The sequence below is a fragment of the Tympanuchus pallidicinctus genome, unplaced genomic scaffold, assembly GCF_026119805.1.
Source record: "Tympanuchus pallidicinctus isolate F22 unplaced genomic scaffold, pur_lepc_1.0 scaffold18, whole genome shotgun sequence".
Classification (NCBI taxonomy): Eukaryota; Metazoa; Chordata; class Aves; order Galliformes; family Phasianidae; genus Tympanuchus; species Tympanuchus pallidicinctus.
This window is the reverse complement of record NW_026294699.1, coordinates 7,759,627-8,042,878: the sequence shown is the minus strand read 5'-3', so window position 1 is coordinate 8,042,878 and position 283,252 is coordinate 7,759,627. Positions and strand designations below refer to the sequence as shown.

Genomic DNA, 283,252 nt, shown 5'->3' with positions numbered 1-283,252 from the left:
CACCACCCCAGCCAGCAAGAAGGAGGCAGCAACAGAGCAGGTGGGAATCAGGTGTGCACAGGACAAAGGCTGTTAGTGAGGAGCAAACCCAGCCTGCACGAGAGCTTCTTTCCTCTAACACACAAGCCAACAGGTGGGACAGCAGGTAAGAGGAAAGTTCAGCAGAGCACAAAGCTGACAGCAGTATTTACATCATTCATATGAGCATCACCTGAAGGGAGCTCCCAAAGTTCCCACCACATGAGGTGAAGGCAGGTGAAGACATCAAGCAACAAGACCTTGCCACACGCATGCTGCAACCACTGCAAGATTGGGTAAGGCACACGATTTTGAAGATTAATACAGGACCAACAGATACCTTAGAATACTCTCGTATTTTCAAACACCTTGCATCTGGCACATCCCGTGCTTTCCCAGTCATGTGCATTACATGAACAGATGTTTATCTCACTGGATTCAACACGTACAAACACAGAATAGAATCACAGAATCACTGAAGTTGGAAGAGACCTCTAAGATCATCCAGTCCGTCCAGCCACCAACCACCAGTGCTGCCCACTGAACCACATCCCTGAGCACAACATTGCCCTTTCCTTAAATACCTCCAGGGATGGTGACCCCACCACCTCCCTGGGCAGCAGTGCCAATGCCTGACTGCTCTTTCTGAAAGAAATTCTTCCTAATATCCAACTAATACAACACAACGGCCATTTCATCAGCTCTGCATTGGCAGACCCAGGCGCTTCACAGAGTTGTTTTCCACACTCGTTTCTTTTGGTGGGTGCCAGACCAGACTGGAACAAATAGAGGTGAGGAATGTAAGTTTAAACTTTCCCTGGAGAGCCACGAGTGTTTGGAGATCAGCAGCACCGCTCACTGAAAAGATTTGTAATAGCTTTGACCTTTGCGCGATCTCCTTTTGTCAAAAAGTACATATGGAAGAATTCTGGAAAAGAGCTCAAGGTAACACCGCTGCTCTGCGGATTTCTGAGGAAATTACAGAATGCAATTTATACTGCAGTGCTACACTCCCTGCACTGGTATTTCCCAGTGAGGGTCCCCCAGGAGCAGAGCAGGGATCCCAGCATGTTTAGGGACTATCCCTGGTCAAGCGCCTAGCATGATTTTCTAAGTATGCCAGGTGAACCTGAACTGTTTCCTACTTTTTTTTTTTTCTTCCCTCCAAAGACACACACAGAAATGAGCGTGCATCAGCCTAATAGCTCTGTGTACATTGCGCCTCATCTGTATTCAGCACATCACCAAAACGCGAGGAAGAAAATAGCCCCTGAAAAATAAATGTATGAGAGATAGGAGGAGACAAGAGCTGTGAGAAAAGCAAACAGCTCCTATCTGTGTTCTGACTTCCAGCATCTCCGTCACTCCCACTCCCTCTGAGCTGCTGTGTACAGCTCCGAGTGGTTTTGGACTCATCAATGTTCAGAAACATTAATATAATCTGTTCTGAGATGTGCACATATTACCTGTTCTGAAACATGAAGACAACAAGAAGCAGTACATTTTTGGTAGTTTTTTTCCTTTGTGCATTTTAGCTCGGAACAACAACAACAACAAAAAAATCCAACAAAATACAACTCTTGTTTCCAACCGCTTAAATGTCACTTTCCTATTATTTTTACAATCTGGTCTCAAGGAATATAAAGGGCACCATATCCCACTCAAAGAAGAATCACAGAGCTTTTCCTATAGTGATGGCAGGATGAGAAGCACCATCCAGGACAGCTGGAAGCAAAGCCACATGGCAGCAGCTTGGAGAAGGACACGACTTTGGGATGCTACCAAACAACCCATAAGGTTCTAATCTTCCAGCACCCCATCGCTAAGATTCCCATCCAGAAGTCTCCGTACCAAATGTGAGCGGCTGGAAGACTGCAGATGTCCCTGTTCCAACAATTTCATGGTTGATTCTTAGCAAGGAGTCTTAGTGTCACAAACAAAGCCCTGCCATTAGGAGTGATGCCACGGTGCCCATAGGATGGTGCCTGCTGGGACAGATGCAAGTGGGCACACAGCAGAAATTTCTGCTATGTTGTGAATACATTCTACTCTGCCAACTTTCCATTTAAATGACATTTGGCTGTGGCACTAACAGTACAGTATTGAAAATCAATAAGTGGAAAGTGTTTGAAAGCCAATCTAAATCAAATATTACAATATGGCGAAGTTAATCATCTGAAATTAACCTTATAACTGCTTGAACCACTCTAATCTATAAAGAAAATCAATATACGCATATCAGACCTTACTCCAAACCGCTGTCTGTTCCAGCTGACCATGCAAATGGAAAATAATAGCCAGGAGATGCTTATTTCCCTTTATTATATGTTAACACTCAGCACGGGGCTGAGATGCTCCATCACAAAGGATTTCCCAGCCAGACTTTGTTATGCAATGAAGGAATGGGATCCCCTCTGCAGAAGCCAGAGCAGCTCCATAGCAGCAAACCCACCCCAGGTTGCTTTCATGGCAGTTAATTTCATAGAGGCAGACAGCGCTGCGAGCGACTAAGAGGCTGTTTCATGAGGAGAATCAATTGCTTCTGGATGGAAAACCAGCTGCTGAAGTGGCACCACACCGCACCCTGGCTGGACTAAGCTCAGCCCCTGGGCTGCACAGTGGGCTCTATGACCTTGCCATCTCACTGGTGAGCAGAGTCAGCTCCGGGCACCAGGCATGGACACAGGCACGTAGGTACTCACAGCACGTGCAGCACTGCAGCCACCACACACAGCACCCAGGCTGCCAGCATGGCCACCTGCAGCACATCATGCTGCATCCTAGACCAGATCATAACAGCGGTCCCAAACATCTCTGCAGCTGATGCTGCCTGCATTTGCTGCCGCAGGGGGAATTCACCCCCGGGCTAACTGTTACACCTGCTGGCTGCATCCCTTTCTCACAGGCAGCAAAAGCAAGGCATGGTGATGTGCACCTCCAGCAGCTGCCGCCAGCAGCAAGGCGCAGTGATTGCCTCCCTGTCTCGCCACGTTTCCAAAGTGGCCATCAACGTGGCATTTGCTAGGAGGCTCCGGGATGTGACAGTGATAAGTGCTTTGATAGCAGATAGAAATCTATAAATAACAACAGCTTCTCTCAAAAACCTCATTTTAAAATAACGAAGCCATTTCTTAAAGTGACAAGTGTCTCAAATGTTGATAGCAGAAGCTGGGGGAGACTCTTTTTGAAGTCTTGGGAACAGATGCAAGTACTGAGATCTCAGCAGCAACCTGCATGACCTCAGAAGTCTGGGATAAGCCAGAGTGTGCTGATCTCAGCTTTTCCAAACACTGCTTGTGCCCCCCCCTCCCCTCCAAAAAAAAAAAAAAGGTTTGTGGACAGACTGTGCAGTTTGGGGGAGCATGGTCACTGCAGGTGGGTTCTGTCTGAGCCAGATCAACAAGCAGCACAGAAATGAATTTCACTGAGTTTCCCCCAGAAAATACCCTTTGGGTATCCCCAGAAGGGCCTCGCACAGGCCTCCCCCAAAGGGACAGCAAGATATGCAAAAGTGCTCCATTGAATATTTTAAGCTGAAAGTTTTAAATAAGCTAAGTGCTCAAGAGTCTCTTCATTTCTGTAAATTACAAGGAGCTAAACATTCAGAATCAATACTCAGAATTTACAAACAACCTCAGGTAGGGAGGACTCAACAGCAGAGCTCAGCTCTCAGGAAGGAGGGCTGTAAGCAGGGTGCTGTACATCCAGGCTGCAGCATGGGGCACAGTCAGCAGTGACTCCAGCAGAACGGTGCTCTCCACCCCACAGCACTCTGTTACTCTGCATCATAATTTATTTTACATTTGGAGCTTTCCAAGGAAGGGACTGTATTTAAGTTAATATGGGTAGAGTATGCAGCAGCCAGGACAGAAAATCCTTCTGCTAAAGCCATGAGCTTCTACCACAGTGTGATGAGAGAATAAATAATGAGACTAACGGCAAAAATGACTATCCCAAGTGCTCAGAAAGTGCTCCAGGAAGGCTGGCACTGTGCTAGAAGGAAGGGTGCACTGTGAGGAGCCGGGGCGCAGCTCTGGCTCTGTACCTTTGTTTCTCCTTTGCAGGCCACTGGAAAGGGGAACCTGGGTAAAAGCAGTACCAGTAGTGCTGTGAGTTCCTCATCATCACCCACTGTGCCACCACCTCCTGCGACAGAGCAACTTTGGCAGCCTTCCTTTCAACTGCTCCCAGGAAAAAGCTGTTGTTTCCCCCGTGCACATAAACCTGGTGTGTTAAGAGCCCACGCAGATTGGAAATGGGCATTCCAGTAATTACACAACTGTAAAACATAGGGCAGACTTTTGCCCAATGTCACTAAAACCATTTACAGCCTATTGGAGGGGACACTTGTCCCATTAAGAAACCAAAAGTCATTCTGGCTTTCTTCAGCCTCAGGGCTTGGAATAAAGAAGCATTTACTGCCTAATTAAATTTTAATATACTGGCAGAGTACAGCTCTTCCTGTGAATCCACATTGGACGGTACGCTCGATTGCACAGAAAAACAGCAGGGCAGGGCTGCCTGCGGTCAGCAGTGCTGCTCCCAGCTGGCATGCAGGGAGCTGCGGGTCACTGCAGTGCTGCACCAGCACTCCCACTTGCTTCTGCACATGGATGCACCACCCCCGAATCTCAAGTCTTTCCACAGTGAAAATGCCATCAGGATACACGATGCACGCACTGTGATGGGAGGAGAATGTGACTGTGGTGGCATGGCAGAGGTACAGTGCTTTCCTAGGATCTGATGGACTGAGAAGACAAACATCGGCCAAAGTCTCCAGCTCTAACAGGGCACTGCCACAAGCACACAGTTTATTAATTCTCTGTTGCTTGCTAATAGGGTACATCTGAAACCAAGCAGCTCTTCCTTCCTCAAAGGGCTGCTCTCTTTTGCTCACTAAATGAGGACTCCTTTGCCCATTAAAAACAAGCAGACAGCACTGAGCGGCTGCCACAAGGGCTGACTTCTCCAGGGAGACAGTCGTGCTCTGTAGCAGAATGCAGCATCCAGGGCACGTGCTAAGAAGCTGCTCCTCTCATGCTCCTTTTTTGGCCTCAGCGTCCGCTGTGCAGCACAGGGCTCCCTCCATCTGCAACCCAGAGCGCAGCAACCCCCCACCTGCCCCTGCTTTGCCACATTTGGGCCAGTGTTCCCCCAGTAGATAAACACCTGAGAACTGCCCCGGTGAGACAAGTGGCTGACAGACAGCCAAGAGCACAGACAGGTCCTGGTGCTAAAAACACAATTTTTAAATGGGTGACTCATTCATTTTCATTGTGCCATGGCTCTCCTACCGTGAAGCTGCCTGCAAGAAATGTTCACGCAAGCCTTCTGGAGCACTGTGCAGAAATAAGGTGCTGTCAAAACAGCATATATTTGTGCAGCTGCCACAAGGAGTTGTTACTGTATTTTTCTTTAATAGAGAGGCAAGTGTGCTCTTGTGCACAGACTGATAGCAATCAGCTGTGCTGTGCTGGAAAGAGACAGAGCTCATAGAGATGTCCCAGGGCTGACACAGGCAGACACAGAAGGCCAAGTTTCAGGTCTGAAGCAAACCAAAGGACACTTGCTCGCCAGATCACAGATTCAAGTGCCCTTGGAAATACTCAGTATACTCAATACTCAGACTGCTGAATTCAGAGCCAGAAATACTCCAAACTCTCTGCTCCCCAATGCCAGAAATATTTTCATCTCATCACACACCTCCTTCCCTCTTCACCATCGTGCTCTGGGCCTCTGCAGGCACAGTCAGTGCAAGGTGAGCAGTTCTGACAGGAAGAGCCCTGCTGCATGCTAAGGGATCAGCCGTGCTTCCAGCACCAGAAGTATCACTGCCAGCAACACTGGGGGTGAAGCAGCCTTCAGCAGCCACTGCCTGCTCCTCCCACTGCCACACGCATGCACACACATACACACAGGCACATACACACCACTCTTCATAGCTGTCTGCACACAAAGCAAAATGCCAAGCAATTGAGTAACTGTAACACTCCGATGCAGTCCAGCCAGGGAACAGCCGGTGTTTGATCAATATTTTTCACAACAGCCACTTCCATGTGATAAATGCACTTATGGGGAAGAAGAACAAATTAACCTCCTGGTGCAGATGGCAGCTACTGCCTGGGAAAAAACGACAGCTCAATTCAGCAGGGAAACAAGGAAAGGGACACAGCCAGGATTCCCCAGAATTGACCATATGAGACAGCACCTGGGAAGCATTAATGAAGATCAGCCCTAGCAGTGCCCACCCATCCATGCAGTGGGAAGCAGAAACCAAGTCTGTCACTGCAAGTGTCATTGTGTAACAAGGAGAACAGCAGGGAGTGAGACCCATGCAGGGGGCAGCAGCAGCTGAGCCAGTGGATAATGTATATACTCAGGGCAGCTGATGGATGAAGACAGCAGAGGAACGTGCTGCAGCATTGTGCATGTGAGATAAAAAGCACCTCAAAATTTGCTTCCCTACGTCAGTCCTTTCACTGGTCATTTGGCGTTCGGAGTCATAGTAATTCAACAGCTGGTTGGATCAGACTATGTCAGATTTCTCACCCACAAGCCATTTGGATGTAAATGGCAGTGAGCAGAGCAGTGCTAAGTAACCTTGTGCTGCATCAGCCTCGGCATCGAGAGCAGAACAATTACAATTGAGTGTCAGGCCCCAGCACTGTAAATGGTCCAGGAGCCCCATTTTCCATCTGAGTCCTGTCCCATTTTTCCATCACTGCCTGTCTGCACGGATTTATGTCCCTGCCAGCTCTATTTTGGAAGCAGCAATACAGGATCTCATAGGCCAGACTCGGGGCAACACCTGTGCTGCACAATTGTGTTGAGCCAGGAGCTAGGCTCTATCCTTGTAGATCCCTCCCAACTTCAGCTGTTCTATTCTACACATTCCCAAGGTATTTATTTTTTTTCCTCTCTAAGAGATGACACCCAGCCTGGCTGTAGTCTTCCCTCCACACAGGGGCTGCTGACCCAGAAGGCCTGAAGACCTGTTCTGACAAGGAAAAATGCAGCACTTCTTTGGTGATCTGGAAAAAAGAAGCTGAAAACCTTGGACCAAAGAAGATAAAGTCTATTCTTGTTCTGCGTTTGCACTGAAACAAATGTAGAAGGTGCGATATTGCTGGAAATTCATTAATTTTCCACATATTCCTAGTAAGTTAATCTATCAACTAGCAACTGCATAAATAGAACAGGCAAAAACACTGAAAGTAGATTAAACATTGATGTAAGTATATATTGATTCGAGCATTCCTGTGCCTTTGCTTGTGACACATCAATAAAATTAAATAATATCTTAATAAAATGTCTTGGTAATTATGTTTTCTCCCTTGGGTAAGCATGCCCTCCAGCAATGTAATTAAAGCCAAAATTACATTAACTCTCCAGTGACCAATTGACAAAAAAGAAAAAAAAATAGGAGTCTAGAGAGTTCTGACCTGTTGCACCCAGAAAGATGATTCCTAGTGTGCTCAATCCACTTCCACACCTGACTTACTTGGCTTGAACGATGACTGTCCTCACAGAACACGCACCAAGAAAGCCAGGTCCCTGCTTCCCAGGTATGGGAAAACACAAATGCTGTGAAGATTCTGTCTCCTGGTGCAGCCAAGCAGTGACAAGTCACAGCCGGGCCACGCGCACCTTGCTGGCACCCAGCACAGCCCACACTCCACTCAGACATCTGCCAGGAGTCTGCCATCCACTGTGGCCCACCCCAAACCACATCCAAGCTGGTGGCTCTCAAGGACACAGAGAACAGCACTGATCTGAGCCACACGCAGCGAGTGAGCTGTGCTAACACAGCTCCCATCCTCCTGCAGAGGTCAGTTTGCAGTGAGATGAGCAAGCCAGGTGGGATGGAAATAAGCATTTACCAGAGGGTATCAGATGACCGTGTTAGAACTGGTGACTCAGAGCAAATAGTCCAATTACAGATCTGCTGTGCAGTTAAGAGACATGGAGCTTGCAGGAAGCTATTCCCTCCGTAGTTGCACTGTTTCTCAGGGGTGAGTGAAGTGTTGCTGCCCTCGTTTACAATCCCCAGTCACAACCAGCTGAGAACAACCAACACACTGACTCTGTTTTGCTTTCTCCTACAATTGAAGACCATGATCCAAGCCTGGCCTGCAGCATCTCATCCTTCATACACCGCTATTCTTACCATCCAAGCAGCCTCGCTGGCTTCCCCTAGCTCTGCCAATACAGCACAACACCCTCTGCCTCCCGCTCCTGTGCCTCTCATCTGTTACTCTGTGAAACATGGCAGCCAAAGACAAGGTGTGAGGACACAGCACCTGTTACCACTCACCATCACCCCAGAATGCTGCCCAGCCACAAGAGCTGGGGGTGAACACAGCGGAGCCCCCTCCCCGTGGGATGCCAGGACAGTAGCACCAGCAGTGCTCCAAGTGAGGAGCAGCTGTTTGGAAATGTCACTAAGAAAGATTGTGACTCACAAGTGCTCAGAGCATATGAGAGCCCATCATTAACACCCGAGGCACCACAGCCCTCTGTCACTTCCCATTTGGCAGCGATGAGCAGCAGCTCTCCCTGCTGATGGAGACACTGACAATGTGACCTTTCAGGAGCCACTATGTCATCAGTTTGCTCTGACTCTGCTGTGCCGCACTGTCAGCCTGTCACCAAAACTTGCCACTCACATAACCTATTAGTTGTCCAATTTGTCTTGCTGTCACAGACCTCGATACTCAACCCAGTGACTCTGTGCATCTCTAATACCCTTGTTAGTTAATAAAACAACGCTTCAGAGTTTGAGAGGTTGAAAAGCCACATTCATTGCAACAGATCCTGCCAGAGGGAGCAGTGCTGCTCTTAGTGGTTTTGTAGAGCAGATCTCTGGTCCAACAGCAGCAAGACAGGCTGTAAGGTGCCCACAGCTGCCTGGAACGCAGAAGAGCAATGCATGACACTCACGTGGGTGGGAGAGAAGACTTCATGTGCAGAAAAAGCAGTGCATAAAGCTGTAGTGAACACACCAGGTGGCCCTGAAGCCTATTTCTCTGACCAAGAGACCATCTTTTGCCCTTTCACACCTTCAAAACAGGTATTCTGAGCAGGCTACAACACTTTTCAACACAGAGATGCTCCATAAATGGGGACAGTCCAGATCAGGAGAAAGAGGGGTACAACAAACGGAGATTTGAGTACTGGGTCTGATCAGAGGCTTCCTCTCCTCCTGTCCCAGTGACAGGAGGACAAACGGACATCTGACACACAGACAAGCCTCTGTCCTAGACACCACATCTAAGGCCTCGGCATCACTTTGTTAGGCACTTGACCTCTTACTTTCAAGACTGTCAGGTAGAATCTTTCCTCTACCCCCAGGAGATGATCACAGCCCCAGATGTGAACTGCATCCAGCAGAGCAAAGCCTTTAAGCCTTGACTTGCATCACATGGTTCGCTTTGAGAGGTGATGGTGCCCTGTGCTGGGCTTCTATAGCTGTTTTCATCTGAAGGCCTCACAGAACTGTGCAAGCCATTCATTAGCAAAGAACACCTTGGCACCATCAGCTAATGAGAGCAGGGAGACAGATGAAAAAGCAGTTCCTGAAAATTCAGGATTGATCCAGGTTCACAGCAAAGCTTTTTTTTTTTCCCCCCCTTAGTATGGTTGGAATGAAGATGCTCTGGCAAACTATTGTGCTGCTTTGCATGGCTAATAAACAGATACTTGTCTATTTGGATGCAATTAGAAAATGAATCTTTAGTCATACAGCAAAGAGCACAGAGTCTCTGCTTACTTAACTTTCCATTGAAATCCCACTAATTCTGTGTGCTGTACTTTATCATGCATTTAAGCACTATAGTTAAAACTCCAGTATGACATTTTACACCTGACTTAACCAGCACTAGATTATCAGCTGTTAGGTTGAGAGAGCATTTTTTTTACAACTTGCTTTTCTCTGAACTTGCATTAAAAGGCCCTGGAAGCCCACAGGGACAGAGAAGGCCCAAGACAGTCGCAATGTAACCTTACAGCTCTTGGCGTGCTAGTGCAGACCATTAACTGCAGATGTCCTTCTGAAGATCAAGAGCACTTCAAAGCCTCCTAAATTCCTTCCTAAGCTCCAGAGGCTTGGAACATTTGCACAGCTTATGCCAGCTGACCTTGATTCATAAGGCAGCACTCAGATTCAGAGACTAAGACTTCTCCTGGAAGTAGTTTAAATATCTCCCATCCTCTGGCATGAAATAGACCACTGTCCTTTTCCTGGCTGAGACAGAGTTAATTATCTTCAATATTTGCTGATATGGTGCCACATTCTGGACTTAAAAGAAAGTAACAATGATAATGCTGATGTTTTAGTGTAAACAGAGCTCAACAGCAACAACTAAATCTTATCGGCTTCTTGTGTTTGCAGCCCATAAGGCCAACCATATCCTGGGCTGCATTAACAGACGGGTGGCAGCAGGACAGAAAGGGGATTATCACCCTCTCCTCTGCCCTTCTGAGGTCCCATCTGGAGTGCTGCATCCTCTCAGCACAAGAAGGATGTGGAACTGATGGAAAATGGCCATAGGAGGACCACAAAGATGCTCAGAGGCTGCAGCACCTCTCCTGTGAAAACAGGCTGAGGGAGCTGGAGGTGTGCAGTCTGGAGAAGAGAAGGCTCTGGGGAGACCTCATGGTAGTCTTCCAGTATTTGAAAGGAGCCTATGAACAGGAGGAGAGTGACTTTTTACATGGGCAGACAGAGATAAGACAAGGGGGAATGGTTTTGAACTAAAAAAGGGCAGATTTAAGTTAATTGTTAAGAAAAAACTCTTCACTCAGATGACAGTAAGGCACTAGCACTGATGCCCAGAGCTGTAGGTGTCCCACCCCTGCATGCAGGGCATGGACAGGCCCTAAGCTGCCTGAGCTAGTGACTGGAAACATTCCCTGGCACAGGGGGCTGGAACTGGATGATCTTCAAGGTTCCTTCCAACATTAGCCATTCTATGATTCTATTATTCTTTCCTATTAAATTGTCTTCATCTCAACCCATGAGTTTCACGCTGTAATGCTGTGACACAATGGAAAACAGAGCAATGACAGCAGAGCAGCCAAGTCCTAGGCTACAGTAAGTGATAATATGCTCACAGCAGCTGTGAACACAGAAACAAAGGGGAAAAAAAATCTGCTTGTCCTTCTAAGACTCTGGGGATGCAGAGATCTCCAACAAGAGATCCTTGCCTCCACTGCCAACACTTAAGTAAGGTCTGGGAAGGGGTGGATCCTGTCTCCACCCCTTCTGGTCACTCAAGTATATTGCATGCACCTGAGCTCCCCTGGGTCGGCCCTGCCTTCCCACCAGGTGCTCAATCACTGATCAGTCTGTAATTTAGCATTTCTACTACACATCTCCACTTCCATCCTCACTGTTCTCACCTCTATCCCATGGGGAGATGAGTGAGCAAACAGCTGTGTGCTCCTTAGCTGCCTGCTAGGTTAAACAACAAAAAACACATTTGCACAGATTCACACAGTTACATTTTCAATAGCCTGTGTTAGAGCAAAAGCAAAGCCTTGATGCTTTATCTGTAAAATTGTGTGCTTATGAAACACTGAGCGCCACAAAGAGAATATTCTATATGCAGAAAATGTTAAGAATTATAAAGATCTATGCAAGTTTTTGTTGCTTACAGATTAACTGGGTAGCCGTATGCAGCCCAAGCGTGCCTGTCCCTCTACGTGCTTAATGCACTACTTTGCTGGAACACCCAGACCAGGGCCAGGAGAGCTCCCCATCTTGCCCCCAGCTCCAACTGCCTTTCCTGCATGGGGCAGTAACAACAGTAATAAAGTAACAAGCCAGCTGCTCTATTGATTCATCTTCAAGTGAGGAAATGACATTTCATTCCCATACTGAAACTTTTCCAGACAAAACACATTCCCGCAGGTCTCAACCTATGGAATGACAAGGTCTTTCTAAAAGAAAAGCAGCAAGGTTGCAAATCCAAAACTGCTATTTGTTCTGTCATGAAAGCTTGAAAATTAATCTATCAGGTGAGTTTCCTCTGTATTCTATAGGACATTTATTTTATTCTCTTATAGACTTTAAAAAAAATAAAAATCATGACTGCTTCCTTCTGTGAAAAGGCCACGATCACCTGCAAGGACAGGACAAACGTGTTTCTTGTGCCCAGACATGCACTGTAACAAACTGATTCCTCTCCCCTACAATTAATGCACTAACACAAAAAACTCCTAAGACAATATGGTGAGTGAAAACCATATGCCACGGCAATGAATGCCTTAAGAAGTGTCTGAATTCTTCTTTAGTTAGTTGTCTCTACTAGAAATCTGGGGGAGGTTCCCTAATCGCTCTGTAAGAGAGCAGCAGAGATGTCTTCTCCCTGAAACTACTGGGACCAGGCAGGCACTAGCTTGCATTAGTGCCTGCATGTTCTCAAGAAACACTGAAGTTAATTACTAATTTCTGAGCACTAATGTCAGCTAATTTGCATGTATTCTAGCTGCAAGCACTTTGGAATTTGAGATCTGATGATTTATCTTAGAAGCACTTACTGTCACAACATTAGCAGAAGAATAATTTAGATTATATGTAATTTAAATGCTTCATGGAAAAAAAAATCCCCTTGTGTCTATTTTCAGAGGTCCAGGGGTGCTGCCATTCCCCAGGAAGGAAATGTTAAATCTGTGTCTGTACATTTGGGAGCATGGGCCTTGTTGGTCCACCAGCCTTGCATTGCGCCTTTCTCCGCCGTGGATCTCCTGATTCACCAGAGTGACAGAAAGGATAAATCATTCCATCGCTTCTAAGCAAATGAACCATTGCATAAATAGTACAGTCCAAAAATCAGAGATGCAAACACCAGAGCAATAACAAAGAGCAGACGGCTTGAGCACTCTAAGTAGCATAACAGCATTCTGTTTCAAAGATGGGAAAATAACAAACAACAATGAGCTTTCATGCCCTGGCAGCTCCTGCCAGTTACAAGTTCACTGAAGGGCATCGATCTAACATGAGTTTGCTTAGTGTCAGCTGTGATGGTGCTATATGGGAAATTGATTTCTTCTTTAGTAAATTCTCCTCCAATGGAAACTGGCTCTCCATGGCAATGGGATGTGTTGATCAGTTTAACGAACTGCCAATGGGATTATGCAGAATCATTTCAATTGGCTTTCAGTAGCTGTGTGAAATGGCATTTGCCAGAAACACAAGTCTGTGTGGGCCTAACCAAAAAGGCAATGAGATCTGAGCCCCAAAGAGGAAGAGACACACAGAGCCTGAACTTCTTCAATATCTTAAATAAAAAAGTACAGCTCCCACAGACAGCAGGCATTTCAGGAATAGCCAGGTTTTTCCAAGGACAGAGAGGAATCTTTAGTATTATGCATATAGAAACTAAGACAAGCAGCTACTGCACCAGCTGCACTGAATGATGGTCAGTCTGCCCACACCAAAGCACTGCACGCAAAGACACAACCACACCACACACCAGGGAGAAGCAAAGGAAGGTCACTTCTTGACCTTTGCTGCTGTCAGGACCCTAAAAAAGAGCTCGGGTTCTCCAAGAGAAAGGTGAACAGCTCACCTAACTTCATTAAAAATAGCAACATTAGTTATTTCAGCCTTCCAGGGCAGGCATAAAGATAGATGAAAGGAATAAGGCAAGCTGGGAACATCAATAAATTACCGCAGCCGCTTATTGGCTGCAGTATTCAATAGTTTAAAATGTTTTCTGGTGCCTTAGGCAAGCAGAAGGTTTGCAGAAATGCTGAGCCCATCGTCTGTGATGTATCATTGTCACTCATCAGCTGCTAAGTTGCATTTCCTCTTCCTTTCCATGCAGCGTGTGTAGCTGAATGGCCACAGCAGTGAATTAGAGAGATGATGTCCCTAGGCTAGCGTGAGCTGCATGGAGACTAAATGTCAGCAGGACAGTCTACATTTCTGCTATTCAGAGATGGATGTGTGATGCCAAAGACCTGCGTGCAAAGGAAGGAAAATACTTTAAGAGAATCAGACATCTGCATGAATGAGGTGAACTGCCTGTCCGCACGCAGACCTCCCCAACCTGCTTGGAGGAGAGCATCCCCTACAGTGACACGTTCTACAGCATGCCCTGCTATGTCCCTAGGTCCTCCTTCAAAAGAGGAGCACATAACAGCAGAAACAGACAGGGATAGAGCAGGACTTGCCCTTCAATATGATATAAAGTGGAGGTTCCACTGATAATGGGACAGGCCAAGTCATTGCAGCAGGGCCAAGGAGGAAACAATCCCACACTTCCCTGCAGCATTAAAATCAGGCTCTTCTTTTCTGAGGAAGAAGTCTGCTTCATTCATATATAAAGACCCCATGGAATCCCACTTATGGAGAGGGCTGTTTGTGAACAATTCGGTCCTGTCCCAGTGTATGAAGGATATGACAGGCCTGCGAGCCTGCTAATACAGAAACACTCAGAGGTGTCCTTGCAGCAGCCCAGGGAAAACCCAATCCAATTAAAAATTATTTTGGCTGACCCACTCCTAGTGAGTGCCATGTATCAGCAAAGAGGATACTCAGAAATGTAGTGGACTGTTCCGTGTGGCTTTGGCTGCTGTTGGAAATATTTAATAAACTCTGGAATATGAATCACTATCAAGCACCCTGAACATTAATTTTAGTCACAGTTGGCCACACTGTATCACCCTATAAACACCTCTCCAGTTTCAATTAACATTCCTCTATCTCCTGTCTCACCGAATATTATATTTAACTAATTTAAGAGGATTGGTAAAGATAGTTTTCACACTTCACAGGAAAGCATAATGAAATAATTATACCTGTACCTACAAAAAGCATGAGGATATTGCATAAAAAGCTTTAAAGTCATCTGAAGCACAAACTTCTCTAGGAGATCTTCACTTGAGCTTTGGGTACCAGAACTGCTGTGCAAGTGTCTGCAGCTCCTTCCTGCATTTCCCCATAGCAGCCCCTGGGCTCAGCCCAGAGCTCCCTCTGCAGAACAGGCATCCTCGTGCCACAGCACCTTTATTCAGCTGCCACATGGCCAAGTGTCAGGCAGAACTTGGTGACTGAACGGAGGCACAGAAGACAGCATCATGCAGAAACAGTCCCATAACAACCATCAGCTTCCTCACTGCCCAGGTTCCCCACCCACATCCTCACCGTTTGCCATGGCTTGGTACCTCTGAAACATGGCCATGGTCCTGACAACGTCAAATCAAACTGTGCTGAGGAGGGCCCTATCCCACAATGTGGTCAGGGGCCCAGAGCTCACAGTCCTCCAGGGCATTTGCCCCACAGAGCTGTAGGACTGAGATGAGCCCCAGACTTACCATGTTCTTTTTTTTTCCTGCCACCACAAACTCATGCTTCCCCTTACAACAGTAGCAGTAAACATACTTTACAGCTATTTTTACTGCACAGAAATTAGCCCAGCAGGAATTCAATTCCACTCAATTCCTTTATTCTGAGAAGGGAAACCTCTGTGCTTACTTCAGAGCATAACAGCCACGAAAACCTGAAGGAAGGCACAGAAAGGACAGAAAAATGAAACAACCACTGAAGAGGGGTTGAGAGAACTCATGACATGTCCGCATGCCCCAGGACCTGTGAGATAGCTGCCCAGGGGCACTCTGACCCATCTGACCCTTCTGCTCCAGCACTCAGCTCCAGGGAACACAGCTCCATGCAGGGGGAGCTGGAAATAACCTTCATCGTTCCCTAGGGCAGCACTCCACCCAGACCCTCGCAGTGCCTCCCACACAGACTCCAAGCAACAAAAGCCTCTAGTGCTCAGGCACAAACCTTCCTCGTGGTACCTCTCTCCCAAGCACCAGCCATGTCCTGTGCCCAGAGTATCAATAGCAGGCAGCTGGGAGCACCTCTACCTCATCCCTCCTGCAGGGAGAGAAGGACACAGGGCAAAAGGGGCTGAAACATGACCAGCATGGGGGTTTATAATATCTCCATAACATACCCAGAACCTCTGGAGACTGGGGGACACAGTCTCTACCTTAGTCCCCTGTACATATAAAGATGCACACTCAGGAGTGGTAGCTCCTGGGTGTACAGGGAATGAGGCTGATGCACGAAAATGATCAGATCTGAGTGTGTGTGCATGGTGAATTTCAAGGAGGAGAAAGGCTCCTTTCTCAGCATGCCAAGGCCACTGTGGCTCCTGCAGGGCTCCAGCAGTACCTGCAGAAGTGGGCAGTGCTCTTACAGAGACTCTTACAGGATCCATTGCTTCCTAGTCTGACCTCAGCCTGGGTCAAGGCTGCAGCCCTGTAATCTACAGAAGTTTCCTTAATTCAGACATTAGTGCAAAAAAAATTGCGCTCTGATACTTTGCAGCAGCTCCCTAATGTTAATGATTTGAACCTGAGGCGCTGGCAGCACAAAGTCATGTGGAGTCACCACTTTCTGGGCACACTTGACTTTGCTGGACTTACTGCTCTCACAACTTCTCCCCCACACTCAGAAACTCCAAAGTCAAAGCCCTCGTACTTTCTCAAGGATATAGGACTTCCTCAAAGCATCACAAAAGGAGAACAACAGGCTCATTCCTTGCAGCTGAACAACCACACCAAGATTTTGGATTTTACTATGTAAATACTTCACTGCTGCTCTGTAACCAGAGTATCTCTAAGTATGGGTGATTTGTAAGGAGGGGAGGTAATAAGCTCCATCTCGCATCACCATCCCGGAAAGCATGCTGTCAGCCCTTCAGTGATTTGAAGCTGCACAGCGTGCTGACCTCCCACACAGGGCCACGGGGCAAATCCCAAAGTACAGTGCTTCATGAACACTGTGCAGCACACAGCTTCTGAGCACGGTACAGACACAGGAAGGGACCCAATCTGCCTGGCCTCCAGACCACCCAGGCTAAATTCACACCACCCCAGGTCTGCCCTGAGCCTCAGCACCCAGAGCCAGTACGGCTCAGCGCTGCAGGTGGCTGATGCTCTGCACCCAGGGACACACCTGCGCTTGGAAAGTGAACATATTTCTGGGCTTATCTGCCTGCTGGAAGCTGCTAGCAGGAGCAGCTTCCTCCTGCCTTCTGGAGACAGCCAATTTCCTCATTGGCAGTGACAGGCTTCAGAGCCACAGCTCAGCACAGACATCTTGTACGCAACACAAGCACAGAATTCCTTTCACACATTTCAGTGCTACCAACCTGCTTATGCAGCCTTGTCACCAGCAAGTCCAGGAGCCTCCCTAGGATATAAAAATAGCAATCACTGGGGCTTGTATTTTTTTCTTTCTCTTGTACTGGCTCTTCCTGAGACTGAGCATACATATGTGCACCTATCTTGCCAGCAGGAAATTACGCCAAAGATGTTTTGCATCTATTTCTGAATGCAGCTCTGACTCCAGTCCTGAGAGCTCCAGACCCAGCGTGCAGGAGAACCCTGTGGGCTGCAGCAGCAGGTGAGCCACCAGCAAGCCTAGGCCATTGACACTGCCACCCAGGAGCACCAGCAGGGAGCCCCAGGGTGGGAGCCAGGCAAGTAGCTCTGCCAAAGGAGAGCATTCAGCCCACCGTCCTTCTGTCCCTGGTGTCCTGAGGTTTTCAGCACCTCTTTATCTGTTCTTGAACACTCCTTGGCACAGTTCAGTCCTCTGCTGGCACCTGCACCACTCACCATCACCTATCTTCATCAAAAGCAGTGAGTCTGATGGCACCCACAGGTATGGGCACGCAGCACTGCTCCAACAGCAGACACCAGCTTCTCCACTACAGCTTGGCAGTGCCTCATTGTACCCTTCCTGAGCATCTCCCTCATCCTGTGCACACACACCTCATGTCACCGTGCGATGCCACCCTGGCTCTCAGGGCCCTGACCATATCTATGCCACCAGCTCATCAATGCTTTTACTGAGGAACTGTTTTGACTGAGGAGCATTTTGCTTCACCCTGTGGTCACCAAGCCCTTCTTTTCAGGGTTAGTCACTACAGTATTTCTGTTCATCAGTCTTAAGAGCTCCATTCTCAAGACACGCAGTAATTACACAGCTTTGAGTCTCTACACAATACCTCACCCCAGCACAGCTCAGCCTGCGAGCATCGGCCCTGTCCTTCCTTGAGCACATGCCCATGCTGATGGCTTAATATTGCCATTTACTTTAGATTGTAATGCTCTCATTTTTGTGCAGCAACTCATTTTTAATAGAGTTTGGAAACATTTTTTTGTATGTCTCTCCTACTCCATGGGTGTTTGCTCTCAATTTATTTCTGCGCTTCTTATCTTCTCAAGAACTGCATCACTTGTTCCAAGTCCTGCTCATTTTCTGCTCCTTATTGTGATTTTTCTTTAATTTCATCTTGTTCCTGCACTTCCCAATCACACATTTCATCACTTCTGCTTCCCTGTTTCCAACAATATGTGATTTCTTTATCTTAATTGTATCACCCAGTCATCTGGTTCCAGGATGGCATCTCTTTACCTCGCAGTGCAGTCCCTTTAATCATTACTCTTCTGGCATGTATAATAATAGCCGAGAGAAGCTGTTAGCTTTCACCTCCCAGTTACAGTCACATTTTTTTCCCTCTCATATAAGTCCTAATGACAACACAAGCCAAAACCCTCCAGACATCACTGGGTACAGCCTGCAGAAGGAACTTTCCGCTCTACAAGCTGCCCTGCTCCAGGTAAGCAGAAGGGTGATGTGCAAGGCCAGCACTGCAGGGAAGGGAAACCTTTCTGAAGGATCAGATCCAGCCCCTTGGAAGGGCTCCACAAGCTGACAACCCTGTGCACCTGTAAACTGCTCTTTTACAGATAAGTCAGATAGTCAGACAGACTTTTACAGCTCTTTTACAGATAGTCAGAAAAGGACTACTCTCTGTCCCATGCCATTGCTCAAGGATTGATTTATCTTCAAAATGACTCTATCTGTAGGGCTCAAAAGTTAAACATATCATAAATGTAATCACTTGGAAACCTGGGCAGAGAGCATGGAGCAGCCAGAAGTGAATCAGATGCTAAACATTTCCAGAGCTGCAAGCACATAAGCTGCTGCAGGACAAAGACCTGCATATGAAACAACAGAAGAAGAGTTTTTTGTTAAGCAATAAGACAGTAACCAGATGCTGTGCAGTAGGTGGAACAGAAGGACAGCACTGACTGACCCAGATGTCGGTGCGTTTATGTACATTGGAGAGAAAACATGCAAACAAGTATGCAAGGCTCTAAGCGGTGGCAAAACTGTTATCTGCCCTGTAAGCCTCACACCTGCCAAAACAGGAGGAGATGTACGCGGAGGGTGAGCAGGTTCACTGAACAGCGCCACGGACTTGTACTGTGCTGTCCCAAAGGTCTTTGTCACCAAGGTAAGTGCAGACAAACACTGGTGAAGAGGCAGAATACGCAAATGCTGGCAAAAAAGCATAAGATGACCATCAAAAGAATGTCAGCAAGTGATCCCTGGCAGCAGTGGAGGGGGGGGTGCTGGGCTGCTCTCTGGGCAGCATGAGCTGTGCACGCACCTGCTAAGAGCCAAACCCAGCGGCTCTCCTTCAGAGAGTTCTGCTCATGGTGCTGAGACTGGGGAATCCCAGATCAAGGCAAGGTCTGGGAGGTGATTTACTTAGTATGTGTGATCACAGTGAGCAGAGCGGTCACAGGAGCAGGAAAGTGCTGCCTTCCACACACTAAGGCCAATGCTGAAACAGTCTATGCCCTTTATGGTCTTACTGATGCATGAGAGACTGTCAGAATAGAGTAAAAGCCTGCAGGGCTTTTGAGAAGCAAGCACAGCACTGAGTAGTGAGAAACTGCTGGTGAAGCACAGCTGCTGGCAAGAGAGCCCCTGCTCCTGCCATCCCAGCACTGTGAACCTGAACAGTGCTTCCTACAGCATTCCAGCAAGCCGCTGCCTTTCCCTTCTGAGTAAATCAGGATGCTTGGAGCTGCAGCAGTCCTGGGGAAGACAAGATGCAGCATGCAGCAAGAGCACATGTTGAAACTTCAGTTCAAAAGTCCTTGAGGCTCATCTTCACTGAAAGGTACTGAAAAAGCTATGTGACAATAACACTGCTTGCTTTCATTCCTCCTTATTCCCATACGTTAAACAGGCATACTCACGTGTCTTAAATCTTACGCATTCAAGACATGTTGATGTATTCAAATATTTCTTCCATGCAAATAAGACTCTATATAATCCATTCTAGGCAGCCATAACTTAAACTGACAGCTACTAAAATCTGGGGGAGACTGCTATAGGCATGACAAATACAGATAACAATACTTAAATGCAAAGTGAAATGCACCAGTAGTCAGCCTTGAAAACTGATGGGGAAACTCCTGCTGGGCACTCAAAGGTAAACGAAACAATGATTCACCTACGCAGGTCTGGAGCTCAGCGCTGGCACTTCGCTTTCCATCCACCCTCCCATCCCCCCCTTAAAAAGTAGTTGATCTTATTTTTCCTCTGGCAGCAAGGAATGCTGTCAGAATCAAAGTTAGAGACCCTCAGAGAGGAGCTCTTAAAAACATGTTCTTGCTCAGCAGCATTCACCCTGCAGCCAGGAGAGGTTGCCCCTACACATAGCATTGGTCACAGCGGCTCTGCAGCTCCCCAGGGAGGCTGTGAAGGCACAACCCCTCATGCACGAGATAAAGACCTTCACACCTGGTTGGAATATTGCCCTGTCCATCCTTCCTCCTGCCTCCTCCAGCACCCCCTACACTCATAAGGGCACCACAGGGACCAGAGCTGCTCTCTGCTGCAGCCACCTCATTCTGACACAGCTCCACTCCGGCTGCACGTCTGGAACACACCCTGTGCTCACACCTTGCCACACTGATTTCTGAGGCCCATCTGTATCCTGTCTGCATATACATGTGCAGGTAATGAGGCCAGCAGAGACCTGACAATCACCCAGCCTGACCTTGTACCAGGCACAGGACATCAGACTGCCCTAGATTTATTCAAGTTTGAACAACCATGAATCTTCCAAAAAAAGAAAACATTTGATCTTCTCTGCAGCATTTCTAGTGGAAGAGATCCTAGATGCATCACTTCGGTACTTAATTAAACTCTGTTTCTTCTGTGTAGCTTATTTCTAATCTGTACTTGTCTGTCCTCAGCTGCATCTAGTTAGACCTTTGTCTGCCAGACAACAAAGCAGTCTGCTATCAGGGCTCCATTCCCTGCACAAGTACTCATGGACTGAAGTTGCTTCCTCAGCCTGCCTTTGATAGGGTGGAAAAAACTTCCCTCCTGCAGGCTCTCACCTTATGGCATAATTTCATTCTCTGTAATCATCTCACAACTCTTCTTGACTCTTATTACATACCAGCTTCAACTCTCACATAAGCAGAGCTGGGTACATTGTTCCAGCCACATCAATAGGAGATGACCTCTGACTTCTACCTGGTTTTAACACTGCATCTGTGAAGGGGCTTGGCCTGGCTGAGAGCATCCCTTCTTCCTCAGCAGGGTCACCTGGTCCCAGGGAAACTTTCTCCACCCTTTATCAATATTCCATCAAGCTTGGCTTCTCACATCCACTATTCTTGGCTGTTTTCTTTCATGCATTTACATCTTTCTCCTGAAATCCTTGTTCCCAAGTGACAAGCCTCAATTACTTCCAGCTTTGTGAAATTAGCCCTCTTAAAGCACCAACTGCGTGTCCATAGTTATGAATTGGGTTTTATTATGCTCACACATAATAAACAGAATTAAGTCACAATGTCTTGTATGTAAGCTGCCACAAAGGTTTAGTTCTGTGACCAGTCCCATTCTGTCAGAACGGGAGTTAATGCAGCACTCCTGCAATAGTTGCAACTCGGGAGTCAGGGAACCAAAGGCCCCACGGCCCATTTTATTCTGGCAGCAGGGAACCCAGCCCATGCCATTCTCCCATCACACATTTTGTTCTCCATAGCAAGCACCCACCACCATCCCAGCTCCTGCTTTGCAGAGTAGGATGTCCATGTCTATTTACCTGAGATCACTTCTGAGCTGCCAGCAGCAGAAATGCCATTTTAACTTGGACTTATGCACCATCCCCCCTTTGCCCTAATGCTTCATAGAGAAGCTGTAGCCTGGCACTGTTCTGGTTACAGCATTTCCAGTGTTAACTTTCCAGTTGTACAGACCCTCCCAGCAGGTCTCAGTAACAAGAAATAGTTCAAATCGGCTCTCAGAAATGAGCAGTTCTGAATCTTCTTGTTTATTACTCCAGCTCCTGGCAGTGCTGCATAGCAATTAAATAACTTTGTTAATGCATTTTTTCTTAATTCCTTGCTGCACAGACGCCTCAAGATCTTATCACCCCTGCTCACAGTCAGGGACTTATAAGCACAGGCAGTGACTCAGATAAAGATATTCCAACTGGTGCATGAAATCGTACCAAAGCTCTCCCCAGTCCCTCCTCCACAGGGTACCACAGCCTTTGGGATAAAAAACTGCTGCTCCAGAGAAAGAGAGAGATAGCCCCTAGCTAGATCTATTTAGGAACTAAAGTTCCCTTCTAATCAAATTATCATGCCAATGACTGTCTTCACCATCATTGTAATTAACCTCCTTACACATGAAATGCAAATGATCAAAATGTTTCTCCAGGGCTCTGCATGACTTACAGTCTGACGGGGCAGTGCTGGCCCATTGCTGTGCAGGACCCACTCTGGCTCTCACAGGATAATCTTCTCAGGCTCACTTCCCTCCACACACACACACACACACAGGCTGACCACCAGCTCTCCCTTTATCTCTTCCTACAGGGAAAAGAAAAAAAAGAACAAAAGAATGCCTCTCATCTTAGGGCAGCAGCTATTTGATGCTCTTAATGAGGAGGGATGGGGGGGAGAGGGGAGGCAGTGAGATTAATAATTAGGAATCAACAATAACAGCGTCACCAGCATGGCACGAAGCCTGCAGGATGGCAGGAGGCAGGTAGAGCTGACTTAGGGCTGGCCCAGCTGTGCTCACTCTCAGTAGATGTGTGCTGCCCATGCCTCAGTGCTGGCAGGGTTTGCTGGGTCAAAGCTCATCTCTGCTTTAGCCTCTGCACTTCTGATAGAGCTCTCCTTTGGCGTGGTACCTCCTGAGGTTATTCAGAGCCCGGCTGTCCAGATGGCAGCAAGGCTTTTTTTGGCTGATGCTGCTTTGCTTTGGGAATGCTGCCCTCGGAATGGGATGGGTGGATAGCCACACAGAGAAAGAGGCTGAAGAAATGATATCGTTTTTCATCCCAGAACAACGCACCAACGCTGCCCCATGACATAAAGGGAGTCAGCTCTGAATCTGCCCAGAGAATCCTTCCTGTTTCTACGTGGAACCTACACAGAGCGCAGCCTACGTGGTCAGCTTGCTGTTTTGGAGTCTGGAAAAGTAAAACCACAAATACTCCTGCTTTTCTTTGACTCCTAGCAACAGTGCTGTGAATAAAGCCAGCCTGGAGCTCTGCAGGAAGTACAGGAGGAGGACAAGCCCTTGGGCTAATTTACAAGGAATGAAAACACTTTAACACAATGTCCTGACACTGTGGCAGCCATTTTCTCTACACAAAACAAACCCAATATTTGCTGTCCATTCAGCCAGGCTTTTCCAGTCCGAGAAACAATTCTTAAGTGCTCTTCAGCATCCCCTGTGCATCTGAATCCCCTGTGGCTGCAGCAGCACGGGGACATCTCAGTACACAGCCCCTCTCCCTGAAGCCACTGAGCTGAACTTCTTCACCTCTCAACCACAGTGGCTGCTGCCAGATCCTGGACACCAGGAGCTGCTTGGATGTGGGATTTTCAGAGGCTGCAGAGCCCCACTCAGCATGCTGACATCATGCGCCTGATGTTGCCAAACAAGGATGAGCTGTTGCTAGAACAATCAATTTTTAAACATCTCTGCCTGTTACCCTTAGCCCTGCAGTAACTATAGTAACATTGCTCAGGGCTTCCCTCTCCTTGGAGTCCTGCAGCTGTAGCAGCCTCACAATGCCAGCCCCACCGTGCCAGCCCTACAGTGCCAGCCCCAGCCCCACTCTCCAGCCTGGGCTGTGGGCACTGATGCCCCATGGGCTCTGGGCCACCATTGAGCCACCACTTCTCCCTGGCTGGTGCTACTATCGTGACATCGTGGCAGAGCGCTGTATCTCAGTCTGTGACCCCAGGGAGCTGTTGGCAGGTGTGAGCCGCACATGGCATCCTTCCACCTGCTGCAGGGCTACCTGCACTAAGGGGAGACCATGCCATCACAAGGCACAAATGAAGGGTAAATCACACCTAACTCGTGTGCTGGGCAGAGTTAAGGGATCAAGCAATTGATACCAGAATTAGAAGTGGACAAAGAAGGAACGGCCAAATGCACTGTCAATATCAAACACTGCTTGCTGCCAGCTGATCTCTGGGCTCCCTCCGGTGTGCGCAATGCTGCGAGGTGCCAGCAGCCCTCTCTCTGAAATAGGGCAGCAACGCTGCCATCAGGGATCCCATCCCGGGTCCAGGGCACAGCCTGCCCAGTGGCACAATGCAGAGAACCAGCTTGTGCTGCAGCTTAGGTTACCTGGCACACGTATCAAAATATAAAGCTGTCCTTAGGCTTCAGAGGGGGCGTTTACCTTGTTACTAACTCCACTTCCATTTTGCTCAGTAAAAATGCAAATAAAGTGTTGTCATTAAGTACATTCTTTCTGCAATGCAAATGATGTGTGTTCCCTCTGTACCTGCCTGCCTTTTGGATTCAGGAGGTGGAGAAGCAAAGAAGAGGTGGGCTGGTGGGATTGCAGCTTTAATTGGGCTCCTCCCCAGACAACACGCACTGCGAATTTTTCAGAATCTTAGAAAACATGCAGTATTAATTATTCAATCATTCTGCTAATCTGAAGGTTCCCAAGAAGAGTTCTAGCTCTGTATAAAAGCTACACATGAAGTATCAATTATGGACAGCCCTGTCATCAGAGGATTAGCACACAAGCACGTGTCCCTTCTGAGATGCGAGAGGAGCAGGTGGTGCTCCCCTGGGAGGTATTACCTCTGCTATTCAAAGTGCTCTTAGAGAGGCTTCATCGCACCAGATTCCATCACAGTGTTTCATAAATCTTGTACTGTGTGATGTTTTTATCCTGCAAACAACTTTTCAATATAATTCCTAGTTTTTTTTCCTGACGTTACTGAGGTACCTATGAGCAAGATACATGCACTTAACAGATTAACACAGCACACATTTGACAACTGTGTGTACAGGTGACATTCAGCATGCCCGTGGACCTCTCTGCATATACGACATTAAGAAGGGTCGCAACTTCTGCACAGAGCGGAAGGGATGAACGATGTGCCACATCAGGGTAACTCTATGCTCAGGCATAGAGTTTATCTCCCCTTCCCAGCCCAAACATGGGCAGCTGCATCCTCCAGCAGAGCAGAAGGGGGTCTCTATCACCAATGCTCAGCTGCACAGGGAGGCAGAGTGCACAATCCAAGTGCTGTGCTCTGTGGAGCACAGAGCCCTGCTCTGCATGTTCAGGGTCACCCGGTGTCCATCTCCTGATCTGCTTTCCCCAGGGAAAGGGCCAGCTCCAGCCCAAAGTCTCCCATCCTGCATCAGCACACCAGATGTTACAGGCTGTGTTTTGCCTTTGTTTCAGGAGCCCAAATAATCCACAGTTCTCCCATAAACTGGGGTTTCCCTGCATAATCTTTCTCACATGGTGATGAGCATCATATTCACAAAAGGCAATTCCCCAGCCCATTTCCCCAGACAGGAATGCTGTCCTCACCCAGCAGCTATCAGGAGCACTTGCTGCAGAGGCAGCCCAGCAGCGAGCAGGCACTGCCCCAGCACGGGATGCACGGCAGACACTGGCCGAGGCAGATGTTTTTCACCCGCAGCTCTGAAAGCATTTGATGCAATTGCTGCGGGCTGTGAAAAGCCTGCCAGCACCACCAGGAGGGTTTGAATGCCTCCCACAGGCAGGAGGGGCAGAGAGAGTTAATTAGAACGCACCGAGCAAGTGTAAAGTTTTATTACGATACACAAAGGTGGGCTGGTTTCTCCAACACACATCTGCATAATCCAGCCTGGGCTCCTGCAGCTGCACTGCGCTGTGCATGCTGCTGCCACCAATATTGTTTTCATCTATTTTATTGAAAAAACACTACCCCGGGTTTAAGCTGCATAGCAAGCCCTGCCGTGCGGTAATGTCTTGCTTTCTTTCTGCAGGCAAATCTAACTGGAAGCTCCCAGGCAGTAAGTGACCGTCCTGCAGATAGGCATACCTGTCCTCCTGCCGCCTCCTTATCAGCAAAATGGAAAGCTGAGGATCAGAAATGTGAGAATTTCAGATTCAGAAAGGAGAATTTCAGATTTATGGCAGGCTGCAGTTGTACCCCATGCTCCCAAGCTGTACCAGCACTGAGCGTGGGAGAGTCACCCAGAAAAGTGAGGTGGGTACAATTCTCCTGCACAGCTGATCGGATACATGCATGGGTGGCAAGCATCAGTTCCTACAGGCAAACGAGCTATACATGATTTACAGATGAGGCAGGGCTAAGAAAACGGGTTGGCACTGGCAGACTGAGACCTGCTTCAGCCCAGCCAGGCACAGGAGCTGGAGTGTATCTGAGCTCTGAAGCCCTGCTGGGTGGGTGCTTGCCCCCATGGCAGACTGGGGGACTATTTCTCAGCAAGAAGCAAATGCCTTTTGGCAAATGCATTGGCAGAAGCAAGGGGCACGCCAAGATCTGAAGGTGTGAGAATCATGGAGTGGGGGGCAACACGCAGCTCTGAACTCTGCTCATGCTCTTACTGCTAAGCAGGGAGGAGAGGACCAGCAGGAGACAGGACCCACTTTGGCAGGACAGATTACATGAAGGGGGAAAGAGATTGTGCTGCATCATTAATCATGATAAAGAACAGGCTCAAAGAGAGCCTGGCTTTCAGCATAGTAATTAATGAGCTCTTTAATTTTAGGCTGTAACATCCAAACTACTCCATTAGGCAGAAGAGCAGCTCCAAATGTCCTTGCCATGTGATGTCAGGGAGATGCATGGGGAGCTCCGGAGCGCAGAGCACAGCGGGCTTTTCCTGCCATGTCAGAGGGCCGTGTGCTGGTGGCAGCACCTCCAGCAGAACCAGAGAGAGTCCTGCATGGCTGCTCCCACTGCCATTCGTTTCCCTAGGAATGCATTAGCAGAAATATTGCTGGCTGCTCAGTCAAAACCAAACCCTGCCTTCGCTGTCCAGCGCTGTGAATACACCAAATATATGAACTGGAGAATTGCCCCACATATATTTCTCAAAAACTGTGTCTTTTCTCTTTTTTGTTCATAATGCCAGTCATAAATGTCACATGTTGGAGCCCAGATCTCATTATTGTGAGCAGGGAAATGTATGCCATGTAATAAATTCTTTTGTGGGAAATAACCCTAGTGACTAGAGAAATGTATGAATTTATCGCTCTTTGTAGGAGCCTTTCCTCCTATGACTTAAGGGGAGATCCATCATCTGACAGGAGATCTTGCTGGTTCTCTATTTGGAAACCTTTATGTCACATTTCCTGCCTTTGTGCCTGAGCATTTTTTCAATATGAATCACACCCTAAACAGGGTGTTTTGAAAACAGGCATCAGTGCATCAGAACTGCAGGCCAGGGATACAGCGTCTGCCCTCACTGAATGGCTTTGCTCTCACTGCCCACCTCTGCTGTGCTTTGAGCACTGTGAGGTGCCACGGCCTCTGTGGAGCTCCAGAGGCAGCGATTTGGGCATCACTGAGTGGCACAAAAGCAGAGAAAATTTCACTTCTTGTTGCAATAAATGTTGTGGCCATGGGAAAGGATCACAAAGCCATTGTTTGTTGCAGCATGAGCTGAGGCAGGTAGATTTGCAGCACCTCACCATCACCATGAAGGTGTTCTTCTCCAGCACGAGCACTGGGAATTCCAGTGCCCCACCAGGAATAGGTGATTATGCTGCAGCCACAACAGTGGCTGGCAAATGTGGAACATCTCAGGATAAAATTGCATTGATTCAGCTCCAGATATCATATCAGGGAGAGATCATGCTCCCAGCAGGTCGCTGCCCTGCTGCACAGGTATGGGTGTGTGAGCACCTAATGACAGAGCGCTGCAAAACAGCTCCTTGTTATCTCCATGTCAATTCTATTTTAATGTACATTACAAACACTCCGAATACAAACCTTTTCTGTGGGATTACAAAAGGCTCGAGCACTTCTGCAATTTGGATGGCAAGGGATCAATTATTTGGGCATGGTTTTGCATATAATGGCCTGCAACAGATTGTAAAGTTTCTCCGTTAGCGAAGCAATTATGAATACTGAATACAAACTAATGGCTGGAGAGCAGTGGAATGGGGCCATCTGGGCACAGAGATGCTTCTGGCTAAGAGGGGAAGGGCTGCAGGGCGGAGAGCCTGTAAGGTGCATGCTGCAAGCACGCCAGTGAGTGCTGTGCCTGGTGGAGCTGGTAAGGTGTGCAGTAAGGAGCAGAGCCTGAGAACAGAAATGAAAGCAAGAGTAAACAAATACAGATACAAGAGTAAAAAAATAAGAGAGAGAGAGAGAGAGGGAGGGAGAAGTGCTGGAAACTGTCTTGCCAAGAAGGACGTTCAGACTTCACGTCCATGTGACTGCTGCTTATTCCAGGAGACCAGATCACTTTGTTTGTTTAATGATTCAAAGCAGAATGTTTTCAAAAATCCTTGAAAGCATTCATAAATAGACTCCCATCCAGCCAAAACTCAGCTGGCAAAGTTCCTGGGTGCGAGGAGAGATTTATTTATTGCTTCTCAGTAATGAAAATTGGGTTTTATCCCGTTGAAAACTGAAATCCATCAGTTTGGACCGTGCAGTTTGAGGCACTGCACCGAGGTGCTGTCCGGCACACGGCGCTGCAAGCACTGCGGTGCAAAGGGAGAGCGCCGTCACCGCGTGCCCAGCAGCGCTGCTCTGCGCCCGGCGATGCTCACGGCTCCGTGTTTGCTTCCTTGCGTTTCTCAATCCATTCATAAAAGATGCATGTGGGATGAAAGGTTTTACACAGCAAACAGAACCGAGATTTAGGGCTGCAAATGTCAGGTTTTGCAAAGCTGCCTCCCTACAACTGCTCGGAGGAAAATCGCATCAAGGAGATCGTGAGTTCTGGGATGGGACGGAAGGAGCCTAAAAGTAAATGAAAGTAAGGATTCATTTTTCTCCCCCTTTCAGAAGTCAGCCTAGCAAGAACATCGAAGCAATCCATGAGTCCGGTCGTTCCCATAACACATTATTATAAATCAAAAACGAAACTGCGGTCGAGTCAGGTAGAAAATCATCTTCCAGAGACATCCGACTGAGCTCAGCAAAGGAGAAAAGGCTGACACAACATCTTTAAACATTGTTAATTACCCTGTCAAACTGACAATTATTGAGCTAATTATTAGGAAGACAATACCAGATATACCAAATAGCACATCACCAGTATTTCTATGTAATTATGCAATTAAATGAATTGAAGGCTACAGTAATGGACTATATCTGGTTAATTAGGGACTCCCTTTTTGCTAATAATGCCATTTATTTTCAGTTCTCTATATTTGTGGGGTTTTTTTTCTGTAAAACTAGGCTTGTTTCACCAACAGCGAGGAATTCTTTGCAGTCATTGCTATGCCCCTTCTGTTATTCATCGTGCAGGTTTTCCAGTAGAGCACGCAGCACACTGCACTGCTGTGCACCACAAGGGCTCGCAGCAAAGCTGCATTTGGGAATGTGGGCTGTGGAGCTTCTGCCATCTCTGAATTAGATAAAGCTCTGTTACTGCAGGCACTGCTGTGTGTGCTGCCCACCTCCAAGAGGAATGCTCATCTCCACCCGTCCTCAAGGCACAGGTACACATGCACGGGCAGAGGTCTAATCCTGACAACCCACATTCACCATCTGTCACCCTGCTCTTCTGCTTTGCTCTCAGCAGTCCCATTTAGTTCTTGTTACAGAACGGGCTGGCCCACACCAAAACACAGGCTGAAGAATGGTGTTACACCCTGGAAGCAGTGGAAACTGTCGTAGCAATGTACCAGTTTGCTCGGTTTCTGGGGGCAACTGGTTCCTTTCAGTGGAATTGCCAGCATGTGTTTAAAGCAGGTGATGCTGTTCAGATGGAAAAGGGAAAGATGCCAAATTAACTTCTCCAATATCCAGGAACAAAAAGAACTGAGAGAGAATGGGGTTAAGGAAGATCTTGGCAGGTGTCTGCCCTGCTGAATTTTGCTGGATTTGCCTACCACAAACAACCGAGCATATTAGAGGAGTTCCCATCTAAGTGAAAGCTGTTTTCAAGAAGGAAGAAATTCAATAATGCACTTCTAAATTAATAAAATCTTGGCAATTGTGAGAATACCCTGGATTTTTGCTGGCCTGGAGATTTATTCAGTCCTACTGGCTTCCCCAGCTGAGGCAGAAAAGATCATAAGCCTGCCAAGAGAAATGCCTCTGCAAAATGTTCCTGGCACAGCCGCCAAGGTAACCCAAGAAGCCCAAGAGCTGAAACTGCAAGCCCTGTTCCCCCATCCCTGCCATGGATGGTGAGCAGCAGGAAGGCTGACAGGAGCTGATCGTTCTGCAGTTTGGATTTGGTTCAGGGGGATCTTTCAAAGCTTCTCTCTTTCTAGGAATATAATAAGCCTCAAACTGTGTTATGTGCCTATCAAAATCAGTACTGTCCACCAGGGAGTGCTGGGAAAGCTGCTACAGGGCTCTGGGCTGTGCACCAGCTCCTGCTCACAGCCAGCCCAGGTTCCTGGCTGTGCCGGTGCTCACTGCTCGCTCAGGCAGCAGCAGCTCCTGTCCAAGTGCTACCACGACGCACCCACCTCACCCCGAGCTGTCATTTGGTGGCTGATTCACTGTTGGCTGCATCTTCAATGGCTGAGCGAGGTGGGACCACAATCTTCCTGCAGGCTGAGCTCCACTCCCTGTGCTGCTGGCAGGAGCAGCGCCTTGGCCAGAGCTGTCAGGACATCACCATTTTGTGCATGGAGTGCTGGCTGGGTGATGAGCGCAAAGGGAGTGATGGGCCGCTTCCTGTCATGCTCCTGGGATAGATAGGAATGGGACATGCCATAAAGGCTTGGAGGCAGAAAATTGAGAAAAATATAGGAGCAGTGTGGTTATGGGGAAGGGTTTTGGTGTTGTGCCATGCCAAAGAAATGAGACTTTTTTATGAGGTCAGAAGAAAAGCATTTTTCCATTCAGCAGAGGGAGCCTGGAGCTGGGGATCAGAGCAGTCTGCGTCCGGCCGTGTCAGAGGACAGGTGCCTTTGCTATAACTGACCACTGTTACCCATTCCTTAGGGCTTAGAGACAGGAGTGAACACCCTGAGCTCCTTTTGTGACTACCAAGACCCATGCTGGCATCATCTCACTTCCTTATCATCAGCTCTGCATTAAGAATGAGGGTATTGTGCAGAATTGGCCCATCCAATTTTATTCTCCAAGCAGTCCCAGACCAGATGCATGTGAAAATCCAACTGCAGCTTTGAGCTTCCCTAGGAACAGGTTCCGCTGATTCAAAATGGAAAAAGCACAGGGACAAGCAGAGCCACTCTTTTAGAGCACGGCCCAGCAGGCATGGAGCACAGGCTCACTCCACAGAGCTGGGAGTTCATAGGGAGGGAGGAGGAAGCTACACCATGCATGAGTGCAGCAGCAGTGGGCTGCCTGAAGCCATCACACAAGTCAGACATGGCTCTCCTGCCCCCAGTCTCCCAGCACCTCTTTGAGGCAGCAGAACATTTTGCTCATGCAGTGTGAGTCAAATGCATTAACTTCAGCCCTCCAGAGAGTCTCTGAGCACTGTACCTACCTCTGCTGCTTCCCCAGCCGTCAGCAGTTCATCCAACATCTCTCTGATTATCTGTCAAGATAACAGAATTCACCAGTAGTTTTTCTATGGTTTACAAATGCCCCAGAACCCCCAAGCCCAAGCACAGGAGCTCCAGGTTCTCTATGAGGATGGCCAGCAGCTGAGGTGACAGGGTCTCTGGCAGGACTTCCACCTTGCCAACTCACAGCCAAATCTGAAAAGACAAAAAGAACCCTGCTGCTCTGCCCTCACCAAGACAGCCCTTCAGACTCCCACTTCAAGGAAACAACACACCGCTCTACTCCTGCAAAGCCAAACACAGCCACCAGCACAAATTCCATCTGCTCAGTCGTAAGAAAGATCAGCCAACAGCTGGTGGCACAGACCTTCACATGGGATGCTTTGCCTTCATAGTGCAGGGAGGAGACTGCAACCAGGAGCTGGAAAGGGCTGAGCACTGAGGATGACACCAAGGCTGCAGTGAGACTTGGCCAAATATTCAAGAGATAAACCGCCCATCACTAGCAGTTCTTCTGAGGAACAGCAGCATCACATTTTCTTTGGGGAATGCTCAGCTAGCTGACTGTATGACCAATATGTTTTTATACTTGCAAGTGAATTTCATGCTTGTAAAACCAAAGCACTGGCAGTAGCCAGGGATGAGATGGAATGACACGCCAGCTTCCTGTGGCTGTGATGCAACACGACACTGATGAACGTAGAAGTTGCTTGTGCCAGCCCTCCTGTGGTGCAAATACCAACGAAGCTCCATGCAGCTCTGGCTGCCAAGGATTCACGATGGTAGTTTCCAGCATGGTTACCCAAATTCTCCCAAGAGATAGCAAAAGAGAGAGGAAAAACTCTTTTATTTTCCTTCCAAGCTAAGTATAAGCACTGGGCACTTTCCCTGCTGCTCTGTCCTCCTACTGATCTTCCTTTCCAGGGGCTGGGAGCCCTGGGAAGCACCTCGGCTCACCAGCCCTTCCCACAGCACCACTACTTCCTTCCAGCTGTGTCCTCAGCCTCCAGCTGCCCTTGCATACATTAATGCCAAATTGTCTTAAAATTGCCCAGGCCTTCTGTAACACCCAACCACCTGCACAAGCCGGAATGGCCATGCTGATGCAGCACGTACTTTCCTCTACAGCATACCAATGCAGTGCCTCAGCCCTGGCCCTCCACACCTTTTTAACCCAGCTTCTCTCCTGCATTCTTCCACTCTCTTATCACCTGTGCTGAAGCTCAGTCTCCATCTCTCTTCTCTCCATCTCCTGCAGTGATACAAACAGATTTTTTTTCCACTCATTTACACATTGCTGGTACTTACGGTCCACAGTTTTCTGGCTGATAACAGAACCATCAGGACTGACATCCTCTTGCAACTGCTGGGCTTTTGAACTCCCAAAGTGTGTCTAAAGAGCCAGTGCACTTTCTCTTCTAGCTCTTTCTGCCTCAGACCCTCCTGGACAATCAATTCCCCTTGCCCTTCCTATTGTGGCAGGTCTCTGGCAGGTCAGTTTGGATAAGCAGAGCTGTCCCCTCTGGTCTAGAGTCTGCAAAATGCCAGATTTTGCACTGGAGCTCAGTTTCCATCTATTTAGTGATCAGTGATCCATTGGCTGGCAGTACCAGCTGCGGGGACTGCACAGAGCTCACTGCAGGGAAGGCCAGGAGCCAGCAGAGCTGTGAGGGCAAGAGATGCACAGTGGGGCAGAGACTGCTCAGGCACAAAGGCAGCACCAGTCTATGGCAAATAGCAGTTTTTCTTCCGATGCTACTGTCCCTGAAGCATAAACTCTGATGTCAGAAAGGTGTGCTGGAGGGTAATCACAGAGAGGACGAGGGGGTTCTGACTGTTTCCCCCACACGTCTGCTGTCCACTGGGCAGCAAAGTGTAAACCCCAGGTTTATGGGATGGCTGGGGCAGGTGAATGAATGCAGGGCAACAGGAAGCTTCTGCTTTCTTACCTCCAAATGTTTTTGCAGAGCTCCATCTAGGGGGGATACTGCTGGACAAGGCTGCAGAGCAAGACAAGTACCAGTAAACAAGTAAATGGCTCCTTCCCTTGGCCTGAGGCCTCTTGTCACACACTTACGGTGCTAATTAAAAAGGGAGGGAACAGCCCATAAATTTTACAGTTTACTTTAACCTAGGTTCCAGCTGGTTTTAAAAGAGCTGATGAAGGTAAGTGCATCTGTGCAGCTCACTGGTGCATCACAGACAGCAAGCCAGCATGCTTAATTAAACGTTATTCTAGGAATAAAATTTAGCCCTCAACTGACAAGACTGCATATTAAAGCATCCATTTCCCAAAGATAGACCAACTGTAATCAGAGTCTTCTGCTATGGGAAAGCAAAAGTAATCCCAGATGCTGACACGAACATCCCTCAGACAATGGTGGAAAAAAGTGCCCCTGCCACAAAAGTGGACACAGCTCTGACAAAGGACAGAGCTGCCTGCAGGGGCAAGGAGCCTACTTACAAGCCCCATAGCATCCTCTGCTCTCAGTCTAGAGACTAACAGGGAACAAAAGTCCTGCAGAGAACAGACTCTGAAGCATAAATCCTGGGCAGCACGGAGCAATCCTCCAGCACAAAGGGCTTACAGCACCTGAGGGCTGGTATTCGTTCCTTACAGGCACAGGAAACCTCTGCTAATGTCTGCAGAAGGAGACATCTACATCCCCTTGTCTGCAGATGTGCCAGATCCTCCAGTCTGGCAGATATACTGCCTCTGGATTGAGTCTGTCCACATGCTGGCATCCATACGCAGACATGAAGTAACATATATATCCCCTATCTGATATATCTGCTCTCTGTACCCACCCAGGCACCCCATGCTTCTCCCATGGCCTTTAAGGCAACAGCAAGCTGGTGCTCCTCCTTTCTTCTGGTACTTGGGGCATTCTCACCCCATTTTTGAATACTGGGAAGGCCTTGAGAGCTCATGAGAGACAGCATCACTGCAGATAGCACTGCTGCACCCTGAGCTGCCAGATACTGCTCTGGAGAAAAAGCCACTGCAGCAGGCAGAAGTTCAGGTAACTGAAGGCCCCTTTAGGGATGAGAAACAACAGATCTGCTCACATCCTCCATGTATTTTTATTTCCAAGTGAATCATGGTGCCTCCTTTCATGGTGTCAGCCCTGGGAAGAAAGACTAGAGCTAAACTGCACAAATCCTCTAATATTGCTGTGCCGACAGCTGGAGGCCTTCACATATGCAGATATTACTTCTCCTTTGCTCAGAGGTCTCTTTCTAATTTAATGCTTCTCCAATATTGCAGAAGCTATAACATGGGCTTCTCTGGGGTAATACAGCTCAGTTCCCAGGAAAGGGCAGTCGGGTACTGCAGCTGCACCCATCTAAACATCAGGACAGCAGGATGGCAGCCTGCACATCCCTGCACATCCCTGCACATCCCAACACCTGGTCCAGGCAGTGCCCAGCCTGCAAACATGTAGAAGTAAGTGCTGGGTTTTGTCTGCTGGGTCCGTTCCCTTCTCTGATGGTTCCCACCAGTACCCTACGAGTGGCTTTGACAACTCTCTAAATTTAATGATATTAGCCAAGGGGGCTGGCAGCTTGATCTGCCCTTTGCTGGTACTGTCAGATCACATAGCTGCTAATTGACCAGTGTGTCTCCTTTTGCTGAGCTATTAGCAAAGGCACCATGGCAGCTTTCTGACATTAATTATCTATGAGTTAGCAGTATCTAAAAACATAAATAATAGTTTGCCCCACGGAAGGCTGTGCTCACTGCACCACTTCTGAGCTGTGGATGCCACTGTGGGCCCTGCAGCCAGATGGGGTCAGGCAGCATGTGGAGCTGCCAGCACATGGGTTCAGTGGGATGTCACAGCCCAAGGACTCCTCCTCCATGCGATTGACTCCATCCCTGTTCCCTGAAGATGTGATCCCATCACCAGCCCCACAGCCAATGAGAGCAACACGCTCCAGCAGGAGCTGGGCTATCTGCGCTCAGCCCTGGTTTTGATGTCCTCTCTTACAGCCAGTTCCAAACATGAAACGCAGCAAAGAGCAGCCAGTGCAAAGGCCACAAGGCCAATTCCTCCAGCAGGCCATCACTAAAGAAAGGATCAAAACCAGCAAACCTCCACGCAGGTTTCCTCTCCTGGCAGCTTTAAGTCCAATCACCTCTGGTTAGGGGGGCAAACTGTCTCCACAACAGCTACCTCTGGGATTAGCAGAGCTCAACAGTTAGCAACTGAAACCACGGCTGTTAAACAAACAGGCTCCAGGCACTCACGCTGCTGAGAGGGCTGTGATACATTTAACACACATATCTGCATTTCACACATGCATTTTCATTTAGCAAACACTCATCTGAAAGTCTCCTAGCCCTCCTGCCTTCTCTGCAGCGCTGCAGCAGTGCAGCTCCTGTGCACTGCCCTCCAGCACTTTGGCTCTGCAGAGGAAAGGCTGCTTCCAGCCTGGACATTGGGCCATGGAAGCGGCCCCCAGCTGTTGCTTCCCAGGGCAGAACCTTGATGTGCGACAGAGGCAGCCAAGCCCCCTCATTTGGGGAAGTGTTGCAGCCAGTGATGGCTGTACAGAACTTCAGCCAAAGGTGGATGGATATGACCTCCTGCAGGGCAACTAACAAACTTTCCATTTTTATTCTCTAGTAGAAATATTTCAAACACCAAATGACCCGAGGTCATTAAGCTCTGTAAAGAGATTGCAGTGAGTATTTCCAGACATCTCTCAGAAACCAAGTCACCATGACTGACTGCCTGGGACTGGAGGAAAGCACAGATCGGCAAACATTAAATTGTCCCATTTTATAACCCTCCAGAATTTTCGCTGAGGTTTCATAATTTTTCATAGCCAATTTGATGACTATATTAATTAAAATCAGAGTTGAGTAAGAGGTTTCTTTATCTGCTTCTCACCCTATATGATATGAAAAATGAGTCTGTTGAAAAATAGGATGACGATGGATACCCACAGAACACAGGCTATCAGCCAGTTTCTAATTGAAGTCAGGTTGCTGTGCAGGACTGTTTCTGCTCATCTATGATGGTTAATAGATACATGCAAAAAAATCCCATGCTTTTGCTTCCTGTGTTCATAGCTGTGCAATGTCTGGCTACATGCACAGGAGATGTGGGCCTGGAGTACAGTCATCTCATTTCTGGTACAGTCTATCCAAGTATCTTTTGCAAGAATAAAAGTGTGACACAAACTTATATCACAGGATTAGATATTGCTTTTTCTTGCCATTCTTTTAGCTTTTCTTCAGCAGGGGAGAGAAAAAAAAAACACAACCAAACCAGAGCTAACATGATCAGAGTGTGCATGGTGAGCAGCCCAGAAAGCCGTGAAATCACACAAAAGATTTGATCAGAGTCAATATCAGCTGCTGAGCTATAATAGCTTTTGTGATTCTCCTAACAGGATTTTAATTTTATGTTTATTATTTGGGGACCAGCAGAGCACGGGAAATGCATTGTGGTGGTGTGGGCCCCCTTTCCCTCTCTGAAAGGGTGGGAAAACTCCAGTGCAAAGCAAACGAACTTTCAGTATTTTTAATTTTTGCTTGTATTCCCCATGCTTGGCAGGAGAGAGTGAACTTAATTAAAATCAATGGAGAAAAAGAATGGGATAAATCACAATATGAATATTCTCTGTGCCTGTACGCAAGCACAGCGTGTGCTCCTGCCTGCACTCGGAACAGCGATCCCTCAAAGCACAGAGCAGCCTCCCTGCCCTCCATTGTCTCCAACAGCTCTGCAGCTCCAGTTTGCAGGCTGCTCCCTCCTGCCTCAGCTTGTTCTGCCCGCTCTGGAGTGGTCAGAAGAGGCCAAGACGACACTGCGTGGTGTGCACAGAGCAAAGAGCCCCTTCCCCTGGGCAGCCCCTACTGCAGGCAGCCCCTACTGCTGGCACTGGCTGCATGCAGCCAGGAAGACACACAGCTGTTTTTCCTTTCGTTCTGGTTTTGGGATTTTGAAGGAGATGAAATCATAAGACACTTCTCCCTGCCTGAAAAACTTGCTGTCAGTGTGCATCTACCACAGCAGCACGCAGAACTGTCCTGCACCCATTGTTATTAGTGTCTGCAACTCCACCACATGGGACCTGCTGAAGAGGTTAGGGACATAAGTGGCAGAGCAGGATGTGGGATGCTGCCACAGGCAGGTTGGCTGTCAAGGACCACCACAGACCCTGAACCACCAGGGCTCAAAGTAGGAGAGCAAAAGAATGAGAGAGAGAAGAGGATAGGGAAAGAAGGACGGATGGGGATTGCTGGCACTACCCACTCTGCTCGCTCCCAAAGAGTCTGATGAAGGGAAAGTCTTTGATTGCTTTTCAGAAGCAAATAACAGCTCTTTAGAGTCACCTGCCAGCAATTGTTGATGGACATCAAAGCTGTGACCACGTCTGTCAAAATTTAATTGTAACATGCATTGTGCTGAGCAATTCTGAGTCCTGCTCTGGGCTTGCTGGGCTCCACAGTGGCTGCCCAAAGGGCTGCAGGGCTGGGAGCTGTCAGGCTGTGCTGGCAGCAAGGATGCTGCAACACATACAGGATTGACCCAGGCAGCCCTGGTCCTGTGCCCAGCAGCAGCGATGTGAGAGCACTGCTGAGTGTTCCCCTCCACCAAGAGCACACTCTGCATTCCTCCCCCTCCTCCTCCATTTCCAGTTTCCTCAAACCTCTCAAGACTGACCAGCACGATGTGGGGCCTGCAGTGAGCCGAGCCTGTGTCCCAGCAGCAGGAAGCCTGCGTGTACCTCAGGCTCCACACTTCCTCTCACCACGCAGCCTTAATAAATTAAAAAATAAAAATAAAAAACTTGTGATCTCAGTGTTTACCACTGCATGCCAATCTATTCCAGATGAATTAGTTTCTTAATCACACTTTTAACGGGGGAGATTGTTAGAGCCCATGCGGGAATGGTTCCTATTAGTACTATTTAAGTGCTGAAAGCTTTTCATGTCGTAAACCAGCCTCGTGGTCAAACAGTAAAACCACCATCTCACTGGTGTGTAACGGGCCTCCAGGCACCCATTGCTGACAGCAGCCCAGCACCACTGCGAGCTGCTCTGCACAGCAGCCTCGGCCAAAGGGACCCCAGAGCACTGCACCCATTGGGCTGGGCACCAGTGAGTGCTCCACGTCTCCACGGGCTGCTCAGCACTGTGCTTTTCTTCCAGTCAATCTTTTGCAGATTTATGCCGGGGAAATGGGAGCATTAAATATCCCCCTGCTGTAATTCAGTGTGCAGCAAGAGATACAGATTTAAATATTTAGTAGCACATAACTGGCTAAAAGCCTCAGCAACATTTTTAAAAATCACTTCTTAATAAAACCGGACTGAAATATTCCCCACAGTTAGAATTTATGGCTGGTAATTGGTGTTCTTTTGATAAATAGGAGTGAATATATATTTATGAACAACAAATATTAATGAAGAAATAATACAGGAGCCAAACTCCAGGCTGTGCAACTTGCTATTACTCTACGGTATTCCCCAAGGGACACTGACATTAAGCAAACACAAAAGCACAATCAACAGTGCTGTCTGACTGAAAAAGCCAGAGCAGAAGTGTGGTCCTGGGGCACACAGCCCTCCTCAGGGGCAGCTGGAGACAACGAGAGGACCCACGCAGCCCAGCAGATGCCTGCATCCAACATGAACTCTGCCCCCACACTGAATATCAGACACATCTCGTATCTGCAGTGCAGCTTGCAAACACTCCAGAGCTATTGATTCTTATCATGATCGAGTCATTAATTTGCATGTGCTCCCCAATGACTAAAAACTTGGAGGCAGAGCCTATAGTAACTGCTCCTCTTCTGCAGGATGGCAGGAAGAGATTTATCTACAGGTGATGATCTCGATTACCACTTAGGCACAGCGTAACAGGAGCAGCATGTTGATTTCTCTGTTTTTCACCCAGCAGTTTTTAATGCCTGTTGCCATCTGCACCAGAATCTTGAATTAACACGTAAGGCAGATAGAGAAATCCCTGGAGCAGACAGGAGTCAGCCATCAGGTTTCCCAAAGCCCAAGGAAAGTCCCAAAGCCCACAGGAAGGCAGAAGCAGAGCACTGACACAGCCACAGGAGATGAGCTCCACAGGTTGGTTCTGCTTCTCTCCTCACATCCCTTTGCTGAGCACTGGGCCCTACTCTGACAGCACAGCAGAGCTACATCATCTGTGAAAGCCAGAGCAGCCACAGGAAACATTCCTAGCATTAAATAAAAGAGACTTTTATTCCGCAATAGAAACTCTGTGATCTCGGAACACGATTTGCATAAACAGACAATTTGGCTATAAACAATTTCAACATTAACGGGTATTTACATATACAACAACTCACTCAAAATACAATTAAAGGCCTTGATGGATTGGAAAATGTCAAAACATTTAAAAGGCTTCAGCACACACTTGATTTACATCTCCTCGGTCAGACATAAAACCAGAGATGTGTTTACATTTTCTCTGCCAGAGCACAAAGCACGTGGAGGCTCTGGCTCCCTGAATCAGCAGCCTGGCCCCAGCACGTGCAGGGGATTCTCCATGCAGAGAATCATCTGTGTTTTCTCTAAGAACAAATTTAAAATGAGAGGATTACAGCACCAATTCCTACAGTCACTTCACAGCCATCTCCACCAGGTTCACTTGAGGGAAAGTAAGCTGCAGCTCAGGCCCCCTCCTCCTTACTGCTCCACCAGGATGGTTGTGGAAGGAAGGAAGGAAGGAGCCCTGCTTGCAAACCTCACCAAACACTTGGCATTTCTGCACACCATTATTGCTGAAATAATAAGCAAGAATCCTTGTCCTCATCTGCTTCCAGATCATTTTGAAGGCTGGCTACAGCTTTACTTTTTCCCTTCAAGGTCAGATTCCTCAAGGTCTACAGGCCAAACAATTCTAGATAGATCCTAAAAATACACAGCTTTATTTGTAAACTATCTAATATATTTTAAAGGGCAGGCGCTCCACACTGTACTTTTTATTGCCACTTATCTTCCATCTCTGCTGCTGTGTTTATCCCCTGCCATGCAAAGGCGTGTGCCACAGCTCTGTCTCTGTACAGCAGACACAGCAGAACACCAGGAGCTCAGTCAAGTGCAGTCCTTGTAATCTGTCGGAGAGCTCGTGGAGGAGACCAGCGCGCTTCATGAAATACCACTGAGCATATAAAGCAAAAACCCATCAACAGTCATCGACCATGGAGCTGAAAGGAGGTAAAGACCGTGAGCTGCACTCACAAAACCCACAAAATTCTGCTGGCAGTGTGGTGTAAAGCAGCTCCACAAGACGTTCCTGCTGGCAGTGCAACACCCTTGGCCCTGGGAGTTTGCTAAGCTGACAGAGCAACCTGCCTCACACCGCTGCGTGATGCTTCCTTTTGGGCTACCGGTCACCACCAAACCTCAGTGCGTACAGCTGGGTCAAATGCTCACCTGCACAGCCACACTCACACACTGCTGCAGTGCTGTTGGGGCTGAGAGATGCTGTGGTGTGACACAGCAGTGCAGAGATGCAGCTGTCCAACCAGCAACAGGAACAGCAAAGCACAGACAGCCCCTCCTCACCCCACTGGATGGCACTGCTGGAAGCACAGCCCAGCTTGGGCTGCACTCGCCCCTACAGTCAACACTCAGCCCTACAGTCAGTGTGGGGAACGTGGCGGGACGAAACACTCATCACTCCACCTAGGTCATCAGCACTGCATTAATTGTGCTCCCTGAGGGTTCTCATCTCTCATCAGTCTGCCACTAAACACCTGTTAGCTCCTGGCAGGACCTTCCCACAGCCAATACTCAGCCTGAGTCCTCCTGCCCTGGCCGTGGTAGAGCTGGAGCTGCTGCTCTCACCGCTCAACAAGTCACGAGCTGTAGTTTATTATAACACAGCACATAGATGCTCTCTTTTTCCATTTGTCTGCATTAAATAATTATTTAAGCTATATTAGGTATTTATCAAGTAAACTGCCACCATCTGACGTTTCCTTATTGTAGCTGGAGATTTAGAGCAGCAATTTGTATGCATCCCGGCCCCTGCATGGGCTCTCTGCACACTGAAGTTATGATATAAGCGTGATGTTTTATGAGATACTAGAACTTAATTCCAAAATTTTAGGAGGAGGGAGGACAGAGGTAAGGGGAAGCAGGTCTGCCAGGTTCCCTGGGGCAGTGAGGGTCTCTCACTCTTTTTCCTCCTTGAAATAAAGAGCAGCAGCTGCCGTTCAGGACAGCAACAGAAAAACAGTGGCACTGCCAGCCCTGAGCTAAGGGTGCTGAATGTGACACTATAGGGCACCTCTGCACTCCCAGAGGGATTCCTCTGTGGGAAGTCAGTCCTTGGCTGCTGTCACCATCATGCCTGCCCCCCACTTTTCCCACCTCTCCTGGGATCTTGGAGGCCTCCATGAGCATGCCACACCAAGGAACTGGAAGCTAAATGCAAGCCAAGCCAAGCCCTTTTTTCAAGGATCCTGCCAATATAAACATCATCTCTGGGGCAGGACCAAGGGTCCTGAGTAACAAAATCTGCCTCCACCTCTCTGCACCGCTGGAACTTGCTGTGCCATTCATCACCTCCATCTTCCTGCAGATTGCTCTAACACTCCTGACTAAGAGGCCAAGGTAGAGAGCAGGCTGTGTGCAGACTGGCAGCAATTCCTACCCACTTAAGCATGTCCTCTGAAACTGCAAGAAGCCCAGCAAATAAGCCTAGACTAGGAGAAGTGATGCAACATCTCTTTACCCTTACCTCTAGCTTTGGAGGTTTTCTCTCCCACTTCAGCTCTGACAGTTTGCACAGGAACCCATCCACACTAGAAGCTGCTTTCTTCAGTTTCACAGATGTTTTATGCTGCTGCTTTCTTTTCCCTCTCTCCCCATCTCTTCTCTCAGCTTTCTTCCATGTCATGCCCAAGCTGGACATCTCTGGGGCAAAACTGAGAGATGCTGTTTACAAAAGATGTCAGTTCTTGGCAACCTGCACATCTGAGGGATTTATCTGCTCTCTGCATGAGCAGCAATTGCAGCACCCTCAACCACACTTCAGCCATCACCATAACTACTGCCTGTCAGCCTCTCACTGCAGGTCTTTCAACAGATTAATTTTAAAGGATTCAGTTTGGCTGCATGCATCCAGTTTGCCTTGAACCTCTGTTGTGATGTGTGGCAGAGCTGCAGCTCTTGTCCTGGCAGCTTCTTTTCACCTCACCAGATGGCTGCCTTGGCAATTGCACATCCACTGAAGAGGCTCAACACGAAGACTGCACACCAGGCGAGCCCCAGGAGATGGCTCAGCACTTCTTCTCAGACTCAGCTGAAGATCTGTACCAAAGGAGTCAGGGAATTCAGCAGTGGTTCAGCCCCCTAAGCAGGCCTGGATGGGGCACGAACCCAGCTCTTCTGGAGAAATCAGCAGCAGGGGCTGTTCTGGGAGCAGGAATGTTAGGAGAGCATAAAGAGGAGGCTTGCACAAGTGAGGACACTGGATGCCATGGCTCCCTAGTGGAAGGGATGGGGTGCACAGCAGAGCCCAGCCAGCAGAAGTCCTGGTGATCTGTGTACACTCCATGGCTGGGCTCAGCTCTGTGAGGAGTTCCGTGTTTGGAGCACGTGTTTGTAGCACTGCTACCTTTGCTACAGGAGGGGCTGCACAGGTAAGGACACTTGGCCTGCGTTTGGCTGGGTGTGTTTCATCCACAGGAGGCTTGGACCACTCCACCAACAGCTTTGACCTATGAAACAACAGAAACAACTACAATGACTGAGGGAAAAGGTATTTCTAACACACAACAGCAGAGACAAACTGCAGACATCAGCGCTCACTAAGTTCAGACCAGGGCTGAACTGTGAGATGGTAAGGGCAGAGACGGAAACCCGTCCCATTTTCAGGTGTTCTAAGAATGGAAATGAGCCATTGTTTTTCTTTCTATATTCTTGACACTTAACCTACTCTTTATTTGCATTGATCACATTTTACAGTGTGATTAAATTTGTATGGAAGAAAGCCAATTAGTTTTGTCTTACACTTACTGAATGCGATTTATGGTCAGACAAATTAACTCTCAGCACTTAGTTTGATTTATCCAGCAGCATAAAGCTTGACAATCTGTACTCTCAGATAATCTGTTTTAAAAGAATTGTCTTTATTGTTATTTTTCTTTGGAATAAACCATTAAACCTGGAGGTAGGTGCATCTTTCTGCTCACAAACAACTTTTGGCTAAATCCATACAGACAGACACCATATTTGCTTACCAAACATAAAATGATTCTTCTCTTCATAATAAAGACCTCCCTGTCTGGTTCTTACAAAGGTCTTGTGCTCATCTTGCAAACATTCAGAGTGCGTGTTTTGATCCTATAAAATAAAACACAAAAATAGCATTTCTTAGCATATCAGACATAATGCTAATTGTCCTCTAGCATGCAAAGCCAAAACATGATGCTGAAAGCACCTATCAAGACCAGACTTGCAATCTAGGAAACAAAACTGTAGTTAGGAGCATCCAAGGAACAAGATCATGCCAGCACTCCCGATGCAGATAGTAACTTGGGAGGATCCTCAGGGGGCACAGCTGATCCTCTCTCTTTGCAAGGAGCCCCTTGAGAACTTCTCATGTGTGGACTATGCAACTGCTATTTGGCCAAGCCATGAAGTATTATGAAAGTCAAAGCTTGCACTGAGAGGAGCGTGCCATCTGTTCAGGCTTGAGAGACAGGAAATAACTATCAAAACTACAGCCTAATCATAATCAGCTGGCTGGCAGCTAACAAGCACACATACTGTCTGGCAAAGAACGAAGATGCTTATCAGCTGAGCATCTTGCAAGAGAGAAATGAAGTATCTGACAGTGTGAGGGAGAAATACAAAAAGAGCAGGCAGCCAAAACAAAGCTAATTAGTGAGGGGAGTCATGTGGTCCACTGAAAAAACTGGGAAGCATCTACACAAAGGTCCTCTAATTGCTCCTGTGCACCTCTGCTTAGATTCATATGCATTGTTGAAGGATATGGGAAATGCATAAACCAGGAAGCAGCCAAATACGTCTGCAAGAACCAAACTGAAGCCAACAACAGAGATGGGAACTGAACCACAAAGCAATTAAAATATGCACTGGGTAGAAAAGCTTAAACTACAGGAAAGTGTGTTGGATGTTCTGTGAACAAGGACATTGACAGCTCATGGTCAGTGCAGTTAACTTGCTGGTGTGCTTGATACCATAACTGGTGTCATGCTTCAGTGCTTGCTATTTAGCTTGATAAGGAAGTGGAAAATTCATTACAGAGTTACATCTCTGTTCAGAGAGAACTGATCTTGGGTCAGTTCCTCAGTCTGTCTGGAGCATCTACATTGCTAATGACTGGTGGGTGAGCAGATGCTCCTGGGATAGCAAGGCTCTGGACGGCAGTAAACACAGCAGATGCATTTGAACCCAAGGAGCTGCTACTTTTTAAATTAGACAGCAGTGAGAGACAGTGTTCCCTTCACCAACCAGTCTGAATTCCCAATCCACAATCACAAGGGGGAACATGTCCATTCACTCTGTATGCATCCAAACCTGCACTCCATAATTCTCGGCATGAAGAAGCATCAAAAGATTTTGCATGTACCAACTACTCAACAGCTTGAAAAAAAATAAAGTGAAGGACATCAGACCCTTCTTTGGACATAGCATATTCAGAGGCAGACAGTAAGTCTTCCAAAGCAGCAAGAAACCAACTGCATTCCCTGTAACCACAGCAAGCCATCAGTATCAGCCACGAGAGGAAGGCCCACGTGGGACTTCTGCAACCTTCCCACCAACACAGATGAAGAAAGAAAAAAAAATACATGTAGTTAGAAAACTATGAGGCCTTGAGACAAAAAAGTCCATGGGTGAGGATGTTGTAGAAAGAAGAATGATAAATTGTTCTGCTGCATAGTCATCCTCTCTCAACAACTTGTTGAAAGCCTCAGCTGAATAACACAACATTGAATTTTGTATGAATTAGAAGATAAAGAAAATAAAGAATGAATGAATAAAGATAAACTTAACAGAGAGTTAAGAGACAACAACAGAGAGTGCAGCAACACGGACATACAATAAAATAATTAGTGCTGGATCACACCTACAACATCCTGACAGCAAACTTACGAATCTCTTGCACCGGTCTTGAATTTTAAGATGATGTGAAGTCTCTAACACAGAAATCAAGTCCTACTTTTAGGCACAACCCAACATAGCCTTCAAGAAAGCAGAATTAACAGGATAACACAAGAGAGCATGATTAACAGTATAAGCTAACTCCAGGGTCAGAAGCATCCCACAGGAACCCACAGAAAATGATGGAGGAGAGCCGGATAAAAGGCTCTGTGGTGGCCCAGGCCCCTGCAAGGGCTTTCCTCCTTTGCAGGGATGCATTGCAGAGAAAGAACTCGGCTCATGAAGTTTTCAGACTGCTATGGTACAAACAGTTTTGATTTTTAGTGTCTGTTTTTCTCATGTCCTTGGCCTTTGCATTTCTTTCTAGAACAATAACAGGAGCAGATAAGCGTGCTTTAATCTGCTCCCGGTGAAAAGGCGGAATGCTGATTGCTTGTTCTGCCTCTTTTGGCTGAGCATGTTTATCCTGCATTGCTGTGGGGAAAGGTCTTGGCTCTTCAGGCTCCAGCTTTTGTGAGCTGAAGGGTATTTCCCAAAGTGAGCACTGAAATGCTTCAATGATCTTAACAAAAAAAAAAAAAAAAAAACACCAAAAAAAAAGAAGTTGTGCAGATTTTGTGAGATTTTGGACTGCGGTAAAAGAAAAATCTAACAAGCTGAATGTCATTTTTTTAAGGAGATAAGAAAAAGGCTACTGGAGCTGTCAGAGTTTAAGCTTCAACCTTTATGTTTACAAAGCAAAAAGGGCAATTAAATGTGGAAAAATAAATCTTTCCAGGACTCTGCCAGTGCTTTTCTGGTTGGTACTTGGACTGCTGAATGACAGGCAGGTTCAGTGCCTTGGGCAGGGACTCAGAATACAGCAGCCCTGACATTTATTTGACGCTAAGTAGTGTACCCTAATAAAGATGTTCCTTAAAGCCATTCCCTCTTGCCTGGCAAACAGGCATTAAAGAACCTCCTCAATGCAACTGAACTGCCCATCTGCCCTGTCCTCCCCACGCCGACAGCCTTCTCCCCTCCTTGCTGAAGTATAGCTGCTTCTTGCACATGTTTGCCACTGGGTCTTGTGGAAGAAATTGTTGGAATAAACCAAGAATATGATAAATTGGTTTATTCTGTGCTTTTCCTTCCTGGCTATTTTTCAAAGGGCTTTTCCACAAAGGTGTCAGTGGATGGCAGTGGATGCTCCATGCAAGCATAGGGTCAATAAACACACATAGAGCACATGTGGCAAGGATGCCTGCCCACACCTGCCACAAGCTGCAGCCCTCCTTGCAAATAAAGAAGCAGCTGAAGAAAGCCTTCTTTCCTCAATACACACAATAAGATCAACTCAGCTCCCTGCCCTTGTAGTCTGTCAGTTATGAGCCTCTGAGCACATCAACACAGCTCTGCAGGGCACAGGTTGCAGAGAGGAGTACCCTGATGCCAGCTGTGAGGTGCTAGTTGCCATTCAGGGAGGAACCATGTTTCCTTCCCCTTTTCTTCCCTCCAGCTCTTCATGTACTGCTCTCTTCAAAGACCAAGTGCAAAAAGAAGGATGAACAGAAGTGGGGGAAAGGCAACGGGAAGCCCATTTCCAAGTGCTAAGTGACAGCAGATGGTCGAGGCGCTGCTCTATGACAGATGAAGAAATCAGTAATATATTTGTCACAGGCAATGTCATTTTCAGCAGCTTGCCTGCCTGCCTTAGCTCCCAGAGCTGCCAGCCCCCATTGGACACAGATCTCTCAAGGGTGCAGAGCATCCTTGTGCCTTCTCCTGCAAGGCTGCATGCATTGGCACTGGCACAGCCTGCGAGGGAAAGAGGTGTGGGGTCAGATGCTGTCCCAGCAGAACAGATTCGCTCCCTGTTGCCTGGGTGTGAAATGTTCTTCACAAGCTCAGCAAAGTAACACTGTTCCCTCTGCCATTCATCACCCTAGCACATCACTGACTGAGAGCCAGGAATGGTTGTTGGCGTGCTGCCACATGCACAGCGATGCCTGGGCACACAGTGCTGGAAGGAAGGAAGTCAGATGAATGGCAACATGCAGCTTCCAGAGTGACAGGCTCCCATCTGCAGGCCTGGAGCAGGACACTCAGGGTCCCTGTCCTTCCTGCTCTTTAGAGAGCCGTAGTTCTACAGATAAGGGCTGGCACAGCGCATGGCAAATGAGAGGATTCCAAGAGTACCCTGGGAATGGAGTAGAGTGGGTGGTGAGACTCAGGGGCTCCAAATTTCTTGTTCATTTAAGGACAAATTCCACTTCCTTGGTTTTGTATTCCTGCATTCACATGGCAATCTGGGGCTGCTCCTCAGAGGTTCTGCCACTGCCCAGCTGCCAGCTCTGTGCTCCAAGGCTGACCTTCACCATTTCTCCTTGCCAGCCTCTCACACCATCCCATTAGAAATTCTGTGTGATCAACATATGCTCTCCCAATTGCTTCTGCAGAGAAGTATTTGGTTTGCAGTACCTGTGAGAAGATATCCAGCAGACAGTGACAAATGCCACATCCCTCCTGCAAGTTCATAAGCTCAGGGAGAAGAGTGCCTTCTGCCTACTGACCCAGAGCATGACAAACAGTGCAGGAGCATATGTCTGGGAGACAGAACTCAAATTGAATTGTCTTGTTGAACAAGCACGGGAAATCCCATTCTCATTATTTACACAAATAAATGTATACAACAGAGATCATTCTATCTGCTAGTAAATAGTGTTGGCTTCGTATCTCCCTGCTCTTTTGTTTAGCAGGAGAACACAGAGGTTGCCACACTCTTGCTGGAAACATTTTTGCAGTAGCAAGCTCACAAGCTTGCCAGGCTTTAAAAGAAACTTGGATAAGGAGGGGAATAGCAGCTATTTTGGAGGACAGGGGAGCAGAAAAAGCTGCCCAGCTCTGCAGTGGCACCCACACAGTCCCCATGTGGGCATGGGTGTGTTCAGCAAGACTGGAACACGAGCACTTGACATTGTTGTTGCTTGTAATGAATCTCACAAATAGTGAAAAATTAATTAATGATAACACTTAGCACTGCTACGCCACTTTTACATTTACAAAGCTCTGTGTAAACATTAACTAATTAATCTACTGTACTTAGCAATTATATAGTGCTTTAAATTTTCCAGGTCTTGTACAAACATTAGCTAATTAATCTACTTAATTATTTCTGTGCTTTATATTCTGGAGCACTGCAAACCAGCAGCATAAGGAGGAGGTCTCAGCAGTGGTACTTTTGAGCTCTGTGGCATTTGCAGTGCCTGCCATGTTCCGGGGAGACATCAGCAGGCATACATGCTGTCAGTAGGGCCAAGGATACAGAAAGTCTTCGGAGAGCAGATGCAGAAACTCCTACCAGTTAGTTAAAAACTGAAAGGAGTTCAGAGAACAGCTGTAAGAATGATTTCACATCCACAAAACTCACTGCACAGTGAGAGGCTGAAGTTGCTCAGCAGATAGAGAGTATCTGAAAGGTGAATTGATCACAGCTCAGAAGCCCTCATACAGGGATAACAGATGAGTTATTCAAATAACATCAAATTAGATTTGACACTTGGAAGAGAAAGGTAGCAAAACTGGAAAGGAAATCCACTTTTCTAAAAGTGAATGTGAAAGGAAAGATGATAGTGACAGGCACTGGAATGGAATTTGGGGCTGTGATTCTGTGTGCTTCTCTAACTGCTGTGGCTTTTAGTGTAGCTTCAGGTTCGATCACTTGTGGAATGAACACTGATCTAGTTAAAGCACACAGGCTTAAAAGAGATATGCACAGATATGAAGTATTAACCTCAGGGAAGCGAGAGCAGACCCCAGCTGCACAGTGCGCATGGCAGCACTGCTGCTTCTCTGCACAGCCCTGGGAGCTGAGCTGTCCTGGTACCATGGGGTGCCCAGGAAATTAGACAATCCACTCCAATTACCAAAGCTACAGAAACATGAAGCATTTTTCATCAGAAAAACCCTGGAAGAACGAGGTCTGCCAATCAAACAATCCCTAAACAAGTATTAATGTATACTCACTCATGCAGAGCTGCATCTCTCTGCTGTTTACTGCATTTTAACATCGTCAACACAGCTTGCTGAAGCACTCACAGTGCTCTGCTGACCTCCATTATTTATGATGGCATGTGAAATTGATTGTGGTTGAAAGATTCTTACTGGAATAAAATGAGCTTCTCAATTATTGACACACACACACAAATGTCTATTTTCCAGTGATCCCCCATAGGGACCACTTGCCTGGCCCTGAGTTCACGACAACAGATATCTCCAGTCGCCAAAATACAGGTGACTGCATTGAAATGATTGTCAAGGTAAGGGACAGCAGAGGTCAAGTGATTCTCTCTCTGTATCACCACTTGGAAGGTAAACTGTGAGGACAATGTAAGGCTTTCTGCTGCTCCTAGACGGATAAATGATAAGCTCTACAGCAAAGCAAGTTGTGATCATTTTTTATACTTTCTATCAAACAGAGCAGGAAATATGCACTAAGTATTAATGAGATTATGAAAAGATGAACAAGGCTTTCAGAAATCCAACCTCCTACTTGCCTTTGCTCTCTAAGAAAATCCTCAGCTACTTGTAATCTAATAAGAGAACTTAACCCACTGCAACAGTGAGAGAAATCTAGTGCTGGCTGTATACCTCTCTTCCCCAAGAACAGCAGAGCTGTACATATGCAATGATCAGACCGCAGAGAGCAAACCCACACCTCTCCCTACCTCGGCTTCCTGCAGGGCAGACCCCTGAACCACACCTGCACTAGCTCCCAGCACATGCTGCTCCATCCTGAAGCACCAGCCCCTCTGCAAGGCTGAGCCCAGCAGTGCTGACTTCAACCTGCTGGACTTCCCTCCCTGGCCGCAGGTGTCAATGCATAGCCAAAATGAAAAGAAGTAGGCACAGAAGAAAAAGAGCCATGTGTTGTCCTGCCCACAGTGTCCTGCAACAGGACTATGACAGAATGAAGGGAGTGGAAAGCTCACCCTGGGACACCACAACCCAGGGTTGATACTTCTCCATTCAACAGGATTTTTTTTAAATACACCTATTCTCTCCCTTCTGCCTGAAGCCTGACCCAATGCATGCCCCTTCCACCCCAAACACAGGTTGCTCAGTCTGCTTTCCTAGACCAGCACCCTAGAAACTCGTGCAGTCCCACAGTCCCACTGCTTACTCAAACAATGCAGCAAACTTAGCGTTAAAACCATGCCCTGCAGCTGTTCTGTGCCCTCTGTTCAGGAGCCTTCCCATGAAAGGCAAGCCAGCAAGTGCAGTTAGATGAGAGATGCATGGTGCTGGGACTGCTGCTTTTGGAGGAGTCAGTGGTAACTTGACTAACTTGACCAGTCTATAGGGGGAAGAACCAATTATCTGGCAATTGTATGCAGCCCATTTCAGTGGGAGGCTTGTAGTCAAGGGGAATAAAATATACACTGACATCAGTATACGGAGGTTCCCATTGGAAGCCACTTTCACTGCAGTGTCATGAATCTTTTCAGAAACAGCTTGAGAAGATTTATTTTGTGTATCAATCTTCCTGGGGAGCGGAGCTGACAATGGTCATACATAATAATGTTTAAGTCAATTCACATGCACAGTCAGTGTCTGTCTACAAGTCTTGGCCCTAATCAGTACATTAAATAGAAACTTATGACTAATAACTCAGAAAGGACCTCTCTAGGGGCAATTAAATGCTCCTCTTTGGCCACTGTCAGCTCCTCAGGCATGTGCTGCAGCAGCACACACTCCCCTTGGCTCCAGAAAGGGGGGATGGAAAGTTATAACTCTTCTTCTGCTTGCTCGGCTGACACATTTTTTATGAGCTGAATTCTTTACTTTAGATTCTGACAGTGATTTTGTGACTTCATGTCTGTAAATCAGTAATCACAGTGCCTCTCTGTCCCTCCCCAAGAAGTCAGGGACCACTCCAACACGGGATGTATTTTTTTATTTGGTTATACAGTTCTCCAGTTTACTGTAGGAACACCCTATCATGAAGCCTATGACCAACGAGGCAATCACTGTGTTTTCTTCTGGCCTCAAAATCCATAACCTGGACCTCACAGATCTTCATAAACACAGCACTGGCAAGATACATGTTGTGAGCCTTGGGACTCCTGCAAGGAGCAAACAACCCAGAGCTCCCTGTTCAGGGCCATCTACACTGACAGGATCTTGTGCAGAAATCATCCAACATATCGTCACCAGGCATCCAGGTAGGCGTCATATGCTCCAGTACTGCTGGGACTATTCACTACATGTGCAGAAATATACTGCTGTTGGTAGATTTTCACACATAAAGAGCTCATGTGTGACACTTCTTTCTCCTGAGTTTCCTTTGGTTGTTTGGGTGAGGTTTTTTTGTTGTTGTTTTTAACAGGTAGCAGACCATCTCAAAACTGAGTCTTCCATCATTACACAGAAAAAATCTGTCCATGAACTCCTGTTCATCCCCGTGCACAGACACCACCACAGAGTCTGTGGGAGTCACTCATTTAAACCATGAAGCATTTACTTGAAAGGTATTTGAACTTTGATGAAGGTGCCAGAGGAATGTAGCATTCCAGAGGGATTCTGGTATTCACCCTTATTGACACACTCGTGTCGTGGGCCGGTGATGAGGTTACATAGGATGTTGGAGATGTAGGCATCACCGTAGCAAGCCAGCAACTCGACTCAGAGAGATGCTGCTATGACTTGATGGCAGATTATAGGAGTCAAGTGTCCCACTAGACCAGATTCTTCTGAATGATTCATTGTGAAGAAGAGAGATAGAAAGGAAAGCATCTTAGAAAGCAGATCCTGGCTGCCTGCACCATCCCCACCTCCGTGTGGCTGCCATTCCTCGCTTGGTGGGAGCACATGGGAGATTGCTGGCCGTGCCCAAATCCTACAGACAGCAGCTCTGTGCTAGGAGCCTCCATGGCATTCCCCATAGCACCGCACAGGAGAGCCCAGGAGGGGTGTCCGGGTTAGGCTGTGTCCAAAGCAGTGCAAAGAGCTCTCCATATGTTGTTTTCTTCAACAGCTAAATCATAGATGATAGTTCATTAAGCTTGAGATTCATCCGTCACTGTTAGTGTTGCACTCAGTAATAAAATAATCATTTGAAGGAAACAGTTATCAGAACCCAACAAGGCCGTGGGCTGCTGGGCTGGCCTTCCCACCAGGCCTGGCAGACAGCCTGCTGCCTTCTGGTTCTGACAGACAGGGCTGTGATGGGAAAACCCCAGATGGCTCTTTTTATTGTGAAAGCACTATATGAAGCTGCAAACATATCTGTCACCTTCCAGCACGTTATTTACCAGCTCTCCTCAACATTCCCCAAACAATATTTTCTAGAGACTGTAATTCAATACCTCACACCCCTGAGCTGTAGCATCAGCCCAGAGAACAACGTGATAAATGCACTGCATCCCTCCAGGGCTTGGGCTGGGGAACTGGTTCGTAGTATTCCAGCTGTTAATTATCCCTCCGCTTTTGTTATTCTCATCCCAGCTGTGCCTCAGTATTTATTATATGGAACTACATGCACTAAAAACATTCTGATTGTTTTAAAGTGTAAGGAACAATTTACCCCTTTTGTGCAACACCATGCAGCTCAAGGGATCAAATGGCAAGGTTTGATCAATGAGGCATCACTGGATTACAGGCAGCAGACTGCATGTTTAGGAGAAATGCACGCAAGAGAACACACCAAGAATGTTAAGCACAGACACGCGTAACTTCCATCATTCTCCTTTCCCCATTTCTTCCTTCCCAGGCCAGAAACATCCTCAAATTAATCCCCATGTGAGTGCTGAAGAGAACATCTAAAGCCAAGGCAGCCTGGCTCTGCTGTGCTCTGGGAAGAGCTGCTCCTGCTCCAGCCAGCCGACGCGCGGTCAGCCTCGCTGCAGGCTGAGAGCAGCACCCGCACACTGCAGGCAGCTCTGTGCTGCCCCTGCTCTGACCCAACTCCCTCACACCAGCACCGCACAAGGCCCGGAACTGTCAGCACTGCAGAAACGATGCTCTTGGCAGCCCCCAGGAAACAGGGAAGCAAATACTACTGTCTCCGCTTTGCTTCCAAGAAACTTCCGAAGGTAATTAAGACCAATGCTGCCACTCCTTGAACTGTGAATTGCTGATATTTAATGACATTTTCCAAATATTTTTAATAGACATTTCAAGTCTCGCTCCTAATCTGACATCCGTCTTCTATGAGCATGAAAACAAATAAAAGGGCCTGAGAATCACTGCTTATATTTTAAATGGCTTTACTGTTGGTTTTATTACCTTCCCCATTAAGCTGTCACAATATGTGCCTCTTCCCATTTCCGTGATGACCAGTCAGTGAAATCTGTCATCTTTTCCATGTGATTTATATAGGACCCCAGTGATAACTTAATTAATGCGAAGGATAATTATCAGCTATATTATTAAGGTTTCTCAGTTGCCCCAGGGGATAACGTGTCAGAAAGGTTAAAACACTGACAAGCAATAAAGCATATATTATAATTAGAGAAGTGCTGGGATAGATACTGGCTCTGAGCAAGAAGCTGAGCTGCAGTTTAGCATTCACTCAGCAAAGACAGCAATAGCACGGTCACATCTTCCACCTTCCACCAGGACTGCAGAAGTCCAGGCCAGTTCCTTTGGAGGGGATTCCAACAAAGAAGATGCCTTATCCCATTAATATATATTGATTACTCAAACCTAGATGACCATTCCTACAGTGAGCCGATTTATTATTCATAATTGAACAGGATGTGGTAGCTGAAGTAGACAAGGTTTCTCCCATAACTCTTCTGCTTTTCTTCCCAGATCATCCAAAAAGTTTTTCTTCGCAAGAACAGCAAAAAGGAGCGAGAGCAAAGGATTGGCATTTCTGAAATGAAACACTGATTTCTTCTGGGATTGGAACTGCGGGTGCCTGCCTTAATTGGTAATATGGCATATAGGTATAACCTGGAGGCTATCCTGGAGATAAACGGACCTTTGGCTCAGGCACAAAGCAGTAACTCAGCAGTACATCTGAAGTGAGACTACAAACCTAACGCAGTTATTTCTCTAGATCTGCTACTGTTACATCATGAAGAGTAGGCAAGGGACTCAGGAGCTCATAAATAGTTTTTCATGGCAAGCACGTACACCAGCCAGATGAAATCTCTCTCTGAGAAAATATGGAAAAGTGGTAGATTTAACCTACTGCAAAATGTCATTTCTTGAAGGGGAAAAGCCACCATCACCACCCCCACCAACAACAAAATACACAACTTTCTTGATGCTTAGAGAATGTGTTCCTTCTGCAGCAGCATTTTAAACACTGAGCTCTGGACTTGGCTTTACGCAGCAGAAGGAATTTGCTGCAGCAAATCCTGCCAGTTCTCCCCATTGTAATCACAGTGAAAATACATCATCACCTATTATTATCTCCACACCTGGGGCACCTGAGCAGGTTTGTGGACCCAAAGTGGTACTTGGGTAGGACATGGCACAGAAACTGGGTGGGGAATAGTTAACTTAAACACAGCAGGCAAAGGTGCCTCTTCAAGAAATGCATGGGAAATAACAAGCATCAAGTCAAATTAAGTGGCTGTCCTCCCTGCCAACTGTAAAAGCTGTTTCCACTTTCTTTCAGGCAATTTGTCCAATAGCATGCACTAACACACCACACATAGCAGGTAAGTTTCTCCCCTCCATTGGTGGTCTAGCGGGGTGAAACACAGCCAGAACACAAAGCGAATGCACGTGTGCAGATGCAGCACTGCGGGCTCCAAAGCTGCTGCCACTGCTGAGCTAGAGGGAGGTTTCAGTGTGACAGCCCATGCCAGGCACAAGGGCTGCTCAGGAAAGGGAGAAGTTATCACAAGAGGCATTTACTACAGGAAGCAAAAGCACACACAGATCACACTGCCTGGTAGCTTTTCTATGCTTGTCTTCCTCCCAGTATTAAAATGCCCCAAGAGAAAGAAACAAATAAAAAACCAAGAAGTGAGAGGGGCTGGGGTCAGTGCAGAAAAAGCACAGAGAGATGATCTATATACACCATCTCCTACCAGAAGCAGAGAAAGTTTCCCTCTGACTTTGGAAGTCACCCTTTAAAGACCTGTTAAGTGACAGAGAATTAGGGAACACAGGTGTTTAGAGGGAAGCAGGTTTAAATAACACCATTCCTAGCACAATACATACAAACACCTACTCAGGCCTGAACACCAGCACCCAGCATCACAGCACCTTGCAGAACACTGACAGTCAGTCTCTACAGGAGTATCACCTCTGACTCTTGATGAAATGTCTCCCGTAGCATTTTCTCGCCGTTGTGCTTTGCAGATGCATCCCTTTTTAATGTCAGAGACAAGCAGCTGCACTTCTGAAAACAACACTTCCCAATAATGCTCTATTTACATCCAGATCTCCATTCTCATCCAGTGCTGGTTGTGTTTATCCCTGTCTGTCAGTAGGGCAAACTGCAGCCCAGGCCCATGGCTTAAGTTAACCTCAAAAACACGTTCAAACAAAACATCAACTTTGCACTATTGAAAGTTCTGTATCAATGAAAAGGTGAGAAACATGCAGTCTATGTATCATAGCTTTCCAATTGTGATGTCTTCGCTGAGCACAAAGGAGTATTCTACTCCTTAACAATCAAAACCAGATGGTACCAATTTTGATAGCCACTTTCACAGAGCTGAGAATGCTTTTGTTGTGCTGGATCTATTGTAAGCCAGTTAGCTTCAGTGGTAATCAGATATTTAACATACTGAAGAGACTGGGATGAATGCAGGAACAAGCTTGTTAATCATCAGCTGTTTACTCCAAAAGCAATGTGGGGAGCTATTGGAAGTTACGAAGGCAGGATGGATCAGAACATCACTGGCAGGGCCTAAGCCCAGTTTGCTCCCTTCTTCGTGGAGGGGTGAAGCCAGCCCCTCCACTGCTTCTCCCTGATGGAAAGCCATCCCACTATCCCATTCCAGATCACAGCTCATTTCAGGGACACACACAGCTCCTGACACTGCCCCACGCAGACACTGTTTCCACACTGAGTGCCACAACTTAGGGCTACTTGCACATTATGGGTCTGGGAACACAGTAAAAGCTTGAGGGCACCGGAAGGGGTGTTACAGTACAGGAAAACAGGAGAGCACTAAATGTACAATGCCCCTTTTCTGCCCTACTTCTGCTGGGGGAATTGCAACCAGGAAGGTTCTGAGAGCAAGCAGATAACAATCCTTTACTATTACCAGATGACAGCTCCTGGGAATGTACAAATCAGTTAGCATCTTGGGGCCTGATACAGCAAGTCAGGAAATTCTTCCTCCCAGTTGCTGTTTGTTTGTAATATAGTTAGCACAGATGTAGGAATCAATATCGCTGCTCACAGAAGTTACAGGCATTAAGGATGCTAGGTAGAATATGAGCTTGTCCTCTCAGAGCTGAACGTCTTCTAATGGCACTTGAAGCATCCCTGAAAGTGAAGTAGTCTCCATCATCTTTCCTGAGTCACTTCACCACAATGAAGTATTGGATCTGATCCAATTTAACCAACAAGTTGAACTGGGAAGCCTAAACCTTACCCATTTTTGCCATTTCCAACAAATCCTTTTGATAATCAAACACCACAGCCTCAGACTTCTTCAAAGAAAGATGCACAGCAGTACAAGCCAGACAGCTCTCCTGTTTCCACACTCTGTGTAGCAGCTGCTGTTCCCTCACCATGCCTGCCCATCAGCACAGACCCCCTCCTCCTATCTGAGACTTTGTGCATCAACTCGTTGCCTTCATAACAGAAAACGTGCTGATATTTGATGACTCAGAATAGGATTAGGAGATACTCAGGCATCCGTCAGGAAGCTAAGAAACCCCCCAGCAGTGTGGCTTACATGCTTTGGCAATGTGAATTTCAGGAGAGTACATCTTGTGCCTTCTAATAGCAACACTGAAAATCCACCAGAGATCAGTTTAATGCTTTGGAAAAGGTTAATGTTGTTAGGGATTTACTGCTATATTTGAAGTAGTTTAAACTATTATTTTTATTTCCTTGAGTAAAATGGAATTTCAGTGAATCGTGCAGTTAGACGGTCAGCTTGTGTCTGAAAGAGGTCATTAAAAGCTTGGGTGGTTTTAAATAGTATCTAATTCTGTTTGTCTGGCAGGGAGTGGGGAACTGCCATCAGCGCTGGGTTAGTCACATCAGTCCCCAACCCCTGACACTGCTTTGCCTTCCACAGCAGCTGCCTGGCGCTTGCACCGAGGCACACGGATTCCTGTTTCTTCACACATTCCCCAGTCTTGGCAAACTCCAACGTCCAAGGGCAATACACTGACCCTCCTCATCTGTGCCAAACAGTGGCTTGTGGCAAGAAGTGCTGACAGGGTGAGTCCACAGGTAGGCTGTGCAAGAATGGACTAATAATGCTGCTTCTTGCACACAACAGCAGAGAAGCCTTTGCTTGAAAAACTTGACAGTGGCCACGTGCTATTTTGAGAGCCAGCAACTCTTTCCTCTGGAGGAAGTTAAGGGCATCAGTGTCTCCTGATGCTCATCTCACGGGTCATCTGCTAGTCTACAACTGAAGTCATTTGTGCAAAATACTGTGACAATGTCAGTTGTAATTGCATCAGTCATGCCACACAACAAGACAAATATGACAACATCAGAAATTGCTTAAGACTGAAAAGCAAATGCAGGAAATAGCAAGCAGTCAGAAACAATTATTTTACTATAGTATGCGCAGTAACAGCTCTCTTTTCTGACAAACAGTTCTCCTGGGAAACAGTGTACAAAGCTGCCAGAGACTTTTCACTTTCCCATGGGATGCTATCAGTCTGAAAAATGCACTCCATTTTGTTTAGGGGTTCTGAAATTACAAGGCACCAGCCCCAGACACAAGAACCCTTTTGCAGTTTCCGCTCCTCACAGCGCACAGACACCTGCCTCTACAGAAAGTGCAGTTCTGTTAAGATACAACATGAGGCATTTTACCCTACCAAATTCAGCTGTAAGAGAAAATGCAGTGATTCATCGTGTTTCTTTCAATGAGCTGTGAACATGCCTCTGCTACAGCCCTCTGACAATGGCATCTTTACTGCACGTGAGATTGGCGAGCCAGTGCTAAAGTGACTTCCCATTATACCCCTGGGAAAGAACAAGGCAGGTTTCCACCTCAGCAGACTGTTAACCTTGTAGCAGAGCTGCCTAGACCAAGCCGACATGTGGGAGGGATTCTTCCTACCAAAATTAAATAAACCTTATGTGAAAAATGCCATTTCCAATGTCTTGAGCTGTCAATTGCAGGAGAAAACGATATTGATTTTTCCAGAAACTTTATTTAAGCGAGTGACCTATTAAATGAAACTTATTTGACACCAGATGGCTCTTGCAATTTAATTCTTGACTGAAATGATGTCTCCAAGGCTTTGTGATGTTCTTTATCTTGAATGATGAAAGGCATTTTCCTTACAGCCATTTGCGCCTGCATCCCCGGACTTTTGCAAAGGAAGTCCTCAAAAGAATCTGGAATTCTTTAACCTGCCTTTGCAAGCTGCAGAAGCTGCCCGCAAAGGAACAACAGGCCCATGCTTTATAAAAGCTGCAGATAAACCTCCTAAGCTTCTGTGATGGTGTTGGTGCTAAACCAGCCTTCTGGGGAACGCTGGCACTCAAACCTCCCATCTTTCCTCCTGTGCATCTCTTTCCCCAAGTTCCTCAAGGCAAAGCTAATTCTGGGAAGAGATATTTGCTTCTTAATTCCAGCTCCCTCTGCACTGGTCCTTGAAGTTCCTGTTGTCTGGCTGTGAATACAGAGCTGTCTGCCATGCTTCAGAGACCACTTGCTTCTGCTTACAAAAGCTTTTCTGCAGTTTGTTCTTTTAAAAGAAGCCAATTTATTTGTATTCAAAATCTATAAGGAAACAATTGAATAGTAAAACTGTCAGAATATGTCTCTTCCATCAAAACGGCTTAGGCACATTCGAAATGTCAGCACTGAATAACAACCCAGATCCTTTGGGTGCCCAAACCCACATCTGCTTCTGCTACTGAGCATCAAGCAAACTTGGCAGAGCAGTTAACGCTGCAGCATAATACATAATGTCACTTATGCAAAGACAGCTGAGTCCTAATGGTCCTTTTTACTCAGAAGTTCTCACCAAAGGCCCTTCATGGGCACAGACACAAAGCCTTCTAGATGTTGGCCATGCAGTGCTCACAGAAGAACAATGCAAAGCACCTTGCCTGTCCTGTTATGATGCTCTGCACCATGTATGGGACAGGTAAAGCCACATCTTGGTTGTATAAGTCCATGGGACTGCTCTAAGAAGCTATGGAACTAAGCAAACACCTCAAAGCTAAGTATGGAGCCAGAAGCAATGGCTGTGGGTCTGAGGATCATTCCAAGGCCTCTCACTGGTACTCCTTCCTACTGGGAGAACTCACAGTCAAGGTATTGGATGCTAAACAGCCCTAGGAGAATAGAGTTACCAACAACATGTTATTTCTTGCTCTAAGTAAGAAGCTATTTATATTAGCTGCTTCTTCCTAGTAGCTCCCATCAAACATCCCACCGCAGAGATGGAGCAGCAAGCAAAGGCCACTGTGCACTTTGATCTCCCCTGCAGTACCATCAGCACAGCATTAAGGCCCAAAGAGCATACAGTTGTTTCTTCCTTTCTTTCAACAAGTCTGCTATTGACCCATCTCTGTTCCATCCAAGGGGCTACACAGACAAGTCATCAAATGCTTCGCCCAGCAGGCAGCCAGCCTGACTATTCCTATAAAACCCCTTCTTACATCTCCCCTCATCCCAGTTCAGTCACAGCAGAGAAGCTCAAAGGATTCGAACGCAATTTTCTCATTGAGTTATAATAAGTCTTTTAGAGAAGTAGCTAGAATTACATAGAACCCATACAAACTAAAGCAACATAACTATTCTGCATTTGAACTTTTCATTATTATTCCTATTCTCAGCTTTTAAATCATAAATTCATTTTGCTTTCTACCATCAGATAGGGGGCATGAGCTGCAGGAAACGTGACACAAGTGTTTGTTTCACACTCCCTTTAGCTAAAAAATAACAGGGCTCTCAGTGGTCATTGCTCCTCAAAACTAGGCCTAGAGAAATACATTCACTCAGGCACAACGCTGAATGGCAATGTGGCATCTCCTGCACTCTGAACAGCCTGACTGCTCCAAACACTGCACCTGTCCAGCCCTAGGGCTCTACTTCTAGGGCTTCCTGAACCACAAGAGTTAATGTAAGATCATTCCAGCCTTCTGGAGAAACAATCAGGAATGCCACCTATGGCCTCAGATGGCACAACAGAGGGGACTGATTTGTCAGTGTATGCTACTGATGACTTGATTTTCCCAAGAACCACAGAATCACTTGTTCTGCTAGCAGCACACCTGCACAGACAGTGCAGACGTGGCCATTTCAGCTAAGATCTGATGCTATCAGTATCTGAACTGCTTTGAAACAGAATAAGGTTTCCTGGCTAGTGTATGGGGCATGCATTCTCTCACAGAAAGGAGCAACAAGTTTAATCACCCTGTTGCTTCAAAGCAGCAGCTCATGCCACAAACCAGCAATTTGCCACTAAAACCAGTTCCTACCAAAGGTGTTGACATGCTGCTGGAGTCTATTGCACTCTGCATACAGTTGATAGGCTGCCACACTCTTCTCTCACAGCTGCCTGCAGATAGCTGGAGGAGTACACTCTTAAGGGCAAGTTTCCCTCATCTAATGTGTTTGGTTTCTGTTCCTGCAGCCTGTTCAAATGCCAAGACATCTTAAAAAAGAAAGCCCACAAAGCAGTGTTTAATTTATAAAACACTAATATCTTTCTGAAATTTCAACAAAGCTGAAGCTTGACTTGAAAATTAAAGCCAGCTGCATTTGATCGGGTTGTAATTAATTCCCTTCGTGCCAAGTGCTACCTTGGGAAAGAGAACCAGCCATAAACATATTCACCTGTCATTAAAAAAGGCATACAAGGTAAATAATTCAAGAGATTTGAAAATAAATTCATGCTTTCGCAGAAGCAGACTTCCAAGCTTCTTTTCATCTTCTCTCTGCAGTACCTTGCTGTAATAGAACAGTGATACACATATAAAAGGAGAGAGAACAGAGCATGAACTGGGCCTGTCTAGCTTGAAAACCAGAGGAGTCTGTTTGCAGGGCCACAGTCCTATGAAATACACACAAAGCATCCTGGATTTGCAGACACATCCACAGAAATGAAACCCTTGATATTCTAGAAAAACGCAGGCTTTCAAAGCAGGCAGGACTCTTCTGAATGGAGTGGGGGGAGGAAATCTGTGGTGCCTCCTCAAAGCTTTATGAGATGGAATGTGCAGCTGAGTTGTTGAACAGGGAACAACAGCAGCTTTGCTGCATTTATGATGCAATTTCATTACTATGACTGGCACTTTCAGGTCCTGCATTTATTAGCAGCATCCTACCAGAATAATTGCAGGTATTGCAGGTGCGAGACACTCAGCACCAACAAGGAGGCTGGCTACATCTGCTCTTTACGAGGTTCTGCATATATCTAGTAGAGACTGGGAGAAGGAACCGTGCACTCATTTCTGCTGCAGTGGAGTAGAATAAGTTTCCATTCACAGCAGCAGTTCTGCACTCTGTTCCCTCAACACAGAAGCAGGAGGTGACCCAATACAGGCATGCTCGCCTTCTGGCCTCAAGGACAGTGGAGGGACATGGCTAAATCTGAACCCATTTGATAATAAGAAAGGAAGCAAAGAGTTCTACATATTGCGTTTCTGTATCTCATGTTGCACTTCAGTTGCTTTGGATTCCTAACCCAGGAAAGAGGACTGCTGCCAAGACACCTTTCTGGGAGAACCAGGCACCTTCACTGGCCAAGGCACATCTTGTTGGCTGCTTCCAGAGTCACATTTTTGCACAGCATTTGTCATACAATAAGAACCTTCTTTGGGTGGAAATTCACTTCTTATAACCTTCATGGGAAAGCTGCATTTCTCCTTGGTGGGTGTAATGTGATGGAAAGCATAGCAATGACAAAAGTGCAACAAGGTCCAAGGCTGCAGCAAGAGAGGATTTGTTCAAATGCAACAGCTGTGGGCACAGAAATAAAAGGAAGAAGCAGCTGACCTTCAGAAGGTACAAAGGGATCTCCAGCAAGACACTCTAGCCTCCTCTGCATCTGAACTGCCTGCCCCCTGCCTCAATAGCTGCTACTTGGGTATTTTACAGCTCCTTTTAGATCCAAAAACTGCTGCATGCAGTCAACACTGCTGCTAGCAGTTGAGGGCTCTTGCCAGCTCTGCCAGTGTCATTTGCATGGCCAGGTGGCTGATCTCCCAAAACCAGGGCCTGTGGTCACAAATCCTATTTCTCTCTGTGCCTATAGGAAGCAATCTTGATCCATTCATTCAGCTTGTATTGATCATCTTTATTTTTTATGGGAAAAGAATCATGAGGAGCTTTTTCTGTTTAAAGCTGAGGAGATGTTGTTCAAAGACATGCTGTGATATTCCTCTGTCTGACAGCTTTATTGGATAATAGCCACTGACGGTGTATATGTGCACGGACAGTCAGACCTTTTATGTATGTATGTTCCCATAGAAAAGATTGGTTTAAAGGTACTATTTTAGTATTGTTGTGATTGTACCATGGGACCAAGAATCCAAAAGGCAGATGAGAGCCAAAGGTTGATGAGTAAAGGTTCATTGGCTCTCCCTGTTCTCCGTACCCCAGCAGGGGGATGCCAGACCACTGTCTGCTGCTAAAGCCAGGCAGCATGGAAGGTGAGAGCATGACTCGTTGGAATTCAATTAGTAAATAATAATCAGACATCCCAACCTGATCTGGTCAGGGGCAACCAGCTCAGGGCAGAGGTTGGAACTGTGTGGACTTTAAGGTCCCTTACAACCCAAGCCATTCTGTGATTTTATGATTATTTCAAAAGTGAAGAACAGATGTTCCTCATATTAAGGAGCTATTATGCTAAGTGTCATTGCAGTGACTTGTGGGAGCAGCATATGCATTTGACTAAGATTAGCTGTTACAACAAGGTCATTTATGCTTTAATGCAATTAGCTATGCCAGTATTGATAGAAAAAAAAAAAATAGTCTCGTGTTGAGACAGGGATGTTTCATTGCCAGGGTTGTATCTCCTTGAGTTCAAGCTTCCTCTAAAATCATTTGCAGAGATGGGGCACCACCACCACCACCTCTCTGAGCACCCCGTGCCAGTGCCTCACCACCCTTAGCATAAACAGCTTCTTCCTTATATCCAGCCTGAACCTCCTCTCCTTAGCACCTCATGTTAGCAAGCAGAAAACACACTAAACACACATAAACCTTCTCAAACAATGCAAAGTAGGAGAAAGAAAAAATTAGACCCTTAAGAGCATTCAAACAGCTTGCGAAATTTGCAGGAAAGGTATTGTAGGAGCCTGCATCACACTCAAATTGTCTAACAATAAGTTTCCCAATAAACAGCTGTTTCAAGAAACCCAGCTCCACATCCACCCTCTCTTTTCTACAGTGCATGTCAAATCTGCATCAAAACGCTCACCACCTGTTTCCAGTTTGCAGGCAACCAATCATTGTTCATCAAAGTAACAAAGCTGTTTTAAATTTGAAAGCAACAAATCCAAGTTTAATTATTTTGTCCTTCAGAGCTTTACGCTATCTTTTGCGAAAGCCGTTTCAGAGATGGAGGACTCTCATTGGCTGCCTTAAAAGGGGAATAATTGATTGACAGCTGGAAAAACACTTCTAAGGACAATAGTATTTGTCAGTCTGGTATTTTTCAAACTAAAGACAAATTGCATTTTATCAACACCCTGAAATTATTTTGTCAACAAAATTCATTTTGTGGCATTCCCTTCATCTGTCAAGCTGACAGAACGTTCTCCAGAGTGTTCTAAAAAAACATTTTGCTAACATGATTAATTTATCCAAAATTTAATTTTGCTTTTTAATCATACGTATAGAAAGATGTTGCAGGGCGTGCGGCACAGGAAGGTGTGAAGAGCAATGCCATTAGCTCACACAGCCAGGGAGGCAAGGCGTACCAACCTTCAGCAGTTGAGGAGATGCAAGATCTGATTGGTTCTGTGCAGACAAAAACCCTGCTTAAGTTAATCGTGCTTTCACAAATCATTTGATCTTGCTGAAAACATTTCAAAGAGCTTTATGTGGAGTATTCCACAGCAATTAGAGAACAGTGTGTGTGCATGCACAAAATGAAGCATTATCACCCTAACTCGAGTAGAATGTTCTGGATGGTTCTGTCAGCTCATGGCATGGATGGTACGGGAAGATGCACAAGTACCCCACACAACAATACATTCATTTCTTATGCTTTCAACACGTTAATGCCAGTAGCAAACAAATGCTCTGGTTCTATTCCATGTTTTATATTTTTTAATGGAATTTTCCTAACAGATTTATGCCAAATGCATAGCAGTGACTGAAACACCAGGATTTCTGAGATTTCCCTTCAGATTCTCTTGACTGTGCTTCCACTTGAATGCAAATCTCTAGCAGACATGGAATCGGACAATCTTCCTTATGCCCATTTTGTTTTTTGATAAAAGGATCCACTGGGAGGTCAAGTAACTTTTCTAAGGTCATGCATTAAACCAGCACCAGGTGAAGGAGCAACAACTACGCTTCCTGCCGCCCAGTGTATCCTCCTAGGCAATAATACCAGTGAATGTTACTCTTGCATTGTCAGAATTACACATGTGTGCCTTGATTAACAATAAATAAGCTCAGATGCTCTCAAACAAGATTATATCTGCACTCGTAGGGATGGAAGGTATCACCCCTTTCCACAAAGCTCACGGGTTGCATTTTGAAACACTGAGAACGTTAAAGGAAAAAGCATTGCTGAAGCTTTAGAAGTGAATTCACAGGCAACTGAAATATTTTTCCCAAGAGCTGTAGTCTGCAAGACACCATCTGAAGTCAATTGACAACAAGAGAAAAGACTCAAACTAAAGCATGGGTCTCTCTGTACTTCTGGTCCCCTGTTCAGAAGCACAGACACAGATGCTCACGGTTAGACAGACAAAGTCATGCTGTGTGCTCAGAAATGCTGATAATTGTTATCCCAGGAAACAAAACATTCTATCAAAGCTCCTGAAGCTTGTTTCTACATCTTTACCAGTTTCTATCATATCAGTTCTGCAGTGCACATTCTGATCTCCTGAGAGATGATTTGTGCTAAAATAATGAAAAGCTCCAGTGTGGAAAAGCCAGAACACCGCACACAGGTTTCACCATGAACACAAATTCTTCCCAGATGCAGCAGTGTCTGTGCCATGCTTTCTTTATGACTTGCCTTCATGGCTAACAGCCCTGCTGCAATACCTGAATTCTGACCTAGCAGAGGATGCAGCTGGTTGGTTATCCCTTATGCTGCCTGCTGAGTGCCCCAAGAGCCCAGATCCTCAGTGGTCATTCACTGACATGGAATTAAAATCTGATACAACCCTTTCCTGACTTGTCTCTGATGGAGTTTTGTAACTGCCTCTCGTCCCTCTCCCACTGCTCAGTCTTCTTCTTACCTCCACAAGGTGCTGCAGTTTTTATAGTCACAGCCACAATACTTTAATAGACTTAATCCCTCTGGGCCTCTTTTGATACTGAATTATTAATTCATTAATCTGTTTTTCATATTTCTAAACAGAAACAGACATTACTGGGCTGAATAATCAATACTGTGTTTCTCATTTCTTTCCTTTTCCATCATTTTAAGAATCTACTCTGCTTTCAATCTTGGGTCTTTTTAATAGGATTTGCTTTTGTGAAGAATTTGACACTTCATTAAGGCAACTCTATGCTAACAGATTTAATAATTCCTATCTGCATTGGTCACTTATAACTGACGTTACACATTCAAGTCACTCTTGAATCTGCCTGAGAGATATTCCTAGAGGAAAAAGACTTGCCTTTGGGATCTGTGCTCCTGTTGCCAGTGATAACAGATCCAGAGTGAATCAAGGCTAAGACTATATGCCCTGCCTTCTGCTGCCAGGAGCTTTGTCCTCTCACCCTTAGGAGAGAGGTGACGAACCTTACACATTGACACTAACTGCAGCCAGCACAGCAGCCCAGCTCAGCCAGCACAGCCCAAAGCAGAAGGGGTCACATTGTATAGAGCAGCATTTTAGCCTAAAACTCTACAAAAAGCTCACTGCAGAGCTATCAAGCCTGAGACACCCTTGGTCAGACACATCCCAGATCTCTTCCAGTTCAGCAATCATGTATCTGCAGGTTAACCTTCAGGGACCCACGTACTCTGGGAGAAGGACCCGTTTTCTGCAGTACCAGCCAGGTGACTCCTGCACGTGAATTCCAGAAGCAAGAGTTGCATTGCAGATTCAAGCTGAAACACACCATTGGTGGAGACCTCAGTCATCTTACTAGATGACATCCTCACCAACAAATAGCCAAAATATTGCCAGCCCTCCACCAAATGGCACAGTCTGGCCTGTTTGGTCCTGTTTCCTGTCCACTACATTCTCTCTGCTGTAATCCAACATGCCAAATTCTCCTCAGCACTGATTCTTCCCAGGCTGCAGTCTGGTGTGCCAGCTGCATCTGCCATCACTGGACTGGTACAACAGGAGTTAGCTGTCACTGTCAAGTGAGCTGACAGGTGTGCAAAACAGCAGAGCTTCATACAGAGAGGATCTAGGTGAAGCACCTGTGAGCAGAGTTTCCATCTGGTTGTAATGTTCCAGAACGAAATAGACAAACCAAAGACAATTATTTACAGTAAATGTTTCTATTACACACAATTGGGATACTTTACAGATTTAGAATGTGATGGCACGAAGGAAATCTTAATGAGGAATTAAAAGGCCATTAAGAGTGGGGGAAAATGTTAACTGAAGAGTACAAAAGTATTCGGAAGTGCCAAATGCCCACACATACCCACATATGCCAAGTGCATATATGGGTATACTCAAGGATGCAGAGAGTATAAGGGCAAGTTGTAGTTGTCCTGCAAGAAGCAGTGCCAAGAAGAGCCCTGAAGTGCCTGGCAAAGCTCAGGAAGTTGCTGTCTGCCACCAGAATGGATATAGGATAGAGATGTTTCTCTAGAGTAGCATTCATAAGGGAAGCATCTTTTCCTGCAAGGCAGGACTTGCACTGTTCCCTACCACAATAAATATCAGCATGATTTCTTGCAATTGTAGAAAGCTCTGTTTTACCTCTGAACTCCATGACTTTTCTTGAAACCAATTGTTCTCTCTGTCAGCATTGTACATCTTGGATCAGGTCTACTAGAAAATGGCACAAAAGTTCACAAAATTTATTTCCAACAGCCAGACCAAAAAAAAAAAAAAAAAAGGCCAACAACATATTTGCTGCAAATTTCAGAGAGAAAAATCACATCTCTTGGTTTTATAGTAACAAGAAAACCTGAAAAAGATATGAACAGATCTTTTAATCATTCATTACTACAGAAGATGTCATTCTCTCTTCCTGAAATGAATGAACACATCAGTAGTTGGTCCTCAAACCTCCTTAACTGAAATACAATTGCTCTATACTAGATTTTAAACCATGCTGAACAAAGCCTACATTTCTCTTCACAGTTGCTATAGTAAAAGCTTAATGGTCAAGGCTGCTCCCTACATGCAGGAATTTGCTCTCTGTAAAGGGTTATAAACCAGCCCAGCTTCAGCCCAGCCAACAAGAAAGCAGCAGACAGACAACTCTCTCCTGTACCCCACGCTCTGTTCTTAAGGGAATGCCAGGTAACCTCAGAGGTCTTTCACAGCTCTTACTCTGGTGGCTTCAGAAAGGGAATGTTTCAACTAGTCCATCCATAAGCAAAATGGTGGGACATCATTACAATTTTTTTCCCTGCATCCTGCCTGTGTTTTCAGGAGGTATAAGACACTGCAGACTGCTCCATCACCTTTTCAGTGTAATGAGCCCTCTCCTGTACCGTGCAGTGAACCAGGGGTGCTGCACCTCAGAATGACTTGTGCATGTGAGGTAGAGGAAGAGAAGGAAGCAGCAGCCACCTCTCTAGCACACCTCCCTGTGACACCAACAGAGCAACATAACCCAGCCAACATAACCTGCTCCTTTCCTCCTCCTGGCCTTTGGCCCCTGCATGGTGGACCATGCAGCAGAACCTGTCACCCACAAGGCAAGCAAAGGAGCAGAGAGTTGGATCACACACGAGAAGTGCTTTCAACTGATACACACACCTCTGGCACCAGCTCCCTTGTCATCCAATCCCAGCAAGTATGTATTAATGAAGCTTGCCTGATTGTTGATTCATTTGATTGTTAAAGCTTGTGGAACTCGTACCGTTATTATTCACTGTTATTAATGTTCACAACTCGGCCTCTCTCTTTCCAATACGCTCCACAGAGGAAATCGAAGGCTGAAACCAATTGTTACAGTCAATGAATGATGGAGCCGCTTGAGGATAGGAGCATGCCTGCTGCTCTGGGACCGCTGCGTCTTAGTGGGAGTCAGTTAATCTTCACACACAAGGACTGCAAACTGAGAGGCTATTTCAGGTCAGTTCTCCGTTCTGTACACTGCTTCCTGAGTCAACTGGTCTATGACAGTCACCCTAACAAAGTGGTCTCTGCATAGGACCAGAGACCCAGGGCAGGCTTTCATCCATGTGCAGAAACAAAGTTTCCTTTGCTCTCCTCCACCAGTAAAGAAGAAAACGCCAGAACAGTGCAGTAGAGAGCAGAAGGGAGCTCAGCAGTGCATTGTGTGCGTGCACGCTGCTTGCCTCAGTACTTCCCCTTTCCTCCCCTCCTGCAAGCCTTCTACACCTCTCCACAGCCTCTTGGTAAGTGATCATTTTCAATCGTTGTGCCACTCCCCAAGACAGAACAGCAGCACTCCTATCTGTCTGGTAGTTAGGATGCTTCCAAATCTGCAACAGGGCTCTTATGGCAGCTTTTCAGAACAATGTACTTCTTCATGTTATACCTCCAGCATCTACAGAGCCGTCACATACCATATTCAGTCTATTATTCATCTCAAGTAGAGATTTCTGCAAAGCGGGAGGAAATAAAAGAGGGCTTAATACAGCTTTACTAAAATGGAATTTGCCAAGGACTCATAGAAAAATGGATTTAATTAGGGCTGCTAATGGGGAACAGTTTGTTCCTGTGATTTAAGGCAGAAGTTAGATAGTGTCTATAATTTCAACATTTTAAATTATATATACCAGGTCATTTCTCATTTCTACCTTAATTATAAAAATCCATCTTTATGTATCACAATTTCAAGGCAAATAAAGCAAAGGCAGCAAAAATGATATTTTATTTAATAAAACTTGTAAGAACTCACAAAAGAAGCAAAAGATACTTTGTGTGGATGAAGCAGACCTCACGTAGGAAAAGCAGTTGCCAGACAGCCCTCCATGCACTACTTTGGGACAGCACAAAGAGGCCATTTGGAGGGGGGGAAACAGATGTTTCCAAATAAAGGAACAAGTAGTCTTACACTATATTAAAAAAAAAAAAAAAAGAATCTCAGTGTGATTTTTATTCAGTGGTGTGAACGTCCTTCATTTAATTTTGCAGCTAAGCAGAATATTATAGTTGCAGGCACTAATTGGCCTGACGTGCTCTGTCTAGTAATCCCACATTCCAGAACTCTCTGCTACACCTTCAGACATTGATCACTGTCAGGATATCTGAATTGCCTGAAAATCAGTTCTCCAGATAGGAAGGCCAAAAGATGTTGTTAGAACCGCTCCTCCCGCGTCTCCTCTGTACCCCGGGTTCATTTAAGTCTAACAAACGTCGCTTTGGAGAAATTTCTCGTTAGCTGACTCTGACCAGATGACCTAAGTAAATGAGTCCAGGCATTGTAAAGCACGGATTAATTTAATAACAAGTAATGCAGACAACTGACTAGCAAGCTAGGCCCAGCCACTGCTGCAGCTTCTGCACCCACTGTAATGTATTTTAATGCCGCACCTCAGATCAGAACAGAATCAATGAGTGAAGTTCAAATGTGGCACTTTTCCTATTTCCCTGACAGCTTATTTCATGGATCACAGGGACCAAAGTACAGCTGCTTATTCAACAGAGGAAAGAATGAATCAATTTTCATTCTTTAATACACTATGTGACCTATTCTCTGATGCTCTATCCTTTACAATGGCTCTACTCTCTTCAAGACCTTCAATTTTGTCAGATAGAGAAAATTTAAAATGATGACAAAATGCCCTGCCCTAGGTCTGCTTCCAACTGACTAACTGCTCTGCCAGTAATAAGTCCAAATGAAAGATATTACGTCACTCGGGTTGAATTAAACAGACGAACTGTAATCCTACATCATTAAAAAAGATCCTATCTCCTGGAAGATTTCTGTGCTTGCTCTCCAAGCTTCCCATGAAAGGTGCATGAACTCCACAAAGATCCTGATTCTCACCTGCTTCAATAATTCTCCTGCTTCTAAACATGAAGGAATAACCCAACAAAATGGCAGCCATCAAACAGCTCGCAGCTGGAAGAGCAGGCACATGGCTGAGGATGTCACCACTTCTTTTTAAGCAGCTCTAATTTGGGCAGAATTAACATGCTGAGAGGCATCATTCTGCAATTTCACTGTGAAGATTATGTTTCTCATTTAGAAGCATCCCTTGGTACTGTAGTTTTAATTACCCTCTGTGTGGCTCATGTTTGTCTTGCCTTATTATTTATCCTCAGTTCACAGGTGATACTCATGCTGTTCTCATCACTGCTAACTTTGTTTCAGCCTGGGCTTTCTGGTGATAGCCGTGGAATGGAGGCTAAGTTGTCAGCAGCTATTGTAGTCAGCTGCTGAGCAAGTGGATTTTGATGAGGTTGATCTGATTGGCTTTAGATGCACGAATGAAAACTCAGCATCAAGTACTGGCCCCACAGCCAGATGGGTTAGTGCTCTGCATCCCTGTCACCAGCACCCGTATGTCCTGCAGCTATCAGAGGACATGAAAACTGCCCACTAAGCTCTGTCAAAGTAATGTTTAAAATGAAGTTCCAACAAGACCTTTTCCCTTCAAACAAGGCACGCATTAACAGTTTGAAAAATGGATCTAAGCCCCGTCTGCACTGGGAGTTTGCTCCCAGTGCAATGTGCCATATTATGGCAACAATAAATTCTTCAAGTGAATGAAAACTAATGAATAACTAACCCCCTGACAGTCTTGCTATTACTGAGTGCTTAGGAGCTGGGTAAAACTGACAGAGTAAGATGAATATGGTACTAAGATGAGACGTTACCTTGCATGACTGGTCAGGGGAATCCAGATTTAATGGACATTACAGATGGGTTAATTCTAAAGGCTGAATTTCATTCTAAGCTGTAGCTGTTCTCTGAGCAAGTAGACCTAATTTTGCAAATAGGAAGGCTAATCACTTAGACAACTGAGTCACAGGTTGTAGCCCTATTTGTGAAGGAAGCATTGGGAGCTTAGTCTTGGGAAGAATGGGTGTGAATTGGTCACTTGCTTCCATTTCCCTGCGAGGCAGAGTCCTGCACCCTCCTCAACAGCGTCCAACAAAACTCAGGGAGAAGCTACAGTCAGCCAGAAAGGAGGACAATCCCCAGCAGGAGGAATCACCAGAGCACACTGAATGTTCATTTGCCTGCGTTCACAACACAGGAATCGCAAGACACCAGAGAAATTATCAGGTATCAGGCTGAAAGAGGAAGGGCAGTATGATCCCAGAACTGGAATCTGCTCACGGCTGGAGGACTTGCAGCAGCAAGCACATGTCGCTCTTTCCTGGAGCCACGACATGGCTGCACTTTGCAGTTTAAATGCACCAGTTGCAGACCTCCTCTGTCCTCTGGAGATGTGGAACAGGTCCCAGCCTGGACCTCTTCCCAAGAGCGGAGCTTTCAGATGATGGTAACCTCATCACGGCGAGACGGCGGTCACAGTGATGTTGGGACATCAGGTATAAACCAGGAGAAGACAGTTCTCGTAATTACAAAGTTGAGCAATATTAGAGGAAAAATAATCCCTTTGCTGGATGCCAGCAAATTAAATATTAATCATAAGTGTTTTGAACACAAAAATGCTCATCTTCAGATATTTTCCATGAGTATTAAAATCAGAGCAGAACTAAAGCTTTATTCATTTTCCATTATCAGCTTAAATAAAAACACTCAGAAAAACGGGCAGTGATGTACAGAAGCCACTCAGCACAGATAATTGGAATGTAAGTTCAGGCAACCAATCACTCCTTGATTTTGCTTCTGATCGAGATAACTGGCTTGTTTCACTGCTCAGCTCAGTCGGCTCAGACCGTCTCTCAGCTTTGCCTGATGGAGATGAAGCTCCCAGGGCAAGCATCTTTAAGTGACAAGAGGGCAGCGTGGAAAGCAGGAGGAGTTCACCCTGCCAACCTCTGAGCAGGAAGGCCGAGGAGCAAGAGGGAGATGGGGCAGGAAAAGAGGTGAAAGGACAGAGCATGGGGCAGCTGCCATAATGTTGTTCCTGCACAGGAGATGGTAAAAGGAGCAGCTGTGTGAGACTGAGAGCTGGCATCTGGGTGGTTGTGCGCTCAGCAGTTTGTTGAGGCAATGTCAGACCATTGTATTTACTTCATCCAGAATAGAGAACATGAACTTCTGTTTATAGTTACAGCAGATCATCTTTGCGTTCTCAATCACTAATTTACATTTAAATTTTTGCTTGGAACCAGGGCAAGAATTATTTTATAACAGCATTTGTGACTGTTCTCTCTTCTGCTTAATTATTAACTTTGTTGTAGTAAATAAAGGGTCTTTATGAATTCCATCAATCTCAACAGGCCCTTCGCGTGCAAGACACTCCCAAACATTTGTAATGAAGAAACCACATTCACTTTTGCTTTATTTAAAGGAATGAAATGATAAATATAGTTCTGTGGATGCTCTTGTGCAGTTCCCTAAATTAGAATGCCTGCCAGCAATTATGCCTGACTTACTAGCTGCTTCGTTACAACAGCCTAAAGGATAGAAATAGACTGGAATAAATTGGGGCTTTAAGAGCTCATACGCCCTTCAGCAGCACAGGTTTTCAGAGACAGCAGAAGCTCTGCTAGCTAACACAGTGCTCACTGTTCTGTTTTGAATCTACGTTATCTCTCCATGCCAGGAAATGTGCATCAGTTGAACTCTTCAGCCATGTCTCTGAACTGTGCTCTCACAACTCTGCACACTGTGGTGGTAGGGAACTGCTTTGGAAGGAGATGCAAAAATTCAGTATTTATTTCCTTTAATACATTTCATGATCAGCCTTTCTTTAGTCATTCTAATGGGCTTATGCTTTGTGGAGTGCTGGGCTGCTCTGTTTGTTGTCCTCAAGATCCCTATCAGAAAGAATGCACAGGGAAGGTGCCAGCCACTGAATTATTTATTTGGTGCAGCCTCCACAACTGGCCTCACCATTGCAAACACATCTCTCCAGAGACACAAAAACTGAAGCAGTCACTGCTCCTGAGTGTTACACATCCCAAGATGCTTCTCACAGCTATTTATACCTCGTTTTGCTAAGCACACATTGGCAGGGTTTCTTCCTCTGATCCAGTCTGATCCTGACAAACAGCTGTTTCCCTGAGACAGACACAGGAACATGTTCTATTCTGTTTTTATAAATAATTACGCATCTTTTTTCCCCTCTTGATCTCAAAAAGCCATAATCTTTGGGTGCTTAGCTATGCTACCCAGGATGATGCTAAGGGGCTCAACACAACCAGTGCAGAAGCCTGTTAATGATATCAGCTGAGCAGCAGAAACAACGAGAGCTTTTGTCCATATGAAATGAAAATGACCACGCTCTCATTCTGGAAGAAACTGTGGTATTAGAAAGCACAGGTTTGACAAGATAAACTAAAAGCTACACTCTTCAGATTCCAATAGGCCTGTTCCGTATTAATTATTTACCACGATGTTTTCTTAAAGTAGTGCCTTTGTGCCTTTAATTTTCAATTCCCCTAATGCTATGAGGATCTCTGCTGGCAACTCATCAATTATTAATAGCATTAAAACAATATTTGTTTTCCCCTGAATACATTTTTGAGTGCCATCCTCATACCAGTTAGGTTTTTCTGAAACTTTAATGAGGGTCTCTGATTTCCTCCAGTCTGGTGGCTGAGGCACAGGCTGGTCTGGGCCTTTGAAGTAGCTGTCGGAGCATGCACAGCTCTGCATCCTTCACAGCGTTTGTCTCACTGGGGCTGGGGGAGTGATCAAGCTAAACATCTGTGTTGAGGGAGGAGAAACAGCAGTATGTCTGTAATTGGGAATTCCAGTTGCTGAGTTCAGAGGTTCTGTTGTTCAAATGACTGTTTTGCATTTTCTTATTCCAGCAGCCGTTCTGAGGCTCAGTGGTGAACGTCTGGGTTTTTCTTGTTTTGGAATGATTTTCTCCTAACAAAGAAAACAGCAGTGCAGTTCCTTTAATCTACAAGAAAACCATTCCATTTCAGCAGAAGGATATTTGAAACATCACCGTTTTAAGAATTTTGTGCAGTCTCAGCCACTCTCCTCTCTACCAGGGCACATATAAAAAATTAAAACCCCAAATACCACTCCTTGCTTTTCTGGGCTCTAATTATAAATACATTTCCACCAGGAGGAGTCAACGTAAGCCTAACACTGTGCGAAATCTTATAATTTCAATATAATCTTTACTTACTGTGGATTGGTAATTGGAGCTGTGGAATCAATTTTTCCCCTAGTTGAAACACTCAAATGAGTATGAAATATGTTGCATTTGTTCCATGCACATCTACAGTTCTGCACTTTGCTTGGAGTGGATGATCTTTCTGATGTATTTTTTATAACAGAGCAACGTTTCCTCAGACTTTGATGTTCCACATCTACAGCTATTACAACCATTTGCTATTTAGATGCATGATCTGTGGCTAATCTCCAAAGCTTTGATGCATGCAATAATTATTACTATTGATGTCATTGCACCATATTTAAAATATGAGCCTCTTTTATAAGTCTTCTACTAACAGTAAAGGCAGACAACCAGTTCACCCCAAGGCTGGAGATTTCCTGTTCATTAGGAGAAAGCCTCAGAAGCAGTGTAAGGTGGCATTCCATAACCTTCATTGAGGCAATAGCAATGATGACTGCAAGGGCTCAAAGAACAGACAGTGATGTAATGTCTGCTTTGGTCTCGGTGCACAGAGAACCTCTCTAGGAAACTGAGCCTTGGGGTCTCCAGTTGCTGCATTCTGACAGTCTGCTCAGGATGCTTGACCCTGAAGTCTGCCATGTAGTTTCACCTAATCCTGAATCTAGGACTGTGAATAGTTTTACCTGTGCAGTGTGTCACTGACATTCAGGTGTCTGGTGTTCACTTAAGCCTTGGTTTTCTGATCTGGCTCAGCAAAACACACATTCTGGGAGTCAGGTTAGCTCTGAGAGAATAAATGTCATACTTTTAAAGTTGAAAAGATGCCTTGACACAGCTCTGTTAAGCTGCAGTGGAGCCAAGGTTTCACATGAACTTCATCAAAAAGCTGATTTCCATTATCCTAGGAAATGTCCTTACTCCTTGGCTGTTTCCTCAGTTTTTGGGGGAATATCTATGAAACAAGAAAACCCAAATGGTCAACAGCAGTAGCTTGTGATAAACTGGGGACCGGTGAAGAGAAAAAAGCTGGGTTTTTTTGGGTTTTTTTTTTTTTTTTTAATGGCAGAATAAACAGACATATTCTTTCCAGTGGAAGAGGTGACAAGTTGGAGTCCCGAATGGATGTGACCCACTTGGAGCAGAGAGGAGTTCATAACAGTCTGCCAGGCCAACGCAATGCAGAACGCTGCATTTCCAAGCATGAACATCTCTATGTAAAGAGTAGACAGACAGATTCTGATTGTAGAAGACAATGAAAAGTAGATGCATCAGTGAACACTTTCTCATGTACCTTGTTTACAGTGTGCAGAATTATGGCCTACAGAGAGATGTGCACTGCTACTCCAAAGTGCACGGGCAGGGTACACCAGCAGCCTGGATACCCACTGTGCAGCTGACCTGACACAAGTAGGGACAGTTTACTCTTCCATGCACACTGTAACAGGAGTGGATATTTTCACAGAGACCACATTAAATCTGTATTTTAGGAAGTACTTCTTTTGCCTACAGAAGAAATAATAGATTCTGCCTCCGCAAGCCAGAATCCTGCATACAGCCTAGAGCCCATTGGTCTGCTGAAGCACCTTCTGGAAAGACCAACAGCCCTACTGTACAGACACTGACTGCTGAGCTGCATCACATTCCTCCATCTCTTGTCTCAGGGATAGCCACTGCAACTATAATAACATCTACCTATTGGTCTCTTCTGGATTTGTTTTGCCTGAGCTTCTCTGTTCTTTCAGTGCGCTCACGTGCCTTAAATATGAGTGCTTCCCCTCAAAACCTGCTCACCAAAGTTGGCACAAAAACAGGGCTGATTCAACTGGCAAAAAGGCCAAGTGCTGTAAAAGAAGCACTACTACAGTCAAAACCAGAAAGATTCAGTGTTTTTCACTTGCTAGAATTAATTCCTAGAGACTAGAATAAAAAAGTTTCCACGTTTCCTTCCTTTTTCTCTCATCATCATTTCATTACCTCTGTTTTCCTGAACTGCATTAGCCACATGCTGGAAGGACAGAATGACACACACACTCATCTGTCTTGCAGGGCAGGGACACCTGATGACCATGATCTCATTGCCCCCCTCGCTCCTTTTCCTCTCCATAATAACCAATGTTCTCAGCCTCACCTGAGCACAAGGCCTGGTGCAACACAGCTGAATTTTTCAAGTTGCAGGAAAGCACCCAAGCCACTGTGCCACCAGCCGCTCATCACTGCCCAGCCAGTCACTACTGCAGCCCATTCTGCACCAGGAGCTTCTGGTGCTTGCACCAACCATGTGGATTCATCTTCCCACTCATACTTTATTAGCTATGTTAAAGCACAGCTTGGCCCACCAATGCCAGCAAAACAGGTGAGATGGCTTGGTTTGCTCCAAGAGCACATCGATGTCTAGCCCTTGTCTCAGCACTTCAATACCACAGGTAATGTTACAAAACTAAAAATGTACAAGCATGTGGGCCTTAATTAACATTTTCAGTTTAGTAAAATGTACTTTATAGGTCTCTAATTACACTGAAGCAAGCTGCATTCATATATTTAGTTAACTGTTTCATTATGCTACTGGCAACCACTTCTGGAAAGTCAAACTTAATAAATTCGAACATCCATTCAAACTTGCTAGAAGATAACAAAAGACAGAAAGCAGATTAAGAACTTCAGCCTACGAAGTCACATGGGTCTGTAGACAGTGTGGGGACTCCACTGGGAGGCATAGAGCATGCAGGAGAAAATCAGTTTGATTCTGAAAAGTGCATGGCTTAAGCTGCTCAACTCAGCCTCTTCCTGAGGGCACCTGGAAAAACTTGCACAGTCTTCTGGCTTAAAACTGCCAGCTGACATAAGATGAAAGTTGTTGCTGTGCACCTCATTACAAAGATACAAAGACTTCCAACCAACAAAATTCAATGGCTCCTGCAAGGCAAGAGCAAGGGAGCCAGCCCGTCTGGATAGAGCAAGTCCTTGTGCAGGGAGACAACCCTTCTGCACGTCTGTAAGAGGTTAATTATGGGCTGCCTTTGCCTTACTCAGACTCCACTGTTTGGTCAGACATGTAATGTCTAAGTAGAAATTTCATTGATTTTATTATATACAGCCAATGTTTTACATGGCAGGATCAAGAGACAGAAGACAAAGAATGATTAACTGAGAAACAGAACAAAAGCAGAAGGCCAGCAAGGGCAGACACAAGGATCAGGAGTCAAGGACAGATGAGAGCAGGGAACAGAAGAGGCTCTTCGGAGCTACAAGACAATTACACACAGCAAGGACATTCTCTGTTCACTGTCGGGACAGTCTCACTTTGTCTCCCTGCCTTACTCAGCCATTACAATCAGAACCATGGCCTTTACTACCCCTGTCTCTTAGGAGATGCATGTGGTTGCCCAGCCCAAAGGCTCCTGACCTGCTGTGCTCGCTGCAGGGTCTCTCCTCCTTATTCTGTCTGCAAAACAAACAGTGTGATGTGAATGCAGCATATTGTTCTTCTGCTGGTGTCAAGTTGCTTCAGCAGGATGACACTAAAGGTGCCCAGTTATCTGCCACTAGGGCGCTCCACTGGATGGTCTATGGTTAGATCTATGGTTAACATGTATTGCAGTATGAAGGAAAGGGCAAGTTAATCCAGAACTGAATCAGGCAGTTCTGCAATACAGTTGTAGATCAGGAAGCACTAGGAAAGAGGCAAGACAATCTCTCTGACAGGACATTATCAAATCACAAACCTGAGAAGACCAACTGTTGCCTGCCCACAAACTCAGTGGTCGTAGCAGATGTGCTCCCACTCAAAACAAGCGCCTCACACAGAAGCTCTCTTTGTACCAGGAGTTACTTCCCAATCAGCACTTGCCTACCATGAAGCTATTTGAAAACTGTCATCAAAGTTTTAAAAAGAGACTGATTTGAGCATCACAGTAAGATTGGAACACAGATAATTGTTAATCAAGTCTGGCTTGCATTCTAGACCAGGCCAAGAGACCCTCAGAGCTGCACATACACATCAGTCACCTGAACAAAACCACACAGAAACCTCTGGGGTATTTAAGCATTCAAGTGGCAATGTAGCAGTGTAGAGTCTTGCTTTAATGTGGATTACCAGCTGCCCTTCATGATTCGGGTTATTTAAATAAAACAGAAGTGCTGATGGGGGACATTTCTCATGAAAATGTGTGTGTCTGAATGGCATGTAATAAAGCTCTCTGGTGTAAGACTGATAGCATATTAACCCTAGGTATTTCTGCCCAGGGTTACATACATTTCCAGTCTCATATTTCCAGACCAACTCTTCGTCTGGATTGCTCTGAATTCACAGAAACAAGCACAGCCAGCACGAGGTCACTCCTGTCCCATCCGCTCATGCTCTGTTCATGCTCTGTATCTGTCATCAGTTCCTGGGTGGAGGTGTGCCCAGGGACACCATCAGCATTGGCTGAGAACAGTACCTCTCTGCCAGACTGCAGTCTGAACACAGCATCTTTCCTGGACAGAGTTCTGGTAAACCAACATTGTCATCTGAGGATTGAGGATTATGATGATAGGAAAGTAATGGCAGTATTTCCACAGGAAAAAAAAGAGCCTGCTAACCTGATGCAAAGCACAGAGCTATTTGCTGTGACAAAATACTGCTCCTGCTCATGGATTGCAAAAACTATGCAGAAATCCAAGGAATGTTTTTTGGCAACTGTTACCTAGAAACATGTTCCAAACTCATTTCTCAGTCTGAAAACAGAAGGACACACAGGACTTTGTCACCTGAAAGATGACGCCTTGGATTTCATTGTACTCCAGAACAGGTACGGTTGAAACACACATGAAGCAGCAGAGCCAGAGTTGGCTTTTTAACTCATCATTCGGCCTTAGCTTGCTGCATAAATTAGAGAGAGCAGGGCTTGCTCAGGCTGTATAGCACTCTCCCATTTACTAGCTGCCCAGGTGTAAGCATGCATAGCACACAGCAGATGGGACAATCAGACAGTCCTGGCTGAGAGGGAAGGAGCTGAAATATCCATAATGGAAGCACTCTGAACTTATTTTCATTTTTTGGCTCATAATGAAAATTATTGGTATTACCAAACATTTGATTTCATTTTTGAAAAGTGATGTCGTGTCGCCTTTCCCAAGGAAGGCATCAAAGGTAGAAAGTTGTTCAGTTAACTAATGAGGCTGCAGACAGGAACCAGGTACCCACATAGCTTCTAAAGCATAAAATACCTGAAAAGGATCCAAATGTCATTCCATAGGAGAGGAGAAAGGAGAAAAAAAAGAATTTCTATAGCTGTTGGCCTGGTCACTCTATCAATAAGCCAATAAAAGAACTTCATTATCTACAGTGAGAGCTTCGAATGCTGCATCATTTTTGCATTCTCAGTGAGATACTGGGTAGCTTCCCTGTTCTCTGCTGTAAGTTCTGAAGAGTTGATGTCACCTGGAGGAACAGGCTTTGCACAAGAACACCACAACGCCTCAGCACTCGTCAGCCTACAGACCTGGGAGAAAATCTATGGAGAAGTGATCAAGCATAATAGATAGCAACAATTACATTCAGTGCTTAGAAGGACAGGAAAAGGTGGCAAAGGGTAAAATACTATGCATGCAGAATGGCAACTGCTTTTTCTTACCTGCTCCTCCTTTGTTTCTGCACAATCTCTATCACACACAACAGTGACTCCTTGCACACTACAGTTATGGCCTCCTGCAGCTACATACTGTACAATATACTGTGTGGGAAACTGTCCTTACCATTGGAAGTTTGTGTTCCAAGAACCAGAATAGAAAACAGCTGCTGGTGCCTGAACAGCAGAAAGGCAAAGCTTGGTGGTGAAGCAGCAGTCACACCTTACTGCCTGAGAGAATTTTGGTGCTTGTAAAACTGTCCCTATATCACATCTCCAGACAGAGCTCTCCTCACTTTTCTCAGTGAGGCTGCCAGGTTCATAACAGCTTTCTCCCACCAGTAAAGGAAAGGAAAAACAGCATCCTTTTCCTTTACCCCATGCTCTCCCCCTTCCTGTCCTCTAAATTGACTAGCTAACTGGCCAATTCAGGAATGAGAAAACATCCCAAATTCTTGCAGAAAAGTGCCAGAGTTGCTTATCTTCTCAATACACAGAAGAAATCACTGTATAGTGTATAAATCATTTGTCACCATCCTCCCCTGAAAACTCATTATAATAATAGCCTAATCATTGTGATATTCACTTATATTGCTCCCATGAACATTAATCCTCATTATTCATCTGGTATTAATGTAAATGTCACAAATACTTCCACATGATCTTCCAGACCTTGTGTGTGCTTTCACCATCCTGGTTTCTGCTTTGAAGAAAAAAAGGTTTTCATTCATTACTTGAAAACAGACGGGCATGGAAGTCCCAGCACTCATTAACTAAGCTGATCCGTTCCCTGGGGTCTCCCAGTGTCTTCCTTTTAGTGAAAAGCACCTCATACCACGTCACTGTGCAAGCTCCTTGATTTAAGGGCTTTGTGTTTTCATTTTGTTATTTTGTACGCGTTCCACAGAAGCTGATTGCTACATCAGTGCTCAACAATGAACTCTAGAATCATCAAATCCACCAGAAGCAAAGAGCTGGGCTTTCCTACATGCTCTCTTCTGTGCCTGTGCACTCTGCTGGACAACAGAGAGGGACCGTTCTGCAGGCAGGTCACACCAGCACCACTCATTTTCATGTCAGACAGCCCATGGCAAGAAAGCACAGCTAGTGGTGAGCGGCATATTCTCCTACGGTAACAGGAATGGGGATAACACTGTCTGCACAGTCCAGGCATCTTATCACAGAGCCAAGAGTTTTAGTACCAATTCCTTCAATGCTCTTCTACATTTCACCAGCCCTGCCTTAGACATGGCTAGAATACGAAGTACAATTCCACAGAAGGAGCATCAGCTAACCCATGCTGCCCTCTTCAGGAGCTGCTATTAATTCATTACCAGGCTGCAGCACAACCCGGATGGGTAGAGAATTTAGGCTGATTTTCATTAACAGGCCCATCAAGAACTTCATTTTAACAAAGAAGAAAAATGTCATCTCTATCTGAAAATAAACGAGACAGGGCATTAAGAGCAGCTACCCAACTTACTCCTTACCAAGCTCCTGAAATCACTTCCCCTGTGTCACTCCATGTGCACAGTGCAGCACATTGATATGGGGGCTGAGTGCTTTTGGCAGAGAAGGAGCAAAACCACTCATGTTTCTGAGCCCTGCAGAGGTTTTCAGGTCACTGGCCTGAGTAGCAGAAGGTATAGACAGTGCCCTGTAAAAGAAGAGCTTTCCCTACTCCACCAAGTGCTCTGATATGTGACCCCGGTTCGTAGGAAACAGAATCAGCTTTTCTTCAGGAAGGACACACACCTAGGAGAAGCAAAGGAAGTTGAAGAGGGGGACAGCGATGGCAGTAGCTATGCTCTTTATCAGTAACTGGGAAGTGCAGAACAAAGGAGAGCAGAACAGCAAAAGCATTAATCCATGCTTCAAGCTCTGATGCAGCACACACGGCACATATCAGCACATTCCCTGATGGCACGGGCTGTCGTGAGCTCAGCTGCTTGACCACAGTCACAGACTTGGCACTGGAGGGTCCTGCTTTGACAGAGACTCAGGAAGTAACAAAGCAAGCCAGTTTGCCCACCCAACGACAGGAGTATGTTGTGTCAGAACCAAAAGGATGGGAAACTCATGCAGAGGAGAGGAAGGACACCAAGAGCAAAGGCACACACCTGTCTGGGCCTTGTCCAGTCATAAACTCCTGAAGTAGGTATGGGGAAGGGGTGAGTATCAAACAATGCACACAACAGAGGGTAACAATCAAAAGGCAAGAAAGGTCATGTGAAGTGGGAACAAGGGAAGATTTTAGCATTACATCAGTATGAGGAAAGACCAGAAAGAAAGCCATTTAGAGAATTTCAACTAGTTATGTTTCATCAGTTTAGAATTCAACACAAGTATGTGTTTGAAAGGCACAGCTCTATCTGGGAAGGTCACAGTCTACCACGTACTGCAAAGAGCTCCCAGTAATGCTGCCTCAGTGAAGGGCTTTAAGCTTCTTCCCATTACACAAGAGAAAAAGCTAGACCTGTCATATCCAAAGCTGATATCTGGAGGCAAGCTAAGGCACATTTCAGAGATAGTGCTTATAGTCCAATGATGTTTAAATCTTTTGCTCCCATCTGCCACCCAGGGACATCTTTGCATTTTGCTTTTATTTATCACCAAAGTCTATTCTCGTTCCAGCCTGTAGAGGCTGGTGAGCTGCATTTCTTTATTTTTCATTCCAGGGAAGTATTACTTATGTTGAACCCATTTGTCCCTAACAGAGATGTAAGATGTAGCTCCCCAGGAATTCAGATGTTATTTAAAGTTATTTTCCAATATCTAATTTGCCTTTTATTTATTTAGGGAGTTATTTCAGCCAGAGCCTTGCTATTGAGAGACACCATGACTTGTTTACAGTGCTGGTCCTCAAGGCAGCCAGGAGCTGGGGGAGTCAGGCAAGCAGCAACATTATAGATTGAAATAATTACAACGTAGAATACAACACTAAATAAAAGTAAAACCAGCAAAGACAAGGAAGGAAAAGGAAACAAATTGGAAAAAGTACACTGTCGTTCAGAACAATCACAGTGAGGGGCCAGGACTCAGCCAGACGTCACCTCATTTTGGATCAGTTCTCCCTGTGCATGTTGTGACACTGTCTGTGGCTACTAAATGGGCTGGCATTGCACCTTTCCAAAGGCTAAATACCAGGCCTGCCCTAAGCAGATGGTTCCTGGACCATTTCAGCAAAATAACTGTCTTGCTGCAGCATCAGCAGATAATTCCCAGCACTAGGTAAATGAGATCCTGTCCGTTCCCAGCCCTGCTCTATTGCAGACATACAAAACCTTTCAGCCTGGCATTCCCAGCCCTCTCACAGTACAGCTTACAGTCCAACATACATGGAAGACTCGACAGGTAGCAAAGGCTGAGCAGCCTCACTCATTTATGTTGAAGCCCTCCTGTACTGATGAGCTCAGGTCTCTATGCACAGCAGTGTGCTGCCAGCTGGACATTCCCTCTGTAGTATCAACAAACCACACTGTCCTGAACTGCTTGGGCTCGTAAGGAGCATTAAGACCTGTCCTGTGCCCCGGACACAAAGTAGCTGCTAATTATTCCCTCTACTGTTGTTTATTTTTAGTCTCATTCTATGATCACTTAATGGGAAGTAGATTATGCAATAATTGAGTGTTGGAACCAGCAGATCCCTCCACAGCAGGAGATGTACATTATTTACCCATAAAAAATATTTCAATGGTTATTACCATGTAAACTGTGATTAATTAAATTCACAGGAATTATTTCTGAGGCATGTAAATGGGAAGATTCCTGCTGAGGAAAAGCTGGAAAGCTGGCTCCATCCTGACAGCAACAGGGCTGTGAAGCAGGAGGAAGCCCTGAACTTACCCCCATGATTCTTGCACTTCAGAGAGCAACAAAGCATGCAAAGGAATGGGAATGGTGGGGGCTGGAGTCAGTGCCCCATGAGCCCATTGAAAATTTCCATCTAGAAGGGTCACAACCTCCTGACCTTCTGAGTTCTTCAGTGCTAGCCAGGCTCCAGGGAGACCTCATTGTGGCCCTCCAGTATTCAAGGAGAGCTTATTAACAGGAGGGGGACCTACTTTGTACATGGTCTGATAATGAGATAGGACAAGGAAGAATGGCTTTAAACTGAAAGAGGGTTGATTTAGATCAGATGTGAGGAGGAAAGCCTTTACTCAGAGATGGTAAGGCAGTGGTACTGCTGACCACAGCAGTGGGTGCCCCATTCCTGGAGGTGCCCAAGGCCACAGATGGGCCATGAGCTGGCTGATTTGGGGGGGACAGCCAGGGCACAGCAGGGAGTCGGGCTGGGAGGACAGTAAGGTCCTTCCCAATCCAGCCCAGCCCAGCCCAGCCCACTCTGTGATTTTTACTCCCTTGCACAAGTATTAGGAGTGCTCTCCAAAATCACATAGGCTTAGATCATACCCCAAAGAGGTGTACGCTCCCACTATTTTAGCTTTTACCACAACCTCATAGCAAGGAGTTCCATAGCTGCACTGTGTACAGTGTGGAAAAATACCTCCCTTTCCTTTCCGCTCTGAATTTGGCGTGTTATTGTGTCCTTCCTTTCACCCAAGCTCCTTCATAAACAGAGGCACTGAACAATCATTCCTTCCTACCCCACATGACATTACACACATATATTTATCTTAGCTGTCCCTTTTCCAAGCAAAGCTTTCCCCAAAAGAATTTCCAGATGTGCGATCATCTTTGTCACTTGTCTAATGCTTTCTAGTTCTGCTCTTTACTTTCTGGAAAGGAGGATCAGCACAGCATAGTGTTCAAGGTGTGTATGCTAGGATAACCATGTTACCTGTTCTACTTCTTCTCTTAGACCTGATGCATCATTTACATTTTGGATTCCTGCTCAGTGCTAGGCCAGTGCTGCAACAGAAGCATATTCATAGAATTCATATTTTAGAACCCCAATTCTCCTTCATTACTTAACAATCTCTGCTGTACTCATTACTGTACACATAAAATTAGCACTGTTTTTCCTTCTGTTCATCGCTTTATGTTTATCTACTCTGAATCACATCAGATCAGCCACTCGTTATGCAGATGGATTTCCACAGCTCTTTGCATTCAACTCTTATTTCTACTGTCTTGAATAGCTGAGTGCTGTCAGCAAACAAGCAGTCATCGTGCAGCCTTTTCTCCAGACTGCACCTGAGTATGTCAAACAGCTGAAGCACAGATCCCCACAGGATTCAGCTGGTGACCTCTCCCTGCTGTGAAAACTGGCCATTTACTCCCATGCCTTTTGAGTTACGTGTCCATCTGGAAGCCTGTCCTCTTGTACCCAGAGCTGCTTGCTTTATTTAGAAGTCTTTGAGCAGGGACCTTCTTGAATTCTTTTCTGGAAATCCAAGCAAGATACATAAATCCATTTTTCTATCCTAGGTTTGCTGCCTCCTTCAGAAATCTCCAAGAGATTTATGAGATGTCACCTTTCTCTGCAGAAGCCTTATGTCTTTGGTGCATCACGTGCTTCTGACTTTGTGCATTCCAAAAAGAACAAGATCCATGCTGTATCCAGGTTTTCCCTAGTGAGGTTACAATGACTAATTAACAAGGACCTTTCCCATAAACTAGCATTTACATCTCCTGGGTATACAGCAAATTGTTCCCAAGAAATGCTGCCTGAAGCCACCCTGAGACGGCTGGAATAGGTACCTCTGCTCCTCCCAGCATATCAGAAAAGTCAGATGCAGCACAGTGAGGAAAAGGCGAGCTCTTTATTGTGTTCATGGTAATGTTCCTTTCGCAAAGGGCACAGGGAAGCTTCCTGGCAGTAGCTTTCCAAACCGCAGTTCTGCCACTGGCAACAGGCAGATCATCTCTGTCCATTTGTGCAGCTCCCAACATCCCCCAGCACAGGGACTCCTAAAAGCAGCCATTAAAGCTAAAGGGGTTTGGTTCCATGCTTAGAATAGCTGAACAGGTGCAGCAGACGGCAGTCAGAAGCAGCATGTGTAACCTGGGAGCCATTTGTCACCGACTTTGTCTGACTTCTTAGAGTGAAGAAGACAGAAGAATATAGTATTCATCACCTTAAATTCTGTACAGTGACAAAGCAGCAAGTGCATGTAATAACTGAAATACACTCTGCAGACAGTAATGGCCACTGTTAAAGTGTAATTTGATATTTGGAATATGACGGAGTCTATCAATTTTTGCTTTTGTATTAAAGTTGTTTTTTTCCATCTGTTGAAAGTAGAGCTTTGTGATTTCACAGCGCATTACACTTTATGGGCTTCATTTGCTGCACCCAAAGAATTTCATTCTGCTACATTAAAAAATACCTTGGGATGCTGGATATGCTTTTAACTTTCCAAGGCATGCAGTTGTGTGAAGCTCCTAGCAGTGCACTTCATTGAATGTTTAGTTTATACATTCGTAATATTTAATATAGTATAATATAGTATATATTATACTATATACTATATATAATATATATAGTATAATATATAATATATAATATATAATACATAATATATAATATATAATATATAATATATAATATATAATATATAATATAATACATATAATTACTAATTAATTATAATTAATATATAATTATGTTTTAATATTAAATAATACAATGTGAATCATGAGGCATATTGGCCTTGTCACAACAATCAGAATTCTGTCCCTTTCTTTTTTAGCCAAATCCATGATCATCACTTGCTGGGAAAGCACTCATCTCTAAAGAGTCCTTGGGTCTCTATCAGTGCTTTCGTTTTCTTATGCACCACACATAGACAGAGGAATGGGAAACTACTTCACAGTTCGTTTTGCTGCTGATGTCATGCAGATATGTTCTACACACATGCAGATACACGTGGGTATGCTTATGCCTATGCTTACACTCATGTGGGAATCTTGCTTTTTTCTAAGGTAAAGCACAGGTCGTTCTGGCCAAGTGTTACCAATACCAAATCAGGACTAGCTCTTGGAGGATCGTCCCAATCGCATCACCATGACTACCATCCATTGCAAGTACCATCACAAAAACAACTGCCAAATGTGTCATCTGTCCTTCCTCAGCAACCAAGCACTGTTATCACCAGTGATCATGCCTCAGTAGTGTGCCTGGTCTCCCACTTTGTCCCAGGTTCCAAGCCTGCAGCTCCCTGCACACTTGTTACTGTTATTGCACTGACTCAGATCTTGCTGTCAAAAGATCCCTCTGCCTTAGGATCTCGCTACAAAGTGAATTCAGCAAGGTTTAGTGCATTGCTCAGCCAAAGCCTTCCTACTGGGCCTTCCCCTGCTGCACTATTACTTCACAAAGCTGTTATCTGGAACTGATGGTTTAGCCCAGCAGGTGATTCGAATTTGCATGTCAAACACAGTGCCAAAAGCAGAGGAAGGGCAAGGCACTGCTCCATTGTGCAATCTGGGAGACCACTTTTTTAGAGCATCACCACAGCCTGCAGTTTCCAAACAAAAGCTGTGTGGAAAACAAAGTGAGGTCACTCGCTGAGAAATGCAGCCCACTCCAACGATGATGCATATTACATTTCCTTTTAAATCACCACGGGGAGAATTTCCAGGGCAGAGGAATTTGAACAGCACTTTCATGGTTTGTTACAACACAAAGGGATACTGACTGCATGCTGCTTCTGTTATCTTCTCTGCAGTGGACCAGAAAGTTTCCCACCCAACAGGCCCAGCTGGCTTAAACCAGCGAGCTCACAAATGGAAGGTATCTCTTTCCATTCCATGGGTGAAAACACAACTGTAACTTTTTCTATTATTTCTCCTCACCTTGGCAAGTAGCTGCTCATTTTCAGAGCAAATAGCAGCGTGATCTGACTTTGCAAGATGCCAAGTACTCCAGCTCTGGTCAGACCTGTATGCTTCACGAGGAGCTCTGCTACCACTCGCACCATGCAAGGTGGGTACAGCATCACTCCGGAAGAGACGAAACCCAAATTCCTCTCAGCGTCACATACAACATCTTGGATCTTTTCAGGAGGAGGCAGCAGAGCAGCAGACATTCCTGCCATTGCAGCAAGCATCTATCTACAGTCTGCCAGCATGGGGAAAGAAAAAAATACTTCCAGTTGGAAAATAATGACAGAGAACAAGGCTAAGAAAAAGCCTCCTGTTTCCTGCTGGGCACACACAGCACCACGACAGAGTGGAGCTTCAGTTTTTCTGCTGTGATTCAAGCCAAGTGGCACCAAACCTATACACAAAGCAGAGAGGCAGCAGGCATCACAGGCAACACTGAAATGTCTGAGCTTGATGTGTTTCTCTCCTGCATTTTCTTACAACCTCCAGTATTATTATAGTGACGCACAACACCATAGAATATAATTGCTGTAGTGATTACTTACAGCCATTACATTAAGCTTTAAAATGTTCCTTTCAAATTGAACAATGTTTTTTTTTTTCAAAGTCAACAGCTGGTTCACAGCTTGAAAGCAACAGTTAAGATAAATTAAATAAAAAGGGTAATAAAATCACAGACTAAATTTAATTTCTGAAGCAGATGCAAACTCCAGCATAGCCTTTTAAATATCTTTTTAAAACATCCACGGAAACAAAAGTCAATACGACCGATAATTATACTGTGCTCATTAATAAGAATATGATGTATGAGCTCAAATAACTGTGTACACTTCTAAATATACTTAAAACAAGTACAAAAACAAATTCATGCAGCATTTATAGCCCCATTCTGAGGAATAAATCAAACAGAAGTTTCCAATGGGTGCTGTAAATCTTGTGAGAAAGGAAAAACTGTTTACTTACATATTCTTCTTCTCAAGGTACACATGCATAATATAAAGAGTAGTTTATAAAGAGGACTTCCTTACTCTTAGAATAAAAAGGTGGTCCAATATAAGCTCAAAATCAGGATGATGCCAGGAGCCATTACCAGCTATTGGAATGCTCTACTGGAGCAAAATACAACCTTTCCAGTATTTCTAGAGTATACAGCCTCACTTAAATGCCACGAGGCTTTTCTCTGGCCTGGTTTTCTGGTCATCTTTGTCCAAAAAAATGAGTTAAGTATGTAAAAGAGGACGTATCTCTTTACTTTTAAGAAAAAGGAGCAGATGCATCTCCGTGCAGATGGACTATACCAAATATTTTGCAACTCTTAATGCACAAACAGATGCACAGAGGATGCCTTGGCATGTATTCAGTATGTGATTCACCTCACCTACATTTGTCTGCCTGAAAAGCAAGGAGGTCATCTAAGTTAGTCTTTTAACTTCCTCTTATAGCCTGAGGAGAGAAACAGACACCGACAGAGAATGATGTATTCCACTTGCTTGTCCACCATAACTATCCTATCTCAGGATCTGATATACCTTTCAGCTTATGAAAAAGCCCATGCTGAAGACATCTCTTTCCAATCTCTCAAGAGCCCAGAGGAGCAGCTGGCACTGGACACCTCATGAAATCGAATTAAATCCCCACCTCGGGTTCAGCTGTAACAGCAGAAGGAGTACTTACTGCCATAAAGATTTTTTGTTCCTTTTAATGTTGAAGAAGCTGTCGGAACGTGCTTGCAAATGTAAAGGAGATTCAAACCAATATAAGCAAGGAGGGAAATAACTGTATTTTCAAAACAGTGTGATTTACAAAAGTTCCATCCTGCAAAGGTAACTAAGGCTACATACAGTAAGCTATACTAATAGTGAATATGTCTCATTTGCATCTTAGCATCGACACCTATGTCCCAGATGGGTGTTTCATAACATTTTTGAAAAAAAAAAAGCCTTTTCCAATGATTTCTGAAAGTGGAACTGGGTGTGCTTTTATAGCCTGCTCCAGAAAGAACACTGTGTGTCCTACACACACTGCAGCAATATGCATCCCGAAGAGCCAAGCAAAATGTCACCTTAACTCATGGAAAGTTATTCCATCTCATAATATCACAGAAATTACAACAATATGTTGTTCTACACGAAAGTACATGGCAGTGCTATTTGTGAGACCTGGCAGCTGCCACTCTCAGCAGAGCAGATGGCAGCGATAAAAACACAGTGCAGGGAACAGGTTGATAAAGACATATCCATCATTACACTTTTGCTTTACAGCAGCGCTCAACTCAAAGATACAATCAAAACGCATGGGTCTGTCACTCTCTAGTAGGAAGAGTTTGCTTATTTGAGCAAAACAATTTCTCCTGTAATGATTAATTCTGGATGTATTATTAGTCAATATTAATCATCTCCTGTCCACGGGAGCAGGCAGAGACAGCTGGGAAGACTTTCAAAATCTTAAAAGACTTATGTGCTTATCCCTTTGTTCTTCAGACAGACAGACAACCATTCGTTGTCTGTAGTGGAAAATCAAAGTCAGCCACAGTAATGCTGTCATGGCAATCATCAGTTTACACTCTCACCAGAGGACCACAGGGCACATTACACTCTCATTTTATTTTCTCTCTATTTACTTGTTTGTTTGTTGCCATGCAGAAGATGTTAAATGAAAGTAATTCTCATGGGAGGTACCAGCCAACAGTCCTGGAAGCAGAAATGATCTATTTACCTTAAAACACACAAACTGATGGACCAATGGACTAACTAGTGGACAAACTAATAAAATCGACTTTAAATTCCAGATGAAAATCTATTAGCTTTTGTAACAGAAATTCTAGGCCTATCATATAATGTTTATTTTAATAGATGACCTCCATCCATACTTTCTAAAGATTAATTCCACCCTTGCACCCTCCTCAGCAGAGGTGATGGCAACAGTGGGGCATCTCTGCTGGTATGGATTTACAAGCATGGCATGCAGCTGTTGTTCATCACTGGCAAAAAATGCACAGCTGGTGGTGGTGACTGTGTTGAAGTGTTTTATAGCTGAGAATCTGCACTATCAGTGTCATTGGGCTCTGTGTTTGTTGTCATTTCCATGGAGGCAGATAGGAGGCACTACTTTCTGTATGGCCTCTGCACACACGGCCTGTGACAAATCCTCTTCACTCAGTGAGGCCCAGGCAAACCAAAAATTGCATGTGTCAATCATACCAGCCTCATAGCAAGCTATGTTGTGACCTTAATGAGAAGTACACAGAATTAATACCACTTAAGATACAGGATTTATATAATACCGAGACGGTCATAAAAGTATCACAAAATGCCATATGCTTAAATGCAACTTCCATAGTTTTACCTTGGAACATCATCTTCTTTACGAAAACACTCCATAAAAGCACTCCGTTAAAACTGGTCTACCCTCAATTGCAGCAGGAAAGCTGGCAAAGCCATCGCGCCCTAACGCCCCGTTCCTCCTCTGGAGGCAGACTGCTCACAACGCACAGCCGCTCCCAGCACCCCGCTGCAGCCCGGCTCCTTCCCGCCCTCAGAGCCCGGAGGAGCTGAGCCCCGCCCCGCCCCGCCCCGCCTCTCCCGCGCATGCCCAGCAGCGCTGCGGTGCCATGGCGGGCTCTGCGGGGCTGTGGGAGGAGGTGCGGGCGCTGCTGCCCGACTCCGAGGAGGAGCTGAGCCTGGCGCTGAGCGGAGAGGTGGACGACTGCGTCCCGCCGCTGCTGCTCCGAGCCCGCGCGCTGCTTTACGGGGCGGCTCCACCGTGCGAGGCGGCGTTGCGGCGGCTGGGCGACGTCGTCCGCGACTACGCGTGGGAGAAGCTGAACGCGGGGCCGTGGCGGGACGTCGGCAAGGCCTGGCGGCAGGTCTACGCCTACGGCTGCCTCTTCGGGGCACTGGCCGAAGTCGCCGCCCGCCGCCCGCTGGCGCCCGCCGTCCGGCTGTGCGACATGGGGCTGCTGATGGGCGCCTCCGTGCAGGACGACGTCCTCGCCCGCCTCGTCCGCCTCCTGCAGGCGCACCTGCCCCGCGCCGAGCGGCGCAGCGCGGCCCCGGGCGGCGCCAAGGTACCGCCCGTGCTCCGCCTTCCTCTCGGCCCGGCGTCCCGCTGGGCTCCTCGGTGGCCGTGAGGGGCTGACGGCGTTTCCGCGGCGGCGTTCTGTTACAGAGGGCGCGGACTGAGCCCCCCCCGGCGCCGGCTGTACGGCCCGAGGATGCGGTGCCGCACGAGCGCTGCCCCTCGCTGGAGCGCTTCCGAGACCAGTATCTGATTCCGCAGAAGCCCGTCGTCTTAGAGGGAATTATTGACCACTGGCCGTGCATGAAGAAGTGGAGGTGAGAATAAGCTTGTTCCGCGTCCTGATGAGGGCCAGGATCGGTTTTGTGTCGGGTACTGCAGTGTTCATAATGCAGCGCACACCTCCATAGATGGGTGCTGTCCGGAGCGATGTGCATTGAGAGCCTCTTTCTCGGCTCTTTGAACGTTTCCTCGTCGATGCTGGAAATCAGATGGCACAAACCTCTTAAGAACTTCATGCTAGAGGGGCTGCCCTGTGCCAGGGCAGTCAGATCCTGACTGCTGTGTCCAGCCCGTCCGTGCAGGGGATGATGCAGTGCTGGTGTACTGCCTTTGTTTTACTGGAAGCCAAAGGCAAGTATGAATTGCCAGCTGTACCAGCAGACTTACATTTCGAGTGGGTTGGCCTCCATCAGACGCTCACTTCTCAGTGATTTTTACATCTCAGAACTTGCTCTTCAATTTCAGAGTGAGTATGAATAAGCATAACTGGCTTTTTGATTCACAGGTATGATCTTTGCCGAGTAGCAATTTTTGAACATTGAGTTTCAAACAACCACATCCAGGAGCAATAACAATATTGTGGTGCTGGTTTGATGTAGGCAATGGTGCCAGCATTTCCAGTCCTGAGAATGAAATATTTATGATAAAGCTTATGATCCCTCTCCGAAGGGTACAAAACACTCAGGTATAGTTTGAGAAATTGCTTACATTCTTGCATTCCACAGTGAATGATAAATGTCTACATTAGTTGATTTTTGTTATATGATGGTACATAGATGGTACATAGAAAATATGTAATAAAATATAACTTTAGTTATATATTTATACGTGCATTATATAGCCTTATTATTTCAGAAATGTCTTGGTCTTTTTTTGCAGCCAAGGCACTCCATTCTTCAGACACTTACAATGAAGAACTTTTTAACATAGCTACTAATCACAGTAAATGAAGAGATATGGATTACTCTTCAGAGGAACTCTTCTGATTTTTGCCAGAGTGGATGTTATTAGCACCTAAAATTTGGCACTGACAGCTAGCCTAGCATTAATGGTAAAAAAAAAAAAGAAAAAGTTACAGCATGTTATTTAGCAAACTTGGTAGCAAGCAGAAAAAAGTTCGGCTGTCAGTAGTCAGGAGAGGCTAACAGCCTAAATCATCTTTGCTGGTAAGGAAATGATAATTAATAGAGAAAAACAAGGTTTTAAAGCAAAGCAAGGCAGATGTAGCATGATTTACATACAAAACTGACCACTTGTTTTCTTGCTGGTTAGGTCAGTTTCTGCAGACTTTTGCTGCTGCTTGGTTGGTTTTAGAGGAAAGGAACTCACTTTAATAGAGTTTTATTACTCTCAGAGATTGGTCTTGGTTGGTTGTCCTACTCTCATTCAGAATTACTAAGACGAGAATTAACAGAAGTGTGATGGAACTCCTTTTGTTTCAGCGTGGACTATGTTTGCCAGGTCGCTGGGTGCCGCACAGTCCCTGTAGAATTGGGTTCCCGGTACACAGATGAGGAATGGTCTCAGAAGCTCATGACCGTCAGTGATTTCATCAGCCAGTATATTGTGAATGAGGTCTGTTACTTTCTTTTTTTTCATTTCCAAAAACAGCATCTACTGATACAGAATCTAGCAACAGCTAGACTGTATTTTCATGTGCAATCAAATGGACAACAGCTGAAATTTGAGGAATAGAGGAATTTCTGCACCAAAAGCCTGAATGGTGAAGTTCAAAGATAAGGGAATTAATTTTCCTCCTCAATCAGCAGCATTGTTCCACACAGTTATTAAACTGCTCAGTGAGATCTATTGGCAGGACCCAAATTCATGTGTACCAACAAAAAATTAGAAGGTGACTGGCTGTCAAATAGCTGTTTACTTTCACAGCTGAGGATCTGGAACTTTATTTCTGTTTAAGTCTTCTAGCAGGAGGGACCGTGTGCCATTACAAATTTGTCTATGGTATAGCCAGGAATGGAATATCAAGGTGACTGTGGGGAGCAGAGGTGAACAAGTCTGCGTCCCAGCAGGGCCTAGCTGCAGCTCTGCAGAGTATTGTCGTAGAACTGACAACTGAAGAACTGGTGCGACTCCGTATCATTATTGCTATGTTTCTACCAGTATCTTAAGTTAGATGATTTGTTAATTGTGGGGATCTATCCACACTTTCAGAATTTCAGTATAGAAATAAATATTGTTCAGAAGACTCTTTATACTAGTCAACTACTGAAGCAATTGTAGACTGTAAATGGATCTTGCCTACAAGTAAACTCTACTTAACTGTATGTAAATGACCAAGTCTTACCCCATATGTCACTGTGCTTTTTTTTTTTTTCCTCCTATGTTTTAATGTCAGAACAGCGTAGGATACCTTGCCCAGCACCAGCTTTTTGATCAGGTAAAACTGCATGAGTATTTCTTTCTTTAGTCAAGTGCCTTTGTATGACAAATCTCTGAGAATGTCATTTCTGTGTGATGGAAGGATGTAGGGTGATTCTGTTTTTCTGCTTGGCTGAAAGGAGTGGGAAACAGCCTTTGGGGGGGTGAGGATGTTCAGTTTTAGGGCTGTTTTGGTACAAAGTAGCATTTGCTTACAGGGATACCACCTGGAAAGCAGCATTTCTCCAAATTATACATTAGTCAGGGAAGAGCTTTGAATAGGAAACAAACTTCAGTGTTGATCTGTTCTCCATGTTCTGCAATGTCATTTCAGGTAACCAGAGGAAATCAGGTCTTAGGGACATAGTTTAGTGGGCATGGTGCTGATGGATTGACAGTAGCACAAGGAGATATTAGTGGTCTTTTACAACCTTAATGATTCTATGATTGGAGGGAAATGTGGAAAAGAATCACATAAAAAGCAAGCTGAGTGTATAGAAGATAACTGCTACCTTCTCCTTGAACAGCAAACTACATATTCTTGTAGTTTTCTTATTCCCCGAGTTTCCCTGGTTTCTTCTAGAGCAGAGTCTCTGAATTTCCTTTATTTCTCCCACCTCCTTCCAACAGAATCCACTAGAACAGAAAGTGTGAGGATATTTCCTACAGATTCCCAGCAACCCAGCTACTTTTCAGCTGCCAGAGCTGGACAAGGCCATTTGTTTTTTGTGTCAGGCCCTGTTACTCTCTTCTACAAACTACACTTTTTGCAAGTCAGTAGATACCCTTTCTAATGTTCATTTCTTTATGGAGTAGATCCCAGAATTGAAAGAGGATATCAGTATTCCTGACTACTGCTGCCTGGGGGAAGGGGAAGAAGATGACATCACCATTAACGCATGGTTTGGGCCAGCAGGCACTATCTCACCTCTTCATCAAGATCCCCAGCAAAATTTTTTAGCCCAGGTCTGTACTCTACTTACTCTACACAAGCCTTTAATGCTATAGCTAGAAAAGAATGCTTATAATGTGTATGACAGACAAGGATGGTAGGCAAACTGAGATATAACTGAGGGATGGAGAATGTGACCTTGGACACTTCAGCCTAGAGAAGACTGGGAGGGAATCTTATCAACACTTAGAAATATCTAAAGGGTGTCAGGAGGATGGGGCCAGGTTTTGGTGGTACCCTACAACAGGCAAACCAGGATGCAGGAAGTTCTAGATGAGCACAACAGAAATCTTCAGTACTGCGAGGGTGACAGGGCCCTGGAACAAACTGCCCAAACCCAGAACCCATCTGGACACTGTGCAACCTATTCTAGGGAATGTGCTTTAGCAGGGGAGGTGGACTACATGCACCTCAAGTATGCATCCAGGTGGATGCAAGGCTCAACATGAGCCAGCAGTGTGCACTTGCAGCCTGGAAGGTCAACTGTAAGCTGGGCTGCATCAGAAAAGAGGTGACCAGCAAGACAAGGGAGGTGACTGTCCCCTTCTGCTCTGCCTTCATGAGGCCACACCTGCAGTACTGCAGCCACCTGTAAGTAAGCAGGTCTGTTTTACTGCTGATATTCTAACTGTGGCCCACAGTATGGTATAATAGACTGGTTGCTAATTAACTGATCATTTTTCAATAACACAGAGGTTATTGGAATATAAATTAAAAGTATTTATTGTAATATATACAGGTATTAGGAAGAAAATATATCCGTCTTTATTCACCACAAGATTCAGAAAATCTGTACCCACATGAGAGTCAACTTCTTCACAACACCAGTCAGGTAAAAAATCATCTGGAATGTTAGTTCAGTAATGTTAGTTCATCTAATCGCATTGAAGTAAACACTTTGTTTCTGTTTTTAAGCAGGTCGATGTAGAAGATCCTGACTTAACAAAATTTCCCAACTTCAGAAAGGCTGCATTTCAGTCCTGTATTCTGATGCCTGGACAGGTTCTGTTTATCCCAGTTAAATACTGGCACTATGTACGATCTCTTGATATTAGCTTCTCTGTCAGTTTCTGGTGGTCATAGCACTTAAGCAAGAATAACGTTTATTAGTATTGTAATAGCGATTAAAGATCCTGAAAAGTAGCATCTGGTATGCTTCAGAAGAGAATTCTATTTAAACATGAGACTGTTTTTTCTCCCTATAAATAAAAATTCCTTGTTTCAGCTTGGTAAAAGAATGTGGATAAATGCTACCACTTTATTTTTGTGGATGTTTCTAATATAACCTTCTTCTAAAGAACATCTGTTGGGTCGCCATAAGGTTCAACAGTCTGGAGGGAAAAATAAACAACAAAAAAAACAGTCTCCTATGTGGAAAAAGTTGAGTGTAAGGACTATGAAACTAAGTTAATTAATAGTTAACTGCAATTAAATAATCGAAAGCTTAATTATGTTTTGATCAAGAGTCAGCTGAACTGCAGACTCTGCTGTCTGCCAAGGAAAAGATACAATGCCACTCCACACTAGTATCTAGCAACATTTAGTCCTTGTTTCATTTTCAAGTCACTTTTACAAGGATAAGGCATCTTTACAGAAAACAACAGTGTGAAGTACTAGTTCTAAAAACCAGTGGGGAAAAAAAATCATCTTTAGATTTGTAACTGGTTTTGATTGTGGAAAAGTTCCATCTTTTCTTGAACATATCTGCCTGTGGCCTCACCATATGACACGAACTCTGCTGTCAAAGGAAGAGACAAAAAACGAGCAGTGGTACAAGCCTGAAGTTCAGACTCCAGCCAGGCCTTGATCAGGGATTCAGCAGAGACCTTGAAGTGCTGTGTGATCAGCTACTTGAAAACCATGTAAAATGTTACATAGGTGAACTGGTTGAGGAATATTTACAAGCCCTGTGGTTCTAATAACAGGTCTCATTCTCAGTTTTGCAACTGAAACCATACAAATATGGAGTGCAGCGGCTGAGAAAGGCTTTGTACAATAATTAATTTGCATAAATCAGCGTTCAGGACTGAGCAAAAACATTTATCTTTTGTTCACAAACGTGCACTGATACTGCCAGCCCAAAATACAGAGAACTGCATACACAAACCCACCTCCTAGGAAGTTGTCTGGGCATAACTGTGTAGAAAAACAGGAAGGTCAAAGACAGTTTTATTGTAAGTTTCTTAAAACTCTAGAAAAAATAAATACATTTAACAGTGCACTGTCACTTCTGAATACAGTGCAGTCTGGCTATTCTGCCAGAGAATGGGAAAACAAAAATCACTAAAAGCAAGTTTTGCTAACTTCAGCTGAAGCTACAAAGACTGAAGCTCTCTTCTGCTCCCTCTTTTTGATGATGACTGGGAATCTATCCGACTCCTGTCTACAGAGAAAGGAAAAAAGCAAAGTTAATGACACACAAAAAGAAAGGATGATATGGTATGACTTCCAGGTTTTTACAGTTCTTTACATGTTCCTGTGTTCCTGCTCAGAATGTCCAATTTATCTGGTTAAACTGAGGAATTCTAGAACGAGTTTGTGCTTTTCTTTGAAACTCAGTATTTCCAAAAGTTTTAGTGCTCCTGCTCATCCCCCAAACCATTAGTGCTGTTATGAACAGTATGCACAGCATCTGCTAATGACCACAGGACAGCCTGTGCAGTTGCAGGGCTCAGTGTTCCCTGAGTATGGTTCACTTAGAAACACACAACTGAAGTCACAAATATCCAATGTTTGGCTACAATTATAAGTCATTTCAGGCAGAGCCATTGAATATCACAGTCCATCCTTAAATATTACACTTTTAAAAAAGATGTTACTTGGTACCTGGGATCTCATAAGGCCAGAAATCATTACACTGAGGACACCGTGGTTTAGACTGAGTTTTGAAGTACTTTCCAATGCAAGGTAAATGCATCCCAGTTCCACACGTTTCACACGCTTGGCTCTGAAATCAGAAGTGTTACTAGAAAAGCTTTCTGATTTGCCCCTCTGTCACAAAAGGCTACAAATAAACGATAATTTATACCTAACAGTAGTTCAAAAGATACAGTTGAAGGACACTCAGAAATCAAGGCTGGTAAAACATAATAGGAATTATTCTCCTGGAAGCTAGGAAATGCCATTTACCTATGTGGACGTAATTTAGTTTGAAAGACAAATGCTGAGCTGCTTGGCTGCAGTAAAGGAGAGCAATTAGGAAAAAGTAATGTTAGGGAAGGAAGCTAGGTGGGAAGATGAAGAGAAAATTCAAGGGCAAGGAGCAAGAGAATGTAAAAGTTCTAGAACAGGAGTTCAGGTTGTAATCTCTTGTGCAAGACCAAATTAGAAACTTGCCAGCTATCAACACACAGTGCTTTAGTAAAGTGTGTATCAATAAATTCATTCTTAAGTCCATGGCGGTCAATTCCTGAACCAAAATCCCACAACCAAAGATGAATATGTGTCATATGGAAGATTACAGTTAATCTGCATTGTATTATATTATAAATATGAGTAATATTACCAGATTGCAACACTGGAATTTTCACTGCCTGCCTAATACTCAAGTGAAAGTGTCTCAAACTTCCACTGTGACAGGAATCCACTTGCAGATACTGAGGTAATCAGATGCATTACCTGGATGGCAAGGCTGTGACAGATATTACACTTCTTTGCTATATCTGGATAGGTGCTGAGAATGTACTGTTCCATCTCGATTATGCAGCGAGTATGCAGAGTATATTCCCCATCTCTCTATGAAAACAACAACTGAGATTAGCAATATCCCTTAGTTCCTTTCTTCATTTTGGACCTCTCTCACCACCTTGTACTAGCAAGTACTTGACATTAAAGAGTTTTTTTTTCTGCCATCATGAAACAAGCATTCTTACACTGATAAAACACAGCCAAAATGTTTTTGAAGAGGCAGAGGAGGATCATAACAATAGCCACGCTTCTAACAAATACAGTCCCTGAAAGGTACAGATGAGCAAGTATGCTCTCCTTAGAGGCATATCGTTAGCAGACTCTTCATTTGCACATCAGTGGAACTTCCAGTTTTCTGCAAAATCTGAGCAGCAGGAATCTTTGAAAATCCCTGCTAAATCTCTCTCATATAAGGAAATGGGTGGCAGCAGGATGGAAATCTATGATGTGGTGACAGCCGGGAGAAAAGAGACTCAGGTCTCAGTTGTCTTGGTAAACAATTGCTGTATTCCACATGGTAAAAACTAATCTCAATTTCTCCATTTTTTCCAAAACATGCAGAGCAGCCTGTGTGTTTCCACTTCAGGAGTTTTTAACACTTTATTTTTTACTGCTTTTGAGGCAATTTGAAATGTAACTGAGGGCACAGATCACCCTTGAAGAGCCTTCCCCAGCTTTTGCTGCAAGCTTTAAATGTGCCATGCTGTTTTGTACAAAGAATGCCTTTTGTGTTGTAATAGAGATGCACACATTAGCTTAGATAGAAGAAACAGAAACCACGTTGTCATGCATGCATCTACCCAAGGACTTTTTGCTTGTAAATGGACCAGCTCTTCTGTAAGAATCACTGACTGGAACAATAACCATAGCCCCCACAGAACCATTTCTGCCCTCACCTATTTATGAACATCTCCAGCTTCTGCCACCACATCCATAAGAAAACAACATCTGGACCTGTTAAAGCACAGACACTTGCAAAGATAAAGCAGTTACCTCAGAGAGCCACTTATCATCCACAAAAATTTTCAGCACTTGTTCTGCTTCCTTTTTCTTCATTTTCTTTGTCTTCAGTTGGTCAGCGCAGTTTAAAATATCCGTAGAAGAGGCAAAGCCATTTTCTGATAAAATGATTAGGTCCATCTATAGAAAGAAATACTTTCAGTTACTACAAAGACTGTGCAATTAGATAGATGCACCTTATAGTAATGTACAGCTTTTTCAGCATCTGAACATAAGCATACATTGCCAATTTTCAGAGATTCTCTCCTTGGGAACGTTCTGCTGCACATCATCACAGAGCAGAAAGCAGAGCTGATGTGCTAGTAGTAATATGTGCCATGACAACACCATCTCTGCAGCACAAACATAGCTGTATAGGTGCTACATCAATACTGGCAGAGTGGATTCTGAATAGTATCAGTTTGGATGACACTTCAGCAGCTGTCCCAGCACAGTAAATAACCTCTCTTTCTCGTTTATTAAAAAAAAAATTAGGATGCAAAATTTTAAAAAGCTAATTCCCTTCAAGAGGAGAACCATTACTTGTTATATTCCCATTTCCCTCCCTGCCCCATTTCACTTAGGATAAAATTCAATGAAGTTGTGCAAGATGGCAACTAATTCTTGAAACACATCTCAGATTTCCATTCATTTTAAGAGTACCTTCACAAACGACGTTATTTACTAACTAATATCAGTCATACTTACTGTTTTTCTGAACAATTCTAGTTCATTTTCTGCATAGTCAGATGCCATCTTAGTAATTTCAGTTTCTGCCATGTTCACCTACCAAAGAAAAAGTGAAAGATTATCTGGGGTTAGGAATACATCATCTTAAAATTAAAAGAAATGTCACTGCTTTAAGTGCCATGACAGAGGCTGTTCCTGCTAAATAAATCAGGTGCTGTTATGGGCTTTGCTGCCATGTTCCCTTCCCACACTTTTGGCAGTTAATCTTCCCAGTTCCCTGCTCTACAAGGAGTTTCCACAGCAATTGTCAGCACGGCAGTGGAAGAGCCCTACAAAAAGTCCAGACATGCTGAGGGCACAGCTCATGCTGGCATGCTGTCATGTAGCAGTTGCATTACACTGTAAGGAAGGACCCTAGATAAATCAGCTTTACTAACGCCCAAAGATAAAACGTAGCTCCAGTTCTTTGCCCGGTTTACTCACCTTTTATTGCGCTTTTATCAACACATGACTGAATGGCTGCTGTTACATCAGACACGTGGCAGAATCTCTGCGGTGTGTCCACGCGTGCACTCGTTACGAGAAGCTGCAACCACGAGATGGCAGCACCTCGTACTTACCAAGGCATAATGCGTTCTCCCATCAACTTCAGACATTCCTTTCCGGATCTGCATGAACAAAGGCTGTAGCTGGTTGTTGATGGTACTGACGAAATCATCCAGTTTATCTTGTGCACAGTAGACTGAAAATAAGAAAAAAAACACTGAGGGAAGGAAAAAAAACAACACCTTTTTATGTTTAATCTGCTTAAACTAGGTGAAATTGCTAGCAATTTCTGAGGCAGAATTCAAACAGGCCATTAAGTGCAATTACACAATACAATTAATTTCTTTAACTTACCAACAACAAATTCCTTGTTTCTTTGATAACACTGTAGCTTTGTAGTTACACTGTTAATATCTTGTGTCCTACTCCATAAGCAAATGAAACAGTATGAGTTGTTTTATCAAACACATAATTCAGATGCACAGTGCAGAAGCATGTGCTGTGGCTTATGCTTGCACAGCAATAGCAGACATTCTCCAAAGTTTCCATCCAAAACAAAATGACAGTGCCAAAATTCCTGTTGACTTTGAGCATTCAATAACAGCTCATAACTTCAGAAAGACTGACATCTCAAAACTGCTACCAGTTATACTGTTTGCATCTATAAAAGTCAATTCCAGTGTAATGGCATCAGACAGAGGCCCCAAACTCAAAGCCCCGCTGTACTGTATGGTATGTTACAATGCAAAAACATCACTCAGGACATTCCTGTCCAGAAAGCTCTTTAGTCTTATTTATAATAAGACTCCATAAATGGACAATTAAACAGCAATAATAGATTAATATTGAAATACATAAAATTGTGACAAATCGTCTTGCCTGGCACCTCCCAGCAAGAAACACTGCATTAATCAAGATCAGTGAGAATTAATGACAGCTCTAGAAAAGGGTAAGGCAAAAGATAACAGACCAATACTCTTGTAACACTTTGAGATGAATGGCTGTTCCAGTAGATCAAAAATGATCTGTTAAAAATCTATTTACAATCCCAGACTCAGAATGCCTTTCAATATTTGCAAGAATGCACAGCTTTCACCTACAAAACAGTTCTTGTTCAAGAAGCTGTACCAACTGACTGGATCAGAAATCATTTATTCAAATGTGCTTTATTGAAACCCAGCTACTAAGCTTGCTTATTTTGCACAGAGTACTGTGCTCTCCATTAACTGAGTATCACTGTCAATTTCTTTTAAATACATAACCAGAGAAAAAAAGTGTTGTCGTTAGGTTTTGTTTTGCTCTGTTTGTTAACTCTTAGGAAAAAGAGAAAACTCACACCACTGAAGTTTTTTGGATTGTTTTGAAGCTTTTTTTAGCTAGCATACACTTTTCAGAAACGCAATGATTTACAAGTTGCACGATGAAAAAAAGAAGAGTTCCCCCATCTCCCCACATTTCTTTCCAGAAGAAAGACCCACCTTTACTGATTTCACAGCAGCGCCTGTGTAATTTCCTGGCCTCTGCTCCCTCCATGATCCCATGTGACATCAGGATCTGCAAGAACCGTCGATGAGCATCGGACATCTGAGCTGCCATGGCGATGTTCCTCCAGGCTTCAAGTGCTGCAGAACACATCAACTGCAATTAATGCACATGCAGATTAACAGTGCACATGATGAGCACATGTATTTCAATTAAACTCCTAAGGCTACTAGTGCTAAAAAGCAGATCTCCCAGCTTGTTCTCCAAACACAGATGGTGAGCAGTGCTCTAAGGGAAGGATGCAAAAGAAGTCCAACTAATTTTCCTTACCACTTTTAATCTGTAGAACACCTTGCATAGCTCTGCATCAGCTGCCTCCTGCCACATATCCAAAGACATTGTGTAATTACAGCGTATCTCACTTAGGACAGAAAATCCTTCGTATGAGGGCTGCTCCAAAAGTCATGCCTCCTATTCTATCATGTCAGCCCACAACAGCAGAGGTGGCTCAGGATGGCAGCAGAGGTTGACCTTCCCACCAACATCCCATGACATGCTGTTGCCGTGTGACAGACAGCAGCAGAGGGGCACTCTGACACAACGGCATCTGACGTGGAAAGGTGGATAAAGCAAAACAAGTGGAGCTGAATTTCTCCGTGCAGAAAAAAACGGTGCCCACTGCCATTCATGGCCACTTGGTGACCATCGATGGAGACCAAACAGAGGCTGTGGCACAGAGGCACTGCTGGGGTGTTTCAGCAGAGGCAATGGCAACAGTGAGGACGGTGTGGATTTACAGGCATAGCACGCAGCTCTCGTTCATCGCTGCCAAAAAACGCACTGCTAATGGTGACGACTACGCTGAAAAACTGTTTTGTAGCTGGGAGTTCCCCAGCGTCTGCTGGGAAGAACATCAGACCGAAGTAACGCCGTCTCAAGGCATTCCCTGACCAAGGAGACGAACAAAGCAGCAGAAACCCCCGCACCGCGGGACCACGAACGGACCGAACCGGGAAGCCCCGCCCGCACGGGGCTCTGAGGCCAAGCGAGGTCGGAGCCGCCGCCCGCTGCCCCCCCGCACCCCTCACTTCCAGCGCTTACAGCACTGCGCGCTGCTGCTCCGCGCTCCGTGCGGCTCCAGGGCGGACGTGAAGGCCCGCCGGAAGCCCCGGCCGTTCTCTTTTGAAAGAGCGCACGGGCTCCAGCGATCAGCTCAGCGATCTCCGCGGCCTCCTGCCATCGATCGGCTCGGCTCGGCTCGGCAGCGCCCTGCAGCCGAGCTCTGTGATGGCGCCCCCTTGCGGCCGCGGCAGACGCTGCTGTGCCGGGCGCGAGGGGCGGGGGCTTGGACGGGGGCGGGGGCAGTGGGCGAGCCCGGCGGAACGGAGAGGAGGGGTCCGGCCACACCCGGCAGCGGAAGAAGGGCGGGGTGTCGAGGTTCGCTTCGGGTCCGGCGCCGCGGTGTCCTCCCGTGAAACTTGGCCCGGCTCCGCCTGCCCGCTGTCCGTGCGGGGCTGCCGCTCGGCGCCCGGTGCGGGAGTTGCAGAGGCGGAGTGCGGAGGGAGGAGTGGCTTCGCGGGAGGTGGATGCGGATCCGAGCGGAGCGGGTAGGGCGGCGGGTCGGGTCGGGTCCCGTCCCCTCGCTGCGGCGGTGGTGAGTCCGTGCGGGCGTTCGGTGCGTGCCGGTACCCGTCGGTACCCGTCCCGGGGCGGTGGTTCTGCGTTTCTGCTCTCGGCTCTGCCCGTGACGGCGGAGTTTGAGCCGCTCGGAGCCCTGTGGGTCCGCGTCGTGCGTCACTGTTGGCGTTCCTTAATCGCTCGCGGAGTTCTGTCCCGCGGGGCGTTCCGGCAGAGCGCTCACTGAGCGGCGTTCTCCGGACACGTGTGTCGCGTTCGGGGAATTTGCCGCCGTGAAACTGCTCGGAAACGATGAGTGAGCTTTTCCTGAAACGCAGATTTCGTTCTTTAACAGCTATTCCTGGTGTGTGCGTATTCAGAGAGCTTAGGGCCAATTTATGATAGTCATAAAACCGGCTAGCAGAATCGATGGACCAGCGTGAGCAGCTCCAGGAGCTGAGCCCCAGTTCCTTTCCTGCCGGAGTTTCCCTGGCTGTGTTCCATGATGAGTTTCCGCCATGCTCGGTTTCGTGGGCGAGTTTGAGTGACGCGTGTGTAAAAAACAGCACGGAACTAAATATGTGCGAGAGCTGAGCTCCCACCGACAGCCTGCGTGGATTCCCTGTTTGTCAAGGAGGCACACGGGTTGGTTATCTCCCCCCACGCAGTGGCCAAGTGATGTTTTCAATGCTGCTGATCAGGAAGCTGGCTGGAAAAGGTGGGTTTCACTCACAGAATGAAGGTTGAGGTTGGCCAGGACTTCTGGGTTCATCTGGTACACCCCACTTCATCAGGGCTGCCCAGAGCAGAGTGCCCAGCCCTATGTCCCTTTTGGAGATCTCCAAAAGACAGAAACTTCACAGCCTCTCTCAGTTCCTTTCCTAGAGCTTAAAATCGGATTTACTGTACTGTAAGTTATAGGGTAGCACTGCATTCTGCTCCAAGTTGTTCTGGGCTTCCCACTTGAAGAAAGGCAGGGATCTCCTGCAGACAAGCTGGCAGAGGACCAGGGGGTTGATGAGGGCCTGGGGTATCTCCAGTACTGAGGGAGGGCTGGGAGACCTGGGGCTGTTCAGCTTGGGGAAGAAAAGGCTGACGAGGGATCTCATCAGTGTTTATGAACACCTGAAGTCCAGGAATCAAGTCAGTGGGAGTGGTCTCCTTTCAGTGGTGTGCAGCAATAGAACACAGGGCAATGGGCACAAACTGGAACACAAGAATTTGCATACTAACACAAGGAAGAACTTCTCATCTGTCGGAGTGACGGAGCACTGGAGCATGTTGCCCAGAGAGGTGGTGGATTCTGATCTGGAGATGCTCAAGACCCACCTGGATGTCTATGTGTGACCTGCTGTAGGAACTGCTTTAGCAGGGGTTGGGCTTGATGGTCTCCAGAGGTCCCTTCCAACCCCACAACTCTGTGACTTGGCGTTCCATTCAGGTGTCCATACTCAGCACTCTCCACAGCTTCTGCTGCTCTGAGCTGGAAGATCCCTAAAACTGTCTTAGTGCTTTATTTTGCAGTTTTTCAAATTATGATCAAGCACTGTGTTCATTTTAGGTGATAAATGATGCACTGTTTTGCTCTTTGTTTTCTTCTATCATCTCCATTACACCTTTCCCCTAGATCCATCTCAGCTCCTGAGTTACTTAGCTATGGAGTTAAGCCCAGCCACTGTGGGCTTTCCCTCTGAGCAGGGGTTTGACCCACTGCATTCAGCTTCCTGCTCTGGGTTGCAGGTTGGGTTGCAAGGTTTTGTCTTTCCCATTGGTTGCAGTTGGACTTGATGATCTTGAAGGTCTTCTCCAATCTGAGCAATTCTGTGGTTCTATGATAAGAAAATATATTGGAATGCAGAACCTCCAGCTGAATTCAAACATCTGGGGCACGTGCTTCTCACCACGTGTTGCATTTGATGTCACATTGCATGTCCAAGAGCTGATGTTTGGAGTTATATTTCTGTGGCTCTGCTGCTTTGTATTGGCATGTAGAAAATATCATTTGGTTCCAAATTTTCTTTTTGTTTCACATTTTTATACAAAACCAGGTGATGAACGTTGCTTTGTATTGTTGATCTCATGCTGGCAGCAATGATGGCCTGCATATTAAACCAAGAGGAATAAGACAGGCTTTGCTTTAATAAATTTAAAACTAAAGGGTGGCTCTGTCCAACAGCAGCAAAAGTAAATTGAGCAGCCTTAGGTCGAAATGACTATCATTGGTCGTTTGGGGTGCACACCCTTTGAGCACAAGCTTTGCAAATTACACCTGTAGATTAAAGATGATCCTAATTTACTTAAAGGCCTACAGCTGAAATTACTGCTTTTCTAGATATTAAATGAAATCTTTTCAATCACATCTTTTTTTCTCCTTCTTTTTTTTCTTTTCCTTCTCCCTCTGTAGACAGGGATGATTTGATCTGCTGATTCCAGCACAGAAGCCAACAGATGAAGCTGCTTCCAGCCCCACTGCAAATCTTTTATAGTTTTTAGGAAAGTCACTTAAACTTCTTACACCTTATTTCCTCATATATACTGAGATCGATAGGTTTGCTGTGTACTTGGTATTCTCTGTATGTGTTACATATGTTATGAAGGTTGACCTTTTTATGTCATTATCTGACATAAAATCTTAAGAGCTTGCAGGTGTTGAAAGGTCACTTCTGAATTTTCTCCTTTTGTGTTGACTTTATAGTCTGTTTTGTTACTGTTTCATCAAAGCTGAGGGTTCCATTTTTATCAACATACACAGAGTGTTTTTCCTACAAGGGAAGGACTTCTTTTGCTGCCATCTGTGGATTCGTGTATGCTTATGTGATACAGGATTCTTTGCCAGAGTTTTAAGGGTTTCTTATTACTTGACAATGGATTGGAAGGCAAACGTCTTCTCCTGAAAAGGACGGGAGGAAGAGCAGAACAATGTCTTGTGCTGCATTTGTCTGCTCTTTATTTCTTCTTCCAAGCAGCTGCAAAACCATCTGTATTCTTTTCCAAAATGTTATTGCTGTACTCAGCCACGTTTTCTGTTCCCAAATGTGAAAAGATCTGCTCTTAAGTAATAGCTTTCTTGAGCATTTATGGGAAGCTTACTTTTGAAGCTGGTCGTGTTTTACTGGATGAGCAGTAGTTGCTGCCAATAAGATCTCAAAACAGTTTCCATTCTCATGTTCTGTTTTAACTCAGTGTTCTTATCTCTGAACCTGTAAGAATGAAAGCTTCTGAAGCTTGTTTTAAAGAGTGATCAATTACACTTGTGGGAATAGAAGCACAGTACCTCTTCTGATCAGCACTGCCAGTTGGGTTATGAGCTGGTTATCGCAGGGCTGACTTGCGTACCAAAGCAGTGATTCACTGTAAAGTACTCGTACTGTTATGTTGAAGAAATCAGTGTTTTGTTGGCATTGCCTCCCTGCGTTTATTCAGGCTGACAGCAAGCAGAAAGCAGCTGCACTTCAGTATCCTCCCAGTTTTTGAGATGAGTTATTTGAGGGAATGTGGCTTTGGTAGCACGCCTTGGGCTCTGCGTTCTTAGATGTATATGGCATTCACATGCATGCTTCCAAAAGGTCATTAAGTAGTGTCTCAGCTAATTACTTTAAAAGGTTATGCCACAGCAGGGTTTCCTTGCGCTTTCTGCACTTCTAGCTCATTCTTATTAGCTTTATTCCCCCGCACTTCTCTCAGAGCAGATTTCTGGGGGGATTGGGCATTGCAGGGATACGAATCCTAACATCTAGCAAAGCAGCAGAGAAGAACTGTGCCCTTACTTTAATTGGGACTGATGTAAGCTTATATTATTGTCATCTTGTTGCAGAATCTCAGCACAGCTCACTGTTCTGAGCCCAGAGAGTGAAAATGATGGCAAGATTCCCCGTGCTGCATACCCTGTGGATCCTTCTCTTTTCATATGCAACAATGGAAGGTACATCTATCGATGTTCTTAAATTATTATACTTAAGCTTTCCTAACAGTATTTTCTCCCAACTAGGAATAGCTAGCAGGCAGCACTGTTAATGTTAAATAGTATAAAATCTGCAACCTCAAGTGCTAGAAATATCCATGTAGTAAAGTCTTAGACCTCTTTGCTTTTTTGACCATCTCCATGTAGGCAAGAAAAAAATACAGGAATTTGCAGTAAGGAGAAACTGAGGTTAGGAAAGTCAGTTCTCTGCTTCCCCGTTGTCTGATCTATTCTGAGCACTGTGTTGCAAACAGGATGCGTGGCAGTGACCCACCAACATCTGTAGAAATCTCATAGGAATCTCTTGTTTGTTTTTGTAGCTGCCACTGCTTGCCTTGTGCACTCACCAGCAGCAGACCTGCAGAGACCTATGGGGGACAAAAGCAGTAGTGTCTAGATCTGCCACCAATGGGCATCTGTCAGTCTGTGTTCTCCAAAGTTGGAAGACTGAGTTGGCTGAATTTGAACAGCTTTGAGGACACTGTCAGACGTGGTGTGCCCTGCCTTGTGCCTGTGCAGGGACAGCATGTGGTGTCGTGTGCGTTCTTCACTACACCTCTATTGCTCTGGCAAGGTGTGTGGCTGCATGAAGCCTTAATGCTGCTTGTTAGTTAATGGCTACTTTCTGAAGTTCATAATAGAGAGAAGTTCATGATGAAGGTAACTTAGGAAGCCCTGTTTTTCTGATGGTGCACCTTGATACTTTGGAAAATGAGTCTTGCATTTTACTTTCTGTAGCTTTTAAGTTGTGTCACGAAAATCTACAGGGTTTTTTGGTGTTAGCGCGTGCGCTGGTTTTAAAAAGCCAACCAAAATAGTTAAGATAAAAAATAGCCTGTCCAAAAAACAAGATTTCTTAGCAATTTTCTTATATGCAATGAGTTCAGACATGCTCCTAGTGCTGGGGGGGAAATCTTTCAGTTTGAATTAATGAGAAGAATGAAGGTTTGTGAGAGTACATCTTCTATGTCATCTCATCTGGGTAGATTTGCCCTAAGTTATCGAGGTTTAATTTCACAGGTGTCCACCTCCCTGATTAATGGATATTTTAAGTTCTTTCATCATGATATTCCAGTTGAGGATTAAAAAAGAAATCCAGTGTTTCTGTTCCCTTTTCTAAGTCTGTGAACTGAAAACGAATTCTTTACGGAATGTGGGAATGTAGTTGCTAAAGGAAATTCTCAGAAATGAATCTTTTTAAAAAAGGAACTTTGTACCAGAGATGAAAAAAGGGGGAAAGGTCACAGGAAGAGAGTACAGAAAATAACCCAGAGTGCTGGGAATCCATGAGGACCCTGGAAGGCAAGATAAAGCTGCTGATCAGCTTAATGCAGCAGGAAGAGCTTCATTTAATTCAGGTGTTCTTGAAAGTGAAATGTAAAGTTTCCATATGTTAATGATAAAATTCATCTTTAAAGGGATTAGAATGTTAGTATTACTTCAAGATTTCTGAAAGAGAAAGTAAGACAGAAACAGTAAAAGTATATAGGGCAACAAACCATAAACAGGAGCAGAGTAAATAGTGGTTCTTGTTTGAAAGAAATGAGCAGTGTTACTATTGTAGCAGTGCAGATGCTGAGTCTTCAACTTGCTGCAGTTGGAATTGTTTTTGCTTTTGTCTCACTGGTGCGCACGTTTGGTGTTTTTTGTTGTTTGTTTTCCTTTGGTTTTGTTTGTCTTTGAAGAACTGTGGGCCATTCAGAACAAGAGGGAGCAAATGCGGTGCTGCCACACAGAGAGGATCTGAGTGATAGCTCTCATAGATTAGTAACGAGGGCAAGATATTTATCTTGTGAAAAACACTTTCTAAATACTGAACAACAATGAAACCACAAGCTGCAACCAGCAGCTGTAGGCTTATACCAGTCGATGTATCAGACAACTTCTACCGTGATTTTCATTAACAATATGAATGGTTCTTTGGCAGTGTTGTATGTCCTCATTTGTGTAAGTGAGCTTCATTAACATTTGAGTTCACTCAAGTGATCCAGGACTCCTTGTTAATGAAGTTTTATGGGAGGCTGTGTAGAAAGGCAAATGAAAGTGATGCACGTTTGAAATGAGACCACATGCTGGCAGTGGTAAATGATTGTTTCTTTGAGTCGGGTTTTTATTGAAGTGCCACAGGATGCAGTGGTAAATCCTGCTGTATGTTGTATTGGTGCACCCCAAAGGGGAACTGGCCATCACAGGTTTTGCATTTGCAGATAGTGTACTGTATCAAAGTGCATGAGTTGTATCAGAAAACGTGATATAAAGGAACCACAGAAAAGGAGAAACATGGGAGGAATAGAACCAAAGTAAGGTACTTACGAAAAGATTTTGCTTTGGAGGAATGATCTGAAACAGGCACCAGTGAAGTAAGCCCTGCAGTAGCTGAAGGGCCTTACAGGATGTGAATTGTTGACAACTAGTCTTAAATTTGCAATGTAAATGATGAGAATGGAGAGTTAGTAATGTGCTAGGCCGCAGAAATGTTTACTTACTGCAGAGAAACCAAATTATTCATCAATATGGCCCTTGTATAATTGCCAACAGAAAGCTTCTGGCAGGGTAAGTAAAGAAATTCCAAGAAAAATCCTAACTAAAAGGATTCTGAAAACCAACCAAAGCTACTCTAAGTTTTAATGGGAGAATTGAGGGAGAGAAGAGAAAGATTTGCAGTGAGGAGCTGCTCAAGGGAGGCAGAAGGTATGAGCTTAGGGAGCTTAAAGCAGTTGTAGGTAAAACACAAGTTCAGGCGTGTAGGCAGTGAGCTTGGTCTGACTGTTGTCTGCGTTTTGCCTTTTGAATTTAATTTTTATAAAATGTTACTGGTTAGTTCAATTTATTCTTCTGATTTTCATGCATCTCATTACGTGCTGCTTCTCCCCAGTTATGGCTACAGAACACATACAGGAATTTGCATGCTTTACTGACTATGCCGAAAAGCTGATTTGTCACTGGAAGGTGCCTGCACAGCTGAACTGCTCCCAAGAGTTCCTGCTCTACTACAGGAAGGAATTTTTTCCTCCCGAGTGAGTGCTTAATGAGACTTTCCTTTGTTGTCATTGGAACTTTATATATTCTATAGCCATTACCAGCTTTGATTCCATCCCTTTGTCATGAGTGCCTGGGACAAGGCGTAGTCAGGGCTGTCCTCATTGCCAGGAAGATGTGTCCTGCAATTAACATTATGCTGTAGTGTATGGGAACTGCTGAATCACAGCCTGAATCTCAGATCGACCACCTGAGGTGAGCCATGAGTCAGCCCTGGGAGCACAGGTGAAGACAATTCTCCTGTGCTATTGGAAGGGGGTGGAGCCTGGCTGCACCTCTGCTAGACCCCATTTAAGAGCTGACTGCCAGTGGGGAAGGATCCCTTTTGGAGATCACTCCTCTTGGAGTCTTCTCAGCTAGCCCAGGACAAGGGTAAGCTTTCCATCCATTCTTCTTTAGCATGATAACCTGTTTAGCCTAACTTTTCTGTATATTTCTTAATTATAACATCTGTATACTCATTGGTGACACATCTGCTCAGTAGACTCCTTTACAAACTTCTCTGCATTCTTGGTACGTAGCATTTGTCAAGTAGTGCTTGCAGAAACAGGAGTGTTCTCATCAGTGCCCTGAGCCTTCATTTTGTGAGAAACCACGCATGATTTACCAGGCTGTAGCACACAGTGCGCCTCATTGTTCACAGCTGTTTGCTGCCTTCTGCAGCAGAGGCAGTGTTCCTGCCATCCCCGACAGAGGAAGACAAATCTGAGCTTTCCTCTTCCTCTCCATGTGATTTCTCCAGAGAGACTTCTGAGTAATCTTGCTTTGTATGCTGCAATAAAACTGTGCCTGGAGTAGTAGGGCATCAGTCTGCTCCTTCAGAAGGGGAGTGTGGTGAAGGCTGCTTTCAGGGTTAACTTTTCTAGATCATTTCTTAGCATTTCATTAGCGCAGCATTAAGGGGTTTGGGAGTTGAGAGGGACTTGGGTTTGTTTTGGATTTGTTTGGACTAAATTTTTCTACAAACTGAACTTGCCTGTATCAGATTTGACTGGCTCCACACACTGGTAAGCTTGGTTCCACACTTTCAAGAAATAGCATGCCATGCTATGTGAACAATCATAATTTTCTACCTGTTTTTCAGAAATGTATGTGTCCCTGAGAACGCAGAAGAGAGTTTTATGTGCACTTGCACAATATATCCTGATTATTTTGTATCTGGTCTCACCTATATCCTAGCTCTACAGTTCAATGGCACCAATATGTGGAATTCCAGTGTTACACCAGCCCAAGTTGGTAAGAAACTGTTTATTTTGTCACTAGAACATTTAGTTTCAGGCTTTGCAACTCTAGCTGACTCCCCATTAATGCTACCAGAAGAGTTTTTTTCTTAGTAGATGTGAGAACATGACATTTGTAATGCTGGCCTAAATGAGAAGCATGTTTGGCTTAGAAACCTGATTCTGGAGTAGATTCTTAAGGAAAGAATACAAGAAATGGGGCAAGCAGAATGGTTTTTCCTCTAGCTTTACCATCTCAGCTTCCAGCCATCTACAATTTGGGGACTTAAGTGTGCATTTAGAGAACTTCACTTGTTGCTGTAGAATTCAAGGATGAAGAGGAAGACGCTACTTCCAGTTCTTAGAACAGTAAGCTCTCCCTATTGAAATTCTTTCATTCCTGTCTCTGTTATCCTCTGATAAAAAGTTAATGACCCTGCTCTTTCACAGGACAAAGCATAGATACAGTTCCTATTTCTCTGTCAGCACCTAGTTTGTTTAAACTAATAAGAGTTTGTAACACTGTCTCGCCTCAAAGACTCAGAAATCATTCATGTGCCTTGGGCAGACATTCATCTATAATGATGATCTGATTTATTTCCTACCTGATGTCACTGAGACTCAGCAGCAGAATAAGCAGGAGGCTGCATCAGTTTCTAAGACACGGGTAGGCAGGACAGTCTGAATGCAGGGTGGTCAGAAACTGTATACCCAGCATATGGCACAGCATGTTATTGTGAGGGCATGGATTGTTACCACTTCTTCAGGTTGAAAGCTGCAATCAGTGCACCAAAAGTAGAGTTTGAAGTTTGCTCAGCCAGCCTGGGTTTTCAGTGGTTGTTGATGAACACCTCGCAGTTGTGCTGTTTTGGCCTCCTTGCAGAGCTTAGTGAAAGGGGCTGAAATGCATTGACTCTGACATTTTGGCTTCTGATGAATGTTTTTTTGTCTCTGCTTCTTTACTTCAACACTTCTACATTTTCACGTTCTCCTTAATTGTATTTTTTTTTAATGTGCAGTTAAGCCCAGGCCTCCCAAAAATCTTGCTGTTGAGAAAGCTGAAAATGGTAATTTCAATTTGAGCTGGGAGGAGAGCTATGCTGCTTCATCCATGCTTTTTGGACAGCCAGTCATCTATGAAGTAAAATACTGGAGCAAGCAGCGCCCAGGAGAGGTAAGAGACAGCTGGCCTCATTTTCTATCTCTGGAGCTTCAAGGTCTAAATATCCTGAAGGACTTTGAAATTGTTTCATGAACAATGGTGTAAGGGCCAGCAAGGGTGAGCCCCATGGTGTTCCTGAGCGTGCACTTTCTGTTGGTGTCAGTCCCAAGTCGGTTCAAACAAGGCCTTAAAGGAGTGAAACCTTCCTGACTAGCACCCCAAAGGACCAGCTGCTCACAGTAGGCAGGACGGAGACTGAAAATACAGTGCTTCTGTTACATCTGAAGCTGGAGGCAGTTTGTGACACTGTGGAGCATTTGAGGCATTTCAAGCGCCCTCCTGATCTCTGCAGCATTTCAGAGCAGGGCTTATTCTGCCCCAGGAAAAACATGTGTGATGGCATGTCACAGATATGACCCTTTTGTGACAGCACGATACAACAGCATGTAGCAGATAATTTGCACAGTCATTCACTTGCTCATTTATGAGAAGTCACAGCAATGTACAACACAGTTGGCATCTAATTAGTGCCACAAGCCCTAATCCCCATAAGAAAATCAGTGAACTCTTACTGTCTTACCTTCTTTTCAGGTTACTGTGACATCAATTAACTACCAGGCCAAAAGCTTTGAAATTACTGCAAGCTCCTTGCAGAGAGGCTATGATTACATCGCAAGTATACGGTGTAACTATACAGACTACCCAGTCTACTGGAGTGACTGGAGTGATGGAGTTGAATTTCACTGTGGTAAGTATTATAGCTAATCACAGCCTGGTAGAAGCAGAGACATTTAAACTTAAAAAATAATAATAAAAGCAAGTGGATATAAATGAGTAAGAGAGAATGAAGTGGAAGTAGCTCTCAATTTTCCATTAGAGGGGTGAGGCTCTAAAAATAATATTTCTTAAGAGCAGCACAGAGGGTGAGAGCACAGCTGCACTACAGTTCTGTTCCAGGGACTGAGATGGGTTTGTTTCTGAGGGTGGACAAATGGCTTCACAGTACACGTGGCTATCCCAGTTCCTACCTCACTGACAGTAGGTAACTGAAGGATCTGCACTGGCCTTTAGATGTGATACATGCCATTGCCACTGGTTCTGCTGTTGATCTGCAAAGGCTTTATTTTACATCCTCTAAAGTAGCATTTTTTGGTGACGGATTTGGTATTGTCGGTATGTGTATATATACGTATGTAAATATATCTATTTAACAGATTATCAAGTGACATCTGAAGACATTCTGCATATGGCTGTTCCTATATCTTGCATCCTGATCATGGGAGTAGCTGTAACTTGCTATTTCTGTTTTACCAAGTAGGTATCATACTGCTCATGGGTTTTAGAGACTAGCACTTTGCACAGATGCCAGTATTGCCATTGTTTAACTGAACACTTAGTAGTATGGGATTTTCCTTTGTAACTTTAACTCAAACTCTGTGAGCAAACATCTTTTAAACATCAATCTGCTGCACTCTGTCATTTTCTGAAAAGATAATTGAGTATTTTTTACTAATCTCACTAGAATGGTCTTATTACAGCACTAAAATAGGCTGCATTTATGGGTCTGTTAGCTTTGAATCCCAATCTTTGCTGGAGTTCCAGTAATGATGGTTAAATATGTGCATTTCTTTTTACATTTTTAGTGGCAATATGAAAGTGGGAGCCTATCTGTTTCACACGTCACTTTAAGGACAATTGGAAGAACTTGTGACTGTGGTTGTGTAGAGCAGTCATATGAATCAAAGTTAGTGCAGATATGTTTATGAAAAGCAGCTTTTGGAGATGTGCAGAACAAGCACTTCCTTCTATGCTCTTCTCTCCTTAGCAATCTGTACTGCAGCAGCAGGAAGCATGCTGATCAAGCCAAAATTCAGTTAAAGCAAACAGTTTTTATTCTTGCCTTACAGAATGAAGAAGGAATGGTGGGATCAAATCCCAAACCCTGCAAAGAGCCATTTGGTTGTAAAAAATGTCAAGGTAATGTAAGGGCTTTGCAAAATATACCTTTTCCTGATCACCAGGAATAGAATATGGAATGTGGGAAATACTAAACATATTTTGTGTGTCCTAACACTTCTGTTTTATCAGTTTTCAGTCTTGAACTATATTGATGAAATGAAGTTCCCTTTCTATGATTCAAAGCCAAGTCATGTGGAAAAGCAAATGTAAGTAAGATAAATAGGGTGAGGGGAGAACCTCAGCTTCACAGCATGACATTTTTCTATTACATAAACATTTCTGTCTTTCTTATTTCCAAAAACAGAAGTTGCAAAAACTGTCAGGCTCAAAGTTTGTCAAGCCAGAACTTCAAGGAAAAAGATAACATCAGGAACATTGAGAAATCTTGCAGTTGCTGCAGCAAGCCTGGAGTGTGGTTTCCAAAAGGCATTAATGCAGTTTTAACCCCTGAGACTGTTCTTGTTGAAGAGTCTGTGGAAATCTGTGAACGTTTAACAGACGTTGAGGCTGAGAACCAGGAAAAGACCAGCGACCAGATCACCGTATTTGAGCCTTGTGAGAGCAGTGTCAGCATGCTGAGGGAGCACGCTGAACACAATGATGCACTAGCTAACATGTTCATGGAGCTCTTGGCAGATGAAAAAAGCATGCAAGATGATAAAGATCCAGACATCATTACAAGTGAAATCTTTCAGAAACTTGAGTCAGAAAATCTTTCTCAAAAAAATCTAGTAGAAAGTGCTGTCCGGAGTCAGCAGTCAGATGGTTCTCACAGAGACTCTCCTTTTACTGAAGCCTCTCAGGATGAGTATAATTGCAGTACAACCAGCAGGAAGTCTGCACAATCAGAAGAATCCTTTGAATCTGGCTATCGGAGCTCCAGCACAAATTCTGCTTCTCTGGATGCAAGAGAGAGTCCCTGTAAGCTTCAACAAAACCTTTTGACGTGCAGATCTGAAAGTCAGCGTGACTCTTCTGTGCTTATTTGGGAATCTCTAAATAAACCAGCCTTTGACAGAATAAGCAGCTCAGTATACAAGGGCTTTGACACCCTCATATCTCCATCTGTGGAGCCCTGTGGCTCTGCATACAAGAGCTTTCATGCTGTAATGTCTCCATCTGTGGAGCCCTGTGGCTCTGCATACAAAAGCTTTCATGCTGTAATGTCTCCATGTATGGAGTCCTGTGGCTCTGCATACAAGAGCTTGGACACCCTTGCGTCTCCATCTGTGGAGCCCTGTAGCTCTGCATACAAGAGCTTTGATGCCTTAATGTCTCAGTCTTTGGCTAGCAGTAGTTTGAATATGCACTTTGAAAATATGTGCTTGTTGCCATCTTTAACCCAATCTTCAGAGGCACGTGTGAATGATGGAGTTCCAGCTTTCCTACCAGAGGAAGAAATTCATAAGCAGGCAGTGTATCAAAATCTTCAAAAGGAAGGCAGCGTGCTTTCTTGCCCTGCTGGACCTCAGCCATCTGGTTATAAGTCTTTTGATGCTGCAGTTAAATGTAGTGGTGCACACTTTGACAGTAGCAGTGAGTTTATCTCAAAGTCACTGTACGAACCCTTAGTTCATCTTTTGTACAACAGCCTGGAAGAAACACCTCCAGATAACATAACCCATGAGCCTGATGGCCGTGAGTGTTTGATTGTACAGGACTTTGATTCTGGCATTGCCCCGGATGCAGGCTCTAGTGAGAAAGTTGCATGCAGTAGTGATGACAGCCTTTCGATTGTCAGCTCTCATGAGCTGTTGAGTGATAACAAAGATGAAAACACCAGCAGAGACAAACAGCTGTTGCATTTCTTGGAGCTGAACTGTCAAGATTTTAATGGAGAGAGAGCTATAAAGGGAACAAAACATAATGACTTGAACTGTTGTGGTGAAGGAGTGCCAGGGGGCAGCAGTGACAGAATAAGTACTGACTTCCAGTGTGCCCCACGCAACCATTTGAGGATGTTTGGAAACTCAGAGGAAAATAAAGAGGTGGCAAACAGAAGGTGTAGTTGCTCAGCAGCAAACTTACCTGATGAATTGCTGGATGGCATGGAGCTAACTCTAAAAACTGCAGAAGAGCCTCTGGAGCTCTTGGTCTCAGACAAGTCAGCTGCTGTTTGTGCAGATAACCCTCATCTTTCTGATTCTCGCACCACTCACAATGAGAGTTCTGGACTGGCACCTGCAGTTAGAAAAAGATCATCAGAACTATTAATGGAAAACAACAGGAAGAATGAGAAAAAAGTTGAATTTCTACAGGCTCTTGCCCAGGAGGACAGCTGTTACATGAAGGTTGCCTAGCCGTGTTTACCAGGACAGCCAAACCAACCTTTGGAAAAAAAGAAAACTGTAAGGCAAACTGATAAAGTGCTTTGTTATTCCAATCTTGCCTACAGTGATGGTTACTACAATTCAGACATAGATTTGCTGGGTTGTAATGCTCATGCTTGCTGCTGGACTGGCAGCTGGTATATGAGGCAGACCCCTGGGTACAGAAGGGGCTAGCAGCTAACACACAGAGCTACTGCACTCTCAAGGAGGCAAAGCCAGTGTTAAGGCTTCTCTGGTGGTGGTTGTTCTCTGCAAGTGAGCAGGAGATGCATCAAGTTGGCATTCTTATTCAGCATGTCTCCTGTGCTTGTTGCTGTGGTTCTGTATGTTGCTTGGGAAGCAAGCGAGGTGATTCAACTGTGCTGATGCACCTGGAGGTGAGATAGAATCATAGAATGGTTTGGGTTGGAAGGGACCTTGAAGAGGAAGTGGCTGACTTGCACAGATTGCGTTGCACGTTCAAATACTTATTTGCTGGGATGTCCTGTGTCCGTGGCACCAGAATGTGGTATGTTTCTGTATTTGCTCAATTGAGATATGAAATAAATATTACCATCATTTGGTCTAAAGAAATTATTTTATTGATGCTCAGTTTATTATTTTGGAAGTAAACAGATATTTTATACTTACACTGTTGTAAATAGAATCGCGTGTTTCTAAATTAGTTTCTCTGCAAGTTTTCTGGTTTGTGGTTAGACTGTGTAAGCTCATGGATTGTTCCTTCGCTGCTGCTTTTTGTCCAGTCACAATGGAAACCATGCCTGCTGCTTTTAAGCTCTGGTTGGGCAGCTATTCCAGAAGTCATACTCATGATTCTGAATTTCGCTAGGGCATTATTATGTATTTTGGTACTGTAAATTCCACCTCAGTATGCTGGCAGCAGCACAAAATAATTAAGGGCTGTTATTTTATATGCATAGAAATACATATGTAACTATTTAGAAAACCCTGTTGCCAGTCATGAAGAGGGAAAGATAACAGGTGGCTGCTACACAGGAACTCATTTGACACATTTTGTAAGATTTGTGTCCAGCTACACTTCAAATTCCAGGTTGGCTCAGCAGCAGAGGTGTTCGTACATCACTCTCGGAGCAGTAAAAAGTGGTATATAAGCCCAGAAAGGAGACTCAGAGTGAAGTGTCTGTATTTGCATGTGACGATTAACATGTGTGGTGGAGCCAAATGAAGCGCTGATGAACATGGTAATCATTCTTTTTTTAATTAAAACTATGAGGATGAATTGTACTGTGAGGTTGCGGGGCATGAGAGTGAAGAGGCTTTGCAGGACTCTAAGCAAACTCACTAAAATGGTGGGATGAAAACGTGCACAAAGGCCACAATCTGCCTCCTGATTAAGATGACTCACTTCCCTAAATCCTAACAAATATTTAAGCAAAAGCCCCCAGTTATTGCAGCTACCCAGAATGGATTACTCACTGTTTGCGGTAGTGCTGCAGGGTGTGAAGGGAGGCATGGTGCTGTCAGTGCTGTTTTCTTCCCCTTCTGCCTGTGCTCTCATCCATGTGCTCTTGGGGATGCAGGAATGCCTGCATGTGGCTGGAACAGCCAAGAGAGCTCTGCTCATGCCAGCTTGGAGGCTGTTGGCTGCAGCAGTTCCTCTGCTGAGCCCCAGCTTTGTTTTCACTTTTTTTTTCCCCCAAACTTATTTATGTTTTCCCAACATAGCAGCACCCTCCGGTCTGCTCATTTCCGTTGGGAGATGTTGTGTTCTTGAGTACTCCAGCCCTCTGGTGAAATCAAACTGCATCCCTTTGGGAAGGAGGAGCCCTTTTCTCCTGCCTTGGCAGAACCCAGGACTGGTGTTTAAACATCAGGACTGTGTGCAGCCGTCCTGCCCACTCGCTGTGCTAAGGGAGGCACAGTATGTGTGTGACTCAAGTGTGATTTCAGCATTCCATCTCCCACTTCCTCCACTTCTGCAATCTATCATTTCAAATGATAAGTTTGAGGCTTAAGATTAAGATCTGCTGAGAGGGTGTGAGAGTTCTGACTTTCAGGACTTGCAGAATGTGTATGGGATCCTCCAACCTTTTTAGCTAGCAGATTGCTCCTATCAGGATGGAGAGCTGCCTCTTGCAGTTAAGTGTGTTTGCAGTCTTTCTCGGTTTGTTTTGTGAGACTGAAGTGCAAATGGAGACTTGTGCTGACTTTCAGCCATTCATTACTAACTCACAATTGTTCCACTTCCGTGTCATCCTTACCTGTTTGCATACCCAGAGTTGGCAGCCTGACTCACCATCCTGAGTGGGTGAAGCAGGTTCCTGAGAAAAGCAGCTGTATTCACAGTTCAGGAGGAACTTATTCTGATAAACTGTTTTTCCTCTGCAGTGAATGCTATGTGGGTTTTTTTTTCCTTCCTTCTAAGCATCTTTTAGCATCTTAGAAATAAGCAGCTGAACTGAGCAGTTGCATTCAAATTCCTATCGGTCAAGAGTTTGGTCACTGGAAAACACAGTAATCCCAAGAGGGGGGTGAGAGAAGTGTGGGTTGTGGGGTTAAACAGACCTGTGACATGTACCCAGGGCAGAGGCATGTTGTGAGCTTCTATAAGAGCTTGTGGCATCATCCTGCTATGGAACCTGTGTTGATCAAGCAGGGTGTAAGAACATATAAATGTTTATCCATCATGAGCTATAAACTTTATCAAAGAAAAACAAGTGCTGTTAGGTGTCACTTTCTGGCAGCAACGTGGCCAGAAGGTGAGAGAAGCAAATAAGGGGTTTGTGACTTGCCCTACCCTCCTTTCTAACCTCATCTCTGGCTGTGAAATTATTGTATGACATAACCCCTTAGTGGAAAGAGACTGAGAGGATGGTTTGCTTTCTCCTGACTATGCCTTTTCTTTAGGAAACTCCTTAGCATGACTTCTGGCAGTTTGTGCTCTGACAGAGATGCTTTTTTCCAATGTTTGTAAATTTATGTGCAGGTGCTTTCACATATAGTAGGTGGTTTGGGCTAATTCTCGGGGTACTGTGCCCATGCAATGCATGCATTTATGTATGTATGCACACATCACTTCCCCACCTTTGTAGGCTGAGTACCAGCTCTGCCACATGGTGATGTATCATGATCACATAATCTGGCATTTTATCTTTCTTTTCCCCTGTTATGACTGAGGCAGCCATCCCATGCTGTCAGATTTTCATTATTTGCAGCCACAGCACACAGCCTTCAAGGCCCCATCCAAGTTGTGGTGGCAGGGTCAGGAGCAAAGCCCAGCTCAGCCCTCACTGGCAGAGGAATGGGTCTAATGCGCCGGTGGAGTTCTCAGCTGCAGTGCTGTTGTCCTTACTGGTCTCTCAAAGTTCTTTATTGGATGAGCTGAGGATGCAATGGTGAGAGGAAACTTATGTCTCTGCTGTTATCTAGCTAAAATCTTTCCCCTGTTTCTCCCTTGTGCTGTCCTACTTCTGTCTGGTCCCTTCTATGACTTTCTACAGCACAGAATTTCCGTACGCCCTTATTTCACCTCATCAGCAAAACTTTAAGGTGAAAGAAAATTGACTGTAGCTTTGTAACGAGCAGTGCAGGGAACAGATTGCTGTGGCACATTTAGCTGCACGATGATGACATATTAGACTTCCCCCAGTCCAAGGGCTGTGACAGGTCTCCTAAGGAGCTCTTTGTCCGGTTCAGTGATGGATCAGCTGCTCCCATGCTCCTACCTGTGTTTGTCCCCTGCTGTGTAAGAGCAGTGCACTTGGAGCAGTGTGGTCAGAGGTAACTGAAGCAGTGACTAACATATTGCTGGGACTTTCCTACTTGCTGCTGTTTCCCCAGCTCTTAGACGTAGGGGAATTTGACACAAGCAGAAGATTGGGGTTGGCTGCTTCTCCCCAGCTCAGCCACTACTGGTTTCACTTGCAGTAAACCACCCACACAGCAGCAAAAATGTTAACAGGGTGAGGAAGCATTGGACTGCCTTCTGGGGGGGGGGGGGAAGAATTTCCACACCTGGCTCAGTGTCTTAATCAGCCCTTGTTCTTGTTTTAGTGCTATGGACAGCTGCTGTGAAAGCCAGCTCTGGGCTGGCTGTGGTTTGCCCTGAAATGAGCACTCCTGGCACTGTGAGCAGCCCACAGAGGTGCCAGGGAGATGGATCTGACAGGTTTGAGGTGTGCTGCATTCACTAACCAGTACATGTACCTGACAGGCTCTGGGCTTGGAGGTTATGTGGAGCTCTGCTCCTCAGCTGCCTGGTAGAGGGGCTCAGGGAGCAGAGGTTGCCCTGCAGCATTGCAAGGGAATTAACAGAGCTGTCCAGTGACTTGTTTCTGCCCCAGGGGCAGGAACTAGGATCCGTAGTTCAGCATTAGAGCCCTATTCTGAGCTGTGCTGGGCCTTTGCAACATATGCTACTGTTCTGAAACAACAGCAGTTCTTCCTGCTTCTGGTCAGACAGCCCCCGCTGTTCTTATAACTTGTCTTAAAGCCTCCAGCTGAGTTCCCCAGTGAGAAGGGCCAATGCAGTCACCTGCTGTCCTTTTTGTTTCTGTTTTGCATGTTATCTGCCATTGCTTCAATTTGCCACTCATAGCACATTCTGTTCCAACTTCTGCAAATGCACAGTGGCAGAATAAGCAATGTGGAAACTGGGCTGTGCACAGTTACTCTTCCTTGACTCCAGAACAGCAGCCAGGGGATGCAAGCAGCATCCTTGTTTGATCAACAACCATACCACAGCAAAAGCTGCTATCGAGCACAAAATCCCCCAGTCTCTACTCTTTGTAAGAACAGTGTTCAAACTCTTCTTCTTGCTGAGCAGTGTAAAAAAAATCTACCAGTGTTTGGGTGGATGCAGAAGTACTGATGTGAAATTATTTTGTTGTACTAGTCCCTGTGCTTCAGTGGAGCCAATAACTCCGCATTTCAGCCTTTTCAGTCTCAAGTAAAATGTGTGCTCCTTCTGTCACCTTACAGCTTCATAGCAAGCCACAGCTTCAAGCAATGAGGATGATTGCAGGAAGGCTCCAGTAAGCTCTATAGCTTTTCTATTCAGAAACGTAATTTTAATTTTTTGGAAACACTGGTTACTCCAGAACAGGCCATATTTGTTTCCAATGTTGTTAATAGATTCTAATATATTACTGGTCATAAACTGTCCATCCTCCATCCCCATCTTTTCTCCCCAGTGTATGGTATACCACTGCCAGCTGCACCAGGACGGTGTGTGCTATGGATTTAGGGGTGAGCTAGCAGTGCTTTTGGAGGTTGTGCACTGCCGTGCAGCCATCTCCAGCTCCTTGCTTGCACACCGAGGCAGCATAAAAGGTGAGCCATCAGCTTTTGCTTTGAAAGTGCTTCCACAAAAACAGGTTAAAAGCAGCTGGTATGTTTGCAGATCTATTTGAGGTGCCAAAAGCTGTGCAAGGTACACTCAGTTGCTAAACCCAGCCCAGGAAGTGGAAGGCCTGCTGTAAAAACTTGTGGCCAAGCAGAGTGGCAGAGTGGGTGAGGTGAAGCTTTTGCCACAAAAAGCCATATGCCAACAGCACTGCTCTGATCTTGGTGCACCAAGAAGGCAGAAGGGATGTGCTGATAGATGTTGGCCCTAAATGGGTGTGATAGGTACTTCTGGAGGGAGAGACCTGTGTATGGGCTTCCAAAGGAGCCTGAGCACTCTGAGGAGGGTGGTGTGGATGCTCCATCAAAGAAATCACTATTTCCTGCAGGCTGAATGTCTGCCAGCAGGTTCCAGCACAGCAAAGCAACCAAGGAGAGAGCTCTGGGTACGTTCTGCATGGTTTAGATGAGGGTGATGGATCTGAGCAGAGCTGTAGGTTTCTGTTCCAGATGGTCATGGTGAGTTGACAGGCGCAGTCATTCCTGTTTCTGCTTACCACTGTGTATCTGGTGATTTCCTAAGAGAAGACACAAGGCTGTGAGTTCTCCCCTCCATGTGAGCAAGACACACAGTCACAGCGCTGTGAAGGTAAGCCCTTTTCCTTAGGCAGGAGCCAAAGCAACATCTGCTACAGCCTTCATGCAGAACGGGGTCAGGCTGAGATGCGTACTGGGGAGAATAAGAGGCTGAGCCCACTCCTGGTGGCTATAAAGAGATAATAAGGGAAGAGGGAGTGCGGAGGGCAGTGTTGTGGGGGTCTGTGTGGGTGGCACTCAGCATTCCCCACAATGAAAGCAATGCACTCCCTCCTCTGTGCAGCATCCTGTGTGAGCTCGCAGGCTCCAGCTGTGGGGCTCTGTTGTTTTTCAGCCTGCCGCTTTGCTGACTAACACCTCCGCTTTCTGCCAGGCTCATTCATATTTTAACCCATTTCCTGAGCTTTGAGGTGGTTTCTTCTATTGCTTTTCCCTCCAGTAGAACGCAGTCACTCAGTTCTCAGCTGTTCTCCTGTCATGGTTGACTCATTCCTTATGGTAATACGTGATTGTCTCCCTCTTAAATGTCACCAGAATTGTTTTTAGAATCGTTATGCCTGGTCTGTGTCTTGGAGCCAACCAAGGAGGGGGGAGCCGGGAGCCAGACCACCTCCCTGCCTGCACTCTGATGGTTGCTGCTGCCTCTTGGTCCCAGAGTCTGTTTGGAGACAGGTGTTAGCAGAATAAAGCAGTATTGAGCTGTCGGATGTGGTCCATAAAGTACTATTTAGTTAGGTTTAACCACTTAACGACTTGCCACCAGTGCCTCATCCACTCATTCTACCAACCCCACTAAGTGACTTGCATGACCTTTTAGATCTAAGCCCTAGAAGTTTGCTTTATCTGCTCTCCCACCTTGTTTTCACATAAAAGTAAGATAAAAGAGCAATACAGTAATAAATGATGTGTGGGAGCCTGGACCTGAATTCATTGCCTCCTCTGTGCTCACCACATCCTTCTGTCAGTAATACTGATACAGTGATGACGTCAACCACCGCCTATTGCTGTGTATTCCAATACAGCACGGCTCCTGGTGCGCACACCGGGCGTTTTTCTCGCTCAGTGCTGATGAGAGCCACCTGCTCTCCATCTCCCACATGCAGTGTCTGCGGTCCCAGTAACCGTTTAGCCAGGCCAGTCCGGCTGGGGGAGAGCTGAAGGGCTGACATGGACAGCTGAAAGGACGGGGCAAGGTAATGTCCGTGTTCCCATCAATTTTCCCTGCTGCCAGTTTGCTCCTGCTTGATACCTGTGCCCTCACTGTAAATCTTTCCCTTTGCTGATGTGGCCCTTGTCATTCCCCATGTCATTCACGTCGCCTCATACTGGGCAGCCGGAGTAGCCTGATGCCTCTCTGTTTCTTTGGGCAGTGTGATTAGGTAGCTGTGTATGTTGCTAATGAAGATTTCGAGAAGAAAACTTTCTTTTGCTTCTAGCTGGTGGCCTGAGAGACTTCTGCAGACCTTCCACTCTTTTTACTTGGATGTAACTGGAGCTTTTGTTTTCTCATGCTTGGAAATATCAGGAATAATAAGCAAAATAGTCTTAAAATTCTGTGTACTGGTCTCATCTCCTCTTCAATGATGTATTTTAAAACATTGCAGAGTCATTTATAGGTGTGCATATAGATGAATGGATAATCACCTTTTATTAAGAACAGCCAGGTTGGATGGGGCCCTGGGCTGCCTAATCTAATGGGTAGCAACCCTGCCCATGGCAGAGGGTTGGAACAATCTGATCTGTAAGATCCCCTCCAACCTAAGCTGTTCTGTGTTTAATGTGATGCCATGATTATCACAAAGGGGTGGAAGGGGCTTCTCTAATACAAAATAGGGAGTAAGTTTCTGCCTCTGCTCATTGCCTACTGCCATTTTGCCCTCTGCTCAGAAGTGAACAATCTCACAAGCAGGGAACTGTCCCTATTCTGCTCCTTTGCTCTTATCCAGAAATCTTCCATCTGAATTGCTTTGTTTTACAATAACCTTTCTCCAGTGTGTAATAACACCAGCTAATGTTGCTATAAAACTACTTGGGCTTTGTTGCTTTGACTTTATCTTGTTCAATCTTTCCTGTTCTCTGAGTAGAAAAGAAATAAAGAAGAAATAACAGACCAGTAAGCAACAAAGGCTTCCCTCTCATTGCTTTGCCTCTGTTGGCAGCATGAAGGAAAGCAGAACGACAGCAGTGTTGTGGCTGCAAAACACTCAGGGCACTGCTAGTTGAATTCTGAAACAAGCAGTGAGTCTGCAGAGCTCTCTGGGAGTCCAACCCTTCCTGCCTTGGCTGAAGAAGAAGCAGCAAGCAGCCTGCTTCTGCTTGCAGAGAGACCAAGGCTGTGGTGTGTGGCAAAGCAGTGACATTGAGGTTGGGCTTGTGCAGCAGGGCACAGCTCTGAGGGATCAGTGCAGCTCCTGAGCCAGCACTGGGCTGCACTCAGGGAGAGGACACGAAGGCCTGAGGTGGCACAGCTTTGTTCTGGGCCTAGTGATATCTAGGCTTCAGCGTACAACTCATTTGGTACAGCTCTTCTATTAAATGTGCTGCAAGGAACAGAGCTTGTGATAAGATATTGCAAGCAGATGCTGCAATGTGAGGAGGCTTCCCATCTGCAGGGGACTGTTCCCATGGGGCAGTTAGGTGAGTGTGGTTTGGATGGTGTGATGAGGGGTGCCTTACTCAGAGAAGGAGGAGTTCAGAGAAGAGTTGGGGAAGGGTAAACGAGAGCCCAGGTGTTGCTCAGTAGTGGGCTGTGCCGTAGTTATCAGGGACTGGTGGTAATGACAAGAGTCACAGAGAATATTTGGAGAACTGGAGAAAGAGCTTCTGTCCTGCTGCTCACAGCAGGCAAGGGAGACAAGCAGGGTGCCTGGGCTCCTTGGTGAGCTGGAGCAGCTGCTTTTCTGTGTCTGCAAGGGAGTGAGGGCAGCAGCAGCACAACTGCTCCCGCTGCAGAGCTGAGGTGCTGCTGCCAGCTCCGGAGTGAGCCCTGCTGATCTCATCTGGACACTGCAGAGCCTTGAGAGCGAGTCTCAGATCTCACGTGGGTTTGCAGGGGCTTTTTGGTGGCTGCTAAATTTATTTTGCTTTCATTATTTGAGTAAACTTGGAAATTTTTAAACATCGTGAGTATTCCCCAAGTGGGAGAGGTGTTGCTGGTGTTCTCTCTGATGGGCACCTGGTTGTTCGCTTCTTCCACATCATTTTCACAGGTGCCTTGCTGCAAACCAGGGCCAAGTTTTGCAGGGTTCTGGCACTTGTTGCTTGCAAGCATGGCTTGCAGTCAGCAGAGGGGCTCCTGCGGGGTCAGTCACTGAAGGTGTAGCAGTCATCTGCATTTGGTGTTGTTTCCTCATTTTGTTACACACATCTTGCTGTACCCTTCTCTGAAGACCTTCCTTTCCTGTAGGTTCTTTTCACCAAAGTGCATCAGGACAGTCTTTTCCTGAAGAGTGCTATGCATTATTATTCTTGTGACAGATGGGAGACTGTTCTTTGTTTTACTCTTCCTGGCTCTGTGGAGTCCCTTAGCTGGATGTCCCTTGCTTATTCAACTATACAGAGTCCAAATCAGTGAGTTCTCACAGGTACTACCCATACAGACCCACACTGACATTCAGACTTGTTTATTGGACTAATGCACTCTAGAGAGGTTTAAGCCACGACAATGTCGCTTCTATTTGCAAGACATTTCTGATTGCAGGAAGTTGATGAAGGAAAAAATGAGTTAGCATTTAACCAAGTGTCTTCCTGTTGCATGGATAGGCTGAGGCTGCAGGCACTTTTCCGCTTGCTCTGAGCAAATGCTGCTGGCAAAGAGCAGAAATGTCACTCATCTGTATAATGGCCATAGGCCCCCCACCCCAAACCCTTAGCTCATGGGAGGGATGTATGAAGGAAAGCTGAGATGCCTTGCCCAAATTAAGCAGTTCGCTTTTAGACATGTTAATGAAGGCTTGATTAATTCCACTTTAACCTCGAACACACATGAGCAGATGGCTGAGCTGAACCCCTCATTGTACAGCTTTTTTGCTTTTTTTCAGGACATCCAATCAGAACCAAAATGAGGAACAAACTATGGCTCCAGAGTATTTCCTTCTTCCTTTTATTCCAGTACAGTAAGTTCACAAACACGTATTCCTGGCTGTACACAAGGCTTGCCTTCCTGGTCATTGACACAGGCTCTGCAGGGCTGTACACAAGAGTGCCACAGGGCAATAAGCACAAGACAGATAGTAGTGGAGAGGGTTCCACGGGGAGGGGAGGTGAAGAACAGGCAAGAGAGGGAGCAGAGCTGGGCAGATCTCAACCAAGTTGCAGAGTGGCATCAACAGGGATGGGATGCTGCAGAGACAGTTATTGCCTTGCACTGAAATGGCTCCTGGTGACATAGGGGTAGGATTCCTCCCCAAAACTTTTGCTATCGGGAACGTTCTGGTGGCTGATAGCTGGATATACAGCATACAGCACAGTTGGAAGCCAACCGGACACTGGAGTGATGTCTCCCAGTCTGAACCCCTTTGCTCAGGTCTGCACTGTGCAGATGACCACTGCCACTTCCCTTGCTGGTTCTTATCTGCTGCTGCTGGACAGAAAAAGGTGGCAACAAGAGCATCTGCACAGAACGGGCGCGAGCTCAGCATTTCACACGCTGATCTAGGCAGAGCCCTGGAATTAGTGAAAGAGGTGAATTCAGAGTTGTATCTTCTGCCATACTGTGATGTCAGTATTGTGAATTTTGAGTAACATGAGGAATTAAGTGTACTAACTTCTTTAGTAGTTAGTTTAGCAGTTAGACCAGGCTGGATCTTACTGTTAGAAGTAAAATCCTTTGATCTTTTCTTCTGAAGCTGCCAGGGATAGAATTCATCCTGAAGTCGATTGGGTTCATCTAACCTTTTATTACTCCCTTACCAGTAAAAATTTGACCTCTTCTTCAATTTGTTAAAAAATTCTTGCAGAGATAATTGTGCAGACAGCCAAGGAGAAGTAGACTTTTTGACCAATATCATAATAGCATAGAAGAATGATAATTAGCAGTGCTTATTAATTTATAAATAGTTTCTGCCCTTTCTAAAAGAAAGCAGGGGTAACAGCTCTCTTTTTCTGGAAGAGCAAAGTTATTCTAATGAAGAAAAAGTATCTTGTTTGGGACCAAAGCAAGAAATGCATGCCCTGGGGGCTCAGGGCAGCCTGCTGAGGACACAGAATCAAGAGCTAAGATTGAAATGAAACAAAATGAAATTAATGAAAATTTCAGAACAGAATTCTGAAGTCAGAGTGAGAGGAAAAAGTCAAACTGAAACAAAATAACAGCCACGTAATTTGAATAATGCAATGTGTAGTAAAGCACATGGACACAATTTGGAGACAGAGGCTGCTGCAAGAATCCCCACACTTCTTTTTCTGCCACCTTCCTGCTTCACTGGAGGTCTTGCACAGGCATCTGAGTGCTGAAATAGACCGTGCCATGCTCAGAGTGATAGGGTGTTGTATGGCACATCTGCAGAAGCTCTTTTTACTTCTCAGCCTCTGAGAACTGTTAAAAGAGTAAATGCTGTTTTGTGGCCACTTGTAAGTGTGCTCATTTTCCTAATGACAACACTATGATCTCCATAATTGCCTCTCAGGTTCTCATCAGAAGTCTGTTTCAGTTTAAGTGATCAATAAATTCAGGCATCAGAATTACTTATGGAAATAATAGTGGGAAAGTTGCAATACCTTTTTGTCAACATTTGATGCAGTCTATTCCAAGTCTCTGGAGCTGGATATGAAAATCATTGATGCTGCAGATACCAAACTGTAGAAAATTTTAAGCTGAGAGAATGGTAAAGAAAGAATTACTAAATTACCAATTTTTAATGTGCCAAGAGCCACGAATCTTAGGTTGTGATCGTGTGAGAGAGGGCAGAGAGACGTTTGAAAATTCAGCCCCGGTTTGGGCACATTCTGGTATTTCTGTACATCATCTGCTGCTGCAGCATTCCCAGTAGGTTTTTCTTTATCACTGATGGCTGCCAGGGGTTCACCTCCCTTTGGAGGTGGAATATTCCTGTGCTCCAGGACTGGAGGCTTTCTGAGCCTGGTGCAGGGCAGTCTGTTCTCTTTGGATGCAGCAGGACTCCCAAGGGCTGTGTGTTGATACCAAGTTCTGCTTGCTGCAGCATGGAAGCTGGTATTGTGTTTTCTCTCTCCAAACCTGCAGCCGCATGTCGTGAAAACCTCACTTGTTTTGTGGACTATGTGCAGACCCTGTCCTGCCTCCTGAGGAATGACCTGGGTGCCAGTTCATACAATATCACTGCTACATGGTATGTCTTAATAGAACACAGTTTTTATTGCAATCTGTTTTGTTACAGTGACAGATCAGTCCAACTAGTTTATGTGATAGAAGTGGACTACTTTCTTTGGTGTTTGTTTTTTTTTTTAATGGTTTCAGGGTTGATGAGGACGATCCAGAAAACACTGTGGCAGCCTGCAGTCTCCTGGAATTGTCCAGGAGCACCAACCACACAGAATACATTTGTACTGTGGACATGACTGAGCTGCTGGCAGACATCAAAGTCCAGGTGGATGTCACAGAGATAGCTGACAGGCAGCATGTGATTTCCAGAAGTTTTTATATGAGAGAAAACAGTAAGTACAAAAATGATGGGCTCGATATATGTTGTTTAAGCTTGTCTCAATTTGCCAGGATAGAGTCTGGGCAGGGAATGAGCAAGACAACCAAGGGTGGGGAGCTGTGTTCAGTGTGCACTCCTCTGGGCAGGACAGTGGGATCCTATTGTTGCCATTATAAACTGCAGAACACCTCATGACTGTGCCTGAGCTGAAAGTCACCCAACTGTGCAAGTGACTATGACTAAAGGAGACCTCCTGTGTGATGAACAGAACAAAGAACTCTGCTTTCCTCATCTCCCAGGAGCTAGCTGCCCTCGTGCTATTTTCCCTGGTTCCTGAGATGATAAGGAATTGCAGAGATGGGCAACAGAGTCAGGGACAGAAGGCATTCAGAGCACCAGATGTCACAGTGCTGCCTGCGCAGGAGTTTGTGCTGTGCAGAGCTGCACCTCCCAGGGCACTTCTGGCCCCTCTGTGTTCTGCCTTCCTCATACTGCGCTCTCTTGCATCTGCACTGATGTCGTGAAGAGTAACACTGTTGTGTCTTCACCCCCAGTCAGACCACAGCCTCCATTCAATCTGACTGCTGTGTTCACAGAAGGTTACAATATTTCTTGGGAAACCATCTACCAGAACCCTCTTTTCTACTTTCTGAATGAGGAGCTGGAATATCAGCTGCGTTATAAGAGAGGGGCTGACACCTGGGAGGTAAGTGAGATATTGGCTTACCATCAAGTACCAGCAAAGAGAGGACCAGCCCTAGCAGGACAGGAGCACTGGTGTGGAAGAAGGGTTCTTGAGGTTTTGAAAAAGACTCTATTTTGCTTGCTTGGACTAAGAACAAGCAAAACTATAAAAAGAATTGAGAAGCAGAAGCTGTTAGAAAAGTACAAGGTTCTGTGGGGAAGAGAGGTAGATCATTTGCTTCTCCTGTTCTGCTTTGAAGAATCCCCCAGGGCCTGAGGCAGCTGCTGAGCAGCCAGAGTATAGCCCACAGAAACAACATGACAGCAGAGGGGATTCCTTTGCGGGGCTCCAAGTGAGGGTAAGGTGAGAGCACTCTACTCACTGACTACTTGATGTGTAATTATTTACAGACTCAGAAGATTAAGTCTGTCCACGAAGACAAACGGACACTGGTGATCCTACCATGGGAACTCCAGGGGAACACTGAGTATGAATTCCAAGTGAGAGCCAGACCCCGAGAAGACACTGGCTACTATGGATTTTGGAGTGAGTGGAGCTCCCGGCTGACACTGAAAACCAGCCCTGCTGGTACGTTCTGTTAGCTCTCCCTGTCCTTCCAGTTTGCCCAGTGTCAGAGAATGCTACCAGAAATCTACTGAAATCTAATTCATTAGAACAAAAGCTAGATAGTCTGGTAAAGGCAGGCGTTTGGCTTGCTTATGGGTCCATGAACTCTAGGCAGGAGAACTGGGCCCAGGAGCAGGGAGCTGACCTGCCCCAAGCACATCAGCTGCCAGCTGCCCTGTGGCATTGCTGCAGCAGTGATGCACAGCTCCTTTCATTGCTGAATCCTCTCTGACCAACTTCACCCATACCTGACCTCATGGACAGGGGCTGGTCCCCACGTAACAGCCTCAGAGTCTCTAAGAGAAAGTCTGGGGTAAAATCTCAGGGTCTTCTTTCTGCTGCTTATTGACCACGGTCAAAGTGCAAGGTGAGTCTGAATGACCTTGTCTCTTTCTCCAGCCGTGACACAGAGAGCAGGCATGGAGTGGATGCTGTTCTTTATTGTTGCCATGGTGATCACTGCCTCAATCACAACCTTTCTGGCCAAGCAACAGAGGTAAGAGCCCATAGGGAAGCTGGACTTAAATGCCCCTTATTTGTTCTGCTAAAAATGGGGTGTTCACATGCAGCCTTCTTTGCATATTGTGCCTTCAGGCATAGATACAGCTGTGGCCTTGTGAGGGCCAGCAAAGTATATGTCAGCTGGTGTAATGTCAAGAGTGCCTTGCTTTTCTTTGTCAGCTCTGATGCCTCTCAATAGGCTGGGTGGAAGAGAACACTGTGCACAGGGACTGAGCAGAGGCCTCCAGGCTCCTGAACTGTTTTTCCTGGTCCTGTCCATGGTCTGGAGATGCCCAAATGGGAGCAGGCATGGCTTGCTGCCCCTTTTCAAGGTGGTGCAAGTCACTCAGTGCAAGCCTGGGGCCTCTCCCCTCTTGCAGAGAGACAGTGTGCTTAACCCCAAGATCTTTCTTTTTTTTCTTTTCCAGCTTGTGGAAGAAGATCGCTTGCATCCCAGATCCATCTGCCTTTTTCAAACCACTTTACCTGATGTATAATGGAGATTTCAAGGTATAAATGAACTACATAAGTGAGTGAAGCTTATGATAGACTCATAAAATAACCTAGATTGAAAAGGACCACAACGATGATCTCATTCCAACCCCCTGCTATGTGCAGGGTCACCAACCACTAGACGAGGCTGCCCAGAATCACCTGCAGCCTGACAAAAGTAAACTAAGAGGCCCCACATTATTTCCTGGGCAAGGGATTCTCATTAGTACAGTAAGTGAGAGAACATCTCAAGGGAATGCTGCATGGGTACAGACAAGGATCAGAGACCTCCAGTATGTTTTCTGTACTGTAATGGTCTTTATGCCTGTGCTGCTCATGTCTTGTAAATGCTGTCTTAGTGATGAGCTGAGCTCATATTTGAACTGTGAAGTTTCTAGTTGTGAAGGGAATGGACAAAGCAATATCAGGACTGCAATCTCATGCTGCAATCTCATGCTGCCATCAAGGATTTGGACTGTAGGCTTTGCTGTAGGCCACATCTCCCAGTCCAGCCTCTGCAGTAACACAGGGTCAACATTAATCTTTGCAGTTCTCTCTGGAGAGTCACTTGTGCAGACAACATATAGATATATCACCCTGGAACGATGGCTAGAATTCTGGGGAGAAATAGCTGCTGTGTCACAGCACTGTATGTGCAGCTGCCTCCTCCATGAGGAAGTATCTTTGTAAAGTGAGCAACTTTGCCTAGCCCTCATTAATTACCTTCTCTTTTAACATCAGTCAGACTTGCTCACCTGACAAAGCATCTTGCAAAACCCACAGGGTTTTCAGGATTTGTCAAGATTAAAAAGTAAAGAACACTGAGTATCCATAGACTTTGCATTAAGCTGAAGAGAACCCCCAATGCCATTGCAAAACTGTGAAAGTGCTGGCACTGAACTGCAGTGATCACTGCCTCTTTCTGAATGAGTTCCTTTTGTTCCTGCTGGCTGGTAGCGCTGCTCATAGGCGCTTCAGTGTCTGCTTTTTGTTTCTGCTTTTCTTAGACCCTCTGCAAGAGAGTTGCCAGCAGGGCCCTGACGACCATCGTGTCCTTTCCTGGTGCTGTGTGGATGATGTGTGCAGTTGGGTTAAATGGCAAATTTTGCACGGGCACCACTTAAGCTGAAGACTACAGCAGTTGTTTCTTTTCTTTCCTGCCTTCCCCTTTCAGTCCTATCACAGCTTCCCTTATCTGCATGCCAGGGGTACTCGCATCTCCTTGTGGTCCTTTCTCAGGAAAGGAGCCAGGACTAGGTGAGCCCAGTGTGGGAATTCCTAAAAGTTAAGGGATGGCACTCATAGTGGAAGTGAAACCAGCCTGTCATGCGCAGAGCCGTGCTCTTGTCAGAGAATCTTGTGGCTTCACCCTGTTCGATGGGACTGATGCTACTGCTGGTTTCTAATCTGCTTGGTCAGTGCTTCTGGGAAGGAATGAGTGTCAGTTACAGTGTTGCTAAAGCTCAGTTCTGAGAAAGTTAATAAATTTGCAGAATAAAGCAGCACACGAGATTCAGAAACTGACAGCGTCAAGAGGATGTGGTGACCTCACTAATATGTGAACAGTCATCATTATCATCATCATTATCAGCAGGCAGAAAAACAATCAATTAAGGCTTGTTCAACTGCATCTTGCCTGCACCAAAGCAAGTGCTCAGGAAACATCTGTAAATAATGACAGTAGCAATGCTTGCACAGAGCAGACCTGGGTTGGACAGGAAGCAGTGAAAACATTAGAGAACTGTTAAGACAGAAAAGGAGAAGGGAAAGCAGAGGAACATTGTTTACCACTTAGTGTATGTGGGTTCTTATGTTTATGTTGGGTGGGAACGTGTAAACGCGTGTCAAGAGGGCATAGGAAATATTCTGCCTGCTCAGTTCTGAGGAGGGAGTTTCCTGCTGTTCCCTCAAATAGCCTGTTGCATGCACAGCTTTAACACTAAGCTCTTTGCAGCTTAGGTTAAGAATAATTTGGAATAATTAGGTACTTCCTGCAGTAGTGAAGTTTCTACACTTGGTGTCAGTGTATCACAAGATGATCTCTTCCTAAAAGCAAGGGCTGCTCTGAAACAAATGCCTCCTGTTTAATATGTTGACCCATGATGGCAGAGGTTGAACCTTCCCATCAAAATCCTGTTACACGTTGTTGCTGTGTGACAGATGGCAGCAGAGTGTGTGTGCTGTAATGCTAGTGGTGGTATGGAAGGACAAGATCCAATGTGAGACACCTTCCAGTCATCCCAGTGTTATTTGCACCAAGCAATAGCTACAGCTCTTTGATGCCTGCAGCCCCTGCCCTGTCCATCTTTCTTGTCGCTGTGAGAGAAAGGACTAGTTTTGGGCATGGTAAAGATGATCTTCACAGAAGATCAGGTCAAGCCTTGCCATGAGCAGCTAAGATGAGGGAAGTGACAGAACAGGCCTATGTGTGTGCTGGCTGCAGATGTTGCATGTAAAGAAACTGACTTTGCTTCCAGAGAGAAACAGTGTCCCAGAGAAGGGTGCAGGGCAGACATGGTGGCTTAGGGGGGATACCTCTGGCTGATAAACTGGGAATGCTGCTATGGGCAGTGGCAGCTTCTTTGGTTGGTTTATGTTGTTTTTTGTCTGTTTCAGCATGAGGAAAACTGCAAAGCCATGCAAATCTCTTAGAGGTGATTAATTTTGTTTATGTGAGCTATTTTTTCTGCACTGCCTGTTCCTTGTAATAACTGCATCTCATACCCTACCACTTTAGGGGAGTCGGTGATATTACAGATCAGTGGTGCCTCTGAAAACATAAAATCTTCAGTCGCCTCTGTAGAAACTCACACTTGACAATACTAACCTCTCTCTCTCTGTTTGTGTTTTCATGCAGAAGTGGGTTGGTACATCCCATATGAAAATGACCATTGATTTATTTGAATGGGAAATAGTCCCTTCAGAAGTCCTAGAAGTTTTCAGCATGCGTCCTTCCAACTGCACCTCACAGGAGGAGATAAAGGAGTTGAAAAATGATCTGCCTTGCAAGCCTTGTGTGTCCTGCCTGACCGCCCCAGTCCAAGACAGCCTCCTGTCAGGTGTGAACAGCAGCAGTGTGACTCAGGACCGCTCATATGGACATTTGTCCATTGACACTGTGACAGTGGCTGATGAATTTACACCTTGTAACTGCCAGTGCAACTGTAACCGCATGTACAGGGAACAAAAGCATAATAGTGATGAAGATAGTGCTGGAGAAAATGGTTACCCCAAGGTTAACATTGATGATGAAGACAGAAGGCCATCCAGTGCCTTGCATCTGTCTGACGTGAGCTCACAGGACAAAATTCTGGCCTCAGGCTCTATGTCCACAGGTCACCTGAGGACTGCAGGTGCCCCAGGCCACCAGAAAGTTGAAGAGGCTGTGGAAGGAGGGATGGGGAGCATCTTAGAAGCCCTCTGCTTGCATCCTAATCCGTGGGATTTGGAAAATCCAGCTTCTCTACCTTCTCCTGATGGTGAAAGTGTGTCCTACAGTGAAGGATCCTGTGACTTTTTCCCACGCAGTGCAAGGCCTGGTGACAGTTACCCCATGATCTGCCTAGATTTGGACACTATTGACAGCGGCTTTGTGGACTCGGACTGCGGGAGTCCAGTTGACTGTGACTTTGAGCAAAATAGCCAGACCAACTGTGGGTCCGTTTCTCTTGAGCAGGAGGGAGAGGACTTTCCGCGGAGCTATGTCAAGCAGTGGATCTCCTGCCATGCTGACAGCCCTGCCAGCGGGACTCAGACAAACTGAGGAGTTGATTTTGTTCTGCAGAGTAGAGGGCCTTTCCCATCCTGTGCCAGAAGCAAAGTGTTGCCCAAATTCAGAAGGAAAAGCAGAGTTTACTCTGTGTAAGCTGTACTACATACAATGGAGAACAGTTACATCCATAGAGATATAGGTCTATTTCTACTGCCACTCATTCTGTCCACATTGTATCAAACCCGGCATGATTAATTTTCTTTCAGCATTCTTTGTCAAACCCTTATATAATGACTACAGACTTTAATTTTTCACAACAAGAAAAAACAACTGTACCTTTAAAATCACTCTTTAGCTTACATAGATTTGATTTGTTTTTATTTTTTATTTTTTAAAGTAAGCTTGTAAATAGTAGAGAACTTTAAAGGGTTTTTCCCTGGCATTCTCTTATGACTGGAGTTGGATGTACATGGAATCTTCTAAGCGTATCTAATGGCAAGCATGTTTGTTACATTAAAGTTCCCTTACCCTATTCTAACAACAGGTGTTACTTTTCCAACCACTCCCCTCTGTACATGCAGCTGTAAAGTTTGTATTAAGTATTAATTACATCCATTCCCCGTCCATGGGGTATAATCAAAAACATTTCTCATCATCAGGGAATGGCGTATCCAAGAGACAAATCATACCTCAGGTTTTAGAGGAGGCTTGCCTTTGCAGATAGAGTCTATAAATTAAAAATCTTCAAAACGTAATTCTAGAGAAACTCCTTCTGCTTGGGCTTCCTACTGATCCTGCACCTCTCCACACGTTTTCCAAGCATATTAACTATAGTGCTGAGTAGCTATTAGAATTATGCAGAAATTTCAGGAATGTTGTACCACCTGGATGTGCCTGCAGCTCTGTCTCCTGTCTTGGACTTTGCTGCAGCTCACAGGTCAGCAGCACAGAGCTTCACCAGTCTCTGCTAGCTCATACAGCCTACAACGAAAGTGGCATTTACACTGCATCTGTGATTGTTTTCTCCACATATCTCTGCCTGTTTTGTTTAGGATAACTGTCTTAAAAAGTTAATATGATACTGATACTGAATGTGAACACCTCACATCTTATCTAGGCACAGTGCTACTAACCCAAGAAGCACTTGGGTGCTGATTGTACAGTAAGAGAACCTGTGTCATTAACAATCTGTTCCTGTGATACCAATAAACACTCTTCCTTCTCCCCAAGCTTTTACTCCAGACTTTCAGCAACCCCACAGCTCCCTGTAGTGGTTTTGCTCTGATGGCCAGCTGAGCTCCACGCTTCTCTCTCACTCCCCCTCCTCAAAGAATCAGGAGTAGAAAACAGGATGAAATAAGGACAGAGAAATCGCTCTCCAATTGCTGTCACAGACAGCACACTCCCTTAACAAGAGGGAGCTTTGCAATGAAGAGAAGCTGTTTCTTTTACAGGTGAGTGCTGTGGGAGATTTTTCTACGCATCCACAGCCCTTATTTGATTACTTATAGCAGCAGTGCTGCCAGTCGTGCTCATGTTGAGCCTACGTGGGTTAGCTTGTTTGCCTGTACTGTTTTTACTGCCTCGAGATATCCCATAGCTCTGGACTTCTTGCGTACAAAGTGATTGATATCAGTGAGTTAGGTTCCTTCTCTCCTTTTTTTCTGTTTTGACGTCTTCTGTGGCTGTGCTGCAAGAACCCTTCATGTCCTCAGCGAGGCAGCAGAGGAGCGAGTCAGCTCTGCTTCCTCGTTGGAGAGATGCGTTCCTCGCAGTGTCCTGCAAGCTCTGCTGTGTCTGTGCAAATGCGCACTGGGCAGAAGCACCGCTGATGGTCTGTCTGTAACTGCCTCCTACAGACACATCATACAGCTGTTTGCTCTTCTAAAATGACCTCGTGGTAATTGGCCAAGGCTGCTGTGGGGAGGAGGGGGATCTCACCCATCTTTCTGGGCCCTTTCACATCTCAGTTCTATATGTTCCATGCTTCTGATAACATCATTGACCCCAAAACTGCTGGAGGAGAGGTTTCTATCATTGCTACACGATCTGAAGCCACACATCTGGTACAAGGTGGTGTTTCACAGCTCTGTTGGACTGAAGCTGCCTCTGGTCACTCAAAGAGGCAGAGAGGAGATTGTATGGCATGTGGCACAAGGATTGAAAACAGGAGGTACAGTCCCCATTAAAGCAAGCTGTAAGAGAGAAGCTTGGCCAAAGAGTTGTTGTCCAAAGTGTTGTTGACACAGCACTGTGGATGTGGAGGTATTTGATGGGTTGGTGTGGATTGTTTGCTTTTGTGAGGCTTCTAGCAGCAAACTTTACAAATGTCCCTGACCTAACAGTGTTTACTTTGAAAAAGACATTTTTCCCAAGGATTCCTTTGGCCACACTGGTTGCAAGCCCACATTTTGTTGATTTTCTGGGAGGCTTCTTCCAAATTCAAACGTCTGTAAAAGGTTTAATTCCACCCTCGACAGTATTCAAAATGATCAGGGACGTGAAAGTGCACTTAAGATATTGCTGACTTGTGTGCTTAGCCTGGGGGACATAACAGAGCCCTCTCACTGTGGATGAGCAGAGGAAAGTGGTCTTGAGCCACAGAATGTCCAGGCTACAGAAATGGTACCAGGCTATTGCACTGACCATCTATTCCAATACATGTTGAACTCCTGTACTGACTTTTCTGCCATCTCTGAAGGCAAACAAGTCAAAACTGCGCAGCTGGAGCATCCTTACCCTGTCCTAAAGCAACAGGCTGGAAGATGCAGGGTTACAATGCGTCTCTATCAGAGACAAGATGTTGTCTGTTGTAGCAGGCAATCTACGCCTGTCCCGACAGCTCTGAGGCAGCAGGTGCTATTTGCTCTTCCAAAAGGTTGCTTGCATTTTAAGGCTTTTTCTGTTTCTGCTCACATTTAGGGTTGTTGTAATGATAAGAAGTGTAAAATATATTTGGATGGGTAACCATGGGACTGGTAGAAGTTATACTTGGTGGGGAAGACCTGAGAGCAACTACTTGGAGAATCACCATCACCCTAACTGCATTACCAGTTTGGAAATATGTGTCTCCAGTTCCACATTGCCCTGTCTCTTGGTCCGTGAAGCTCACAATGAGAGACTGTTATTCAACCCATCTTCTCTTCCCCTTCTTTGGCACCAGACCCATGTACATGACCAGCTTGGTAGATCTTGACTGTAACACTGCAGCGTTTCAGTGAGAATTAGAAATATCATTGTGTTTTCAGGGATGCAGACAGGGAAGCACTGCAACTCTCATTAGTCTCTGCTGCCTCCAGTATTGCCCCTCTGAGCTCATTGCAGGGAAAGACTGGGGAAGAAGCGGAGGACAGGGCAGCTCAGGGTGCTTGTGATGCTGGGCAGTACTGATAGCCCTGCTGCACAGAGGCCAATGGATGCAGGCTCATCTCACATTCACACGAGGCAAGGAACTGGATTTAGGTCACCTACAGAGAGCTCTCTTGTTGGTACTTTTTATAGAAGTGTTCCAAGAACATACTTTCATATTCAGCAAATTATTTGGCCTTTTAAAAGTTAACCTCTTAACAGAAATTCCTCAGATTATCCATCACTAATGAGTAATTGCAGATGCAGCTACTTCAACTCAATCTGATAATCTGAGCAGTTTTTCATTGGTTCTTGAGAATATCTTTAGAATCGGGCACAGTAAGCTCTACTTTATTACACCACTGCTGCTACTGCCTGATCATCAAACCACACACCCTGCACTATTGAGGGACAGAGGCAGAGTGAAGTTTCCTTTGAGCTGGTAAGATGGTTTAACTTACTTCTATGTTATGCAAGCCAGTAGATAATGATAGGATACATCTACTAAGATAAAATATAAGATATAAAGAATAATTGATTCATGTTAATGCGGAATTGTATATTGTTTCTTGTACAATGGGCTGGAACAACCAAACCACCAGAAGGGTCTTTGCACTTTTGTTCTGCTAGATTGCTGAGCACAAAACCGCACTCCGTCACGTTGATTCAGACTTAGATTGTGCTGAAAAGAGGCATCATCTTGGTTAAAAAAATAAATAATAAAGAAATAGGCCCTTCTCTCTGAGTGAAAAAGATGAATGTAAACGAATTCAGCCAGAATAGCCCCCTCAGTGTTTGGAACTATGCGGGCAAAAATAAATTCTTTTCATGTATGCATATATATGTGTGTACATACATAAAAATACACACACACCAGTACCGCTCTATTACAGCAGCCTTCCTATGTAGAAACTTCTCTCAGCTGACAGGGTGCAAATCTGTCAAAGCCAGTAGTTCAGAGCTGTTCCTGTGCACCAAGTTATGGAAAAATGGCTCTCCAAAGATGAAGGCAGCAAAAGATTGGTTATTTGAGGTTGGACAGGGAAATCCTTCTACTTTCTTATTCTCTATCAGTTCACACGCTCACAGGCTGATCATGTGAGTGAGCTACATGTGCTTTACATGTTTCTGTTGGACATGTTCAGAGATCTAGCTATTCTGTGGGTAGATAACATTATTTTTTCTTAAAGGGTTTTTTACAGGACTTTTCTATCACTTTTACTCTATTACTTTTCTCCCTGTCTCTGTCACATCAGAAATAACCTTCTTGTCCACATCTTCACAGTCCCTGACAGCTTCTCCTTTTCCTCTTGCAAACTCTCATTTCCGTATCAAGAAGTCACTCCATGATATTAGCCTCCAGCTCCAATTAGTTCATCAAATCAGCCCTACATTAATTTCTGCCATGCTGTTGCTTACACGCTGGTGCCTATAGTTCTCTTCTGAGCTACCTCAGCTTCATTTTTTTAGTTTCTCCTGACAGCTCTGCTGAGTTGCTTCAAACCAGAGAACATCTAGGCTGCCTATACACTGAGAGTGTGCTATCACCATCTTGTATTAATTCCCTTACCTATCAGAATATTTATTTCACCCTATACATTCTAAAAAGCAAAACTTTTTATGTTGTACTGGACCTCAAACGTGAGAGTGAGACTAAATTTTGAATATGGGTTTCCGTTAATGTGAACAGATTTGGCAACAACAGCTGAGCATTTGGGAAATCTGTGTTTTGTAGAAATTCTGTTTGAAATGGGAAATAGAACTACAGGAAGGTATGGAAAAGGCACAGCTGCAAAGCCTTATTTTCTTGAGCAGACAGTAGGCAAGAGAATTCTGCCCAGGAAGAAAGGATGGGAATACTATTGCAACCAGCTGAGATCATTGGGAACCCGAGGTCACCAGCACTGACTTCTTGTTAGCTTCTGCTTGCTTCCTGGCTTGATTATTAGGTTCTTGTTCCCCTGCTGCTGTGAAAAGAACTGGCAGTGTTCTGAGATGATGGTCACTGGTAGTAATGACAAATGCTCACTAGGCCATTGAGAATTCCTTTGCTCCATTCTCACTGAAATTGAAAAGGACTTTTGCGCTTATCTCATTTTTGCCCCCTCAGTGGCTGTCTGCTGTCAAGGAGAACTGAGGTTTGAATCAGCCATATGCATCCACTTTGCTATTTGGCCTATAAAAATCTTCATTCCTACCAACAGAAGAAGAAAACATTACTGAAGCAGGCATTTTCTTCTGGACCTTAGCAGAACAGTTTATCTGTGGGCTGGCTGGGCTGTCATCAGTCTTTGGGCGATGTGGCAATTCACTTTCCACAGCTGAGTAATTTGAAGCAGGTGGGAAGCAAAGCAGATCTGAACAATGAGAAAAGGCACTGGAGTATATCTAGGATACTAGGAAAACATACAGTTGCTTCTTACAAGACAGATCTCATTGTAATGTTCAGCAGACAAAGCTCAGCCTCATGATGTCTCTGCAGTTATCAGTTCCCCCAGATGCTAATACTTGTACCATTATTGCCTTTCTGCACATAGGGAAGTGCTTGGCAATTACTGAGAAGTGATATCACCTGTTTGTGAACCAGCTGACTGGACATACAGCAGGTTTACCTCTGCAAAGTAGAGGACTGCAGGTGTTCAGAAGAAAGTTCATTGTGATAACTTCAGGACAGAGAGCTGTAACTAAGAAGTCCTGTATCAGTCTTGTGACTTTCATCTGAGCAAAGGAATTTATTTTATTTTCTGGATACCTAACCAAGTTTTATAGATTGTAAGTGTTAGAATGTATGCTTAGGTAAGAGGTTTTGGTAAGAGATGTGGTTCTCCTCTGTTCACCTTCTGCCCTTTAGAAATGAAGATACCTTATCTATCCTCAGCTCGTAACTACTGAACTCTCTCCATCTTTCTCTAGCAGATTTTAAAAAGCAACTTTTCTCCTATCTGAAGTACTCTTCCTGTACTGATAATTCTAGCTGGCGTAAAATTGCTTCTTAGCCTTTCCTTTGGTTAAGTCTAAGAGATGACTTGATCTCTCAGTTGTTTATCTCAGACAAAAGATATCAAAGATTAAATCATTCTTATAGCTCGTATCAGAACCATTTTAATCTGTTCAGTAACATCTTATTGAAAGCTTGGATCTCAAGGGAAGGACTAATAATGGCATTACAAATGCTAAAAGTAGTTGCAATAGCACTTCTTTTAATTGATACACGTCCAAGATCTGTGCTGGTTCTTGTAATTGTGTCAGTGTACTGCAGGCTGTGGCTCAGCTGCTTATCTGCTACTTGCCCCAAATCATTTTCTTCTAAACTTTTCAGAACTTAGCATTCCATTACCCCACTACAACAAACGTTCATGTGACTTGTAACACACAGATCAGCATTTAAACAACATTGTATTTGTTTCCAGGTGAGAAAGAGCAATTGTAGATGTCTGGCGCCCTTCAGACATTGAAGAACTGAACAAAGAGAATTTTTGAGAGGTTGAGAGAGAGGGGAAGGAATATTAACAAATTAGCTACATTTACCTGGAAATAGGTGATTACCTTGTGTAGTAATTTTGATGTTCTTTGTGTGCCTGGGCATTTATAATAGTATGCATAATTCTATTTGTGCATGTGCTTACACATCTCTGTCTATTTCAGATTTAGTCAGCTTTACTGTACTTATCACAGGGATCATATGCAACTCTGATCAGGATGATAAGCAGGAGAGATGACGTGCCTCCCACCTCCCCCAGCTAAACTCAGCTAGCAGAGGCGCTTCCTCTATGCAACGCCCACTCTGAAGAAGGTCTGTAGCAAAACAGGATGTCTACCAAAAACCCATAAATGAAGGCATGGTGAATTGGAAGCCAAAAAGATTTTTTTTTTCCTTTGATCAATTTCTGAGACATTCTGATTATTTTCCTACTTAATTCAGAAAAGCTATGCTGTAAGCAAATCTAATCATAGGAAGGAGTTTGCTATAGGAGTGCTGCTTAGTTGTGTGACATCTGGGAGTGGAAGGATGCTTTTGACCATAGAGTCCAGCTCCTGCTTCTGTAGTTATCAGATCATACAATACCTTCAATGAAACAATCCTGCTGATTGAAACATCACAGTCCTTCCTAAGTATAGACTTCTTCTCAGTCCCATTCAAGACCACTCCAGAGCTCCTGCTGATTAGAAACCACACTCATTCCATAGCCTGCTTAAGCTCACTTGGCTTTTTGCCAGTGCTACTCTCAGAGTTTCCTCTATCCTGTTGTGAATCTCTCTTTCCTCCAGCTGCTTCTGAAAGTTCATAGAGGTGGCATTCCCTCCTCCTCCCCCGCAATAAGTCAACCATGGCCTTTCAGGACAGGACATTCTCACAGCCTCCTCTTACCCCAGAGCTCAGTTCTGTACCTGCACTGGGGAAGCCATGGAAACAACATTTTCCTCTTATTTTTGAATTCTTCAAATAACTGCTTTAGGGTAAGCTCAGAAGTGCTCTTGGTTCATGCTCTCATTCTGTGTTTTCTGGACTCCAGGCTGAATCACGGGCTCCTTAGAGCAGCATGCTGTCTGCAGAGGTGCTGACCTTTCTTGCAGCATGAATCTAGTGGCAAACATTGCCACAAGTTGGAAGCATCTCCCAAATACGCAATGAGTACATTGGGTCAGGATTCTTCATATTCAACTTTTGTTTGCTGGAATATCTTCCAATGGAAAGGTCATTAGGAAAGAAATCACAGAATGGAATTCATATTTAAAAAGAAAGACAGAGTCCCATATAGCCTTGTGGAGAGACTGTTCGATATTGCAGAAGAAAAGACTCAAATTCCAATACAGTCCCTTTCAGTATATTGTGGCAATGACCAGGTCCTAAGTTTTCTACATCCCAGATGAGTGTTTGGCCAGAAACATGTTGGCTATTCTTTCAGTTTCTGTCTTTCAGGGTTTTCTTTTGCAGCAAAGAAAATACTTATTGCAAGGAAATACAGATGCCAAGATTCTCTTGCTGCAGGTGGGCAGCTTGCTTATCTATCTGGAATGGTGGCTTTTTCTGTATGCATGTGTTTGAACATGTAAGAGAGAAAATTATGACAGGTCTTGGTTTCTTTCAGATATGAAATGGAATAATTTATTTAAAAAAAAAAAAAAAAGTTTGTGCTAGAACACCCTTTTCTTTCCCAACTTGTGTACTGACCTCAAACCATTTCACAATGGCTCAAGACAACTTCAGGTGGTTTGAAGGAAGACTCCCCTAGAACTTCTGTGACACCAGCAGCCCAAGGAAACTTTCCTCTAGTGAAGAAAAAGGGGAGGTTTCCATCAGGAAATGGCAGAAAATCAGTGAGTCCCTCAAGTAAAGAAAGACCTGTCATTAAAGGCAGATAGTGGTTACGGTGTAGATGCTTTCAGCAGGTAAATACTGCTCATGAGAGGAAAAAAAAAGCATTGAAGCCTTGAAGATGCAGAAATTATGTCTGCTCCAGGAGACCCATGAGCTGCAACATCTGGAGACTGAGAAGGTTTTCAGAGAAGAGCTTCAGTGCTGTCTCTGGTCAGAAAGAGCAGTCAGGCACTGGCACAGGCTGCCCAGGGAAGTGGAGCCACTAAGCCCGCAGACGCTTAAGGAAAGGGCAGATGTAGTGCTGTAGTGGGCAATGCTGGTGGCAGGTGGATGATTGGACTAGACAATCTTGGAAGTCTTTTCCAGCCTTAATATTCTATGATTCTATCACTACATGTTTCTCTAAATATCTGTTTTCAGTTTCCATCAGAAACAGCACACAGGGAAACATGAATGCATCTACCAGCTTGTGTTTGTCCTGGCAGGAGTGTGGAGCTAAAGCTGCTGGTACAACTACTGAAAAAAAACTCTTCTAACAATTGTTCTGATTTAGATACTGTCTGGAATGGGGCGAAATGTGCAGCAGACTGGCCTTCACCTGTGCATTATTGCTGTGCTGCTTCTTGGTGAAGGACAAGGGAGAGGTAAGGGGAGATTTTGAATAGGTCCACTATGGAAGGTGTGTATACATGCTCTCATTTTTATGTGAAGACTCTAAGGAATGGAACATAAGATCTCATGGTTGCCCTTTTCTGGTTCCTGAGCAGTGGTACAGCTGGCTGGCAGTGCCAGACCTGGGGAGCCACGCTCATAGCAGACAAGCTGAGCAGCAGAAAGCACAGCCACTGCATAGAGTCTGCCCTAAGGTCTTACACTCGTCTCACACAGGGAAGTGCAGTACCAGAGAGGAAGAGTGTATTGTGAGGAAGGCATCACTAAAGGAAAGGCTAGCAAGTAGTGCATTTTAGATCTCGTTAGGTGATAACATGAATGCAGCTCCTGTCTGCTTCTTCTGCAGATTTCCCTGGCAGCCTGAGCTGCTTGAATAACTACGTGACTACTGTGAGCTGTACGTGGGCACCTGAGGAGCCCGTGGGTGATGGACCTTTCCACCTGCATTTCACAAAGTAAGAGCTGCAAGCTGAGAGCTGCCTGTGGCTCTCCTGGCCCTGGCACGGGAAGGGCAGCACAGAGAGGCAGAGACAGTTCATGGCTGGGGGCTTTCCTTGCTTTGGACATTGCCAGTTCAGTCACCCAGCTGCTCTCTTCTCAGTCTTCCACAGCGTCAAGAAGTGCAGCAGAGCTCTTGCAGCTGTGTGGTCTCCTGCAGACTCAGGGTGGTCTTCTGCTCCAGTATTATCTGCTAGCAAGAGCCTCTCAGTGCAGAAAGCCCTCCTGTTGTAGCCTTGACTCTCTGTCATTGGGAAACATGCAGGGCTTTAGTAGCAGATTTATTATGTGAGTAATTCTACATCTAAGATGAGAAATCTGGTGAATAATTTGTGATGTGATAGGATAATAAGCATTATGTATGCTAATTTGAGATCAGCCTTTTTAGATTATGTAATAAAGTTATCTTGACTACCAGTAAATAATAAACTGTTACATGAGCGGAAGCTGCTGTGGCATTTGATGCCTCACATGAAGTCAAGAATAGCGTAACTCTTAATGATACAGCATTTTAAAGCTGTAAAGCACTTAATCACACGACTTAAAAGAAACCTTCAGCCTTTCCATTTTTTTTAGCCTCTGGTCAAAGGGCCAAAATGCCAGCTGCCAGCTGACTGCCAGAGACAGCATGCAGGAGCAGTACCACTGCACGATGCGCTTAGCAAGACAGATCTTGGAAACAGATGGTTACAGAGTCTCTCTCCAAGGCAACTTCTATGGAAGCAATCACACATACGTTACCTTTCAGGAGTACAGTCCCCGCCAGCACAGTAAGTGCAAACCAGGGCAGTTGTGGGCCGAGGCTCTGTCTGGAATCTTCGGGAAGGATCTGATATACTTCCTGATTAAAAGGGCGTCTCAAAGCAGGTGAAAGTAATGGGAACAAGCCAGAATGTATAGCCCTGCAGAGTACATTATCTGGGCTTTAGCAGTAGGGATGAAGTCCCAGTGTATCTCCATTTTGACTTTTTCTGGACTTCAGAGAGTGTTTGCTCTTGAATACATTTTGATTGTATTTCTTGTCTGCATACTGTTTGCCTGTGCTATGGATAATGTACCACTCGATTGTTTTCATGGTACTTGTTTGCTGTTTTGCCACAAATAAATGAAGTCACAAAGAATCTAAGTTGTGGATCTAATTCTAGATCCCATGGCACAGTACTTCACACAGATGGTATAGAGCTTGAAATCTCAAAGCCTCTGTATACCAGTGCCACACTGGAAGAGACTGTGACATCTTGAGTGGCTCTTTGCTTGCAGGAATATCCCCAGGGGATGAGATAGCATCCCTTTATGCCAGTTCCCTACCTGTTTTGACCTACTCCAAAAGCTAATTCAGTCTACTGTTGCACTTAGTATCACTAGAAGCGGCTTGGTCTTCCAAGACTTTGATCAGCCTAGGAACACGCATCTCCTTCTGCGGTGCTTCAGTCCCAAATATTGTGGAAAACCTCTCTCTCTATTTGCAGTAAAACTTGATCCACCTTTGAACATCCAGAGCAATGTTACTGCCAGCAAGTGTCAGATATGGTGGACTGTGCCTTCCTACCTCGATGAAATTCTCCAGTACCAGTTGCAGTACAAGGAGTACAGCTCATCATGGGAGGTAACTGGATGGGCAACACACTGATACAGTTCTGCTCTTCTTGGTGCAATGGCCTTGCCACTCAGCTCAGGGCCTTCTGGCAGCTGATTACTTTAAGATAGCCTTTCTGGTTTGCCACACAAAGATAAAGCGGTTTTATATAAAACACTGTGGAGATCAATAAATCTTCTTAATCCTGCATTCAGATATCAGTTGTCATCATGGAGGCCTTCTTCTTGCATCCAGGAACAGACAGTTTGGGGAAAAAGTAGTTATTAAAATATTCTCCCTTTGCCTCGTGAATAGAAACGTTTGTAATAACTTGCAGACTGCACAGAACAAGACACCACCCAGTTCGCTACCACAAATAGAAATTGAAGGCACAGAATTTCACAGTGGCATCTCTTACATTGCACGAGTTCGCTGCAAAGTTTCTGAAATTGAGGATTCATACCACAGTCAGTGGAGCGACTGGAGCCAGACAACAGTATTTCAAAGAGAAGGTAAAAATAATGTTGTTTTTGCCTTAATTTCAAGGGTTGCTGTTGTTCTTTTGTTGTTGGGTTGTTGCACTGATTGTTTATTTGGAGATCTACCTTAAAATCTAGGCTTCTTTTTTTTTTTTTTTTTTTTTTTTTTTGTGCATGTTCTTTTTATAGGTGCATCTGAACTGTCTGAAAACCTCTTTGATACCAGAACATTCGAGTTCTTGATCATTCCTCTGAGTTTTGGCACCCTACTCTATTTATTTTGGAACTGCAAGCTTTCTTCAAGGTACATTATGATACTTCATTAAGTTCTCCTTGATTTTCATAGCCCAAAGAGAAATTAAGTGTTTACATCTGTTTTGCTTTCTACTTTTGCTGCACAATCAGATTCTGACATGCTCAAAAGCTCTTTTGACAATCTCAGGACATGATGTAATCCTTGACTGATGACAATTAATCACCCCCTACTTAATAATTAAGGAGACCAAAACACCTTGGCATACAAGCTGGTCTCTTGGACTTAAAAAGATTTAAACCCATGGATACTTTGAGTTGTTTCATGTAGGTAAATCAGAAATGCGAGTGTACAGCAGTCCTGAAGGATGGTTAAAGTGGTACAGAAGTTAAGCTGTTAGTGACATACCTACTAGTAGTCAATACATATCAATCAACAGAATAATCAAAAATGTCAGTATAGGCAAACTATAGAAATTAGTGCATGTAAAACCTTGGCTCAACCATACTCTTCTTTTTTTTATGCTGGTAACACAAAAGCCTTTTCTGCCTTGACATACACCTATTATGCTCCATATACATGTTGTTCTCAGAGAAACAGAATACTTGTCCATACGATAAAATATTTCTATGAGATAGACTAATAAATGGACAGTGATATATGGCAGAACTTCTTTTCCTAAATCTGGTGAAACTAGCTCACTAAAATACTGCTTGAAGAGGTAGTTTAGATCAAACAATGCTAAACAAATGCATAAGTAGCTCAGTGCATATAATGAGTAATAAACTAGTACTGATTTTGCAATATATAGCGTTCCTCAGAAACTTTTGAGAAGACTGGACTAGAAAAATTGAATGCATGTGCAAGAGACAAACAAAGGATGTCAGGAAACACATAAAATGAGCTTCTACTGCAGTCTTTCCAGCAGTAGTGTTGGCTTTTCATCTCATCATTGTGCTATACCATCAAGACAATGCAGAACAATTTGATTTTAAAGTGTTGTTTTCTCACCTCAGGCCAAAAGTCCTCTCCTGCCTTAATATTCCCACACCAGCTGCTTTCTTTCAGCCACTCTATAATTTGCACAATGGGAATTTTAAGGTAAGATGTTTCATTGACTTCTTATGTTCTTCAGTTAAGGGGAGGGTTGATTTGTTTCTGGGACCAATTGCTCTACCTACCTGAGCAGTGCTACCAACACATGGTTTTGGTCTTCCTGGGAGTCCATGGTTTCCTAGTTTTCTTTCTCCAAATACTTACTACACCATCAGAACAGCTTCTGCCTCTGTAGAAATAAAATCCCTCCAGTAAATCATTCCTCATTCATCTACCATCTATCCTTTTTTCGCATCCACAGAATCTTTTATATATTTATATATTACCAATAACTGATGCCTTCAGCCTCCCCCTTGTTGAGCCAGATAACACTGGTATCCAAGTACATCATTCAAAGGTTGCTCTGGTTTAATAAATCAAGTTTCCCTCTCACAGGGAAGCAAGTATTTTCTCTGTTAGCTTGAAACAGAGAGATCGAGGAAGCTGCAGTCTTTCCCAACCAGGCAGCTTCTCCCTTGAAGAAATATAACATTGCTGCATTCTTCCAGTAAGTTCCCCCTCCACTTTCAGATATCTAAGGTATGTTCGAATGGTCTTCATGTTGACCACTGTTGTTCCCTCCATATTGAGATCCCTTCTGAAAACTTGCACTAAATCCAAGAGGAAAAAAGAAAAGGGGAAAAAAAAAAAGAAAAAAGAAAGAAAAAACAGGGCGGATCTGTTTAACGAAAGCAGCAAAAGTCAAAAAGCATCAGTAGTGTATTTACCTTCTCTCATCTTCCATCTTCTGATATACATACTGAATATGAAAGATGCCTGATGACTTTGCAAAGCCAAAGGAATAGAAGAAGCATGTAGCATGTTATGGAGGTGAGACCTCAAAAATTTATTATGAAATCTTCCCTCAGGAAAATTGAATGCTATCACTACTCCATAACTTACATTTCACCTATTAGATTTGCAAAAAAACCTCTGGATTATTGTGCCAAAGACATGTAGATGGAACAGTTAGTTTGAAAATTCCACCTCTGAGCAAATTGTCCTGAACTTACTGATCCTTTCACTAGGACTGGGTTGGACCCAATGAGGCTTGTAGCCAACTCAAAAGAGAAGAGGCAAGCAACTCAAACAAAGTGACTGTAGATGAAGTTTCTGAGCTAAGCATCCAAGAACTGATTTACCAAATTTCCTTGAAACCTATGGAAAGCACAAATTTGGCTGCCGAAGAAGAGATGATTGCCTTTGCCTCTGGTCCAAGCCAGCAGCATGTCCCCAGCAGATGTGTAAGAGGAGAAGAGATAGAAGTCAGGCCAGCAGTGCTGGTAACCCAAAACCATGCTAATGATACAACTGACCTGAAAATCTCTGAAAAAATTAAAGCCAACCTTGAGAGCTCTAGTGTGGGAAGGAGTTATCCCTCCCACTTACAGCCTGGAAAGAGTGACTGTATTATGCTTCAGGAATCTTTGGAGGTGGCAAGTGTGTCATTCAGCAGTAGCGACTACTGCACCTTGTGTGATAGTGATACCACTGAAGGTTTGATTCCTGCTGAACTATTGAAGCTCTCTGATGGAAATGGTCTGGCCAAATGTGAGAATGATCAGAATGACCTTCCCTGAGGAATGCTGCCCACAAAGATATCTGTGTTGCCCTCTCATCTCCCAGTAGTGTCTTCACAAATGGCTTAAGTGGTGACTGTGCAGACAATTACAATTGTGTAACAACGTCCCTTTTTAGACCAAGATTTTGGTCTGCCTTGATGCAGTGTTTCCAAATTTCAGACCTTCAGAATGAGAAGAATGCTTCCTAATATTGTCAAAGCAGATGTATCTTAAATCTCTCATATCTACACAGCCCTTGCATATGAAGATGTCTGCACAGAAACTGAACCAGTTTGATGAGGTCTTGTTTGCTTTAAGAAGGTATTCTAAACTCTTATTACTAGCAAAAGTGTAATGTGGAAAACTGTAGTCAGACACAAACATAAGGAGTAGTAGGTCAGGCTATGGGGAGAATCTAAAACTTAAGATAGAGAAGCAAAAGCAAATAGAGAGATTGAGTGTGGTGAGAAATGACAAAAATGAAAAGCCAAGAAAGATGCTGCCTTTGTCCATCAGGCAAGGACAGAAGACTACAGGAATTGAGTATGGAGATGATGAGAGGCTCATGGTTAAAGGGCTGAAATGATATTGCATCATCAGATGAAACACTTGTAACAATTTTGGCAGATTCTGCTTTGATGCAGCCACTTAAAAACAAAACAAAGAAAATACAACAACAAAAGGAAAAGTGTAGAGAGGAAAAGTGCCACAGAAAATGTTGCTTGTTGTAGCTAGATTAAAAAAAAAATCTGATCTCACTTATGTCTTTGTAAAAGCTGAAGTCTAATTTTTAGTTAATGAATGAATATCCACATTTTATTTCTAGAGAAACAGCGTATAAAAACCCAATTTGCTGTCTTTTCACTTTTTCTTTTTTTTTTCTTTTTTTTTTTTTTTTTTTGCCATGTTTGAGACTTGTACTGGGTTAAGCTGCATTTTTCACAGCTTCTCCCAGAATTTCTGAAATGCTCCATGTCCAATTTTTCCAGGAAAGTGTGATATACACCATGCCAGTGGGAGACAGAGAATTTTCATTTAGTAAGGAGATGTAACATGGGCTCTTGTCAAGCTTTTCATTTCCTGGGACTGCTGAGTGCATGCTATGACTATCACCAGCACCAGAACAAAGCCACCAGTCTTTTCCCCTTTCTTTCCTTAGTGTTGAGTTTTGGCAGAGGAAATAATGTCAGAAGGTATTTGGATGATGTTTGTACGCTACTAAGGAACTGAAAATATTTTATGACAAAGGATGTGTTTTATTTTGTAGATTTTTTTTCCTTACCTGCTAAGCTGAATAAAGTAAAAGATCTAACACTGTGATTATTCAGAAGTAAATAAAGAAAATAATTAAAAAATGTTTTTTCAGAAGTTGGTGTTTGAGAGCTTTGGAAATAGCTTTAAGGCCAAAAATAAAAATAACCCAACAACCCAAGTCATGAAAATACCTATTATACAAATCATTAGTAAAAGTTGACGTGAAAACATCATAGAAAAAGGAAAGAACTAAATGCCATCCTTATTTTCCAGACCAAATCAGAGCCAGTGCTGCTGTACCACCACCAAGAGAAAAAGAGATAAGAAGGATCCTGAGTAAAGACATGTTTTACAGCTAGTAAAGCCCAGGGGGACTTGCATGGTGAGCTGTCCCATGGTGCCTAACATGTGGCCATGAGTATAGTTCTGCTGGCTGTCCACCCAGTATATCTCTGCTTCACAGTGTCACCTCTGGTTCATTGGTGTTCACAGTGATGAGTGTCAGATACTGTATCTCCACCAGATGTTTTCCTATGTAGTTATCTGCGTACTCATTTCAGGAAAGAGAGATGAGAGATCAGATTGTACATTTCTCAAGAGCATAGGTGTCTAAAAGAGCAGCAAACGAATCACAAGCATTAAGATGTGACCTGTCGTACTCAGGATGAATTCTCTTCACAGTATGGTTTCTGATACATTAAAGGACAATTAAACTGTCAAATACTGGAGTCTGATAGGTGAAACACAAAAAAAAAGTTGAAGCTTCAGGACATAAGATCATTTATCTGCAAACTCTTACTGGAAAGAGCTGTGGAAGCAATCTTTTTCTCCTATGGCAGCCACTAGTCAATGGCCAAATAAAGCCATAAATCTTTCCCTGGTTAAGTAAGCAGATGGGATGAAAGTAATTCCAGAGACAAGAGAAACAGTTTGCTCCTTTTAGTCCTTTTGTTAAATCTGATCAGTGTGTAAAGAAGGAGGACAGAGAATGCTGGTTACACTCAGCACACCACAATCTTACAGTTTACCCAGAGCATTGTCAAGTCTAGATCCGCAGCTCTGTCATTTCATCTTCCCTGTATTGCTGTCCTCCTGTGAGTCATAAATCTTGTGCTACAGAAATCTTTAACATCACAGATCTTTCCAGACCACTATAGCCCCTCAAGTCACCAAGCACCCTTCAGCAGAAGGTATGGTCCTTCACAGAGTCACCCACATTTTCACTCGTGCGTACATTCTTCTAGCTAATAAAATCACCAAGAATTAAAAATAGTCATTTTAGTAGTAATTTAATCTAATCTACAGATCTGATCCTGGTAGAGGCACTGCTGCAATTCTGAAGAGAAAATCATTAATCAAGCATGGACATCTAAATGATTGGTTTTAAAGTGAGAACTGCAATGTTTGATGGGGCACATATTCACGTTGTGGTGGTGGTAACTGGAAAAAAGGAGGTCTTCTTGTTATGCTAGAATGTGGATGCATGAAGCAGGAGAGGAGGGAAGGCTGCTTTTTTGTTTTTAACAACTTGCAAAACAGGGATCAAGTTGTAACATAAAACTGCAGACATTATGTGAAGGGCTGCCTGCACTGGGGTTTGCTGGCTTGCACCACTTCATCCTGGGCCAGCCCTGCCTCTTGCTGCTCCCACTGCTCTTGACCAATGCCTTTTTAGCAGCACCCACTCCAATCTGCCATTGCCCTCTGCTGGAAGAGTCCTGTTTTCACAGACTTCCAAGGTGTCCAGTAAGATTTTACACTCATTTCTAAAATGTTTTTTCCTGGTCTACCCTGATCTACTAAGTGAGTCCTATAATTAGAATCATAGAATAGTTTGGTTGAAAGGGAATTTTAAAGATTATTTCCAACCTCCTCTGCCATGGGCTGGGCACATCTTCCACACGATTAAGTTGCTAGAACTGGAGTAGGCCTTTCCTAAGTTTCACCTCAAGTTAGAGGTCGTGTTGCAGGCAAGGTGAGCAGCCAGCACTGCTGAGGACTATAACTGTACTTGTATATGATGCTGTAAAATTACAAAGATGTTTCCTGAGTGGGGCTGTTGAGCTCATATAGTCTTCCAGAGTACAAAGACATTTGTAACTTGGTTAGGCAAAAGCATAAGATCTTCACATCAAGGAAGGCTAGACATTATTGTATTTATTTAGTTATTTAGTAAATACAATGGTATCATGAAAATAAAAGAATTATAGAAACAGTGAATCATAGAATGTCTGGGGTTGGAAGAGATCTTACAGATCATCTAGTTCCAACCCCTGCTGTGGGCTGGTTGTCACCCACCAGCTCAGGCAGCCCAGGCTCCCCCATGGGCTTGAGCGCCTCCAGGGATGGGGCATACAGTTTCTCTGGGCAGCAGTTCCAGTGCCTAAACACCCTCTGAGCACAAAACGTCCTCCTAATATCTAATCTAAATCAGCCTTCTTTCAGTTTAAAACCATTTCCCTTGTCCTATCACTGTCTGCCTCCGTAAAAAGTCATTATCTCCCCTCGTTATTAGTTTCCTTTAGGTACTGAGAGGCCACAATGAGATCTCTTCGGAGCCTTCTCTTCTCCAGGCTGAACACCCCCAGCTCCCTCAGCCTTGCTTTGTAGGAGAAGTGTACCAGACTTTTGGGCTTCATTAATATTGCAAAATGCTTTCTGAAGTAGTTTACCAGTGGGACGCTGCAGGATTGCTGCCTTGCCCAACCACCCCAGCCTTATTTGAAGTTAATTATACATCAACGTTGAAGATTCTGATGCAGCTCACCAAACAACGTGGCCCTTCCCTGCATTACCCTTTCGAGCATTTCCTTAAAATTCAATAATCTCCTGATGAATTAAAATTGCTCTTACAAGGTGTCATACCACCTTGTAAGCATACCTGAACAACAACCCCATATACCCTCAGCATTTGTGATGTGAGTCAGCGCTTCGGGCTGGATCCAGCCAACTCCTGTGAGCAAATACACTTTGTGTGCTTGAGAACACAAGTTGGGAAGCAAATCTGGGGACGTGTTTCCTACAAACTTACCTGAAAGAATAAATCCTCATTACTTATACCATACAACAGTTAAAGATATTGATGAGTACTTTTTGAGTGCATTTATGATGCGGGACAACAATTATTTAGTTCTGAGATCTCCAATGAAAGCCTTCTAACAAAAACTTTATGTCGGATTCAGTGTATTAGACATAAGGAGCGCCAGACACTGGCCTTTTATTATTATTATTATTATTGAAAAGACTGATTTTTAAGAATGCCTACGGGAAATTTCATCTGTTACACGCTCGGGTCCGTGGCTGGCACAAGGACTTGACAGCCTCAGCAGAAGTTCACGGGATGAGGCACCAAGCGCTACCGGGACATCAGGCGGCACCGCACGGCGTGACGCACGAACCACCCGGCCTCCGAACGTCACCACGCCGCTCCCACGGCGCCTCTACGTCAGAGAGACAACCCGGATGTGAGCGCAAGACGGAAGTTGGAAAGGCCGCGCGCCCCACCGCCCTCATCCCAACAGGAAGCGAAGCCGGCAGCAACCCCACAACAGCTGCGCATGCTCACACTGAACGTGCGCTGAGGCTGATGGGAGGCGCTCCGTGCGGGCTTAAGCGTGAGTGGCAGGTAGCGAGACCTGTGAATTTGCGGGTTGGACGGAAGTCCCGCCTACAGCGGTGGGGGGGGGCATTGTTGTGGGTTACGTCACGGACGGAGGATGCGAGAGCCCCATTGGCTCGGGCCGGGTGGCCGTGCGCTGGGCTCTTAAAGGGCGACTGGAGCGCGGGCCGCGCCGGCCGGCCGGGCGGAGCCCATGGCGAGCACCAGCAGCCACCTGGTGAGTGCGAGGCGCGGGGCCGGCGCGGAGGTCGGCTGAGGCTGCCGGCGGCTGCTGCGCCGCCGGGGAAGCAATAGGCCCGAGCGCCGCGCCCGGCCCAGCCCGGCAGTGAGGGGGCGGGCCGCCCGCGTCTTGCACGCTGCCGGGCAGCGGGGTCGCGGAGGGGCTTTTGCGGGCGGCCCCGCCGCTCCCCGACCGCAAGGAGGGCCGCCGGGCGAGCGCCGCGCCGTGCGGGGCCGGCCTCGGTGCCGACGCCGCTCCTCCTTCCAGTCCCGGAGGCGGGGCGGCGGTCGCGGTCTCTGCGGTCGCTCCGTTCTCCCCGTCGCTGCGATGGGGCCCTGAGAGCGCGAGGCGAGAGCGGCGATGGGCGCCCGAGCTCGGCCCGGCGTCGCGGGGAAGCGTAGCCGGGCCCGGGCTGCCTGCGGCCTCTCCGTTACGGGACGATGGCGTGGCCCCGCCGGGCCGCCTCCTCCCCGCGCGGCCTCTGCTCCTGCTCCCGGCGAGCCGCCTGCATGCTCGGTAATGCGGTTCTTTAGCGTACCCTTTACTTTAGGGTAAAGACGCGTCGGGGAGACTGAGGGTGGTCCTGGCACACCCCTTCGGGCAGTTGTTTACGTTCGGCTGGAAATGTAAAACTCGGAATTCCATTTTGTGAGTGCTGCTTAATGTATGCAGTTGCAGCTGATAAATAGAGGTTAAAAGTGGTAAATCTTACTTAGCATTGAAGATTATACGGCATAGTTAATGCAGAAATTCCCTTATGAAAACAGTAAAAAAAAAAAAAGTAGGACTTCTTTATGTGTTTTTGTTTGTTTGGTTGTTTTTTTTTTTTACAGCAGTAACGACCAGCATTCAGTGATGTCAGTGGAACTAACTGACACCAATGCATCTCTTACATGTGTGCAGATATTGCTGTGCTTTCAAGTCAGGTGGTCTTTCAAGTGGGTTCACTCCCCAGCACTTCTGTGAGCTGATGAGCTCTGCTCTGTAGCGATCTTTTTCATCTGAGATCAGTTGAGGAGGATCTGCACAAAGTCTGGCATAGCTGTGTTAATTCTCAAAGCCTTGTTTCATAGTGTGTTCTGCTCTTTGTGCTTAGGGATTTATTTTTTTAAGGGTGTTGTGTTTAGTTGTAGGAACTGGCTGAAAATGAAAGTTGATATGTGGAACAACCCTACAGGGGAGGCCATGGAATACTGCAGGAGGATTATGAAATAAACTTATGTTCTGTTATGAAAATAATTAGTTTTGCACGTCTGCCATTTGATATAGCTCCATGTGGCTGGTTATTGCTATTAGAGAAGAGTTATATTTGCATGAACCGGCTTAAACAGGGAGCACACTTCCCTTTGTGCTCCTGTCCTTGCTTATTACTTTTCTGTTTGTTTTTTTCCCCTGCAGATGTTTCTGTTCCTTTTCTTTGAACTATTCATATCCCTGTAAGAAATGAATGCCAAGAAAGAATGAATGAAAAACAAAATTGACAACTGCTTTTTGTTAAAAAAAAAAGTGTGTATATATATATATATATATATATATATATATATATTCAGAGTAACTTAATTTCACTTCCTTTTCTTCTACCTTGTAATGTTTCTCTGCTCAGGTGAGTGCACTGACTGGCATTTGCAGTCAGAGGTGCTTCAATTCAGCCAAGCTTTCAGATGATATCAAATGTGGGAAATGCAGTATTTCCAAAACTTCTAGCAGGACACAGTAAATACACTCTGTGTGATGAAATCAATGAGTTCTGTGATCATTTTACAAGAACTGCAAAGGATGGTGGGTGGGGAGGTAGAGCACAGCTTTGAAAGAAATATTGCAGCATTCCTGTATTAGCTGTTGTATTCACATACATGGAGGCAATTACCTATAACATTCTTTTTTTGAAGCTGTGGTACCAAAGAGAGAATTGTGTTTTTAACCAGGAAGCAAGTTCAGTGCTGCTTTAGTTGAAGGTGTCAGTGTGGTCATAGTTATGTACTGTTCATGCCATTATAAGCATCTTGAGACTTCTTTACAAATGAATTTTCTTCCTCTTGAAATGAAAGTCTGGAAGAATTTATGGCTTTAATTTCAAGAGTGTCTTCAATGGAAGGCCTAGCAATCATTACAGTGCAAGTTCCATTCCTCCAATGAATCTGTCCTGATAAAACCTGTACTGTAGTCACAGATGTGTGAACAAGACTGTTAACGTGTTGTTTTTGTCTCCTCATAGGACTAATGTGAGCTATATTTCTCAAAGAACTAGTTTCTTAATCAAGTTCTGCATCTTCACAAGGAATTGGACTAGACTATAGTAAGACTTCTGTTTTTAATTATTTGTAGTTAAAAAACTCAGAAGTTTGAAGGCTTTTTTTCCTATAACCTGTCTACTTAATATGATTTTCTCCTGGGTTTTCAGCATAGGACTGTGACTATTCTTTATCACTCATGCATAGACTTTTCACTAGGGTAAGTTTTCTGTGAATCTTTTACCAAAGCAGGTTGCAGGAGTAGAAAATAATAAAAGAAATAGATGTTGAGAATTACAGACAGTGCTCAAAGATGAAAAATAGGTTATGCTAAAGAGGAGTGACTGTGTAGGTATTACTGTTTCCTTATATAGGAAGTGTTGGTAGCTGTTGGGAAGGAGACAATTCAGAGATAATCTGTAGGTAATAGCAATGATCAACTAAATCCAGTGTGTGGATAGGTTTGGTTTAGTTCATTTTTTGTAAACCAAACATTCTTTGGGAAATTTGGTCTGTCTTAGAATGCTAGAAGCAGTGTCTGTTTCATAAAGCTGTTGTAATTGTGCAAGTAGGTTGTGCTGAACCTTCTGAAACGCTGCAGCCTTGGGCTCATCACACTACTGTAAAGCTGATCAGCTGAAAGTAAGCATTGAAGGAGCTCTTGGGAAGGGATGCTGATTGCTGAAGTACAGGCGGGAATTCTGCCACACAGAACCAGTGCAGTCACTGTTTTAGGCTGAGAAAACTAATAAACTTTCAAAGTAATAGAAATAGATTTCATCGATGAAGATGTAAAATAATTCTGAAATCTGTTTTCTGTCACTGAACTTGCATCTTACCTGTTTTTCTTTTAGAAAAGCTCCTTGACTTGCTGTAAAACTAGCACGTTTATGGCCTCAGATAAAGTCAGAGTCAGAAGTTACTTTTCAATATGGGAAAAACAAAACACTGTTCAGAAAACAGTTTAGAAGATAAAATCCTCCCCTACGTTCCTCATAGTGGAGCTTTCTAAAGAATTTGTACAAAACCAAGGAATTGCTGTCTGTGATATTTCTGGGAAAAGGGAAAAATGTTGCCAGGTTAAATCATGTATATGTAGTTGAAAAAAAAACGTGTGGGCAGGGGGCACTGAATTCCTTCCCATCCTTCCCTTTTTGACACCTTATTTGCAGGTCAGCCTGTGGAAAGTTGCCAAGGTCTGGGAAAGAACTGATCACAGCATGCACAAAGCACTGAGGTTGAGGCTGCTTTTTCTGCGTTTTAGAAAGAAAAAATATATAAATGCTTCACTTGGCAAATATTCTGTATTTCCTTATAGCAGCAGATTGCAAGGATTAACTTGCTTAGCACATTCTTCTGAAAAGAAAGTATTAAATTTGATGCTCAGTTCTTTAGCAGTTGTGGGAATTCATCGTAGTTCTCGATTGCACTGTCCAGCCTTTGTGCATTCTGTCCACATATTGCCACTTCCCTACGGCTACTCCTCTACTCTACATTCATGACTGCTGTCTCTCCCTCCTAAATCCTAGCCCTGCTATCAAGGAACCTTGTGCAGGAAGCTCTTTTGTGTTTATTAGCAAGCCTTATCCTGGTGCACAGCACCCCTTATTGGGGTACTTCATCAGCTCGTGCAGAATGTGATCTAGATTTCTTGCTGTTACAGATGGCTTCTTGTGAGCTGGGCTGGATCAGTTTGCATGAAATGAATTCTCGGTGGCTTGTTTACTCTTATAGCTATTTGGGCCACAGGCTGACTTCAGGTTCTTAGAGATTTTTGTGGTTTCCTGTTTCTGATCTGTTTTGAGGCTTGGGGGTGCAGGGAGGGGTTTGGGTGGATGGTCTTTAATAGTCTTTACCCCTTAATAAATAGATGATAAATAGATGGTATGCAGATTCTGACAAATCCTTTCATTACCTTTAATCCTTACCTGAACTTGGAATTGGAATCTTGTAAATTAGTGGCAAAAAATAGCACAGTATTTGTAAGGTCGGTATATTTAGGAAAAGGCATTTGCATGAACTGTAATGTTTGGGACATGTGTACGTAATAAACTCATTGCTGTGGAGACAATCTTGTAGACAATATACCATTCTCCAAATGAAAAATCAAACCAGTCCGACAGTATGGAAGCATTCCTTGTGCTTCCAGGTTCTAGTCTATCAACTACTTCTGATGCTATGTGAATGCAATTTCCTCTCTATTCACTTATGGATAAACTGTGATGTGGATCTGCTACAGAAAGTAAAGGTGTGCTGGTAGGTGATCAGATGAAATATGAAGGGGGCAAAGTGTCAGAGCTGAGCTTTGTTTATGTTTTGGGATGGCTTTCCTATGAACACTAAGGTATGCTTCCCAGACTTAAAAATGCTTCTTTGTATACTGTGAACTTCCTGAGGATGTGCATCCAGAAAACCAAAGGAAAAAAATCAATTAATTTGATTCTTCACAATTACTCTTGATTCATATATGGATATACGACTCCTGAGGATATCTTCAAGCACGAGGCAAAAACCTGCTGTAGAGGTGATGGTTGTGTTGTTTTAAGCAATCTAATTGTGTCTTAAAATAACACAAGGCCTGTAAAATGTTGCTCCTCATTCTCACAGGTTATTGCAGTGTAGCATTATGTGGGGTTTAACTAGGGCTTATATACGTTTGTTCTTGAAATAGTTACAGTATCTTTGGGATAACAGGTACTCTCAAGGCTGCCTGTACATTATTGTATTTTTTTTCTTTGAGGCTGTTAACACATCATGCAGGCTACATTGTGTGAATTTCTTTTCTTGGTTTTGTTTCCCGCTGTTGCAGAGGTCAGGCCAGTTTAGGTGGAACAGCTCTTTGCGGAGTTATCTATTCTGAGCTTGCCACTTCACTAACGCTTACCATCTTTAATCTTGAAATGCATTATCAGTTTTTAAAGTTGTTACTCTTTTCTTTTAAACAGTGCTGCTTTGTTACTGCATCCTGTTAGAATTTTCTTTGTTTTGGAGGGGGGGGGAATGGTTCTGTACAGTGCTTCAGGACATGCACACCTTCTGCTTTAGAGCGGTTTAAAGCGATGCTGCATGAAGATGAGCGTAACTGTGTGTTGGTAGGTCAGAGACTTGTTTAATCAGGTGGTTGGCATAACAGCTCAAATGACGGAAAAAGAAACAAAAAACAACCCACATTTTATATTACATTGCTTTTGAGAAGTTGCATGTTGCGTGATTGTTCATAAAAAACAATTTCTTAAGCAATGGATGAACTCAAAACTTCTGAGATAAAAAAATTTCCCCTCAGATAGGATTACTTGTATTCAGATCCTTTTTCAAAACTAAGCTGTAGGAAGATTCCTGTTGTAATTGAAATGGAAACTTTCAGACTGTTCTTTCAAATGTATTTATCAGTAGCCATTTATGAGCATTCAAAACAAACTTGATCAAAATATATAGGTTTTGACAGATTGGCTGGCTTTAGACAAATAATTTTGCTGACTGCTAGTCTGTTTCTTCAAGGCAGATGGAGCTGATGGACAATTCTTGGGGTTATAAGCTGGATATTGAATTTTCTGTTAATATTTACATGCTGTTTGAATAATTGCTGATGCGTCTCTGTAGAGCATAAACCAAACACTAATCTTCTATAATAATGGTATGTGTTTAATGCTTTTTTTATTACTACAAGTAATTAATACTTGGCGTTGGGTTTGTTTACTGCGTTTTGAAGCGACTGTCTTACATGTTTCTCAAAGTGCTTTTCTGTAGGAAAAAAATCCTGTTGTCCAGGCAAAGTATCTTTGGCATCTTTGTAACCTAGCACAGTTTCTTAAAAGCCTAACAAATTTGGCACTTACTTAAAAAATGGATTTGTGTAGTACCTAAAAGCAGATGATACTGTTTTTGTTTTGAAATAAAAGTTTGGTATCCCTTCCTTATCAGATTTTTGATGAGGTGTTTTAACTTCACACTTTGAGCTCTTTTCTATTTAATAAATTATTAAAGTCATTGAAGACAGTGTTTGCCAACCATGGTACACCAGTCCATGGCTAGTTTTCTCTAAATGTATTCCCCTCTTTTTCAGTAAATAAATGTTGAATGTGGTTCTTTAAAGCCTTTGACATTTTTCCCCAGATTTCAGAATGTGGAAGCGTGCTTCTAGGTTTGTTTTCCAAACTGCCCCCCTCCAATGGTATTCCTTCCTGATTGGGGAGATAAGTAATCTTTTATCAAGCTGAGTGTTCAGCTTGCATGTTTTCATATGTCCCCAAATTTCTGTGATGTTTTACTTTTATAATATGGCCACAAGTGTCGTATTTCTGTGGATGAGCAATTTACTGGTTGTGTAGAATACTCAGAACTATTGCCATATCTTGGCTTGATCTGAGTTCTCTGAGACCCATTTTGTGTTTGATTTTTGTGTCATGAGATTTAATCTGACAGTGCCTAGTTATTTTTTAAGGCATATGAATAGAAGTTCTGCTTTTCTTTAGGCGAGTATTTTAATTTCTTGAAATAAATAAGTGTTGACAAATACACCTGTTTTAAAATTATTTAAATTGATTGACAAACATCTAAGCATGTATAAGTGAAAGCTACTGTAATACAATTTCATAAATTGTTCAGTTATTGTTTCTCCTATCTAGACACTTTTTTTAAAGTAGATTAATAAGTGACACTGTTGGTCACTTGTCAGAAAGTCTGATTGGTCCATTCGTCCATCTTGACAGAAGTTTGGAGACTAAATAGGCGTTAGGATATCAGTATGGCTTCACCAAGGGCAAGTCATGCTTGACAAACTTAGAGGCCTTTAATGATTGAGGTACAGCATCAACAGATGAAGGAAGAACACCTGGACTTGTTTGTGCAAAGTGTTTGACACTGCCCTGCATGACAACCTGGTCACCATATGGGAGAAAAATGGATTTGTTGGAATGGCTGCTCGCTGGGTAAGGAATTGGCTGGATGGCCTCACTCAGAGTTGCAGTCAATGGCTCAATGTCTGAGTGGGACCGATGATGAGTGGCATTCCTCAAGGATTGGCACTGGGACTGGTGTTATTTAATGTCTTTGTAGGCGATGCGAACAGTGGGATTGAGTGCATCTTCAGCAAGTTTGCAGATGGCATTGAGCTGAGTGGTGCAGTTGACATGCTGGAGGGAAGGGGTGCTATTCAGAGGGGCCTGGACAGGCCTGAGAGATGAGCTCATGCCAGTCTTATGAAGTTCAACAAGACCAAATGCAAGAGCAATTCCAAGCACAGATACAGGTTGGGCAGAAAGTGACTTGAAAGCAGCCCTGAGGAGGAGGATGTGAGCCAGTGATGAGTGCTTACAGCCCAGAAGGCCAACCATATCTTTGGTTGCATTATGAGAAGTGTGACCATCAGGTCAAAGGGGGTGATTTTCCTCCCTTACTCTGCAGCAGTAGTGTCCAGTTCTGGAGCCCCCAACACAAGAAGGTGGTTGAACTGTTGGAGTGACCACGACGATGATCAGAGGACTGGAGCACCTCCCCTATGAGGAGATGCAGAGAGCTGGGATTTTTCAGCCTGGAGAACAGAAGGCTGCAGGGGGAGCTTTTAGTGGCCTACAAGGAAGATGAGGAACTTTTATAAGGGCTTGTAGCAAAAGAAGAAGGATTTTATACTGGAAGAGGGTAGATTTAGACTAGATATCAGGAAGAAATTATTTACTGTGAGGGTGGTGAGATACTGGATCGGGTTACCCAGCAAGGTTATGGGTGCCCCCTCCACGGAAGTGTTCAGAGCTGGGCTGTGTGGGGCTGTGAGCAACCTGGTGTAGAGGGAGGTGTCCCTGCCTAGAGCAGGATCTTGGAACTTAAAGATCTTAAAGGTCCCTTCGAACCCAAAGCATTCTTTGATACCGTGTTTTGATAGAACAATTGATGCTCACTGTAGTTTGAGAGCACACAGTCTGTTATTGTTCTGGGTTGCCTTCGTTCCTGGCAGTCACTCTGGTGTAGCAGCATAGAGAGGACACAAAAGGAACGCTGATGTTGAAGATTTAACTTATTGATATGGACCACGTGGTAATCACTATGCCCTCTGCAAGCTGTTCCTGGAAGGAATTGGAGCATAATAAACAGTGCTACCTGTTCTGTGTCCTCTGCACTAAAAGGTAAGACTTGTTACTCTGATTCAGTGTTTCTTTGTATCTCAAGTCGTGTTTCTTGTTGCTGAGCTACCATGTTTTTGCCTGAATTCTCATTTTAGGAATTCTGAGGAACAATTTGAGGATATACTTTTAGAGCCACCCAGGTATCTGACCTGATGGAATATGCTGGACCCTCTGGGGTGTGTTGCACACTAGCCTTTGCAGTGGAGGCTGTCACAAATAGGTATTGGAAAACGTGGAGAAGGTAAATATTTTCTTTTTGGGATGAGGGGGGGAGTGCCAGTGGGAAAGTAGTGTACAATGCCTGTTAATTGCCCTTTCTTGCTCTGTTTTTCAGATACAAGATCTGTGTTGCATTCAGTTGCTACATCTTGTCAACCCTTTGAAATATCAATGTGCCATGAAAAGAAATATAACTGCCTAGCTGTTCATGTTTTTTCACTTTGTATTTTACAAATAAACCCTTAGAATAATCTGGATTTTTAATGGTTAATTTCTAAGCAATATGAAATAAGCTTCAATTTAAGAATTATATTCTTGTATGACAACATCAAAATAATTTATAGGCATTTCAAGCCAAACCTGTGTAGCATACTCTGTATTTAGCAGAATCACAGCATTGATAAATAAGTGGTCTTATCTGTAAAACTCCAAACCATCTGTCTGATGAAAGCGATCACTTTCAATGTGAAATAAAAACTTCATCTGTGCAATTAAGGGATAAATAGATGGGCTCCCTGTTTTTATTTGAAGATGACTGTTTTAATTTGGACTTTGAATCTTGGATTCATAGATCTTTCTGTGTTAAGGAGCCATGTTTGGTAGAGATGTAAGGGCTTGAATCAAAGAGGTACCATGGCACTTGTGGAGGAAATCTTACACTGCGTAATATAGGTTTTAAAAGCCTCTTGGGCTCCATTTGCAAGTGAAAAGATGTAATTCATAGCCATCCTAGATTGCTGCTGTATTGCTTTCTGAATCAGGTAATTTATGAGGCAGACTTTCCTGATGTAGAGCATATGTGTTTGTACTGGCTTCTCTGTCCAGTAGTCTCTGAACTTAGCATGGTTGGACTTAATACTTGTGACACTGGCTGCTCAATAATTACATGCAGTATGACTTCTGTTGAGTTGCAGGTGATCCTAATTTTTGTAGTCCTGTGCCCTGTGAAGCCACAAGGCTAAGACAGTTGGTCTCTTTATTAAACAGAAATTACAGGAGCTCAGTCTAGTCCGGTAATAAGTATTGCTCCAGGTATTGCTCCAGTCTCTTGATTATTTTTTTTCTCCTGAAAGTGGTTGGTTTTGGTTTGTTCTTAATGTTTATGTAATACTAGTGGCAAGAAGACTTTGCTTCTCCTAGTTGGTTTCTGAGTTCTTTATATTCAGATATTAGACTTTTTTGTCTGTCTCTCCTTGTTATTTATTAGTTCTTATATCATATTTTGACTTGTAGCGATGTTTTTAGTGGAGACAAAAGCAATATCTTAACTGTTTTCTGATTTACCAAAAGCTGTGGATTGCTGTAAGTGATGTACCTTTTTGCTGAATGTCTTGTTTGTTCCCACCCAACTCCTCTTTCCCCCTTTTCCCCCCAGACTTTACTTCTATATGGCTATTCTTTCTCTTTAAACTTTTGAGCTTTGAGAATCAATGCCCATAATTAACTAGCTTCTGCTTAGGATATACCCTGTACTTCTTCTCCTGAACAGTACTTTGTATTTCACATGTTATATATTGCTTATATATATATGGGTCAAGTATCTGCATTTAGTAGACCACTGATATGATTTATGATGAACATTCATAGGAAGGTTGTGCCTATGAGTCTTAGTCTCACCAGCATTGTTTATAATTGAAACAAATGTACCACTTGAGGTGAGGAGCTCATTTTATTGTGTAATACTTTCTGGTAGCAAGATCTGTTTTTTTTTAAAAAAAAAAAATAAACAAAAAAATTGACCTTTAGGTAAGTAGGTAAAAAAGCTTTTGTGATCCATGAAGGTGTTTGAGACCAGGTTGAATGGGACTTCAGGCAGCCTTATCCTCGTGTGTTCCAACCTTATTTATGGTAGGAGAAGCTGAATCTTTGAAGTCCTTTCAACCCAAGCTGTTCTGTGATTACTGCTGCCATGTGAATTAGTGCAGCTACAGATTGAGAATAGTCAGCAGTTTTATGTATCAGAAAAGTTATAAGTTAAGATCTTATTCATGGTCTTTCTCTGTAAGAGGAACAAGATTGATTTATTTTCACAAGTGGTGTTTCGATGATAGCAAAGATATTGCCTGTCTTTGGTATTGGCATCATGTCACTTAGGACAGGAGTGTCAAGTACTGGTAGCTCCAGAAGGCCCAGTCTGTACAAGTATTTTTTACTGCTGTTGGTGTTGATGCAACTGTATCAGCAAAGTGGTGCTGCAGAACTTGCAGTGGGAAAAAGCTAGGTGAGATTGTTGTCATGGCTGCACCTGCTTTAGAGCAGCAGGCTATTTCATGCTTACTTTGTATGTAGGTGTATTGTAAGTTGCAGTGCAAATGCTGTTGTCAAAATGCTGAGTTGCAAAAGGAATTCTAAAATGTTGAAGTCTTTTTAGTTAGCTGGGAGCTTTGTGTGTAGCTAGGTTTTCATAGGGAGGAGAATGGGGGAGAAGTGAAAGTACAAAAGTGAAAACACAGTGACAGCTGATGGGTTTCCTGCACTGATTCAAGTTTTCTTCTCTAGTAGTTCTACTGTGTATGGCTGAAGTGGAAAAGAACAGTAAATACACTTGTTTCAAATGAATAAAACAGTGTTACTAGTCAGTTAGTAAAGATTGAACAATCTGAAATTCCAAGGTTAATCTTGACTTTCTCTAAAGAAAGTCAAGCAGCTAACTGATGCTATAGTCTGGCTGGAAATTGCCTTCTCTTCCTAAAACATCCAATATTCCTGTCTGTCTTCTTCACTCAGGACTTTTCTATACGTGACATTCATTGTAACTTGTTTTCAGATAATCTTGTAAGTAAATAAACTGTATCCAATACCTATTTTTTCCTCTCGGTTTTCTCCATGTTCTTCAGTGCTTTTTGTTGTTCGTGGGTTTTTCTTCCTCCTTCAGAATGATGTTGGCAGCTGTAGATCTCCCAGTGCTGCTTGTTTACCTCTGTACTGTTTGTTGTTTTAGGATAGCCTGAGCTGACCAGAGTCAGTTCATTTAAATCCTAATATTAGAATCTGTTATATGCGTGTGTTTTTTTACTGTATTTCAATTAAAGAGCCATTTATTGTATCTGCATCATGTCAGTTGTTGAGCAGTCCTCTTTGTGCTCGGCAATCGCTGCAGTTTTTATAAAGAAGAGTGCAGTCTAGTTTTAATTCCAGCTGCTGTGAATCTTTATGCAGGGTGCCCTTAGAGCAGAAGGAAATGTGATTCAATTGGGCTGTAAGGAAGTTAGAGAAATAACTTGTGACCATTGATTCTTGGATAATATGGGGAAAGTGCAGCTAAAATATTAATATAGAAGGCGTAAAAGAAATAGTGTACTACAACACCTGTACTTTAATGTGTTTGTGTTGTTTGCATCATAAAACATCAATATATTTCCTGTTCTTCAAATATGAGAATGCTGTGTAATTCATTCTGAGGAAGGTCATACACTGTTCTCTGATGGAGTTGGTGAACTTTTCACAACGATAAAGCTGCTCCCATCAGTCTCCAAGTCTTCATGCAAATTTAACATCCTTGTGTCCTCACAGAAGCTTTATGGAATGTACCAACAGGCTTCTTACCAGACTGTTAGGTCATAAAGCTCAAACAAGTTCTAAGAGACTGCTGCCTGATCCTGATTTGCCCTATCATTTTAGTTAGAAATATCCCAAAGAAGGAGTAGAGACTGTGGTTCAAGTAGGTTGTGTGCATTTTGGAGAGAAAATGCTTCTTGGAAGTTAGTGTTTATGGTAGTTGTTCAATAATAGTTACCTTTCAAATGACAGTAGTTTATATTTAGATAAGTTATTGAGCAAAACAGCATTGTAGTTCTCTACGTTTGACTTTGTTACCTTAGTCTGACTTTAGATGCCTAATATGTTGATGCATGTATGGAATGCCCCTCAATGAATAAATTAAGTGTACTTCTGCATAGAGCAGTAAATAATAGTTAATTTTGGAGCAGGTGCCTTATGCCTAAAGCAGTGACTGGATGCAAGTCCAGTCCCCTTCTCAAGTGGGTTCTGTTAGAACTGACTGACTCAAATTGAAATTTATGAGATGTTGTTCTTGTTTTGGCAAGATGAGAAAGGTCCCAGATTAGGTCAGATTTGTATAGTACAGCTGTTCTGAGGTTAGGAGATCTTCATCAAGTCACTGTTTCGTTCTGCTGGCAGTATGTTTGAATGCTGAGAGTGAGAATCCATGTTGAGCTACAGCATTAATATTTGTAAATATTCCCTCTGCTTTGTATTTCAGTATTTTTTGCCAAAGGAGCTTGAACAGAACTCTCGTTATCTGTGTTTCTGGCCAATTTCATATAAAACACTTGAAGCAAATGTTTGACAGACAAATGGAGGTGTATTAGCAATGGGAAGGGAAACCAGCTTGACTAGTTTGCTTGGTCTTACTGCAAAAAGCTGATGAAAGTGTACCAAATAATGATTTCCTTTGTATGTTATAAGGGTTGGTATTTGGCATATCTGTTTTCATATTTGCTGTTTTCAGGGCTGCATCTGTGTCTTAGAATGGGGGAGTCTGTATGAGATAAAATACTGTAATCTCCTTTGTGTTAAAGGGTCAGAATAGAGGTTGTTGGGTTTTTTAGTGAAAAAGTGTTTCTGATAATTAGAATCCTCCATCTGATCTGCCTTTTGCATGCATCTTATGTTTTCCCTCTCCCTCCTGACCCTCCCCTCACTTAATGAAAGGTAATACTTGTAGAAAGAGATTCCAATTAAAAACCTCTGTGATATATGTAAAATGCATCCTTTGCCTATTAAAGTTCTCATGGTTTATTTTTCCATTTATGATTCATTGTAGCATTTATCTATAAATGAATGTTACTGGTGAATATAAATGTTAATTAACTCTTAACTACTTTTATAAGTTTTAGGGAAACTTACCACTTCTTAAGATGAACTGGTGGCTCCGTCACCAATCATAAATAAACTTTAAAAATGATGTTGTTCTTAGGGAAATGTGCCTGAGAATTTGACACTTTGCTGTTGTGGAGGGGTTTTTTTGAGTCTCAAATATCTGCCTTCTTGAATTAAAACTTTGGGACTTACAGCTAAGTGTACGTTTGTAGTGTGACCTAAGCAGTGTCTATTTTGGAAATGGCAGCTTTTATTTTGTTAAATATATGAATGCTTACATTCATCTTCATGATAGTCCTTTCAGACAGGAAGGAATGCAGAGTGCAGATGCGTGAGATAATAATTTGAAGGTGTGGGTTAATAGTTTCATTTCTCTTTTCAGTATGATGCTGTTCCAATCCAGTCTAGTGTGGTGTTATGTTCCTGTCCATCCCCATCAATGGTGAGGAACCAAGCAGATTCCAGCACTCCATCTGTCATTTCCACCTGTGGCAGCAGGCAGGGATCTAACATGGAGGGCACCGCAGCTGAATCAAGATCTAGTTCAAACTCCTTGCCACAACATACAGGACAGCAGCCTCCACAGCCTCGAAAGAAACGACCTGATGACTTTAAATTTGGGAAAATTCTGGGTGAAGGATCTTTTTCAACGGTAACTTTACTTTTTATAACAGGTGTTTTGTGTTAGTCTGCCAGGTATCTTAGATAAACTTCAACATTCTGTGCCCAGGTGATTACTAATTTGTAAGTCTAGAGGTATCCTGCTCACTTACTCTTCAAGTTATAGGAGTGCTGATTTTTTTCAAGTCTTTTTTTCAATTGATCAGAAGTTGTGTATTCTGATGACTTGATGCTTAGATTTTTGGGAGGCAGTGCTTTCTAATGTAAGCTTTAGACAGCTTAACATCTTATATTAAAGTGGTATGACATCATATGACATCAAGAATTTGAAATTGGGCTAAGAGCCTTTCATGGGGAGAACTTCTACCCGACATCCTGTTTGTGCAGAAAGCTAAGGCCAGATGCTTAGGAAAGAATGTAAGAGCAATATTTCTTTGGTATTTTTACTCAGCCTTTAGTGTCTTGGCCCTTAAGGACTTCAAGAGCCATAGTTATTATCCTGGTATTCAGCAGGCTTAAATAGATTGACTTTAACCTACTTTTGGGATCCATGGCATTGCACAAGAATGAATTGCTTAAGTAATTGTCTTAAAGAACTCATAAAGCAATTAATACTTCATTTGATGCTTTTGTAGTTGCCCCATTTAAAGCCAGTGAGTAATATTCTTTATCTTTTTCATATCGGCCTTTTGTTTTGTGTCTCTTTAGGGTGGTTGCATGGGGGTGTTTTCGTTTTTTGTTTTTCTTATACAGTGTGCTGGTATTTAGGAAGAAGGCCTCTGGTAGTCATCAAGGGTAATTTGCACTTTACTGCATAGTTTGGAATTCACAGGTTTCCCTAAAGAATATATCAGAGTTATTCCCTCTTGAACATGCTGGAACATGCTTGTTCAGTCTGCTTTAGTGAGACATTTTTGTGTTTTGTTCCCTGCGTCTTAGCACCATATTCCCAGTAGGACAGAGAAAGTTGCATGGCCTAATCCAGGCTCTGACTCTGTATGTAGTGTTATTGGTTTTAATTTTACAGGCAGAATTTTGCTTACCGTAAACATTGGTGCCTTAGGTAGGGCTGGTGGAAGTGTGCAGCTGAAACCAGTTCTTAAATGTGGACTTGATCTCTGGCATTTGTCTCAAGCATTTGTCAAGCGTAATGTTGGGCATGGTCATTAAGTCTGACAATTATTGTGGCAGTAGCTGCTTTTTGGTAACCTCTGGGGGCTTTCTTCATCTTACTTTCCTCCAGTTTGAAAGTTTTAACTATATCTTTTTTTCCCTTGCTGCTGTCTGAGTTTTCCACTTACATGATTTTGTAATCTGTGAGTTTTTTGAATAGTTGCTGAAAGTGTTTTTGTTCATTTTAGCTATTTGGTCTAATTCCACTTCATGGAATTTACATTCATTGTTAATATTACTACTTATAGAGTGGATGAGGCCCCTGATAACACAAACATGACTTTAATATGCACCACTGTGGGATTTCTTCCTTGTTATTCTGTTTTTATGGAAAATTAGTTGGGAGAAAGTGAGGATATGATGATTGCTCAGATTTGTTCAGTGAGGGAGGGACCTAAAGATATCCATAATTCATGCTAGGAGGAAAGTACTAAATCCAGTGTACAAAGCTGCTTGGTATGGAGGTGGGCAGTACATCTGAAATGTTATGGTTTAAAAAAAAAGATACAGTACAGGGCTGGAAGAGAAATTACTCTTTGGAGTCTGTATAACTTCAGCTTTGAGAATTCTTAGCCAAAAGGTATCTTCAACTGTATGCATAAGTCTGCAGACAATACCAAGTTAGACAGGACCATTGATCATCTTCAGGATGGAGAGGCTGTGCAGAGGAATCGAGATGGCCTGTTGGTGAGCCAAGTCCACTCACATGACATCCAGTGGTTGTAGGTGCTGGGTTCTGCATCCCGTGAAGTGTGTAGGCCTGGGAAAGAGTGGATGGAAAGTTATCCAGCAGAAAAGGACATGGCAGTACTGATGGAAAGCTGGTTGAGCATGAGCCAACAGTGCGTAGGTCATCAAGAAGGCCAGTAGCATCCTGGCCTGCACCAGAGATAGTGCAGTCTGCAGGACTGAATGTGATGGTCCCCTTGTATACACCTTTGGTGGGATCACACCCCAAATATTGTGTTCTGTTATTGGCCCCTCACTACAAGAAGGATATGGTCTTGCTTGACATGTGCAGAGAAAAGAAACAAAGCTGGTGAAGGGGCTAGAGACTTGGGAGGAACAGCTGAGGGAGTTAGGTCTGTGCAGTCTGGAGGAAAGGAGATAGTGAGCAATGTGGTCTCTCAACATTGCTTTCTCCTTTCACTTTGGAATAATTGACCTAAAGAAGGGCCCTATTTAGAAGATATCTTTTGCTAGGTGCGTAAAATTTGATATTAGGAGTACGTTGCCATATTTTTTAGTACTCTGTAATAACTGATTTCTTGAATTAAGACATCATGAGATGAGCACATGCTTACGTCTTTTGTTAATTGTATTTATGACAGTTTATTTTGGATTAGCAGTAGTCTAAATACAGACTGGCAGATGAGAAGCAATGTTTACTGTATGCCTTCAGTGAATGGTTACGCTATAATCATTGTACATTTTATCTTCTATGGCAACAGGTTGTGTTGGCTCGAGAATTGACAAGTTCTAGAGAATATGCCAGTAAGTATCCATTCCTTAATGGTAACTTTTTAGAGTACTGTATGAATGCTGTCTGATTACAAAGTATCAATTCAAAAAAACAATTAGCATTTTAATGATGAATCTAACTAACAATTACTCCCCTCCCCCCTCCCACCAAACCACAAATTACTTAATGAACTCGATTGGGCTGTATCTCCTGTGTTTTCACTCTGTTTTTTTCAGTTAAAATTCTAGAAAAGCGTCATATCATAAAAGAAAACAAGGTGCCATACGTGACACGAGAGAGAGATGTGATGTCCCGTCTGGATCATCCTTTTTTTGTGAAGCTCTACTTCACCTTTCAGGATGATGAAAAGCTGTGTATCCTTTGAGTTCTAAAACTTGTACACAATTTGTTATGAAAATCCTTGGTTTTGTTTCCTTTGAAACATTGTTCAACAGGAATTATGAGATAAACTTGAGGTATTTAAAATACCTTAGATGGTTGCCATACAACTTGTTTCAGTCATGCGTTTGATATAAATCAAGTAAGTGGAATGATAAGTGGGGGGTTCTCTCTGTAGGCAATTCTGTGTAGTTATTTAATGATTTGGGTGACTATCTGGAAAAATTACTGAGTTCACCTCCTGTGTGGTCTTTGGTGTGTTAAGAAACTGGAACCTTTATCCTAGATTTTTAGTACATACAGTCACAGATTGTTTTGGGTTACTACTATATAAAGGTTCAAATTAACCACTTTCCTGTTATATATTTTCAATATTTTATTTTGAATAAAGAGTGTGGGGGGATGGAGGGACTTGTTTTGCCGTATCTTAATGCTAGACCTTAACTTAACATTCAGATTTTGGGCTTAGCTATGCTAAAAATGGTGAGCTACTAAAGTATATACGCAAAATTGGCTCATTTGATGAGACCTGTACCAGGTTTTATACTGCTGAAATTGTATCAGCCCTGGAGTATTTGCATGGGAAAGGAATTATTCACAGGTAATACACAAAAATTAATGCATGAGAAACATTCATGATGTCTAACTGAATGGAGATTTTTTGGAAAGCTATTAAGAATATAGTAGCATTTTGCTGGTCTTAGTGCTGTTGTTTATATAATGAATAGAATTACACAAAGTAAATGGCAGGAGGAGAGTAAATCTGTTATTACATCAACTTTTCTAGCTTGAAAGCGAGAACTTTATGGTCTAGAACTAATGTTCCCAAAAGTTTGCGTGCCTTGAACTCCAGAATCAGATGACTTTTTTGGTTAATTTAGTTTTTTTCCTGTGTCTGTGTACCAAAACAAATTAAAATTCTGCTGTGTGTAGGTTAGTGGGTAACACATCTGCAAGAAAAGTAAATATTAGTGTGTCTGCTTTCATTGAGTGAACAATTTCCACAAAGTTTATCAAGAAGTAGATAAACAGTGAAATTTAGGAAAGTGTTTAATAGAGTGTTTGCAGTTCTGATGCAATTATATTTCTGGATAAGGGTGTTTTGCTGTGAATTTATTAAGCAAATAGGAGCTGTTTGGTACAATATTCAAGCAAGTGTGAGTATTAGTGTCTGTAGGTACCCATGCAGTTGTTTGTAGAACAGTAGGTGGTGGTGATTGGCAAAAAGCTGGCTGATCATAATTCTAATAGCATTAGTACTTTCTCATTTTTATTTAAAAAGTATTTTCCTAAAGCTTTTCAGTGAAGAAGTTGGGAATAGAATCTGTAGGGGCTGGATGTCTGCAGTTTGGCTAAATGAAGTTTTGTACTTTTTGCCTATCTGTGAGTAAGCAGGCCTTGATGATCTCTCTGCCATATCAGTCTGTCAGATATGACCTCGCTTATGGCTTGGGAATTCATTTTGCTGAAGAGGTGAAGTACACAGTAGCTTAGTTTTGTGCTCAACTATTCATTACCAAATATTGTAGGAAAAATGGTAACGAATGGACTTTTCAAAATCTGTTAGCAGTACTCTGCATGTTGTCAGCTGCAAGTCAAGGAATAGTCAGTGTTTACAGAATATCTGCATCATTTGTGATGATGTGCATGCGAGACTCCAGACTATTTTGCAATGTTAATTTCTGTGCTGTTTTGAGTATGAAAATTGGTGTTTTCCAGGGACCTAAAGCCAGAGAACATCTTACTAAATGAAGATATGCACATTCAAATAACAGACTTTGGAACAGCAAAAGTATTATCTGCAGATAGCAGACAAGGTATGTTTTATTTACTTTGTCACGTATCACAAAATAGAGAGCAGTTCAGTTGTAAGAGACCTGCAAAGATCAAGTCCAGCTTCTAGCTACATAAATGCAGGAAGCGTTCCTTTGTAAATGTGGGTATATTGTATTTATCAAAATGTAACTTGAGAATGTCCTTAACTTGTATCTAGGAAACAAATCACTGAAATATATTGAAACAAATAATTTGACTCAGCTGAAACAGTAAGCTGTTACTTTCTGCATACTGAAGCCCTAGCGGCCTTCAAAGTTAATCAAACTTGATTGTGGAATTCCTGTGTCACTGATTGCTAATATTAAGCTATGAATCAATGATACTGTAAACTATACCTAATAAAAAGCCTTAGGCAGAACTGTTTCTCATTCACCAAATTGGGTAAATGTGATTTTGTACTCTGATTTAGTAAGCTTGTGTTGGCAGAATTTGTAGCATAAATGTCTAGCTTCTTGAACCAAGAAGATATCACTGAGATAAAGTGAATTGTCTCCTCCAGGTTTTCTGCTTGGGTAGAGAAAGGAAATTTCTTTGTATTTTTTTTTCTTGAAGCATTGCATAGTTTTCATTAGTTTACCTTTGAATTTTTTATGGATGGAGTGGGAGGGATTTGGTTTTTGCACAAGTATGCTTCTGCTTAACTCTTTCAATTTTCTTTATAGCACGGGCAAATTCATTTGTAGGGACAGCACAGTATGTTTCTCCAGAACTGCTGACAGAAAAATCTGCTTGTAAAAGGTGAGGACTGTACTGTATTTTAGGACCTTGCTTACTCTGTCAGTATGCCATCCAGTGGGAGATGGATGGGAAGTGTAGCTTAGTATTTCAAAGAAGGAAAATGGTTGAATAAGAGTTTGAAATATTTTTTTTTGTTTAGAAAGTATTACTTCTCATCTGAGTGCTGGCTTTTTCATTTTATCTCCGAGTCCTACAGGCTTTGATGTTGTCAGGAGAAGGGAGTGAGAAATGAGAAGTTGAATTTCTTTTCTCCGTCAATATCTTTATTATGCAAAGTCATTCTTTTCATTCTTTTCTCATGTAAGATGGCTCTAGCATGGTGATTCCTGTGAAAGATACAGAATGTCATGTTATGTCAGCTGAGGGAAAGGCTATTTAGGTGTCTTGGACTTGTATTTGAATTAACTTCCAGTATTTTGTGAAGCTGTATTTAAGGTTTTCAGTAGTTCTGAGCCTTTGTTAGTATTCTTCTAGTCTTCCATGAGGATTTATAAGTCTTATCAATTCTCTATATAGTTTACCTTTGAGGTAAAATAAGTTTTAAAATATGCTTTCAGGCATATTGAAACTTCAGACTTTTCTTCTCCCATGCGCCATATTGTCTGCATTTTTGTTTGTCTGAAAGAAAGCTTCTGGTTAAAAAAATATTTTGGTGGTGTTTTTTTTCCCCCCATGAAATACTTGAAGAATTTCTAATCTGGAGGAGTATGTACTGCATTAAGTTGGATGTGTCTTGGAATTGCAGTAGAGGTTAAATCATCCTTTTTGTTTTATATACCTGTTAATTATGTCACTTGAGGATGCAGCCGTCTTGTGCCTGTGCTCGTAGTCAGTTGTTGTGAGATGGTTACTCCTGTCAAGAAATTAAGTGAAAGTAGTGTGGGAATCGTGCTAAAGAGGCTTGTTGGACATGTTCATACCATCTTTTTAAGTAGCAGTAGCTGAAGGATTTTTAATCATGGTTTACAGACTTGCAGAAAAAACATGCTATATGTTTGTTTCTCCTTTCTTTCAAAGCTCTGACCTCTGGGCTCTGGGTTGTATAATATATCAGCTTGTAGCTGGATTGCCTCCATTCAGAGCTGGGTAAGAGACCTAAACTACTTCCTTGTATGTAAATCATAATGCCAACATCAAGTCAATATATTTAACTTTATCACCAACTCTGAAGTGCCACTTTCCGTGGTGCACTTCTGGTGTTGATATCATGTCTGCTTTAACTGGTGTAATGTAGATTATTTCCTTTTTGAGATCATGAAGATGGTAAATTGATTAGTTCCTTAGAGATTCTTTAATTTATCCTAGGATTTCAAATGTAGTTTATGCTGTAAGTTAACTATGCCTCTGTGAGGAAGCTATCTTGCACCTCTCCCATATTGAGCCATATGACATTTCTGTTGTTTTTCAAGTATCTCATGCTTACAAAAGCATAGATACTTGTAGTACTGATTCTAAGGTACTTAAGGAGAGGGATTTATAGGAACTTCTAACACTTCCCTCACATTACTATTTGTTCAGATCATGCATTGTTAAGGTAGAATAATCATGGAGAACCAATAACTAGCTAAATATTTTCTTCTTTTGCAGAAATGAGTATCTGATATTCCAGAAGATAATAAAATTGGAATATGACTTTCCAGAAAAATTTTTTCCCAAGGCAAAAGACCTTGTAGAAAAGCTATTGGTAAATATTTGTTGCTGTCAAATGATTTGATTACATTAGAATCATTCAGCTTAGTATGCAGTTCTGTTTTCCTAATGGTTCTATGTATTCTGTTGCAAGCTGTCCAGTAAGAACAACTGAGCATTATTAGATGTGTGTGAGAATGTTTTGAAAGTCAACCTCCATTACTTGTATTTTGTGTCTGAATTACAAAGTATGGGCAAGGGAATGTCTCTCCGTCAAGTGGAAACAAATGGTTCTACAAACTATGCATAACACAACTTAAGATTCAAACACTTGTTTGTATAGTACCCAAGTTAATTGGTGAGTTGCACAATGTATCATTTAATTGAAAGCAGCATTCTATGCATGGTAGAATCATAGAATTACAAGGTTGGAAACAACCTATACGATCATCTAGTCCAACTGTCTCCTCATCACCATGGCTACCACAAGCTACACAAGCTGGTAGAAATATATATTCCTAAAAAAGTGCATCAATTTACCCTGCGTTTTAGAGCAGCTAATGAATGTCTTAGAATCAACCAAAGATTTACTCTGCACGTGAATATTTGACAGCGGAAATAAAAATGGTTGTCTCATCAGTAAGATACTGCAATGACACTGCACTGAATATGCAGAGAACATTTTGTGTGATGGAAGCCTCTTGAAATTAGATTGTGTAGAGTATTAGGGATAAAATGCTATGCTGTTTGTAACTGATGGTGAGGGCAGCTACTGTGTGTTCCTGTGTCCAAGCTAGTTTTTTTAACCAAGCCATTGCCTCACTGGTAAGTTCCAGGATGCATCAACATCCTGAGAACTGTGCTGCTTTTGGATGCTTGAGAGGTTGGTGTTTGGCACCAGCTACAGGCTTCTCGAGCTATTCTGCATCACCAGAATATGATCTTATATATTTAGATGTGTTATATATTAGAATGTGATGTCCTGTACTTAAATGAACCATGCTCCATCAGACATACTCAGTGTGTTTGCTTGGTTTTATTCCATCTATATGAAGAAGCAGAGCTTAAAAAAAAAAAAAGCTATGTGGACCTAAATATGTGATCATTTAGCTAGCTATGTGAGCTGATTTAATGCAAAATTGTGCTAACAAGATGTGCTGATAAAACATCTTACTATAAGCAGTCTCTTTATATTCTATATGCGTGTATGCCTAGGGCAGTAAGACCAACTAATTTTAAGTTTTCATATGTTGCTATGCAAATGTGAATGATGTTTGCCTCTTTCTTGTCATTATTTTATGCCTGCTAACTTCACTGTAATTTATTCAGGTTCTAGATGCTACCAAAAGATTAGGCTGTGAAGAAATGGGAGGATATGGACCTCTTAAGGCTCACCCTTTCTTTGAATCCATTGTGTGGGAGAACTTACATCTTCAAACACCCCCGAAACTTACAGCATACTTACCTGCCATGTCAGAGGATGATGAAGACTGTTATGGAAATGTATGTTCATCTGTATCTATCTATATATTCAAGTCTGATGCTATCTAGGCTTTCATTAAAGCAAACAGTTGCTGGCCAGAATTTGAAATAATCAACTTTTTTTTCTGATGAATGAATGTTTGGAGGGGGCAGGGGGGTAAAAGTCTTTGCTTACTTTTGACCAACTGTACTCTTCTGGTGTTGAGGCGTTGTGGATTTTTGGGGGGTTTTTGAGGGGGGTGGTGAAGATGTGCCTGTTACTCTGTACAGAGTAGGCTGCCTTTTTTCCCAAATACCAAAATGTGCTCAATTTAAAAGCAGCTCTAATTTTTCAGTACACAACTCTTAATTTTTTTTTCCCACTTTTTTCTTTCTTCAGTATGACAATCTCCTCAGTCAGTTTGGTTGTATGCAAGTTTCTGGTTCTGCTTCTTCACATTCACTGTCTGTCCCAGAGACAAGTACCCCGCAGACATCAGGAGGCAACATTGAACAGTATATTCATGATCTTGACAACAATTCCTTTGAGTTGGACTTACAGTTTTCTGAAGATGAGAAGAGATTACTTCTGGCAAAACAAGCTGGTGGAAATCCTTGGTGAGAAGTGTGAATGTAGCTCATTCGTTGCACTGCAGTGAGCAATCAAGAAAAATTATAATACAAATCAGTGTTCATCATCCTTAAGCAAAGTATTAGTCACTAGTTTCTTTTTTTTCTTAATTTCTATTTTTAAAGTAGTAGCTTAGTTTCTCAAGTTGTGAGTTTAGAATAGATAGAAATAACACTACACCAATACAAAGAAGTTCTTCCTCTACAGAGCCCTACAGCTGGAAGAAATTTCTACTTTCTTACCACTTGCATAACATTTTGTAATGGTACTATCCTGTTGAGCTAACCAAAACATGTCAACACAATGTACTCGTTAGCATTTCTCTTCTCTCTTGATAAGATTTTCTCATTTATGACTTTTTAATGCCAGATTAAAGCTTTTTGGTGTGAAATGAGGAAGAGGCCAACATTCATCTGGTGAAATTGTTTGGGACTTTTTGGAGGGAAAGTGCTTGTGAGAGGGAAATGGGAAATTGCTTAGTAATAATAGTAGCAATGATAATTAAAGCTGTTTCTCTGAAAAAACTACTTCTGGAGTAAGTGGTTGTTTTGGTTTTTTTTCTTTCTAAGGCATCAGTTTGTAGAAAATAACTTAATCCTAAAAATGGGCCCCGTGGACAAAAGGAAGGTAAGAGCTTTTTCATAATCCCCTGTAACAGGAATCAGTTGTCACATTCTTGCACGTTCACAACAAAGATGAGGAACCTGTTTTAGAACCTGTTTATTTGTTTAACCTTGTCACATCACTTTGTTTATTTTTAAAAATGTAATATTTTCTCCTTTTGTGGTGTCCCTTCAGTTTTTGCAAAATGCTAAAAGTAAATGTGCTGTTGATGGTTTCACATTGAAACTGCAGTAAATTTTCGTTCTACCCCCTCCTACCAGTCAGATACAGTCCATTAAAAAATTGTCTTAATGCATATCTGCCTGTGAATGCAGAAGATAAAATACAAGCTCATTGTTCTTGGCTGTGTTATTTCCTGGACCTGGATAGTTTCTATATCCTGAGAGAGATAAAGGTGGCATTAGAACTACTGTAAGTGTTAACTTAAACATGGTACAAAGGAACATTGGTAGCCTGTGTCAGCTTTCCAGGAATGGAGGTTGTCTTTCAGGTAAGTTCTTCCCTGTTTGTTTCTGATTTGGTCAGGAAAATCCCTGCTGGAGTTGTGTGCCAGAATCTCTGATAAAGAAACTCTGCTTCACTCTGTACAGCTAGATTTATGGAGTTCTGACAGAACGTGAAAATGCTTTCTCAAAATAGCACTTGTGTTTCACCTGGTAGTATTAATGCACTGTAACCTCCATGAGAAAGAATGAAGTCAACTAGGTAAAGCACAGATGAAACAAATAAAAACTCTTGCAAATTCAAACATCTTATGGACCTGTTTTAATGTTATCTGTTCTGCTAAATTCAGAGATCTACAAATTTATTTTTTTCTATTAATGCTTTTTTGTGCTGCTTTTCCTGCTAGGGATTGTTTGCACGTCGGCGCCAATTGCTCCTCACAGAAGGGCCCCACTTGTATTACGTGGATCCTGTCAACAAAGTTCTAAAAGGAGAAATCCCCTGGTCTTTGGAGTTGCGGCCAGAAGCCAAGAATTTTAAGACATTTTTTGTTCACACAGTAAGTTACTTGAATTTCTTTCTAAGTTGCAATAAATGCCCAGTAACGTTAGTGCAGTTTGTTAGTGATGAAATATTTTGTGGAGGAGATACACGAGTAATTCTTAAACACAGATGTTGACTGCAGAGATTACTTGTTAACATTAATTACTAGCCGTAGCTTAAAAAATAAAACAAAAACCCATCTTCCACACAGAAAAGGAACCTGAGAAGCATCTTCCCACAAAAATAAGTTTAATTCCAGATTAGGTAAAATTTAAGTGATTTTTGTATTTGAAGGAAGTTCTCAAGGACTTTTGAAAACCAGCATGGCTTATTTAGAGTGGTTTGGAAGGAATAGGCCAACAATATATTGACAGTTGATATGACTGCTTTCTTAATTCTGAGATGACAGGTCTACAATTATTCAGCACTATATAATGTGATATAATTGTATTTGAATTTAAGTTTTTGGAAAGGTTGCAGACTGATTCTGAATAATGATTTCATTGATAGGTGCGGAATGAATTACTGCTTTTTGGTTTAACTGTGCTTGGAATGCTCACTAAAGTGTTGTTCATTTATAGCCAAACAGGACGTACTACCTGATGGACCCGAGTGGGAATGCTCATAAATGGTGCAAAAAGATACAAGAAGTGTGGCGGCACAGATACCACCAGAATGCTGCTAAATAGTAAAGCTCATCCAAAATCTCCCAGTTTCTCTTCTTGCTGCTAGAACTTGATGTGCAGCTGATCAGAGGAATCTTTCCAACCCATCTATTACCATCTCAAGGGGAAGCATATGTCTGAAATGTTCTGTTTTTAAAAAAGAAAAAAGGAAAAAAAAAAAAAGGCAAAAACCGAATGGAATTCAGGGTCGCTTTGCTCGCTCTTTGTGCTTCTGTTGAGGCTTCCACATGCGTATCATTGCAGTGAAGATCTTGCTTTTGTGCACTTCAACTCAATTTCTGCAGCAGACTAGTGGATAGACATTGCATTACCAGCTACACTTAAGATGAGTTAAAACCAATCCACACGCACACACCCTGAATCATGTACCAGCCTTGCGTTTTATGGGGCTGGAGTTTTCTGTGACTTTCACATTATCATTGATCTGTATTTCATCAGGGAGCTTTTATATGCCTCTCCTAAGCACCACTTTTTTTTTTTTTCCCCCCTTTTCCTTTCCTCACAGTCCCTGAGCTTACTGGTGTATGACATTTTGTAGCCAGGTCAGTTGCACCCTTGTGTAATTCCTAATATAGTTCTGGTTGCAGGATTTACGTGGTACTTAAATAATTATGTGAATGAATCAGATGTATGTATCTGGCAGATGGGCTCCAATGATAGAGGTTGTGAGAATAAAATGCTGAACATGGCACTGAAATTTTTTCTAAAATTGAAATGTTGGCTTCTGAAACATAAAGTTTTAAACGTTCAGTTTAAATTTTAATATGAATCGTGTGTTTAATCAAGAGACAAACTTAGCAGCATGCTTTTAACTAATACTAACTAAAAAATTAAATAGTTAGTATGGAGGAAAAAAACAACATTACTATTGAAGTAGTAAGTAGTTTTTCTCCTTTCCGGGAGATGAGGGCTAGAAGCTTTCTTTGCAGGGTGTGCATGTTTTGTGCATTTTAGTGGGGCCAACCTATTTACCTGGATAGAGAAGAGAGTGAAAGCTTTGTACAATTGATTTGATTTTTGTTTGTTTCATTGCATAATGAAGTGTACAAACAGTCCTATTTTCAGTCTTTGGCCAAATATTTAAGACCTTTTAAAAACTTTTATTTTGCTCAGTTGTTTTCCAAAAATTAGATCCATACTGTAATCTGGTTTAAAAATAACAATGTTGATGCAGCGGGGAAAAAACATATGGTACTTGAGGCATATCTATAAAATGGGTTTTTTATATCAATCTCCTTTTATCCTTTTCAGTAAAAGGCTTTTTTGTGGTCAAACATTTCCTGTAATGTTACAAAGGCTTAATATGCTAAAAACAACTTCCCTAATGGTATTTCCAGCGTCTACGTTCCTGAACCTTGCAGAGGGATGATAGGTCTGAACAAAGGCATTCTTTCCTTGTTTTGAAAGTGGTATAAACATCACACCTATTTATTCACCATCTACACATCCATCTTTGTGCATATTGAGGTCTCTATGATGTTTTTCCTTCTATCAAATAAATATTCCACTGCAATGTTAAAAAGACAAATGTGCTATAGTGTTCTGAAAGGAATGTTTTAAAAGCAGCGGCTTATCAGACTCTCAGAAAATACCTAATTGAGAGGGTTTCTGTTAAGAGAGATTATTCATCTTTTTTGAGGAAAGAAAAGAAAAAAGCCAACCAAAAAATGATGTTACATGGTTGAATTAGGTGACAGTTCAGTTCTTCCAGCATCTTCAGCCTTTCCAAGGAGAGAGTGCAGTGCCCTTTTCCTGTGGAGGAGATATATCCTTGTCTTCTGTTAGCCCACCATGTATGTGTGTGTGACAGAAGGAAATCAGTAGCTTACAGTGCATGGCAGTGAGGAAGCAAAGGTGTCCTGCAGAAATGGCTGCGATGAGAAAAACAGAACTGTTCCATTTGCATCGTAAGGAATTTTGCCTCATAAAGCACGCTCCTTGCTGCTGAAATTTGAATAGCACAGTATACTTTCCATCTGTGCCTGTGATTAATCCTTTATTAGCTATCTTAAGCAAGATGCTGTTGTGAATTTAGTCGTGCAGTCATTCTGCAGCTGTCAAATTCCAGCTATGCCCTGGGTCCACTCGAGACAGCCCTAAAGCTTTGGGTTTAAGCATACAGATGTAGACTTCAAGCGAGTCTGACAGTGATGGAGCTTTGTGTCACTTCTTTGTGATGAAGCTCATACAAAAAGTCTGGCAAAGTTATTCTGCTAATTAAGCAAAATCCATAGCTTCAGTAAGAGCTAGATTGGGGTTGCCCTTGGCCTTTTCACTTTAAATGACTAGCTGGAAATGTGGGAATGCTTCAGCAAGTGTTCTGTACTAATCAGGCATGCAGTCATTTCGCTGTTTAAAAACTTTTTCATAGCTTGAAAATCCTCTATCAGTATCCTTCATTCCTGCCTACCAAAACCTTTCAGCCAAAGAAATACGGTTATCACTAAGCTGCAAAATTAGTCTATAAGATGACTGTCTGCATTTTTGTGTCCCTGATGGACAGCATTGTCATTAGGAAACTGCGCCTCTCCTGGGCGTCTATCTCTACCCTTAGAACTTCAGTGTTCCAAATCAAGTATTTCTCAGCCTCTGCTTTTAAATGAAACCTATAGTTTTGAAAGATAAAAGCAACCATGAGGATTGAAGTATGCTTTACCAGTTTGTTCACTTGCATATGTGCTGGAATGTGCTGCATACAATGAAGGACCAGTTCCTGTTTTAGATATGTATACTGAAGCAGGGCAGCTTCAAATCTTGTCTCAAGGATGACTCTTGTGTTTCATGGGAGTTCACAGAATGAAAGGTGCGAGGGAGATTGGCCAGAGCTGCAGATAAGCCAGGTGATTTCTCTGCTCTTTATCCAAGGTCTTTCAGAGTACAGAGATGGGTTGCTGGACGCTTGAAGGCTTCAGAATCCTCCTTACAAACCTATAGAAAACCTAGTTTTGCATTTTGAATAACGACCATTTATGAAGCTACTGGTTAATAATGTTTTAATTTGTTTTGCTTGGGATTTGAACTTCAGGGATGTGTTCATAGCCTGTTTTCTGTTGGGTGGAGCTTAAAGCTGAAGTACTTCTGGGAAGGATTTCCATAATTTCCATAATTCTATCCAGCTCCCGGCCCAACCGCAGAAAGTTTGGCGTTGCTGTGATAAACTAAGACATGGCTTTGTTCCCATTGCCTTAATGTCTGGTTTTGGAAAGGATTTATATTATGAAAGACTTACTTCACGTGTGATGTTGAGGCATTGTGAACAGGCTGATGTCAGTTATTAATATTTCATTTGCTAAGTGCTAATGCTGAACACATCAGTATCAGGTAGGACTGTGGTCTGCTTATTTTTTCCAGTCCGATTTATAAGTATCTGCTATAGTTAATCCTGGGGGGGGGGGGGGGGAGGAGAAACTCTGTAGGCTGAATCAAAGATGTGATGATTCTAATCTGCTTCCTCAGGACAAGGTGCTTGCTTTAATGTGCTTGATACCATTTTGGCCAAAAAAAATTGATTTTAGCACTCTGTTGAGGAGATGGCTTGTGTGGTGGTAGTTGCCTAAAGATATGGTGTGTGGATTCTGATCCTTTCTGCTGTATGGAGTTATGTGAATAGGTGTGATATTTATATCTGAAGTTTTGCTGAATGCCTGTAATGCTTTATGCAAACATTAACGAAGTGGAAGGAAGCGCTCCTGCAGAGCTTCGTCACGCAAATTGTCTGTGAGTTGATGAGTGAGTTTACAAACTAATAGCTCGCTGTTCCGGATGGGTGTGCTTCCAGTTAAAGATGGATAAAGTCAAATGTTTCCTCTTTAAGTTACTTTCAGACAGCAAATAATTGGAGAAGTGATGAGCACCCAAGGACTCGGTCTGCCTGTTGGCATGGCAGGGAATGCAGGCGGCTGTGATTTGACAAAGCTCCCAATGACCATGTACTAACTGGATGTGGCAGTTGTTCTAAATTGTGGCAGAACTTGTAATTACTGTATCTGACAAAAGAATAGGAACCAGGAACCATAATCTGTCTGGATAGTTGTACACTAAGCTGTTCTTCAGGTTGTTGACGGTCAGTTGTGTGTAATATTCTCTACCTGGTTTGTAGCTGTAACTGTGATGTACAGATAAAGGAAAAAAAAACCAAGAACTCGCACAAAACAATCCCCCGTCCCCCAAGAACTTACGAGAACAGAAGCAAATAATGCAATGATATGATACACACTTTTGTATTTTTATTCTTCTAAGGTTATTTGCTGGCTTTTGTTGGCCTCTAGTTCAGTCTGTGTTATTTAAATTCTAATATATGAATTATTTGGATTGAATTCATGTTCGGGGCCATGGTGTTGTATGTATTGATGTACAGCCTGGAATGTGAATAATTATTGTAAACTATATTTTACACCTTTTTTTCTGGCTTTATTATATAAATTTTCTATTGGTCGATGATTTAATCATATCTCATAATTTAATAACCGCTTATACTCCTTTCGACAGATCTCTGTGCTGTAGATGTGTAGCTAGTGACCGGATGATGGATTTCACTTATGCTCGGTAGTCTGTAATAAAGGCATGTAGGGTCCTGGCCCGGCCTCCGCCTGCTCCTTCCGCAGCGCCGCGTCACGGGAAGGGGCGGGGGCTGCGCGGCGCTCCGGCGGCGGCGCTCGGTGGGGGGGCGCCGCGATCCAAGAGCCGGGCGGTGCGGAACGGCGCGGTGGGGCGGAGGAGGAGGAGGAGGAGGGGGGGGGGGGGGGAAGAGCCGCGTGCCGGCGGGCGGGAGCGCGCGGGCCTCGCCTCGCGGCCGGGCGGGAAGCGGAGCGTGCCGAGGTGGACGCTTCCGGGGGAGGCGCGCCCGCCGAGCCGTAGGCGGGGCGGACTCTTCGGCGGTGAGGATGGCGGCGGAGAACCACTGCGATTTCCCGGTCGCCCCGATCGGCGGCCTCGGCCCGGGCGGGCCCTGCCGCCGGTGCAGCTCGGCGCCGCCCCCCGGCGCCGTGCCCGGCAAGTGGGTGCGGCTGAACGTGGGGGGCACCTGCTTCCTGACCACCCGGCAGACGCTCTGCAGGGACCCCAAGTCCTTCCTCTTCCGTCTCTGCCAGGCCGACCCCGACCTGGACTCGGACAAGGTGAGGGAGCGGCAGCGCGGGCGCTCCGGGCTTCGCGTGGCGGTCGGGGCCGTCGCGGCCCAGCGCCGTGCCGAGGAGCGCTGCGGGAACGGCGGCGGGCGGGGGGCAGCTCTAAAGGGCGGCGGGCGGCCGGTCCGTGCGCTTCGAGGAACTTTGAGTCTCGGGGCGGCGGGGCCGATGGCTCGTGAGCTCCGCGGGTTCTCGAGTGGCGCGGCTGCCTTACGAACGTCGCACGGGGAGCGCCGGGTTGATCGTACGTTCGTTTACGTGTCGACGCTGAGCGGGTTTAGCTGTAGCGCTTCCATGGAGCGTCTGCCTGCAGAGCGATGTCGTTCTGTTTCTGCACTGTCATCGTTCTCCAGTACGATTTCAAGAGTCGGATCGAAATCGCTTTTTTCTTTTTTTTTCTTTTTTTCCCCTCAAATTGTTCCGTTTGTTTGTAGAAGAGCTTAGGTTGGAGGGGACCTCACAGCCCCAGCCCTGCCCTGTGACGGCTGCCCTGCCACGGGCTGCCCACGGCTCCTCCGTGGCCTCGGGCTCCTCTGGGATCCTCTGGCACCCACAGCTCTGGGTGAAGGATTTCTTCCTCACATCTAACCTGAACCATCCCTCTTTTAGTATAAAGGAAAACTCTGTGAACCTGGCATTCAGTAACTGAGGAAAAATAACCTTTCTTATCCAGGCGTGGTGTTCTGAGTTTTGGAAATTCGTCAAATAAAGCGTTCCTTGGGCAGAACAGGCTGGGAATGGGGTGATAGTGAGCATCCGTGTGCTCCTTTGGACTCATGTTTAGTAGGGAGAGTACTGCTGACTGTGCTGTATTTGGGTGTAAAGCATTCATGTGAAGTGCTGGGCAAGATGTGGGAGCATCATGGCAAAAACTGACTCCCAGGTCTGGGTATTTGTGGAGAAAAAGGGGACAGCTTATAGCCTTCACATACACAATTAACTGATTAAAAATAAAGAGTTGTTTGATATAAAAACTTCTATTCTGGTAGGGGGTCTCCTCATTTTGTCACACCTAACAGAGGCTGTTTAAAAGCTTGAGAAAATGCAGAGCAGACTCTGAATAGCATTCCTGAGCTAGACATAGGAAAATACCTTCCAGTGTGGTATTGTGAGGAGTGGTTTTGTGTTTTCTTTGTTTAGTTTTGGGAGGTTTGGCTTAAACTGACCTCAGTAAATGAGGAGCTGTGGGTGACTTGCTGATGGCTCAGAAGCTGCTTTCACTTGGGAGATGGGGAAGCTTTCTTCTGAGGTTTCTTAAATAAAAAATAAGGTGTACTTAATAATTAAGGTGCCTTAATTACACTAACCTTTTCCAGTTGATCCACTGAAAAAAAAAAAAAAAAAAGAAGAAAGAAGAAGAAAGGTTGTTTGGATTCTCTTGATGTCTTCAGAAAGATGATAGGTGCATTTGTAGATCGATTGCTTTAGTTCCATTTAAGGCATTTGGCTTCCTTCATTTCATCAATTGGTGCCATCAGTCATCTTCCACAAGCATTATCACCAAAGCACTGGTATCTCAATAGGCTTTTGGAGATGATCATCTAAACCTTCTGTCTGTACAGTGCTTGCATATTCCAGGTCTGGCAATGAGACATGAATCCTTCAGCTGTTTGGTGTGAAATGGGGACAGACCTGCAGTGGAACTGAAGTGTAAGACGAGAATATGGCATTAAGGTGCACTTTCCATACCAACGTAACTTAAGCCTGTTTCATGCAGAGCTTGTTCAGTGCATCTTGTATTTAAGACTAAATCTTAGTGGGTTTATTTAGTTGAAGTTGTGGCAGATATAGTCATCTTTAATAAATTATTGTGCAGGATGTAGGTGTAGGGAAAGTAGTTTGGGAAAATTTGTATTTAGAGAAAGTTGTCTTATTCAGAGTTGCATTTCTGGGCTTTTGAACCCAGTTGTCTTCAGTTGGATGTACATAAAGCTACGTATTTAATGATTAAGCATTCACTGCAATCTTTTCAGTGCATTTGTCAGTTTTGTGCTCCGTTGTCTTGAACATCTGCACTGTAGTCATTGATTTTCACTTCATCCATTCAGAATCTGTTTTCTGCAAAATCCACAGTGACGAATGAGTGCAGAAGTCTTTGGAGTCCCTAAGGTTACTTAACCAAGTAGTGCCTGTCTTCCAAGGTTCAGGACCTGCCTTTAGATTCTTTGCCCTCTCTCAGCAACAACCATACCTCGAGCAGTTCCCTTACTTTTCCCCTTGAATGAGTACAGATATTGCAGACATCTCACCCGTTTGTGAGCATACTGTCCTGATGCAAGAGCAGACCTGCAGATTTTCTCTGTGGTTTAGGTGTGTGATGTCACATGTTTTTAACTAATGAGCACAGATATTTCAAGAGAATCCTTGTTGTTATCTGTGTTACTGTCCTGGGCTCTGGTTCTTCTCCTTTGCCACATCTATAGCAATTGAAATCAAATTGCCATGGGTGTGTTTTTTCCTCATGGTTTTACTTTTTATAGTCCCCAATTGTAGTCTGATAGTGAGATGATAATTTTTCTTACTCATATGCTAAAGATTGTGAACAACTACAGCTATGCAGGGCAATTTTGCACTTGTAAAACAGCAGTTCCTTCATGGTGTAGCTAATAATGTCCTCTTAACCTTTGGAGCGCTGGAACTGATCTTTGACCCAGGATTCCTTGGTTTTGATCCTGTTGTGTTTTCTTCTGGAAGATCACAAAGGCTTTAAACCCCTCATTTTGAACTTCAGAAACATCAGTGTAGGAGAATGTGAATGTGGGCTTGTCTGTAGGCTGATGGCTGTTCCACCCATCCTGGACAGACTTGTCTCTGCCTCCAGATGGGAACACAGGGAGAGGTGGGGCTGGGAGAAGCCTAAGTGATGAGCCGGCAAGGCAGTAATCAAAACTGAGAGCCCTCTGTAAAGGAACTGTGAGAAATGCAGCTTTAGCAGTGCGGCTGCTGTGTGGGGAGTTTGTCTGGGACTTCAGTAACTTTAGAGGATGAGACCGTAAGAAATGCTCATCCCTGATGAGAATGGATCTTTAACCAGACTCACAAATGAGTAGTCAAGGTGCTTCTGCCTAAACTCAGAAGGCATACATCAGCCATGTTGCTACAGTGAGAGATTACATGTTGACTCTACCAGTTTACTAGAAATGAGAGTGGAAAACTGAAATAGTCCATGGATTATACTTCATCTGTGCCAGCTGCGTACCTAGAGACTGATTGCCTCTATCATGGCTTGCACACCAACATTTTTATTTGTTATTTAACTACATGCATCATAACACCTCCTTCATTTTTACTGAAAAGGCTTTGGGAAAGGCAGTGTGTTTGCCTTCCAACCACCTGCAGGTTCTAAGGCTGAGTGAGGCTTGGCAGCCTGTGGGCTGCTGCTGGGTGTGCTTCTGGTTGCAGCAGAAGGAGGATTGATCTTGGTGTTCCCTATGGCAAAACTGATGTTGAAAGAAAGAATATGGTGAAAGAATATGTTGTTCCTCTCACTTTATGTCTCCAGGTATGATAAGTGTCATTGTATTTAAGACTATTTGAGATTCATCTCAGCAAATGAATGGGTGGTAGTGGTCATGTCCAGTGTTTGCAGTAGGATTTGTTTTCCAAAGTGTTTAAATTGTGGTTAATTGGTGAATATGAAAAAATGGACAAGCAGTCTCACTTACCTTGTCATCCTTGTTTAACTTCCTTCATGTTTACATTGTTTTACAGCTTGGCATTTCCTGATTTCAGCATCTTCCCAGTATACCAGTTTATTTTTTATGAACTGTTTCATCATTCATTAAACTTATCCCTAAGCGAGAAGATTGTCAACCTTTCCTAAAAAGATTTTGGCAACTGTATTCATGCTTGATTTTTAAAACCTTTCTCAAAGTATAATAGTACTGAGATAGACAGTTAAGGAAGGAAGGAAGCATTGGATGTTTTAGATTAATCAAAATCTTCTTGGCAGCACATCCTTAGCTGTCAGCACTAAGTAATCAGCGCAAGAAAAGCATCTTAATTATAGTCATTATTCTAAGTTATAGTTCAGATGAACTTTATTTTGCCAGTGTATTTCTGGTTAGTCAGTTCGGTGAGCGTGTTGTGATATTAATGGAGTTTGGGTTGGTACTGGCAGTCAGCTGTTTTTCAATGTTTTAGGTCACGTAGTTAGAGAAGAGGTATGTTCAGGGCATCCAGATGAAGATCTAAATACCACAGGAGGGTGAGGGAAGCAGCTGTTTCTGTGTCCTGCCTCAGTGCCAAACGCAATTGCGTTTCTGTGCATATTCCTGCTGTTAGCAGAAATTCCGCTCGCTCGGTGTATGTAAATGATGTCAGTGTTTTAGATAAACACATTGGAGCTCGAAGTGTTGAGCAAAGAGTTTGATCCTGTGGTTTCTGACAGCGTCCGTTCAGGAAAATATTTGAGAAGTCATCGGCCTTGTTTTGACCTCAGTGGAGGTACTGAGCTGGGCACGGATTGCTAACGATTCAATTTGTGTGTTCATGCAATTCTTGGGCACAATGTTAAATGGGTTAGAGATCATTTTATTTAAATTATACCATACCCTCACTTAGTTCCTCTCAAGTAACGGTGCTTTCTTGTGGGGAGTGGGGAATTAGTTTGTAATATCTATATTTTAACTCAGGCTGTGGTCTAGCTTTCTGCTGACCCTGATGAGACAAGTACATCCTTCCAGAAAAGAAATCCGTGCGCCTGAAAATAAATCCACATTCAGAAAGAAATGTTAAGTAGAGAGAGATTTTAGGTATTGCAGTGTAATCATCAAACCTTTATGTATCAGCATGAATTTCCAAATGCAAGGATTTGGGTCGGTAGGATTTTTTCAGGTGGCACAAATATAGTTTTGGAGGAAAATGATTCAAATTTAGCTGTGACTGTTGGTGCTGATAATCTGTGATATTTCTTGCAATCTACTAAAATACCAATAATAATAAATTGTAAAAAGTTTTTAGGGGTGCAATCTCAACTCTGCAGTACATATTTGTAGGAGATCACTGAATTGCAAGGATTGGAAGGGACCTTAGGAAGTCATCCTGCCGTGCTAAGGCAGGTCCCCTACAGCAGGTTGCACAGGTAGGCATCCAGCTGGGTCACAGGTATCTCCATAGAAGGAGACTGCCAGCCCCTCTGGGCAGCCTGTTCCAGTGCTCCATCATCCTTACCGTAAAGAACTTCTGCATGTTAGTATGGAACTTCCTGTGTTCACGTTTTAGGGCATTGCTTCTTGTACTGTCACTATGCACCACCAAGAAGAGCCTGAACTCATTCTTTTGCCTTCCACCTCCCTTTAGATATTTATCAACATTTATCGGATATATATATTGAAGGAAAAATTTAGGTACTAAAGGACTAATATTTGTAGTGATCTGTTGACAGAAAGGGGCGGCATATCCGCTAAGCAATCCTGTTATCAAGCTCCTTCAGTTTAGACATCTGGCCATTGAAGTATGTCAATACTGCATTGCTCACAACTGTTCACACAAACTGAATTATAAAGGAAATAAAAGTTTTATTCCTTTGATTCTTTGTCAAGGGTATCAACTGTGCAGGAAACGATCCTGAACGCTCTACGAAATCCAGTGTTCAATTCGCTAAGCTGAGCATCAGTTGGAGGTTGCTGTATGCCTTTGTCTGCATGAGGGAGGCAGGAGCTGCATTTTCAGCATACCTTTTTTTTTGTTTTTTAGAAGATGCACATACAACACTTACTTGGTACATGGCAGTTCTCAGTACCCTGTGAGTATTTGTACCTCTGAGCTAAGGCAGAAAAAAAAGATTTTAGATCAAAATGGTGATGAAAAATGATAGCTGGTATTTGAACCTCACTGTAATGTAGCCTTTGCTCTGAGACTTCAGGATTCCAACCAAAACACTACTTCCTGTGTTGTTTTTAACCTTAGTTTTCAGTGTTCACCCACGGCACCAATGCTCTGATGTTTTTATAATTGGTAACAAGGTGTGGGGGTGATTGGTCAGCCAAAAGAAGTAGTCTGTTACACAATTTGAGTTGAATAACTCATCAGATATAATTACAGCTACATTGCTGAATTTCATTTAATGTCTAAAACAAACCTGGCTTGAAGTGCTGTGGCTGTGCCTGAGTACCTGCTTGCTGTTCAGACACCAAGTTGAGTATTAGCTTGCAATTCCTGCTTGGGCATTCAAATCATTGTGCTTTTTTAGCTGTCTTGTTTCTTTCTTTCTTTGTTTCCAATATAGGATGAAACAGGTGCCTATTTAATAGACAGAGACCCGACCTACTTTGGGCCAGTGCTGAACTATCTCAGACATGGGAAGCTGGTTATTAACAAGGACCTAGCTGAGGAAGGTAGGATGTTACTAAATCTCTTGATCTCTTGTCACTTTGTCGTTATTTTTACTGCTTTGAAAGTCAACACAAATAACTTAGAAGTAGATGATGAATGTTAGTGCAGCATTTCAATCTGTTGCAAAGCTGATTGGTGTTGTACAGTTACACTATGCTGTTGTTGGAGCATTTTGAGTGATTCCTGGTGTCACAACTCTCATCCTCAGAAGCACAGCTAAGAAGGGAGATGCCTCTTATCGTATAATCGTGTATCTTTCCTGTATGACTCTGTGAAATAGTTTTTAGTTTTCTTCAAGCAAATGAATACCTCCTGTCAAACGAGTGTTAGAACATATAAAGCAAAGTACATGTGAAGTCTGGGGATGTTCAGATGGATGGAACATGGCAAAAAGTAGTTTCTGCCCCCAGCTTCTCCCTTCCTGGCCTTCATATCACTTTTACCCTAGTGGAGAATTACTGTTTTAGTGCTAAAGCTGTGTTGATAAAGTATTCAAAAAATTGATTGAAGAAAAATGGGATCTAACCATATTATATTATTATAATTCAATTAATTTGAATTATAGCTTGAATCTGCACTGTTAAACACAGTTTGTGGGGAACAGATAAGACTTTAACATGTGAGTGGTTGCAGTTGGTAATATGCTGCTACAGTCAAAATCTTTAAGGTGTTGTTTGAGGGCTAAGATCTCAAGTGGCAGGTAGAGCAATTCTTTGCACACTGGTAGTTATAGAGCTTTTCAATAGGAGTATTTGTGTTTTTCTCTGCTATTCCAGCACAAGGCAGGACCTGAGCTATAGTGGCCCTTTAAACTCCTGTAGAATGGATTTGTACTCTTCTTGTTTCTGTATGTGAAATGGCATTGGTTTTCTTCAGTTTGTTTTTAGGACAATTTTTCAGAATGAGCTCAACTTTGAGAACTGAATTCTCCCGGAGGAAGTCAGAGTTGCTTCTTTTACCAATCCTAGGGCAAAATGAATTGTTTTGCATAGCTGTGTAGAAGATGATGTTAGCAGCTGGTTGGTGGTTCTGACCTAGAGCACTTGGTTGCACAGTCTTTTTAAAAAATGTTCTCATTATAGGTGTACTGGAAGAGGCTGAATTCTACAATATCACATCACTAATAAAACTGGTAAAGGACAAAATAAGAGAAAGAGACAGCAAAATCTCACAGGTGAGGCCATTTTTCAGTGTGCTTTTCATTATTTGTTCTGTATCAAGTATGGGGTGGTTCTGTTTCTTTTTTTTTCCCTTAACTGTTCATTTTCCCAGTAACGTACTGGGTGCCTGCCCCCCTCATTGGCCAAACTGGAGCCGTTAGTACCCAAAGAATAATATTCTAAGTCTTCAGTAGCTACCAGTATATTTACAACAGCCAAAGGGTTCTGATTTTTGTTAAAAAAATTTTTGATGTTTGTTAAAAAAATAAAAAACATCCAGTTGTTCAAAAAATGTCTGGTAGTGGTAGAATTTCATTATCATAATACGTTTGGAAATAGTTATTTCCAAAAAAAATCTCAATTTTTTCATATATATTTACATACTTTGACTATGGTGGGATGGTCTAAATATGCTGTAGCTGCATGCTTATGCAGCATACATACAGATGTTATTTAGCTCTCAACTTAATCTTTTGTAGTAAAGTTATCTTCTGTGTTTGTGGTGTTCTGTACTCGTAAAGATCTTGCCAAATCAGTTTCTTCATAAAAGTGAATGTGACATTGAAATGATTGGGTAAAGAAAATATTCAAGTTTCTGACTGTTCTTTCACAGTCTTTTCTGTCCTTCCTTAGTGATGTCTTCATGGAGACATTGCAAACTTATTATTGCCCAACTTCTATTGAAGCTGGGCCATGAGATACCTGAGTTTATCTCCCAGTATTTCCCACATGGTTTCACCTGATGTGGTCCCAGTTATTCATCGTTCTGTAGGGTAAAGTTTGCCAGGGAAGTAGAAATGTTTTTGAGCATGAGACATGAGACATTCCTTGTAAGCAGGATGTCAGCCTTGATTTTAAATAATATGGTTTGCTACGCATGGAACAGTGGAGGAAGTTCAACTATTTATGGTCTATTACAACTGGTATGGAGCACTGTCTGTCCCTGAAGCATTCATGAAGCACCAAATGTGCTACAAGGTGATCCTGAACAGATGAGAGTTCAACAAAACTGTTGCTTTCTAAATATAAAGAATAAGGGAGAAAATTCACGAAGACAGTGAATTCCATGCTGTATTGAGCATCTGATATTTCTTTCTAAAGGTGCCAGTCAAACACGTGTACAGGGTGCTGCAGTGCCAGGAAGAGGAACTCACTCAAATGGTCTCCACAATGTCCGACGGTTGGAAATTTGAACAGGTAACAAAAAATATATAGGATGTAATTACAGAGTCTTCTGAAAATGTAGTTATGTGTCAGAGAAGTAGAAAGTCAGTTATATGCATCTTTTTAAGTGCACTCGTTATCAGGAATTGGATTGATATAAAGATGCCCAGTTAAATTGAAGTTTTGTGTTTGTATTCTTATTTGTCAGAGAACAGAAATGCTCTCCAACGGTGAAATGGATCTGACTTTCAATAAAAACATGTACATCATGTTTGAAATGTAACTCTTTGGGGTCTGCACAGCAACGTTTGGATGGTGAATAAAGCGAAAAAAGAATTAAAAAGTTTCTAGAAATGGTAGATCAGATATAAAGAGTTCTTGGTAGAAGAGATGGGTGTGGGGGATAAATGTTTGTTAGATCCAAACAGTGATTCTTCAGATAAAGGGCTGATAAACAACTCAAATCTCTGCAGCTGTGAGGCTGGATAGGTGGGAGCTACTTGTTTTCTTCCTTTGCTTTGCATAAAGGTAATATTGTGTGTACACTGAAGAATACAATGTAAAATGAAAAGATTTTTCTGTTACTTTTGATAATATCTGTGAATACACTGAGTAGATGGTCTCTTCAGTGTTCACATTCCTAAACTACCAGAATATCTAGACTGTGCTGGAACAGTGACTGGTGTAATGCACAGGTGCTCAGTCACCATGTTTTTCAATGTCTGGTGCCAACTGTAGGAGAGATAGGAATAAACAAACTTTTTATCCCATGCAGTCTCCCCTGAATAATATAACAAAAGATCATTTTAAGACTGCAGTGCACAAACCTATAAAAAGAATGTTTTGTTTGTATTCTGTAAAATGTGCAAGTCTCTTATGTCACAGACAAAGCCATTATCAAATAAACCAAACCAGCACAGAGAAAGCTTCTTCTTCAGATCTCCAGCTCAAGTATTGGAAGATCCATTTGGCATGCCAGAAACTCAGTATTAAATCAGTGAAAAAAGCTCTTACTAAATCCATAGTTTTTGTCCAGTGCATCGATAATGTTTTTTAGACATTCTTCTTTGTCACAGGAAACTCTTTCACTAAAAAAATAGATATTCTTATAACAGATTAATTGCTGCTGTATCTTTTAGCTGTCTTAAAATCCTATGTTCTTTGGGAATATTGTATTTTGAAATGTTATTGTTTTGGCAGTGCAGCTGCAGAAAGAGCTATTGTAATTTCTTCTAGAATTTGCATTTTGAGAAATTTCTAGTGGTTTTCTTGAACGTTACATCCTTGTTTCATCCAGCTTTCTTCCTACTTTGCTTCCCCCCACATTGCTCTCTCTCAGGCTTGAGGCAAACAGCCACAGTAGCTGTAGTCCCTTGCTATTCATTTTCTCCTTACTTCAGACCATGCCATTCTCTCCTTTGGTTCTATTGCAGACCTGCTTTTAGTGGGCATCTTTCACTTAGAACATAATTGCAATGCTTTGTATAGTCCAAGCAGTTATATGATTAAGATTTGAACACACTGTAACATTTCTGTATTTTTTTTCTAAATAAATATCCATTGCTCAGCTTCCTTCGGAAACACTCTTTGGGATGGCACCTGCAGCACTCCATAGGTATCATTGGTGGAATAGAGATCATCAGCTTTCTCAAAGGAAAAATGCCTGAGGGTTGAGAGTCCTTGTGTTCTGCACACAATGTAATGTGTTTTAGTGGTTGAGACTGATAAATGTTTAAAAAAATCCTCTTAAAATACAATTGGATGTGATAACTAAATAGGAGTGGAAAGTGTTAAACTTTTGGTGCACTTATGAGGATGCACTGATGCACTTTTCAAAGAACATAAATGAGCAGTGCTAGAAATCTGCAATTACATATCAGCTGAATTCCAAAAACAGCCCCTAATAATTGTGCTGCCCCACTTCAGTGGTTTTTAATGTGTTAGTCTGTAGATTATTTTTAGCTTCCATCATTACATCTTCAGGCAATCGGAAAACAAACACTTTGGCTTTACTGCATAATGAGAGACTTTGGGCCGTACAGAACTGCTGCTTACAAAGGCTCTAGGCAGCAGCAGCATGTCAGTCATGTACATTTTAATATTTAATGTAGCCCGAGTCTGTCACCATAACACCATCCTCAATAGGTTCACTGTATGAAAAAGACAGCGTTTATCTGCTGCCTTCAAAGGTATTGACAGAGCAGAAGAGGATAAAAATAGATTAATGGTCATGAATGTTCTCATCAGTGGTGATCTTCTGCTTACTGTGAATGGGCAGTTAGTGGCTAGTTCCTCACCTCAATTGAGAGCTATCATCTTCCTCAAGTGCCCTTTTCCTCACTTTGAATTAAATGGGTTAGGAATTGCCACGTATTAAGATGTTTTTTGTAATGAATTGTGAAATTCTGCTGAGGTTGTTACAAACCTGTGAATTTTCAGACATTTGAAAGCTGCAAGGGCAGTTCACAGTATTGACTTTAATGAGAACAAGACAATTTTTTACACAACAGTTCTTTGATTTGGTGTTCTGTAAATCAACTCTTCTGAAGCCATTTGAAATGCTCAGCTTTTTTTTCCCCTCTCTAGTTGACTTTATATGTTTCCTTAGCTGTATTTCGTTTAACAGCTCCTAACAAGATGAAGCCCTTTCATTCCCAGGCTGGATATCACTTTACATAGGACCTTCCAGTATGACATCCATGTTACTTTCTGCATTTGGAATGAATGGCAGGAAAATAATGCTCTCATTTTCATAGTACACCAAACTTTGCTTTGTTTTTTTGGTACAGTTGGTTACACCACAATGATACGAGGAGTTTTCTGGTTTTTGATCAGTAACTCTTTTAAATTCCCATGAAATTACAGATGGTTTTGCGACCGCTTCCATTACTTTTTAGTAAGTTAAAACTAAAACTGTGGCCTGTTCTAGGAACAAGTAAATATTGCCTACACATTTGAGTTCATCTGTTATTTGTATGATTTGGATAATGGTATGTGCTGCAGCTTTACAAAGGTTTCTTTTTGTGTTTTGCTCTGATTGGTTATTTCAGCTTGTCAGTATAGGTTCCCAGTATGGCTGTGGCCGGGCCCAGCAGTCAGAGTATCTGCTGATAGTGTCACGGGAAGTGAAAGGGGAAGAGAGATGCTTCCAGAAATGCTGCAGTGAGGTGTGTCACGCTGTTCCTTTTGCCCTCACACTGATATGCTTGGCCTCCTCGCGTTTCTGCTGCTTTCAAATAATTCCACTTTATTCCTGGGTGTACAACACATAGCAGTTTGTATGTGTTTGTGACTGGCTTTTATTTATATTCACAGTCTTTCATTGCACTTTATCAATGTTCATATTGGGTTTTTTTGTTTGTTTGTTTTTTGGTGTTTTTTTTTTGTTTGTTTGTTTTGTTTTAAACAAAGAAATGTTTATTCAGACTTGAGTTAAATGAAGGTTTTTCTTAAGAATTCTTATCTTCTCAATAGGTAATTTTTTTCCCTCAAATCTTCCTCCAAAGTTAACTGCTTTTGACCTGTACTTGTTAGGTAAAAGTCATGCAATTCGAATATTGGGAGCCTTGTAAGTAACAGCTTTGAATTTGCTGATTTCAGACAGGGACATACTTTTCTGTGTTAATCATTCTTCCAAGCCAACTATATTTCATCTGCATAATAACGAGTTACCTTTTGAGTTCCAAGTCCTCTGTTTGTGGTAACTCCAAATGTGACTGGTTATTAGGTGGATAAAATATATTCAATCTGGAACAATAAATAACATGTTTATTCAGAAATAATTAACATGGAGAGACAAACATAACCAGCAGTTTGTTTTAAAGCTTGTGTTGGGAAGAAGGAATATCTTGGGATCTCTTTGGTTTGTTTTTTTTTTTCTTTTTTTTCTTCCTTTTTTTTTTCCCCTAAGGAAAGCTTTTTGAGAAGCTAATGAATAGTGACAGTGTCTCATGTACTTTCTGGGCTGTCTCATCCTTCCCGCTCCCCTTATTCTCGAGTCACTGCTTTTTTAATCTCTGTGCTACTTCCCAGTGTTCCAGAGTTTGGGAGGGATTTGTTTTGCTAGCCAGTAGCACAGGAGGCAGATCCCAGCTCTCTACATAGCTGCACTTTGTTTCAGAGTCTTATGTGAACTGATCTGAGGACCTGGCATTCTGCAGAATTTTTCATCAGTGAAACACTTGGAGTACTTTTTCTGTTCCTTGATATATAATATATATGTTAGTCAGTCTAAAACTATAGTCTAGTATAACATCATAAAATACTATGACAGTGAAGTGAGTTATGAGCAGAATCTTGCCTATTACATGGTCACTTGGCCTTGCAATCCTTGATTTCAAACCTGGACTGCTGCCTGGGTATATTCAGGAATCTACTTTTAAGGTACTGAGCAATATCTATTTCTTAGAGTTGCACAGGTAACTTTTGGAACGTGGAATTAATGCACTAGGTTTGTAGGCTTTCCAGAAATGAGTAGGAAATAGGATGCTAAAGATGCGTGGAGTATGGCACCATGACATTATTGATATGTTCATGTCGTGGAGAGCTCAAAGGAAAAAAAAAAGGATTAGTTGAAGACATAAAGAACTGCTTGTAGGAGTGTAGCACACTGGAGTTTTGAAGCACTTGTCTTTAATACCGCAAAACAAACTTTGTCTTGACATGCACTGGCTATTTAATAATGGCAAAATATCATCTATACCTATTGCAGTGAACAGCTTCAATATTGTCCAACCAGCTAATGAGCAGTCAGTCTGCCACATCCCCTAAAGACACTGATGTGTAAAAGGTCATCTAATTTGAATTATGAAGCATTAGTGGGAATTTAAGTAGCTATCAACTGAGGAACTGTCAGCCTAGTTGAATCAGGATTGAGGGTTTGGGTGATGTTTGCATCTTTTATCGTGTCTGTCAGAGAGATCGTTTATTACTGTTGTGTGTCAATGAGTAAAGTAGTAATTTTTTCTTCTGATAGGATCATTTCAGCTGTTGTCGTAGCTTATCTAATATCAAGTTCTTGCCATTTTGCTTAAAGAAAAATTGACTACATGCTGATGAAATCATATACTTAAATATTATTCATTTCTCTTCATAACAAGTTAATTGTTTATGGCTTTATTTAAACATGTACCCAGCTTTTTGAATGTGTTCTGATCTGCAAGTGAGTTGAATGTACTGTTTAAGATTCAAGAATAACTGAGGTAGTTGTCTTATTTGTATTATATAGTTCTTAATTGATACATAATGCGTAGACCAAACTCTGTACCACTTCAGCAGGCTTAGAGCCAACTCAACAGCTTTTTTTTTTCCTAAAGATGTGTACGTGATTTTTTTTGCTGATAAGAACAAGGATCAACAAATTGTATTTATGAAGAAGGTCCGAGTTATCTTTCCAGCTTTTCAGTGTACTTGCTTAGTCCATTTGGGGCAACAAGGCAACTTTAGGGATTTTATGATTCTATCTCGCAAAAATATAATCTGGTGCAGACAGAAAAGTGTGACTTAACCTCTCCAGGTAAATGGTGCCCTTGGATTCTAATGAGGGTGTATTGGTGCTACTAAAGAGGCTTAGAGTTTCTAACTTCATTAAATGCTTTTGTGAAAAAGTGTCTTGATCGCACTATTTTTTGATCAGCCTGTGTTCATTACTGACCACATGTGTATTGTCAGAAGTAATCATAGGAGTCGGGACAGAAGGAGAGGAAGGACTTCTGCTGATAACACCCAGTGTAGGTAAAGTAAGTTTAGTTTGAGAGTATTGAATTTTGACTGCCAATTCTGTACCGTTCAAATCTTTTACAATACTGATGGCCAGACTGCTATGAGGCTATCAGATACCAACGTGTTTCTGAGTCTTGTGCACACTCTGATTATGTGGCAGTTCAACTTGCCTGCAGTTCTGCTTCAAATGGGAAGGAGAGTGGCTTTCAGTTCTCCTTCCTTTCCCCTCCTTTAAAAGAGAGGCCTTGAAGACAGCCTTGCTGTAGCTCTTAGCGCAACACAGAAGGAGTAGAAGCCAAGCCTGGTAGAGAGGGATGTACACCTGATATTAGGCATGCTGTAATACCATCAGGGTCCAAAAACTCTATTATTGCCTAGGCCTGGCCAGTTGTTTCATTCTGCAGAGATGCAGTCTGATGCTTTTATGGACTCTGGCTTTGTCAATCTGTGGATGCTCTTGCTTGGCTGTCTTACCAGAGCGCTGGAACATCCGAATATCTATCTCCTCCCTCTCCTTAAAATTTCTCCTCAGATGGAAGCTGCTTTTAACCGTGGTCTGTCTTTCACTTTTGTTAGGGGACTCATGTCTTAAGCACAGATTCTGGACCAAGGTTTCACCTTGGTTTCATCTTCCCTACTCTAAAAAGTCTTACTCTCTGGTGCTCTGCCAGACTGATGGAGATATTTGTTTTTAGACAAATAACCACAGTTTTTCAAATGTTGTTCATTTAAGAAAAACAAGTCAAACCTTTTTGTGGAGCTATTACCAGGATGATTTAATGATATAATAGAGTCTGAGGGATAGGGCAGCCTTATTACATGTCTGTAGTGGTTTGGCAGTTAGATGCAATATAGTTTTGGTAATGGCATTTAGATATAGTGTTTCTGAAACAGTTTGATTTTTAGGTGCTTGATCTGTGTCAGTAATTATAGCACCATACATTACCTTGTCGTGGCTTTGAAATAAATCTTTTTTTAAAAATGAACCAGCTTCATCAGAATTTATTCTGGCTGGGAAAGGCAGGCTGTGTAAAGCTTCTAGCATTAGGCAGGTGTACTGTGTGTAAGGTAAGATAAGGTGTATGAAACTTATGCCATTTGATAAATATGTTGTATATGAGGTAATATTGATGTTTAGCATATCCTTCGTTCTCAGTAAATTGTAATTTAACGTTTAATATCAAGACTTGTAGAAGCTTATAAATCATTTCATTATACACTGCTTCCACCTATAGTCCTTCCTAGAATGTACTTCCTTGCAGCAGTACACACATATTTCAGATGTTGATCGTAGCATCCCAACATGCTGTATCTTGCTGTTTTCCAATCAAGGACAAATTTTAATGCTGTCCGCTCAGAAGATGTTTTAGTAGAAGTGCTGTTATCCTTAGTGAAGTGGCAGTTATCCTTCCTGGCTAAAGTGCTTCCTGCATGCAGCCATTTATGTGCTAAATTGTGCTGCGTTAAGACACAACATACAAATTTGTAAAAATTAACTTTGGAGGATGGGAATGTTTCCATTAAATAACAGAAACAGGGAACAGGCTGCTTTTCCTCTGGCCTAACTCTGTAGCCTTTTGTTTGACAATAAAATCATAATTGTACGCCATTAATTCTGTAAATGTTCAAAAAGAAAAGCTATGTTTATCTTACCATCAGAGTGTCAGTGTATTTGTCAACATCAAAATGTATTTGCATTGAAATGGAGACTTATGCTTCAGGCACAGCCATCAGTGTGAAGAGTGAGGAGTGCGAAGTTGTGGGATTTGTTTTACATAGAAATGCAGGTGATTTTTTCTTTCTTTCATCTTTCAGCTGGTCAGTATCGGTTCTTCCTATAACTATGGCAATGAAGATCAGGCTGAATTTCTGTGTGTTGTCTCAAAGGAATTGCATAACACTCCCTATGGCACAACCAGTGAACCCAGTGAAAAAGCAAAGGTAAGTTACTATGTGTTGGAGAAAAGAGGTAGTGTCAGCACAGCATAGGCTTTGCAAGTAATGCAAGGCATCCCTTTCTTCTGGACAGTTCTTTACTTGCCTTTTTGTTCCCCTCCTTCAAGGAAGTAGTGATTCTTGTTCATTGTACAGGAGAGTGTAAATGGCAGAGTCAGCAGTATCTGTTACACCAGATAGCTTCTATGAATGGATTATCTGTACTGTTCCTGATGCCTGTCCTGTTTGTTGAGAACTGACAGATGTTTACTGTTTACAGTTGAGAATCTGCATTTTATTTTCTTTTGCATTTGAATAATTCCTTATTCTTTCAATAACTCAGTTGAAAAATGTTCTTGCTTGAGTTCAACTGAAGAAATCTTACTATCAAGAATGGGAATTTTAATATGGCATCTCTGAGAAATGGTGCAATACATTAAAAAATGAAGATGCTTGGTAGCTTATTATTTACATATTTCCCTCCAGCTCTCCTTCCTCTCTATAACCAGTTTTATAAAAGGGTGGGCACAATATCCAGGCATTTTCATCTGTTGTCTTTCAGTGTTTGTACAAAGGAAAAATGTAAACAGGCAACTGTGTAGTAAAAAGGCAATGAGTTGTGTGGACACATGTTATTCTGTGCATATTAGATGTTCTTATCATGGTGGAGTTGCTTTGTAAGAGAAGTGACTATAGATAAACTGAGTACTTCTGTCGCTGGCTTAAAAGCTTTTCATGTGGTGTTTTTAAATGGGAGATGATAAAACATCACTGATTGCTTTTTCAAGAATCATCTTTAAGGTAAATAAATCTCGAAATAATACTGAAAAGCAATCCGGATCTTTGGCGTTGTGGCCCCAAATAGGCTGAACCTCTCTACTTTCTGTGTTGTGTAACTTCGTTTTGCCGTTATATATATGGAGACATTTTTGTAAATTACATTTTAAAAGTACTCCAAGCTTTATTTATATTTATTTAGTGAAATTACTGATTTCTGCTTTTTCGTCTCTGTTGAGATAAAATTTCCAGAGAGTTCTAAGGGATTAACATAATCAAGTTCTGCTTTTGTCAGAATGCTTCAGGAAAACTTAAAGAGTCAGAAAAGAGGAGTGTGGCAATAGTTTAGGCTGGGATATGTGCCTGGAATGAAAAGTGGAATTCTTGAGCCTGATGTACATCTTCATAAGAATTTGTGGTACATACTCAGGGAACTTCAGAAGTTGCCAGAGTTACATTGCATCCTTCACATAGTAGAAAATATACAAACTGAAACTGTCAAACTGAACTGTCAAAACCCGAATAGATAAACTTGTTCAGGGCATGGTTCAACTGCTGTACAATTAGTAGCTCTGAGAGATGCTAAATCTTAGACTTCTCTTTTTAAATACTTCTTGGTTATCATTTCAGAGATGAGAACAGAGCATAACTCGACCGGGACATGGTATGAGAATTATTGCTCGTTTTTATTTGAAGATATAAACATTCACTCCTTTTGTCCTGGAAGAGTTGAGGTGTTGCTTGCAATAAATGGCAATATTTGAATAATCCTTTTTATTTATTTTTATGCTATATATCTTATAGGTGGATGTTTGGTCAGGGTGTGAGGGGCAGAATTCCTTTTTGGCTGGGAGGTTTCTAACTGTGCTGTTGAGAAATTTGGACCGAACCTTGGGAGCTGTTGTCTCAGCAGTTCCCTGCTTAGCCAGCTTTAAACTTCCAGTCTGTGGTTTGTTCAGTAGCATTTGAGTTGGTCCTCAGGAAGTTCATCTGATTGAAATGAGGGCATCCAGTGATATATATGGAGTGAGGTGATCACATCCTGAGGCTGACTTTTAGAAACTATGAGAAAGTCTTCCTCACTATTACTTCTACAACACACTGGGTTAGAGAAAGCAAAAAAAAAAAAAAAAAAAAAAGAAATGTTTTGTGACAGGCACTTCAATTTTAATTAACAGGAGTGAACTTTCAAAATAGAAGAAGCATTTTCTGATACTCTGTGTAATCAAGTGTCACCTCATTCCTTCTTAGAGATGTTTGATGGAAAACAGCTTGCATAGATAGGTTGGAAGAGAGAAATATTAGCAATTAAAATCTTGAAATGTGTGATTCCACCACTCTCACTATGAGTGATCTATGCAAACTTTACTGCCTCTCAAACCATACTTCACTTCACTACATGTTGATGAACCTCTAGCTTGTACAGAGCATAAAACATTGTTTTGTTGATGTAATGTACAGAAAGATAATTGAAAATGTGCTGTGCTGTGAAGCATTAGCGGTTAATAAGTACAAAAATGATCAGTCCTGTAGTGTATATTTTCCACTGAGTAGTAATTTTAGCATGATTTTGCCATTGGTGTTTTTAAGGAAGAAATGGCTGGTCAAATTGCAGTAAAAAACAAAAATGACCAACAAAACTGTGTAACAGGTAGCAAGATGCCAGTCTGGGGGTGTATTTAAGCACCTGCTTTTCTTAGTTCTTGTCAGTAGTTGACTTTTTTGCAGCCTTCTACTGTGGCTGAGAGGGGGAATTTAACTCCTTTTGGAGCATTGACTTAATTGTTTCAGTGTCTTTACAAGTAGCTTTGACATTACTGTAAGATAGGCTGTGTTCCCACAAGCACTTTGCTCTTTCAGTTTATTTACCTGTAATGACTAAAGCCTCTTGATACCATCTACATCCAAAATTTGATTTTCAAGTGCTATCCCTCCCCATCTGTGGAGAAGCTAAGGTACCATCTTCAGGTTATTTAAATTTTCTGTGCACTTAAGGTCCCTGTTATTATACTGTTGGCGCTGTTGACTTCTGTCTGCAGACATTCTGGACATTTGGGAGAGGACATTTTCATGAAATCCGTAGTGTTCCTGCTTGAAATTGTCTGCTGTCATGCTTCCTTATGAAGAGTGGGGGTCCCAAATAAAAGTAAATTAGTGCCATTCTCCAATGCTTCAAGTCTAAGTGGACTGTACTTTGTTGCAGCTCTGACTCACTTGCAATCTTTTCTTTTCCTTTCCTTTCTCTATACTTGCTGCATGCTGCATGCCACTCAGAGTGAAGATGAAGAAACGGATTACGATATGAATGACTCAGATTAAATATAAATGTCATGGTGAGCACTGGCTGCCGTAGGATTTTACCCAGATGCTTTTCTGCCCCACCGATTCCTGTCCCCAGTAGTGCTATCCTTTGGCTGGTCCTAGTGGTGTATTTGTGTGTGATTATAGCTGTGGCATGGTTAGCAGAAGCAGAATACCTGTTCTGTATGTTGGCTCTTTGACAAAATAATGAATGTGGCTGTTATCAGCTGTAGTATGATGATATCCTTTAAAGGTACGCTAAGAGAAAAAGTGCTTCATATAGATTGTATGGGACAATGCTCTAGGAACAAAATTGGTTTTGACATCTTTTCTGTTAATTACTTTTTATGTGTAGGGGCATCTGATACAGACTAGCAGACTAAATTTTCAGTGAACACCTGATCTGGCATTACATGTATAAACTTAACTGACGTACAGCATAGCCAAAATATCTGGTAATTTTGAAACTAAAGGTTTTTGAATCAAGACTGCTGCTGAGGTGGGCTTGGCAAAAGATCCTATTTTTACAAAATGGCTGCAAGGAATGGATCAAATCTGAAGCTTTGTTGAAAAAAAGTAAATTGGTCCTCTGATGGAATTGAATGCTGGATTCTTAAGCTACCCAGGAGACAGAAAGTCTCCTAAGATGCTATTACATCTGCAGCAGATCTATTCTGAGTGGGAGGAAATAGGTCTTGCATTCGAGTTATCTCAGAAGCTGTCACACTCAGGCCCTTAGAAACTGAGTTTATTCAGCATTCCTGAGAGTACCTGGAGGAAAAACAGAATAGAAGCATGAAAAGCAGGAAAATTGTGAACACATCAGATTTGATGAGTAAGGACCAAGGAGCATTAACAATGCAAGTCTCTGTTTAGCTCATGTTCTTGCATGTTTAGATCATGTTCTTGCATGCAAACTTTCTGCTCTAGATATACCCCTCAGTCCTAGCTACCAGAAGTTAGAAGATCTGCCACAACCATTTTCAAATGTTAGTTGCCTCTGCTGTGGTTGAGGTGTCTTCTCTCAGCATTATTGCCCAGATAGCCACCATCTCATTAACATCTTATTTTCAGAAAAAAAGGAGGAAATTCAGATTGCAGAACAGAGTCAGTCATCCTTTGAGCAATTAGTAAGTAAGCCCAATTTTGGTATCATTCTTGATAATTGAAATTCAAATTCAATTCAGATTTCTTTCCTTCTTTGGACAAAATCACTGTGCCGTGACTATAGAAGATCCTCCTTCACCCAGCTGCTACACAGAGGTGGATGGAGCACCTCTCTCTTGAGAGCCTGCAATCAGAAATCACTTTCTCTTTAGTAAAAGTAGGGGTTACCAGAAAAGCATAAAGCAAAGCATATTAAAATATTTTCTGATCTGATGGAATTTTCTACTTTATGTTGGATTTACTGTCTCAACAAGGTGTGCCAAGTTGAACAGCCAGATCTGGGGTAGCTTTAATCTCACTGTATGTGTTCTTGAAGTTACAGAAAGTAGTTCTATCTCTATTAAATAAACGTCAGAGTATTTTTTAAGGAAAGAATAAACACAAATGTTGTACTTTAGATGGGAAACGTTCACAAAATGAATAGATGCAGTAATGTTTTCTAACTGCACAGGTGCTTGTTTCAGCAGTGTTTTTGGCCTCATTGGCTAGAATTGCTGCATCAGAGTATTATCCACCACGGGGGCTTCTGTTCCAATACATTGTTCTTAGCTACAATCGACTGCGAGTACTAAAGGAAAGAGATTAAGTATTAAGCATATATCCAATTAACTCCTGATATATTTCCACAGCTTCCAGTAAGCTTTTTGTTTGTTTGTTTGTTTTTGGCTTCAAGGCCTGTCTCTTCCTTGCAGAACACATTTGTATCTTTTCTACAATTCAACGTGAAATGCATTTTGTTTAGTACACACAGTAAATTATTCCTCCTGAAATAGGCTGTGTTTGCATCAGAATGTATCAGAGCCCATCAGAAACATCTTTCTGTATGGAAATGTATTGAAGATCCTGCATTGTCATCTGTTTTCCTAATGAAATAATGTCTGACTTTGAAATGGAACAGAATTTTGTAACCGCAAAGTGGGACACCGTAGAGATTTCAGTGAGCAAGTGGTGAAGTGGATTTAGAAAAACAAAAATGATTTGTTTTTTAATTTTGAAGTTAACATTCAACCGTCTCTGAAGGAGGGGTGGTGGAGTCTTTCTGAACTCTAGTGCTAAAAAAACGTCCCATGAAGTTGTGCAAAGCAGGCAAGACCCCACTTGACTGCGGAGTTGGACTAAATTATGTTTTAGGGTCTTTTAAAACTCGAACTCAAACAATTCTGTAGTTCTATGACTGTAGTCACTGTGAAAGAGACATATTGGGCCTGATAGAGGCTGGTATGTTCAATTGTCAACATTCACACAATATTTAAAGGAAACCAAATACCTAGACTTTTTCATCTGAAACCATGCATGGAATTGGCATGCTGTGTTATAAGTGGTTGCCAACTTTTACCCAACAGGCACAAAGCTGTCAAATTCTGTGAATTGTTTGGGGTAGAATGTGTTACTGAGTTATTGGCGTGATATTTGTTATAATATGAGATTAAATTCAAATCATCAAAGAAAGAAATTATATATTGAAGACAGCCATGCTGTTCCCAATGCTGTGCCTTTGCTTTCTTTCAGTGTTTGAAATCAAGAGCCATTCCCAGCACTTAGGAAACACAACAATTAAGAAAAAGTGAAGTATCATTAGAGATAGTTTAACTTTCAGATGAGCACTGTTAAATATTTGTGCTCAGTACTTCTGAAGCTCTACTTAGTAGGTTTTTTTACCTCAGTCATGACTGGTTCTGTGTTTGCTTGGAGGCTCCTCTGTGGAACTAGGCATCCTTAGAGCTGACCTGGTTACTGCTGTTTGCCACTCAGGTTAGAGCAGCAATGTGAGAAATGTTGCCTGGAGTCAGTCCTAAAATGTGGATCCTTCCTTCACTGGAGGTGCTGAAGAGAATCTAAATAGAGAAGGAAAAAAATGATAGTCAAATGCAAATGGGATACATAACCCTTGTGTTGCTAGATGTTATATACAACATTTCCCAGAGTTTTCAAGGATAGATTTTTTTTTCTGTTAGACTTCAGCCCCTGTATTTAATACCACCTTTTAAAGTGAATATTAACTAAACCAGCTGCTTTTAGGAAAAAAATAATCATTTTACTCATGGTAATGGGAATCTCAGTTCTGTAGTAACAGCTGCGATTTGTGAGAAGTACATTCCTGCTCATGAGGTCAAAAGCTGCAGTGCTACTCAGTTCCTTGTCTTGGATCATTCAAAAGATATCAATGGACAAAGGAATGTGTGAGAACTGCAGTGTCCTGTCTCTGTAGAAGCAGTTTTCCTGTGGCCTAGGATGCTTACCTAACTTGTGAGAACTTGCAGGAGCAAACAATATTCATGTAAAAATATATAAAAATTGCTGTCATAAAGTAGTATTTATTTTCCTATAGCTGGTCTGTCCAGCTGATGAGCTTTGTATTTCTGAACAGCATAGTAAGTATCTGTGAAGAAATGTCATTGGTTACGTGTAGTTCATGCAAAATATCAAGTCTGGACATCTGTTTCAAATGAAGATTAGATTCTTGCCAACTTGTATTCTTGGTCTTTGAAAGCTGTCTGCATCATCTCACCCACTGTGTCATTTTGCACATTTTGAATTGCTAATTCATGTTTTCAGAGGATGTAGTTTGCAGCTGAAACTTCCAAGAGTTGAGGACATTTTTCTACAGTGGCAAAAAATTAAGATTACATCCTAATTTTCAATTAAGTATCTGAGTTCATTTACCATACTAAGTAAATTTAGATCAATGGTGAGACTGAAATGGTTTACTTCTTATATCTCCCAACCCTTAAGCTTTGACTATATTAATCAGACTCTGTTACTAGTAGTGATGTACATGTGTTTTCACAATGTTTAACAGTAAATATGATATGTATTAATCTCTCCTTTTTTTTTTTTTTTTTTCCAATCTTAAAGCACAGGTTTCAGGAAGGTCCTTGAACCAGCTTCTTAAAAAATTGATATCGGTTATTTGAAGTAGTCATTATGTTGTTCTTTGTCCTCCATTCTTTAGGAATGACAGTGCATGGATTTTCATTCACGGAGTTTTTATTTGCCTCTTTCAGATTTTGCAAGAACGAGGATCCAGGATGTGAAGGCAGTATTGAAGGGTGAAGTTTTTTCTTGTTTATTCCAAGATGCAGTGAGTTGTCACATTGAAGAGTCTTGGCTGCAAAAGAAAAAAATCTGATTTAGACAATTTTCTGTTGATCTGGGTTCAACCATTTTTGCCTATAAGCTGGTGTCAACTGGCTTAATGCATTGTAAGATTACTTAATGGGAATAGATGGTGTGGGAGTGTGTTTTAAGTTTTGGTTGTAGTGCATGGTTGTACTCTCTTATGGGCTATCCAACACTGGCCATCTGAAAAGAAATAACCACGCACTCATATTTTCCTCTGAGACATGTAGCACTTAATGCTTGGTGCTGGATGACCCAATGTTGATCAGTTAGCGGAAATTTTCCTACTAATAATTATAAACATTTAAAAGACAATGCAATTGGTGCTACACACACACACACGTTACAGCCCACAGACACAAATATTTGGGCCTATATTGTTTCAGAATCAGTGACAGCATCAGTGACAGCCCCAGCTGACTGTCTCACACTGCACATTCCTTATGGCACTGCAACATATTCTATTAGGTAAGAACAGCCTAGGAGATCAACTGAAACTAGCAAGTAAAAAGTTATACAACAAAGGTTTTCTTTAAAGGAAGGTTTGTATATATTGACTGGGTTTATAGCGTACGTTAGTACCCAAAGGGAAGACTATACTCAGAGAAAATGGCCTTCGCCTGAGTCATTCTTGATGTTCCTTCTGACAAAACAGTCTCCTCCTGTAAAAGTCACGCTCCAGTCTTAGACAGATGTTTGGAAGGGGAATCGAAATTCACTTAAGATGAACAACAGAAAATTTTGTTTCTTTTGAGATGTTAGTATTCATATCTGTGCTTGTACTTCTAAGATTCCTGTAAGTATTGGTAACAGTGGATTATGGTGGAGATTTTTCAAGAGCTGGAGGTTATAGAAATTGGGCTGGCTGGTCCTTGATCAGTGTCTCTGTGACTGGGATAGAAATCAACGTTGAGCATGAACACGAGCTTGTGCAATTGAAACTTCTTGAAATATTGAAAAACCAGACATTCAAGATAACCATAATCAGTCTTTCTGTACTGTTGCAACTATGCAGTTAAAGAACACTTTGAAAACATCTGGTTCAGCTTGATTGATTTGTGTCCTGGAGGAAGGCTAATACACAAGACTGGAGCTTTTTAGTACACTATGTTTTGAGAAAAATCTTTCACGTCTTCAAAACACTTAATGATATTGACAGTATAAAACCCAGCTACATTGACACATGTAGCTGAAAGCAGTGGAAGGAAGTTTCAAAAAGTTATAAAATTGTTTTGAATTCTAAAGACATTTGTTTTAATTCTCAGTATCTTCAGGATTTATGCGTATACTCTAGGTAATCCTTTACATGAATGCCTGATTATCAAGCACCTAAGGCCTACCCTTTTTTTCTAAAAAAAAAAAAAAGAAAAAAAAGAAAAAAAAGAAAACAAAAACAACCAAAAAAGACTTACTATACATTGATAAAAGTTTGGCAGAATTTGTAAAAAAACAAACAAACAAAAAAACATTTCTACTAAGCTGGTTAAACAGTGAGCTAAACGTTTTGTTCATGCATCTAATGCTTGAAAGGGTTTGTAATGCATTTTGCCACTTGGACGTGGTCTGCACTGAAAGCTGCTGGCCCCTCCACAATACACACAATGTTTGTCTTTTTTAAAGATGTTCAAAATGAATTGAATTTGCTAAACATGTAATTGTGTAGGGGAAAATGTTTATACTTTTATACTTTTTTAGGCACCCATATTTTATCAGCTTAAATTTAGCACCCAAGGTTCCCCTAAATAGTAACAGATTATCTTGTGTATCTGAAAATAAGCCTAACTATTGTCTGTGTTATCTACATATTAAAGCATTTCCTCCGCTGCAGTAGTCACTGTGTTTTTAAACAGCATGACTCCACCATATTCTCTGAGCTCCCCAGCTCATGGAATTGCAGCTGACCAGGTTTTCTTGACGAGCTTTACAGAGCACTGTGGCATTGGCGCACGCGTATTCTAATGCCCAAAATATCTGCGTAATAATCCTTCTAAATCTGCACTTCCATTGTCTCTTATTTAACCCTCAAAAGACAGAGTATTTTATTTCACAAGGTGAGACCTTCAAGAATGGCAGCAGCAAAGCATAAGTAACAAACTGAGCCAGTCGAACAAACTCAGAGTACGGAAAAGGGTTGGTTTTTTTCCTAAGTATGTTTTTTCTCTGGATTTTTTTCAGTTTTAAAACATGCTTTTATGTTGAGATTACCTGCTCTCCAGTTTACATTGTATCCCTGTTGTAGCAAATTTGGGGAAAATGGTGGTTAATCATTTTGCACTTTGTTTCCGATACCTCATGGAGATTTTAAGGAAAAAAAAAAAGAAAAAAAGGCAGGTACCTTATAAATTATTTTATATGTGCTATTGCTTGAGAACACCTGAACTACCTACTTTCCTGTTCTTGCTGTAGTTGATTTTTTTTGTGAACATCTGAGGCTTTCAGATAGATGGAAATGCAATCATGCGCCTTTTTCAAGGCATTAAGAATCAATCCCTAAAGAAGGTTTTTATTTGACTCTTGTAATTTCAAGTACAGGGCGGTTTTTTTTTTCATTAGAGTCCAATCTACATCATGTTTTTACAATTGCTTCATAATTTAACATCTTGCAGGATGAGGTTACGTACGGACTTCATTTAAACCGGCGTCCTTTGTTTCTTCTCTGTCCTTTGGGGAGTATTCACTTAAGCCAACTGCTCATGATTATGTAAAACTGATGCTGAGGGGTTGTATTTGAAAAGCTAATATGAAAAAAAGCTTGAGGTGAGCTCTGGATTTTTCCAGCTTCTCTCTCTTTACATTAAAACAGTATTCCAAGGTAGGATTTAGGGTTTTGAGCATGGAGAGATTGACGAAGGAAGAAAGTAGGGAGGGAGAGATACCAAAATGTACAGTTAGTTAAGGTAACCTCTCATGAAAATGTAAGTTCTGTGAAAGGTTTAGCTTCCCACACTTTCACTCTATGAATATTCAGGGCAGTGGTTTTGTGTGTTGCTCATGCAGAAGGAGGCCACTCCAGTAGGTCGCAGTGGATTTTTAGAGGAGTTTCTCAGAGACTTTCATTGCATGATGGACTTCTTGTTGAAGAACCAAGAAGTCCATACTTACTATATTCATTTATTTAAGTTAGGAAACAGGCTGGTTTTTAATATCGGAGATGACTGATTTTATGTCAAACACTTTTGCATTACTTCAGGCAGCAATTGAATCAGAGTTTATCTGCAGTGATCTGCATTCTGAGGCTGCGAAGTTGTGAATGGAAAACTGTCCAGAAGTACGGGCAGACTCAGCAGGTCCCACAGCATGTGTGAAATAGATTTCTTAGCAAAAGTTTACCTGGAATTTTCCTTACTGTGGGATTTCTAAAGATTATGGATAACTGCAGTTTGTTATCCCACAGAAATGTGTCACAGGCCTGGTCGCCTACTGAACTTTCAGTCTTCGGCATGATTATACTTGGAACATGTGGAAACTGTTGTTGGTTTTGTTTTTTCAAATTCAGTGGGCTTCTTGTCGTGATAACAGTTCCTGGGAACTGTTTCATCTTCCCACCTGAGCATTAGTAAAACATATTCTTGAAGAAACTGAGCTCAAGATACCTACCCAGCTTTTTCTCTTCAGATTTTATTCTGGCAGTAGTTGCATAGCTCCATTTCCAGCAGAGTTTCTGCACAGTTATGACTGATGAGAAATGAGATTATTTCCTGGTATCTTTCTGGAGATACAAGAACTTGATTCAGACTCCTCTTTCTCTGAGAGTGGAACTTTTTTTAGGAGAAAAAGAAATAAATTCTACCAGATTAAAGAAAAGAACATGCACTTGCTCAGGGAGCAGGTCTGTTGAGTGGGATGATGATATTTTCAGAAAACTATTTCTCAGAACAGAACGCTGCATTCCGTGAACATCTGTTGAGGTTGCTGGAAGTTTCGGTCTCTTTTTGAGCAGTAACAAACTCATACCATTTACAAATTACTGTTTCATTAGTATTATAAAAATGAACTTAGAATGCAGGAATGTGTGAGTGAATGCAGTTATCTAGGAAATGTATTATAATGTGTGTTGTTCAGTTGTTCAGGTATGCTGGATTATGTTCCTTGAGACGTACTGGGAGAACTGCTAAGAACTGGGCTTTTCTTTGGGATTAAGGCCAAGGGAAAAAAGAGAGCCTGGAGACGAAACTTGGCATTTTGTTCACTTTGTAAAACAAGAAAGTGTCGGTCTCCTATTTTAATCTCTCTCTCAGCATCAACAATCTCTGTCGAGTTTTTAAATTAACTTCTTCAATCAACCCTACAGTTGGGGTCCTTGAAACAGAGACGGGATTTTGCTTTGCCTTTAGCAGTACTTGTTATCTCAGGACAGTGGGATTAAAACTTCCAGGGGTCTCTGGTGAAGTGTCTTTCCTAACACAGCCATTTTGAGGAAGCTGTCTGTTTGCTTCACTATACTTTAGACTGCAATTATTTGCAGCTTTAAGGACAATCTCAGGATTTTACCTGGGTTTGTGAGTAGGATTACTGATTCTTAAAATAGGATGAATATTCAGTTTTAAAAAAAAATGTAGAAAGCTGCCTGGACTCAGTGTAATATAATTTTCTTTCTTTTGGCTCACAACAATCAGGAGCTGACTTTAAAGGCTTCTTAGTGGACTGAGGCTTTAAAGGGCTAAATAGGTCTTATTTTATTGTTCAGTTCGTGTAAAAGAAGGAACTCTTCATTTTCACTGCAGAAATCCTAAGGGCTAAAATACTGTCCAGGGCTAATTTGAGGTTCTAGAGACATAAATAACTTCTAAAAAGCAGCTAGTTTGTTTTTCTAACTCAAACTCTGAAATCATTTATAGAAATTGCAGATATAACCAATTGCAGATATAATTGCATTCATATCTTGTTTGGAATTTCAGTATCCAGCTTGGTAAGGAGTACAGTAGAGATGACAGCACATTTGCCCACCACTTTATTATTGCCCATGTTGAAATCTAACAGCTGTTGTGAACAGAACTGCCAACAGAGAGACTTTGAGGAAGATTCTGTGCCAGGAAATTGATGCTGAATATTTCATTGCAACTTAGCTGTCCTTCACTGTTGTAAGATCTACCAAGGTATAAACTTCTGGAAAGCTCAGTAAATAAATACTGCTGCAAACAGAGCTTTCTGGGTTCTTTCCAGGGTTCTCTTCAGGATGTTGTGTATAAATAATTACTATAATTAAAACAATTTATTGATAGTTATTTTGATCCTTTGGGGATGGCTGAGGCAGGAGAAGGTTCTGCAAGTTCTCCTTGCTTTGGAATGCTGAGCCTAGGGTTTGACCCAACCTAACACCTACTGAGATGTCCAGGCCCAATCAATCCGTATGAAATGTAAGAGTTGAAATATCTGTGTACATGATTCTTGTTCCTTTTGAAGATTTTACAAAAGCTCATGCACAACATTATTCAAATTGAAGTTGGCCCACGCGTTCTTGCTAGGAGAAAAGCAAGTGCCAAGACACTGTCAAAAAAAAAATGTTGCCAACCTATCTGCTTGGAACTGAACCAAGAGTACCAAACTGAACAAGTACCAAATGGCAACTATTTCAGCCTGCTTCTGTCCTGAGCCTCATCTGAGCCTCGCTGTGAAAAAATCCCTGAATCCATTTCCTACAGTCTGTCTAGGCCCACATACCCAATTCAGAAGGTTGGTTTTGTTGGTTTTAAAGCACCTGTCTCACAGTTAGTTGTGCATCAGCTGTTTGTGTTAATATCCAAGTGGCCATACTTGCAACATGTTATTTCCTGGATAGTGGATTAGCAATAACACTTTATTTTGTGCCAATTCGTTATCTCTGAAGTGTTCTTACTGCAGCAAAGTTTGAGTTTTGATTTGGTTTTAATGCCTTTGCATTAGCCAGAACTCTTAGCACAGACATGGACAAAAAATTGAATCCAGGGAGTTTCCCTGGATAAAAAATCTGCTAGGGCTTCCCAAGACATTTGAAGTTGGTATAGTTAGCCATCATTTTTAAAACAAAGATACGATTACAAATGTGTGTGGGTATTTTTTTAACCTCCTTTTCATAACACTAGCCTATTGTAAACTGCATGAAATAAATCTGTTTTTCCCTTTTAAAGTCTGATGTCTTAAATCTTTCTTTTTAAACCCATTACGGTTGACCATAACGGTTGCTGATACACTTGGTGTAGCACTTCATTTAGACATAAAATGTTTTATTTTTCTACAGTGATTCAGAGCAGCAATACTTTTTCCTTTGTAAAGGAGATGCATCCTTCTCTGTTTCCTCAAAGAGTTGATCACAGAAAAAGCCATGTTTATTCAGATGTACATCCACTGGGAAATTAAGGTATTTCCTTAGTGCTTGTGCTGATTGTCGCTGATCATTATAGCAGGAAATTGTCCCCTCTGGGATGGATACAACAAAGAAAAGTGTCAAGTTTTAATTAATGACTTTGTGTATATTTTCTTCCATTCACATAGCTAACAAATCAACCTGCATAACCTCACTGATTTCTTTTAGAATCCAGTATGTAGGTTTTTAATACAAATACTTGTATCTGAAAAATGAACCTGAAACTGACACTTTGTAATAAGAAATGTAAACAAGCCACTTAGTGAACTCTGAAATCTTATTACACAATTAAGAATGAGGTGAATTTCATATTGATAGTTTTAATTGGTTTTAAATGCAAAACATGTTCAAAGTTTAGAAATAGTGAAATTGTGTCAGTTTACTAAAGTTATCTCCTGCATTTTAATTGTATTTGAATTTTGCTAAAATATGCCCTAAAAGCAAGTTACTCAACTAGAAATTAACTACTTGATGTGTTCACTATTTACTTTTATCAGGCTTTGTTACTAAATGCATTTGCACTTTACCATTAATAGCACTGCTTTTAATCCAGATTCCTACTGCAGAATTCTGCAGTTTCAGGCATCTTCACAAATCAGCAGAAATGAGAGCACAGAAGGGATAAATGTGTACCAGAAACCAGTTAAGGGGGATCTGAAGTAGATAGTTCTCCTAGACTGCACACCTCCAAGTAAGCGACAGCATCTAATTTAGACTTTATAAGATTTGGAGCTTATTAAGAGCTAATGCTCCTTTCTGCAGAAAGCTTCATTTCAGGAAGATGAAGACAGCTCTGCATGTTCAGCTTTCAGTGGGCTCCAGGCTTGCCTGGCAGTCATAAACACATAGTCCTTGTTTGTGTTACCCAAGGCTGCAGCTTGCCCAATTTCACGAGATAAATCCTTTGAATCGTGTGTTAACCATTCCTTCTAAAAATCACTGCTGTTGGTAATATCACTGGAATCCTCAGAGTCTGCAAAGAAGTGTGATTTTTTTTCACCGTGTCCATTCAGATCAGCAGTAACAGCTTTCAGTGCTGAGTTTGGAAGGATGCAAATTCAAGCAATGTGAACACCCCAGGTGTACCCACTACACAGGAAACCTGCCTGCTACCTCAACAAATGTGTTACAAAGCTGCTCTTAAATACAGATATGTCTTAGAAGAACCCATACTGCAAGTGATAGGACACTTGGAAAGATAAACAGAGGTTTTACTGTGGTATTTGCTAATGGTGAAAGATGGTGTAGCTGGAATGGTCTTTCATCTGATTTGGCACAGCCACTTTAACAGGCTTCCTGAAAGTATCTGTTCCTAACTTTTGCAAAGAAACTTCCAGACATTCCAAATGTGTTTTCACCAAATAAAATACAACTGAGATGGCATCCAGTAACTGTTGCATGAAGCAGCCCGAAACGAGTTTTCATTAAGGTCTCTGAGACTCCTGTTTCTCCAAGTCTTTAGTGACAGTCGGGATGTTTTCTGCACACACAGCTGCTCTTTTCCATCTCTCCTCCAGCATTTACTAGTTAAAAGAAAGAAAGTAGCTAATGTCATAGGTATTTGTGCATTGGGATGAGAGAAAGTTGGGCAGAAGGGCCCACAGGAAGATAGGTATCCTATTTTGTATCACTGTGCTATGCAATAGGCTAAAGCATGCATTGGAACAGGAACTATTCATTCCAAGGGAACATAATTCCTCTTGAATGATTCCTTTATGGAGAGGAGCTAAATGAAGATAGGGTAAGAATATGGCAAGCAATTTGAGGATCTAGTTCTTTTCTATTTTCTGAGAGCAGCCTGGAGAAAGACAGCTCCTCCATCATTTCTGTGGAGCTGAACGGAGATTAAATTTAAATGAGAGCGTGAATTGTTTAGAGAAAAAAATCGGGAGAGTACCAGAGCACTTGGCTCACCCTCTTGGTTAAACAGGGGAGTGGCTGCACATAAAACACGTAATTTAAGCTACCTTTAAACCCTCAGCTAATGAAGACTCCGCACCCATCCTCACATTACTGCCATAGCGTCTTTATCAATTGAATTTGCTTAATACCTGCCCTTGGTTTTTCTCACAGCGCTTTAAACTGATGACGTCTTGCCTCGTGCTCCGTTATGGGGACGAACAGTTCGTCGCCCTGCTCCTTGCGGCCGCCTTTTCTTTTCTCAGTGGTAATTTAAATCTCCGCATGGCGGGTTGGGGGGCGCTGCCTCCATCGCGGCGTGCCAGAACGGCTGTCTGGGTGGGATGTGGGACAGTGAGGTTCTGGAGCCGAGCACCAGCCCAAGTTTACCCCATTCAATATAGCGATGCTTATTTATGGAAATGCCTAATTGGAGTGACGGGAGAAGGGCGAGGAAGATAAGCCATGTTGGTCTTAGGGTGCTACGTAGGGTGCAGTTCAATAAACAGGCCACGGCAGGATGCGGCTAAAAGGAGGTTGAAAGACAAAAAATGTCGGTTTCATTAAAATTAAACACGGTAAACATAAGGACAGAATGTGAGTCATACCCAAAAATTAAAAATAATAATTAAAAAAAAACACTAAAAAACCCACCAAACTTACAAACAAAACAAACAAATAAACAAAACAAACAAACAAACAAACAAAAAAAAAACAGGAAACTAACGCACACGGCCTCCGCCGCCCGAAACAGCCCGCAGCGCCCGCGCTTGGGGCCCGGGGATCCGCCCCCAGCAGATGGGCTCGCCCCGCCCCCTCCCGGCTTTGCCCAATTGCAGCGCAGGCAGCGCCAGGACCGCCTCTCCATCCTCCAATCAGAGGCGCGAATGGTCGCAGTGGGCGGGTCCTACCGGGCTCGAGTGCCTCGCGGCTCAGGCGCAGTGGGCCGGACCCGCTTGGCTTCCTGCGCCCGGCCGGACGGTTATAGGGCACAGGTGACCGCCTCAGCGCCTGAGGTAAAACTTCACTCCATTTTTCGATAGGGGAACGTAGGGCCAGGGGGGCAGGAGGACGTGAGAGGGTTCGAGAGGGCTCTGCCGGGATCTCCGTGGCGCTCCCCGCTCAGGCGCCGTTGAGGACGCCCGCAGGTCCTGCTGACGGCGACGCGTGAAGAGCGGCGGGCGGTGCGCGGGCTGGGCTGGGCTGCACCGCGCCGGCGCAGCGACTCGGACGGGTCGTAGTGAGGGACACACCGCGTTAGTGAGCTCTGCACCGAGGGAGGGGGGGAAGGGGGAGAGAAGAAGAGAGAGGAGGGAGGGAAACTCCGGACCAGAGACAAAGGGGGGGGAGCAGAGCCGGGAACATCCGGGTCATTCGCCTCTGCCTCAATCCGGGACACACGCGGGTGCCGCGGCCGAGCACGGTGAGGCCTGGCCGGGCGAGGGGCCTGGGGCGGCGGGGCGGCGGCAGCTGGCCCTGCGACGGCGGGGTTCGGGCCGGTGCCTCGCGGCGCGGCGGTGCGCGGACCCCGCGGTTCCCGGCGGCGCGGCCGGGCCCGACGGCGTGTCGCTGCCCGCCTCGGGAGGGCTCCGCGCTCTGCCCCTGCGCCACGGCCCGCCAGCCCGCAAAGGTCTCTGCCGCTTTGGGCCGCGGTCGGCCGCCGAGCCGCGTGCGCCGACGGGCCCGAGTCCGGAGCTCCCCGCCCCGCGAAGCGATTCCCCGGCTGCCGGGCGGGCGTCGGGTCGCCGCGCGCGGGCCTCGGCCGCCACCCCGGCCGCTCCGTCGGGCTCGCGAGACAAACGGCCGCGGCAGGGCCGGCGCTGCGCCACTCCGGGCGGAGGTCCTGGGCCGGGCCGCCCCGCCGTTCCTTTCGTTGCTCTGGGAACTCCGGCGGCCGCGCGGGCCGGTATCGCCTGTGCCGCTTGTTTCGCTGCCTCGGGCAGGAGCGGACTTTGTGCGCCTGTTAGGAGGCGGTGCGCTTCGGTTGTACCTCAGCCCTTGACTTTCTCTGCCTGTGTGGGAAGGAAAGCGTATCGCCGGTTTACAAATCCTTACGGCGTCTGCTTCCAATCCGTGAAGTAATAAGCCTTAACGATTTTACTCATTTACTTATTTTTGAATGAATGAAGACTGAAGGAGCACGCTGTGTGTGTACAGACTGTTTACGGGTCAGAGTCACAGACGTGATGGTTAGTGTGCCATAGGAGCGCTGTGCTGTTCAGGGTCTGTTTTATGGATAGCGTAGCAGTTTGGGTTGGGTTTGGTCCCAGCGCAGCCGGCAGAGGCGAGGCATGGAGCGCTCTTGGAAGTTTCTGGTAATTTTCTAGTGAGTTGGTTGTGGTAAACGGGCCATTGCTCCCTCCTGGTGCTGGTGTGTGCAGGAGGGAGTAAAACTAAATGGAATGGGAAGACAAATTTTCCCGCTTGTGTGGTGAGATACGATGGATGCATTTTCTCCAGCTTAGAACTTGATGCTCTTTCCAGTGATGCACCTCTTCTGTACAATAAGTTGGGGCTTAATTCTGTTCACTCGTAGTCAATTTCTCAGGTGAAGGAAGAAAAGGAAATCAGATTTGATATTTGAAACAAATGTGGGGAAAAAAAAAAGTGCAGGAAAAAAAAATACAGATTTTTTTGGGCAAGATCCCAAAGGGGAAAAACTATTAAAAAAAAAAAAAAAAGAAAAGTGAGCAAATCTTGAGGTTTAATGAAGTACTTAATTCCTTCCTGTTCCTTTGTAATTTCTGACAGCAGAATACATAGACAGGTGTTCAACCTCTGTTTATCCTGCTTGGAGCTCCAGCAGGAAGAAAGTTTGAATAAGAGATCCAGTTTCTTTCACTGAATCGCTGTTAGAGAGTATGCACTGGCAATTTGTTGTTAGATTGATTTACCTTTGAGGGGACCCCTAAGTAGTGGGATCAGTTTTTGAAGTGGGCTTTCAGTCTCAGTGGTCTCTTGTGCCTCGCTAGCAGTTTGTGACGAGAGGCTTTGGGTGCTTGTCTGCCCTTGCCAGGGTAACCAAAGCCCGTGGAGCTGTTTGAAGAGCTTTGCCCGATGCGGGTCACGTTCTTGTTGGGAAGCACTGAGCTATCTTACAAGCTGTAGAACTCGCAGCCTGCTGTCCCACGTCCTTCTGTGCTGGCTGTTCTTCACGCTCCTGGAGTCATCTGGAGAACAGTGAAACTTTGAGATCAAAAAGCTGTAGGAAAACTGGCCCCCCACAATTCTGGATTTCTTGTAGGGTGAAAAGGAAGTTTGGATAGGATCAGTTCGCTTGCTCAGCGCAGGCAACCGATCTACTGCACTGCCCAAAGATGACAGTTGCAGTTATTTCAGACCTTGTTACCAGAGTCTTGCAGAAGAGGGAGAGCACATATAGCATTAGTTCAAGTTCAGACATGGCTGAGCTGTTCTGTCCCAGTTGTGTTCAACAGTACTAAATAACGAGCTGAAGTTTGGCTATTGCTTGAGGTAATAAAAAAAATAAAAGTTCAAACCTGAAAGAGAGACACTAAACATAGTTGGGGTGGGTTAAAAGTATCAGTTAAGAATTACTAATACATGAAATAATGTAATGTAGCTCATTTCTTCTTCAAGGTATTCAGGAGTCTAAGTCTGGTTAGATGTGCCTGAAGTGACTGTTATTAAATCCATGGCAAGTGTCAGTATTCACTGGATTTCCATTACATGGCCTTAATATTCAGAGGACTGGAATAGCAAATATTAAGTAGACAAAATATGCATACCTGGGAGCTAACCTGAAAATGCAAAGGCTTATCTCGTGGTCAGGTGTCTCTTAAGATATCCTGGTTAATCACGTTTGACTCATTAGTAAACTGTTCAGATTTGGACACTGAAGTTCTTAGCAGCTCTGCCACTCGGGCAAGAAGCCACTAAAATAAATACTGAGCTTTAAAGTCACAGGTTCTACTTTGTGTGAAGTAATGCCTGAAATCTTGAGTTAGTATATGCTGACTAGGAAGGCTTTCTTTATCGCTCACAAACCCTACTGTTGAAGTACTTGGTTTAGGAGCCAGAAGCTCTCTTAATGTTACCTGTAACTATTTAACTAGGTTGCTCCATGACAGATCTCTGAACTATTTTTACATGCTTTTTCTCTCCCTCCTTCCCTCCCAGTTCTTTATGAAATGTGTTCTGCTGTGAAATTAAGCAATCACACTTAATTTCTTGTGCCATAGTAGAAGGGGGGAGGAAGTCAAGAAACTGGCATTTCAACTCAGGGAATGAAGTGTAGGCACTGGGAAAACCAAAGTGCTGTGTTTGGGAAGGAGGTGGTGTGCAGAACCTCATCAAGGGATTTCAGGTCTTGAGGTGCAAAAGAGTTTTTGGTTGTAACGGTGTGTGCACATACACCAGGGAAAGAAGGATGTGGTCTAATTGGTGCTTAAGTCAAATGCCTCAAGATTTGAAAGAATTACTTGTAGAACAGACAAAGTCTTTAATTTACCATGGCATGGCATAGTGCAAAAGCCAGCAGGTTATGGAGCTGCTGAAATTATTTTCCACTGGGAGAATTTGGTTGGCGTAGTTTGGTAGGACATAATGCTGTATATTGAACCTCAAGGGAAATGCTGCCTAGCTGACTGTTAGTTATAGGGAAGGCAATGTGTTCATCTCCAGAGGAGGTATCTGAGTTGCTGTCTAACATTTGACAAGTTTATAAGCTATAATAATTTTTAAAAATTGATTTTGCAGAGTTAATGTTGTTGTTGTGGATCTCCAGGTGCTAAAAGCACAGCTGAAATTCTGCCACGTGCTCATTAGTTCATTAAAATCTCTAGTAGGAGAAAGGGCTCATGAAATAAAATTACTCCCTTCATAATTTTGTTGAAGGAGAGGTGCAAAGTTTGTTTTTGTTCTGGGTTCTCATGGGAGGCTCTGCTTCTCTTGCTGGTGAGTTGACTGAAAACTGAAGTGCTACCTACAGTTCTGATGTGAAGTCCTGCAAGTGTTCTTACATAAGCAGGACACCAATGCCTGTTTTGGGAACATTAGAATGAATACAGGATTCTTTTGTGCGTGTTTACTGCACAGACCCTTAACGGTGCCTTCCGAAAAGCTTTAATTCTAGTTACATTCTTGCAGGAATTGTGCTGCTACCTGGAAGTTGAAAGGATTGACCGTGGGTGTGCAAGCTGATGTGACTGGGGGAAAAAGGAGGGAGAGGAGAAGGAGGGGGAGGGGTGGGCAGAAGTGTTTGCAAGGACTCTTAGTTAAGGTGTCTGTGCTGCTTGGGCACTTCTGATGTGTGAATATGGAAATGCAGAGCCTGATGTCTTCTAATCTTCCGAGTGGATGGCAGATGTGCACGAGTAATCAAGAGTGAGATTTTAAAACAAGGGCTTTTTTGAGCTAGAGCTGACATGGTCAGGTAGTTTATGTATACAAGAGTTGCACTGTATTAACTAATAATCCTTCATCAGGGTGCAAATGTTTGCTCTAAGGGAGTGATAATATTTCTTGCACTAATTCTGTAAGCTTATTTAGGAGGAAGATACTGCTTTTCTGGTGGGTGCATGAAGTAGTTAGGCCAACTGCGCTTAACTCCACAGCTACCAAGTTTTAGTTCTTGTTTAAAATGGGTAGAAGTGCAGTGGGGAGGAGGAGTAAAGATAAGTGGAGGTTTCTGACCACGTGGCTGATGAAAGGATGAGTTTAGGTACAGTTTGACCATGAAAAATAAGGTCTCACTTTAACTGCTCTTGCAGGTGAGTGGAGAATCCTCCCCTGGATCTGGGAGCTGCTCTATTGGAGCATCATGTCTGGAACTGTTCTCACATTGTCTGTAGTAGTGACCTGTGCTCTGCATGTCTGAGTTGCTGAACTTGGCTGTTACTTGAGACAGTGAGGATTCTGGAAGATTGTGCAGTTTAAATGGGCATTTAAGACCTGTCCTGCGGAATGAGTGAGCTGCTCACTGACTCCTCTTCAGTTAATTTCTGTCTTTTGTTCCTGCTGCTGTCTAGAGCCTTTCTATCAACATGACATTTGAGTTTGCTAAATCCTGTGCCCATGTTGCTTTTGTGTAGAACCCTGGATTTTAGCACAGACTTGATCTGTTAGTGGCATTTCTAATTTTCCTGTTTGCAAGAAACGGGAGTAGTGCAGGTGTTTGCCTTCAGAGCAAGCCATACCTTCCATGATATGACAGAGGTCTAGGTATGCCTTTGTCAGTCACACAAGTAGGAAATCTGAGCCCTTTTTCCTATCAGTGATACTGTTACTGCTACCAAGATACTTGAAAAATTATTTTGGCAATGTGGTTTAAATATGAAATACACAGAAATACATGTGGGCCTGACTGGGTCAGGTCCAGTAGCTGAGAGGTAGCTGGTGTGGGGTAACTTGATGACGTTATTCCTGGTCTTAACATCTGCAGTGTGCAAAAACATGTTGTGACTACAGTAGAAATGGAAGGCCAAAAGACTTCTTGAGTGATCAAAACTCTTATATGGAGAACATAATGCTACTTACATAATAAGTACTAAAGCAAGTACTAAAAGCAACTATTTTTGTTTTAGAGGGAATCTGAATATGTCTGGCATAGCTCTAAGTAGACTTGCACAGGAGAGAAAAGCCTGGAGAAAAGATCATCCATTTGTAAGTATATATGAGCACTGTTAACTTCTTGACTTGTACAGTTGTGTTCATGTTATGATTCTCTTTGCCTGATGTGTTACAGTAATTAATTTTTAAATAAGAAACTGCTTAAAACTGTGTTTTGCACAAAGAAATAACTGAATGAATTAGATGTGGCATGAATTAGATGGCGCATTCTAAGCATATCTTCTAAAATACTCACCTTTTGTTTTTGATTTGCCTCAATTCAGGGATTTGTAGCAGTACCTACAAAAAATCCAGATGGCACAATGAATCTAATGAACTGGGAATGTGCTATTCCAGGAAAGAAGGGGGTAAGGCATTCTGTGCTAACACTTCACTTGTGCTGGAAAGTAACGTAACTGTGATTGTGTATTACGCTGAGAACTGTGAGAGTATGAGTTGCATGGCTTAATGTAAATATTTGGATTGTGCCCCTGGACAAAACTCACTGTGTTGTTGTTCAGCTTTTGGCACTGATCACGTTAAGAAATGTTTTTTCAGAGAAGCATGGAAGGATCCTGCATGGGGCAAGTTGAGCTGCTCCTCTGCTTAATGTCAGCAATGATTGTGGTTTGTCTGCTTGCTAAACTCTGGTTTAAACTGTCAAGTTTGAACACTTATGCTATTTAATTACTTCTGGTGGTTAACTACCAGTAACGTGTTGCTGTGGGTTTTTTTGTCCACCAACTAGTGACACTCCTCAGTCCTACAAGCTGTAGCACTAATCTTAATCTTTTGAATTTCATGGAAAATAATTCTGTAGTATTAACTTGAAATCTGACTGCTTTCAATTCTGTGGAGTTCTGCCTGTTTGTGTTATGGAAATAATATGATCATCTAACAGAGGTGGTTTTTTTTTACCTGATTTCATTTGTACTTCTCCTGAAAATAAATTTAAGAGTTCTGGTCTTTACAGAAATTAATCTTTGTCCTTATTTCAGTCAGGGTGGTCAGCTTCTGGTTGGGAGGACAAATGCAAATTTAATGCATGGAGGCAGTCGTTAATGCACAAAGCTTTTTTGATTCATACAGTGCTGGTATTACTTACCTTTCTGATTTGTTTCATTTTCCAAATTATTTGGTTACATTACTTGTGAATTCAGCAGATGCATTTGTGCCTTTGAGATAATTCTATTAATTACTTGCAAGAGAATGAAAAATTTTTTTAAAGTACCTGATGTGATTTAGCACAGCCTAAGGACAAACTTATCCCCCTGTGTCTTACTCAAACAAGGTTATCCTCACAGTAAGCAGTTGTACCTTAGCAAGATGTCACCTTTAAATACCTAAAAACTCCTCCAGCCAATGTCTTTCCTCCTAGAAAGTGCTTTACCCTAGGAAAAGACTGATTACATTCATGTAGTTCCTGATAGGAATCTAACAAAAAAAGTAGTTTTTAATCAATGTAGTCTCTTCAGCAAGAAGCAGTGTGCCTTGTTTGTCTCTGCCAGCAAAAAGTAGTTGCTGCATGTTGTGCTCCTGTTTGGAGGCGCACTGTACTGCAGCTCTTTCCCCTGTTGCAGTACAGTGGTTGAAACCACCAAAGTGCTTTCTTGTCAATCAGATGGAAAAATTGTAGTTACAAGTGATGTTGTTCCTCTGAGAAAATCCAGGAAGCTGCAAACCTGTTAGTCTGATCTTGTTTGGAAAAGTTACCAAGGAAACTATTCCAGGGGCTACTGAAAAGTTTAAAAAAAAAAAAAAAAAAAAAAAAAGGCAAGTGTTAGCAGGCATAGGCAGTGTGGGTTCATCAAGAAAAAGGCCTGCCTTAGTAATGTGATCTTCTCTGATAAGGTCACCTGCTTGGTGGGTGATGCATGTAATCTGTCTGTATTTTCGTAAGGCCTTTAATACTGTACTTTATGGACAACTTATACTACTGTGATATAAACAGGTTCTTGCTATTCTAAGTGATGAACTGGCTCAAAAGTAGAGCTCAGAGGGCTGTATCTGGCTGGTAGCTGGTCACTAGTAGCATTCCTCAGGGCTCCAGTCCAAGGCTGGTTGTATTCAGTGTTTTTTATCAGTGATCTGAATACAAGAGTGGAATGCATCTTTGGCAGGTTGACTCCCTGGAGGGCTGAGAGGGCCTTGAAAAGGGATCTGGATAGGACTAGAGCATTGGGTCATTGTCATTAGCAAATTCAGTGAAGGTAAATGCTAGAGTAATGCTGGACATTGGCACAGACTGGGAGCCAAGTGTTTGGAGACACGCTCAGCAGACGGGGAGCAGGAGATGCTGGTGAGCACCATGCTCAACGTGAGCAGCAGTGCCCTAGGAGCAAACTGCATTTTGAGTGCATTAAGTGCAGCGTAGCCAACTGCTCAGAGGTAATTCTGCCTTTATATTTAGCATTGGTGTGGCCTTCCTTGAGTATGGTGTGCAGTTCTGAGATCACATATAAATGTGAAAATACAGCACAGCACAAAGAGCAACCAAGGTAGTAAAGGACTGGAAGACTTCTTATTTGTTTCTTATATACTGTGACTGTATTTGTATCTGGAATTCCCAGTGTTTGTATCAAATCTGTCAATGACTTGGCAATACCTGGAAACTGTAGTAAAGTGGAAAAAAAATTACAATGAGCTGATCTTAAAAAAAAGACCTCAGTAGGATAACTTCTCTCATTGCAGGTAGCATGCTGCAGCATAGAGCAGCTCTTTTCTAGTGGTGTAGAAAAAGTGTCTTGTGCTTTGTCTGGGGAAATGTTGTTCTTGTTTTCTTTTCCCAAGTTTGACTTGTAATCAAAACATGACCTTAACTTCTTTTGTAGACACCATGGGAAGGAGGCTTATTTAAACTACGGATGCTTTTCAAGGATGACTACCCTTCTTCACCCCCAAAATGTAAGAAAAATGACACCAAAAAAAAAACACACCATACATACAGTAGATCAGTATTTAATAGTCCATGAGGTTGTACAGATAGTTGTCAGTTTGAGTTTTTTTTCCTACTGAAAGTTTTTTTTCCCTACCCCACACTTGGCATTTGGAATATCGAGATGAACTGAGCTCAGTGCTCAATGCTAGCAAAACTAGAAGGAGAAGAGTTACTGCTATTTAGATTTCCTCAAAGTCTGTCAGAAGCACCACTTGCAGTATTCACTATTTCATCAGCACGCTAAATTAGAGGTACTAATAGGCATGATTAGTTTAAGTTAAGCTGTAAAGTTAGTATTCTATGTGGGGAACTCACAGTAAAAAATAATAAAAAAAAAAGTCCCATCAACTTTTGCTTTTTCACCTGTCCATTCTAAATATGGAAGTTTTATTTATTGTACCCGGGATTAGAAAAAATACTTGTTTTACTTGTGGAATCTTCTAAAATTCCAGCTTATGTGTTTAAGGTAAGATGTGTGGCTGGTGAGACTCCTAATGCAGCTTTCCTTTCCCATCGTACTTCACTGAGCAGCTGATAAGCACAACATGATTGTAATGTAAAAATGGATTAGAAAACTGCAGTAATATAGACTTTTCATGTACCATTAAACAAGTGCTCTCTACATTCATCAAGATGATAGCTGTAGGAATTAAGGCTTATAAAGAACTGCTAGAATATAGTCTGCCAGTAGGAAAGTTGTATAACGAACCTTTTCAATCAGTCCCATAGATTAGGGTTGTTTCCTTTTGTTGAATTCATGCTGGTTATACACGAAGTGAAATTGAACAGCAGTAACTTGGTGTAGTTGGTATGGGATGTTCAATACAGCACAGTGAGAGGAAAATAAAAAGTGACAGGCAGTATCTTTATAGATCAGTGTATAGGATCTAAGTGTAGGATTGATTTTAAAAGTTACTGTGTAGCTACTGTGAACCTTTTTGACAGTTTCTGTTCCTAAACCAACACGTTACTGGTCTCAGTGATGCTGTGAAATGGCCTGCAGTGATAACACAGACAGGGCAGGCTTCCTGCTTTTGGTACAGGCCAAGGCAAAGTTCAATGCTGTAGCAATAGCTGTGAGATCTCCCATTTGGTGCCTGAGGCAGGTTAGGTGGGGAACAGCTGTGCAGAGAGAAGTGTGTGTATCTCTCTCTCTCACTGGTCAGTTTGTTCTACACCCATGGTCTAAACAATCTGTTACATATTAGCCTTGGCTTTGTATGCAAGTAACTTTTTTTCTTTTCCCCCCTCAGGTAAATTTGAACCACCATTGTTCCACCCAAACGTGTATCCTTCAGGCACAGTGTGTCTCTCCATCTTAGAGGAGGATAAGGACTGGAGGCCAGCAATCACAATTAAACAGGTCATTAGTTGTACATATGCATAAAATTTTCCTTCTTGCTTTGCCTGTTCATCTTACATGAACGTAAAATGTTCATGGTGTGTTTCTATGGTTGGGATTTTGGGTGTGAATGTAGTGATTTTCGTTATTTTTTTCCTTCAGTTGCATGTTTCTTCCCAACTTAGTGATATCCATGCCTATGTTACTTCTGTACCTTCTTCTACAGATCTTGTTAGGAATACAAGAACTTCTAAATGAACCAAATATTCAAGACCCAGCTCAAGCAGAGGCGTACACAATTTACTGGTAAGGCTGTGGATCAGCATGAGAGCTGCCTGTTGCTTATAGTGTTACGTGCAGGTGGTTTTGGGAATGATCCAGGGAGCTTTTCTGCCTTCATGGCTATGTCCTGTGGAGATGCCTGGCTTGTGCTGAACTCAAGTTAAGCAATATCTTCAGCATTTATAGGCTAATGGAACAATGTGACAACAGAAAGCATGAAGATGCATTCAGTTGAACCATAATTCTCAGTCCAATACAGATTCCTTTCCCCTAAAAGCTAACTGAGGAGTAGTGACAAAGGATAATGATTTCATGAGAACACTGACAGTGAGAAGGCAGAGAGTGGATTAGTTGACAAGTTCCATTGATAAATACAGGAGTAATTCAGTTCTGTCCAGTAATGTGTATCCATAAGTGCTTGTGCCTGAGGGTTGAGGAGCTGCTGTGGTTGCTAGAAGGATTGTATAAGTTTTGAAAACTGATGTTCAAAATTGTTTTTAAAAGCACAGAAAGCTTGTAGCTTTAGTAAAATTAAAATTTGAACCAAAAACCCCCACACTTTCTTAAGCTTAATCTTAAAATTTTCCTACCATTAAAAATGGATGACTGACCCATAATTCTTAAGGAAGCAGCACACCCCATGAACATTTTTGGCACTGAGAGCCACTGAAATAACAACCAAAATAGAAATGTAGAATTGGACAGAACAAGTCTTCAAGAGCATCCCAAGTCAGAAAAATAGCTTGTATGCAAAGTCTCATTAAAATGCCATGTCAGAAATGTCTTACAGGACCCTAGTGAGAAGGAAGCATAGGGATGGATAGTGTGTCTGTATCTTATTTATAGACTTTACTCAAGGTTATTTTTTAAGGATCTCTGAAGACTGGGTGAGGGCATTCAAATGGAGGATGGTTGTAGGCAGTGCCTTAGGGAGCAAGTAATGACAAGGCAGACCCCTCCTTTTTTCCTCTTGGAAAAGAAAAAATAGTCTGAGGAATTGTGGAGCAGGAATAGAATAATTCTCTGAAAACAAATATAGCCTGTGACCCATTTTATACTTTCCCTCATACATTCATGCAAAAACAGTCTCTGCTGGCCTTGTTCCTGTGTTACTGCACAGGCTGAAAAGGCAGGCTGTTAATTTGTACCTGAATGACTGGTTGGTACTAATTAATACTGTTTCAAGGATGCAGTACTTCATAGGAAGTAAAGATGAGTTTTAGTGTGTATGAGCTTTAAATCCCCTTTGTTTTTAGAGGGAGGGAGAAAAAGATGGGAGAGAGAGATCAGAGGGGTCACACACAAGCTACTATTTGTATTAGTGCTAAGGCTTCCCACATAATAGTCAAGCACTGTTTCTGAACCTGTTTGTCTATGAGCCACTCCCCAAAAGTAAGATCTGCTTCTGCTGAACTGTGATGAAATAAATGTAAACCAAACTTTTTTTTAAAAAAAAAAAAAAAGAAACCTTTTTGTTTCAAGTCTACAACTCTGCCTGGGGGGGAGAAGAACCTTATTGAAAATGAACTCAGAGGCATATTTTGCAGATCACAGATACAGAAATGTATAGTCTCTGACTTATCCTTTTCATGTCTTTTGGACTTGCATAGTATTTCAGCTGGGTTCATTTATTTCTACAGCTGTACATCAGGACACACTTGTTACTGCTTAATGAGTAATTGTTAAAAGCAGCTCAGCAGGGCAAAATTGATTGCATCTGTAATTAGGCGTAGTTTAACAGCACTGCATTTGCATCTTCCTCAGTTTGTCTTTTAGTCAAGCTGTCAACTTCATCAACCATCCTTGGACTTGTTCTCATTTTTGGGATTGCCTTTGCACAGTTTTTCTGTAACTGCAGCACTTCTGATGTGCTGAGCTACTTCCTCCTCTCCTGTAGTTGTGCAGTCTGCTATGAAAGGCAGTCGTTTGTTTGGGTACTGAGCTGGGAGAATTAAGAGCTAGAAATAGGAGAGAGAATTGTACAACATGGTCTGATTTCTCAAGCTTTAATTGCCCTTTCTTTTTCTTCTATTCAGCCAAAACAGAGTGGAATATGAAAAGAGGGTTCGAGCACAAGCCAAGAAGTTTGCACCATCATAAGCATCTGTCATGCAGCATCTTAAAAAGGAAGGGATTGGTTTGGCAAGAACTTGTTTACAAAACTTTTGCAAAATCTAATGTTGCTATGTACAATTAATATCCACTTAGGGGAGGGGGTTGTATGTGTGCCATTTTCCATATTCGCCACTTGTATACAGTTCTAAATTTGCTGAATTGCCCCCAGTTTTTTCATACAGGGTCTCTTCCTTCAGTCTTTTGTATTTTTGATTGTTATGTAAAACTTGCTTTTATTTTAATATTGATGTCAGTATTTCAACTGCTGTAAAATTATAAACTTTTATACTTCTATAAATTCACTAGTATCTCTAGTTACTTTGCTATCTGATGCAGGCATGCTTTAAAATGTTAGAACTATATTTAGCCTTTAGCTGGCTGTATGGAAAAATAAAAATCATGCCCTCCACCCCCTTCCCTCCCTGAATTTGTTTTTCTATCTTTCAGAAACTAGGTTGTTATTGCTTAAGAGCCTCCGAGATCCAAAGTCAGCCAGCATCCTTATTCTGCATCACTTCCTTTGTGTTTATATGGCATTGTCTGTGTTGCTGTTTAGAGTAAATAAACTGTTTATATAAAGGGCTTTGTTTCATCATCTTCATTAAAATTCCTCAAAGACTGCTGTTGAAGCAGCTCTGAACACAAGTCAGTTTTTAAGAGCTGTGATGCTGTGCTTCTCAGCTGCTGCCTTCCTTCATTTTCCCTGTCCCTGCCATAAGGGTGGTCTGTCTCTGAGCCCTAGTGGTGACCACGTGCAGCTGTTCTATATTTGATCAGTTCCTTAAGCAGTTTATAGAATTGTATGACTAGCTGGAGATCCAACTGCAAAGGCACCTGCAGACTGGTATGACCACTTGAATATGGAATAGTACAAGTACAGTCTAACACAGAAAAATTGGAACCCTCCAAAGAAGGAGAGGGGACCTACAGGATCTGAGCCCTGTCTGTACAAAGCAACGTTATGGATTGCCTTTATATCCAATTCTGCTGAAGGGTTGGTGGAGGCTTGTTTAAAATTTGAAACCAGCTGGGTGAAACTTGAGAGTATCTGCTAAAAAGTGAAGGAAGAAAAATACAGTCAGTAACAGCTCCTCTCTTGTTATGAAAAAGGCAACCACATGGGGCAGTCTTTCTCAAATCGTGAAGGGATGATGTATGTTTGTGACTTTGTGGAGGAACACTTCAATAATGCAAATACAGGCAGATACACTGTTGAACCAGCTGAGATTTTGTGGTAAAATCATGAACATGAAATGTTAAAACAGTGTCTATTACTTTGCACTGCCTGTACCTGAGCAAATCGGGTCGAACACTGAGAAAACAGAGTGAGATTTGTTTTTTTTTTTAAGCTGAGGCATTTTGTTTACCCTAAACTGGGTGGAGTTGAAATGTATGGGGCAGGGTCAAACCTCCACAAGTCAGAGGCTCTGTATGTTGTAGGCAATAACAGAGTTGTGTTTTCCAGGTAAAATATACTCAGGAATTGTTTGCTGCAGTGTACAAGTGAAAATAATCCCCATATAAATCACCAGAAACATCAACTACAATGTTTTTTATTTACATAATGAAGCTTTGGACCTTTAAATAATTCTTTATGGAAGGCTTATCTTAAAAACCTGTACATGCATCAATAGACCTACAAACCTACCTGCAGTCTAAGATGAGAGGTCTCATGAACAAGATACTTGCTGAGCACCCCACAGTTACAGGTGGAAAGGCTACACTGTTAACAAGAAAGTTTATTTGCACAAGGCAGTGTAGAACTCCGTCAGGCTGTTGACGTGGTTTTGGTGTGGTTTTCTTTTCCCTCCTCAGGTAGTTGATTTTTTATTGGCCGTTCTTGAAAAAACTTGCCAGGATCATCATCTTCTGGACTGTTCTCACTGCTGCTCTCACTGGTATCATCTGGAGTGCTCACACTGTCCTCCTCTGATTCTTCATTGCTTTGTGTTATTCTGGAAATATTTTTCAGGATTATAAAAGCACAACAAACTTCTAATAAGAAAAAAATTTTAAGTTTCATTACCTTGAAGAATTGATTGGCCTGTTGGGGTTACAAAACTCCTTTCCTGAGTCAACATCAAATGGATCTGGAAAAACAGATACATTTAGATGGTCAGACTTCATTTATTTTTGAGAACCTTACTGGCAGGCAAGGCATATGAAACCTAGTTCAGCTTTCTGAAAAGCTTAACTCGTGACTTGTTTGGTTACAAGAGGTCAGAAGCCAACAACATACAATTTGTTCATTGTTACTGTCTTATTAAGTTATTCTACATTCATCATATTTCATGAGATTAAAGGAAAAACAGGAGACTAGTTAGAGGGTGGGTGGTGGTTGGGAATTCTTCCTTACCTATTTCTTCTTCTTTTATTTCTTTGACACTAGCTAGAAAGTCCTTTTCAACACCTAGCACTTCTTCATGGCACTGACAAGCAGCATATTTTTCCAAGAGATTTTTGTTCAGCTCAATAAATGTCTTCCCCCATTTAAATTTCCTTAGAAGAATGGTGGCTAGGTCTGGAAATCCTTCAACAGAAAACAGAGGATCACTGGTCTTCAGTAGGAGATATCAGTCAGCTCACAGGTTTCTAAGCTCAGCACCTCTCTCCCTATCACTACAGCACTGAGGTGTACACCAGCTTTTTTTTTTATTGTTTAGGGATTCAGACTTCTTCAAATTATTTCACCTTAACTTGAACAGCTAATCAAATTGAGGAAAAGTTCAGTCTTCCAGTATTACATGAAAATATTTTGTACAGTTAATGATGCAGGCTGTAGATCCTGCAGTCCTCCAGTGAAAGAGCAGTTGCACATATCTTCAGAAGGTAAGGTTTGCCAGCAGTACACTGGAAGATGCCTGTTTGTCAAGCAGCTTCTGTGATGAGTTTGGAAAACAACTTGAGGGGACAGTTTGTTTTTATTGCTCTTAACCAGAAGAGCAATAACAGAACACAACAGCCAGCTGCTACCTGTCACAAGGACAGAGGTGCACAAGGATTCACCATCTTTTCTCTGGTGGTTTCTGGTTACGTGCCATGCTGAGAAAACTTGGATCATCAGATCCTGTGTCCTGGACACGAACCCCAGCCTTATGATAACTGATGGCTACCAGACAGAAGCACCTGGAAGAGAACTATACAACTTCATTCTAAATTCAGGACCAAACAGGTCAGCATTACAGTTTCTGTCAAAAACCATCTCCTCATTATATTACAAATGTCAGAACTGCTGGTAACGTATTTTCTATCAGACACATTGCAGCCTACCAACAATGCAAAAAGCTGCAGCGAAAGCTTCCACACAAGACAGCTTGCATGGCCGGCCGTAGTTGATAGGATTTGCAGCCACCAAGTAAGGCAGCAGCCTTAGATGACCTCCTCTCATTTTCTTAAAGGGCGTTTCTTCTAATTTAGCCCACGAGCAATCTATAACTGCAATTCCATTCTGAGCAATGATGTGCCTGAAAAGAGAAACATCTGTGAGAATTTCAATTGCCTCGTAATACCTGTGACAAATCTGAATGCCCCCTTTGTCAATCAAGAAGTTTGTTTTACAGTGATCTAAAACAGAGAGGTACGGTACAGTAACATGGTTTTCTATAGAAACTGTAGGTGGTAAGAAAAGTTTAAAACTGAAAATGAAAAACTGAAGGATTAAAAGCATGACAGAAGTGTAATTAAAAGTTACATATTCATGCTTAACAACAAAGGTCAGACTTAAGCTCTTTGCCAGCTTCTGAAAAAGAATCTTTTCTCTGAATGAATACATCTTTGTAAAAGTTCTGCAGCCACATCTGAAGAAGCTTCTGTGCTTCTCCACAAAGTGCTGTGGTTAACGGCTTGCACTGCCACAGCCTCACAGCCCAGGCAGCATCTCCCGGAGGAGATGCGGCAGCTCCAGGCCGTCATTCTGCACGCAGCACACACTTGCAGCTCTCCTTAGGAATCACAGACACTTTTCTCACCTAACCCCAGATGTGTAAAAATCTTTACCGAATTTTAATAAAATAGCTCACGTTCACATATCGATAGAACACAGCGCAGCAGGAAGGTCAATGTTTACTCTGCAGCAAACAGTTTCGGCCGCAATCGATGATTAAAAAATGTTCTTCCCCAGCTGACACGAGGCGCGCAGACGTCGCACCGCGTCGCCTACCTGTCGGCGGGAGAGACGCAGACGGCGGCCAGAGGGCTGAGAACGACGCCGGGGAACCTCTGGCTGAGGCGCAGGTTTCGGAGCAGCCCTTTTCGGGCCAGTTTCCTCCCGGTGCACCTCTTAGGATCGCAGTGTCCGAGCTCCCACATGGCAAGAGGACACGGAATCTTCGCCTCCGGGCCGCACTCCTCGGCGCCCCGCTCTCCCTCCAAACAAGCTGAAAACAGCAGGCACGCATTAGCGGGGAGCGCCTCGCTTCTGTCAGGCTCCGCGGAGCGCTTCCCACACCTCTCAGCGCGACCTCCGTTTCCGCAGCGAAGGCGTCGAGGCTGTGAGGGTCGCGCCGCGAGGCTGAGGCACCGGCGGACGGCGGCACGCGCCTGCCCCGCCTCGGAGCGCCGCGCCTCATGGCCCCACGCTTCATGGTCCCGCACTCCGGTTGAGCGGCCCCGATGGCCTCGGCGCGCACTTCCGCTTCCGGCGGAAGTGGTAATGGCGGCCGCCCGGCTGCTGCTGGTGGCGTCTGTGGGCGCTGCGTTGGGTGAGCGTGTGAGCGCTGCTGGTTTGTCCGTCCCCTCCTCCACCCGTCCGCTAACTGTTCTTTGCTCGGCAGGTCTCCTCGCATCGGCGGGCAAGATGAAGATCGTGGAGGAACCGAACACGTTCGGGTAGGTGGCTGGTGCTCGTCGTGTCCGCGGCCCGTCCGCACCGGGCGGCCTCGAGTTGTGCCGCTCCCCGCGCTGCAGCCCGGTCGTTCCTCTGGAGTGGGGCGAGACTGACTGCCCAGCTGGGGCGGTGCTGCTGTGGGCCCGCTGCCCGTGGCTGTAAGTCTGGGGCTGCTCAGGCAAGCCCGCGAGGAAGGAGTTAAGGATCCTGATGGAAGGAAAGTAGGGCAGCAGGCAGAGGAGTGGGGTTGTCCTTCTCTGCTCTGCCTTCGTGAGGCCCTACCTGCAGTACCACGTCCAGACCTGGGGCCTCCAGCACAGGAAAGATGTGGAGTTTTGGAGTTGGTCCAGAGGTGATCAATGGGCTGGAGCACCTTTGATGACAGGGTGAAAGAGTTGGGCTTGTTTAGCTTGGAGAAGACAGGGCTGCGGGGAGACCTAATGGGGGCCTTCCAGTACTTGAATGGAGCTTACAAGCAGGAGGGGGTTAGGGGGACCAGCTTTTTACATGGTCTGATTGTGATAGGACATGGAGGAATGGCTTTAAACTAAAAGAGGAGAGATTTAGGTTAGATGTAAGGAACAAATTCTTATTCAGAGAGTGGTGAGGCCCTGGCACTGGTTGCCCAGAGAACTGTAGATGCCCCATCCCTGGCAGTGCTCAAGGCCAGGCTGGATGGGGTCGTGGGCAGCCTGATCTGGTGTGGGGCAGCCAGCCCACAGCAGGGAGTTGGAACCAGATGATCTTAAGTTCTTCTCCAATTTAAGCCATTCTCTGATAGCGGAGGGAGTGGTAACAACTAGAAGCATAACTCGGTCTTTAACTTTTGTTCTTTCTAAAGGTTGAATAACCCCTTCTTGCCTCAAACTAATCGACTGCAGCCAAAGATGCCCCCTTCACCAATATCAGGTATGTGTAAGCATTACCTTTTTGTACAACTTTCATCATTTTCTGACAATTGTTTGTATACAATCTACTTCAGATACATGCAGGCAAATACTAATTTTATTTGTCATTTTGTGGCCATCATGGGAAATAGACAGGGCCAAATATTTTTTGTAAATTCTGAAGAATAGCTTAAATTCTGGGTGTTCCAGGACCCACTGTTGTTTAGACTGCTTCAGTCATGGTGCTCTCCTTATATTTTTTTCTGTATTGTTTGAGCCAGTCACAGAACTTCTGATCTTTATTAATAAAGATCTTTTTTTGCTTGAAACAATTGCTTGGTATCCTTGAGATTGTCACATTAAAGCCATCCTGGCATCTGATTTGAGTTTTTAATACTTGTTGGTTTAAAGAATTTCTAAGGCAAGTCTTGGAACAAGTCATAGAGGCTCAAAGCTGCAGTATAAATCCAACACTAGCAAAACAAACAGGAATTCAGTATTTTCTAGATTTTGTGGGAGAAAGTGAGTCAACATACACTGAGCACAAAGACTAAGTAATAGGAAATAACAGGAAATTGATTATGTTTTTAACATTTGCCTCCTAACCATAAGCACAAACCTAAGCCTCCTTAAAAGTTCAAGTTCACCAAAGGGATTTTGGTATGGTGACACCAAATGGGGTTTTACTTACTTGTGGGATGTTCAATGAAACCAAATCAAATGCATATATTCTGTATGTACAGCGTGTGAAGGGAAGGAATTAGAAATGGAATTAATAATAGGGAGAATGCTGAACTGAAAGATGCCAAAGGGATCAGGAAGAAAGTTAGCAATGCAATAAAATACTTCTTTTTCTGGATATGGGAACTTAAATGTAGTCTAAAATTGGGAGTAATTTTGGAAACTGCAGTCTGTGGTGCAGAGCCTTCCCTTGCACAGTTATTTCATTGCCATGGAAAACCGGCACTTTTTAATTCACAGGACAGTCAGTGTAATAGTAACTGTAATTACACTTCTGGAACATGCATTCAGGAAACAGACACGTGAGTGTAAGGCATTCCTCAGATACATGAAAATCCAATTTTGTTGTTAAGTAGGGAGAGGATCCTCCTTGTTGAGACACAGATCGCGTTTTGTAGAGATGCCAACCTTCTGGCTGAGACTGTGATAGCAGTGCTGACTGTAGAGCAGATGCAAGATCATAAGGTCATGAAAATGAAAATGGGAATGAGAACCTGCCTATATCCCATTGCTTAGGGCATTCTGGGGCAAGATTCTGGTGTTCTGATCTTCACTTCTAGGAACACTTTTGTAGATCCTAGGTAAGAATTAGACAGAGTCCTGTCCTGGTAGTTGTAGGGTTGGAATCCAAGATGCTTTTACTTTATCTGCTTTTGTAGTCCGTTTTCTTGCGCTTCCCACAGAAATATTTTATTGTTCCTTGCAAAATTAGCTTAAACAAGTGACTTTGAAATAACTCCTGTAAACACGTATTTCAGAACTTTGGGCCTTTTTTTTGAATGACAGCTTACCTGTACTGAATCACTTTGGCAGCAGTTCTACAGGAGCATTGTTACTGCTGAGCTGTTTGACAGGTTTATGCTGCTGAACATTGCTCAGATCAGATTGTGAGAGCCAACCGTGATGGGGAATGACCAGTTTGAGAATCTCAGTGGAACCTCAATATCGGTCACTGTTCTGAGCAAAAGGGCTCTGTGGGCGAGGAGTTCAGATGATTGAGAATGGAGACAGCTGTCAGTAGTTTTACTGGCTTCAGTTTTTGTTATTTAGGTAATGTCTGCGTTACCTTTCATGGATCTGCTGTCTAGATATTTGTTTGTATACAGGTTTCTTGTTTCTGCTGTAGGGAGAGGCTAAAATCTTTCACTGAGTGCTGAAGGTAAAATATGTTAAAGCTTGTGAAGTAAAGCAATAGAGGGTACTTAGGGTAATTCAGATGGAAAACACAGACTTCTTTATGCACAGCATAAGAATTTGTCCTATTTTTTGTCATATATAACAATATACATCAACATCAACAATAACTTGCTGGAATTTAACCCAAAGCATTATTCTTCCTTGATGATGTTTTGTGGTGTTTTTAGGCCCTGTGCATCTCTTTAGGCTTGCTGGCAAGTGTTTCAGTTTTGTGGAATCCACGTGAGTAACAACTTTGGATATTTGATCGTATATTTCTATTAGGAACAAACCAGTTCTTAATTCCCACCTGAAATATTTATTCTTTTTCCCTTTTCTCCCAAAGATATAAGTACGAGTTCTGTCCTTTCCATAATGTCACTCAGCATGAGCAGACTTTTCGATGGAATGCCTACAGTGGGATTTTAGGGTGAGGCTTTTAGACCTCTTATGTTTTATCTGTGTTGTTAATAGACTGTTTTATAGATTTTCAAAAAGAAGGCAGTTTTAAAATTGTTTCTTCTATCAGAACACTGTAGAACTGCAGGTGCTGTGCATAGAAGTAAATCATCTTGAAATGCTTAGATATTTTTTTTAATTTTTTAGATAAAAACAATGTCCTGTTTTTAGCTGGAGGTTTATTAATAACCTGTGCTGAGTTGAAAGGCTGATACATTCGTGTGAGAAATCCAGCAGTGTGTAATTCATGCTTATATTAACAGAAGTTTCATGCTAACAGTTTTCTCTTTGTTGTGTCAGTTCCTCAGATGGGGCATCAGCAACTTCTCTGAGTGCCAAAATGTACCTCTGTGCACAGCAGTCAGTAAACCAGTATGAGATGAAAAGTGTACATCAAATCACTGAGCTTGTGACTAGCAGGTGTAGAGACCAATTGTAGCTGTTTCACCAGCACTAGAAGTCCTACAGGCAAACAGAGTTGCACTCAGTGCTAAGATAGCATGATGTGTTTGTTGCAGGATTGATCTGCAAACTATTCTGTTGACCTTAAACAAGGGTTGTAAGCACAAATACTTTGCAAACTGAAAGGTGATTCAGAACTGCTCTCAAAATAGTGTTGGTATGACCTGCGTAGCAGCTTGGGTAACAAATTCCAGGGTTTGTAAGGTCTTGGCTATAAGAAATGGAAATAATGAAGCAATGCAAATGAGGCATATGCAATTAATTTTAACACAGTGTAAGGCTATTCCTACATTTCTTCCTGAATTTCCATGTTTTCCTTATCAGAAACATAAAGTGAGGTTTTGTTTTTCTAGAATCTGGCACGAATGGGAAATTGACAACAACACGTTTGTTGGAATGTGGATGAGGGAAGGAGACTCATGTGAAACCAAGAGCAGACAGACAAAGGTATAATAACAAAATTCCTACATTATGCTAATCTAGGCACGTTGACTGCAGGCAGTTTTGTCACTACAAGCTGAAACATTCCGACCTTGAAGAGTTCATGATTTAAGGTATAATATAAAACAAAGATGGATTTCTGTAGCAGGTTGGTGAGTGGATGGAATTAGTCAGAATTTTATTCTGATATTAGATACTGAGTTTACTTAGGTACTCTTGTTGGAGACTTTTAACTCTTTTTTTTTCCATGATTGAGTGTAAAACTCTGGTATCATCACCACTGCTGGAGACACGCAGTGCTTTATAGTTTGTGTCAGGAAAAATAAATAAAAAAAATCTTGTTTGATTCAAACTGCTGTCTGTTGTGCTTAAGAACATCCAGCAAAAAGGAAGGAACAGAATTAGGCAGTTAACAACAGTATGCCAAGAAGCTACACAAACCAGGTTCAGAAAGCATGCAGGGAGAATTAAGGAAGGAATAAAATAAATGGCAATAGAATGGCTTCTGCCAGAGAAACCAACTAACGAGAAACAGACTGTGGTCTGAGTGCAATTTGAAGAAAAAAGTAAAAATTCCTGTTTTGTCAAGCATTTAAAATGTTCCTTTTCACTTTCAAACAGACTTTGTGCCAAAAAACTGTTCAGCTAGAAGGATCTTTGAGACTTGTTCAGTGTGCAGCACACGATTTGTGCAAGTCCTTGGTCGTTTCATTCATTGAAGTTTTTCTTTTCCGCTTTCCATTTCAGTGTGCTGTACAATTACAAGGATACAGTTAATTAATCCTCACATTTCATTTAAGCCTCATATTTCCTGGTGACATAGATGACTGTCATGAAGGATGACTGTCTTGACTCTACTATCAAACTGTAGAGTTTGAAACAGGCTCGATTTCTTGTGGAAGGTGCTTAGATATTACAGTGATGATTGACAACACAATATTTGAGAGAGGTATCTGTGATTGGAGAGAGTGGGTAGAGATAAGAGGCAGAATGTCTTAGCCAAGGTTAAAATGTTCTTTGCTGTGATTGAGGTGCCTTGTAAACATGTTTATTTCCCATTAGGACTACAGAAGGAGTTACTACTGTTCTTGTGTGACTTCAAATATTGTTATTCAGATCTTTCACTGGCATTTAGTTTTGAACAGACTGGTGCCAAAAGTCTAAAGATCTAAAAGAACACTTTTATAGTGACTTTTGTTCTCTGTAACAGTAAAAAGAGGAGCCTGACATCTAGCACCATAGTCAGAACTAAGATTTTCTAAATGAATTCTGCTTTTGTTGGAGGAGGTTGTATGGGGTGTCCTATTTACCCTCCAGTTTACTCTCATTCCTTCCAGATCTGTACTGCTTGGGAGACCAGAGGAAAATGGTAGATGGGGATCGTTTCCCATTACAGGAAGGCATTTTCATGTGTTTGAGAAAGTAACTCAATTTCTAAGATGTGTTAGCTATGATTTCCTTTCAATTGGTGAAGGCAGTGGAAGCTCTGAGACAAGTCTGCATAGAAATTCCTCTGTTAGCCTTAGAAGACAGGAAATTGATTGTCACCTGCTTATGTGGAGGTGTTTCATTCACCTTTGTTTTTACTGATGTTTAGGTCCATCTTGTTTGTGGAAAGAGCAATAAATTGGCTTATGTATCTGAGCCAAGTACTTGTGTCTACTCCCTCACATTCGAGACTCCTCTTGTGTGCCATCCCCACTCTCTTTTGGGTAAGATTTAGGAAGCCATTTCTGCATGAAGAACCTAGATTACTGGTGTAATAAGAAGGCTTATTACACCAATTTCAAAGCATATGTTTTTTGGTCTTTTAAGTTTGTAAGTTGATTTCAAAGAGAATTACATGTAATACATAATGCTAAGTGTATTTAAATACCAGTCATTATAGCAGATACATCTTTCTCAACTAAATAGTCACTGCTAATAGAGAACCATTGACTGATATTTGCTGTTTTCTTGGACTAGCCGTAGGAATCAGCCCTATGATATCTCTTCATTTATATACATTAAAAAAAATACTTCTGACAAAGAAATGTGGGACCTGCTAGTCGGAAATGAGATAAATTTGGTTGGTGGCATTCTCCAGAAACATTAAGTCAGTGAATTGGAATTGAAGTTTAAAGCCAACTCTTGAAAGCTGCATGTGTGCTACCAGAAAAACCTTTAACTAATAGAAGACACAGTTTGCCTTTCATTTTTCAGTTTATCCAACTCTGACTGAAGCACTACAAAGGAAATGGGATGAAGCAGAGCAGTCTCTGTATGATCAACTAATAACTGAGCAGGTTTGTTAATGTTTATGAACTCTACTTATTGTCTAATTGGCTTCTGTAGTTTTTTCTCTTGGAACAGATGCATTTATTTTGCTATTGGCAAATAGCACTTCTTGTGCTCTGTGATTGTTTTTATATCAACAGTTAATTGTCATTTTTAATTTTTTAATTTTTTTTTTACAGTGAAGCTTGGGGAACTCGGGCAAAGTACAGAGAGATGAGTATTAGGTAGATTTATTTACAATAACCTTAGAATCTTTTGTAGGGATACAAAAAAATACTGAAAGAGATTTTTGAGGAAGCAGGACTTCTGAAAGCAACAGAAGAAAAGGAAGCTGAGAAACAGAATACGAAAACAAGTCTGCAGTTCGAAACAGTGGATATGTGCAATAAGGTAGAGAGTATAATATTTATAATGTGAAATTAAATTGCCACCTTTTTACTGTATGATTCATAACATAATCTCCATGTTGTTGTATATCTTTGGAGAGTGAGAGCACCTTTCTGTGTTTTCCTTTCTTAGGAATACAGGAAACTTTCCGAAGAAATAAAAGTCCTTAAGGATTTATTAAGTCAGCACAATATTGCATACAAAGGAAGTTCTGGTGAGTTTTTTTTTGTCATTTTTTCGCACTATTTTCTATTTAGAATGAGTATACTATTAGATATATATACATTATATGTATTGTTTTTGGCTACATGGATTAAGTAATCATGCATGCAGGTCTCGATTCCTGCACACAGGAGACTTCTTTTGCTCCCAGGAAGTCTCTTGATTATGTGACATTTGAGCTTTGTTTAAGGAAAAAAAAAAAAATACTGCTGTTATCATAATTAAAGTTTGTCTCCAGTACTTCACGTGACAAAGAAAATCTGTGTTAAAGCACCCATAGCTTATAAGCATATTTTATATAACCTTGCTTTATGAATAATCAGCCACAAGGGCTTCTTCAGGAGCACTTGAAACATTTTCTGTATCTGTTTGAATTGCTTTCATTCTTCCTTAGTCACCTCTTCTCCTCTGATTTCTGTTAGATAAGTGTCTCATACAGTTCTGAGAAAGAATGGCTGTTGGATGCTGGCTATGAAGTAGCAAAGTTTATCTGGATTAATTTCAGACTTTTTTTTTCCTCCATTCCTTCTAATCCATCATGCTCATTATTACACGAGCTGTTTGTCTGAATATATACATATATTCCCCTGAATATACGTATAGCTTGCATGCTAAGAATTGGCACCTCAAGAAACCAACAAGCTTTTGAGCGACATAGCTAACTTCTTCCTGTTTTGAGGAAGTTTCTTTTAGCTTGTAGACTTCTTCTAGGAAAATCTTTGTAAAATGTGTTATTCACATGTTTTACCTGTTTAACTCATGCAGTATTTCTGCCAGCCTGTGTGGTAGCTCATTTAATTATTGCAGATTAGAACTCTTATCAAAAGAACTCGTGGCTTACTCAAGCTGACTTATTTCAAAATTATTCAATGAATTCTGTGACAGGAATATTTGTGTTTAAATGTGGTAATAACTTCTGTCTTCAACTGAATGTCACAGCTGAAAACACCAGTGTTGAACATGTAAATCACAAAAGGGCGACTGCAGAGACAACTGTGCTTAATGGGTCAACGAATGCTGAACGTCTGCATGGTGATGAAGGGATTTAGAGTGACGCTGTGCGAAAGAACTTGCGTGGTAAACAGCAGTTTGATACAGAATGTCAAGCAAGTTGACTGTGTATCGTGACACTATGATGATTTAACTCTTGTGGATATTCTCGACTTCCTCAATTTCTGCCCTAAAGCAAAGGGAACAGTGGAATGTCAGTGCCATCTACTGACACCAGCCGGCAAGTTTCTGAAAACACTGATGAGAGCAATTTGAGACTGCTGTGGAGCCAAGGTTTACAGATTGTATCTCCGTTCTCAGCTTTGTTATTTTCTTTAATCAAGCGTGCTAAGAGGCAGTGTAAATACAAAACAGCCCCGGGCACTGCTCTGAGGTGTTGTACAAAAGGTATTGGGCAGTATTCAGAACGTGTTACTTCACCTGTATGCTAAACCGAGAGGTTTCTTATCAGACTTCAGTGAAAGGAATGAATAAATAACGCACAGCACGCATCCAGCTCTGCTCAGAGGCTGGTGTGATCTGTGGATAAGGTGACTGCTGCTTAGGAGCTGGAGAGCTGCGCAGAGAGCACTCGATTGTTAAGAAGAGTAGTTGTGTGAATACGCAGCAGTTCTCTGTAACAGAATAAAGCGGACTGTGCTCCCTCAACGTGTGGAAGCTCTTGCGGAAGCTGGCTGCACCCTGCGCGCCTCCCGCTTCCGGCCGCCTCATCTCAGCAGCGCTCGAGCGCCCCCCTGCGGCCGGCTCGTGCATGGTCGCCGCTTGCAGCGCTGAGGTCGCACTTCCGCTTCCGGGCGGCGCGGGGAGGAGAGCGGAGGAATGAGCTGGGCGCGGGGCGGCTGGCGGTGAGGCGGGGGGCTGGGCGCTGGGATCCGGGAGCCGACAGTCTCGCACCTCTGACTCGCGTGTCTTTGCAGGGCGCGGTGCGTCTTGCTCCTGCCCGGCCCCCGTAGGTGGCTGGCGGGACGGCGTGGCACCGAGGGCGCAGCTAAAGCGGATCCAGAGTGCGAGGGACCCATCCCCTTCTCTTCCAGCAAGGCCAGCCCGCGGGTGTGGAGCGTCAGCCAGTCTATGGGGAGCGATTACCAGAGGCCGTGGGTGAAGGTGCTGCCCCTCATCCTGCTGTGCAGCGGGCTGTTGCTGTGGTGTGCGTTTAGGGAAAAAACGGAGATTGACGAGCAACTGGAAGCCCTGTTATCTGGTCAGATCGTGGACCCTTTAGACGCGGCACAACAAAGCGATGCTCCTTCACAGATACAGAAGGAGAGATGATGAGCACACCTGTGGTGAAGGAGCTGCCAAAAGTTCAGCTGCTTAAAGGCTGCTCCCGCACTTGATTTGGAAAATGTTTTTCTGTCCTACCACCAGCCTTATCTTGCAAACAGGATTTATTTATCTTGCTGCTTTTTGTTTGTCTTCACTTAGCAACTTACAGCAATAGCAGAATGAATAGTCTTTTTCTGCATTGCATGGCAGGGATGGACAGGATGTATTGCAAACTAGCGTGTATTTGTAGATATGTTGTGTTCAACTCGCTTTTTCCATGGATGTTTTTTTTTTTTTTTCTTGGTTGCACAGCATATTAAAATATCGAAGCTGTATGTCTGTAATTTGGTTGCTGAAGGTGACCTTCAGCTGGCGCTCTGCTAGTGCGGAGTGCATGGAGTGCATTCACATCATATTGAGGACACCTGTATTAATGTATGATGGATTAATGTTCAGATTACTTTGTAATTCTACCAAACAATGCAGGATTTACTTAATGCACAGTTAGTGCTGGTTTTCTGCAGCATAACATGTTTGACATGCCTAACTAAAGTGGTCAGTGCTTAGGTGGGAATTTTGCAGAAACTGTAAGTGATTGATCTGCGTCAGAGAGGGGAGGGAGCTCCTTATTTCACAGCCAGCTTAGTATCTAATTTTTATCTACATTTGCAGATACTCTGGAGACTTGCCTGGGAGAGGAAGAACGCATTGGTGTGACTTAATTCTCTTTCAAGTTAGGTGTATTTTTATTTATTTATTTATTTATTTTAGGCTTTCCTCTGTAAAGATACAAAACTTCTGTGCGATTGAAGCTCTTCATTAAAAATCAAACACATCCCCACAACAGGGCAGCAGGGGGTAAAGCCGAGTAACGGAGCACAGGGCTAGCAAGCACTGCTTTCTCAAAGGCAATAAAGCGTCCTGGTTTTGCTCGTGCGATGCGGTAGGTGACTTCAAGGTTCTCCGCGAAGCTTTTCAGCTGTTTGGGAAGTGAAAAACGCCGGGCTGCCGACTGAAGGAGCCGCGCTGTCGCCGCTATGAGCTTCGCGCCGCAGCCCGTGCAGTTGCGCGCGCACCGCTCGCAGGGCGGGACGAGGCGGGGCCGCCCGCTGAGGGGAGGAGCGGGGCGGGCCGCGCACGCGCCCTGCCGGCCGCTGGGGACGATGCCGTCCGTTTCGAAAGCGGTGTCGCGGGGCGGAGGGTCTGGCGGGACCCCGCAGACCGAGCAGCCGACGCATTATACGTAGGTACCGCGTTCTAGAGGCGGCCTGCTTCGCGGAGCCCGGCGCTGCGCGGGGAGGGCTCCGGGCTCAGAGGCGGAGGGCCCGGCCGAGCGCCAGGCCTGATACGCGCGGCCTCCTGCTCCGCCGGCGGGGCTGAGCGGCGGCCTCGCTCCGCTTCTTTCCCGGCTCCGGCCGCCGCGGTGAGGAGGCCCGGCTGCGTGTCGGCCGGGCGGAGGCGCGGGACGCCGGTGTGGCGGCGTTGGCGTCCCGCTCGTGTAGAACCTGCGCTGCTCGCAGAAGCCGCCTAACGTGGATCCGAGTGCCGTCGTGTCCCGTTCCCAGCACTTGCAGGCTGGATCCTGCTATGCAGCCCGGCTTTGGACATCTAAAAGTTCTGTTCCCGTTCTTCTCCCACAGTCCAGATCAGTTTAAAGAACGCAGAACTGAAAGACGCACCTTGTAGCTCTGTGCCGTTACGTCCTCCGTGCTATCTGAGCGGCTGAGAGCTTAGAGATCCCTTTATTCTTTCCAGCCCTTTCCCTGCCCGATGCCTTCAGACCCCTGTACCTGGTAGACGTGCTGTACCCTTCTTGAGACCTCTGGGAAATCCGAGGTTCTGTGAAGTCCCCAAGCACTCCTTGCAATGCAAGTACTCTGTAACCTTAGAGATGTAATGCTTTTGTTCAGCTGGCCAATGGATATATAAACTGATATGGGAAGGAGTGCTGTCTTGCATCCTTTGACAAATAATACAGTAATGCCCAGTCTGGTGTGATTGTGATATGCAATGGAAAGGCTCAGACTCCCTAAATAGCTTTCATGTTCGAGGTGACCATGAAGGGCTGTCCTACTTGCTTTGATTCTATGATTCTGTCAACCTGATCCAGCTGTGGACGTTCGTATTCATTGTGGGAGAGTTGAACTAGATGACCTATAAGGGCCACTTTCAACTCAAACAATTCTATGATTCTACTCCTCAATAATCTTCAGAGAGACATTTAGATTGTCCCAATGCAAACCTAACACTCCCTAAAATAAGCTTGCTGCAGCCCCTCTCATGGCTCCTGCTAACCTTCTTAAACTACTTTCAGTCCTCTAGCTTTCTGTATAGAGTGCCCACATTCTGGGGATTATTGTGATTAAGTGCCTGGTTAAGCTAGGAGTGCTTTTTAGCTAAAACAGCCTTTATTGTTGTGTGACAGCAAGCCATACGAATGCTTATTCAGGTACTTGATGGATTTATGATCTGTGTAGTGGTTACTTAGGGCAAAATTCTGAATGCTGCGGTTTTTTTAATTTATTTATTTGATTTTTAGCTCAATTACATGATGTAGAATAATGTGCCAGTATTTTATTTGTAACACATCTGTCATCAGAAATGAAATCACTCATTCAGAAGTATTCATTCAGCTGTTAAATGGTTAATTACGCATAGGAGCTAAAACAGTGTGCAGGTACATTTGTAAAATATTTATGGGCTAAATGCACTGAATTGTCCAGTGCCCTGTTAGTACTGTAAAGATGTGCCTCCGATAAGATAAACTTGTAACACAGTTTAATTTTTTTAGGTATCTAAAGGAATTTAGGACAGAGCAGTGCCCTCTATTTTTGCAGCACAAGTGTACCCAGCACAGACCATTTACCTGTTTTCATTGGCATTTCCTAAATCAGCGTCGTCGTAGACCTATACGAAGGCGTGATGGAACTTTTAACTACAGTCCCGATGTTTATTGTACAAAATATGATGAGACTACAGGAATCTGCCCAGATGGAGATGAGTAAGTGATTTCTTTCAGTCCCTAGGACTTTATAGTATCAATGGCTTTACAGAAAGATGTTAATTTTTTCTTACAAAAATGACTGATAGGATCCTGCAGTTTGACTGAGAGAACTTTTTGTGAGTGATTTGTGAGTTTTTGGTATGTATGCTTTTATGTAAGCACGTGTTCTTTAGGCTGTCATGGAGTTAGAGCTATCTTATTGTTTTGTAACCTTTTTGAAAGCAGAATGTAAGAAGTTTATTTTCTCCTAGTATTGTTCCTGTTGTCCCTGAACATTTTTTGGTTATTGTGTTGTGTTTTTTCTCCTGACAGTTTTGAAATTGTATGTGCAAACTGCATTGTGTAGGGACTGACGGACTGTAAAGGAGGAGGACTGTTTTGTGATGACTCTGCAGAGAGGGAAAAAGGAAGTTTTTCACACAGAGGGTGTTGATGCACTGGAACAGGTTGCCCAAGGAGGTTGTGGATGCCCCATCCCTGGAGGCATTCAAGGCCAGGCTGGATGTGGTTCTGGGCAGCCTGGTCTGAGTTGACTGTTAGGGTTTGCTTTTCCATGGACACATGTTCTCTTCTGGATAAAGGCCACAGGAGTCATGGGGAGGGGGTGAAGCTTTGCGGAGATAAGAGTGAGCAAATAGGCAGGCATGGCGGGCAGGCATGTCTAGAGGAGCTGGGTATATTGTGGTCGTATAACATAGAGGAACTAGCTTCATCTGCAGTGATGGAAGCAAGGAAGGACTTCTGACAGGAAAAAAAAAGTCAAAACAGAGAAACAGACAGGAAATAGATAGTTATGCTGCTCACGTGTTTTAAAATGTGAAGACAGTTATTTTGGTTACTGCAGTATTTAGCAGCTCTCATCATGGATCAGATATCTTTTGTGTTCCAGGCTGTAGTCACAGAAGAAAAAAAGGTGGAATTTTTCCCCAGGAATTACAAACTAAACAACAGGTGGCAAGTGAAAGTAAACAACAAAGAAGTAATAGGCAGCATGACAATATTTAGAACTGTGCCCAAGCAAAACAAAAAGCAAAAAATGTCTTTGGGGATGATTTAAAAGAGAACAGTTACATACCTGTTCAGGTGTGAGCATGAACATGAGCAGTTCTCGTTTGAATATCAACAAGAGGATAATGAACTCTCATGTCATTTTGTTGATTGGGGACAAAAATTAACTTTTCATTATTGAATGATAGATAGTGGTACTAAAGGAAGAAAAAGAAAGCAGTCTTTTAAAAGAATGTTAGCTGAGCAAGATTGCACTGGGAGAAGCAAATAAGGGGATGCTTCAAAGAGCTGAGAAGTGAGATGAAAGCTCATGCAATCTTTTGCTGTAGTTGTAGATAGCATAAATATTAAATCTTAGGCCAAAGAAAACATAAGACTCTTGAGAGAGCTCATATTTCTTTATCAGCTTGTTTTTGGAATCTGTTTGGCCTTTACGTGGGAAAAATTGTGACTTGAGTATTTCTCCCTCTCACTGTGCATGCAAGGAGCTGTGTTTTGTCTGACAAAATATCTGAATTCCTTAATTGTCTTTAAGCAGTCATTTGAATGTAATTGGAGGCTTTAACATTTTATGAGACATCTGATTGGTAATTTCTCTAGGGAAAAAGCCCAGATATCTAAGCAAAAGTGCTTGCCATCCACTGAGGGGCCACTGACACAGAGATGAGCAGTGAGTTGTGAACCCGTACGCTTCGGGCTGGGAGACATTTACTTCTTGTTTTCAACAGGAACCAGCAAAATTAAACAGATGAATATGAATGAGTGAGCATTAAGCATAAGACTGAGACAATATTCTCACCTGTGTGGTGTGCGTATGTTGTGATTTGTAATGAACAATCTGCTAGTATGTTTTCCCACTTAACTCCTGCACAAATTCTGCTAGTGGTGGGACAGCTAGCAGTAGTAACATGATTTCAGATTGCAATTTCATTTGTTTCAAGTTCAGTGCAAGACTCCAGTCTGTCTGATACTTCTGCCAGCCCAAAGGGGTTTCTCATTTTTCTGTATCAGTACTAATTGTAGCAGAACGGGAAGGTTGCACAGTGCTGATCATAGAGCACAAGGCATTTCTTATGAAGTTCAGCTGAGTCACCAAAATGCTCCAACAAAAATTGCATCCCATCTGTCTTTTCACACAGAACCAGGAAGTGTGAATGAACTACTTCCAGATCTTGAATGTTGGTTGTGTTTTGTCTTACACTGAAAGAATGAAGCGTAGCACTGAATTTGGTATACTTAGTCTTCTCACTAATTAATACTGGTGGGATTTAAAGAGGTGTAAGTAAACTCACTGGCTGCAACCCATTTGTAACAGCAGCAGGACCAATGCATTGAGAAAATGTCACCAAGAGAGGAATGTTCTCCGGTCTCTAAAGATGTAGGCTCACAGAAAAACCCCACAAAGGAGGGATCTCCAACAACAGATTCTTCTGTGGGGGCAGTCAGCCTTTAATTGAGGTCTTCAGGTCTTCCAATTGCACAGGTTGAATTGCTTCCACCTGTGCTTCCAGGGCTGACTGCGTCTCTTCTTCCAGATGCTCAATCAGTAGTTCAGGCTGTAACTTAGAAGTTCCCATACACCATTTATCTTGATTGAGTGTTTTAAAATTTCTAAAAGAAACAAACTTGCATCTTAGAAATCATAAGAAGCATCAATTCTTGGAAATCAGTTCAAGCTACAGGTATCTTAGCAGGATAGACAAAAATTAATGTTTCGATTTTAGTATATAAATAGACTTGTAAATTTTGCAAGTAAATTGCTTAATCTGTTTTCTAAATAGTCTTCTTAGAACATAGCAAAGCTTAGGCCAACGTCAGTCCTTATGAATGCTAAACTCTGCTTAGTACTTCATCATTCTCCCTCTGTCTACAAGAACATATTTCTGTGGGGTTTTCCATTTGTTGTTCTGTACCACACGCCAAGTTTTTTCATGTAGTTTCTTTTTACTTTAGGATGGGAGAAAGTAATTTTTGGAGAGAAATATTTTTTCAAACCCAGCAGTGACCGAAATGAATTACACTGAAGTAAACCTGGAGAGAACAGACACATCTGCATATGCATTTTTTTCCCCATTTGTTTACAACTGATAGAATTATAATCCATACATGATGTTAATGACTTAGAGTACAGACCAGGCCTCACAGAGTTGTGTCTTGAAAATTGTTAGTATACCTACAAAGATTTATTGCTGATACAGGAATTTTTCTCTTGCTTTTTGTAGAGAAGTCAATTTAAGTTTGCTTTCAGGCTGTTCAAGAGGTTCTGTGTCTATAAGGATCAGGCAGAACAAAACATGATATCTCAAGTACCCTTTTATTGTAGGTAACTGTAGCATTTAAAAAACAAAAAGAAAAAAACAGTAAACAATTTTCTTATAGTGAGGAAATGCCTTAAGCTTGTACCAAGATGGACAATGACATTTCTCAGTTCAGGTGTTGCTTTCTTACAGGGTGTTTGCTGTATTTGTTAAGAATATCTTTGTAAGCTAGCCTAGTATAGACTCTTGTAATTTTAGTGGAGACTATGAAGTAGATGAACACCTTTCATTGTTAAGCTGACATGTCAGATTTGTTTGTGAATCCTGCAAAATTGATTGTTACGAGAGAGAGCAGAATTCAGAGTTGAATGTTTAAACATAAAGCAAAGCTTAAACTTTCCTCTTTCTGTGATATAGTTGCCCTTACCTACATCGAACAACAGGAGATACAGAAAGGAAATACCATCTCAGATATTACAAGACTGGAACATGCATTCATGAAACAGATGCCCGGGGTCACTGCGTGAAGAATGGGATTCACTGTGCCTTTGCTCATGGGCCGCATGACCTTAGACCTCCAGTATATGACATCAGGTAGTCTGTATTTCCAATTCTGCAGCCTGCTCAGCAGGAAAAGCCATGTCTGTTACAGCTGCACACTGGGCAGTGTAGCGTGCTTTGCGTGAAAAACGTGATTTCATCTGTAGCTACAGAACATAAGAATGCATTTTACTGTGCATCAAGATAGCAGGTGTGAGCATGCTAGGAAATACAAACACTAACATTTTGGAACTTGCTGTTTGAAGAGCCGTATATGTAATTCTTAGCACTAATGAAAGACCAGTTGTTCTATCCTTTGTCATGTATGCCTTGTAAATTTGTATGTGATTTTTACATTTATAAATTTATAACTGTTACGCCATTTTTCGGGTTCTGAGCTTATTTTTGGCATTTTGCTTTCTGCCATTCTTGTTTTTTTCTTTTCATGTATATAATATCAGTATTATTTTCTACCTCTCTAACACTTGAGCAAATTACTGTCAAAAGAAGGTACTTGGTGAGTCATGGTAGTGGCACAAATGAGTTTTGGTTGTGGCCTAAACTGGGCAGTAAGCATCTTCTGGCTGCATACAGAGCTGAAGATGCTCATAATGGGAGTCTGTATTTTAAACAGCTTGAACCTAAATTAAGCTTTGTTGTTTGTGAAAAATGGTCGTGTGCCATTGCATCTCCTGATTTCAAATATCTAGCATTCATAAAGGAAGTCCAAACAGTGTTTAGTGATAGTTTTGCTCTGGTATGTCCACCAGTACCAGGGGGTTTTCATTGTAAGCAGAATGAAGAAGTCATAGTAGAATCATTGATGTAGGTATTAACTTTATTTCACCTAAGAGCCTTGTTCTTCTCACCTCCACCTTTAAGAAAAAGCATTCTTTGGGAACAATATCTGTTTTCCTTTCTGCACATCCCTTGACTCTGTAAAAGATTTATTTTGATAGCTTAAAAGGTTCCTGTCTTGTCATTGAGTTAGTCATGTTTCTTTTTCTTGGGAGATACTACAGAGCAGGGAAGTTCTTGAAATAATATGTGAGTTATATAATAACTATTTCCATTGTCAACTATCAAGTTCCTCTTCAGAGATTCTTGGAGTAGGAGTATTTTGGAAGAGCAGATAAGCTCCTGGACTGTCTGTGCCTAGATGAAGCAGTAGAGGCTTTTGATTCTCATGAAGACTGACTATTGTAGAACCTCTGGTGACTGGTTCCTCATCTTGTATCAACATTGCTTCAAAGTCTGCCTAATACAGTTATGCTGTATTATCTCTTTTTCTCTTTTATTTTTAAATCCATGTAACTAATTTGTCATTGTTGAAACTGCAGCTTGATTTTGTAAAACAGGTGTAATAAAATTATCTTGGGTTTTTGATAGAGGTTTCTTAGCACTAATACAACAAGTTTTAGTGAGGTAGTGCTCATTCTGATTGTTCACCAAGCTTGCATTGCTTACTTGAAAAAAAGTGACAAATATTTGCAGAAGAGATGCTCTACCCAGTGATTATAATTTGCTGTTAGATCTCCCAGTTATCCTGGTATGCTTCTCTTGTGAAATGGTACAGTGAGCTGAACACACTTTCTGTAACTTCTGTTATTTCTTTTATTTCTACCGTGTCATGTAGAATATGAGTAATGAATAATATGTACAGAATGTCAGCATATCAGCACAGTGAGCTACACTGCTGGTACAAATGTTGTCTGTGTACGTAATGCCAGCATTTCTTCACATTAGTCTTTGATTAGTCTGATGTGGTTATTCCTTATGACTGTCTGCTTGCTTGTTTATTCCAATTTAGATCTGTAAGAATCTAGATTAAATGATAATTTGTTGATGGAATACGAGAAGATGTTTTGTAGGACAGCTAGGGTTACTGTAGCTATGCAGTTTTGCAGTGTTATTTTCTTTCCCCATTCCAGAGAACTTCAGGCGCAGGAAACTTTACAGAATGGGCAGCTAGGATGTGGTGAAGGCATTCCAGATCTGCAACCAGGGAATTTAGCAAGTCAAGCAATGATTGAGAAGATCCTTAGTGAAGATCCAAGATGGCAGGGTAATGTTACCCTGTTTCCTTTCTCCATTTCTTTGATGATGTTTCATCCAATTTGTTGATCTTGGGTCTAAACTTGGGAGATATTCAGAAGTCTTTTTTGTAATAGAGTAAAAAAATGGTTTCTATAAGTAATATAAATATTTGTGAGCAGTTTTGTGGTAGTCTGTCACATTTATATTGAGACTGTAAATTGAAAATGTTTTGAATATTTTGTTCAATATGTCTCAGCTTAATACAAGTACTGCTAATCTCTGTCAATTGGGAAACTATTCATGCAAGTCAGTAGGAGCTCTGTCTTGTGCTAAGTATAATAATAATCAGTCTTCGTTTTTTAAGTCGTTAATTGAATAGTTAACAAATCTTTGTTCTTTGCTGAGATTGACTAGCAGGAATGAAGTAAAATGTTAAATAGAAAATTGGAGGAGAGTATTCAGATGTGAGTGCCTTGAAAGCGCTGTGTGAGATTGCTTAAAACCAATTGTTTTGGTTTTCTTAAGACTTCCAAGTTTGGTTTTCACTTGCTTCTTACACTGCCACAGATGTTAGTGTCAGTTGCTATTATTAGAGCTCTTGTCCAAACGTTACTATAGGAAAGATTGCAGGATACAATTACTTTCAAAATTTCATGCATGGACAGTAAGATAGGGAGAGGTGCCATGAAGATACTGTCCCTAAGGAATTCAAGGAAGATAATCTTATGATATTTGTCCCTGCTATGTATATATTTTTTATTCTGATAGAGGATGAATTCCAGTCATGTAAGTAGTGAAATGTACAGTCTTGTTGTTGTCAGCTCTAGATGAAAAATACTGGAATATTTTTGTATAGGAAGGTAAAAAATAAAGAAAATACAGCAAAATTAACCATCTACAAGCATTTTTGTTGGATTCATTGCATTGCTGAAGTGTTACGTTATATAATGCTGTGTGACTTCTTTACATCCTACTAAATGTGGTGGGATTGCATATAATTGCCAGAGACTGAAAATAATCATCCAGCTGGTGATTTCAGCTTTGTTTTCCTCAGTTTTAAATTAAACTATTGAAGAGGACTGAAGGAACTGCAGACTCTGTGTGATACTCTGATCAGTAAGCCTTGCTAATTTAGAGTACACCTTTAATTACTCTTTGAGAATGCTTTTTCAGCTTGTTTTCCACAGATTTGGTAGGAATTTTGCTGTATGTGTTTTTGTGAACATCTCAGGTTTGCTAAAGACAAGAAACGTAATAGTGCTTGCTTCAGTCATGCCTGGAACCATTTTCCTACCTTAGGAAGGAATTAGATTGGTTTGGTGTAATTCACTGTTCCATGCTGACGATTAGCCAAATTTTACCTTCTAATTTGTTTGCTCGCTCTGTTGTTTTTCTGTCTTTTTCTGTTTCTAGACAGAACCTTCTTTTTCATGTCCTAATTCCTCCTTACTGGCACCAGATGTAGATAAAGAGGCAGGAGTCTAAAAGAGGCTCTAGAATTTGTCCAGGAAAATTTTAGTAGCTAGTCTTAGTATGCCTTATCATGAAAGAAGTTTTGGTGAAATAAGGAGCGTCAGCACTAAACTTAAGAAAAACTGTAGATAAAGAACTTGAAATGGTTTCAGTGTTTGTCTTACTAAAATGAGTAGTATTGCTTAAGGTTTTCGTTTTCAAAATGTTGAATAGATGCAGTGAGAATTTCTGGATGGTTTCTCTACCAAGGTTGGTAGTTCTGTATTTGTGTACCTTATTATACAGTTGCTATAGAATATAAATTTGATGAAGATTTCTTTGCATGAAAGTATCTGGGTTTATAAGGATGGATGAGTCTGTGACTCATAACATTGTTTTTACAAAACAGCGTGATTCCTAAGCTAACTCAAGGCACTTGAAATACAAAATCTAGTGGCTTATTTCTCTGAATTTTTGACCTGTTTACAGACACAAATTTTGTGCTAGCTGGCTACAAGACAGAGCAGTGCACAAAGCCCCCCAGGCTCTGCCGCCAGGGCTACGCGTGTCCGCATTTCCACAACAGCCGCGACAGGAGGCGGAATCCCAGGACGTTCAAATACAGGTACGTGAATATTTGCAGTGCACTCTTTGTCAGTCAGACAGTTGTCAGTGGACTGGTTTGTTTGGGCTCTTATGCTATGGGTATTCCCAGTGGAATAAAAACGTCTCTTTCCCAGTAGCTTTGCTGTTTGTTTGTCTATTTATTTATTCATTTATCTATTTATTGTGGGGGAAAAAAAATCATCTGTTCAGAATGATCAGCCACTTCTGAAGAATAAAAACATGAAACGGTAGTAAAAAATGTTTTTTCTGTAAAGAATGAAAGCTGTAATTTTTAGTGAAAAATCAAGAATCACCAGTGGATACCTTCTTTGTTGGGAAAAGACCAGTTATAATTTCTGGCTTTCTCCTGTTTTCACTCCTCAGATTTTCTTTTTCTGAGCAGTACTTTCAGGACCAAACTTTAATGCATCTCTTCGCTTAGTTTTAGAGAGAGTCTGTCATTCTGAAACATTGGTTTCTTCATTTACTTGGTGTTTCATCGTGCTGTGCTTTAGAATTGATGGGTTTTGCTTGACAGTCTCAGTACTGTCCATAAATGTCACCAGACAGAAGAAAGCTGGAATCCTACTTGCTCCTCCTTCTGTCAGAGGCAAAAGGCTAGTTTTCTCCTAGAATTTACAACTTTGTAGGTCCCAGAAGCAAAGCTCCTCAGATGTAATGGGAATTTGTTTGAGACTTCTGCTAGGAATTAGATAGAAACGTGCTCTGGGCATCATTTGTTTCTAGGTCTACTCCTTGCCCCAGTGTAAAACATGCAGATGAATGGGGTGAACCTTCAAGGTGTGAAAGTGGGGATAGCTGCCAATACTGTCATTCTCGTACAGAGCAGCAGTTTCATCCCGAGGTAAGAAATGAGCTTCTTCTTACTTTTAGTGATTTTAAATTTATTATGTACTCGAGTACCTGTTAAAGATGATACATGTGAAAAATATGTCAGATCTGGAGAGAAAAGTCATGCAGCTCTTCCAGTAGTTGAATTATTGGTTTAAGCAAAATTTGCTGAAAATATTAGTTTTACAGCTGTGGTTTTCACTGCTAGGCATTTTTATTACACTACTTAGTAAAAAATGAATTCACATTCCCTGCAGCATTTGGATGCTTTTAACCTAGTAACTGAATCGACTTCTCACATGACTTCTGAAAACCCTTTTTTTTATGTTGATTGCCTATATGTAAGGTTAGGGTATAAATTTTACCCAACTTTTTGTCCAGTAACTTGGGACAAACTACAATTTTGAGCATTGTTAAAAGCTGTATTGCAAATAATTGCAAGAATCTGAATATGCCAGAGAAAGTGGAAAGAGCAGTGTCTCTTCCTACTGGCTAAAGGAAGACACTCCAAAAAAAGAATGTGAATTTACATTCCTCTATAGGTTCACTCATTGTAACACTCTTTTGTTGGATATTTGAGCGTAAAAATAAAGTGCTGGGGAAGAGAGCAGTGCCACATTATCTGCTGAGATTTAAATGTTATTGCAGCACTAGGAAAGTATTAGATTTTCCAGTTAATGGAGGAAAAAACCCATGATACTGAAAAGACATGTTATGTAAGAAGCTACCTGTACAGTACTTGAGATTTATCTGGGATTTGGGACCTCTGAACAGGCATAAAGAATTCACAGCAGGATGTTGGCTGCATTAGGAAGTTAAAAGCTTAGTAAGTTACAAGCAAAGACCACTCGAGTAATTGCTGTTTTCTCTTCCAATTATGAAGATTATTGAAGTAATCTCAAGAGTACATCACTGAAAGAAACTCCTAGAATACTGACTTCAAGGTTGTTTTCAAACTCCTCCTTATCACGTCCCCTATCAGTTTGACCATCTGCATCTTTATATTAAGTAGGTGTTTACTATCTCCAGTCCTGAGATGCTGCTCCAGAATTTCTCTGTCCTTATTGATAACTAGAGATTTTACTGTATGGATTTACTTCAGATTACCTAATTTCTTCCATGTTGTATTCCAGCCCTTTTCTGTAATAACAGTGTCTTCCTGCTTAGTATAACTATCATACTTTAGTTTATGACAAAGCTATTAATGCAAATACTAAAAATAAGTCAGAAGGCTGAGGCTTGAGGTGTGATGCCAATTTTGCCTGCTGCCTTCCTTCTTCTTACCATCCATTGTAATCTACCCATTTAACAGCAGATACCTTACATTGGTAATAGTCATAATCTTCATTATCTGAATTAATTATTCTCTCCACATAGTTTATTGATGTCTTATTAGAATGACCATTTTTCATTTTAGAGAAGAATCTTTGGTTTATCAAAGTTCAATAATGAGTCTACCACAGCAGGCTTTGCCAAATGTACCTATAATTTTATTCTATTTCTTTCAGTCCTTAATTAAATTAGGACAGAATAATTGGTGGACTCACAATAGTCTCAATCAGCTCTTTTTGCTCTTCTCAAACTTAATGGGTGCTATGCCTAGTATGCCTCAGCCATATGTAGTGCTTTTGATACGACTGCTTTACTACAAGTATGTGCCAACTGCAGCTGCTTTACACGCCACTCTTTAAAACCTCTCACTTAGAGTTGCCTAATTCATTTCCTGGCCCTGAACCAAAGGTAGTTTTAGTTTGCCCCCACATCAGCTGGATCATCTCAGTCTTTGTCCATCTTTATTTCCATTAGCTGTACTGCCTTTGTTGAAATGTTGGACATAATTCCTGCTGATACGCAAGACAGCTTCGTGGTCACAGGGTTATCAGCTCGCTTGATTTTAGCTGTAGCATTTAATTTCACAGAAACTAGCAACGTGCTTCTGCTCAAAGGAGATTCTATTCAACGTTGTACTCTGTAATCATTTCCCTTTGCTCAAGCTCTGGCTGTAGCTGTGTGGTTAGAATGGAAATTCCACACAGCTTTTGAGCCTCTGACTAGAGGTAGAGGATGTGAAGTGCTCATTTTGCAGTGAAATTCAATCTGTTTGATTTGCCTTCATTTCTCATCCTACTGATTTGAAATCAAGGGCATTAATTCAGCATCTCTTTTCTGTGTCCTTCAAGTTCAATTCATAGTCACTTTATCCAGCTTTATCTTTTTATATTGGACTTTGTGTCCTCACGCTTCACCAGATTCAGATAAAGAATATTCTCATTGCCTTTTGGCTCAATGATTGATTTTTGAAGAAATCTTATAGTTATCATATTTAGGAATAGCTTTATTCCACCACTGCTAAATGGCAGCCTTTGTAACATTGGTACATGTGGACGATGTGGCCATCTCCAGAATCAGGGCCAGCTCTGGCCCCTACACTCTTCTGATTTTCTCTATATTGTCACTTCTTCCAATAGTATTAAGTATCAGTAGGCATTTCTCACCACCTGGGTATCTCATAGGACTAGGAGTGATTTTGTGATTAGGACAACAATTCAAGACTCAACTTCTAGCTACTGCTTTTGTTGAAACCATCTGGTAGTACTACTTTTTTCCTTCTGCATAATAAGCATAAGATATACAGAGTTGGGATTTTACATTCACCAATAACCAAAGAATAGGTAAGAGAAGGATCCAGCTTCATTTCCTAATTTTGGTGTCCACAAATTACTCCTTCATGTTTTGCAATGCTTTGATAGCTCCCAGGGAAACTGGTAGAAAGATGAGTCCCACGGCCCTGTGAAGTGTGTTCTTCAGGTGGATGCTTTCCTGCACTATGGGTGTTTTGTCTCCTGTTTGGTGTTTAAGGAAAAATAAATTATTTCTATGTTTCTGTTGCCAAAGCTTGGGGGACCACTGCCATTTGCCACAGATCAGCAAATTCCTGGAATTAATTATCAGAAGAATCTGTGTGCTTTCAAATAGGTTAATGTTGTTCTGATATAAACATTGTTCTGTGCCAGCTTTGTCTAAGCCATGTGAAATACAAAGACAAGAGATCCCGTTAGAGCCAGGAAACTGCACCTGGATTTTGTGTGCAGCTTACATCGTGATTGCTGCCCTGAACTGTCACTGTTACTTCAGTTCTCACATGCCTCAGTCAGGTTAGAGAAAGATATTTGAACGTTAGTAAGATTTAAATATTAGAGGTGTAGCAATGCAGGCAGCGTGTAGGAAAAAAAGCAGATTGTTTTGTTTTCTTCTTAAGACATTCTCGTATATTGTAGAATGAATGAATATACAGATGATATGGTACATCCAAGAGCTTGGCTTACATAATTATTATACTAGAGCAGGAAAGGACACTCACTCTATCCTGGGCTCACTACAAAACTCCAGCAGAGCAGATCTCCAGAAGAGATCCTTGCCCACTGGCAGTCAGCTCTTAAACAGGTCTAGGAGAGGTGCAGCCAGGCTCCACCCCTTCCTGCAGTGCAGCTGAATTGCCTTCACCTGTGCTCCAGGGCTGACTCAGTGCTCGCCTCAGGTGATCAATCAGAGATTCAGGCTGTGATTCAGCAGCCCCAGACATACAGACATACAGACATACAGACATACAGACATTATTTCTCCTGTGAAATTTCTTACAGTGGTGTAAATGACTTCGACTGGCGTTTGACTTGTTTCTATACCTCATAGAAAACAAAAGCAATTTAATCAAGGCTTTCTAAAATGCTATTGTTAATATTTATTATTACACAGGATGAGGTTAGGATTCTCGTTTGAGGTTTAATTTTCTTAATGTTCTGCTTTTCTGTTTGATTTTAGAAACGCAAGAACTGAGTTTTCTGAGAAAACTATATTAAATGTATTGCTATTAATTTAATATTAAGAACTTTTCATTTAAAGGCTTTAAAATATTCTGTTTTATTGCTCAGTAGGAAATATGCTTCAGTTAATCACACTTCTGTTTTGTTTAGATATACAAGTCTACAAAGTGCAATGATATGCGCCAGACGGGTTACTGCCCTCGGGGCCCGTTCTGTGCATTTGCACATGGTGAAAGTAAGTAAGAGAATTACTGTTTTCTATCAGTGTTATTTTTAAGCACCTGCAGCAGGAGTGACTTAAAATCCTTAGTTTTAAGGGGTAAATGGCAATTGATGTCACTTGTTTTTAGAAATTCATTCCATATTTTCCAATATATTACATTGCTAAGGGAGGTTGCTGAAAGTACATCAAATTTGCTGCAGCAGCAGAACAGAAAGTTTTCTTTACAAATGCAGCTTGTCCCTACTGAGTTTGACTTACCAAATGTATACCTGTTGGACTTGTAAATACACTCGTTGTCCTATTGAAACTACTGTAGTAAACTTAGATAAATTTATGTGGAATCCTTCCCACCATTCATACATTTCTCAGCAGCTTCTACCATTCTCTGTTGAACTGACTTGGGGAAGCATGTGTTTTCTATGGTAGTCTTCCTGGTCTTCTCTCAGTGAGTTCTTCACAATCAGCTGACCTATTGTTTGTTCTTTTTTTCCTTCCTGATTTCTTAAGGCCATGATGAATTTTCACTATTCCTTCAAGACAGATTTTCAGGAGTTTCAGTGATGCCCATGAGTGGGGCCCCCATGTGGGATTCCAACCACATCCGTAGGTCTTTGTGGAAATACAGTTAAGCTGGGGGGTGCTTCCAATGTAGAGTTTGTAACTTCCATGGAGCTGGCCAGAAATGATGATGTTTGCTATTAGAAGGAATTAGAATGGTTGTAGAAGCAAAAATTTCAAATTTGATGTATTTCTCTCACTTACTGTTAATAGGCAGAGTAGCAAAACCTGCACTGTTAGAAACAGTCCTCAGCTGCACTGTCTGCAGTGAAGAGAGGTGTCTCTGTCTCACACTCATCCTGTTTCTGGCATAGCCCTGCACTCTAGCAGAGCTACTTACTGTTCCTAGGAAAGAAATGTTCACATTTGATTCCTAAGTAGTAGCTTACTGTTACCCCTTCAGAAGTGCATTAGTTGCAAGAGGTGAAAAAAAAAATCTTGCAGGATTTGTAGGTTTGAGAGATTTTTTTTCCCAGTCTTTACTCCCTTTCTTGGAGGTATTGTATGCATGAATTATGAGGGGAGGAATATCATTAAATGCAATTGTTTACTAAAGTAAAATTTTTTTGTTAACTCGTTATTTGTATGTAAAAATTGAAGACTAAATCTCCTTAAGATGTTAAATTAAAATAATCAAATGACTGAGATGTTTAATAGTTTAACAAAGTAGCCTTTGGGGAAATTGGGAAGTAATTGTTCAGTTACTTTGAGATGAATTTTCTGGTATTAAAATTTAACAAATAATGGATTGTAATTTACATCTAAGTTAAGAATAAACTTTCTCAAAGGTTAATATTCCTTCTGAAGTTAAGCACTGTAAGCAAAAGTTTCTCTTTCCATTGTTTGTTATTAAGTAAAGTGGTTCTGGGCTGGGGAGAGGGGAAAAAAACCAACCAAACAAAAAAACAAAAGCAAAACCAACCCAGTAATTATGATGCTGTTACTTTTCAGTCAAACCAGGTGCTCACCTGTTCCCAACAGACAGCCTAGGCATCACAAATGAATGGAGCAGCAGCGTTAATGCCACAAACAGTGTTACAAGTAACAGTGGGCAGTCTGGAAACGTAAGTGTAAATGACTCTGTAATAGCTAGCACTGATCAGCACTGCCAATATGTAATTATTTTATTCCTTAAGCAGCTCTTTTTTATTTCTTTGTACATCAACAAAAGAGAAAAAAAAATCAAAGCTATACTAAATGTCAGAAGGTAATATTTACTGGGTTTTGAAAACCTAAATGGCATGTCTGCTCTGGAAACCAGACTTAATCATGTATTACCTGTATTTTCTGCCCTTGTTTTTGTCTTAAGATGCAATTATTCTGAATGCTCCAGTGAGAAGCATCGTTGTTAATCAAACATACAACTAAAGGACAGCTTAACTTATCTGTCTTTTTTTTTTTTCTATAGGAAAAATTTCATTCTTGAAAGATCTTGAAAGATCCCCTCTTTTCTGTCCTAATTTATTAATATGTGAAGTGATGTCTCACCCAGTCATGCTTTACTTAAAGCTTCTTACAGCGATGCAGTGTGCAGAGTGTGTTGGTAGTAGAAAGGTTTTTGATTACAGGGGTAGTAAATGTATTCTGTAATAGAAAATTTTGACAGCTAGGACAGGAGTTAGAAAGGTATATTGCAGAACTTTCTTTTATCTTTATTTTTGTATCAATTTGAATATATACATATTCAACATCTGTCATCTGGTACTTTTTTCAGCTTACACCAAAAATACACACAAATATGCTGAAGTTAGCATTGTATTAAAAAAAGAGTGAAATTAATTTATAATTTCAATTTATTGTCTTAGGAAGGGAAAATGTTATAAACGTAAAAAGTCTTACAGAATATATTAGACACTGTTTTCTGTCCCCTACAGATTTCCTGTTCTTCAAGTCCACCTGTAACATCAAGTTCTGGTAGCAGTAGTTCTTTGTCACCCCTTGGGCCTCTTTGTAGACAGAGATCATTAGCAAATGGTGTTTTGTGTTCTGAGTCCAGCACTTCAGGTGTTTCTTCACCAACATCCAGCTATCCTAAAGCACCAGGTTTTGAACGAGAAGATCAGGTATGTGAATAATGTGCATCTAGAAGTATAAATGCAATCTTAAATAAATAGACAAAGCAGAAAGTGTTCTCTATCTCCTGTATCTGCAGTGATTTTTTTTATAATATTAAACCCAAGGTCAGGAATCCTTTCCTGTAGAGAGCTAAAAACTGTGTCGAAATGCACTTGTCATGGACTAAGAACACTCACAGAATCTGTCACTGCAGCTCAGCTGGCATGCAGTAAATCATAATTTTGCAGAAATGTGATGGTCATTTTTAAGCCCATGTTGCCAAGAATAGATCAAGATAACTGTGAAGAAACCCAAACATAGCTACATTTGGTAGGGTTCAGTTTTATTTTTTTGTTGAAAAGTAATTCTGTTTATTTAAATGCTGAAGTGTTGTAGGTGATGGCAGGATCATTACAGTGAAGTTCTCCAGGCATTGTCACTTTCTTAGGTGTAAATGTTCAGCCAGACTGTAAATTAGTGATCTGGTTGTTTTGACAAGATTTCCATCTCCTAATGTAGTGATCAGATGATTCATGATCAAATGTTATTGAAGTAACAGCACCAAACAAATGGCTGCTTTCTGGAGGTAAGTCAGCATTAATTGAGAAACAATATAGCCTTGGTGCTGTTTTGGTGAATATCAGTGAGTAATGTGCTGTTACAAAACATGCATCTCAGCCACAAACAAGTCATGCTTACTTTTTATTGGCCACGTTGGCCATGCCTGGAAAGGAGGCAGTGATGGGCTTTGCAACGAAGAAGAAAACATGTAGAATAATGGGAGGCATAGAAAGAGAAGAGTTGTGTCTGAGTGATAGGGAACATTCACTACAAGAGAGATTAGAAATCTCTCAAAGGAAAAAAAGAACAAAGAACTTTACAAAGGTGGCAGAAATAACTTCCTGAAGAGACAGAGGGGACCGTGCAGAGCTGACTGCGATTCAGGAAATCACTTAAAGTTTCTGGTTTGAAAAGAGCAGAAATATTTTTGTTCTTGTTCTGCAAGAACACAGTGGCAAAGAGAAAGGGCTTACAGTTCCCTTTTATTTAGGTATGTCTCACTTCTTTCAGAAGTTACCTTAGTATAAAATGGTGTTAAAATCTGCCTTTATATTTGAAATGGTTTTGTTTGTTATTTGTAGCATGATTGCTGAAAGAGAAAATGTAGGCAGTTCTGAAACTTCGGGCTAACGCAGGCTTCTATCCCAGCAGCCTCTTGGAGAAATAGTTACCAGCTGGCAAGCACTTGGAACATGTTATTTCAGTCATATCATAGTGCTAAAATGGCTACTCAGTTTAGGAGCTAGAAATAATTTCAATTTCCATGTTGATTTACTCTACGATCATTAAAATTTAACTGTCCTTATGGAACTGCAATAAGGGAAATTAAGTCTCCCTCTTTTCAAGACATCATTACAGAGATGCTTCTGACCCTTCATGAGCTGGTTATATATTTTTATCAGTGACTCGTTAACTTCATATATTTCATAATTTTTTTTGTTTCAGGCAAAGCAGCGAAGCTTCTCAGCTGAGAGTCAGCAGAAAAAAAATGAACAGGACAACAAGCAGGTATTGCCAAAAGCCTAACACTAATATTTTGCCCTTTTGGATGATTCATTAAAGCAGTATCAAAATTCTGTGGCATTTTGCAAAGCAGCCTAAAGAAACAGGTGATGAGCATAAACTGAAACACAGGAGGTTCCATCCGATCAGGAAACTCTTCTTTACTATGAGAGTGACTGAGCACCAGACCAGAGAGTCTGTGGAGCCACCCTCCTTTGAGGTGTTTAGAAGTCCTCTGGACACAGCCCTGAGCTGCCTACTTTAAGTGGCTCTGCTTGACCAGGAGGGTTGGAGCAGGTGAGCTCCAGGGGTCCCTTCCAACCTCAGCCGTTCTGTGATTTTGCACTAAAGGGTCTGAAAGGCAGGATGTGTGCAGAACAGCTGAAGTCTCTTTGATTTGTTGTGCCAAGAGAAGAGGAGACTGAGAAGGTCTCATGGGCGCCTGCAACTTCCTCACAAGGGGAGCAGAGGAAGGCACTGATCTCTCTGGTGACTGGTGGCGGGACCCAAGGGGAGGGCATGCAGTAGAGACAGGGCAGGTTGGGTATTAGAGAAAAGTTCTTCACTGTGAGGGTGGTCAGAGGCTGGAACATTCTCCCCAGGGCAGCGGTCACAGCGCTAAGCCTGCTGGATTTCAAGAAGCATTTGACAGTGCTCTGAGAACTACAGTTTGAGTTGTGAGTGGTGCTCTGTAGAGCCAGCAGTTGGAGTTGGTGATCTCTGTGGGTCCCATCTGACTCAGGATGTTTTATGAGTTGTGTGAAACGAGTTCAGCTAGAAATAAGTAGTAGAGGTGTGTGCTGTGCAGTTTAGTTTCTCCCCTGTCTAAAATGAAGATCAGTTCATGCACCAGTTGCATTTGGATTAAATGGGAAATTTTGCAGAACAAAGAAATCTAGAATATAATTTGTGTACAAATGTATAATGAAATGGTATAATTGCTCAGTAGATATTTTCCTTTTGAAAAGGGTCATCAGACTTCAGCTGACTAACTGATTGTAAAGCTCATTTGAAGGTATTTAAATACCTTTTCTCTGAAAGCAAAACTTCCTCATACAGTGGCAATATCCAACCACATGGAAATGATAAGGAAAATTATCTTAATCTATTCATTTAGAGATTCCTTTTGGATTTCTTTCTGTTTGAACTAAAATAATGATTTCTAAAATTGCACTGTATTTATTTCATGTGCTTACATGTCTGTGTAAGAATACACACACATACTCTATTGTATATGTTTGTTTTTAACAGAACCATCTCAGTGTTTTTTCAGTGGTTAACCCACTTGCTTCAAGTATAACTTCCAGTCTGGCCTCCAGTGTTGGATCAGATAGTTCATCTCCTACAACTGTCTCTATTATCAGTACCCAAACTCTCCCATTCTATTCTGCTGGTAACACAGTTGAATCAGTTATAGGTAAGTCTTAACATCTACTCTCTGATTATATGCAGTTTATTGCATTATTCAAGTTCTCCTTATTTTAATGTCTGTTCAGAACAGCTTATTGGTAAAGGCATTTGTATGTACTCAACTTTATTATATTTCATTCAAAACAATATCTGAGTTTTAAATTGAATATTTTCCCAAAAAAATCGTTGTTTTTCATAAACTCTGCAGTGTCAGCATAGGAATGAGTAACTGGGACATATTTTAAATGGAATATGTCATTGATAGTGGCCAGCAATTTTAAGAATGCATAAAACCTTCATAATGCATCTCACCACGTTCCTAGAAATAGAAGTGATGTCTCCTCAACTTGTGTTGGTGAGCCGCTGAGATTTGACTTTTTTCTCTTTGAGGTTACTTCAGCAGGTGCAGTTACAGATTTTACTGTCTTTGCAGGAAGGTGGGAGATTTTTCTTGGCTGTCTATTTTCCAATCTCCTTATCGATCCATTCAGGGGCAAAATCATATTTTTGTTCTCCTTATGTGCGCCAGACCTGAAAGGACACAAAAAGGAGGAAGCTTTTGTTTGGATACACAGGACAGATTCAGGAAATACTCCATTCAGAAATCCTCATCACTAACCCAGGGCCTTTCCCTTGGTTCCAACCAGCAAGGCTTTTTAGCTGGAAAATGTTAAAAGGAGATAAATATTTAAATAATAATTAGACACTGCTTTTCTGTCCAAGTTGTTAATAAGAAAGGAGAGAACTTTGACAGTAAATTCATGCAGTCACCAGTAGGTAATCATGTCACATTATGCTGTTCAGTTAATTATTAAATAATTACATCCTCACGCCAAGAATAACTTGACACTTGGTACAAGGGTATCTTCAACAATATGCATAGAGAGGTACAGACATCTTTATTCTAAGGAGGCTTATCCAGAGCTTAGTTGTCTTAGTGGCCCTATGCTGGTTTCTCTTCAGCACTTCTCTTGTGCTGGGCAGCCCAGAACTGGACACAGTACTTCAGGCACTGTTGGATTTGCCCAGAGCCCTGTTAAGTGTCAGTCTGATAGGGTTTGGTCATAGGGCAGCACAGAACACTGTAACAATTTGAAGTCCCATGGTTTTCTCTGAAAGGAAATACACACATAATGTACACTATTATGTACTGTTGTCTTCTGAACTGCTGTGTACTTTTTGCACAGTACCACTGTAGGCTGAACAGAGCACACTGTATGTTCATCTCCTTCCAAAAATAAATCAGTTGTTGAAGACATGTATCAAACATTTCATGCTGTTTTGCTGGTGATTCTCCTGCTTGAGTTTCCAAATACTTTGACAGATCAACTGTATCAGTTCAAGAATACAGAGTTTGAGTCTTTGTATATTATGTGCTTCAGTCCCCTAACCATCCAGACAGCAAGGCGCTGGACACAGTGCAGCATGTAAATGTCTTTTTTGCATGGAGAAACCTAAAACTGGTCATGGTGCTCTTGCTGTGGTCTCACAGGTGCTGGAGAGCAATCATTTCCCTCAGTGTGCTGGCTGCACTGTTCCTAATGCAGGCCAGCTGCTTTTACTTCCCCCAGAACATGCTGAATGTATTGATTGGTAGGATTCCTAGCTTTTTTTCTGCATAACTGCTTTCTGGTCATTTGGTCCCCAGCCTGTACTGTTGCAAGGGATTATTCTATCCCAGGTGCTGCATTACTTTATCTGGCTCAGTTGAACTTCATGTGGTTTCTGGCAGCCCTTTCAGACAGCCTTTCTCCATCCCTCCAAGCATCAATCCTGACATCTCGTGGTCCCTGTTAATTAGCGTTATGCACAAACTTGCTGAAATATGTGGCACTTCTACAGTAAATATGATTTATTCAGGAGGCTGTAGCAGGAAATGTGATTTGAAGGACATTGTATTCTGCAGCCTGTGGTGTCAGTCACATGAGCAGGGCTGTGCTGTGATTAGCTGGTGTGCTTGAAGGTTTCTGTGTTTAAATCAGTGTGTGCCAGAGAGCAGGAGACTGCAGGCAGTGAGTCAGCACTTAGCAATGGTAAGGTAGGCATTTCCTCTTCTCATCTCTTTTTGAAAGTAATCTGTGCAGAATATTAAATGGCAGATATTTTCCTCAGTCTCACAAGTATATACCCTGCTTTCCTAAAAGGTTTGTTGGATGATCTGTGTGTTGAAACATAAATGTAAAATTATTTTTAGTTGTTAGAATTAGTGAGCAGATTTTTAGTTTTTGTTCTTTGTGAGTAATATAATGTCACTGCTTACAGTTAATACTGTGGAAATAAATTTTTTTGTCAAAATAAAGAGTGCTTTTGGAGTAAGTGTGTGCTAGTTGACCAGAACAAGTAGCTAATGTAACCGTAAAATCCAAGGTCTAATTTCCATGTACTTGATGTGGTGCTAATTCAGTACAATTTTAAAATTATACACTAAAATTATATGCAGAACAAGTGTTGCAAAGTCATTTAAGCTGTTACATGCTCTGTTTCCCATTTGTCATTCTGTTACTGAGCTTAAGAGATCCTTGATTCTTCTGAGGTAAAATATGCCTCTGCTGCCTTCAGCTGTTTTTCTGAAATAGTTTTCAGGATGATATTTTTGTTACTTGAAGGTGAGTCACAGTGTCCATGTCTCATGGAAGTGTAGGTTAATGTACTTTACTGTAACTGTGTAGATTTTGTGGGTTTTTTTCCCCAAAGAAATTTCATATATGTTATTTCTCCAGAGTTCTACTTTGTGGATATACTGGATGGCAATGAAAATGAAGTGCTGTATGTAATTTGAATAGAGCCAAAACTGTAAAGTACTCGTAGAACAAACCTGTCATGTTCTTGTAGAAATTGGTGCATTGAAGAATTGTTTAAACAAAAAAAAAGTGAAGGAGCTGCAGGAAGAGAAGACAGTAGGTGGTAATGGGAAAAGAGGAAGAATGAATTTGGATAAAGGACTATGGGAAATGCAGGAGTTATATTGGCAAGAACTGAGGAAGCTTTGTCAGACACAGAGGTCTGAAGCCTTTTCTTTGTCCCTTCATCATGATTGCATGGGGAGCTCTTAAGTTTTTTCTGTCTGCTGGCTGAGTAATAGTCCTCAAGAGCTGAAGAAAAGAAGGGGGTAGGGGAGCTTAGAAGGAGCGTGCCAATCAGATAGAGCTAGCACTTAACATTGAGGCTTAGGTGATGCACTGAACACTGAAGATGCAGCAGAATAAGCTGCAGAAGACTGCAAGCTACTCCTGTTAGACAAGGGAAATGGTGTGAATGGCCTGCTTTTATTCTAGTGGGGGGGAAAGAAAAACCAACACAAGAAAAGAAAGGAACATCTCCTTCATATGGTGTTGTTGCACGAACATACTGAGAAGGGTTCACGTGCACAAAGGGTGATTAGTGGGGTCCATTGCTGGTGGCCACAATGGTCAATATCATTTACAGAGAAAAATGGAAATGTAAGAAGAGGGAGGAAAAAAAGGACAGAGAAAGCTGTCCAAGATGCCAGGTGAGAAGTGCAAGTTGGGGCAGAGGAACATCCTTTCTTGGGCATCCTGTCCAGCACAGCAGGTGGTTCCCTCCCCCATAATACCTTCCCATATTAGATATGATCTAGACATTAAGGATTTTTATGATGGAAATGATAATAAAAATAATCAAAGTTTCCTCATTTCAGCATCACGGATAATTCACTACGCAGTGCTTTGTTTAACAGGTTCAGCTCTAGATATACATTTCAACGGTGTGAATGTCGCATCCATCAGTAGGGAGCTGGAAGATCAAGAAGGCAGTGACCTTGGATTAGCAAGTAAGCGCTCAAATCCTAAAATCAAACTACGTATCACTTGAAGGCATTTTATTTCTCACCTTTCTAAGAGTTTACTCTTCACAGTTGAGACAACAGTGACTGTGCCAAATAGTTCTCGGTTCTGTTCTTCCTGTTTAATTTGAGATGTAAGCAGGTTAGACTGCTGTCATCCTGCCTGTCTTTTGGAAGGGGTTGCTCGATTAAAAAGTGCTTTTGGCATGCCCTTGGGGCCGTGGGCAGAACAGCTGCTGGAAGGACTGGCTTACATTTATAGAATGTCCTGATGCATTTATTGAAAATCCTGACCACAGGCAATCTCTGCTCTGGTTCCTCCTGCTCTTTCTTCACTGACATCGGTGTTTGCAGGGCTGTTTCTTACACCTTTTTTCTCACTCCTTGCTGCTTTGCAGCTTTTTGCCCTCTTACATGCCTTTTCCCAGAAGCAGCACCAGTGCTGTTGATGGGTTTGGCTGTGTGCTGCAGCAGCTCTGCACTGCGGGTGGCTGGGAAGGGCTGTGCCCAGCATGGGGCAGCTCTGGCCTGTCCTCACCCACAGCCTTGCTACTCGATGCTGATTGTGTTGGGCAAAATCCAGTAGATGTGAGGAATAACTCGAGTACTAGAAAAGAGATGGCTCTGTGAAACCCCATACAGTGTTTGCTTGGGATCTCGGGCTTTTAAAATTTGAGAGTTCTTACTGGGCCAGATTCTTAAACTAAACTGCCTTTACTGTGTTGCTCCCTTGCTTCTCCTGCAAACAGAGGTGTAGGTTTATTGTTTGTTATGTCACATACATCTCTGGTCTGTCCTGTATCTTCCTTAGGCAGTTGCTCAGGAGACTTTGCCAACACTTCCTGAGTATCCCATGATATATTTTTGAAGACATTGTTGCAGTGCAGCTTATAATGAGCATTATTTTCTTCTTTTTTAATATTTCCAAAAAGATGTTTTCTCTGATGACATAAATTCATCAGTTTTAAGCAAAAACAGAAAACCATAATAATGACTCGTGATTTCAAGTATAACTCACTTGACTGCTCTATTTTCTCCAAGGAGAAGGTGATGTCATTTTTACTGCTATTCAAAATTTTTGATTAAAATCTTTACAGTAAATATTGAACTGTTTCCTGATTGGGGAAAACCAATGCATCTGTTCACAGTTATTCAAGCAAGTGCATCATTTAACATTCATTCTAAAGATACCTTTTATTATTGCCATTATTTTGGAAAATTATGAGCAATACATGTTTGATTATATTATTTATTACTTTGTTTCAAACTTAGTTTCTGTAGACTTAAGTACATTTGACATTTAAAATCTACTGAACAAAAGTATGTAGAAGAAAGAAATTGAGGTATTTCTGACTATTACTCAGTGAAACATTTTAAGGTATGTAGTCTCACTTTCTCAACTCTAGTTTATGTATTAAAATACAAAACAAATTTTTCTTACTCCTTTAAGTTCCACTCAGTTTTTCCATTTGCTTTAGTTGGCTGTAAATATTTCTGAGTCAGATAACCTGATCTGAAAAATGTTTTCTCTCTCTCTGTAGCCGCAGATGATGGCACTGCTTCTAAGTGTTCAATTTTAAAACGTTTCTTACAGTAGCAGATAAATAATACATTGTTTATTAGTGGCAGGTATTTGAATATGCAATTTAATTTTAAGAATACTTGCAGAGCTGTGTCCTGCTTCGGAACTGATTTTTATTTTTTATTTTTTTGTGCATGCTTAGGTAAAAGATTACTGGAAAGTTCAGCACCTGTCAATATTCCAGGTTCTCTTGTTCGTTCCTCCTCTCTACATTCATCATCATCCCTTTCAACCTCTCCACTCAATTCTCTTTCACAATCACTTTCTCAGTCTTTTGTTTCATCCGCTATGGTCCCTCACCAACAGCAGCCTCAGCCTTTGAAATCAGAACAGAATATATTGGGCACCTCTGCCTCTTCTCACAACTCGTTAGGTAAGTAGGCTGAAGGCTGCACTGCTGTGTTTTAAGAGGGGAATCGATGGCAGCTCAGGAGGGTTCAGCTCGAGGCTGTGCAGATTTCCCATGATCTGGAAGACAAAGCCCAGCTATTATAATCGTTAACACTGCTGACAGTGGTGTTAAAGGGGGTAGGTGGGAGGGAGTTCCAGGAGTTAATTTTTCCTTCCTAGTGAAGACAAAAAGTGTTCTCGGAAGAGGAGATATTTACTTAGGCATTTGAAAGATAAGAGTAGGCAGTAAGAACACGTTTTAGCTACATTAACTTTTGTTAATGGAAAATAGAAAATAGAAAGAACTAAAATGATGTATGGACTTCCAGGAGTAAAGGTTTTTGTACATGAATTATTCCCACCATTTCTTCTCCTTTTGCTGACTGTGCTCTCTTTTAATAAAAGCAGCAAGAGAAAAGCATGTGGTAAGTTCTGTGAATTGTTCCAGAACTAGAAATATTTTCCAGACTTTTATGTTTCTGAAGGTAGTCAAATAACGAGTCTTGCAGGTAAAAGTGTAAGTTTTGCGTTTGCAGTGCGTTTATGTAGTTCTGCATGTGAAACATTTTGCAGCAGGGTGTGCAGACACTACTTTTTGTTTTTCAGGTTTAAATGGTGTTACAGGGAGCATGTGGGACTTTGTAACTGGGAATTTCTCTCCCAGCCCATCCCCAGTTCTGAGCAGTGGCACTGCCCCATCCGTGAGTTCAAACAGCAGTGGGAACGAACTGACTCGAGTTAGACAGGAACTTGATGATGCCAAGAGAAAACTGAAACAATGGGAAGAATCCTGGCAACAAGTAAAACAGGTACATTCATTTATGGTAGTATTACATTTTTTTTCTGTATTTAGTAAACATGCACCTCCAACTGTTTTTCCTTTTTACAAGTTTTATTATCCTTGAACCCAGAGTTTTTTTACAATCTATCAAGTGAATTGACCATGAATGATCTTTTTTCCCTTTCCTAAATGAGCTGGCAGCGTAAAGGAAGCAGACCCTTTAGTGCTGAACAGCTGTGTGTCTCAGTGTAAAGTAACTAAAGACACACATTCCCTCCTGTACCTCTTTCCACTGGTAAGCGTGTGCAAACACACACACAAAAGCTTGCTAGCAGCTCTGGCTGCATGTTGTGCCTGGATGACATTCAGCCATCTCAGCAGTCAAACCAGGCTCTTGACAATTGCCATTCCAGTGCATTTCCTGTAGTCCTTTTCTTCCTCTCACATCATATTCTCTGTGATAAGGAGTAGCAAAGTACCTCTGCTGCATTCTGGCAGGTTTTAATGTCTCCTGACACTGAAATTTGAGCACGTGTTCCGTTCGTAGAGCTCCATAAATGTGACAGTAGGATAAGTAGGGAAAAACATTAAATTGACCATAATTACACTGTTGTGTTTAAAATTAGAAACGTGCACCTTTGAAGGCTTTTGAATTTACTCTTCCATTTTTAATTGAAAAAACAATTTTTCTTACATTCTGGAAATCATTTTCTCTCAGGCATGTGATGCATGGCAGAAAGAGGCTCAAGAAGCAAATGAACGTGCTGATGTTGCATCTGCTGACAAACAACTCGCTCTTCAGAAGAAGGAAGCAGTGGAAAATAAATTAAAAAAGCTGAAGGTGCAATTAGCTGCCTGCCTGTCTACTGCATTACCTTACATGGAAAACTATGGAGACATAGAAAAAATATCCTTGCCAAAGCTTCGCTCCTTACAAAGCCGGCTGCACTTAGATTTAGGAACAATAGATGAGGTGAGTTTCTTCATCTGTGTAACTGTTTTTGCTTAATTAAAACTGACAGCTCAGTAAGCTTCAGTGAGATGCACATGCCAGGTTTAATTTCAGAGAGCATCACTGATCTCAGTGTTAAGTCTTTCTTTCTGGACGACGTGATGTTCAGAGTTCTCGGCCTGATAGATTCTTCTGATTCTTTTGATCAGCTATCAGAGTGAATGACAAGCAATTCACAAGGGTTCTGAGGGTGATTTTAAATAAATAAAGAAATAAATAAATAATCTGAAAAAGCTTAAATTGCCAATATTTCAGCCACTACCTAAATAAATTAAAAGTTGTAGTAGATAAATGTAAACAATTATGCATTATTCGCTTGTTTAGAATGTAGGTGGTGAGGTTCTGCACTAGGAGTTTGTGTAGTCAGAGAGGCCAGTACAGACTTGGAGCATAGAATCACTGGCAATCGACGGGACCTCTGGAGATCATCTAGTCCAATGCCCCACTCAAACAGGGTCAACCTGAGCAAATTGTTACAGCCTGGCCCAGAAGTGTTTTGAATATCTTCAAGGATGGAGATGCTGGAACCTCTGTGGGCAGCCTTGTCCAATGTTTGACCACCCTCACTGTAAAAGTGGGATTTCCTGTCCTTATCATTTGTGCCTGTTGCCTCTTCTTTCACTGGATACCATCAAGAGGAGACTGTATCTTTTTTACTTCCTCCCACACATTGATAAGAATCCCTCTCTTCTTTCAGCTTCTCCTCGTGTCAGATGCTTTGGTCCCTTAGTCACATTAGTGACCACAGTGCTGCATTCCACTTTCTCTAAAACCCAAACTTGGGTTCTGCCAAAGTGTAAGATGCTCTTTTGCTGTCAGATGCAGAGCATTTCTCAGGGCTGTCAAAGCTTTGAAAGTCATATTCCCTTCTTCTGAGCATAATCAAGGGAGATGATAGTGACAGTGCCTCATTCCTACGTCAGACTGTCCTGACCTGAGCTTGCTTTTACATTACATTTTATTCTACAGTCTGGAAGGGCAGTGATAACACATGATGGCAGTTCTTTTTGCTTTGACTGTCACTGAACAGTCCAGACAAAAAAAAAGGTAATATTTCCTTCCACTTACTAGAACAGTCTGCCGTATTCCTGTACCTGTTAGAGTTCAGCACCGTATTCTCTGTCTCAGTGCTCCTCCTGTCCAGTGCCGTCTGTATCAGCTGAACTGATGAACTGTTGCCTTAAAGAAAAGCCAGGCTCTCCTTACAGGAGGTTAAAACATTATTTACGTCTCTGGCAATGAAGATAGGTGAGACTTGCTATTGCCAGGCTCCTGTGCTGAGTACATTTGCTTTAGGGATCACTTGTTTTTCTCCTGGGGGATTTTAAATAGAAGCAAAACAGTCCTGGCATCTCCTATCTGAACCAAGTCATTAGATCCTGGGGCAGAAGTCATCTCAGCCAGACTGGGCTGTTCACAATTACCAGCCTTCACAGCTGCTCAGCTTCTCAGGTTTCCTTTACCACTGTGGCCTCTTCTCACCTGTCTCTTCCATCCAGGAGAAAGGTGCTGTCTTAGTGCAACACACAGTGTTGTGGATGTTTCTCTTACCCCAAAGATGACTCTCTCAAAAATGAATATAGCTTTTAGATGCCGTTCACTTCTTCCTGTCCCTTCATAAGGTTGATGTGGTTTACCACATGGAGACATTATTTGCATCCATCCCAAATCCATCCCTGTAGCTTTATTCAAAGTGTAGCTTATCTGGAAAGCTTCCATTTTGTCTTAATGCAAACACCTCTCACAACCTAAGAAAATGTAACAGTACTTTAAGATGTCAGAACAAGGAAATACACGATAGTAAAAAAGGCTGACTTTTTTTCTTTCTTTGCATCACTTATCCCAATGGTGCAGAAAAACTGCAGTCCAGAAGTGCTAACCTAGATATTTTCTTGTCTAAGTGCACCTGTACTCCTCCAGCTGCTGTTGTAATGGTTGTGCATGCTCAGATCTTACAGCCCTCGCCTTGGTTATTCATCGTGCAAAACCAATATTCTTTGTGTTGTTAAAGTTTTTGTCAGCACAGCTAAGCATAAAGTTGCTAAAACATAACTGTACAGTTTGGAATCCTTTTACTGAGTGCAGTAATCATCTTACAGGTGATTTTTCAGCTTCAGTCAAAGAAGTGTATAGTATGTCAAGAAGGTGATGGTAGCACTGTCCTGAATCCATGTCAACATTACATACTTTGTGATCACTGTGCAGCTAAGCAAGAAGAATGTCCCTGCTGCAAGAAAAAAAGTAATCTGTGGTAACATACAGGCATGGTACTCATATCATGTTAATGAATGAAATATATTTTATGCTTTTGTATTTTGTATAAGAATTATATAAATCACTGATAATTAATCCATTTAATAGCGTTAGACTGATTTCGGTTTTGATGTGAGAAACTCAGTTGCTTTCCTTGCTCACCTTTACATATCAATATCAGCCAGCTTCCAGTAGTCTCAAGGTTCTTTCATTCCAGCCCAATCCCACCCCAGTCTTTTCCAACTCCCACTCTCATTCCAGGTGCACAAGGTACTTCATGGGTTCATTTGCACTGCAGTGTTTTGTAGAAATCTTAGCAGGATGAATGAAAGCACTCACAGCTGTTACTGTCATCAGCAGAGCTGGATACACAGGTGCACTAAGCAGGCACTGAGAGCAAGGCCCCAGCCAGTCTGCTCTGTGTGCTGAGCCATGCTGGGAATCGGTCTAACGCTACGTTTACTTTGCTGTTTGAAAAACTATGATTACTATAAAAGCACTTTTTAATTATTTTTTGTTGTTGTTGTTGGAGGATATATTGTAAATTGCTTTAAGCTGCTTTCTTGGTCTTAAGCTTATTTTTTAATACACAATAATATGATGCTTTATATGTGTACTGTGAATTTCAAATATTTCATAGGTTTTACTGTTGAATCATAAGCAGATTAAATAGACGTGAGAACTTACCTAGATTTTTTACAATTTGTAAGTTAACTGCATACTGCGATATTTATAAATGTACCAGTGGGAAGAAGAACAGTAAGGCACATCTGCTCTCATATTTAAAGACATGTTTTAAATTTTGTGGAGCGGATCACTTTGAGTACAGTGCTGTGCATTTGCCTATTTCTCTTGGTTTCCATATTTGTAGTCTTAAACTTTTTGTACCTTATCTAACTTGTGTGGTACTTGTTGGGAGCAGACACGTGTAATAACTTTTACCAAGTGCCTATGCCAAACACCCTACAAAATAGCAGAAGACATAAAAAGAGGATTTTGCAGTTAATTCTATTGCTTAGTTTTGTGTCATACAATATGATGATAACGAGAATATGTCTCCTGCTTTTGTAAGTATTTTGAAGTAAATGTTTTCACTAATGAGGCAACACGTGAAAGGATCTGCGGAATGACTTTGATTTGTCACCAGGCAGTGGCACTTTGACGTACTGATTCTTCTAAAAGGTGGTAATGTACTTCATCCTGGTTGTTGGGAATGTGCAATTTAGGAGGAGAAGTTAATTAATCCTTGATGTTCACACTGTCCGTGTTCAGGTTAACTGCCCGTGTTACTCCTTCTTTTGTTAAATCCACGTGAGATGCTCGTACAGCTTACACTAAATGACCTCCTACTGTGTTACATGGTTTGTATCTCTGTATCGATGTATTCAGTACAAGAAGTGAGCTCACAGGCAGAGAAGTTAATCTATTTAAAGTTCTTTCATGTTGAATCAAAAAGCAAAGTGTGTACTGAAATCTTTATTGTTGAAAAGGAGCTTAAATAAGGTGTCCTTGTGGGGTTTTGTGGTCGTTATCTGAAGACGTGAGTCAGCAAAGAACCGAAGCACGGCGCATCTCTGTGATAACTCAATGTACGCTGCTGCATCCTAAGGCAGGAAAGGGGAGAGTTTGCAGGAACGTGAGAGACCTTTCAAAAAGGGAAGGGAAGTTACAAGCATTAAATATATTTTTACTTATTCCTATTTCAGAAACTTCTTGAAGATCATAGCGGTCCATTTTAAATAAAGGTTGAAGTTGGGTTTAAAATGTGATTTTGTTGACTCACAGCCTCTCTACAATTTTTGCCTCGAGAAAAGTATAAAGTTAAACTGGTGGCATTTTCAAACACTTCTGCACTTTTGTATCCTAACATGAAGATACTGCTCTGTTCTCAAGGTGTAGTCAGCCTCGGGCTGTGATGAAAAAGAGGTCTGGCGTTAGCTGACAATGTCTTCATGCATTTGTGCAGCCTTTGACAAACAGTGGTTTTTGAACCATAACTTCACTGTGGGTGGAACAGAGCAGAGTTATTCATGTGCGATACTTGGGACAGTAAGTAAATCAAAGACTAACGTGTGGTTATGGTTGGAAATTGGTACGTGTTCAAACAAGATTTTGCTTTGGCTACCAGAGTACCATATATAACCACAGAGAACTACCTCTGTAACTATATATGACACGGTTTTCTGCAGCTGTTGTACTCACAAGCGTGTTTACAAGTGTCTTAATCGACAATTTTGCTTTGGTATTTTAAAGGAAACCAGCCCACATCTCGCTGCTGATATTTGTCTCCTAAGAGACACAGAAGGATGGTTTTGTCCTGTCCTATCAGAGTTTGTTGTACTTTGTGGGAATTTTTGTGCGTTTGCTTACAATCCCACAGCTGCTGGTGCTCTCCTTCTCTCTCTCTGTTTATTAGTAATTGGTGCTTTTCCAAGTCTCGTGACACTAACAAAAAAGGAATTTAAGTGGGAACTGCATCATGAATCGTCCCACTGATACACACAGTTCATTCACACTGCGGTTTCAGAGGAGATGGACTGAGATGTTGAGTCTTTTTTTTTGAACAATTGTGCGTTTCGCAGTGACGTATCTCAAAAACAACAACGCATAACCCACAGCAACATCAGCATGGAGTATTTTGCAGATGTTCTCTGTAAGCTTCTCTTGTGCTGAATTACTCAGCAACAACCATTGACAAACAGTTAGGTGGAGAAAGAAACACAGATGAAAAGTGTGTACACGTGTGTGAAATGCCCAGGCACGCTATTGCTACAGGCTGATCCTCAGGTCATTGCTTCAACCATTCATGCAGTCACAGGAAAATGTTAGAGCTGTTTTTCAAAAAATATTCTGTGAGACATCATAGCAAACTTGGCCGTATCTTAGTAAAAACAAACCAGCTGCACAACCAAATACGTGTCCGTGACACGGGCACCTTAGAATGGAGGACCGTAAGGTCTGTGCAGGTGATTTCAACACGTTTATTTTCTTATATATTCCCATCCAGAGTCTTCTAGTATTAAATACAGGTAGTAATATCATTGTCACTGCCTGTTTCTGTAACTGTGGTCATCGTCAGACCTTAATTACTCGTATTAAATTTGTGGAACTGTTCCATCAAGAGATGGGCATTTCCCCCCCCCCCCCCTCCCCACACGCACACACACGCACACACATATATATATACATATATAATAGCAGTTATGCTTTACAGAAGTCATGGAATTATTTTGATCATCGCTGTGAAAATAAGTTTTTGCTCTTTAGTCGTTGGCTGTGGCAGCTGGGAGGTGCAAAGGAGTAAAGGAGGTGCGAAGGAGGGGCGTAGCGCTGCGTAAGGCCGTGCGTTAACCGCCCTGAGCTGCCGAGGTTGCCGGGCCGGGAGGAAGCGCAGCCCCTGGCCGCCCCGGCTCCGCGCTGCTGACGCTCACGGCCATCGCCGCGAAGAGACGCGTCTCTAGTAAGAAGGAAACAAGGCAGCACGCTGCAGGCCGCTCTGCTCTCTGGGTCCGCCAAGCTCTATGGTCATCGCTCTTCCAAGCGGCATCGCGCACGCGTTCTGCACAGCAGAAGTACCGCTCCTATTCCTAGCGGCCGCGAGCCCTGGCGCGATCTGCAGGTGGCATCGCGCACAACCGCGTTTTGCATTGCTGTGCAGCACTCCGGCAACGAGAGGCAGGCGCCGAAGCGGTGTTCTTTCCGCCTACCCACAGGGCGCCTTTTCCTGATCGTGCCGCGTATCGGCCGAGCGATTCCTGCTGCTTCCGCGAAACCTTCCGGCCCCCCACACCATTCCCTCCCCGCCGAGGCGCGTCAGCACCGCGTCTGTCGGAGCGCCGCCTGCAGTACCGCGTGCCGACCTGCGGGCGGCAGCAGCGCGTGCAGCGGTGCCAGTCAGGGATCGCGCCGCGAAACGCCCCGATGGGGCGCAAATCTAACGCCAGGTCTGCCCGCTGAGCACGGCTGTGACGAATCCTTAGCACTGCCTGCGCCTCTCCGTCAAGTAAAAGCCACCTTTACTCCCGCAGCTGCTCAGCTATGTCCAGTTCGTTCACCACATACTTTTACATCCAAAATGTAACAAGATTGTTAGCTGCAGCTGATTTTCCTTTATCCACCAATGACACAGAAGGATTTTACCTGAGTTACGAGTGACTGTGCTCCCAGTAACTGCACCCCGTCAGTACGCAGTCGGTGCTGTGGCTCTGTGAGCCGTATCCATCCACG

General features: G+C 42.9%; 12 protein-coding genes and 3 long non-coding RNA genes across 36 annotated transcripts; 11 read left to right on the top strand and 4 right to left on the bottom strand.

Moving 5' to 3' along the window:
• Positions 1-39,993: 39,993 nt before the first annotated feature.
• LOC128079312 (uncharacterized) lies at positions 39,994-46,109 on the bottom strand. Its single transcript, XR_008206070.1, has 3 exons — positions 45,951-46,109; positions 44,072-44,174; positions 39,994-43,549 (listed from the first exon to the last, which is right to left on the bottom strand). It is a non-coding gene; the product is annotated as an uncharacterized LOC128079312 (long non-coding RNA).
• A 46,426-nt stretch (positions 46,110-92,535) lies between these two features.
• Positions 92,536-97,946, top strand: KDM8 (lysine demethylase 8). Its single transcript, XM_052679758.1, has 7 exons — positions 92,536-93,020; positions 93,122-93,288; positions 94,696-94,828; positions 95,610-95,651; positions 96,449-96,598; positions 97,324-97,416; positions 97,503-97,946. Exons 1-7 carry the CDS (start codon positions 92,565-92,567, stop codon positions 97,665-97,667), a joined length of 1,206 nt encoding a protein of 401 aa, XP_052535718.1. The 5' UTR covers positions 92,536-92,564; the 3' UTR covers positions 97,668-97,946.
• A 789-nt stretch (positions 97,947-98,735) lies between these two features.
• On the bottom strand, positions 98,736-105,189 carry NSMCE1 (NSE1 homolog, SMC5-SMC6 complex component). Of its 2 annotated transcripts, none has more exons than XM_052679759.1 (8): positions 105,090-105,189; positions 103,985-104,128; positions 102,581-102,702; positions 101,979-102,056; positions 101,265-101,411; positions 100,203-100,319; positions 99,411-99,531; positions 98,736-98,967 (listed from the first exon to the last, which is right to left on the bottom strand). In XM_052679759.1, the coding sequence occupies exons 2-8, from the start codon at positions 104,100-104,102 to the stop codon at positions 98,900-98,902; spliced, it is 771 nt and encodes a 256-aa protein (XP_052535719.1). In that variant the 5' UTR covers positions 104,103-104,128; positions 105,090-105,189; the 3' UTR covers positions 98,736-98,899. The 2 variants fall into 2 exon arrangements, with proteins under 2 accessions (XP_052535719.1, XP_052535720.1); XM_052679760.1 differs by having other exon boundaries at positions 103,985-104,144; positions 105,090-105,173.
• Positions 105,190-105,260: 71 nt separating this feature from the next.
• On the top strand, positions 105,261-119,849 carry IL4R (interleukin 4 receptor). The gene is made up of 10 exons (XM_052679757.1): positions 105,261-105,595; positions 109,420-109,527; positions 113,690-113,841; positions 114,845-114,999; positions 115,579-115,735; positions 116,202-116,301; positions 116,895-116,964; positions 117,076-117,152; positions 117,251-118,119; positions 118,174-119,849. Exons 1-10 carry the CDS (start codon positions 105,276-105,278, stop codon positions 119,244-119,246), a joined length of 3,081 nt encoding a protein of 1,026 aa, XP_052535717.1. The 5' UTR covers positions 105,261-105,275; the 3' UTR covers positions 119,247-119,849.
• Positions 119,850-125,139: 5,290 nt separating this feature from the next.
• On the top strand, positions 125,140-139,043 carry IL21R (interleukin 21 receptor). Of its 6 annotated transcripts, none has more exons than XM_052680190.1 (9): positions 125,140-125,229; positions 129,218-129,292; positions 131,339-131,485; positions 131,614-131,810; positions 132,352-132,503; positions 132,893-133,070; positions 133,509-133,605; positions 134,039-134,120; positions 136,960-139,043. In XM_052680190.1, the coding sequence occupies exons 2-9, from the start codon at positions 129,252-129,254 to the stop codon at positions 137,863-137,865; spliced, it is 1,800 nt and encodes a 599-aa protein (XP_052536150.1). In that variant the 5' UTR covers positions 125,140-125,229; positions 129,218-129,251; the 3' UTR covers positions 137,866-139,043. The 6 variants fall into 6 exon arrangements, with proteins under 6 accessions (XP_052536150.1, XP_052536152.1, XP_052536153.1 ...); XM_052680192.1 differs by having other exon boundaries at positions 125,141-125,229; positions 131,380-131,485; XM_052680193.1 differs by lacking the exon at positions 125,140-125,229 and adding an exon at positions 125,885-126,370 and having other exon boundaries at positions 132,394-132,503.
• Positions 139,044-143,518: 4,475 nt separating this feature from the next.
• Positions 143,519-145,156, top strand: LOC128078979 (uncharacterized). The gene is made up of 3 exons (XR_008205940.1): positions 143,519-143,934; positions 144,573-144,700; positions 144,808-145,156. It is a non-coding gene; the product is annotated as an uncharacterized LOC128078979 (long non-coding RNA).
• A 1,883-nt stretch (positions 145,157-147,039) lies between these two features.
• On the top strand, positions 147,040-153,963 carry LOC128078978 (interleukin-9 receptor-like). The gene is made up of 8 exons (XM_052679766.1): positions 147,040-147,126; positions 147,501-147,609; positions 148,229-148,422; positions 149,122-149,258; positions 149,566-149,740; positions 149,897-150,011; positions 150,977-151,061; positions 152,084-153,963. The coding sequence occupies exons 1-8, from the start codon at positions 147,048-147,050 to the stop codon at positions 152,633-152,635; spliced, it is 1,446 nt and encodes a 481-aa protein (XP_052535726.1). The 5' UTR covers positions 147,040-147,047; the 3' UTR covers positions 152,636-153,963.
• Positions 153,964-157,565: 3,602 nt separating this feature from the next.
• On the top strand, positions 157,566-187,944 carry PDPK1 (3-phosphoinositide dependent protein kinase 1). Of its 4 annotated transcripts, none has more exons than XM_052679657.1 (15): positions 157,610-157,707; positions 166,156-166,301; positions 171,504-171,773; positions 174,367-174,409; positions 174,614-174,751; positions 175,233-175,377; positions 176,496-176,593; positions 177,275-177,350; positions 178,368-178,436; positions 178,938-179,034; positions 180,309-180,482; positions 180,841-181,058; positions 181,641-181,698; positions 182,546-182,698; positions 183,264-187,944. In XM_052679657.1, the coding sequence occupies exons 3-15, from the start codon at positions 171,561-171,563 to the stop codon at positions 183,369-183,371; spliced, it is 1,590 nt and encodes a 529-aa protein (XP_052535617.1). In that variant the 5' UTR covers positions 157,610-157,707; positions 166,156-166,301; positions 171,504-171,560; the 3' UTR covers positions 183,372-187,944. The 4 variants fall into 4 exon arrangements, with proteins under 4 accessions (XP_052535614.1, XP_052535617.1, XP_052535616.1 ...); XM_052679656.1 differs by lacking the exon at positions 166,156-166,301 and adding an exon at positions 159,926-160,006 and having other exon boundaries at positions 157,617-157,707; XM_052679655.1 differs by lacking the exon at positions 157,610-157,707 and adding an exon at positions 164,453-166,060.
• Positions 187,945-188,196: 252 nt separating this feature from the next.
• Positions 188,197-218,281, top strand: KCTD5 (potassium channel tetramerization domain containing 5). Of its 2 annotated transcripts, XM_052680489.1 has the most exons (7): positions 188,197-188,485; positions 194,724-194,832; positions 195,913-196,004; positions 197,092-197,187; positions 200,205-200,321; positions 204,691-204,816; positions 212,061-218,281. In XM_052680489.1, the coding sequence occupies exons 1-7, from the start codon at positions 188,252-188,254 to the stop codon at positions 212,088-212,090; spliced, it is 804 nt and encodes a 267-aa protein (XP_052536449.1). In that variant the 5' UTR covers positions 188,197-188,251; the 3' UTR covers positions 212,091-218,281. The 2 variants fall into 2 exon arrangements, with proteins under 2 accessions (XP_052536449.1, XP_052536450.1); XM_052680490.1 differs by lacking the exon at positions 200,205-200,321 and having other exon boundaries at positions 188,216-188,485.
• Positions 218,282-218,406: 125 nt separating this feature from the next.
• LOC128079369 (uncharacterized) lies at positions 218,407-221,239 on the bottom strand. The gene is made up of 3 exons (XR_008206085.1): positions 221,149-221,239; positions 220,570-220,943; positions 218,407-220,041 (listed from the first exon to the last, which is right to left on the bottom strand). It is a non-coding gene; the product is annotated as an uncharacterized LOC128079369 (long non-coding RNA).
• Positions 221,240-221,310: 71 nt separating this feature from the next.
• On the top strand, positions 221,311-234,246 carry UBE2I (ubiquitin conjugating enzyme E2 I). 5 transcript variants are annotated; one of them, XM_052680491.1, is made up of 7 exons: positions 221,311-221,433; positions 226,963-227,041; positions 227,272-227,355; positions 229,819-229,891; positions 231,179-231,288; positions 231,494-231,573; positions 233,586-234,246. In XM_052680491.1, the coding sequence occupies exons 2-7, from the start codon at positions 226,976-226,978 to the stop codon at positions 233,647-233,649; spliced, it is 477 nt and encodes a 158-aa protein (XP_052536451.1). In that variant the 5' UTR covers positions 221,311-221,433; positions 226,963-226,975; the 3' UTR covers positions 233,650-234,246. The 5 variants fall into 5 exon arrangements, with proteins under 5 accessions (XP_052536451.1, XP_052536452.1, XP_052536453.1 ...); XM_052680492.1 differs by lacking the exon at positions 221,311-221,433 and adding an exon at positions 221,442-221,565; XM_052680493.1 differs by lacking the exon at positions 221,311-221,433 and adding an exon at positions 221,579-221,673.
• Positions 234,247-235,201: 955 nt separating this feature from the next.
• Positions 235,202-238,289, bottom strand: TSR3 (TSR3 ribosome maturation factor). Its single transcript, XM_052680486.1, has 6 exons — positions 238,112-238,289; positions 237,824-238,040; positions 236,935-237,128; positions 236,021-236,194; positions 235,691-235,754; positions 235,202-235,619 (listed from the first exon to the last, which is right to left on the bottom strand). Exons 1-6 carry the CDS (start codon positions 238,245-238,247, stop codon positions 235,433-235,435), a joined length of 972 nt encoding a protein of 323 aa, XP_052536446.1. The 5' UTR covers positions 238,248-238,289; the 3' UTR covers positions 235,202-235,432.
• On the top strand, positions 238,267-247,200 carry GNPTG (N-acetylglucosamine-1-phosphate transferase subunit gamma). The gene is made up of 11 exons (XM_052680488.1): positions 238,267-238,364; positions 238,437-238,491; positions 239,331-239,398; positions 241,482-241,536; positions 241,640-241,723; positions 242,568-242,661; positions 244,253-244,367; positions 244,858-244,940; positions 245,194-245,322; positions 245,452-245,533; positions 246,481-247,200. The coding sequence occupies exons 1-11, from the start codon at positions 238,316-238,318 to the stop codon at positions 246,588-246,590; spliced, it is 924 nt and encodes a 307-aa protein (XP_052536448.1). The 5' UTR covers positions 238,267-238,315; the 3' UTR covers positions 246,591-247,200.
• A 47-nt stretch (positions 247,201-247,247) lies between these two features.
• Positions 247,248-248,153, top strand: LOC128079368 (protein CCSMST1). Its single transcript, XM_052680496.1, has 2 exons — positions 247,248-247,397; positions 247,470-248,153. Exons 1-2 carry the CDS (start codon positions 247,372-247,374, stop codon positions 247,822-247,824), a joined length of 381 nt encoding a protein of 126 aa, XP_052536456.1. The 5' UTR covers positions 247,248-247,371; the 3' UTR covers positions 247,825-248,153.
• A 338-nt stretch (positions 248,154-248,491) lies between these two features.
• Positions 248,492-280,794, top strand: UNKL (unk like zinc finger). 8 transcript variants are annotated; one of them, XM_052680485.1, is made up of 16 exons: positions 248,492-248,551; positions 250,713-250,819; positions 254,506-254,682; positions 256,560-256,693; positions 258,607-258,742; positions 259,471-259,588; positions 263,547-263,631; positions 265,129-265,241; positions 266,052-266,240; positions 267,739-267,801; positions 269,047-269,212; positions 272,903-272,995; positions 274,732-274,962; positions 275,586-275,788; positions 276,479-276,733; positions 277,227-278,865. In XM_052680485.1, the coding sequence occupies exons 4-16, from the start codon at positions 256,654-256,656 to the stop codon at positions 277,500-277,502; spliced, it is 1,968 nt and encodes a 655-aa protein (XP_052536445.1). In that variant the 5' UTR covers positions 248,492-248,551; positions 250,713-250,819; positions 254,506-254,682; positions 256,560-256,653; the 3' UTR covers positions 277,503-278,865. The 8 variants fall into 8 exon arrangements, with proteins under 8 accessions (XP_052536445.1, XP_052536440.1, XP_052536441.1 ...); XM_052680480.1 differs by lacking the exon at positions 248,492-248,551 and adding an exon at positions 248,566-248,761 and having other exon boundaries at positions 250,610-250,819; XM_052680479.1 differs by lacking the exons at positions 248,492-248,551; positions 277,227-278,865 and adding exons at positions 248,932-249,061; positions 278,872-280,794 and having other exon boundaries at positions 250,610-250,819.
• The last annotated feature ends 2,458 nt before the right edge of the window (positions 280,795-283,252 follow it).

Bases quoted from the DNA above. Each gene is read 5' to 3' on its own strand.
- PDPK1 (XM_052679654.1), top strand. From the start codon at position 157,684: ATGGCGAGCACCAGCAGCCACCTG. The intron at 157,708-171,503 runs GTGAGTGCGAGG...TTCTCTTTTCAG, and splicing joins CGAGCACCAGCAGCCACCTG to TATGATGCTGTTCCAATCCA. The intron at 180,483-180,840 runs GTATGTTCATCT...TTCTTTCTTCAG, and splicing joins ATGAAGACTGTTATGGAAAT to TATGACAATCTCCTCAGTCA.
- TSR3 (XM_052680486.1), bottom strand. From the start codon at position 238,247: ATGAAGCGTGGGGCCATGAGGCGCGGCGCTCCGAGGCGGGGCAGGCGC. The intron at 238,041-238,111 runs GTGTGGGAAGCG...TGCTGTTTTCAG, and splicing joins AACGGAGGTCGCGCTGAGAG to CTTGTTTGGAGGGAGAGCGG. The intron at 236,195-236,934 runs GTAGGCTGCAAT...TTTCTGTTGAAG, and splicing joins TGCAGCTTTTTGCATTGTTG to GATTTCCAGACCTAGCCACC.
- LOC128078978 (XM_052679766.1), top strand. From the start codon at position 147,048: ATGGGGCGAAATGTGCAGCAGACTGGCCTTCACCTGTGCATTATTGCT. The intron at 147,127-147,500 runs GTAAGGGGAGAT...CTTCTTCTGCAG, and splicing joins TGGTGAAGGACAAGGGAGAG to ATTTCCCTGGCAGCCTGAGC. The intron at 148,423-149,121 runs GTAAGTGCAAAC...CTCTATTTGCAG, and splicing joins GTACAGTCCCCGCCAGCACA to TAAAACTTGATCCACCTTTG.
- KDM8 (XM_052679758.1), top strand. From the start codon at position 92,565: ATGGCGGGCTCTGCGGGGCTGTGGGAGGAGGTGCGGGCGCTGCTGCCC. The intron at 94,829-95,609 runs GTCTGTTACTTT...TTTTAATGTCAG, and splicing joins GCCAGTATATTGTGAATGAG to AACAGCGTAGGATACCTTGC. The intron at 97,417-97,502 runs GTAAAAAATCAT...GTTTTTAAGCAG, and splicing joins TTCTTCACAACACCAGTCAG to GTCGATGTAGAAGATCCTGA.
- KCTD5 (XM_052680489.1), top strand. From the start codon at position 188,252: ATGGCGGCGGAGAACCACTGCGATTTCCCGGTCGCCCCGATCGGCGGC. The intron at 188,486-194,723 runs GTGAGGGAGCGG...TTTCCAATATAG, and splicing joins CCGACCTGGACTCGGACAAG to GATGAAACAGGTGCCTATTT. The intron at 194,833-195,912 runs GTAGGATGTTAC...TTCTCATTATAG, and splicing joins CAAGGACCTAGCTGAGGAAG to GTGTACTGGAAGAGGCTGAA.
- LOC128079368 (XM_052680496.1), top strand. From the start codon at position 247,372: ATGAGCTGGGCGCGGGGCGGCTGGCG. The intron at 247,398-247,469 runs GTGAGGCGGGGG...GTGTCTTTGCAG, and splicing joins TGGGCGCGGGGCGGCTGGCG to GGCGCGGTGCGTCTTGCTCC.
- IL21R (XM_052680190.1), top strand. From the start codon at position 129,252: ATGGCTCCAGAGTATTTCCTTCTTCCTTTTATTCCAGTACA. The intron at 131,486-131,613 runs GTATGTCTTAAT...TAATGGTTTCAG, and splicing joins TACAATATCACTGCTACATG to GGTTGATGAGGACGATCCAG. The intron at 131,811-132,351 runs GTAAGTACAAAA...CTTCACCCCCAG, and splicing joins TTTTTATATGAGAGAAAACA to TCAGACCACAGCCTCCATTC.
- GNPTG (XM_052680488.1), top strand. From the start codon at position 238,316: ATGGCGGCCGCCCGGCTGCTGCTGGTGGCGTCTGTGGGCGCTGCGTTG. The intron at 238,365-238,436 runs GTGAGCGTGTGA...TTTGCTCGGCAG, and splicing joins GTCTGTGGGCGCTGCGTTGG to GTCTCCTCGCATCGGCGGGC. The intron at 239,399-241,481 runs GTATGTGTAAGC...TGGTGTTTTTAG, and splicing joins GCCCCCTTCACCAATATCAG to GCCCTGTGCATCTCTTTAGG.
- UNKL (XM_052680478.1), top strand. From the start codon at position 248,982: ATGCCGTCCGTTTCGAAAGCGGTGTCGCGGGGCGGAGGGTCTGGCGGG. The intron at 263,632-265,128 runs GTAAGTAAGAGA...GTTACTTTTCAG, and splicing joins TGCATTTGCACATGGTGAAA to TCAAACCAGGTGCTCACCTG. The intron at 266,241-267,738 runs GTATGTGAATAA...TTTTTGTTTCAG, and splicing joins GTTTTGAACGAGAAGATCAG to GCAAAGCAGCGAAGCTTCTC.
- UBE2I (XM_052680491.1), top strand. From the start codon at position 226,976: ATGTCTGGCATAGCTCTAAGTAGACTTGCACAGGAGAGAAAAGCCTGG. The intron at 227,356-229,818 runs GTAAGGCATTCT...CTTCTTTTGTAG, and splicing joins CTATTCCAGGAAAGAAGGGG to ACACCATGGGAAGGAGGCTT. The intron at 231,289-231,493 runs GTCATTAGTTGT...CTTCTTCTACAG, and splicing joins CAGCAATCACAATTAAACAG to ATCTTGTTAGGAATACAAGA.
- NSMCE1 (XM_052679760.1), bottom strand. From the start codon at position 104,141: ATGTGTTCTGCAGCACTTGAAGCCTGGAGGAACATCGCCATGGCAGCT. The intron at 102,057-102,580 runs GTAAGTACGAGG...TTTCTTTGGTAG, and splicing joins GGAGAACGCATTATGCCTTG to GTGAACATGGCAGAAACTGA. The intron at 100,320-101,264 runs GTAACTGCTTTA...TTGTTTTCATAG, and splicing joins ATGATAAGTGGCTCTCTGAG to AGAGATGGGGAATATACTCT.
- IL4R (XM_052679757.1), top strand. From the start codon at position 105,276: ATGGCGCCCCCTTGCGGCCGCGGCAGACGCTGCTGTGCCGGGCGCGAG. The intron at 115,000-115,578 runs GTAAGAGACAGC...CCTTCTTTTCAG, and splicing joins GCAAGCAGCGCCCAGGAGAG to GTTACTGTGACATCAATTAA. The intron at 116,965-117,075 runs GTAATGTAAGGG...CTGTTTTATCAG, and splicing joins TGGTTGTAAAAAATGTCAAG to TTTTCAGTCTTGAACTATAT.